At 34.0% G+C, this 288,358-nt stretch overlaps 3 protein-coding genes and 2 long non-coding RNA genes across 7 annotated transcripts in view; 2 read left to right on the top strand and 3 right to left on the bottom strand.

The window, feature by feature from the left end:
* Positions 1-28,949: 28,949 nt before the first annotated feature.
* On the bottom strand, positions 28,950-29,582 carry LOC142242636 (uncharacterized). Its single transcript, XR_012724159.1, has 3 exons — positions 29,515-29,582; positions 29,331-29,429; positions 28,950-29,256 (listed from the first exon to the last, which is right to left on the bottom strand). It is a non-coding gene; the product is annotated as an uncharacterized LOC142242636 (long non-coding RNA).
* A 32,604-nt stretch (positions 29,583-62,186) lies between these two features.
* On the bottom strand, positions 62,187-72,758 carry LOC142232235 (uncharacterized). The gene is made up of 4 exons (XM_075302974.1): positions 72,272-72,758; positions 71,642-72,230; positions 70,475-71,316; positions 62,187-62,245 (listed from the first exon to the last, which is right to left on the bottom strand). The coding sequence occupies exons 1-4, from the start codon at positions 72,756-72,758 to the stop codon at positions 62,187-62,189; spliced, it is 1,977 nt and encodes a 658-aa protein (XP_075159089.1).
* Positions 72,759-97,023: 24,265 nt separating this feature from the next.
* Ets98B (DNA-binding protein Ets98B) lies at positions 97,024-243,497 on the top strand. Of its 3 annotated transcripts, none has more exons than XM_075291826.1 (5): positions 97,024-98,646; positions 219,235-220,273; positions 224,978-225,138; positions 237,523-237,676; positions 237,758-243,497. In XM_075291826.1, the coding sequence occupies exons 1-5, from the start codon at positions 98,584-98,586 to the stop codon at positions 238,198-238,200; spliced, it is 1,860 nt and encodes a 619-aa protein (XP_075147941.1). In that variant the 5' UTR covers positions 97,024-98,583; the 3' UTR covers positions 238,201-243,497. The 3 variants fall into 3 exon arrangements, with proteins under 3 accessions (XP_075147941.1, XP_075147943.1, XP_075147942.1); XM_075291828.1 differs by lacking the exon at positions 97,024-98,646 and adding an exon at positions 212,146-212,453; XM_075291827.1 differs by lacking the exon at positions 97,024-98,646 and adding an exon at positions 212,146-212,507.
* Positions 233,351-234,083, top strand: LOC142221941 (uncharacterized). The gene is made up of 3 exons (XR_012718231.1): positions 233,351-233,574; positions 233,660-233,758; positions 233,833-234,083. It is a non-coding gene; the product is annotated as an uncharacterized LOC142221941 (long non-coding RNA).
* Positions 243,498-279,316: 35,819 nt separating the features above from the next.
* Positions 279,317-288,358, bottom strand: part of LOC142232225 (UDP-glucuronosyltransferase 2A1-like) — a 23,221-nt gene continuing 14,179 nt past the window's right edge. Inside the window, exons 4-5 of the mRNA XM_075302962.1 lie at positions 279,649-280,496; positions 279,317-279,572 (exon numbers count right to left, since the gene is read on the bottom strand). Of these exons, the coding sequence (XP_075159077.1) occupies positions 279,317-279,572; positions 279,649-280,496 (1,104 nt within the window). The remainder of the gene's footprint in view (positions 279,573-279,648; positions 280,497-288,358) is intronic.

Below are 288,358 nucleotides of genomic sequence, written 5' to 3'. Positions count from 1 at the left end.
ATGGGGTTTTATATCGAAAAGTGTTCCGATATGGTCTATTTGCAATATCATTAGACCTACATCAATAATAACTACGTGTACCTAGTTTCAAGTCGATAGCTTGTTCAGAAGTTAGCTTAATTTTTGCACAAAGTCGTTTTTTGTCTCCAGGCAGTTTAAGTTCGAAGATAGGCTATATCGGTCCACGTTCTGGCATTGCCTCCATATAAACCGATCCACCGATTTAGTTTATTGAGGTAATGGAAGCCGCTATGTTTATCCGATTTGCTTGAAATTAGAAATCTAGAGATACTTTAAGTTAATATTAAATTTGGTGTATATCGGTCCATGTTTTGATATAGCTCCCGTATAGACCGATCTCTCGATTTGATTTGTCGGGTGCATAGCAGCACAATATTCATCCAATTTGCTTGAAATATTTTAAGTTAGTTGAGAGCTGTGCTGAAGTTGATATACGTCGGTCCATGTATTGCTATAGTGCCCATATAGACCGATCTCCCGATTTTTCCCCTTGAAGGCATTGAAGACTCACGTCCACGTATTACTTCGCATTTTTCAAATGTCGTTTTGCTTTGCACTGCTAACCTTTTTCAATTCATCGAGCAGAATAATTTAAAAATAGTTAGATTAATATTTCCAGCATAGACCCCAGGAATAAAGTGCATGAATTAATTTTAGTACAAAAAGGTTCGTTGTGTTTATATTCTCTGCAGCATTGACATTTAATGCACGATTCTATTCACATATATTTTTTAAGAACACATACCCTGAAACAAATTTACGGTTTATGATGTATCAAGATCATGAGATGAGTTAAATGATAATATAATAGGATCATCCGAACTTTTTATTCTTGGTGATTTCAGCATCTACAGAAAAGGACCCAGTAACCTGACCTGCAATGCCATGCAACGAAGGGTTACTAAAACATACTAATTTCCACGACTTAAAATTGGTTTTAGTGCCCTAAAAGGTTCAAGTTTTTTGAGTGAAGAAAAGAGAATTTCGGTGTATCACAAAAATCATATAATGACTAACAAGAACAAAGCTCTCTAATATTTTTTTTGTATGTAATCTTTTAGCAAAAAATCTTTACAAATTACCATACGAGCGAGTGAAACAAAAAGTCTATCTATCTGTCGACAACATTATTTTTCTATTAACGCTTCCATAGCCCATTAAATGGCTTCCGTTCTATGAACAATTCATAAAAAGTCATATGAAAAAAAAACAAATAGCAATTCGCTTTTATTAGATAATTAAGGTAATAAAATCCCACACAAATCCTTTACCATCTTATTTATGACCATGAGAAACATTCACAAATTTACATTCCAAACCATGCCTTCCAGCCTGAGAGGAAGCAAAGCTAACAAAAAATGCCGTAATAATTTCCCCTGAATTTCCTACAAAAAGAACTCAGTACAGACCACTCACTCTGATCGAAAACTTAGTCCACAAAGTATGCGAAGAACAACGAAAAATTCGATTCTAAGAAATATGACCAATGAACAGAATGAATTTGAGAGAAAAAGTTCAATGCAGCCATTTAAAATACAAACCTATCGAATGTGTATTTCGTTTATTTTCCAGAGTCCATAGAAGAAACAGAACAGGACGAATTCATATTTGTATGTCTATGTGTTGCGGTTGGATACGAGTGAGCCTTTAACTAAGTAAAAAATAAAGTGAATTTTATATGAAGCTAATAAAAACTATAAATTTTTAACAAACAAGGTGAAAACCCATAACCAGAAAAGATGGTTGTGTTGCCAAAACTCGTAGCCAAAATATGTGTGTACGAGTATGCTAAAGGGATGTCGATCTATGAAATTGGTTTATAACCTAGCAATTAATAATGACATTAAGGATTTGTATACAATGCCTAGTATAATTAGCCTCAGTTCTATACTTCAAAGTACTAATGTTTGTCCTTTCTTGTGGTTTTGTGTATGATTTATATGCACTGAAAAAAATATTGTGGTGAAGCCAAAGATGTCATGTCCTTAGATGCCATGAAAACGAATTTTTCTTAGCTTAGAAGACACATTTCTCTGATATAGACATTTTTTATACCTTCCACCATAGGATGGGGGGGTATATTAACTTTGTCATTCCGTTTGTAACACATCGAAATATTGCTCTAAGACCTCATAAAGAATGTAAAAACACATCTTTTTGTCAAGGTCGTTTTGCCGCGATTTCGAGCTTCAAACGCTCCAATAACGCCATATAATAGCCACTGGTAATGGTTTTTCCCTTCTCAAGATAATCGATAAAAATTATTCCATGCGCATCCCAAAAAACAGCGGGCTTTTGAGTCTTTCCACGACTGTCGATTGGACTCAGGGGTGTAGTGATGGAGCCATGTTTCATCCATTGTCACATATCGACGGAAAAACTCGGGTGTATTACGAGTTAACAGCTGCAAACACCGCTCAGAATCATCAACACGTTGTTGTTTTTGGTCAAATGTGAGCTCGCTCGGCACCCATTTTGCACAGAGCTTCCGCATATCCAAATATTGATGAATGACCTGACCAACACGTTCCTTTGATGTCTTTAAGGCCTCTGTTATATCGATCAACTTCATTTTACGGTCATTCAAAATCATTTTGTGGATTTTTTTGATGTTTTCGTCGGTAACCATCTCTTTCGGGCGTCCACTGCGTTCACCTTCCTCCGCGCTCATTTCACCACGCGTGAATTTTGCATACCAATCAATTATTGTTGATTTCCCTGGGGCAGAGTACGGAAACTCATTATCAAGCCAAGATTTTGCTTCCACCGTATTTTTTCCCTTCAGAAAACAGTATTTTATCAAAACACGAAATTCCTTTTTTTCCATTTTTTTCACAATAACAAAAGTTGCTTCAATTTGATACTAGCGACGCCAGTATTAAATGCATATGTGTCAGACTGGGGATTTATCAGCCAACCTGTTATATTCTGGGTCGTGGTGAAATTCTGAGTCGATCTAAGCATGTCCGTACGTCGGTCCGTCTGTTGAAATCACGATAACTTCCGAACGAAACAGGCTATCGAACTTAGACTATTCAGTCCATTGTGATACCACATTGGTGAACTTCTCTCTTATCACTGAGTGCTGCCCGATTCCATGTTAAGCTCAATGACAAGGGACCTCCTTTTTATAGCCGAGTCAGAACGGTGTTCCATATTCCAGTGAAACCACTTAGAGAAGCTTTGAAACCCTCAGAAATGTCACCAGCATTACTGAGGTGGGATAATCCACCGCTGAAAAACTTTTTGGTGTTCGGTCGAAGCAGGAATCGAACCCACGACCTTGTGTCTGCAAGGCGGACATGCTAACCATTGCACCACGGTGGCTCCCTAAAAAAAAGCTTATTGATGTAGGTCGGATGGTATTGTAAATGGGCCATATTGGACCACTTTTACGTATAGCTCCCATATAAACCGACCCCCAGATTTGGCTTGCGGAGCCTCTTAGAAAAGCAAATTTCATCCGATCTGGTTGAAATTTGGTACGTGGTGTTAGTATATGGTTTGTAACAATCGTGGAAAAATTGGTCCATACCGATTTATAATTATATATAGCCCCCATATAAATCGATCCCCAGATTTGACCACCGGAGCCTCTTGGAGGATCAAAATTCATCCGATCTGGTTGAAATTTGGCACGTGGTGTTAGTATATGATCTCTAACAACCACGAAGAAATTTATCCATATCGGTCTATAATTGTATATAGTCCCCATATAAACCGATCCCCAGATTTGACCTCCGTAGTCTCTTGGAGGAGCAAATTTCATCCAATCCGGTTGAAATTTGGCACGTGGAGTAAGTATATAGTCTTTAACAACCATGCAAAAATTGGTTCATATCGGTTCATAATTATATATAGCTCCCATATAAACGGATCCCCAGATTTGACCTCCCTAGTCTCTTCGAGGAGCAAATTTCATCCGATCCGGTTGAAATTTGGCACGTGGAGTAAGTATATACACCCTTACAAAAAATCGCTTCTGTAACATATACTCCCAAACATATTTTGCTTCAAGCATATACATTTTTGGGTATTGCCCAAACATTTATATGTTTGATCTCTTCCAATATATAATATGTTTGAAAGCATATTGGTCTAAACAATATATGTTTGGATAGTCTAAGTTCCAAACATTTTGTATTTTTGCATCCAAATTCAATAATGTTGTCTTCCAAAAAACAATATGTTATTATGTGAACATACAATACGTTTGGAAGCATTTTGCACCCAAAAATATTATATGCCTAAAAAAAATTCTCCCAAACAATATTGTGCTCAAAATTTTATTTATTTATTTATATATTTACAATCATAATGAATTATGAAAATAAACAGGTAATATAGGTGCTAACAACATAGGTTTTCGACCTGAATGCTCAAAATTTTGTTTCTGCCTAATTGTATATTCCCCCACATCTTTCTCACTTCCACGAGATTTTTTAGTTCTTAGCACTTTTTTCTGTGATACAAACATTGTAGAAGAAATTATTCAATTTTATGATTTTTTTATTTTAATTTTACCTTTTGCCGGACGGGGATTCGAACAGCGGACCACACAGTTTGTAAGGATCAAAGAAGTAGTAGATCAATTGCCCAAGGAAAAATAAAATGTTAATTTTGTAATAACAAGCAACAACCACCAACTTAATTCAATATCGCTCCCTGTTAAATAGCGCTCCAAGCTACTAAACACATATATGTTTATAGGCTATTTCTAAATTAATATATGTTTGCATCCAAGCATATTATATTTACAAACATTTTATGTCCCAAACATAATATGTTCTAACATATTAACATATATGTCCCAAATATGTTATGCTAGTTTATGAACATTATATGCTTGCACTCAAAAATATTGTGTTTAAAAATTTGTGTTCCAAACATATAATGTTTATAGCCAAACATATGAAAAACAGTCTTTTTCATCCGTGTAGTCTTTAACAACCATGCAAAAATTGGTTCATATCGGTTCATAATTATATATAGCTCCCATATAAACGGGTCCCCAGATTTGACCTCCGGAGCCTCTTGGAGGGGCAAAATTCATCCGATCCGGTTGAAATTTGGTATGTGGTTTTAGTATATGGTCTCTATCAACCACGCAGAAATTTATCCATATCGGTCTATAATTGTATATAGCTCCCATATAAACGGATCCCCAGATTTGACCTCCGGAACCTCTTGGAGGGGCAAAATTCATCCGATCCGTTTGAAATTTGGTACGAGGGTGGTTCGGAAACTTCTTAGCCTATCAATGAAAGAGAATAGTTAGTTTTTCAAAAATATTTTTAGTTTTATACCCTCCACCATAGGATGGGGGGTATATTAACTGTGTCATTCCGTATGTAACACATCGAAATATTGCTCTAATATCCCATAAAGTATATATATTCTGGGTCGTGGTGAAATTCTGATTCGATGCTTAAGTCCGTCCGTCTGTTGAAATCACGCTAAAGAAACAAGCTATCGACTTGCAATTTTGAACCCCAAATTTTTCCTTGAAACTAAAAATTTTTCTTTAACAAGTGAAAAAAACTTAAATATTTACTTAAATATTTAATGACATGGGCGTGATGTCAGCGTTTGTAATACTCTTTAGTTAAAATTTTCTAAAAATATTCAAAATTTTCTAAAACTAACCGAAATTTTTCTTCTTGGTGGGTTCACTGTTTTTTAGTGTGGGAGCTAAATCAAGAAAATAAGGTGGGTGGTCAAGCAACTCGTACTTTAATTCGTTGATTTTAGCCGTTGTCTTGATGAAAAATTAATTTTTTTTGTTGTAAGCCAGGACGTTTTTCTCGAATTTGTACATTTAGTTGATCCATAAGGTTGCAATAGTACTCTGAATTTATTGTTTTACCCTTTTGCAGATAGTCAATCAATAAAATACCTTTGAAGTCATATGTAGTTCTTCATGAAAAATTAAATGGACTCGATCATTTGAGGTGCCCATGATATTATCAATTTCACGCACTTTTATTCGTCGATCATTTAATACCATATCATGCACTTTGGCTTCAATTTCTGTTGTTGTTGCTGTTTTTGGACGTCCACTACGTGGTTCATCTTCAAAGTTTGTACGACCACGTTTAAATTCAGCGACCCAATTTTTTACTGTTGCATATGAAGGAGCACTTTCAACTAACACATTCACCATATCATTATGAATTTCTTGTCCCGATAAACCTTTTTTATGTAAATATTTAATGACAGCACGCATTTCTAATTTTCCATTGTAAAAATAACAAGTATATACGGCCGTAAGTTCGGCCAGGCCGAAGCTTATGTACCCTCCATCATGGATTGCGTAGAAACTTCTTCTAAACACTGCCATCCACAATCGAATTACTTAAGTTGCGGTAACGCTTGCCGATGGCAAGGTATCTTAAAACCTCCTAACACCATCTTCTAAATTGTATGTAAGTCCATACGTGGTATATATTAAATCAAAAAAGATCGATCCAATACGTATATAATTCAGTTTCTCAAAGTAGACATAAAATTTTGACACAATTTTCTACAGAAATAAAATTTTAACAAAATTTTCTATAGAAATAAAATTTTCACAAAACTTTCTATAGAAATAAAAATTTTGACAAAAATTTCTACAGAAAGAAAATTTTAACAAAATTTTCTATAGAAATAAACTTTTGACAAAATTTTCTATAGAAATAAAATCTTGGTAGATTATTTGTGGCTCGAGTGGCAACCATGATTATGAACCGAATAAAATTTGAACAAAATTTTCTATAGAAATAAAACTTTGACAAAATTTTCTATAGAAATAAAATTTTGAAAATGATGAAAATTGTATTATGAACCTAATAAAATTTTAACAAAATTTTCTGTAGAAATAAAATTTTGACAAAATTTTCTGTAGAAATAAAATTTTGACAAAATTATATAAAGAAATAAAATTTTGGTAGATTATTTTTGGCTCTAGTGGCAACCATTATTATGAACCGATATGGACCAATTTTTGTGTGATTGGACCAATTTTGGTATGGTTGTTAGCGACCATATACTAACACCACGTTCCTAATTTGAACCGCATCGGATGAATTTTGCTCCTCCAAGAGGCTCCGGAGGTCAAATCTGGAGAACGTTTTATATGGGGGCTATGGACCGATATAGACCAATTCTGGCACGGTTGTTAAAGATCATATACTAACACCATGTTCCAAATTACAACCGGCTTGGATGAAATTTGCTTCTCTTGGAGACTTCGCAAGCCAAATCTGGGGATCGGTTTATATGGGGGCTATGTATAATTATGAACCGATGTGGACCAATTTTTGCATGGTTGTTAGAGACCATATACCAACATCATGTACCAAATTTCAGCCGGATCGGATGAAATTTGCTTCTCTTTGAGGCTCCGCAAGCCAAATCTGGGGATCGGTTTATATGGGGGTTATATATAATTATTGACCGATGTGGACCAATTTGTGCATGATTGTTAGAGACCATATACCAACACCATGTACCAAATTTCAGCCGGATCGGATGAAATATGCTTCTCTTGGAGGCTCCACAAGCCAAATCTGGGGATCGGTTTATATGGGGGCTATATATAATTATGGAACGATATGGACCAATTTTTGCATGGTTGTTAGATACCATATACCAACATCATGTACCAAATTTCAGCCGGATCGGATGAAATTTTCTTCTCTTTGAGGCTCCGCAAGCCAAATCTGGGGATCGGTTTATATGGGGGCTATATATAATTATGGACCGATGTGGACCAATTTTTGCATGGTTGTTAGAGACCATATACCAACAACATGTACCAAATTTCAGCCAGATCGGATGAAATTTGCTTCTCTTTTAGGCTCCGCAAGCCAAATCTAGGGATCGGTTTATATGGGGGCTATATATAATTATGGACCGATGTGAACCAATTTTTGCATGGTTGTTAGATACCATATACGAACACCATGTACTAAATTTCAGCCGGATCGGATGAAATATGCTTCTGTTAGAGGCTCCACAAGCCAAATCTGAGGGTCCCTTTATATGGGGGCTATACGTAAAAGTGGACCGATATGGCCCATTTTCAATACCATACGACCTACATCGATAACAACTACTTGTGCTAAGTTTCAAGTCGATAGCTTGTTTCGTTCGGAAGTTAGCGTGATTTCAACAGACGGACGGACGGACGGACATGCTTAGATCGACTCAGAATTTCACCACGACCCAGAATATATATACTTTATGGGGTCTTAGAGCAATATTTCGATGTGTTACAAACGGAATGACAAAGTTAATATACCCCCATCCTATGATGGAGGGTATAAAAATGCGGATGCGTCTTTTTTGAACACATGTTGCTATATAAAGGAGTTGCCAAATCGAAACAAAATTTAACGTGTGTTCATAACAGAGATGGAAGTTTCCAAAACACTTAACTTTTTTCTGTTTATACCACGCTTTTTGTGCTAGGCTAAGAAGTTTCCGAACTGCCCTCGTATGTGCCGGCTTAAAGTGGTTCATATCGGTCCGTAATTATATATAGTCCCCATAGAAACCGATCCCCAGGTCATGCAAAAATTTATCCATATCGGTCCACGTATGGACTAACTTACAATTTAGAGGTTTTAATCAAAATCATTAGTGTAAAGACAAAATCTTAGAACTGGGCATGTTTTTTAACATCAAGATATGTCACATTTGAGCCGCAAAACTTTTCGTTCCTAAGAACAGAACAGCGCTGCACTGAAAAAAAAAACAGTGAACCCACCAGGAAAAAAACTTTTTGTTAATTTAAGAAAATTTTGAATATTTTTAGAAAATGTTAACTAAACAGTATTACAAACGCTGGCATCACGGCAATATCACAAAAATAAGTAAATATTTTTCGACAAATTCAAGAAAATTTATTAGACATAATTAACTTTTTTCACTTGTTAATTCACTTCACTTTTTTCACTTGTTTGAAGGACAAAATTGGAGTTCAAAAATGCAAGAATGTATTTAGTGACATACGAGGTTCATGACGGACGCATTTTTGGTAAAATTTACAATTTTAAAGAAATAATGAACTATTTTGTGAGATACGAATACGAATTTAGTAAATCTTTATGTTTAATTTGTGTATACATTTTTCCCGTTTTTTAGTTCATTTAACTAAAGTACGCAAAAAGTTATTAGAGTAAAGGAAACTTTCTCCAAACGTAATAATTCCATGAACTAAAATAAAGTGGCTTTAGTGACATAGAGAGTTCACTTTTTTTTGAGTGTGGGTATAAAAAAAATCTACTGCGATTTTAGATTTTTTTTTATTTTTTATTTACGTATAAATAAAAAATTCCATAAAGAAAATTGTCTCGTTGGAAATCTCTTAAATATAAAGAAAATTTTCTACAAACAAATGTCTTTTTGGTAAATGTGCTCTCTAAAATTGGTTGTGGTATGGCCTAGCTGATTTTTCATCCTATCGCGTACTCAATGTTTAGTACACTCGAAACGAATTTCCTTCTTTGCACGTTGCAGCGCCGAAGCAACAACATAAACGGAAAAAAGTGAAAATTCAATTTAAATTGATGCTATGAAAACCACACAAATCGGGTAAAAAGGCAAAAGGCATAGGCCAGGAAAATCTCCATTAAACATCGTTCGGAATGCATATAAAGTATCCTAGACTCGGTGCCAGCCATACAGGTAAAAGACAAAGGCTGACTGTTTGAAAAACCTAACTAAAATGCAGCCTTAGATCCAACCGTGTAAACTAACGTTTAATGTACAACCGTGTATGTGTCTATGACTACATGAGTGTGAGTCCTATCTGTTAGTCGACTCACAGGGGAAATTTACAATGCACGAATTTCGCTTTAGAAGATAAAACAACTAAAAATGAGACGGAAGGGCAATCAATGATGTAGTAACACCTACCATAGACAAAATTTGTGAGGTCCTTCAAAAGGTGTAGGCATGAAGAATAATGTGGGGAATAAAGGTTATTCATATACCCTATACTAATTACACTCAGAAAAGAGTGCATTCGAAACGAACGAAAAAAATGTTCATCAATTTAGTTTAGCCATTTTATTTCTATTAAGTTAAATTTCTGACTAAAATAATAAAATTTAGTTGTTTCAGCAAAAAAATCCTAAACAAAAGGCAGTTAGAAATAATTCATTAACCAGAATAGGGTATGGCATTTTACTAATACTGATTTCTTCTCGGGGTATAAGAATTTACAACTGAACAAAAAATTTATATTCCCTGATAACAACGCAGTCATTAAATGAACAAAAACCGAAAACCGGGTTCCTCAAATTTAGTAAAATTTCTTATAAAATGATAAATCTGACTTCCTTTATTATACACAGAAAATAATATTATAATTTTTGAGCTAACAATAAATTGTTGTTATAGGAAATTTTTAAGTTCAACAAAATTTTTGTTGATATAACAAAATGTTTGTTGATATAAAAAAATTGGTTGCTAAAGTGACTAAAATCGTAATTGTATTTACAAAGTACGTTGTTAGCTCAAATTTAAACATAATTTTAATTGTATTGACAATCAAATTAATTGATATTTTTTTGTGTGTAGAAAGCTTATCATACACATGAATAAGACTCATGCCCATATTCATAATAATTTACTGACAGTTTATCGAAGAAATTTGTATGGTAATATTAGGTTAACAGTTTACGTTAACTTTTAAGAATATTGGGGTTTGCCTAGAAAAATATTTTAGTCCATTCGTACTACGAAGTATTCAATCTATTCAAATCTTAAGGAAACACGCTTGTCGGAATAGAGGAAATTTTCCAAAATTTCTTTTATCTACCTGTAATCGATACCTTTCATCGATGTAATCGATATGGCCGATAAGTTTACGCGTGGGTTGTTTTTTTTTTTTATATCCTCCACCATAGGTTGTCGGGTATATTAACTTTGTCATTCCGTTTGTAATACATCCAAATATTGCTCTTAGACCCAATAAAGTATATATATTCTGGGTCGTGGTGAAATTCTGAGTCGATCTAAACATGTCCGTCCGTCTGTTGAAATCACGCTAACTTCCGAACGAAACAAGCTATCGACGTAAAACTTGGCACAAGTAGTTGTTATTGACGTAGGTCGGATGGTATTGAAAATAGGCAATATCGGACCACTTTTACGTATAGCCCCATATAAACCAACACTCAGATTTGGCTTGCAAAGCCTCTTGGAGGAGCAAAATTCATCCGATCCGGCTGGTGTTAGTATATGGTATCTAATAACCATGCACAAATTGGTCCATATCGCTCCATAATTATATATAGCTACCATATAAACCGATCCCCAGATTTGGCTTGCGGAGCCTCTAAGAGAAGCAAATTGCATCCGATCCGGCTGAAATTTGGTACATAGTGTTAGTATATAATCTCCAACAACAATGCATAAATTGGTCCAAATCGGTCCATAATTGTATATTGCCCCCATATAAACCGATCCCCAGATTTGGCTTGCGGAGCCTCTAAGAGAAGCAAATTTCATCCGATCTGGCTGAAATTTGGTACATAGTGTTAGTATATGGTGTCTAACAACCATGCAAAAATTGGTCCACATCGGTCCATAATTATATGTAGCCCCCATATAAATCGAACCCCCAATTTGGCAAATTTCATCCGATCCGGCTGAAATTTGGTACATGGTGTTAGTATATGGTCTCTAACAACCATTCAGGAATTGGTTCATATCGGTCCATAACTATATGTAGCCCCATATAAACCGATCCCCAGATTTGATCTCCGGAGCCCCTTGGAAGAGCAAAATTCACCCGATCCGGTTGAAATTTTGTACGTGGTGTTAGTGTATGGTCTCTAACAACTATGCAAAAGTTGGTCCATACCGGTCTTAATTATATATAACCCACATTTAAACCGATCCCCAGATTTGACCTCCGGAGCTCTTGGAGTAGCAAAATTCATCCGATCCGGTTGAAATTTGGTACGTGGTGAAATTTGGTACCTTGGCTAACAACCATACCAAAGTTGGTCCGTATCGGTCTATAGTTATATATAGCCGATCCCCAAAAATAATCTACCAAAATCTTATTTCTATAGAAAATTTTGTCAAAACTTTATTACTATAGAATACATACAATGATACAATTTTCTATAATAATAAAATTTTGACAAAAGTTTATTACTATACAAAATTTTGTCAACATTTTATTTCTGTAGAAAATTTTAGTCCCCACCCAAAAATAACATTTTGCTCTTAAATCATGTTGAGGTGACCATATTCCTTCTCTGAGTGTATCCAAAATTTTGTCAAGATTTTATTTCTGTAGAAAATTTTGTCAAATTTTTTTTTCTATAGAAAAATTTTTCGACATTTTATTGCTATAGAAAGTTTTGTCAAAATTTTATTTCTATAGAAAATTTTGCAAAATTTTATTTCTATTAAAAAGTTTGTCAAACGGAATTATATACATATTTATTCGGCTTATTTTTGTTTAATATATACCCCGTATGGACTAACTTACAATTGTGAAGACGATGTTAAGAAGTTTTAAGATACCTTGCCATTAGCAAGTGTTAGCGCAACCCAATTACTTCGATTGTGGATGACAGTCTTTAATACAAGTTGCTATGTAATACATGGTTAATTTTAGAAAATTTTGAATATTTTTAGAAAATTTTAACTAAACAGTATAACAAACTCTGGCATCATGCCGATGTCATAAAAATAAGTAAATATTTTTCGACGAATTCAGGAAAATTTATTAGACATAATTAAGTTTTTTCACTTGTTAAAGAAAATTTTGTAGTTTGAAGGAAAAAATTGGAGTTCAAAATTGCAAGAATGTCTTTAGTGACATACGAAGTTCATGATGAACGCATTTGTAGTAAAATTTACAAATTTAAAGCAATATTGAACTATTTTGTGGAAGACACGAATTTAGTTAATCTTTATCCTTCACTTGGGTATATTTATACCCTTCACCACTACTGTGGTACAGGGTATAATAAGTTTGTGCATTTGTATGTAACGCCAAGAAATAGTGGTCATAGACCCATCTTTTAGTATACCGATCGGCTTAGAATTAAATTCTGAGTCGATTTATTTTTGCACAAAGTACAGCTAATTTTGTGCACAAAGTACAGCTCGCAATTTAAGTCCGATCGTCCTCAATTTTGGCACAGGGCCGTTTCTTGGGACAGAGACAATCGCTATTGGTTTTGGAAAAAATCGGTTCAGATTTAGATATAACTGCCATATATATTTATCCCCGATTTGGTCATAGTTAGCGTGTTTATCAACCGATTTTCTTGAAATACCGTACATCCAAATATTTTATGAATCTCGAAAATCTTGCAAAATATCAGCCAAATCGGTTCAGATTTAGATATAGCTCCCATATATATATCTTTCGTCCGATTTAGACTCATATGACCACAGAGGCCAAAGTTTATTACCGATCTTCGTGAAATTTTGCACAGAGGGTACAATTGACATTCTACCAATGCTTGGTAAATTTGATTGAAATCGGTTCAAATTTAGATATAGCTCCCATATATATCTTTCGTCCGATTTGAACTTATATGGCCACAAAAGCCAGAGTTTTGCCGTGATTTGCTTCAAATTTTGTACAAGGGGTACGTTTGATAGTATCGTTAAGTGTGTCAAATTTTGTTAAAATCGGTTCATATTTAGATATAGCTCACATATATATCTTTCGCCCGATTTGGACTTATATGGTCTCAAAAGCCAGAGTTTTACCCTGACTTACTTCAAATTTTGCACAAGCGGTAATTTCAACGATACTGTTGTATGTGCCAAATATGGTCAAAATCGATTCAGATTTAGATGTAGCTCCCATATATCTTTCGTCCGATTTGAACTTATATGGCCTCAAAATCCAGGGTTTTGCCGTGATTTGCTTCAAATTTCGCACAAGGAGTATGTTTGGTAGTATCGGCAATTGTGCCAAATTTGGTTGAAATCAGTTGAGATTTAGATATGGCTCCCATATATATCTTCCGTCCGATTTGCACTCATATGACCAGGGGGCCGAAGTTATACTGCCATTTACGTGAAATTTCGCATAGATAGCAGAATTATTATTCTAACTATACATGCCAAATTTAGTCAAAATCGGTTCTGATTATATCTAAATCTAAAATCGGGCGATCAGTCTGCACACCTATTTGTGGTCCTAAAATACATCTCGATTTCCAATTTTTGGGCAAATTGAATAAAAACTACGGTTTGTAGAAGCTCAAGACCCCAAATCGAGGGATCGCTTTATATGGGAGATATATCAAAACTGGGACCGATACTCCTCATTTTCGACACACCTATTTGTGATCTTAAAATACCTCAAGATTATCAATTTCAAGCAAATCGGATAGAAAATACAGTTTCTAGACGCCCAAAAAGTAAAATCGGGGGATCGGTCTATATGGGGGCTATACCAAAACATGAACCGATACTCCCCATTTTCGACACTCCTATTTATGATCATAAAATAACTCTAGATTTCAAATTTCATGCAAATCGGATAGTAAATACAGTTTCTAGAAGCCCAAGAAATAAAATCTGGAGATCGGTCTATATGGGGGCTATACCAAAACATGGACCGATACTCACCATTTTAGGCACAACTCTTTATGGTCCCAAAATACCTCTAGATTTCCAATTTCAGGCAAATTGGATAAAAACTATACCAAAACCTGGACCCATATAGACCATCTTCGAGCTTGACCTGCCTGCAGACAAAAGACGAATTTGTGCAAAATTTCAGCACGATTGCTTCATTATTGAAGACTGTAGCGTGATTACAACAGACAGACAGACGGACATGGTTATATCGTCTTAGAATTTCTCCCTGATCAAGAATATATATACTTTATATAGTAGGAAATCGATATTTCGATATGTTACAAACGGAATGACAAACTTATTATACCCCAGTCACCATTCTATGGTGGTCGGTATAATAATATTAATAAATTGTCGGTACTGTTTGGGAAATTACTTTTCTTATGTATTTTGATCGATTGTTTCCGTTATTTTTAGTTTTTCGGCCTGTTTTCATTTAAGAAATCATATCTAAAAATGTCCGATTATATCAATGGTGGTACTTAAACGCACGGTACTGTGATGACGAAAAAACGTGTTTAATTGGATATGTGATAAGTTAAGTGGTTCAAAATATATCGATGAAACTAGGACGCATTTCCAAAAAAAATCGTGGTAAAAATCATCTGAAATTTCGTACGTAATGTAAGCATATGCCCTCTAACTAACTAACTGGTTCATATCCGTCTATAATTATATACAGTGCAACCTCCGAAAGGTGGACATCCACGGTCGCCTAAATTTTGTCCATATTTGAGAGGTGTCCAAGAATGAGCGGTTAATTTTAATGTGTTATTATAGCATACAATTGTCAATGTTTGGAAGGTGTTCGGTTTTCAGAGTGTCCACCAAGTTTGAGAGGTTTCACTGTATAGCCCACATATAAACCTATACTCAGATTTGACATCCATAGCCTCTTAGAAAAGCAAATTTCATTCGATCACGTGGAAATTTGATACGCGATGTTAGTATATGACCTCTTACAGGTATGCAAAAGTTTATCCACATCGTTCCATAATTGAATTCCGGCGCTTCTTGGAAGAGAAAATTTCACCCGATCCGGTTGAAATTTGAGCATCTAATTTCCATGCGAAACTTGGTTCATAATTATTTATAGACTGATCATTATTTATAGACCGATAAAGAACGAAAGAGGGTTATACAAGGATTGTCTTTTATATTTCAGGATTGGGTAATCCTAATGTTGCAATCTGCCAACTGACAGTTCTATCGCAAAGCTTCCCAAAAATGAAATTAAATCGTGAACATTTTCGTTCGATTATCTTTTACAACTTTCGGACGTGGATTACCTCAACAACAGTGCAGTGATGAATTTAATTCAATTTTTGGCGATGAAGCTCCTTCAACAAGCAAAAAAATAATTCTTTCCTCCCAAACGAAATTTTAGACAAACAAAGATCGTTTCTCATTTGCTTTTCGCTGTAAGGAAGTTTAATTGGAACAAAAGTTTTTACTTTTTGTAACGCTTCATGAAGACTAACTAAAAAAACAAAAATCTTTTCTGAGTAATTGCATTTTCCCTCACATCTTTCTCACTTCCACGAGGGTTTTTGTTTCTTAGCACCATTTTCTGGAATACAAACAATGTAGAAGAAATTATTCGATTTTATAAATTTTTAAATTTTACCTTTCGCCTGGAAGGAGAATCGAACCGCGGACTAGAGGTGTGCATGTGACACAAAATTGTCGTGACTCACGAAAATTTTCGTGACTCACGCGTGAGTCGAGAGTCACGCTGACCGCAACGGCGTGAGTGTGCGTGAGCGTGATTAACCAACCAAATGTCGTGCGTGAGTCACGAAAAATATATCTTCGTGAGTGTGCGTGAGTAATGAATTTTGGAAAAACACGCTCACGAAAATAATCCCGGTTACGAACATAAAATGCTTACGAGTTGAATTCATTTATAATTTTAGTGACATCCTAGGTGGTAAGAGTTTTATAACGCACTCAATTTTAACCATACTCATGTTTTCAGTCAGGTTTTATAGGTAAATCGCTCATAAAATTATTCGTGAGTCACGAGGTTTTTCGTGAGTCACGACATTTTTCGTGATTCCCGACATTAAAAAGGTTTTCGTGCGTGAGTACAAATTTTCTTTTCGTGAGCGTGAGTCCTACCAAAAAATAGCGTGCGTGAGTGTGCGTGAATAAGATTTCTCTGTCGTGAATGTGCGTGAGCGTGAGCAAAATATTACTCACATGCACACCTCTACCGCGGACCATACAGTTTATAACCGAACACACTATCCACTGGGCTACGTAGCTGTCATTGTCATCAATAGATAATTATCGCTATAGCCATCAACGCACGTGTAACGCAAACAGTTATATTCCCAGCAAAAAATACATCAGCAGTAAGAGTTCAGTTTCGCTTTTTGGTATACAATAAAGTAGGCAGTGCATGCACACTGTATGAATCGGTGGCAATAACGTAAACGAATCAAACTAGAATCAAACTAGTTTCTGATCATTCGTTTACTTTATTGAAACCAATTCATGCAGTATATATGCATGAAATGTAGTGCTGTTTTCCTTCATACTAACAATGACAAAAAAGAGGAAACTCAAGATTATATATCACATCTGAAAGATATTGCTATTAAAATGAACAATTATATCAGCGCTTTATAGAATATGCTCTATATCGTCGCTGATTCGGTTGTTTTGCAAGCAGTTGGTTCTGCTTCTCTCCCTTAACATACAATCCTACTGAATTTTTTTGCTGGGATTTATATAGCATAGTTTTCGGTGCCCACGAGCCAATTAAATAACCTTTATTTAGTAGAAACATGCATTTAATTGGGCACCGTGGAGCGATGATTAGCACACTTTTTTCATACCCACTACCATAGAATGGCGACGGGGGTTTGTCATTTGTAACACATCGAAATATCCATTTTCGACTATATAAAGTATATATATTCTTAATCAGGGGGAGATTCTAAGACGATATAACCATGGCCGCCTGTCTGTCTCTCTAGCTGTCTGTCTGGTGGATTCACGCTACAGTCTTCAATAATGAAGCAATCGTGCTGAAATTTTGCACAAACTCGTCTTTTGTCTGCAGGCAGGTCAAGCTCAAAGATGGGCTATATCGGTCCATGTTTTGTTATAGTCCCCATATAAACCGACATCCCGATTTGGGGTCTTAGACTTATAGAATCCGTAGTCTTTATCCAATTCACCTGAAATTGGAAATCTAGAGGTAGTTTAGGATCATAAAGAGGATTGCCAAAAATGCTGAGTATCGGTCCATGTTTTGGTATAGCCCCCATATGGACTGATCTCCCGATTTTATTTGTTGGGCTTATAGAAACCGTAGTTTTTATCCAATTTGCCTGAAATTGGAAATCTACCGATACTCACCAAATATGGTGAGTATCGGTCCATGTTTTGGTATAGCCCCCATATAGACCGATCTCCCGATTTTTAGACTCATAAAAAGGTGTATCGGCTTTAGTTTTTATCGATCCATTTGGTATGGCCTCCATATAGATCGATTTCACTTTTTGAGGGTAAAGAAGACGCATTGATCATAAAAATTGCAGATTTTACATCTCGTAAAAATTTTATAACAAGAAAATTTGTTTGGTGATAAAAGTTTAAAATTTTCGAAGAAATTCAAAGAACTCTAATAAAAGAAAAACGTTTTCGGTATACGTTTTATTTTTATACCCTCCACCATAGGATGGGGGTATATTAACTTTGTCATTCCGTTTGTAACACATCGAAATATTGCTCTAAGACCCCATAAAGTATATATATTCTGGGTCGTGGTGAAATTCTGAGTCGATCTGAGCGTGTCCGTCCGTCCGTCTGTTGAAATCACGCTAGCTTCCGAACGAAACAAGCTATCGACTTGAAACTTGGCACAAGTAGTTGTTATCGATGTAGGTCGGATGGTATTGAAAATGGGCCATATCGGTCCACTTTTACGTATAGCCCCCAAATTTGGCTTTCTGACCCTCTAAGAGAAGCAAATTTCATCCGATCCGGCTGAAATTTGGTACATGGTGTTAGTATATGGTCTGTAACAACCATGCAAAAATTGGTCCACATCGGTCTATAGTTATATATAGCCCTCAGATAAATCGATCCCCAATCACACAGAAATTGGTCCATATCAAGTTCATAATTTTATAAAGGCCCCATATAAGCGACCCCCATATTTCAATTCTGACTCTCTACCACGTATGGACTAACTCACAATTTAGAAAACGATGTTAAGTAGTTTTAACAACCCAAGTAATTCGATTGTGGATGACAGTCTTTCGTAGATGTTTCTACGCAATCCATGGTGGAGGGTACATAAGATTCTGCCTGGCCGAACTTACGGCCGTATAACTTGTTATTTTTATTTATTTCAGTTCATTTTTATTGAGTACCTACACAACAAGATGAAAACCCTACAACCTCGGTTTTAATCTTCATTTCAAGACGAATTTCGTAAAGGTCGTTCAAAATCAGTTGTTCCGAAAACCACCGATTTTGTGGGCCAACTGATATTGCAAGATCGTCATGTGAGATTGATTCAACCTTAGAAATGCTCCAAAAATACGATAGCGCTGCTCTGATACACGTGTATTCCCTAAAAAAATTGGTTCTGTAACACATACCCTAAACATATTTTGCTTCAAACATTTATATTTTCAGCATTGGTCCAAACAAAAATATTATTTGTCTTGTTCAAACATATTATGTTTTACCTTAGGCATACACTGGTAGAAAAAAATTTAATGAAATTTTCTTTGTGTATATATATTTTTAAGGCGCCAATTGGTTACTTCCATTCTTCTACTGGCAACATACTGTCTAGGTCTCCCTTTCTAAACACATATATGTTTATAGGCTATTTCTAAATTAATATAAGTTTGCATCCAAACATATTATATTTACAAATATGTTATGTCCCAAACATGTTATGCTAGTTTATGAACATTATACGCTTGCAATTAAAAATAGTGTGTTACAAAATTTGAGTTCCAAACATATAGTTTTTACACCCAAACATATGAAAAACAGTGTTTTCCGTCCGTGTGACATGTGATGATTCATGGATTTACGCGTATGCGCTCGAAAGTAAGCAAATGATCGCCTGTTTTGTCAGAAAAACTGGACATGTCGCAATCGTATTACCAGAACAGTCAATTCTGAAAGGTACACAACGATTTGCTTGCCTAATAGACTTAGCTTTGAACGGTGTTTAGAGTACATACACTGACGTCACGTATCAAATTTCACTTCGATCGGATAAAATTTTGTGCTCTAGGAGGCTCAAGAAATCAAATCTGGGGATCGGTTTATGTGCACTCACATGGGAAAGCATAATGTTACTTTTTCACGGGCAACACGTATCAGGTTTGTCGCAACAATGTTATTTTCTTAAATTTCTTTTAGATGATTTCGACAAGCATTCCTGCATGCAAACAAAGGGTCATGGGTTCAGTCCAAGTTTCGACCGAAAACCAAAAAGTTTTTCAGGGGTGAATTACGCCCTCTTAGTAATGTTGGTGACTGAGTGCTGAGTGTTTTAAGACTTCTCTGAGTGGTGGTGTCCGAGAATATACTACGTGATAGTAAATTGAGGCGATAAGGCTATGTACTTATCGGACCACCCCGGTACGTAGACATCTCGGAATCCTAATATGAACTACTTATCAAATCCTTTTAAATGCGTTAAATCGTTGCATTCCCATTAACTAACCCATCATACCCAACTGGGCCTAACTTCGTCTAACAGAAATCCATTTTGAAAATTGATAAAAAAGCAAACAAGTTGGATGGAACAAAACACAAACAAAAAAGTGAAATGTTCATTTCGTTATGGAAGATAGGATGTAGTTGTGCATATAACCTACACCATTGAAAACTTTTACCTTTTCGCAACGCTGACTTTTTTTGCTGTTGTTGCCATTGTTTTCCGTCGTCTCATCTTCAGCCTTTGATAATACGACCTGGTCTTGGCAGCGGGTTTACTTAGATGTATTCTTGAAGTGCCTTTTGCTTTCGCAATTTTCACTCGGAATGTTCGTTATTTACCTTTTTGCCGGAGATGGTATGCCTTCCACTTTAGATTGGCAGTAATGAAATTACAATTTTTACGGCTCATGCCATGAAAAATAAATGAAGCCTAAAAACGTTCAACCACAATATTACCGATTCGATTGAACATTGCTTTAGAATGCATTCTTATTTATGGATGGAAAATGCTTGAGTTGCAATATGTGATTTTGATTTTATTCTGAAATGAAATGGAACGAAATGTTGTAAGAACTTGCAAATTGATTTCTTGGATATATGTGGACATAAATGTTAGGATTGCTGTGGTGGTAAAGGAGGTAGGGCTGAAAACGGTGTTGACTTGTATGCATGCACAGAAGGTTTATTTAGTTGCTAAACACAAAAAAGATGTCTGATCCAATCACGAAATTAATTGATCCAATTAATTTTTTTATTGAAATGTCTTCAATCACAGAAATAATAGTATCAATTAAAACATTACATTTATTCAACCGTCGAACGGAACGGACGTGTTTTTTTAATAGCGGATAAAATCATCGTAATAAGTACCTAATACGAATTTCAAGTGTGGTGGGATATTAGGCCACCATGCAGAGAAATTCAAAGACGTCCACTGGGTTGCTAACTTCAGGGCCCAGTGGACGGGTATCGACTGGAGTTATAAATTTGGGCAATGACCAAGAGTTAGGCCCAATTAGTCGACCTGTAGACGGGTCGACTGGTGGCGACAATTTGACAAGTCGAACCTTTTCCAAGGTAGCGGCATCAAAAGGAGGTAATCCCTCACGAAAGAGATTCAAGGAACGCAGAAATGCTTTGTTTATCCTAAAGAAATTAGGATCAGTCGACCCAAGCACGTTGTCGGCTAAACAAAGCGATTCCTTAAAATGGGCTCAAGGAATTCTTGAGGCTGGCAAAAGGGAACGATCACCGGATGAGCTGCCATCCTCCAAAAGGGATCAACGATCGTTTGCCTCAGTTGCTAAAGACAGCTTTGTGATGGCTATCATAAATAAAGGAGCATTGGACGGTATGGTTCCAAAGCAAAAATGGGGGGAAATTGAGAATGCTTTGTCTGGCGTCTACTCACAGGTGCTGGAAAAGTTTCCCGGCCCAGATCCTCGACACCAAGAGGCTGGTTGGTATCAAGGACGAATTAAGCTAGTCGCATTTGAGGACCAGAGGTCTATAGAATGTTTTAAAGCTGCTCTGATACTAATGGGTGAAGTTTGGGAAGGAGCTGCTCTAGAGTTAGTCGAGAAGAAAGACATACCGGCTAGACCAAGAGCACATGCGTGGATACCTGCAAACCCTCCTGACCCTGAATCTATTTTAAATAGACTGAAACAATGCAATCCAGATGTTCCAACAGCTGATTGGAAGGTTGGCCGTTTGGATGAAGTGGATGGGCCAAGACGGCATGCAGTGTTTATATTGAACACTCAGTCTTTGCCACATCTAGCAAAGTCTCAGGGCCGTGTATGTTATGGCTTTCATTATATTCAAATGAAGGTGTATAAAAACGATCAGCTAAAGGATTCAGAAATGGACAAGCCTCTGTCTGAATCAGAAGTAAGCGGATCCTCTTGCGAAGTCGAGGGAGATACCAAAGTTGAAGACATGGATAGATACCGTATGCGTGAGGAGGCTTCTATTGCCTCAGAACTCATCAAAGTTGAACCTATGGTTATTGCGAGAGTCACCGATATCTCTGAAGAGGACATTCTTGATGACTCGATTGAAGCGGCTGATGTGACGGTTGTTGAAAATCTCGATGGTCCTACGGATCCTCCAGATAAATCTTCATCATTGTAAGGCTGCATGTGCTGTCTTAAAAGTTCTCCTGATGAAAGGGGACATAGACATAGTTCTTATTCGAGAACCATATGTTTATAGAAACAAAATATGTGAATTAAGTACTCCGGGGTTCAAACTATTGCAGTATACTGGTAATGATGTAATTCGAGCCTGTATAATTGCTAAAAACGAGCTTAACTTGTTTCTGCTTCCTTCAATGTGCAATGCAGACACTGTCGTTGCCAATTTAGAAATAGCCAAATGCAAATATTGGGTATATTCGGTCTATATGGGACATGACAGGGAGATGCCTCCATGTGCCGTTAAGACCTTAGTTGAGGAGTCACTGAAAACAAAGACGAAACTCATTATGGGAGGCGAATGCGCATCATAGTATATGGGGAAGTAGTGATACAAATGCAAGGGGAGAGTCGCTAATAGAATTTATTTTGCGTACTAATCTGGTAGTTTGCAACAAGGGAGATGCCCCAACCTTTGTCACTAAAAACAGGCAAGAGGTTTTGGACATCACCTTGGCCTCGCAAGAACTGAATGAAATGATATCTGAGTGGCATGTTTTAAGTGAACACAGCTTCTCAGATCATCGTTACATCAGTTTCAAATTTGATGTTCATACCACCAAGACCATATTTCCGCCAAATGTTAGGAAAGCTGACTGGAATAGGTATAGGGAATCGTTCAATATGATGATACCGGAAATACCAGAGACAAATATGAGCACTGTGCAAGTTATCGAACACGCAGTGGAGAGGATTATTAAGGCCTTCAACATTTCACTGAAAGCTGCATGCCCTAAAGGGAAGCCAAGGGGAAAAATCGACCACCATGGTGGTCTACGGAGTTAGGTAATATGAGGAAATCGTGCAGGAAGCTCTTTAACAAAGCAAAGTCCACCAGAGCTCCTGTGGATTGGGACGCTTACAAGAAGAATCTGAGAGGATACAAGCGAGAACTGAGAAAGGCTCAGCATAACTCTTGGAATGATTACTGCAGCAGCATTGAGAATACGTCCGAGGCTTCCAGACTACGGAAGGTTCTAGCATCCACCAACTCCGCTCCAGGTTTCATTAAAACATCGGAGGGCAATTGGACAACGTCCAGTGAGGAGACGCTGGAGGTACTATTGGACACACATTTTCCCGGAAATCAGACGGTTGAACCATGCACTGGCGGTGCCACAGTGGCTCAGCGGTCGTTTCTTATCGAGGAAATTGTATCAGCATCTAGAATAAAATGGACGTTAAATAGCTTTGGATCATTCAAATCCCCCGGACCTGATGGAATTACTCCGGCGGAGTTAAAAGCGGTGGCTGACAGAATTATCCCCTGGTTGTCGGCGATATATATAGGATGTATCAACCTAGCATATATTCCACGATAGTGGAGACAATCAAAAGTCGTTTTCATACCTAAAGCGGGAAAAGCCTCTCACTCGAATGCGAAGGATTTCCGACCAATCAGCTTACCATCATTCCTACTTAAGACTCTGGAGAGGATGATAGATATTTATCTTAGAACTAGCGTCGATTCAAGTTTGCTCTCGAAACGACAACATGCATACTCGAAAGGCAGGTCTACTGAGACCGCATTACATGAACTAGTCAGCTTTATTGAAAGCTCACTATCTGTCAAAGAATACACAGTAGTGGCATTTCTAGACATCGAAGGGGCGTTCAATAACGTCCATCCGAGCTCGATATTAAATGGACTGCCAACTCTGAATGTTGATCCAGGTATACTTAGGCTGTTAGACGAACTTCTAAGGAAGAGACGCATTTCAGCCACACTAGGACAAGCAAACATACAAAGGTATGTGAACAGAGGCACTCCTCAAGGAGGAGTTCTATCACCTCTTCTTTGGAATGTTGCTATAAACGACCTTCTGGTTTCCCTAGAAAAAGAAAGGATACAAGTGGTGGCATACGCAGATGATGTGGCGCTAGCAGTCAGGGGAAAATTCCCATCAACAGTTAGAGATATTATACAGAGAGCCCTCCGGATGACTGAGAAATGGGCGAAAGATAATGGTCTTGGGGTAAATCCTGCAAAGACAGAAATAGTCATGTACTGCAAAGATCGCAAAACTCCCACGGTTAGGCCCATTTCCTTAGGGGGTATTGAAATTCCCTTTAGGGAGTGTGCAAAATACCTTGGCGTTATTTTGGACAGGAAGCTGAACTTTAAGCTTAATATTGAAGAAAGGGCGAGGAAAGCAACGGTAGCTTTATACTCGTGCAAAAAGGCAATAGGGAAAAAGTGGGGACTAAAACCAAAAATTGTACATTGGCTATACACGGCAGTGGTTAGACCTATAATGCTATATGGTGTTGTAGTCTGGTGGCCGGCACTTCACCAGCCGACAAGTTTAGACAAAGTTCAGCGTATGGCGTGCTTGTGTATCTCAGGTGCATTCAGCAAGACAGGAACAAACTCCCTTAATGTCATACTGCATCTATTGCCTTTAGACATTTTGGCCAAACAGTCAGCTGCAACAACGGCTGTGCGGTTGCGCGAGCTATCGCTGTGGTCGGAAAAAAGTTACGGTCACAGTTCGGTCCTCAAAATAATGCCAGATGTGCCTAACGTAGTGGATTACACTTTGGCGAGTGCACTTTTCGACAAAAAGTTTGAGGCTCTAATCCCCAACAGTGAGGCGTGGTGTACACGGACCCCGGGGAATAAAAGATATATAGATTTCTACACTGATGGCTCCAAATTGAATGGCCAAGTGGGTTTCGGAGTATATTCTAAAGATCTGGAACTTCGAATAGCGAAAAGATTACCTGATCACTGTAGTGTTTTTCAGGCTGAAATATTAGCAATAAGAGAAGTGGTGAATTGGCTGAGAAGTAATGCTCCAAGTAATATTGGCATTAATATATACTCAGACAGTCAATCTGCAATAAAATCCTTGGACTCTGTGTTCCTCAACTCCAAAACGGCCATCGACTGCCGCAAATCTCTCAATGAGATGGCTGAGCAGCACAATATTCACCTAATATGGGTGCCTGGCCACAGGAACATACCGGGGAACTGCGAAGCAGATGAGCTGGCAAGGCTAGGAACTACCTTACATATTCCAGGGGAACTAGAATCTGTTGGTGTGCCTCTGGCTACCTGCAAGCTCTTACTGCGTGAGAAGGCTGTCATGATGGCAAATATTCGATGGGAGAATTGTAAGGGTTGTAACGACACCAAGCAAATATGGCCATATTTAAACTTAAGCCGCACACTGGATATGCTGGTGTTCTCGAGACGCCAGATATCACTCCTGATATCTGCTATAACGGGTCGCTGCCTGATAGGCGATTTTAGAAAAACTATTGGTGCGAAGTATAATGACTATTGTATGAGCTGTCATGATGCGGAGGAAAAGGAATCAATAAAACACCTCTTGTGTGAATGTCCTGCATTTTGTGTAAGGCGTAAGCAAATTTTAGGGGCATATAGCTTCAGATTACTAGCGGACCTGGAAAACGTTAACTTAAGCAGTCTGCTAATGTTTTTGGAACAATCTGGTTGGTTCAACAGAAGAATATAATCGAGAAGGTTCAACGGTTAAAACTAGAAGTGCCCATATGTAATAGGTACTGTCAGTTAATGTGGTATCACAATGGACTGAATAGTCTAAGTGAGCCTGAATCTTAATCGGGCTGCCACTTTAACCTAACCTAACCTAACCATCAATTAAAACAAGTATATACAGAAGTAAGTTCGGCCGGGCCGAATCTTAAATACCAACTACCATGAATCAAATATAATAGTTTTCTTTGAAAATTTCGGGGGGAGTTTGATGACAGATATTTTCCCAAGCAGATCAGTTCAACCAGTACGTTTCCCACACATAAATGTAAAGATTTTACCTATGAAGACTACATCATATTCTGAATTTATAAGAACCATTTTTTGTTTGAGTTTTGGAGGAATCATAAGCATCTCTTGTAAGTGTGCAAGAAAATGATGAAATAGCGCCATGTTTTGAAATTAATCTGTGGATTTTCATCCCAATCATTTATGTGACTACGAGAAGTAAAGTCTGGAAATTTTCCATTCAGTTTCAAGAAATTTTGATGATCAGTGCGCCTCCTTTACCCTCAATAAGTGAAATCGGTCTATATGGAGGCCTTACAAAATGGACCGATAAAACTAAATCATATACACTTTGTTATGGGTCTAAAATGCCAACATATTTTCAATTTGTGGCAAATCGGATAAAAACTAAAATTTCTAGAAACCCTAAGAGTTACATCGGGAGTTCGGTGTAATTTAATTGTACTTCTAGAATTCGACCCCATCGGAGAGCCGGTTTATAAGGGGGCTACATCAAAAACTTTACCGATACTAAATATATTCGGCACACCCCTTTATGGTCCTAGAATACCTTTAGATTTCCAATTTCAGGCAAATTAAACTACGGATTCTAGAAGACCAAGAAGTAAAACTGGAGATATGTCTATATGGGGGCTATATTGAAACAGGGTCCGATAACCACCATTTTCGGCACATCTCTCTATTTTCCTAGAATACCTCTAGATTTCCAATTTCAAACAAATGGGGTAAAAACTACGGATTCTAGAAGCCTAAGAAGTCAAATCGGGAGATCGGTTTATATAGGGGCTATATCAAAACATGGTCCGGTAATCACCATTTTCGGCGCATCTCTTTATTTTCCTAGAATACCTCTAGATTTCCAATTGCTGGCAAATTGGGCAAAAACTACGGATTTCTAGAATCCGCCCAAGAAGTAAAATCGGTAGATCGGTCTATATGGGGGCTATATAAAAACATTGACCGGTACTCACCATTTTCGACACACGTCTTTATGGTCCTATAAAACATCTAAATTGGATAAAAACTACGGATTCTAGAAGCCAAAGAAGTAAAATCGGGCGATCGGTCTATATGGGGGCTATATCAAAACATGGACCGATACTCACCATTTCCGGCACACCTCCTTATGGTTCTAGAATATCTCTAGATTTCTGATCTGAGGAAAATTGGGTAAAAATTACGGATTCTAGAAGACCAATAAATAAAATCGGTAGATCGGTCTATATGGGGGCTATATCAAAACATGGACCGGTACTCACCATTTTCGACACACGTCTTTATGGTCCTAGAATACCTGTAGATTTCAAATTTCAGGCAAATTGAATAAAAACTACGAATTCTAGAAGCCCAAGAAGTAAAATCGGGAGATCGGTCTCACCGGTACTCACCATTTTCGACACACCTCTTTGTAGTCCTAGAATACCTCTAGATTTCCAATTTCAGGTAAATCGGATAGAAAATACACTTTCTAGACGCCCAAGAAGCAAAATCGGTCCATATGGGGGCTATACCAAAACATGGACCGATAGGCACCATTTTCGGTATACTTTTTTATGGTCCTAAAATATCTCTAGATTTCAAATTTCAGGCAAATTGGATAAAAACTACAGTTTTGATAAGCCCAAGACCCCAAATCGGGAGGTTGGTTTATATGGGGACTATATCAAAACTTGGACCGATATAGCTCATCTTCGATCTTGACCTGCCTGAAAACAAACGACGAATCTGTGCCAAATTTCAGGACGATAGCGCCATTTTTGAAGGCTGTAGCGTGATTACAACAGACAGACGGACATGATTATATCGTCTTAGAATTTGGCCCTGATCAAGAATATATATACTTTATATAGTCGAAAATCGATAATTTGATGAGTTACGAACGGAGTGACAAACTTATTAACCCCCGTCACCATTCTATGGTGGTCGGTATAAAAATAATTCATATCATCAAATTAATTGATACTCTTAATTTTTGTGATTGATTTTTGTTTCAATTGCTGAATCAATTAAATGTTTAATTGAATATTTTTTATAACTCGATTAAGATTTTATTTGGTTAAATTTTCGTGAAATTTTTTTCTGTGCATGTTTTGGCCTTTGGATTCAGAGTCAAAGACACCGCTTCTTTAAAATAAAACAAGTAAGTAAAGTTTAAAGTCGGGCGGTGCCGACTATATTATACCCTTCGCCCCTATGTAGGCCAAAATTTGTGTTACCATCTCAACTACTACACATTTGCTGGAAGCTATATAAAGGAGACAATTTTTTTACTTCTACACCGAAAAAAAAGTTTACTATTTTTTATGAAAAATGAACTAACCCATAGTAAGAATGACCATGATTTGGCGCCAAAGATTTTTTTCATCTAGATAAGTTCATGATTTTCTTATACATTAGTTCATGTATTACATCGTATTTTAGTTCATTATTACTATGCTGTGGGAAGAATATAGTTAAACTCATTCAAAATATTCCTGCTATCCGGAAAAATTAACAATTTTTTGGGAAACCTGTATTAAGAAATTGGTTTGAAATAAACTGTTTGTCGGTATAATTTTCAAAAAAGTAGAGAAATTGAGGAATCAAAAGTACAAAAAGCCTGTATACAACTAAGAAATTTTTCGTACAAAACAAGTCAATTTTCTATAACCACCAGTATTTTATTTCAAAGAATTATTATTATATTACACAAAACTATGGCTTATGATATACAATAAAGGAAATATTTTTATTAGTACGTTGGACGCATTTACTTGTCGGTAGTTAGTAATTGCTTCTTCAAAAGAGTAATATTCTATGTTATTAGGACTAAACTAATTAATTTAAATTTCCATGTTTTCTATCCATATGAAAGATATATGTGGCATAAGTTGCTATATTCAATTGAATTGTCCAATTTCATCGATTTTGGCTAACTTTTGTTGGGCGGATTTGGCTTAGAGGCATCTGAAGTTATACAAAATATAAGAAAAATATTATTAATTAATTAATTCTATCGTTCATATTGATCTTTAACTTACGGTTTTCAAGAGTATTTCCTAGAGCCAATAAGGATATCAGCTTAATTAGTATTAAACAGTAAGAATATTCAAAAAATTACCATTACGAGACCTGTCTACCTGCAAGTGAAAAAAATAATTTTTAATAAATTGAAATTTTGGTTTTATTAAAAACGGACAAAATACCGTTTACAAAAAAACTTACCACATTGAAAAATCCATCCAGTAGGTACATTATTGGAATCATATCCATGAACAAATGGGACGTTATTGAAATTATTCTCAGAATATAATTGAAATAAAAATATTATAAAATTAGACATAATTTCCACTTGTCAGTATAGAATTTAGTACTTAAGGTGGATATTAAGTTCGAGTTTAGCGGCTAAAATTGCAATTTCCATGATAAGTTTTCTTTAATAATCCATTATAAAAAATAATCTTTATAAAAAAACTTGATTTGGGCTATTCTCCATCAAGTTATATTTAAATTTGTATCGAAGACGTATAATTTTATACTTTGCTTAGTGATTTATTTTTAATTTTAGCGGCTAAACTCGAACTTAGTACTCACCTGTAGGAATTGCTGTAACATAAACAAGTATATACAGCAGTAAGTTCGGCCGGGCCGAATCTTAAATACCCACCACCATGAACCAAATATTAGGGTTTCCTTTGAAATTTCAGGAGGGCTTGAGGACTTGAGGACACTTCCCGAAGATAAATTTAAAGATTTCATCCATGAGGACTATATCAGATTCTGGATTTATAAGAACCATTTTTGTTTGAGTTTTAGAGGAATCATTAACATCTCTTGTAAGTGTGCAAGAAAATTATAAAATAACGTCTTGATTTGAAATCTTAAATCTGTAGAAGTAAAATCTGGAAATTTTACATTGAGTTTCAAGCAATTTTCATGATCAGTGCGCCTTCTACACCCTCAAGAAGTGAAGTCGGTCTATATGGAGGCATTACCAAATGAACCGATAAAAACCTAATCCGATACACGTTTTTGTGAGCCTAAAATACCAGAATATTTACAATTTCAGGCAAATCAGATAAAAACTACGGTTTCTAGAAACCCAAGGAGTTAAATCGGGAGATCGTTCTTATGGGGGCTATACTAAAATATGGACCGATACTCACCGTTTTCGGCACACCTCTTTATGACCCGAAAATACCTCTAGATATCCAATTTCAGGCAAATAGGATAAAAACTTCGGATTCTAGAAGCCCAAGAAGTAAAATTGGGAAATCGGTCTATATGGGGGCTATACCAAAATATGGACCGATCCTCACCATTTTCGGCACACTTCTTTATGGTCCTAAAATACCTCTAGATTTCCAATTTCAGACAAATTGGATAAAAAATAAGGTTTCTAGAAACCCAAGACCCCAAATCGGGAGGTCGTTTTATATGGGCAACATACCAAAACATGGACCGATACTCACAATTTTTGGCACACGTATTTGTGGTCCTACAATACCTCTAGATTTCCAATTTCCGGTAAATTGAATAAAAACTGCGATTTCTATAAGCCAAAGAAGTAAAATCGGGAGATGGGTCTTTATGGGGGCTATACCAAAATATGGACCGATACTCACAATTTTTGGCACACGTATTTGTGGTCCTACAATACCTCTAGATTTCCATTTTCAGGTAAATTGAATAAAAACTGCGGTTTCTATAAGCCCAAGAAGTAAAATCGGGAGATCGGTTTATATGGGGGCTATACCAAAATATGGACCGATACTCACAATTTTTGGCACACGTATTTGTGGTCCTACAATACCTCTAGATTCCCAATTTCAGGCAAATTGGATAAAAACTACGGTTTCTATAAGCTCAAGACCCCAAATCGGGAGGTCGGTTTATATGGGGACTATATCAAAACCTGGACCGATACAGCCCATCTTCGAACTTGACCTGCCTGCAGACAAAAGACGAGTTTGTGCAAAATTTCAGCACGATTGCTTCATTATTGAAGACTGTAGCGTGATTACAACAGACAGACAGACAGACAGACAGACGGACAGACGGACATCGTTATATCGTCTTAGAATTTCTCCCTGATCAAGAATATATATACTTTATATAGTCGGAAATCGATATTTCGATGCGTTACAAACGGAATGACAAACTTATTATACCCCCGTCACCATTCTATGGTGGTGGGTATAAAAATATAGATTCAAAAAAATGGTTGCTTCTCAACCTGTGATCCAGATGTAGAATAAATATAGATCATCCTATTACCACCACTCATGTTGTATATTTTTTATGTAAATCAATTTAAAATCCGCACTAATTTTAAACTAACATATTAACAGAAATATACAGTTCCTTAATCTGTTATTTGTTTTTTATCAATAAAAAGCGTTTTTGATTCCTCTAACATCACATCATTCACTTCTCAGTTTCTAAAATGTTTCGAAATAAATGTATTTTCATTAATAAACACCAATACCGCACGTACAATTTTGCAAAATTAAATCCAAGTGTGCACTTCATAAATGCATCAACATAACTGAATGCAACAATAAAACTGAAAGACACAAATAGTCATAAGGGATACATACCTGCCGTAAAGAAAAACAACTCCACACACACACGTTCCCTTTCTGATCTTGCTATTGCAAAAAAACAACTCTCACCACAAAAGAAACCAACAACACACAAGGAACATTCCATTGTCTCTAGAACAGCGATGGGCAAAGAGACTATGCGGCGTTTTGCTCTTGCTCACCCAAATATTCTCTCGCTCAGTTAAGTCTCAAACAGTGCTGCCGCTAATGAAAAATTGAGTGAAGTAGATTTTGGAAAAAAGTGGAGTAGATTGAATAAAATTGAAGTAGTCCGTCTGTTGAAATCACGCTAACTTCCGAACGAAAGAAGCTATCGACTTGAAACTTGGCACAAGTAGTTGTTATTGATGTAGGTCGGATGGCATTGCAAATGACCAATATCGGTCCACTTTTACGTATAACCCCCATATAAACGGACCCCCAAATTTGGCTTGCGGGGACTCTAAGAGAAGCAAATTTCATCCGATCCAGCTGAAATTTGGTACATGATTTCAGCATACGATCTCTAACAACCATGCAAAAATTGGTCCACATCGATCCATAATTATATATAGCCCCCATATAAACTGATCCCCCGATTTGGCTTGCGGAGCCTCTAAGAGAACCAAATTTCATCCGATCCGGCTGAAATATGGTACATGGTGTAAGTATATGGTCTCTAACAACTATGCAAAAATAGGTCCACATCGGTTAATAAATAATTCAATGATTAAAACCGCTATGTTCATCGTAATTAAAGGAATAGGAAAAACAATTAGGTAATATGAAAAATTTTAAAATTTGAAGCAGAACAAAAAGTGAAGCAGATTTTTGGAAGAAGGAGTGACGAAGTAAATTTTGTGAAAATGAAGCAAAATACTTCGATTGAAGTAGTAGCGGCAGCACTGGTCTCAAAACAGGTTTTTTACACACGACGAAATGAATTTGTATTTTGAAAACACATTTCAGTCTCGCTTGAGCAACCGATCGAGCTAGGTGTGTTGTCGCATGTTGTTCAGCGATTACATGAAATTCGAAATAAATGAGTACTTTTTTGTTTCCAGAATTCATAACTTTCAATTAAATAATAACCAGATGTAATAAAAAATAGTTTTTTTAATAATTATTGAATTTTTTCTATTGTGCGTATTTGAAAACTTAAAAATATCATTTAATTTACTATTGCGAATCAAATAAAAATACACAATAAACAAAAAACACTTAATATTTTACGATTTTATATGGTAATTTTTTAGTACAGTGCCTCTTTGGACATCCAAATAATGTTTCGTTTCGTTAAAAAGTTAATTATATTAAAATTCTGTATCAATGACAGAAATACGTCTTTAAAGTCTTTAATAAAAATCTCATAAAAAACTAACTTAATATAATTATTAAGTATCATTTCTCGAAGTGCATAAAGAGAGCGATCAATTGAAAACGCACACAAACACAAATCCTCTCTGCCCATCCCTGCTCTAGATTCTAGATTTTGATTCTAGAGTCTAGAATCAAAACAACCAACAACAGCATAAATGACGCAATAACAAACACAAACAATCATACGAGATATACACAAAATGTCTCTAAAAACTCCCTCGCATGATGCACTCACATTTTCCAGTAGCACGTTTATTGATTAGTAGGAATTCTATCTATAAGTTAAGGTAAAATATATACCAAATCTATAAGGAATCTATAAAAATTATATACACCTGTCAAGGATTATATTAACTAATTTTTATTCTATTTTAACTAAAATTTTCAATGTGAGTAAAAACACTCCAACATATAATAAAAAGGGAAATAATCTGTAGGTAGTCATCGTACGAATCGGTAATGTCGTTAAGTTAATTTTTACTATAAAAATTTTTTTTCCATACAAAATTTTGTCTTAGTAAATTGTCCACATTTCGTAGTAAGATTTTTATATTGCCCATGTATTTTTATAATAGAATCAACGATGCATTAACTACTGTGTTGGAAATTTATTTAAGGAAAAATCCTTCCCATTTCGTAGTTAGTGAACTAAAAAACATTTACTGAATTTTTATAAGTTTTGCTTTAGCTAAGTTAATTTTCGTTGTGGTTACGAAAAATGAACTATATTACAGTAAATTTGTTGAACTATGTGGAAGTCAAAATGGTCCTTAAATTTACAAGACACTTTTTTTTCTGTGTACAAAATCTTTAGAATTAAAATTTAAATCGGCTAACGCTATATAGTTAATTGGAGGACACTTCTATTGAAAATGGGTCTAAAATGTGTAACAGTCTACCATATTTCCCCAACTCTGGTGTACGTATATATGGGAGCTATATATAATCTGAACCGCTATACAGCTATATCTAAATCTGAACCGATTTTTTCCAAAACCAATAGCGATTGTCTCTGTCCCAAGAAACGGCCCTGTGCCAAAATTGAGGACGATCGGACATAAATTGCGAGCTGTACTTTGTGCACAAAATTACATATACAGACAGACGGACGGGCAGACAGACAGACAGACAGACGGACATCGCTAAATCGATCCAGAATTTAATTCTAAGCCGATCGGTATACTAAAAGATGCGTCTATGACCACTATTTCTTGGCGTTACATACAAATGCACAAACTTATTATACCCTGTACCACAGTAGTGGTGAAGGGTATAAACAGATGTATAGTTTCTGAGAAAATAATATGGTTGCGATAAACATGTTGGAAGCAGCCAAATTTTAGTGTCCATACTGTAGGAACAGCGTAAATTTGTAAGTGCAGAATTATGCGCTACTTCTTCTAGAGGTGTAAGTAAATTCGTCGTTTACAGCGGCCGAAACAATTAATAATTTTTTTCGGAACTCCCGACAAAAAATAAATTAAAATAAGGAAGAGCTGAAATTAGCGCAATTTTATTGCACTAGAGTAAGCGGGTGCACTTTCTTTCGCTTACAAAGTTGCACTTCTGTACACGGACGAAAAATACTGTTTTTCATATGTTTGAGTGTAAAAATTATATGTTTGGAACTCAAATTTTTTAACACAATATTTTTAAGTGCAAGCATATAATGTTCATAAACTAGCATAACATGTTTGGGACATATATGTTAATATGTTAGAATATATTATGTTTGGGACATAAAATGTTTGTAAATATAATATGCTTAGATGCAAACATATATTAATTTAGAAATAGCCTATAAACATATATGTGCTTAGAAAGAGAGACCTAGAGAGTATGCTACAAGTAAAATAATGGAAGTAACCAATTGGCGCCTTAAAAATATATATACACACAAAGAAAATTTCATTAAAAGTTTTTTTCTACCAGTGTATGCCCTAAGGTTAAACATAATATGTTTGAACAATACAAACAATATTCTGGTTGGGGCAATCATGAAAATATATATGCTTTAAGCTAAATGTGTTTGGGGTATATGTTACAGAAGCGTTTTTTTTAGGGTGTATGCGTGAACTTTTTGTATTTTTTATCACGACTTCTTACAAATAAACGACATTGTACGAAGAAATATTAGTAAAAATAATTTGGCTAAATTTTTGTGTTTGAACGATAAATACGTGTTTAGCGCATTCAACTCAATTTGTATTATATTGTTTTGTATGTTGTTTAATTTAATTGAAGGTAAGAAGAACTCTTGGGGCCAGCAAAGCGGAACGGGCTCAGCTAGTATAATTATAGAAAAGGAAGACTGTTAAAAAACCGTGTTCATTTCATAATTTTTAAGGCAGTATTTTACCGCTATCTGGCAGTACTTTAGCTCTATTATGGTTCCAATAGTCGAAAGTATTATAGAAACCATAATAGCACACTAAAACTGTAATGATTTCCTCATGTAAATTTACTGCTTCTGAAAGCGCTGAATTTCTTACAAAGAAGAAGCGCATTCAAGTGGGATATTTCCTTATAAATTAATCTGTGAATTCCTCGCAGAGGTAAGCGCTGTTTGACTTTCCTTATGAATCTGCTGAAAATTCAGCAGGTTTTTTTTGCTGGTATGTTTCCCATCCAAAAGTGTTCATATTCCTTCCCTGGGTGTACTAATACTACATACCAAATTTCATCCGGATCGAATAAAATTTATTCTTCCAAGAGGCTCCGGAGTTGGGTTTATGCACTCAAAAAAAAAGTGAACTCTTTATTTCACTAAAGCCAATTTAACGTTATTTTAGTTCATGGAATTATTATGTTTGAAGAAAGTTTATCTTAATAATATCAATTCCTTAATCTTCATGTCCAATTAGCTCGTATTAAAAAATTGTAATAATATGTAAGGTAATTGAATTGGATGGAAAACCGAAAAAGAGCCTGCGTTGATATCAGGCTAACATAAAAAAATAAAGTTTCTTTTACTCTAATATTTGTGTGAGTACGATATTTAATTTAATTAAAAATCGGGAAAAAATTATACACAAATGGACTGAGAGATAACGCTGGTTGGTCTTAGAATTTTACATTTATAAATAATTTACATAAATTTTATCTGGTTACAAATTAATAAATATTTTGATGTCTTGCAATGGGAATTGAAAGCATGCTATGATGGTGTGTAATAATTAATTAATATTAGAGTTGAAATGTAATTAAACCTTATATCGTAAAAATATGGGAAATACGATACTATGGGATTGGAAAATGTTTGAGATATTACAGCATACATTTAGGTGCCATAATTTCTTTGTGCCATGACAAAGATGTTTATTATAAAGATGAGGCAAATCGATTTTTCCAGTAGCGATAATTTTGGCCATATAGCAATAATTTTGGCCATCTTTTTGTTGTAACGCGAAGTTAATTTTGTTCCAGAAGAGATGGTTGATTGAAACGACGTTTTAGTGTTACATTCTATGCTATTTTCGAAAAAAAAACTTGGTACATTAAAAATATTCGAAAAGAGACTGTTGAGTAAAAAACGCAACTAAGAGTTGCATTCCATGCTATAGTCGAAGAAATGTTGCAAAAAATATGAAAGACAAATTTTTAAAACCGTAATTAATTTGTGCGCCAAATATGTTAAAATTGAACACTCATAGTCGCCTTAATTTTTGTGGTGTCTTCTTACGTGATGTTCATTTTAATGTGTTGTAAATATTTAATAAAAAACAAGTAAGTAAAGTATAAAGTCGGGCGAGGCCGACTATATTATACCCTTCACCACTATGTAGGCCAAAATTTGTGTTACCATCTCAACTACTTCACATTTGCTGGAAGCTATATAAAGGAGACACTTTTTTACTTCTACAAAATCTCTAGAATTAAAATTTAAATCGCCTAACGCTATCCAGTTAATTGTAGGGAACTTCCATTGAAAATGGGTCTAAAATGTGTAACAGTCTACCATATTTCCCCAACTCTGGTGTACGTATATATGGGAGCTATATATAATCTGAACCGATTTTGACTAAATTTGACATGTATAGTTAGAATAATAATTTTGCTATCTATGCCAAAGTTATACTCCCATTTACGGAGTATAACTTTGGCCCCCTCAACCAAATTTGGCACAATTACCGATACTACTAAACGTACTCCTTGTGCGAAATTTGAAGCAAATCACGGCAAAATCCTGGATTTTGAGGCCATATAAGTTCAAATCGGACGAAAGATATATATGGGAGCTACATCTAAATCTGAATCGATTTTGATCATATTTGGCACATACAATAGTATCGTTAAAATTACCGCTTGTGCAAAATTTGAAGTAAGTCAGGGTAAAACTCTGGCTTTTGAGACCATATAAGTCCAAATCGGGCGAAAGATATATATGTGAGCTATATCTAAATCTGAACCAAAATTTGACACACTTAACGATACCATCAAACGTACCCCTTGTGCAAAATTTGAAGCAAATCACGGCAAAACTCTGGCCTTTGTGGCCAACTTATATGGCCACGAATGATATATATGGGAGCTATATCTAAATTTGAACCGATTTCAATCAAATTTACCAAGCATTGGTAGAATGTCAATTCTACCCTCTGTGCAAAATTTCACGAAGATCGGTAGTAAACGTTGGCCTCTGTGGTCATATGAGGCTAAATCGGACGAAAGATATATATGGGAACTATATCTTAATCTGAACCGATTCGGATGATATTTTACAAGATTTTCGAGATTCATAAAATACTTGGATGTACGGTATTTCAAGAAAATCGGTTGATAAACACGCTAACTACGACCAAATCGGGGATAAATATATATGACAGCTATATCTAAATCTGAACCCATTTTTTCCAAAACCAATAGCGATTGTCTCTGTCCCAAGAAACGGCCCTGTGCCAAAATTGAGGACGATCGGACTTAAATTGCGAGCTGTACTTTGTGCACAAAATTACATATACAGACAGACGGACGGACAGACAGACAGACGGACATCGCTAAATCGACTCAGAATTTAATTCTAAGCCGATCGGTATACAAAAGATGGGTCTATGACCACTATTTCTTGGCGTTACATACAAATGCACAAACTTATTATACCCTGTACCACAGTAGTGGTGAAGGGTATAAATATTATAAAATTCCTTAGTTATGGCTTTTTAGGAAATTTCAAATGACCGTTTGAAGCGAATATCACAACCAAGCACAACACTTAACAAGTACACATATCGAAGACACACTCCATTACAAATTGAGTTAAAATAAGCGCCAAAACCCATGCTACAAAATGCAATAATATTATTACAATCAATCAGCGTTGATACCAGAGAACGGCTGCGATCTACCGCAACCGACCAGTGTATTTAGTAAACACTAATATTTGCAATCTTAAAACACCAATTGGTAAAAAGAATTTCAACCAAAGACAATAAACTTTATGATGATAGGAAATTGGCTTGCGTCATACCAAATGTTGTATTTACCATGTCAGTTAAATGAAAAACTTAATTTTCTTAATGAAACAATATTAAATTTTAGGCAGCAACTAAAAAATTAATTTTTCCCCTTTATGGAAACTTATTTCGTCCACTTAATTTCTTTTTATTTGCATTTTAATGCTATGTCAATAAGTGTCGTATACGCATTTGGTTCGATAAACGAAAAGTATGAAACTAAACTAAAATGGTTGATCTCCTCAGTAGCCAATTTCCCATCTTCCGTATGTGTATCGTCTTTGGTGTATAGCCTGAAAGTAAACTGGACTACTTTATGAAACTACAATTGGATTATCCCACGGCTAAATAATAAACCGAGGATGGGAAGCCGGTCATTAGTGTGTGAATTCTTTACTGAGAAACCGGTCATTAGTGTGTGAATTTTTTTGACTTCTTTGGCTCCTATAAACCGCAAATGTTATCCGATTTTACTGAAACTGGAAAAATAGAGGAATTTTAATTTCAAACAAATATATACGGCCGTAAGTTCGGCCAGACCGAATCTTATGTACCCTCCAGCGTGGATTGCGTAAAAACTTTAACGAAAGACTGTCATCCACAATCGAATCACCTGGGTTGTGGTAATACTTACCGTTGGCAAGGTATCTTATCTTGTACGTTCGTCCATACGTGGTATATATATATATATATATATATATATATATATATATATATATATATATATATATATATATATATATATATATATATATATATATATATATATATATATATATATATATATATATATATATATATATATATATATATATATATATATATATATATATATATATATATATATATATATATATATATATATATATATATATATATATATATATATATATATATATATATATATATATATATATATATATATATATATATATATATATATATATATATATATATATATATATATATATATATATATATATATATATATATATATATATATATATATATATATATATATATATATATATATATATATATATATATATATATATATATATATATATATATATAGGTAAGTCTACAAATAATAACGAACCGATATGGACTTTTGCACCAGAATTGATATATGGGGGTCGCTTTATATGGGGGCTATAAACCAATTTTTGTGTGGTTAGGGATCGGTTTATCTGGAGGCTATATATAACTATAGACCGATATGGACTTAGGTTGGCATGACTGTTAGCGGCCATATGCTAGCACAATGCACCAAATTTCAATTGAAAAGATGAAATTTGCTCCGCCAAGAGGCTCCAAGGCTCTGGGGATTGATTTATATGGGAACTATATATGGTTATAGACCGATATGAACCAATTTGGCATGGTTGTTAAAGACTATATACTAACACCACGTACCAAATTTCTACCGGATCGGAAGAATTTTGCTTCTCCAAAAAGCTTCGGAGGTCAAATCTGGGGACCGGTTTATATAGGGGCTATATATAATTATGGACCGATGGGGACTAATTTTTGCATGGTTGTTAGTGTCCATATACATACACTAAATACCAAATCTCAACTAAATCGGACGAAACTTGCTCCTCCATGAGGCTCCGGAGGTCAAATCCGGGGATCGGTTTACATGGGGGGCTATATATGGACCAATTCTTGCATGGGTTTTAGACACCATATAATAACATCACGTACCAAGTTTTGCTTCCCCAAAAAGCTCCGGAGGTCAAATCTATGGACCGGTTTATGTAGGGGCTATACCTAAAAGTTGTCCAATAGGGCCCGTTTGCAATAATGTCCGACCTACATCAATAAAAACTACATATGCCAAGTTTCAAATCGATAGCGTGTTTCGTTCGGAAGTTAGCGTGATTTCAACAGACGGACGGACAAGCTTAGACCAACTCAGGATTTCACCACGACCCAGAATATATATACTCTAAAGGGTGATACGGTCAAAATTTGGTCAAGGGAAAACACGTGTAAATCGGTGAAATCGTTTATTTAAAAAATCAAATTAAATTTCTTTTTCAAGTTCAATTAGTATAAAATTCAGGAAAAATATTCAGTTAGGCTTTCGCTTTTACAAATCCGAATTGCCGGGCCTCACGCTTGACACCTGCCATCAGATTTTGTACAGCCACCTTGTCCACCTTCTTCGCCGCAGAAAGCCAGTTTGCCTTGAACTGCTGCTCGTCCTTAGCGTTGTTTTTTTTTGGTCTTCTTTAGGTTCCGCTTGACAATAGCCCAGTATTTCTCAATTGGGCGGAGCTCTGGCGTGTTGGGAGGGTTCTTGTCCTTGGGAACCACCTGCACGTTGTTGGCGGCGTACCACTCCATGGCCTTTTTACCGTAATGGCAAGATGCCAAATCCGGCCAAAACAGTACGGAACAACCGTGTTTCTTCAGGAAACAGACGTTTATTCAAACACTCTTTCACGTAAATTTCTTGGTTGACAGTCCCGGAAGCTATGAAAATGCTGCTTTTCAAGCCACAGGTACAGATGGCTTGCCAAACCAGATATTTCTTTGCGAACTTTGACAGTTTTATGTGCTTGAAAATATCTGCCACCTTTCCCCTTCCTTTTGCCGTATAAAACTCTTGTCCCGGAAGCTGCTTGTAGTCGGCTTTGACGTAGGTTTCGTCGTCCATTACGATTTAATTTCTGAGGGGGCATAGAAGGTACCCTGCTGTTAGAATTTATAGGATTTAGATTTCAAATCATATGATGGTTTTATTTCATCGTTTTTTTTTTTTTGCACATAGACGCAATGTTTAAGATTCCCTTAAAACTCAAACCAAAATGGTTCTTATAACTACAGAATGTAATGTAGTCTACACATAGGTACTTTAAATTTATCTACGGGAAGCGTACCATTTGTGGACAAGAATAGAAAATCAGTAAAAAATAATAATAAAATCTGTGAAAATTAAATTAAAAATTCCAACGTTAAATTAACAAAGATTTGAATGTTCATCATAGTTACACAAAAAAAAAAATAATTCTTCCCTTCCTAATGAAATTTTAGATCAACGAATATCATATGGAATTTTGTTCCATAAAATGCCAGATGAAATTTTACACTCTCGATTGGCCACCAGATCTCCAGCGCCCCAATAAAAATGGTGTGGGCGCTGTAACGGCCGCTCTCAGCTCATATTCATCGATCCTGTGATCAAAACAAATAAAACAGCATTGAAGCCATGAACATACAAATTTTTCGGCAGCAGACCATTGACATTCCTACAGAACTCCGCACCATCGCAATCAGCACGCATCAACAAAGAATGGTTTAAAAAGGAGATTGCTCGCTTCATTACTATTGCACAATGGCCACCAACATCTGCGGATCTCAATCCGTTAAGACTTTTGCGTCTGGGACATTTTGAAGAGTAAGTAAAACATTTTGATGTTATTTGTGATATTTTTGCTTTACTTTACTTTGTGGCATTATATATCAGCTGCCCTGTATTTTAGTCATGGCTTGTTATACGGGATCAGTCTCAGTTGATTTTAAATTCCGTTATTAATTCTGGGAATTAGTTAAGCCTTTCTGATATTACTAAAGGGTGATTTTGTAAGAGCTATAGGAACAGTTTTGTTTGATTTAGTTGATCGATAGTAACCCTTTCACTACCGAATTTAACAGGTTGACTGATAAGTCCGCGGTCTGACACATAGTATTAAATGCATATTATTTTTATATAGTACCAACCTTCAAATGATTCGTGTCAAAATTTGACGTCTGTAAGTCAATTAGTTTGTGAGATAGAGCGTCTTTTGTGAAGCAACTTTTGTTATTGTGAAAAAAATGGAAAAAATGGAATTTCGTGTTTTGATAAAATACTGTTTTCTGAAGGGAAAAAATACGGTGGAAGCAAAAACTTGGCTTGGTAATGAGTTTCTGGACTCTGCCCCAAGGAAATCAACAATAATTGATTGGTATGCAAAATTCAAGCGTGGTGAAATGAGCACGGAGGACGGTGAACGCAGTGGACGCCCGAAAGAGGTGGTTACCGACGAAAACATCAAAAAAATCCACAAAATGATTTTGAATGACCGCGCCGCGCGAGCTCGCATTTGACCAAAAACAACAACGTGCTGATGATTCTGAGCGGTGTTTGCAGCTGTTAACTCGTAATACACCCATCGATATGTGACAATGGATGAAACATGGTTCCATCACTACACTCCTGAGTCCAATCGACACCCGGCTGAGTGGACAGTGACCGGTGAAACGTCTCCGAAGCGTTGAAAGACTCAAAAGTCCGCTGGCAAAGTAATTTCCTCTGTTTTTTGGGATGTGCATGGAATAATTTTTATCGATTATCTTGAGAAGGGAAAAACCATCAACAGTAATTATTATATGGCGTTATTGGAGCGTTTGAAGGTCGAAATCGCGGCAAAACGGTCCCATATGAAGAAGAAAAAAAGTGTTGTTCCACCAAGACAAGTCATTGAGAACGATGGCAAAAATTCATGAATTGGGCTTCGAATTGCTTCCCCACCCACCGTATTCTCCAGATCTGGCCCCCAACCACTTTTTCTTGTTCTCAGACCTCAAAAGGATGCTCGCAGGGAAAAAAATTGGCTGCAATGAAGAGGTGATCGCCGAAACTGAGGCCTATTTTGAGGCAAAACCGAAGGAGTACTACCAAAATGGTATCAAAAAATTGGAGGGTCGTTATAATCGTTGTATCGCTCTTGAAGGAAACTATGTTGAATAATAAAAACGAATTTTGACAAAAAATGTGTTTTTCTTTGTTAGACCGGGGACTTCCCAGCCAACCTGTTAAAATAGCCATTAGATTTTTTATACCCTCCACCATAGGAGGGGTGTATATTAACTTTGTCATTCCGTTTGTAACACATCGAAATACTGCTCTTAGACCCCATAAAGTATATATATTCTGGGTCGTGGTGAAATTCTGTGTCGATCTGAGCATGTCCGTCCGTCCGTCTGTTGAAATCACGCTAACTTCCGAACGAAACAAGTTATTGACTTGAAACTTGGCACAAGTAGTTGTTATTGATGTAGGTCGGATGGTATTGCAAATTTGCCATATCGGTCCACTTTTACGTATACACTCAGAAAATTTATCGTCGTAACTACAAGTAAATTCCATAATATTGAGAAGTTCAAAATTTTACTCACCGTTAGTTAAATTTAACTATTGATGAACAAAATTAACTCAGTGGAAGTAAATTGAACTTACGGCCATTACCAGCAAAATGGTTAAGAACTCCCAATGAGTTCGTAAATGGACTGAAGCAAATATAATAATGGGGAATACGTATTTTCTCGATTGCACGAAGAAGTTTCTCAGCGTTACTGAACTTTTACTGTGGAAGTCTAGTTGGACACGAAATTTACATTTTTAGTATAAATAAACTAACGATGAATGACAATTTTAACTACCGTTGAGTGAATCTACTTCTAGACAATAGGTGTTTCTAAAAATAGACGCCCTTGACTGTATGTGTTAATGAATACATGCATCCAAGCAAGAAAAGAATAAACAAATTCACATTTGGTTGTTGATGATTGTAAGAGCTAAGTGACCCAGTGGATAGTGTGTTTAGTTAGAAAACTAATGGTACGCTGTTCGATCCTCCGTCCGGACAAAAGGTAAAATTTTATAAAATGATAAAAATAAAATCTAATAAATGATTCTAAAGGATTTGTATTAAAGAAGAGTAAGTGATTTGTACTAAATATGATATGACATGTAGAAATTGGGATCCTCCCCCTTGAGGTGTCCTTGCTCCAAGTCACCAGGTGGTCTAGGAAATCCGGAACATAATTTTTTCGTTTTCAAAACATGTATTATTTAGTTAATTTTTTACTTCTGAACAGTTAAATTTGAATTCGGCAAAAGTTAAAACAAATTACTAACCTATAGGAAAATGTTGAACTTACTATGGGTACATGCTTCTTTAGCGACATACGAAGTTCAATATTAACACTGGTTAGTTAAAAATAACTCGCTAATGGGTTCACTCTTCTCTGAGTGTAGCCCCCATACAAACGGACCCCCAAATTTGGCTTGCAGACCCTCTAAGAGATGCAAATTTCATCCGATCCGGCTAAAATTTGGTACATGGTGTTAGTATATGGTCTCTAACAACCATGCAAAAATTTGTCAACATCGGTCCATAATTATATATAGCCCCCATATAAACCGATTCCCCGATTTGGCTTTCGGAGCCTCTAATTGAAGCAAATTTCATCCGATCCGGCTGAAATTTGGTACATGGTGTTAGTATATGGTCTCTAATAACCATGCACAAATTTGTCCACATCGGTCCATAATTATATATAGCCCCCATATAAACCGATTCCCCGATTTGGCTTACGGAGCCTCTAATAGAAGCAAATTTCATCCGATCCGGCTGAAATTTGGTACATGGTGTTAGTATATGGTCTCTAATGACCACGCAAAAATTGGTCCACATCGGTGCATAATTATAAATAGCCTCCATATAAACCGATCACAAGATTTGACCTCCGGTGCCTCTTGGAAGACCAAAATTCATCTGATTCAGTTGATATTTGGTACGTGGTGTTAATATATGGCCTCAAACTCCCATGCAAAAATTGGTCGAAATCGGTCCATAATTATATATAGCCCCCATATAAACCGATCCCCAGATTTGACCTCCGGAGACCCTTGGAAGAGGAAAATTCATCCGATTCGGTTGAAATTTGGTACGTGATGTTAGTATATGGTATCCAACAACCATGCAGGAATTGGTTCATATCAGTCCATAATTATATATAACCCCCATATAAACCGATCCCCAGATTTGACCTCCGGTGCCTTTTGGAGAAGCAAAATTCATCCGATCTGATTGAAATTTGGTACGTGGTGGTAGTATATGATATTTAACAACCATGCAAAAATGGTCCATATCAGCCCATAATCATATATAGCCCCCATATATACCGATCCCGAGATTTGGTTTTGCACCCTCAAAAAAAATCGCTTCTCTAACATATGTTCCAAACATATTTTGCAGGAAGCACATATATTATTCGATAGTGCCGAAACATTAATATGTTTGATTTATTTGAACATATTATATGTTTGGAAGCATTTTGAGCCCAAAAATATTATATGCTTGGAAGAATTTTCCCCAAAGAAGATTGTGCTCATTCCATAACATAATTTTCACTTCCACGAAATTTTTAGTTCTTGGTACCTTTTTCTGTAATACAAATAATGTTGAAGAAATTATTCAATTTTATAATTTTTTTAAAATTTACCTTTCGCCTGGACAGAGAATCGAACCGAGGACCATACAGTTTGTAAGCCAACACACTATCCAGTGGGCTACGTAGCAGTTATAGTCACCAGTAGACAATTATCGTTATAAGTTACATTTATATAGCATAGTTTGCAGTGCCCACGAGCCCATGCAAACATAACATTATTTAAAAAAAAAACATGCATTTGTTGGCCACGTGGAGCAGTAGTTAGCATGTCTGCCTTGCATGCAAAGGGTCGTGGGTTCAATTCCTGCTCCGACCGAACCATTTTTTTTTGTAATTGAGACATTTATACTATATTAAATTTTTATAATGAAACTTCGAAATGTGGGTTATTAAAGATTTACAGTCAAAAACAGTGCTTGATATAAACGAAATGGCTTTTGAATAAAATATTATTTTTTTATTTTTTTTTGGAAATAAATTATGTAAACATGCATAAGGTAAAATGTCCTCCTGGGTGGACATCAGTAGTCAAAGGAGTCAAGTCACCTTAAATACGCGCAGAGAGGAATATGACCACCTCTAATATGTTTTAGGAGCACCATATTATTTTATGTATGGGTGTATATTTATATGGTATGGGTGGGTGTATGTTTAGAAACTTTTTAACGCGTAACCCCCAATTATGTTAAAAAATAGGTAGATGGCCATTTAACCGGTACCGAAAGTGAAATAAAAGGTTGCCCGAATCCCCATCTCAATAGCTCAATTGTTAATCCATTGCAGTTGAAATCATATGCCATTCAAATCAAGCTCTTGCTTTTTGGATACCATCACACCGTAGCGCTCACCATTCATTGTTACAGTACGATTTGCATCATATCTGAAGAATTACGGTGCAATGATGCCACCAGCCTATAAACCGCACCAAACTGTGAAGTTTTCGGTATGCATTAGTGGCTTTTGCAATGTTTCTGGCTGATCTGCACTTCAAAATCGACAATTCTGCTTATTTACGTACACACTGAGCCGGAAATAAGATTCGTCGCTGAACACAAGAAGTGTGCGATGAGTTTTCTTACCAGATCACGCATTTTGATAATAAAATTTAATAATTTAAAAGCATTGTTCAATTGTAAGACGATTCATCGTTAAATTATAGACCAAACTAGTACGCATGAAATATCATTTTGTAAGAATTCTTCAATAAGCATTTCCCAATGTGTCATTTATTAATGAACTGAAATTATTGCTTTATAAGTTTAATGAAATATTACTGCAATGGAACATTATGTATAATGTCCAATATTCTACGAATACACTAAAAATTTTGTTCTAGAATTTTAAAATATTTCTTTTCACTTTACTTATTACAAAGTCACTGGCCTTTGTTTGTCCTCTTTGAAATGTGGTTGAAATGTGACTGCATTTTCTAAATTAAAATAAAGCAAAGTCTAGCATTACTGCAATATGGACTTTCTGTACAAAAAGATAAATGTCTGCAAATAATCACAAGGATTTCATTAATGCCATTGCCAAAAATCATACATCCTCTTTTTTTTTTTTTGTTTTTGTTTGCTCCGATTATACTTTTCCTGGAAATTTATTTCATAAACTGCACAATGACATTTTGCTTCGTTTACCAATGATTTTTCCCATTTGTATGATTTTCATACGCTACACCATATGTCGTGGAATATATGGTATTTCTCATTGCGTTCGTAACCCTTGTTGAAATCAAGTTAGATTACAAACGAAAAGAAATACATCTAAAACTTAAATGGTAAAAACAATTATTTGTGCTTGTGAGAGGATAGCCGTTGAACCGAAGACGACTCCTTCAATAATATGCACTGAAAAAAATCTTGCCTGCTTGAACACCTAATTTTGTTATTGTTTCCGAATCAAAGAAAGACACAATATTCTTTTAAATTTGACTTTGGCGTACTTTCAGGCACTCCAGTTACAAAGATTTTGTCTTTACACTAATGATTTTGGTATTGATTCCGGGCCAAAGAAGCGATGAATTGAAGTAAAAATTACCTAAATAAAAAATTATTTTTTTACTTAATTGAAATAAAATAATTTAAATTTATTCGTTTTTCAGCATTTTTATACCCACTACCATAGAATGGTGATGGGGGTATAATAAGTTTATCATTCCGTTTGTAACACATCGAAATATTGATTTCCGACTAGATAAAGTATATATATTCTTGATCAGGGAGAAATTCTAAGTCTATATAAGTATGTCCGTCTGTATGTCTGTTGTAATAACGATTAAGCCTTCAATAATGGCGCTACCGTCCTGAAATTTGGGACAGATTCGTTTTTTGTTTGCAGGCAGGTCAAGTTCGAAGATCGGTCCAAGTTTTGATATAGTCCCCATATAAACCGACCTCCCGATTTGGGATCTTGGTCTTATGAAAACCGTAGTTTTTATCTAATATGCCTGAAATTGGAAATCTAGAGGTATTTTAGAACCATAAAAAGGTGTGCCGAAAATGGTGCCTATCGGTCCATGTTTTGGTATAGCCACCATATAGACCGATCTCCCGATTTTGCTTCTTGGGTGTCTAGAAACTGCATTTTCTATCCGATATGCCTGAAATTGAAAATCTAGGGGTATTTTAGGACCACAAATTGGTGTATATCGAAAATGGGGTATATAGGTCCATGTTTTGGTATAGCCCTTATATGGACCGATCTCCCGTTTTTACTGCTTGGGCTTCTATAAACTGTATTTACTATCCGATTTGCCCCACGTTTGAAATCTAGAGATATTTTATGACTACAAATAGGTGTGCCGAAATAGGGGTGTATCGGTCCATGTTTTGGTATAGCCCCCATATAGACCGACCTCCCGATTTTACTTCTTGGGCGTCTAGAAACTGCATTTTCTATCCGATTTGCCTGAAGTTGAAAATCTAGAATTATTTTAGGGCCATAAGTAGGTGTGTCGAAAATGGGTTGTATCGATCCATGTTTTGGTATAGCCCTTATATGGACCGATATCCCGATTTTACTGCTTGGGCTTCTAGAAACTGTATTTCCTATCCGATTTGCCTGAAAATGGAAATATAGAGGTATTTTGGGACCATAAAGGGGTGTGTCGAAAATGATCCGTATCAGTCCATATTTTGGTGTAGCCCCCATATAGACAGATCTCCCAATTTTACTTCTTGGCCTTCTAGAATCCGTAGTTTTTATCCAATTTGCCTGAAATTGGAAATCTAGAAGTATTTTAGGACCATCAAAAAGTGCACCAAAAATTATGCCTATCGGTCCGTGTTTTGGTATAGCCCCCATGCCTGAAGTTGAAAATCTAGAATTATTTTAGGGCCATAAGTAGGTGTGTCGAAAATGGGTTGTATCGATCCATGTTTGGTATAGCCCTTATATATGTATTTACTATCCGATTTGCCTGAAAATGGAAATATAGAGGTATTTTGGGACCATAAAGAGGTGTGTCGAAAATGATCCGTATCAGTCCATATTTTGGTGTAGCCCCCATATAGACAGATCTCCCAATTTTACTTCTTGGCCTTCTAGAATCCGTAGTTTTTTATCCTGAAATTGGAAATCTAGAAGTATTTTAGGACCATCAAAAAGTGCACCAAAAATTATGCCTATCGGTCCGTGTTTTGGTATAGCCCCCATATAGAACAATCTCCCGACTTTACTTCTTGGGCTTCTAGAATCCGTAGTTCTTATCCAATTTGCTTGAAATTAGAAATCTAGATGTATCTTAGGGCCATAAAGAGGTGTGTCGAAAATGGTCCGTATCGGTCCATGGTTTCGTATAGCCCCCATATAAATTGAAATTCTAGAGGTATTTGAAGACCATTAAGTGGTATGTCGAAAATGGTGAGTATTGGTACATGTTTTGGTATAGCCCCCATATAGACCTAGCTCCCGAATATATTTCTAGGACTTCTAGAATCCGGATGACCACAAATAGGTCAACCGAATATGTTTGGTATAGCCCATGTTTTGATATAGGCCCCACATACGCCAATCTCTCGATTTAAGAAAACGTAGTTTTTATCCGATTTGGCGAAAATTCAAATATACTGGTATTTTGACCCTCAAAACTCTGTATCGCATTTATTTTTACCGGTCCATATGGTAAGGCATCGATATAGACCGATTGCACTTCTTAAGGGGTACACCGTGGTGCAATGGTTAGCATGCCCGCCTTTCATACACAAGGTCGTGGGTTCGATTCCTGCTTCGACCGAACACCAACAAGTTTTTCAGCGGGGGATTATCCCACCTCAGTAATGCTGGTGACATTTCTGAGGGTTTCAAAACTTCTCTAAGTGGTTTCACTGCAATGTGGTACGCCGTTCGGGCTCGGCTATAAGAAGAAGGTTCCTTGTCATTGAGCTTAACATGGAATCGGGCAGCACTCAGTGATAAGAGAGAAGTTCACCAATGCGGTATCACAATGGACTGAATAGTCTAAGTGAGCCTGATACATCGAGCTGCCACCTAACCTAAGGGGTACACCCAAAGAAAAAATATTTTCCTCCGGAATGACATTTTAGACAAACGAAATTCCCCTTTCGTTTAAAGTATTTTCCTTTAGAGCAAATGAATCCGAATTTTTACTAAGCGTTTCAACGGTTATCTCTAAAATTTGTTTCAAAAGAAAACTTTGCTTGTCTAAAATTTTGTTCTTCAGAAAGAAAACTTTCAGTGTATAGTAGGCGCATTGATCATGAAAATTGCTTGAAACTGAAAGTAAAATTTCCAGATTTTAGTCCTCGTAAGATTTCAAGTCAAGGCGTTGTTTCATCATTTACACGATATGTTTATGATTTCTTTAAAACTCAAACAAACTGATTGGCTTGGGAGAAAATTTGTTATCAAATCCCCTGAAATTCTAGGGAACCGATCTCCCGAATTGCCTTTTTGGGCGTCTAGATATCCCAATTTTTTCATTAGATTTGCTTGAAATTCAAAATCCAGAGGTATTTTCGGTGTATAAACGAGTCCGCCGAAGATGGTGTGTATCGGTCCATGTTTCGGTATAGCCCCCATATAGTCAGATCTCCCGATTTGAACTCTTGGGCTTGTAGACACCGCAAATTTTATCCGAATTGCCCAAAATTGGAAATACATATCGTTAACTTAATGTGTAAAGGTGCTAAGTAGAGGTGTGCACGTGACACGAAATTGTCGTGACTCACGAACATTTTCGTGATTCGTGCGTGAGTCGTGAGTCACGCTCATGACAATAGCGTGAGTGTGCGTGAGCGTGATTAACAAACCAAAATGTCGTGCGTGAGCGTGAGTCACGAAAATAATATCTTCGTGAGTGTGCGTGAGTAAAGAATGACACTCACGAAAATATTCCTGCTCTCCAACATAAAACGCTTAAGAGTTCAATTCAATTAAAATTTTAGTGACACCTGGGATGTTAAGAGTTTAATAACACTCTCGATTTTAATAATGCTCATATTTTCAGACACTTCGGTAAGGTAAATTAATCATAAAATTATTCGTGAGTCACGATATTTTTCGTGAGTCACGGTATTTTTCATGAGTCACGACGTTTTCGTGCGTGAGTGTGCGTGAGTACAAATTTTATTTTCGTGAGTGTGCGTGAGTCCTACCAAAAAATATCGTGCGTGAGTGTGCGTGAGTATGATTTTTCAGTCGTGAGTGTGCGTGAGCGTGAGTAAACTATTACTCACGTGCACACCTCTAGTGCTAAGTCAAATTTTTGAAATTTTACAGGAGAGACAAAAAACTTAATAAATTGTGAAATAAACCTATTTTGCGAAAAACTGTAAATGTAGTTACCATAAATGCTTTCAATACAAACAGTAAACTTTCCGCAAAAACGGGCACAAAAAAATTGCTATTAAAATTTTTTTGGCAAAGCCTACTCAACCAAAAATTTGACATAGCACGTGTATTTTAACAGGTGCTGACTTAGCACTTTTACACATCATTACCAAACAGAGATAAAAACAGATATTTAATATATATTTTCTTGTAGACTATGTATTTTTGATTTATCTGTCGATCTGCATCTTGATCAATTTTTTTTTGTAAAAGGTTGACTTAGCACCTTTACATATTAAGCTAACGATATATACGTATTTTAGGTTCATAAACAAGTGCGCCACAAATGGCGCACAAATGTTATATTTTTGGTATAGCCCTTTTTTTCTTTTTCTTGAGTGTATAGATACCCCAATTTTTATCCGATTTGGCTGGCCATTCAAAATCTAGGTGTGGCGTATATGATGTGAGTAGGTCTATGTTTTGGTATAGCTCCCATACAGACCGATCTTCCGATTATACTTCTTGAGCGTTCATATTTAAATGTAAAATAAAAGTGATGACTTTGGAAGAAATTCCACATGTTTTTTTCGGAATTCCTTTGCATTACACATCCATTGCTAATACAGTGAATGCATATCGACCATACTTTCATCTATTACTAGTACAGCTTTATTCTTTTGATCTCATCATTCATGGGGATTCACAATTTGCTCTCTATCTCCCTCTCTATGTAACTATGAGTGTTTGTTTATTTATTTAAGACCGTCTTAGAAATTTGTCGAGTGTAAAATTCATACAGAAAAGGCAATAAATTCATCTTTTTCTAGGTTCTGCTTATGATTATGAAACAAGAATCTGTACTATGCTAAGTTCGTTGTCATTATTCCATTTGGGTACCAGCCTCAACTGAGAAGATTTTGTCTATCCAACATATATCTATAGAATGCAGATGAATGTCATTTCAGAGCTCACAATGGATGAAGTGAAGCAGTATGGCCATAGTACAGGGACTGTTGCTGCTATTGAGTTTTGGTAGACAAAATGTCTGGGGATTTTTGAGGTCTTTGTGATTATTTTGAATTTTTGTTTTCTTGCTTATTTTGGCCATAATATGGAAAATAGGCATGTCTGCATGAAAAGAAGAAAATCGGAGAACAAATTTATATTGCATTTCACAAGTGAGTACATTCTCTCTGGGATACAAATCAAACTGAAGCTTTTTTCTATACTTTTGCATCGTTTATTAATGGATAGTTGGCATATTAGACAAAGTTTTGTTTGTATGGGTCATATCTTGTCTTCAAGTGGGACAAACACTTTTAATAAATGAAAATTATTGAAGTGTTATTGTTAATGGATTAGTTTTTCTGAGTGGTTAACTAATCCTAGTAGTTGAATTAAGGGTATTATTGTATCATCAATAATTATTCATTTCCACACGCAACAAAGTAACATAGTTTGTCATTTTCTTTTCACTGCAAACAATTACCTTTTTTATTGCATCTTATAGTGGGAGTACTATAGGCTTTCCAATCTAAGTTTAATTTTCCCATTCCCCAGCCTTAAGGTGAAATTAAATTCCATACGGTCATGCGTGCGTACGTTGTATTCGAATGCGTTGACGAATACGATTCCTCAATTAAGTTACACAGCATGCGTTGGTACACTAATAAATTTGCTGATTACATTCCTCACCTCTGCAGTTTTTATTATACCCACCACCATAGAATGGTGACGGGGTATAATAAGTTTGTCATTCCGTTTGTAACGCATCGAAATATCGATTTCCGACTATATAAAGTATATATATTCTTGATCAGGGAGAAATTCTAAGACGATATAAGCATGTCCGTCTGTCCGTCTGTCTGTCTGTCTGGCTGTCTGTTGTAATCACGCTACAGCATTCAATAATGGAGCTATCGTCCTGAAATTTGGCACAGAATCGTCTTTTGTCTGCGCGCAGATCAAGTTCGAAGATGGGCTATATCGGGCCATGTTTTGGTATAGCCCCCATATAAACCGACCTCCCGATTTGGGGTCTTTCGCTTATAGAAACCGTAGTTTTCATCCAATTTGCGCGAAATTGAAAATCTAGAGATATTTTGAGACCTTGAAGAGGTGTGCCAAAAATGGTGAGTGTCGGTCCATGTTTTGGTATAGCCCCCATATAAACCGACCTCCCGATTTGGGGTCTTTCGCTTATAGAAACCGTAGTTTTCATCCAATTTGCGCGAAATTGAAAATCTAGAGGTATTTTGGGACCTTGAAGAGGTGTGCCAAAAATGGTGAGTGTCGGTCCATGTTTTGGTATAGCCCCCATATAAACCGACCTCCCGATTTTACTTCTTGGGCTTATAGAAACCGTAGTTTTTATCCGATTTGCCTGAAATTGTAAATATTCTCGTATTTAAGGCTCACAAAAACGTGTATCGGATTAAGTTTTTATCGGTCCATTTGGTAATGCCTCCATATAGACCAATTTCACTTCTTGTGAGTATAGAAGGCGCACTGATCATGAAAATTGCTTGAAACTCAATGTAAAATTTCCAGATTTTATTTTTCGGGTGAAAATCTACAGATTTAAAATTTCAAATCAAGACGTTATTTTATAATTTTCTTGCACACTTACAAGAGATGTTAATGATTCCTCTAAAACTCAAACAAAAGTGGTTCTTATAAATCCAGAATCTGATATAGTCCTCATAGGTGAAATCTTTAAATGTATCTTCGGGAAGTGTCCTCAAGTCCTCAAGCCCTCCTGAAATTTCAAAGGAAATCCTGATATTTGGTTCATGGTGGTGGGTATTTAAGATTCGGCCCGGCCGAACTTACTGCTGTATATACTTGTTATGTTTTTATATTCCACACACTTTTTAAAGTATATGACTTTATGTTTTTTGCTCAAAAATTCCTCGTCTATATTTTAGATGGTTTTTAGTTTGTTGATTTGTTTACACACGGACGAAAAAGACTGTTTTTCATATGTTTGGGTATAAACATTATATGTTTGGAACTCAAATTTTTAAACACAATATTTTTGAGTGCAAACATATAATGTTCATAAACTAGCATAATATGTTAGGGACATATATGTTAATATGTTAGAACATATTATGTTTGGGACATAAAATGTTTGTAAATATAATATGCTTGGATGCAAACATATATTCATTTGGAAATAGCCCATAAACATACATGTGTTTACAAAGAGAGACAAAGTGTATGATGGAAGTAAAATAATGAAAGTAACCAATTGGCACATTACAAATACATATACACAAAGAAAATTTCATTAAATATAGGAAAAATACTACATGTGAATATAAACAAGTATAAATTTACATATTATGAGTAAACATATATATATTGTGATATAAGACTTCGCCAAAAATTGTATAAGTAAAATATTAAAATGAGTATTCGTAGAGAAAATTCATTCGGAACCAAGATAAAATATATTTGAAAAAAAGAGCATGAGTTTTGTTTATCATTTTCGCATTAAGGGCACAATTTTTTTGTTTCGTCAAAACAAATCGGAACGTACGACGAGTAAGTCAAAATATTCAAACAAAGGTAATTAAAGGGATCTTCATAAAAACTAACGAAAGGGCACTATACGCTGAACAAAAAGCATGTCCGGTTCCAAAGATTGTGTCTCCACTTTAACAATTTTGGTATTGATTCCGAACCAAAGAAGCGGAGAATACAAGTAAGGATGCGTTTAAGACACAATTCTCTTTTAAATGGGGTTTTGTGTACTTGACTCTACGAAGCACATGTAAATTTTTCAGCTTTTTTTCATATGCTATAAAATGTCCGTTAAAAACAAGACTTCCAGTAGAAATTATGCTGTTTTAAGTAAAAAATGTCTTTAAAATAAAGTATTGAAAAACATATCCTATTTTTGAATGATTTTTGCCTTGTAGTCAAGATGCAAAAATGCAACAAATTTAAAGACAGTTTTATTAATTTTAAAGAATTTTTCTGAATTATTAAAGTCAAGTTGACCTTAGTCCAAAATTTGTTCTTTCATGCTATGATACCCATTTTTAAGTCAAATCACTTAATTATAACGACAACACGACTTCATTGAAAGTATCGACCTTTGAAGATCTATAAAAACAAAGATTAGTTCCTCTTTATTAATGAGTAGTCCAAGAGGAGTTGACGGATTTTTTCGAAAATAAAAGCGGGCATTGAGTTCGAGTTTTGCCGCTAAAATTATTTCTCATTTTAGCGGCAAAACCAGAATAACATTACAACTTTTTCCGGTAAATTGTATTATAATATGGTGGGGAAAGATCCAAAGCAACAATTGAATAAGAAAAGTAACAGGGTAAACATGTCCATTTTAACGTGATAATGCCAACTTTATACCGGCCTTAAGAATTAAATTAAGTACAAAATTATTGGTTAATAAAAATTCATATTTATTTGTATTTCTAAATTAATGGTGTTACATGCTAGCAAACAATTGTTCACACCAAAATAAATGTATGTGCTGTTTTAAAATTACTGTTTAGAATTTAAATATAATGTGCTTTTGAATGGTTATCGTTAACCTTAGGATTCGATGGAAAAATATTTATATATACTCGAATTCACGTTCTTCTTTTGTAAGAGTTTTTGAATTTCTTCGAAAATTTTAAACTTGTATACAAAAACCTTTATTTGTTACACAATTTTTATTGTTGCAATAAAAAAATAATATTTCATTTGAACTCAGTCCATTTCGTTTATATTAAGCACTTTTCTTTTCTGACTTTAAGTCTTTTATAAAACACACTTTACAATTTCGTAGTAAAAATTTAATATAATAGTATGTAATGCTGAACACCTTTTCGGGAACTTCCGAACGTATCTGGAATATATGTTAAAAAATATATTAAAAAAAAAGAAATAAAGAAATGGTGTTGGTCGAAGCAGGGATCGAACCCAGGTCCCCTGTCACGCAAGGCGGACGACCAACCACTGCTCCACGCTGCCAACAAATGTATGTTTAACAATGTTATGTTGTTAAACAATGTTATGTTTGCATCGGCTCGTGGGCGCCGCAAGCTATGCTATATAAATATAAATTATAACGATAATTATCTCTTGATGACCATAGCAGCTACGTAGGCCAGTGGTTAGTGTGCTGGCTTACAAACTGTGTGGTCCGCTGTTCGAATCCCCGTCCGGCAAAAGGTAAAATTAAAAAAAAATTATAAAATATAATAATTTCTTCTAAAATGTTTGTGTTACAGAAAAAGGTGCTAAAAACTCGTGGAAGTGAAAAAATGTGAGGGAATATACAATTAGGCAGAAAAAAATTTGAGCACAATCTTCTTTGGGAGAAAATTCTTCTAAGCATATAATATTTTTGGGTTCAAAATGTTTCCAAACATATTATATGTTCACATAAGAAAATATAGTTTTTTGGAAGACAACATTATTGAATTTGGATGGAAAAATACAAAATGTTTGGAACTTAGACTACCCAAACATTATATTGTTTAGACCAATATGCTTTCAAACATATTATATATTGGAAGAAATCAAATATATAAATGTTTGGGTAATACCCAAAAATTTATATGCTTGAAGCAAAATGTGTTTGGGAGTATATGTTACAGAAGCGATTTTCTTTTGAGGGTGCATGTTGCCAACGCATTCGACGCATTGAAAAGTTAAAAGTTCCTCAACTTCATGCGTCATATGCATACGTTACGTTCAACGTGTAACTCAAACAATAGTAGTTCCTACATTTTAACTTTTTTTTGACAATAGCATATAACGTATGCACGCATGACCGCATGGTATGTAATTCCACCTTTATTTCGAATAATGACAAACATTTTTCTACCGTTCCTCTATATATGCTGTAAATTTCCAATAAATGTGCGTGTTTACAATAAGTTCCTTTATTGTAAACACATTTGGTCAAGGTGGGATCACCCTCACCATATAACTATCAAAACTTCAAGCAAGCAATTTCTGTCACTGGTCCATCTTCTTCCAACCCCCAAAACATTTCAAGCCGGACTTTAAAATGAAATTGATTTTCAATATGTCAGAATCTTCCAAGTCAGTTATCATAACTTTGCTGCAGTAAGCGTAACAGGTTGGCTGATAAGTCCCCGGCCTAACAAGGAAAAACACATTTTTTTGTAAAAATTCGTTTTTATTATTCAACATAGTTCCCTTCAAGAGCCATACAACGATTATAACGACCTTCCAATTTTTTGATACCATTTTGGTAGTACTCCTTCGGTTTTGCTTCAAAATAGGCCTCAGTTTCGGCGATCACCTCTTCATTGCAGCAAAATTTTTCCCTGCGAGCATTCTTTTTAGGTCTGAGAACAAGAAAAAGTCGCTGGGGGCCAGATCTGGAGAATACGGTGAGTGGGGAAGCAATTCGAAGCCCAATTCATGAATTTTTGCCATCGTTCTCAATGACTTGTGGCACGGTGCGTTGTCTTGGTGGAACAACACTTTTTTCTTCTTCATATGGGGCCGTTTTGCCGCGATTTCGACCTTCAAACGCTCCAATAACGCCATATAATAGTCACTGTTGATGGTTTTTCGCTTTTCAAGATAATCGATAAACACTATTCCATGCGCATCCCAACAAACAGAGGCCATTACTTTGCCAGCGGACTTTTGAGTCTTTCCACGCTTCGGAGACGGTTCACCGGTCGCTGTCCACTCAGCCGACTGTCGATTGGACCCAAGAATGTAGTGATGGAGCCATGTTTTATCCATTGTCACATATCGACGGAAAAACTCGGGTGTTTACGAGTTAACAGCTGCAAACACCGCTCAGAATCATCAACACGTTGTTGTTTTTGGTCAAATGTGAGCTCGCGCGGCACACATTTTGCACAGGGCTTCCGCATATCCAAATATTGATGAATGATATTACCAACACGTTCCTTTGTATCTTTAAAGCCTCTGCTATCTCGATCAACTTCATTTTATGGTCATTCAAAATCATTTTGTGGATTTTTTTGATGTTTTCGTCGGTAACCACCTCTTTCGGGCGTCCACTGCGTTCACCGTCCTCCGTGCTCATTTCACCACGCTTGAATTTTGCATACCAATCAATTATTGTTGATTTCCCTTGGGCAGAGTCCGGAAACTCATTATTAAGACAAGTTCTTGCTTCCACCGTAGTTTTTCCCTTCAAAACACGAAATTCCTTTTGTTCCATTTTTTTTCACTAAAGGGTGATACGGTCAAAATGTGGTCAATATAAACTTGACTTATTTCTTCCAATTTTGCATTTAAAAAACCTGAACACCCCTCATTTTGAAGGTGTGTGTGTGTAGAATGTTGCTCCTATTTTGATTTTGGAATTCACTCTTCAGTTGTCAAAATGCCGTCCAAGCAAGAAGAGCAGCGTATCAAAATTTTGCTCGCGCATCGCGAAAATCCGAGCTACTCGCACGCAAAGCTGGCAAAATCGCTGAAAGTTGCCAAATCAACCGTTAGAAATGTAATTAAAGTGTTTGGGGAACGTTTGTCGACAGCCAGGAAGTCTGGATCGGGGAGAAATCGAAAACCGGAAGCCGCTGAGACGACAAAGAGAGTTGCCGGTAGTTTCAAGCGAAACCCTAACCTCTCTCTCCGAGATGCCGCAAATAAGCTGGGTGTATCGTCTACAACCGTGCATTGAGCCAAAAAACGAGCCGGGCTATCGACTTACAAGAAGGTAGTGACTCCAAATCGCGATTATAAACAAAATACGACGGCCAAAGCGCGATCCAGGAGGCTGTACACGACGATGCTGACGAAGTTCGACTGCGTGGTAATGGACGACGAAACCTACGTCAAAGCCGACTACAAGCAGCTTCCGGGACAGGAGTTTTATACGGCAAAAGGAAGGGGAAAGGTAGCAGATATTTTCAAGCACATAAAACTGTCAAAGATCGCAAAGAAATATCTGGTTTGGCAAGCCATCTGTACCTGTGGCTTGAAAAGCAGCATTTTCATAGCTTCCGGGACTGTCAACCAAGAAATTTACGTGAAAGAGTGTTTGCATAAACGTCTGCTGCCTTTCCTGAAGAAACACGGTTGTTCCGTACTGTTTTGGCCGGATTTGGCATCTTGCCATTAAGGTAAAAAGGACAAGGAGTGGTACGCCGCCAACAACGTGCAGGTGGTTCCCAAGGACAAGAACCCTCCCAACACGCCAGAGCTGCGCCCAATTGAGAAATACTGGGCTATTGTCAAGCGGAAGACCAAAAAAACTGCTAAGGACGAGCAGCAGTTCAAGGCAAACTGGCTTTCTGCGGCGAAGAAGGTGGACAAGGTGGCTGTACAAAATCTGATGGCAGGTGTCAAGCGTGAGGCCCGGCAATTCTGATTTCGAAAAGCGAAAGCCTAACTGAATATTTTTCCTGAATTTTATACTAGTTGAACTTGAAAAAGAAATTTAATTTGATTTTTTAAATAAACGATTTCACCGATTTACACGCGTTTTCCCTTGACCAAATTTCGACCGTATCGCCATTTATAGCCATGTCCGTCTGTCTGTCTGTCTGTCTGTTGTAATCACGCTACAGTCTTCAATAATAAAGCAATCGTGCTGAAATTTTGCACAAACTCGTCTTTTGTCTGCAGGCAGGTCAAGTTCGAAGATGGGCTATGTCGGTCCAAGTTTTGATATAGTCCCCATATAAACCGACTTCCCGATGTGGGGTCTTGGGCTTACAAAAACCTTAGTTTATATTTATATTTCTAGGGCTTCTAGAATCGGTAGTTTCTATCCAATTCGCCTGAAATTTAAAATCTAGAGGTATTGTAGGACCACAAATACGTGTGCCAAAAATTGTGAGTATCGGTCTATGTTTTGGTATAGCCCCCATATAGACCGTTCTCCCGATTTTACTTCTTGGGCTTATAGAAACCGCAGTTTTTATTCAATTTACCTGAAATTGGAAATCTAGAGGTATTGTAGGACCACAAATACATGTGCCAAATTGTGAGCATCGGTCCATATTTTGGTATAGCCCCCATATAGACCGATCTCCCGATTTTACTTCTTGGGCTTATAGAAACCGCAGTTTTTATCCAATTCATCTGAAATTGGAAATCGAGAGGTACTTTGGAACCGTAAAGAGCTGTGCCAAAAATGGTGAGCATCGGTCCATGTTTTGGTATGGTCCCCATATAAATCGACCTCCTGATTTGGGGTCTTGGGCTTATTGAAACCGTAGTTTTTATCCAATTTGCCTGAAATTGAAAATCTAGAGGTACTTGAGGACCACAAATATGTGTGCCTAAAATTGTGAGCATCGGTCCATGTTTTGGTATAGCCCCCATATAGACCGATCTCCCGATTTTACATCTTGGATTTATAGAATCCCTAGTTTATATACAATTTGCCTGAAATTGGAAATTTATAGGTATTTTAGGACCATAAAGAGGTGTGCCGCAAATGGTGAGTAGCGGTCCATGTTTTGGTATAGCCCCCATATAGACCGATATCCCGATTTTAGTTCTTGGGCTTCTAGAATCCGAAGTTTTTATCCAATTTGCCTGAAATTGAAAATCTAGAGGTATTTTCGGGCCATAAAGAGGTATGCCGAAAACGGTGAGTATCGGTCCATATTTTAGTATTGCCCCCATAAGAACGATCTCCCGATTTAACTCCTTGGGTTTCTAGAAACCGTAGTTTTTATCCGATTTGCCTGAAATTGTAAATATTCTGGTACTTTAGGCTCACAAAAACGTGTATCGGATTTAGTTTTTATCGGTCCATTTGGTAATGCCTCCATATAGACCGACTTCATTTCTTGAGGGTATAGAAGATGTTAATGATTCCTCTAAAACTCAAACAAAAATGGTTCTTATAAATCCAGAATCTGATATAGTCCTCATAGGTGAAATCTTTAAATTTATCTTCGGGAAGTGTCCTCAAGCCCTCCTGAAATTTCAAAGGAAGCCCTAATATTTGGTTCATGGTGGTGGGTATTTAAGATTCGGCCCGGCCGAACTTACTGCTGTATATACTTGTTTTTCTATGTACTTGGTCCAATGTCCACTGGGGTGTCGCTAATATACATGCAATAAATATCAATTTTTAGGTACCCAGTGACATATATATTCGATATGACGACATAGAATTAATCACAAAATTATTTTCTTAGTGCATTTTAAATTCTTAAAGACACGATGTAAAGCCTAATGGCTAATGCTTATCTGTAAGATTTTCAACTGTTTTGGTTTCCTAAAGCTTATTCAACCATAGCAAGCTAATTTGATAGGCTTATGATTAGCTACCCAAATAAAACAATAAAGGAAACAATGTCGTCATGCCAAGCCAAATATAAATATTCCTTTCGGATATCTCAATAAACGCAGCACTACTGCTGAAAACGCTATTCTAATTAAATGATAAATATAGTACGCCCAAGTTAAGCAACTAAAGAACAATGATGGCTTATTAGCCTATTTAATCCCAGGTGTCTTAGTTTAGGCGCACATAGCCTTTCATGTGAATCGTTCTAGCTTGAAGGATAAATACGACTAAAAATATAACAAAAGCACTGTCATCAGAGAGGCATTTTGAAGGCAGTATAAAGACACATTCGAAATTTTAACTCGAAAAACGGTGATAATGACAGTGACAACTGAAGCGTTTATATCACTCCTGCAACATATTTCGGCTGAAATTGTTTTAAAAGTGACGTAAACGTTTGTTTCTAAATAGCATTGTGGCACCTTTGAGATTACTAGATTGTACGGGGAAGGAACAGTGAAATAATTGTCACATATAATAAAATAAAATATAAGAAATATTTTGAGATTTTCTGAGGGCGATAAATAATTGTGGGGAAATGTGGGACTATGCACGGAATTTCATTTCCAATTTTCCAACATTTCATTTTCAATTTTATTAACATATTATTTCTATAGGAAATTTTGTCAAAATTTCATTTCTGTAAGAAATTTTATCAAAATTTAAGTTCTAGAAAAAAAATTGGCAAAATTTCATTCCTTTAGAAATGTATGTCAAAATTTCATTTATTTAGATATTTATGTCAAAATTTCGTTTTAGGAAATTTTGTCATAATTTCATTCCTATAGGAAATTTTCATTTCTAAAGACCATTTTCTGAAACTTGCATTTCTATAGGAAGATTTAACTTTTTAGGAAATTTTGTCAAAAATTCATTTCTATAAGTATTTTTGTCAAAATTCCATTTCTATAGGAAATTTTGTCAAAATTAAATTTTTGTAGGAAATTTTGTCAAAATATCATTTCTATAGGAAATTTTGTCAAAATTTCATTTCTATAGGAAATTTTGTCAAAATTTCATTTCTATAGGAAATATTGTCAAAATTTCATTTCTATAGGAAATTTTGTCAAAATTTCATTTCTATAGGAAAGTTTGTCATAATTTCATTTCTATAGGAAATTTTGTCAAAATTTCATTTCTATTGAAAATTTTGTCAAAATTTCTCTTCTATATAAAATTTTGTCAAAATTTCTTTTCTACTGAAAATTTTGTCAAAATTTCATTTCTATAGGAAATTTAGTCAAAATTTCATTTCTATAGGAAATTTAGTCAAAATTTCATTTCTATAGGAAATTTTGTCAAAATTACATTTTTGTATGAAATTTTGTCAAAATTGCATTTTTGTATGAAATTTTGTCAAAATTTCATTTCCATAAGTAATTTCGTTGAAGTTTTAACAAAATTTCATTTCTATAGGAAATTTTGTCAAAATTTCATTACCTAACATACGAAATTTTGTTAAATTTTTGTAAAAATTTCATTTCTATAGGAAATTTTGTCAGAATTTCATTTCTATAGGAAACTTTGTCAAAATTTAGTTTCTTTAGGAATTTTGTCAAAATTTTATTTCTATAGGAAATTTTGTCAAAATTTCATTTCTATAGGAATATTGTCAAAATTTCATTTCTATAAGAAATTTTGTCAAAATTTCATTTCTATAGGCAATTTTGTCAAAATTTCATTTCTATAGAAAATTTTGTCAACATTTTATTTCTATTGAAAATTTTGTCAAAATTTCTCTTCTATATAAAATTTTTCAAAATTTCTTTTGTACTGAAAATTTTGTCAAAATTTCATTTCTATAAGTAATTTTGTCAAAATTTCATTTCCATAGGAAATTTTGTCACAATTTCATTTCTAAAGGAAATTTTGTCAAAATTTAATTTCCATAGAAAATTTTGTCAAAATCTGATTTTCTTAGGAAATTTGTCAAAATTTCATTTCTATAGGAAATTTTGTCAAAATTACACTTTTGTAGGAAATTTTTTCAAAATTTCATCTCTATAAGTAATTTCGTTGAATTTTTAACAAAATTTAATTTCTATAGGAAATTTTGTCAAAATTCCATTTCTATAAGAATTTTTGTTAAATTTTTAACAAAATTTCATTTCTAAAGGGAATTTTGCAAAAATTTCATTTCTATAGGAAATTTTGTCAAAACTTCATTTCTAAATTAATTGTTGTCAAAATTCCATTCAATAAAAAATTTCATTTTTAATTTGTTAAAATTATACATTTATGCCATATCTTTGGACGGGATCCCTTGCAATTCGAAAAAAATACTCGGAAAAACTCTAGTTGCTTTTAAACCTTTGCTTAGAAACATATTCATTCATTTCAAAACCACTGTGCTCTATACTCAAGGCTACAAAAGCTTTAAAAAGCACAAGACAGTGCTCTCCTATAAAGGCAGTTAAACACAAATTAACATATCATCATCACCATTACAACAACAACAACAACAGAAACAAAAAAAAGCGACAAAACAACTGTAGACAGAGCATAAGGTAAACGGAATAGACAATTTTGTATTACCAAGATGAAAGCAAGCACAGGACAAGGAAACTGGAAACAATGGAAATCATTAAAAAGAGTTACCGAATAAATGAAAACACATATACACACCCTGACACACACACACCGAACCTATGGAAATAGGAATGGGAATGAGAATTAGGTGCTGCAGTTGAAAAGACGTTTAAAATGTATCAGAAAATGGGGTTGAGGAAATTATTCACACTCTAATTACTATAAATGCTACAACCCCAACATGCCCTTGCAGCAGCTACATTCTTTGAGAAATGTTCTTTAAACCTACCCCCGTCCCCAAGAGCTTGGTAAAATAACAACTGCCAGCTAATGAAAACTTAGATAGCATTTTCAAATGTGATATGAGATGACAATACGAAAAGGGTTTCTTTTCGGCATGTTATAAAGATACGAGATTATTGTGATGGATGATTTAAAGATACGAGGGCGGTTTTGAACACCTTTTTCTATATGAAGGAGTTGCCAGATCGAAACAAAATTTAACATGTGTTCATAACAGAGATGGAAGTTTCCAAAACACTTAACTTTTTTTCTGTTTATACCGCGCTTTTTGTGCTAGGCTAAGAAGTATATATATTCTGGGTCGTGGTGAAATTATGAGTCGATCTAAACATGTCCGTCCGTTTTTTTGAAATCACGCTAACTTCCGAACGAAATAAGCTATCGACTTTAAACTTGGTAGTTTTTATTGATGTAGGTCGGATGGTATTGCAAATGGGCCATATTGGACCACTTTTACGTATAGCCCCCATATAAACCGATGCTCAGATTTGGCTTGCGGAGCCAAAGATAAGAACTAAAAAACCTCGTGTAAGTGAGAAAGATGTGAGGGCAAATGAAATTAGCAAGAAAAGATTGTTTTTTTTTTTTTTTGAGTTATTCTTTGTGAAATTGTTTTTACATCCTGGAAAGAATAAACGTTTATAGCAAATATTATATACTTTTCTTCCAAATAAACTTCCTTAAAGCAAAAAAGCAAATGAGAAACGAACTTTGTTTGTCTAAAATTTCGTTTGGGAGGAAAGAATTAGTTTTTTTTGCATGAGGGTATAATAAGTTTGTGTATTTGTATGTAACGCCATGAAGAAAAAGTCTGAGACCCATCGTTTAGTATACCTATCATCTTAGATTTGGATTCTGAGCACAGCCAAATGTTTTAGGGCTCTCGTAAAATATGCAAAATATCAGTCATATCTGTTCAGATTTAGATATAGCTTCCATACATATCTTTCGTCCTATATGGCCTCAAAAGCCAGAGTTTTGTACGTTCAATAGTATCGTTAGGTGTGTCAAATTTGGTTAAAATCGGTTCAGATTTAGATATAGCTCTCATAAAAATCGTTCGTCCCATTTGCACTTATATAGCCTCAAAAACCAGCGTTTTGCACTGATTTGCTTCAAATTTTGCACAAGGAGTAAATTTAATAGTATCGCTTCACATTTAGATTTAGCTCCCATATATATCTTTCGCCTGATTTGCGCTCATATGACCACGGAGGCCAAAGTGATAATCCTATTTACGTGAAATTTTGCAGAGATAGCATAATTATTATTCTAACTATGCATGTCAAATTTGGTCAAAATCGGTTCAGATTTAAATATAGCTCCCATTTATGTGTACGCCAGAGTTGGGGAAATATGGTAGAATGTCTCCAAATATGTTCTTCTTCTTTTTACCCATATCGTAGTCATACCCCACACACTGTAAAGCCAGACTTTCCACACAACGGTTAAGTTTTAAATAAGGCTGCGACTTGTGGAAATATCGCACGACTTGCTTTTTGCTTTAAAATCAAACTCGGTTTGCTGTCAAAATCGGTTCAGATTTTAATATAGCTCCCATTTATGTGTACGCCAGAGTTGGGGAAATATGGTAGAATGCCTCCAAATATGTTCTTCTTCTTTTTACCCATATCGTAGTCATACCCCACACACTGTAAAGCCAGACTTTCCGCACAATGGTTAAGTTTTAAATAAGGCTGCGACTTGTGGAAATATCGCACGACTTGCTTTTTGCTTTAAAATCAAACTCGGTTTGCTGTCAAAATCGGTTCAGATTTAAATATAGCTCCCATTTATGTGTACGCCAGAGTTGGGGAAATATGGTAGAATGTTTCATATTCTAGACCCATTTTCAATGGGATTTTCCTCCAATTGACTGGATAGTTTCCACAGAGAATATATTTAATATGATATTTGTGTCAAGTTTGATCTCATTTGGTTCAAATTTAGATAGCTTCCAAATATTCGTTTTTCCGGTTTATACAAATATGGTCAAAATTCCCACACTTTACGCAAAATTCTGTGATGATTTCCCCATATCGTAGTCATATACTACACATTGTAATGCCAAACTTCCCACAGAATGGTTGAATTTTAAATAAAGCTCCGAATTTAACCAATATCCTTGTAAAATCGCCACTGCTGAGAAGCAAAAATTGTAAATATAACTCAAATTGTCCTATATCTCGAATATACAGGTATCGCCCGATAAATCGTAAATGCTGTTTGTACACGCAAAGAAAAAAAACGTTTGGAAAACGTGTGCCGAAAACGTTTTTCTTTTGTTAGAGTTTTTTGAATTGCTTCGAAAATTTTAAACTTTTATCACCAAAAAAATTCGTTTGTTACAAAATTTTTATTTTTTCAATAAAAACAGTTATTTTTGAAACAACAACAGAGTCCATTTCGTTTATATCAAACACTGTTCTTTTCTGACTTTAGGTCTTTAATAGGACACATTTTACTGTTCAAAATTTAATATAGTACAATGTAATGTTGAACATTTTTTCGGAATCTTCCGAACATATGTGGAATGTATGTAAAAAAAAAAAAAAAAACTTTGATCGAAGCAGGGATCGAACCCACGACCCTTGGCATGAGAGTCGGACGTAGCAACCACTGCTCAACGGTGCCAAACTAAATGTTTGTTTCTGGTAAATAAACTTTGTTTATTCGGTTCGTGGGCGCCGCAAGCTATGCTATATAAATATATCTTATATGGGTAATTATCTATTGATGACCATAACAGGTACATAGCTCAGTGGTTAGTGTGTTGGCTTACAAAGTGCATGGTCCGCGGTTCGATTCTCCGTCCAGGCGAAAGGTAAAAAAAATTTTAAAAATTTATAAATTCGTATAATTTCTTCTACACTCTTGGTATTACAGGAAAAGGTGTTAAGAACTAAAAAAACTAGTGGATGTGAGAAAGATGTGAGGGCAAATGCAATTAGCAAGAAAAAATTTTTTTTTATTTGTTAGTCTTTATGAAATTGTTGTTACATCCTTGAAAAGAATAAATGTTTATCACAAAAAGTATATACTTTTCTTCCAAATACACTTTCCTACAGCGAAAAGCAAATGAGAAACGAACTTTGTTTGTCTAAAATTTCGTTTGGGAGGAAAGAATTATTTTTTTGCGTGTACAATTGCATTAACCATTTCACTACCGATGTCCACTTAGAAGGACATTCGAAAAAGACACCAAATTCTATTTTTCCACTTAGTTTCGATTTATTTCTCGATGTTATTTTAAAGTAGAGGCTTTAATCTAAATAAGCGTTGAATATTTTCCATATTGTTGAGGTTTAAAATACATTTTTATAAACTTCTTTAGCAATAAACGGAAAATACGAAAATTTGAGACAATTTTTCTGCAGTATGTTTTCTACTAAATGGACATTCATACAAAAACTATAGCTGATACTTTGTATACCCTCCACCATAGGATGGGGGGTATATCAACTTTGTCATTCCGTTTGTAACACATCGAAATATTGCTCTAAGACCCCATAAAGTATATATATTATGGGTCGTGGTGAAATTCTGAGTCGATCTGAGCATGTCCGTCCGTCTGTTGAAATCACGCTAACTTCCGAACGAAACAATCTATCGACTTGAAACTTGGCACAAGTAGTTGTTATTGATGTAGGTCAGATGGTATTGCAAATGGGCCATATCGGTCCACTTTTACGTATAGCCCCCATATAAACCGACCCCCCAAATTTGGCTTGCAGACCCTCTAAGAGAAGCAAATTTCATACGATCCAGCTGAAATTTTGTACATGGTGTCAGCATATGATCTCTAACAACCATGCAAAAATTGGTCCACATCGGTTCATAATTATATATAGCCCCCATATAAACCTATTACAAGATTTGACCTCCGGAGCCCCTTGGAAGAGCAAAATTCATCCGATTCGGTTGAAATTTGGTACGTGATGTAAGTGTATGGTATCCAACAACCATGCAGGAATTGGTTCATATCAGTCCATAATTATATATAGCCCCCATATAAAGCGATCCCCAGATTTGACCTCCGGTGGATCGTCCAGATTTGAGCCTCTTGGAGGAGCAAATTTCATCCGAGTGAGGTGCAATTTGGTACATTGTGCTAGTATATGGCCGTTAACAACCATGCCTAACTAGGTCCATATCGGTTTATAGTTATATATAGCCCTCAGATAAATCGATCCCCAATCTCACAAAAATTGGTCCATATCAAGTGCATAATTCTATATAGCCCCCATATAAGCGACCCCCGTATTTCAATTCTGGCTCTCTACGTACCGTGCAAAAAGACCATATCGATTCGTAATTATTTGTAGACTTAACTATACATAACTTTTTTGTGTAATATATACCACGTATGGACTAACTCACAATTTAGAAAACGATGTTAAGAAGTTTTAAGATACCACAACCCAAGTAATTCGATTGTGAATGACAGTCTTTCGTAGAAGTTTCTACGCAATCCACGGTGGTACATAATATTCGGCCTGGCCGAACTTACGGCCGTATATACTTGTTCGGATTCTTTTTTGTATTTTTTCTCACACTTTGGAGGATATTATAGGCTAAATAACGTTTATTTTCGTAAGGCCATTTGGTCACAATTCAAGAATCAAATTTTCAGAACAAGCTCATATAGCTCTTGAAGTAATTGAGGTAGGTTTTCAAAATGGCAAAAATTAAATAAAATTATTTTAATGTCGTAAATTAATTTAAATATATAATTAAAAGGCCCGAAAAGTAGTGAAAATATTCTTTCTGGATCCGGAAGTGGTGCAAAATTGGTGCAGAAGCGATGGATTTAACATGAAAACTGCCATAGCACTGAATTTGCATAACTTTTTAAGGTGTGATCCTAATTCAGTGTTTTTGGATGTGAATTAAAAAAAAATATTTATTTCATTTATTTATTTATTTTGGGTTCCTAATACACATGATATATATCTTATAATGAGTATTAGAATCAATAATGTTATAATAAATATAATAAGTAGAAAGATATTTTAAGAAGTATAATAATAATAATTATGAATAGGAATTACATATAATATAGTTATGAATTAGATATTAATATTAATATATATATATATATATATTTTTTTTTTTTATTTAATCGCCCTGAATTAGATATTTTGTTAGCTTCGTCTTGAACTGCGCTGTGTTGTATACACGTTGAAGTTGATTGGGTAACTGATTCCAGAGACGAGTCGCATATATATAAAAAACTGCCGCTCAGATAACTGACTTCTATGTCGAGTCTGTATCAAATTGTTACCACGGTTGGATCTACCGAATGTTAATCGTTCGGTATGATGGTTCCTTTGTGTGTATAATTTTTTGGAGGAATAACAGAGTTCTGAGTTGAACGTATTTGTCAAACGGGATACCAAAAATTTTGTTCGCAAAAAGTGTCACACTATCGTAACGTTTCAATCCGAAGACATAGCGGGCAATATTGTTGAACGTGGTTGTTAGTCTTTTTAAGTCGATGGTGTTACATCCAGAGAAAATTTCACAACAATACAACAAAGTAGGGAGGACATAGGATTTGGCCAACAGCAGTCTTATACGAAAAGGTGTAAACGCTTGAGTATACCAAAGATTACGCAACTTACCGTATATTTTACCACAGTTAGCATTAATATGATCAGACCAAGTCAAATTCTCATTAAAAGTTACTCCAAGATTCTTCACTTTCTTCACAAGTTCTATTTGGCAGTTACCCAGAAATATGTTAACATTGCCCAGACTTGTGGATTTCTTATGAATCAAAATTGCCTTCGATTTATTGGGGTTCAGAGCTAGGCCATTTCCATTCGCCCAATCCAGGATCTTGTTGAGATCATTGTTAACATTCATTATGCACCTATCGATTGCATCAGTAGTGGTAGATGTATATAACTGGACATCATCAACATACATTCTTATGTTCGTATGTTCTAGCTGGTTCGGTAAATCATTCGAGTACATCGTATCTAGCAAGGGTCCAAGTATGGACCCCTGAGGAACGCCCCTTTTTGTTGTCATCTGTGACGATGCATTGTTACCAGAAACGGTCAGTTGCTTTCTGTCTTCCAAGTAGCTAGACATTAATCGTACAGTAGATTCAGAGAATGAAAACAAGTGGATGAGTTTATAATACAAAGTCGGATAGTGGACAGTGTCAAAAGCTTTCGAATGATCTAACAGTACCAAAATAGAGACTTCATTTTTGTCAAGATTGTTACGTATCGATTCTACAACGTCAACTAAGGCAGTGAGACAGCTATGCCTCGGTCTGAATCCAGATTGACGGTCAGTTATAATCTTATGTTCAGTTAAGTATTGGAGAATTTGTAGATTAACAAGTCTTTCAAACACTTTCGAGATAAATGGTAAAATCGCAATAGGACGGAATTCGTTGGCACCCTTTGGGACAGGTATAATTTTGGCCAGTTTCCATAGTGTTGGAAATGAACTAGTTGTTATAAGTTGTATTTAAAATATGAGTAATGTATTTAAGTATACTCGGAATAATAAGCTTGACAAATTTAGGGCAGATTTCATCAGTACCGACAGCGTTTGACTTTATTGTCATGATACTATTAAGCACCTCATTATCAAATACATGCCTTAGACTAAAACCACGTTGAGAGGTGGACGTTACAGTTCGGGAACTATAGAAATCAGCATTCACCTCTGGCATCGGTATATTTACAAACTTTTCATTAAGTACGTTAACATCCAAGTTCGAGTTATGATTAGTAGTCTTTGTAATGCCAATGTTCTTTATTTCATTCTACGTCTTCTTTGTACTCGTAGCATTATTGAATTTGTTAGTATAAAAAATCAGTTTCTCATGTTTAACCTTTCGAACTACATCTTTTCTGGCAGATTGAAAGGTTGAGTAGAGCTCAGGAGTTTTGTATCTTTTCCACCTCTTGTATGCCCGTTCTCTTATATCGATAAGTGTTTTCACCTCACTCGTGAACCATGGTTTCAAGTCAGTTTTAATATTCTTTGTTACCATAGGTACATGTAGATTGTAGAGATCAACTATATTATCAGTTAGAAAGTTGACCTTGCTTTCCACAGAACTAAGATAATAAATTTGATTCCAATCAATTCGATTCACATCTAGTTCCAGATCAGATATGTTTAACCGCCTAAAGTCGCGGTATGTATAGGTTTCAGCTTGCCTGTTAATAGTTATGTCGTATGATAGAAATATGAAGTCATGCCTAGAGAAAGTTGATCCATCAAGTTGATCGTAGTGTAATATTTTGTGACCATGGCTTACAAAAAACGGGTCTAGCAAGGTATTGTAGGTTGTGGCGAAATGGGTCGGTATGCTATCGTTAACCAGCCTTAAATTCATACCAGCCATGGCATCTGTAAGTTGGAATCGACGATCACATTGCTGTTAAAATCACCAGCTATTATGACATCATTATATAGTACAGATATGGTCTCAAGCTTAGTTATCAAAGGATCAATATTTACAAAATGATTCGGCCTATATACACAGCCCATTAACAGTTTTTCATTGTTAATACGAAGTTCTAAGAACAAGTGTTCAGTACTTTCACCAGGTTCTGAGTTTAGTACAGTTCTACCATAAATGCCATTGCGGAGATATATGGCAACTCCACCACCATTGGTGTGCCGATCAGCTCTAAATAGTCTGTATCCATTATGTTTGTAAATATTATCATTTCTGTCCGGATGGAACCATGTCTCCGATATACAGATTACGTCAAGTGAAGAGTTCTCGAAAAGGTATCGGAACTCGTCAAGTTTATTGTTTAGGCTCTGAGCATTTAAGTGACAAATGTTAAGACCAGTTGTGCGTTTAGCGATAATTCGAACCATCAAGAAGTTATTATCTCTGGGACCATAATTATCAGACAATGAATCCATTAAGGATGAAAAAATTACTAACAGTGCAGCAAGTAACGATTAGAGCAGATTGATAGTATGAATAGTAAGTATACTCAGTGTTATACGAGAAATGTTCCTTGTTTGAAAAAGTTCTCTTGACATATATTGAGGCTAGATTAGTAGTGAATTAAAAAAATTTTGCCAAATAAATAATTTTTATATTTTTTATGATTTTTAAATCCATTACAACGTTTGTCTGAAACGTTTTATTTCAAATATGTTCCAAAATTTGACATTTTTTAGAGTGGATTTTTTTCGACAAAATTTAAATAATTTGTACGACTTTAGTAATTCATACTCTGTTTTTAACCTATTTGAAACAAAAATACCCATTAAAAATATGAAAAAAGCGAGTAATAGAAGAATTGATTTAAAAGAATTTGCTGAGTAGTTAAAAAAAAGTACATCATTGGGAGGACATTTTTGAAAGTGCTTTTAAAGTTGTGCCTTTAGAACAACTTCCAATTTATTTTGCTGGGATTTTATGGTAAAAAAATGGCTCATAAATATTATACTCGACTCGTGAACTCGATTATTTGTTAAGAATCCAATCATATCTAAAATATTAACAATACTTGCGATCAAAATGTGTACAAAATATTACGTTAAAAATTGTTGAAATAAAAAGTGACACAGTATGACAAAAAGGTGGATTAAAGGTATCACCGCTTGAAAAAAGTGGCAAATTTCTGAACCGATTTCGATGATTCTTCGCAGGTATAGTTAGTACTATAGAAGATTAGAGTGAGTCAAGTTTGAGTAAGATCGGTTAATAAATTGGAGGCCAAATTTGGAAAAATCGGGCGATACATATATATGGAAACTAAATCTAAATTTGAACCGATTCAGATGAAATTTGAAAAGTAGTAAATTACGTTGTGTTAAATTTGACGCCGATCGGGCGATACATATATATGTTCGCCAATTCATTAGCGTTCGTTCTTGATCGAAAAAAGCGCCTTGCACTAAATTTCAGCAAAATCGGTTAATAATTGCGACCGCAATCCTGTGAACAACAAAGAAATGGACAGACAAAGGGTTAGATCGACTCAGGAAGCATGAGCTATAAAATCAATATTTCTGATAGGCACATTTTTTGGCAGATCAAAGTTATTATGTGGTCAGGATCACTTTAGGGTTTAGGGTATAAAAACACCACTACTGATCACCTCAAACATGTTATAAGAGCAAAATGTTATTTTTGGGTGGTGACCATGTAACATGGTTTTCGCAACCATGTTATTTACTCGGAAATCATGTATCTGATTTCGGCAAGCATGTTAGATTTGCCGAGAAAATAACATTTTAGTGACAAACATGTTACATGGTACACTGAGTGTTTTTGCACTCAACAACAATAACTACCAGCCGTTGAAGTCACCTCCAGGAAACTGATTGAGTATCAAATAACACTTCTGAGCAATGAGTGAACAATACACTGGTCGGTTGCGGTAGATCGCATCCGTTCCCTGATAAGAACTTTAGCCAAGTATTTTGCATATAAACTAGTAAACTATAAAGTACTTTCATATACACTCAAAAAAAGTTTACTTGGATTCAAAGATTTTGACCTTCCTTTAAGGATTTTGGTATTGATTCCGAGCCAAAGATGCGGCTTCTTTAAAATAAAGACATTTTTTAGGGACCTCCCTGGCTTTAAATCTAGGATCGATAAAATTAAAATTGGATGCAGATCTCATACACCAAATTTGTATTCTCTGTTTGCGATATATTAATAAAGGTATTCATGTACAAACAAATTCCAGTTTCAAAATCCAAATTATGCCAAGAACTTCGAAGTAAAAACTGGTTTCTTAATGCTAAAAAACTGTAAACAAACAATGCAAATCTTTAAAATAAGTATTAGCCTATATTTGAAGCATTTTTATCTTAAATTTAAAAATTCAATATGTCAGTTGAGTTAAAGACAATTTCTTTAAATTAAAAATGTTTTTTCTTTATTTTAAGGAATATTTGCCTTACTTCAAAGATCTACAACTTCAACAGAGAGACGCAAAATTTCAAGATTTGTGTCCTAAATTTAATGTTTGAAGCAAGGATTATAAACTTTCTTTTAATTAAAATGTCATTATTTTAAAGAATTTTGTCTTTAGCATTGCGTAAATTTTGAGTCCTAAAATTTAAGTTGCATAATCGTCCATATTAGGTCAATATTTTTTTCAGTGTATGATTTGGTTTTCAACATTCTCACAACAAAGTTTTATTTGGGAGCACAATTTTTCCAAAAATCGGACTGAAGCGCTAAATAACTCATGTGGAAGTGGAAAATATGTAGGGAAGATGCCGTTAGCTAGAAAATGTTTAAGGTAGTCTTTATAAAATTATATATAAAAATATTTCACCGTTCATCTCAAAAAATAAAACACTTTGCTTCTAAACAATATTTTTATCTTTGAAAGATAATTTCAAATGACATTTTTTGTCGGAAATTTCATTGGGTAAGAAAGAATAATTTTTTTCGTCTTCGACCGGGGTGTGATAAAATTTGCTTGTTGAAATAAAAATTTAAGCAGCAAAAATTACATCACGCCAATTTATCACCTTATCAAGACAGAATAAAGCTGTGTCGCAGCTGGAAAATTGTAATTTGGATTTAAAATTAATTTACGATTACCGGTGTTGTGAATACAACAGCAAAAAAAAAAGAAACACTTTTCAATTTTACATTACGTTTTGAATACAATTGTGCGTTATGATTACATCCATTACCAACATCAACGGAGGTACATATACAATCACTCATACACACATTCGTATGAGTATTTGTATGTAGGGAAAAAAATATTCCATTGTTATCCTTGCAATTGCCTTGTAAGCTTCAAAATGGCTTCAAATGACTTCTATGAAATCTTTCAGCTTCCAAAGACCTTAGGGCTATTACACAACTCATATTTTCGGAATCTGAGAGACGAGACGACTTCTGTTGTCTATGACAATGACAATGCCAGTGTCAATGGGTGGGTGATGATGACGATAATTGAGGATGTTGCTGTAGCAATTGGGAATTTAATTTCTATTTTTTCTACCTTTTTGGGTGTTTCAGACAAACGAACAAAGAATCGTTTGGATCCAAATCATATTTTTTCTACAATATATAAATGAGAAAAAAACTTCTAGAAATAACCCCAAAAAAATATGCTGAAGGACATAGAAGTCAAAATGTGGCAGGTGACAAAAATTGGCATACAATTTGTGATAATGATTGCATAAGGTGGATGTATTTTGTAGGTGTTTCGAGGAAATTTCTTTTTCTTTCCATTGTATATTCAAAACCGGAGCAGACTATTATATTTAATATCTGGTTATTGTACCAGGTAATATCTGGTTATTGTTACAGTTAAATAATTAATAAATTGCTAACTTTGATGTTGCTTTTAGGGCGTGTCTTTAAAAATTTGTAATAACCTGAGCCACGCTTTAGTCTAACTTTAAGATGCATGTACGCAAAGAAAAACAAATATATACGGCCGTAAGTTCGGCCAGGTCGAATCTTATATACCCTCCACCATGGATTGCGTAGAAACTTCTACGAAAGAATGTCATCCACAATCGAATTACTTGGGTTGTGGTATCTTAAAACTTCTTAACATCGTTTTCTAAATTGTGAGTTAGTCCATACGTGGTAAAGAGCCAGAATTGAAATATGGGGGTCGCTTATATGGGGGCTATATAGAATTATGAACTTGATATGGACCAATTTTTTTGTGATTGGGGATCGATTTATCTGAGGGCTATATATAACTATAGACCGATATGGACCTAGTTAGGCATGGCTGTTAACGGCCATATACTAGCACAATGTACCAAATTTCAACTGACTCGGATGAAATTTGCTCCTCCAAGAGGTTCCAAAACCAAATCTCGCGATCGGTGTATATGGGGGCTATATATGATTATGGACTGATATAAACCACTTTTGGCATGGCTGTTAAATATCATATACTATCACCACGTACCAAATTTCAACCAGATCGAATGAATCTTGCTTCCCCAAAAGGCACGGAGGGTCAAATCTGGGGATCGGTTTATATGGGGGCTATATATACTTATGGGCTGATATGAACCAATTCCTGCATGGTTGTTGGATAACATATACTAAAACCACGTACCAAATTTCAACCGAATGGCAAGAATTTTGTTCTTCCAAGGGGCTCTGGAGGTCAAATCTGGGGATGGGTTTATATGGGGCCTATATATAATTATGGACCGATTTCGACCAATTTTTGTATGGTTGTTAAAGACCATATACTAACACAATGCACCAAATTTCAGCCGGATCGGATGAAATTTGCTTCTCTTAGAGGCTCCGAAAGCCAAATCGGGGGATCGGTTTATATGGGGGCTATATATAATTATGAACCGATGTGGACCAATTTTTTCATGATTATTAGAGACCATATATTAACACCATGTACCAAATTTCAGCCGGATCGGATGAAATTTGCTTCTCTTAGAGGCTCCGCAAACCAAATCGGGGGATCGGTTTCTATGGGGGCTATATATAATTATTGACCCATGTAGACCAATTTTTGCATAGTTGTTATAGACCATATACTTACAACTTGTACCAAATTTCAGCCGGATCGGATGAAATTTGCTTCTCTTAGAGGCTCCGAAAGCCAAATCGGGGGATCGGTTTATATGTGGCTATATATAATTATGAACCGATGTGGACCAATTTTTTCACGGTTGTTAGAAACCATATACTAACACCATGTACCAAATTTCAGCCGGATCGGATGAAATTTGCTTCTCTTAGAGGCTCCGCAAGCCAATTCGGGGGATCGGTTTATATGGAGGCTATATATAATTATTGACCGATGTAAATCAATTTTTGCATAGTTGTTAGAGATCATATACTAACACTATGTACCAAATTTCAGCCGGATCGGATGAAATTTTCTTCTCTTAGAGGCTCCGCAAGCCAAATCTGGGGATCGGTTTATATGGGGGCTATATATAATTATGGACCGATGTGGACCAATTTTTGCATGGTTGTTAGAGACCTAATACTAACACCATGTACCAAATTTCAGCCGGATCGGATGAAATTTGCTTCTCTTAGAGGGCTATACGTAAAAGTGGACCGATATGGCCCATTTGAAATACCGTCCGACCTACATCAATAACAACTACTTGTGCCAAGTTAGCGTGATTTCAACAGACGGACGGACGGACGGACATGCTCAGACGACCCAGAATATATATAATTTATGGGGTCTTAGAGCAATATTTCCATGTGTTACAAACGGAATGACAAAGTTAATATATCGTACCCCCCCCACCCCTATGGTGGAGGGTATCAAAAATATAAAATCGAATAATTTCTTCTACATAGTTTGTATTACAGAAAAAGGTGCTAAAACCAAAAAGTGGAAATGAGAAAGATGTGAGGGAAAATGCAATTAGCCAGAAAAGATTGTTTTTTTGAGTTAGTCTTTATGAAATTGTTTTTACATCCTGGAAAAGAATAAACGTTTATCACAAAAGTATATACTTTTCTTCCAAATAAACTTTCTTACAGCGAAAAGCAAATGAGAAACGAACTTTGTTTGTCTAAAATTTCGTTTGGAAGGAAAGATATATTTTTTTGCGTCTGGACATTTCCTTGCGAGTATATTTTTTGATTGGCGCTCAAAAGACGTCATTTTATAAAAAAAAAATGAAATAATTTAGGGATTGTATTTGTCATTTTTGTATTTCTTAACATTGTCTTCTAATTGTAAGTTAATCCAAATGTAGGGGTCCTCCTCCCCGACCAAATATCGAAAAGTGATGTAGAGTGTCTTTTTTAAACGTCCCAAAAAATTTCAAGGAAATTATAAGCCCAAATATCAAAAAGCAAGGCAAGGGGCGGCCCCTCTTCCGACCAAATATCACAAAATCAGGTATCAAATATTAATATCGTAACCTCTCACCAGTCCTCTGTAAATTTGAAGTAACTGGGAAAAGTTTAATTGTTTACATAAGAGAAGCGGATGTCTCCCTATGCCCTTTTATCTTTCCCCGACCAAATATTAAAAAAATAGGAACCTGATACAAATTTCAAAACCTCACCCATTTTTCCGTAAAATTTCAGTCGGGAAAGTTTAGTTTTGTTTTCACACCCCTTCGCGACCGAATATCAAAAAATAATGTAGCGGATCTTTGTCTAGATGCCAACCCCAACTGAAAATTTCTAGCAAATCGCATAATTTTGTTCCAAGTTTCAAAAAGTAAGGCAAGGGGGAGGTCCCCTCCCCGTCGACATATGAACCCATAAGGTACCCCATATTAATTTCTTAATCACACCGCATGTTCTCTGTAAATCTCAGATAATTTAGAGAATTTTAGTTTTTTCGCTGTACTTTAAAAAAAAAGTCAAACAAAGGGGAGGTCACCCTCCGCCACCAAATATCGAAATATAAAGTAGCGGGTCTTTGTCTACATGCCAACCCCAACCTACAATGAAAATTTCAAGCAAATCAACTTTGGTCCAATTTTGACACCGCGACCAGGTGTCAAAAAATGAGGTACCCTATTTTCACCACATGAGCGCCCCCTACGATCTCTGAAAGTTTCAAATAAATCGGTTCAGCCGTTTCCGAGCCTACCCGGAACATACAAACAAACAAAAAAAAAAACAAACATACTTTGAATTTTATATATATAAATTACATATTTACAATGAATAATAAATAAAATTACATTTTTACGATGAAACTTCGAAATGTGTGTTATTAAAGATTTACAGTCAGAAAAGAACGGGGCTTGATATAAACGAAATGGACTGAGCTTTTGGATAAAATATTATTTTTTTTTTAATTGCAAAAATAGCAATTGTGTAACAAAAAAATGCTTTTGGTATAAAAGTTTGAAATTTTCGAAGAAATTTAAAAACTCTTCCAAAAAACGAACGTGAAGTCGAGTATAAACATACAGAATTTTACAATATACACATAAATTTATTTAGGCGTGAACTACTTTTTAATAGCATTTAACACCATTCTAAATGCATTTAAAATTTCTCGTATTTTGAAATACAAATAAATATGTTATGAATAATTATTAACGAATAATTTTGTACTTAATTTAATTTTTAATTTTTTCTTTAGGACCGGAATTAGGTTGGCATTATCGCTCTAAAATGGCCATGTTTTCACGTTTCCTCTCTTTAATAATTCATTTTCAACAGAAAGTGCCCCAAATTACCTATAATAATACCGTATGTAATGTAATAGACTTTTTGGACAAAATATACGCTCCTAATTGAACAAGCAGGAATTGTTTATATTTCATTGAATTAAGTCGGTATTTTATTAAAGTATTTTATTTGACAGTTTGGACGAAGTTGGAAGTGTTCAGAAAAGAGTTAGAAGTGCGCGGACAACACATTCGGGAAGTTTTCTTATTTCAGTTTACATCGAAAATAAAAAATCGAAAACCGATTTTTCTGTTACTAAAAAACACCGGTTCTACCGGTCCACCCAAAATGGGATTATATACAAAATCGACAATAGGTGCAAAACGAAAAACCGGTCCACCGGATTTCACCGAGCGGTTTTGATCACTCTACTCCGGTGGTCCTATGAAATTATATCGGGCGAAAGATATATATGGGAACTATATTAAAATCTCAACCGATTTCAACCGAATTTCGCATACTTGAAGCTACTATCAGTTGTACTCCTTGTACAAAATTTGAAGCAAATAAATATTAGAACCTGGTCTCTGAAGCCATATGAATGCATATCGGGCGAAAGATACAAGGGAGCTATATCTAAATCTGAACTGATTTCACTGATATTCTTCAAAATTTACAAGACTTACAAAACATTAGAATGTACGAAATTTGAAAAGGATCGTTTAATGAACGCCAATTATGATGAAATCGGTGATAAATATATATGACTGCCATATTTAAATCGGAACGAATTTTTTCCAAAATCAATAGGGATCGGCTTTGAGCCGAAAATAGACCCTATGCCAAATTTGAAGCAATCGGACTTAAATTGCGAGCTGTACTTTGCACACACAATTACATATACAGACAGACGGACGGACATCACTAAATTGACTCAAAATTTAATTCTAAGCCGATCGGTATCTAAACGATGGGTCTCAGACTGCTCCTTCTTGGCGTTACCTACAAATGCAGAAACTTATTATACCCTGTGCCACAGTAGTGGTGAGGGTATAAAACGGCTCCGCAAGTCAAATCTAGGATTCGATTTATATGGAGACTATCCGATATGACCTATTTGTAGCACCACCGACCTACATTAATAATAGTTAATTGGGTCAAGTTTCAAGTGTATAGCTTGTTTCGATTGGAAGTTAGCGTGATTTCAACAGACGGACGGAAATTGCTAGATCGATTCAGGTTATACCATATATACTTTATGGGGTTTGTGACGAATATTTCGGTGTAATGAACGATAAAGTTAATATATCCCCAATCCTGTGGTGGAGGCTATAAAAGGGGATATATCAGTCCAGCCTTTGATATATCCCTAACACACAGGGAAGAAATAAGATCACCTGAAACCTATTTCAAGATCATAATGTTATTATGGAACATGGAAAAATTTTGTCGCAAAAATATTGTTTTCCGATACCAGCTACATAATTTCCAAAAATTAATACGTTTGTTATGTGACAAACATGTTACATATCCCCCTTCCGAAATTAACATTATGATCTTGAAACACGATTGAGATTATATTCCTTCTCTGGGTCCATCTAACAGGTTGGCTGATAAGTCCCCGGTCTAGCAAACTAAAACACATTCTTTTTGTCAAAACTTCGTTTTTATTATTCAACAAAGTTCCCTTCAAGAGCGATCAACGATTTTTTTGATACCATTTTTGTAGTACTCCTTCGGTTTTGCCTAAAAATAGGCCTCAGTTTCGGCGATCACCCCTTCATTGCAGCCAAACTTTTTCCTTGCGAGCATCCTTTTGAGGTCTGAGAACAAGAAAAAGTCGCTGGGGGCCAGATCTGTAGAATACGGTGGGTGGGGAAGCAATTCGAAGCCCAATTCATGAATTTTTGCCTTCATTCTCAATGACTTGTGGCACGGTGCGTTGTCTTGGTGGAAAAACACTATTTTCTTCTTCATATGGGGCTGTTTTGCCGCGATTTCGACCCATCAAATGCTCCAATAACGCCATATAATAGTCACTGTTGATGGGTTTTCCCTTCTCAAGATAATCGATAAAAATTATTCCATGCGCATCCCAAAAAACAGATGCCATTACTTTGCCAGCGGACTTTTGAGTCTTTCCACGCTTCGGAGACGGTGCATCGGTCGCTGTCCACTCTGCCGACTGTCGATTGGACTCAGGAGTGTAGTGATGGAGCCATGTTTCATCCATTGTCACATATCTAAGGAAAAACTTGGGTATATTACGATTTAACAGCTGCAAACACCGCTCAGAATCATCAACACGTTGTTGTTTTTGGTCAAATGTGAGCTCGGGCGGTACCCATTGTGCACAGAGCTTCCGCATATCCAAATATTGATGAATGATATGACCAACACGTTCCTTTGATATCTTTAAGGCCTCTGCTATCTCGATCAACTTCATTTGACGGTCATTCAAATCATTTTGTGGATTTTTTTATGTTTTCGTCGGTAACAACTTATTTCGGGCGTCCACTGCGTTCATCGTCCTCCGTGCTGATTTCACCACGCTTGAATTTTGCATACCAATCAATTATTGTTGATTTCCCTGGGACAGAGTCCGGAAACTCATTATCAAGCCAAGTTTTTGCTTCCACCGTATTTTTATATCCTCCACCATAGGATGGGGGTATATTAACTTTGTCATTCCATTTGTAACACATCGAAATATTGCTCTAAGACCCCATAAAGTATATATATTCTGGGTCGTGATGAAATTCTGAGTCGATCTGAGCATGTCCGTCCGTCCGTCCGTCTGTTGAAATCACGCTAACTTCCGAACGAAACAAGCTATCGACTTGAAACTTGGCACAAGTAGTTTTTATTCATGTAGGTCGGATGGTATTGCAAATGGGCCATATCGGTCTACTTTTACGTATAGCCCCCATACAAACGGACCCCCAAATTTGGCTTGCGATTGCTCTAAGAAAAGCAAATTTCATCCGATCTGGCTGAAATTTGGTACATGGTCTCTAATAACCATGCAAAAATTGGTCCACATCGGCCCATAATTATATATAGCCCTTATAAAAACTGATCCCCAGAATTGGCTTGCGGAGCCTCAAAGAGAAGCAAATTTCATCCGATACGGCTGAAATTTGGTACATGGTATTAGTATATGGTCTCTAACAACCATGCAAAAATTGGTCCATATCGGTCCATAATTAAATATAGCCCCCATATAAACCGATTCCCAGATTTGGTTTGCGGATCCTCTAAGAGAAGCAAATTTCATCCTATCCGGCTGAAATTTGGTACATGGTTTTAGAATATATAGCCTCTAAGAACCATTCAATCCATAATTATATATAGGCCCTACATAAACCGATCCCCAGATTTGAACTCCGGAGCCACTTGGACGAGCAAAATTCATCCGATCCGGTTAAAATTTGCAACGTGGTGTTAATATATGGCCGCTAATGACCATGCCAAAATTGGTCCATATCGGTCTATAGTTATACATAGCCGATCCCCAATCACACAAAAATTGGTCCATATCGGTTAATAATCATGCTTGCCACTCGAGAAAAAATAATCTAGCAAAATTTTATTTCTATAGGAAATTTTGCCAAAATTTTATTTCTATAGAAAATTTTGTCAAAATGTTATTCCTATAGAAAATTTTGTCAAATTTTATTTCTATAGAAAATGTTGGTAACATTTTGTTTCTATAGAGAATGTTGTCAAAATTTTAATTCTATAGAGAATGTTGTCAAAATTTTAAATCTTTTGAAAATTTTGTAAAAATTTTATTTCTATAGAAAATTTTGTACAAATTTTATTTCTATAGAAAATTTTGTCAAAATATTATTTCTATAGAAAATTTTGTCCAAATTTTACTTCTGTAGAAAATGTTGTCAAAATTTTATTTCTATAGAAAATTTTGTCAAACTTAATTATATACATATTTAATGGGCCATTTTAAGTTTAATATATACCACGTATGGACTACGTGGTATATATTACGGTATTAGGAAGTTTTAAGATCCATGGTGGAGGGTACATAAGCTTCGGCCTGGCCGAACTTACGGCCGTATATACTTGTTTCCCTTCAGAAAACAGTATTTTATCAAAACACGAAATTCCGTTTTTTCCATTTGTTTCACAATAACAAAAGTTGCTTCACAAAAGACGCTCTATCTCACAAACTAATTGACTTACAGATGTCAAATTTTGACACGAATCATTTGAAGGTTGGTACTATATAAAAATAATATGCATTTAATACTAGCGACGCCATATATGTGTCAGACCGGGGACTTATCAGCTAACCTGTTAAACTGTCCCCCCAATTAGCATTTTTGGCATCTAGCTTTTTAGGTATGTAGAGAGTTGTGCCGATTATAGCGTGTATCCCTCTCGGGTTTGGTATTGTCCCAAGTAGATCGATCTCCCGATTTGAATTCATAAGCATCGAGACACCGCAAAGTTTTGCCCGATTTGTCTGACATTGGAAGTCTAGACGCATTTTGGGTCCGCAAAGGGACATGCTAAATATGTTTTATATCGGTAAAAGTTTGATATAGCCTCCGGTTTTTCGATTCGAGAAATGTGGTTAAGAACCTAGAAAATTTAGAACTGAATTCATATGGAAGTCGTTATTCCCTCGAAGGAGTTTAAAATCAAATAACATTCAAACAAATTCAAATAACTTTAATAAAGCTCTCGATTTTAATCATGTTCATGTTTTCAGTCAGGTCCCTCAAGTAAATGACTCATAAAACTATTCGATTCACGACATTTCCAATCGTGAGTGTGCGTCAGTACAACTTTTCTTTTCGAGTCATGCCAAAAAATATTTCGCGTAAGTAAGAATTTTCCGTCGTGATTGTTCGTGAGCGTAAGTAAAATAATACTCATGTGCATATCTGTAGGCTATATAATCATGGACCGATGTGAACTAATTTTTGCATGGTTGTTAGAGAGCATATACTAATATCATGTACCCAATTTCTATCGGATCGAAAAAAAATTGCCCCTCCAAGATACTCCGTAAGTTCAATGTGGGTTTATCAATATAAGTTTATCAATGTCAACTAATTGTGCCAAGTTTTAAGTCGATAGATTTTCCAAAAGTCGGACGAATGGGCATCGCCAGATCGATTTGAAATTTCACCACGTCCGAAGATGTATATATAATATATGGGGTCTGATACAAATAATAAAGTAACTATACACTCATCCAACATTTTAGACAATATTCAAACAAAATTATTTTCATTTACTTCTAACATCTTAGATGGCAACCATGTTATGTTTATTAGCACCATTTTCACTGCGCCAACATGATTGAAGATGCAACATGGTCGCCACAAAAAAAGGCCCAATCGTATTAGTTTGTTCTTCAAATATGACCTTGCCATCCATGTTTCTTCTTAGCGTGTTCCACCCCATGGTTGCCAATGTGATTCGCGAGCATGCTTGAATATCTGTGTGAGTAAACGGCACGATGCCCAATATTCTACTTAGTTGCAACTATTTACTGGTTCCAATCTATTTTACTCACATTTATTATAGTGACAACTTTGATAAGACGTGCAAATTATAACAACAATGTAATACATTTTACTAACACTTTATTTCGAGTGTTGTTTGATAGCTTTGTTTAGCAAAAGTTCTTCATAAACACTGGAAATCTTGGTACTTGGCTTAAACATGTTCCAAACCATTAATAATTCCACCAAAAGCTACTGGTCTTTTGCAAAAGCTTTAACACATGCTTTAAGTCAATACCTTGGGGTAGAAGAGGCGGGTGTGCGCCAAAATTAAAAGAGGCATAACTAAAGCTTAAGTAAATATTATGAGGAACCAGTTTGGCAAATAACACCAACCCAACTACCAGACACCACTCGCTCAATCATTTAAAAACAAAACAAACAACACTGGGCATTGGCGTAGTGATTAGGAGGAAACTGTAAATTCTTTGAATCTCTCTTGAATTTTGCTTATCATAGAAGACACATTTCTCTGATACAAAGCTGTTTTCTGAGATGTGGTCATTGATCCATTGGTGCAGATATTGATCATGCAGTGAAAAAAAATTTTGTCGTGAAGCGACTCTTGTTGACTCAGGTCAACTTGGTTTGAAAAATTCTTCAGAATTAATGAATTCGTTTTTGAATATGTTAAATATGTTTTGTATCTTACATACAAAGCAAAAGATCGTTAAACAAGTATATACGGCCGTAAGTTCGGCCAGGCCGAATCTTATGTACCCTCCACCATGGCTTGCGTAGAAACTTCTACGAAAGAATGTCATCCACAATCGAATTACTTGGGTTGTGGTATCTTAAAACTTCCTAACATCGTTTTCTAAATTGTGAGTTAGTCCATACGTGGTGAAGAGCCAGAATTGAAATATGGGGGTCGCTTATCGAATGAATTTTGCTTCTCAAAAAGGCACCGGAGGTCAAATCTGGGTATCGGTTTATATGGGGCAACATATACTTATGGGCTGATATGAACCAATTCCTGCATGGTTGTTGGATAACATATACTAACACCACGTACCAAATTTCAACCGGATCGGATGAATTCTGCCCTTCCAAGGGGCTCCGGAGGTCAAATTTGGGGATCGGTTTATATGGGGCCTCTATATAATTATGGACCGATTTCGACCAATTTTTGCATGTATGTTTGAGGCCATATATTAACACCACGTACCAAATATGAACTGAATCAGATGAATTTTGGTCTTCCAAGAGGCTCCGAAGGTCAAATCTGGTGATCCGTTTATATGGCGGCTATATATAATTATGGACCGATGTTGACCAATTTTTGCATGGTCATTAAAGACCATATACTTACATCATGTACCAAATTTCAGCCGGATCGGATGAAATTTGCTTCTCTTAGAGGCTCCGCAAGCCAAATCGGGGGATCGGTTTATATGGGGGCTATATATAATTATGGACCGATGTGGACCAATTTTTGCATGGTTTTTAGAGACCTTATACAAACACCATGTACCAAATTTCAGCCGGATCTGATGAAACTTGCTTCTCTTAGAGGCTCCGCAAGCCAAATTTGGGGGTCCGTTTATATGGGGGCTATACGTAAAAGTGGACCTATATGGACCAATTTTCGCATGATTGTTAGAGACCTTATACCAACACCATGTACCAAATTTCAGCCGGATCGGATGAAATTTGCTTCTCTTAGAGGAGTCGCAAGTCTTATTTGGGGGTCCGTTTATATGGGGGCTATACGTAAAAATGGACCGATATGGCCCATTTGCAATACCATCTGACCTATATCAATAACAACTACTTGTGCCAAGTTTCAAGTCGATAGCTTGTTTTGTTCGGAAGTTAGTGTGATTTCAACATATGGACGGACGGACGGATGGACGGATGGACGGACGGACGGACATGCTCAGATCGACTCAGAATTTCACCACGACCCAGAATATATATACTTTATGGGGTCTTAAAGCAATATTTCGATGTGCTACAAACGGATTGGCAAAGTTAATATACCCCCCATCCTATGGTGGAGGGTATAAAAATTGGAGACGTTTTTCAACAATTTATTTTAAATACTCTTTTACTTGAAACATGGCACAATTTCTACTTGATGTCGAGCCTGAATTTGGAACGTTGTCTTTAATGCGTTTTAGGCGAATAAATTCAAATTTGTTTTCTAGTATCAGATTCGCAATACTCAGATTTAAAAGAGAATTGTGGCACAAAGTTATCTTTACATCAACTCTCCGCTTCTTTGGCTTGAGATTAATACCTAAATCATTAGTGTAACGATAAAAGCTTTAGAACCGGGCAAGCTTTTTTCAGTGTGAAAGCAAAAAACTAACCAAAAGTAAAGACAAAATCATTTGCACCATATTAATCACGTCGTAATGCATTCTTACAATTTTTGAAAATTGTACGAATACTTTCGTCAGTTTCAGTTAGCACACAGAAAAAAGTGCGAAAATTGAACTAATTTGTATTGCAAATTTTCAGATTCATTAAACTAACGAAAATTTTCCGACATGAATTAAAAATAAAAAAAAATCTTAGGCACCTGATCATTCCCATTTTAACCACGCTGTAGTTCATTCTTACTAGTTTTATAAGTGTACGAAAATCTTCTTCTGTTTTAGTTAGAATTGAACTAATTTGTATGTCATTGAAATTTTACTGCCATAAAATTTTTGAGACACATGGATTAAAGAAAAAATCGTTGGGTTGGGGTAATTTTCTTACAAAGTTTTACAAACAAACTAAAACAAAATAAAACTTTTGCAATAAATATTAGTTAATTTTTGCATCAGTTTTACAAAGTCTTTTTTCGGTATATTACTTGATTTTTAAACCAAAGTTTATTTCACAAAATCTTTGACGACAAAATAAATTACCCAATTCAGACTTGGCTTCAAGTAGAAATTTAGCTATATTTGAAGTAAAAGACATCTTTAAAATGAAGTATTGAAAAACTTCTCTTATTTTTAAACGCTTTTTTCCCTGGTAGTCAAGATAGAAAAGGTCAACAAATTTAAGGACGATTTCATTAATTTTGAAGAATTTTTCAGAATTATTAAAGCTACGTTGATCTCAAACAAACTTTTCTTTCATGTAAAGATACCAACTTTCAAGTCAAATCACTTAAATTTAAGGACAAAGTGACTTCATTGAAAAATTTTTCGACTTTTGGTTAGGGAAACGAACTTTAATACTCTTCAATGCTAACCAAAATTCGCATTCGGATTTTAAGGATATGAAATCGTTGGTATCACGAGTATGTATTAGATAAACACACCCAGAGAAGGAATATGCTCACCTCAAACATGTTTTAAGAGCAAAATTTTATTTTGGGTGGTGACCATGTAACATGGTTTTCGCAACCATTTTATTTTCTCAAAAATCATGTATCTGATTTCGGCAAGCAGGTTATATTTGACGAGAAAATAAAATTTTAGTGTCAAACATGTTACATGGTCACCATACAAAAATAACATTTTGCTCTTGAAACATGTTTGAGGTGATCATATTCCTTCTCTGCATGTAGATATGATTTCTATTGTAATGTTCAAAGAGTATTTTAAAGCAAAAGAAGAAAATTTAGCCGATATTCTTGAAAATTTCAGCAAATATTGGAGGTGGCTTCTAGAAAAAATGCCCTACCTTTGGATAATTAATCGAGGAAGTGGACGTCCTTTTTGTTTAAAGAATAGTATAAAATCTAAACTTCTTCGATTTATATGAAATTTACAGGGAACTTGGGAGAAGGTGATTAAATTATTAGATTATTAGAAAAGTAGTCAATTGTGGGTTGTGTGGAAAGTCTGAAGTCTCAGTGTGTAGGATATGGTGAAATTTTGGCCTGGGTCATGACGAAATTCTAAGTCGATCTTGCGATGTCCATCTGTCCGTCCGTCAGTTATAAATGATTATAACTAACTTTCGAACGAAACAAGATACACGCAGAGAAGATACATGATTGTCACAATCATATTCGAAGAGCAAAATAATATGATAGGAGCTATTTTTGCGGCGACCATGTAACATTTTAACCTGCAACCATGTTGGCTCAGTGAACATGGTTCTAAGAAAAATATAATTGTCCTCATCTAAAATGTTATTATATTGATAAAAAGAATTTTGTTTGAATGAAAAGACAATGGTCACGATTTAAAATGTTATGGTATTCATTAAAAATGTTTTTCTCCTAGTTAAAAGAACATGGTCACAACCTAAAATGTTTTGATCTTTATGAAAAAACTTTTTTCATCGTCGAAAAAAGGACGCCACTTGAGAAAAGAAAACACACAATTAACTTTATTTGTTTGTTTTTGTTTATTTATAAACTAATTCATTGTTTATTTGTATTTATAATGCCGTTCAAGCAAACATCATATATTTTTACACACTCTATTTTATTTCAATTTCAACAATAAGTAATTATTCCATATTTACATCGTGTCCATCAAATGTACAAACGCAGACATCATGTAACTGGAAATAAAAATAAATGATACCATATAGAAAAATGCAGAACAAAAAACAGGTACATTTTTTCAATTACACTTTCCTTTTTTGTGTTCACATAAAACCACGTGCCACTTCTGAATTAACACAAAACACAGTAAATCAGTATTCTCCGTCCATTCCAAGAAACAATCAACACACGACTGACGCGCAAAATGAAAATCGTGTGCACCTGCTCAATGTTTTTATAAAATTATTTTCACTGCAAACAAGTTAAAAAATTAAATGGTCACGAAAAAAATGTAAATGGTCTTTATGGCCATGTAATGGTTCTAGACATGTATATACTTAACCTATAAAAATACTTTTTTCCCTGTAAAAAAGTAAAAAAATTGAATGGTCAGGTACATGATTTTCCCGACCATTTAATGGTCTCAAATTCTATCATTTAAATGATAGAACATGTTTGCGGTATTTGAGAACCATTCAAATGCTTATTGCCACCATACATTTTTCTCCGCTGGAAAACTATTTTTACAAAGACAAAATACATGGTTTTCGCGGCAATTACATGCTCTAGATAAGCATTAAATGGATGCGGCAACCATGTCCAAACATGGTTTTTCTGTGCGTGTATTGACTTGAAACTTGACACATGTAGTTGCTATGTATATCCGACCACTTTTACGTATAGCCTCCATATAAACCAACCACTTCAAATTTTGTTAGATTTTTTTTTGGCACGAGTGGTAACTGTTGTTACCACACATTGTTAAAGATCAAGCCTTGCCGGCTTCTAATTTCCTCCTCTAGAGCCACCAAAATGTAAAAATTATTACAAATTGTGTTGAGTGAAAATTTCCCTACATTGTGGTCCTACGTCCCTACAAGACGCTAAATATTAGAAAAAACCTACATATAAGGAATTTCCCTTACTTCTAGCAACACTGGCTGTAGTTGATATTGCACCTACGGAGTTAGTATGCCACTAATATTGAGCCCATTATTAAAAAAAAGAGAAAATCGCTCAATTAGTGTGGGTAATAAATCTAAATTTGTAAAAATCGAGCAATATTCTTATGTAAAGCTACAAGTACGTATATATACGATCGGCTAGTACATAAAAAATTGAAATTTGAGTAACATTGGTCAATAAATAAGAGAATTATCGCCAAATTTGGGTAAATCGAGCGATGCATATATATGGAAGCTATATGGAAGCGATATGGAAGCTATATGGAAGCTATATGTAAATCTGAACCAATTTGCATAATATTTTTCGGGTTTGATTAATACCACAAAAGGTTACCTTGCGCAAAATTTGAGTAAGATCAGTTATGAAATGATACATATATGGGAGCTATATCTACATCTGAACCGATTTCGATGAAATTTTGCACATACCGTTAGTACTATATAGGACTGGATCTAGCCATCTTTGAGTAAGATCGGATAATAAATAAGGGTTCTATGGCCAAATTTGGGAAAATCGGGCTATACATATATATGGGAGCTATATCTCAATCTGAACCGATTACGACGATTTTGTGCACATATAGTTAGTGCTATAGAAGATTACATTTAGCCAACTTTGAGTAAGATCGGTTGATAAATAAGGGTTTTATGACCCAATTTGGCAAAATCGGGCGATACATATATATGGGAGCTGTATTTAAATCTGAACCGATTTCGATGAAATTTTGCAGATATAAAGGGTGATGCAGAAGATTATTTTGTGCTAAATTTGACGATGATCGGTTAGTAAAAAAGTGCAACGTGACCCCATTTGTCGAAATCGGGCTATACATATATATGGCTATATCCAAATTTGATCCGATTTCTTCCAAATTCAATAAGCGTTCGTCCTTGTGCCATTAATTTTGAAGAATTGTTCAGAATTATTAACGCCACGTCGATCTCAGTCAAAGGAAAAAACCCTTATATCAGCGAAATACGTCTTCTATGCTAAGCTATATTTTTTTAGTATAGGGAGCGATATGATTTTTGGCATAGTTGTTAGAAAGCGTATACATATATCATCATCGGATCGGATGAAATTTGTACTTCGCAGAAGCTCCGAAAAACAAATCTTGGGGTCTTTTTATATGGGGACTATACCTGAAAGTGTTGTGATAGCGTCCATTTGCAATATTATCCTACCTACTTCAATAACAACTACTTGTACCAAGTTTAAAGTCTATAGCTTATTTCGTTCGAAAGTTACTCGTATGTTAGCCAGGGTTGGCCTGTCACAAACTGTGACTTTTGCGACATACATTTGCGACGGTATAATACGTATGTCGCAAAAGTCGTAAACCTACTGTAGAAAATTTTGAATAGAAGAAATCCTGAACATTTTTTAATTTAGTTTGACAGCATTCGATGTGAGTTTCTGCAGAAATTTGTGAAAGTTTTCCCATGGTCAAGCCTATTTTTTTAGGTGGTATCGAAATTCCCGTTGGTGAGTGTTCAAAATACCTTGGGGTTATATTGGACAGGAGACTGAACTTAAAGCTAAGAAAGGACGAGAAAATCCACGGTTACCTTGTATTCGTGCAAAAGACAATAGGGAAAATGTGGGGACTAAAACCGAAAATTGTGAACATTCCTAAGAATTGAAACTTCTTCGCACATACCATCGTCTTGGATATCATCGAATTCGCTGCCTTGCTGACGCGACTAAAGTATTTTCAGTTTGCGACTTTCGTTACTTTTTCTACATTTGCGACGCGTATGTGACGTTTACGACGTTTACAACTTTGCGACAGTCGCAAACCTAAAAAAGTTTCATACAGACCATCTCTGATGTTAGCATGATTTGCATTCTTTTTGTACCCATCCCATGGTGGAGGGTATAACAAATTGTATCGAATCATCGAAATCTAAATTTTTATCTTTTCTATTTAATTATTCTTATGCAGTGTTGCCAGAGAAATTTTTCGGTTTACCCTACAAGGACAAAAAAAGTTCCCTACTTTCCCCTACATACCCAAAAAATTTTCCATACAATTTCACCAACAATATTTTTCGTTAAATTTAAACAAAATTTACAAAACAAAAATGGTTATTAGGTCGAAAACCTTAGTTGTTAGTACCTTCATTTTTTTGTATTTATTTTCATAATTTATTATGATTTTAAATAAACTAATAATAATAATAATAATAATAATAATAATAATAATAATAAAAATGGTTATATGTTCTTTATTATCTTAAAACATATATTACGTAAAAATAAATTTGTATTACCACCACAGTGTAAATAATTCTAGATTGGTAGAATTCTTTATGTTTTGGTAGATCACATTTCTAGGAAAAAGTTTATTTAAAAATTAAATTTTGGAAAAAGTTTCTATAAAAAACACATTTTTTAAGAAAATTATCTATAGAAATAAAATTTTGGAAAAAATTTTCTATGGAAATAAAATTTAGACAAAATTTTCAATAGAAATAAAATTTTGAAAAAATTTTCTATAAAAAAAAACTTTGACAAAATTTTGTATAGATATAAAATTTTTACAAAATTTTCTATAGAAATAAAATTTTGAAAAAATTTTCTATAGAAATAAAATTTTGAAAAATTTTTCTCTAAAAATAAATTTTTGGCATAATTTTGTATAGAAAAAATTTTCTATAGAAATAAAATTTGCACTAAATTTTCTACAGGAATAAAATTGTGAAAAATTTTTATATAGAAATAAAATTTGGACAAAATTTTCTATAGAAATAAAATTTCTAAAAAATTTTCTATGGAAATAAAATTTGGACAAAATTTTCTATAGAAATAAAATTTGGACAAAATTTTCTATAGAAATAAAATTTTGACGAAATTTTCAAAAATTTTGAAAAAAAAATTCTATAGAAATAAAATTTGGACAAAATTTTCTATAGAAATAAAATTTTGAAAAATTTTTCTATAGAAATAAAATTTGGACAAAATTTTCTATAGAAATAAAATTTTGACAAAATTTTCAATAGAAATAAAATTTTGAACAATTTTTCTATAAAAATAAATTTTTGACATAATTTTGTATAGAAAAAATTTTCTATAGAAATAAAATGTGGACAAAATTTTCTATAGAAATAAAATTTGGACAAAATTTTCCACAGAAATAAAATTTTGAAAAAATTTTCTATAGAAATAAAATTTTGAAAAAAATTTCTATAGAAATAAAATTTTGAAAATTTTTTCTATAGAAATAAAATTTGGACAAAATTTTATACAGAAATAAAATTTTGACAAAATTTTGAAAAAAATCTATAGAAATAAAATTTTGAAAAATTTTTCTATAGAAATAAAATTTTGACAAAATTTTCTACAGAAATAAAATTTTGAAAAACTTTTCTATAAAAATAAATTTTTGACATAATTTTGTATAGAAAAAATTTTATATACAAATAAAATGTGGACAAAATTTTCTATAGAAATAAAATTTGGACAAAATTTTCTATAGAAATACAAATTTTAAAAATATTTCTATAATTTTGTATAGATGTAAAATTTTGACAAAATATAATTTTAAAAAATTTTCTATAGAAATAAAATTTGGACAAAATTTTCTATAGAAATAAAATTTGGACAAAATTTTCTATAGAAATACAAATTTTAAAAATTTTTCTATAGAAATAAAATTTGAACAAAATTTTCTATAGAAATACAATTTTGACAAAATTTTCTATGGAAATAAAATTTTGACAAAATTTTCTACAGAAATAAAATTTTGAAAAACTTTTCTATAAAAATAAATTTTTGACATAATTTTGTATAGAAAAAATTTTCTATAGAAATAAAATGTGGACAAGATTTTCTATAGAAATAAAATTTGGACAAAATTTTCTATAGAAATACAAATTTTAAAAATTTTTCTATAATATTGTATAGATGTAAAATTTTGACAAAATATAATTTTAAAAAATTTTCTATAGAAATAAAATTTGGACAAAATTTTCTATAGAAATACAAATTTTAAAAATTTTTCTATAGAAATAAAAGTTGGACAAAATTTTCTATAGAAATAAAATTTTGAAAAAATTTTCAAAAATTCTAAAAACATTTTCTATAGAAATTTTTAAATTTTTTTCTATAGAAATAAAATATGGACAAAATTGTCTATAAAAATAAATTTTTGACATAATTTTCTATAGATGTAAAATTTTGACAAAATATAATTTTAAAAAATTTTTCTATTGAAATAAAATTTTAAAAAAATTTTCTATAGAAATAAAATTTTGAAAAATTTTTCTATAGAAATAAAACTTTGAAAAAATTTTCTATAGAAATAAAATGTTTAAAAATTTTTCTATAGAAATAAAATTCGGACAAAATTTTCTATAGAAATAATATTTTGACAAAATTTTCAAAAATTCTAAAAACATTTTCTATAGAAATAAAATTTGGACAAAATTGTCTATAAAAATAAATTTTTGACATAATTTTCTATAGATGTAAAATTTTGACAAAATATAATTTAAAAAAAAAATTTCTATAGAAATAAAATTTGGACAAAATTTTCTATAGAAATAAATTTTTGAAAAATTTTTCTATAGAAATAAAATTTGGACAAAATTTTCTATAGAAATAAAATTTTTTAAAATTTTTCTATGGAAATAAAATTTGGACAAAATTTTCTATAGAAATAAAATTTTGACAAAATTTTGAAAAAAAATTCTATAGAAATACAATTTTGAAAATTTTTTCTATAGAAATAAAATTTTGAAACATTTTTCTATAGAAATAAAATTTGGACAAAATTTTCTATAGAAATACAATTTTGACAAAATTTTCTATTTAAGTAAAATTTTGACAAAATTTTCCATAGAAATAAAATTTTGAAAAATTTTTTATAAAAATAAATTTTTGACATAATTTTGTATAGAAAAAATTTTCTATAGAAATAAAATGTGGACAAAATTTTCTATAGAAATAATTTGTTGATATAATTTTGTATAGATGTAAAATTTTGACAAAATATGATTTTAAAAAATATTTTCTATAGAAATAAAATTTGAACAAAATAAAATTTGGACAAAATTTTCAAAAATTCTAAAAACATTTTCTATAGAAATAAAATTTTTAAAATTTTTTCTATAGAAATAAAATTTAAAAAAAAATTCTATAAAAATAAAATTTGGACAAAATTTTCTATAGAAATAAAATGTTTAAAAATTTTTCTATAGAAATTAAATTTGGACAAAACTTTCTATAGAAATAATATTTTGACAACATTTTCAAAAATTCTAAAAACAATTTCTATAGAAATAAAATTTTTAAAAATTTTTCTATAGAAATAAAATTTGGACAAAATTGTCTATAAAAATAAATTTTTGACATAATTTTCTATAGATGCAAAATTTTGACAAAATATAATTTTAAAAAAAATTTCTATAGAAACAAAATTTGGACAAAATTTTCTATAGAAATAAAATTTGGACAAAATTTTTCTACAGAAATAAAATTTGGACAAAATTTTCTACAGAAATAATAATAATTTTACAGAAATAAATAATTTTTGACATAATTTTCTATAGATGCAAAATTTTGACAAAATATAATTTTAAAAAAAATTTCTATAGAAACAAAATTTGGACAAAATTTTCTATAGAAATAAAATTTGGACAAAATTTTTGTACAGAAATAAAATTTGGACAAAATTTTCTACAGAAATAAATTTTAGACAAAATTTTCTATAGAAATAAAATTTTAAAATTTTTTCTATAAAAATAAATTTTTGACATAATTTTGTATAGATGTAAAATGTTGACAAAACTTTCTATAGAAATATTGGTTTGGTAGATTTGTGGTAAAAATTTTTCAAATGTTGGTAGATTTTTTTTGGCACGAGTGGTAACCTTGGTTACCACTCCCTACTTCTGGCAACACTGCTATCATTTCATTCAAAAGATCTACACCCCTATCTCAAATAATGTCTTCACAACGCCACTGAACACAAACAAAGATCAACAGAGCAACCAAAAGAAGATAGAGCCCCTATCACTTCAGTTGTCCACACCGGTCTTCAACAAGAACGTGGGGAGAGCCTCAAAAGCTCACAATGAAAGCCAACCACCAACAAGACAGCAAGGCAAGTGTCAAGATCTGCAAAATCACAACCTAACACAATTGAGCGAAAATACTAAGCGAACGGTTAGATAGCGCGGAGATTTGAAGAAACAAAAAAGATATAAAATAAAAATAAAACACAAACTTAAAAAAACAGAAACAAAAATTTGCAAAACCAAAAAAGTAATACAACAACAAATATATATTTAAGCAAAAAACGAGAAAAATAAATAACACAAAAAAGCACAAAACCAAGAAGAGCGCAACGAAAATGAAATTATAAAATCGAAACAAATTAAAAATAAATAAATAAAAAACAAGAAAGAAAACAAATAAAAATTATCTCATACCAAAAATAAAAAAAAAAAAACAAACAAAAATAATCAAGTATAAAAGAAAGGCGCATGCGCGAATGATTTTTACAATTACTCTCAAGTAAACATTGCTGGCAACAGATGTTACTTAGGCCCATCAGCGATTCTTTAATTAAAATGCATATAATTTTTAATTATTACGAAAATTAAAAATCACTCTTAGTGCTAGTAAAAAAAAAGCCAAATAAAATAAAAACAAAAAAGCTACGAACAAGTTGCATAGTTTTTATTTTTAAATTACTTAGTCATAGAAATCGAATTTCCCGCTATATCTGACACAATAAAGAAAAGAAAATTTCTTGTAAAATAGTCTTGAATTAGACTCAAAAGCGAGATTATTAGTAAAAAGCAAAAAAAACAAGAACGATCATAAATAAAAGTGAAGCTGTCAAACACGCAGAACGAACATCTCCCATAAACAAACAAACAAACGAACACTTCAAAAATCGTTCAACACTGCGCATGCGTCTAGTCGGCTATGCTAATTTAATGACTGCATGTGTTTTTTATTAAACCCGGCCCCCTTTGCACCGACCTTGACGACAGACAAGGCTAATGCTGCTGTTGTAGTCAACTTCAAAAGTGACGACAATCATGATGATGATGACAACCACGATTCCAAAACTTTCAACCATAACTGAATGTAATGCATGAAGAGGAGACAGTCACAAGACGAGAATGCATAAAGTTCCATACATTAGTTTACCTGTCTATTGAACAACGAGACGAACATTGTCTGCTTAGAATTCCCACTGGCATGATCTCATAGGCAAATGTAGCAAACAACGACAGCCTCCTCCAACAATAATCAAAAGCACAAACGAACCCCAAGTACCCAGCGCCAACAGCACCATCAGCAAGTGCATCAATTCACTTGTTTAGATTGCATGGAGTTCTATTCATCATTGGCGGTAGCCAAATAATTTTTTTCCCACCCCACCACCTATCTAACTACAGAAAAACACCCATTGTCAGTCTCGTCGGAAAGTCTAGGAAAAAAATCTTGTTTTTGTTTTCTTTTTCAATGAAAACTGGTCGACTTCTATCTTTCGCTCCTCTTCATCTGCCTTCTTTCTTTAGCTAAGAAAAGGAATTGCTTACGCGCATGCGCACATTCACTTACTCACTATCGAGAATCGAAAAACGAAAATCTAGTGCATCTATACATCACAATTCGAACAACAACCAACAACACAAGAAGAGCATCTTTGGTATTGAGGTCTACTACTAGATATTTCAAATTCCCTTTTTTGTCTGAATGGAAAACAACGGCAAGAAAATGTTCTCTTTTACAGCGGCTATTACAAATTCTTCGCAGAAGGTAAGTCATTACTTGTTTTTTCTACAATTAGAAAACAGCATGCGGCCACTGAATAGCACCACACATATTATTAATGGATCATTTATCTATGATATTGGCAATCTAAATTATGATTATAATAATATATATTCTCAATGACCAAAAATCCATTCTTCCCAAACGAAATTTTAGATTAACGAACCACGTTTGGATTTTTATATTCGCAGTCAAACAGTTTGTTTGAAAGTAGAGTATATTATTTTTGTGATGAACGTTGACATTTTATGCATGATATAGAAACAATTTAAGAAGTATAGCTCAACATTTTTAAATTACTTTTTTATACCCTCCACCATAAGATAAGGGATGAACTTTGTCATTCCGTTTGTAACACATCGAAATATTGCTCTAAGACCCCATAAAGTATATACACCCATAGAAAAAATCATGAACGGCGTGGTCATTTCGAAACGATCCGTTCATGAAAGTGAATCAACACACATGTGTTGTCAAACTGAGAACAGATGGGGTCAATCTGACAACGTAAAAATGACAACATACGTTGTCAAAACAACAACCAGCGTTCATGATCGAATTTATAAATAAAATAAAAAAAATATTGCCGCTAGCGTGACTCGAACCTGTGTTGCCTGCACGATACGCGTTAACAGTCGCCTTAGCACATTGCACCAATGGCGGAGTTGCCATAACAACGTCTACCGATTATTTTAAGATTTTTCATGGCCAAAGAAAAAGGAATGCCTTTCATGAAATCGTGAACGCCCGTGGACGAAATCGTGAACATTCCGTTTTGATTTTTTGTGAACGTTTCCGTTTCATTGTGACAACGTCCGTTCACGATTGTGAAACGTATTTTTTTCTATTAGTGTATATTCTGGGTCGTGGTGAAATTCTGAGTCGATCTGAGCATGTCCGTCCGTCCGTCCGTCTGTTGAAATCACTCTAACTTCCGACCGAAACAAGCTATCGACTTGAAACTTTGCAGAAGTAGTTGTTATTGATGTAGGTCTGTTGATATTGCAAATGGGCCATATCGGTCCACTTTTACGTATAGCCCATATATAAACGGACCCACAAATTTGCTTGCAGACCCTCTAAGAGAAGCAAATTTCATCCGATCTGGCTTAAATTTGGTACATGGTGTTAGTATATGGTCTCTAACAACCATGCAAAAATTGGTCCACATCAGTCCATAATTATATATAGCCCCCATATAAACCGATCCCCCGATTTGGCTTTCGGAGCCTCTAAGAGAAGCAAATTTCATCCGATCCAGCTGAAATTTGGTACATGGTGTCACCATATGATCTCTAACAATCATGCAAAAATTGGACCACATCGGTCCATAATTATATATAGTCCCCATAATCCCATAAACCGATCCCCCGATTTGGCTTGCGGAGCCTCTAACAGAAGAAGCTTTCATCCGGTCCGGCTGAAATTTGGTACATGGTGTTAATGTATGGTCTCTAATCACCATGCAAAAATTGGTCCACATTGGTGGTGGATATAGCCCCCATATAAACCGATCCCCAGATTTGGCTTGCGGAGCCTCTAAGAGAAGAAAATTTCATCCGATCCAGCTGAAATTTGGTACATGGTGTATGTATATGGTATCTAACAACTACGCAAAAATTGGTCGAAATCGGTATATAATTATATATAGCCTCCATATAAACCGATCCCCAGATTTGACCCCCGGAGCCCCTTGGAAGAGCAAAATTCATCCGATTCGGTTGAAATTTGGTACGTGATGTTAGTATATGGTATCCAACAACCATGCAGGAATTGGTTCATACCAGTCCGTAATTATATATAGTCCCCATATAAACCCATCCCCAGATTTGACCTCCGGTGCCTTTTGGAGAAGCAAAATTCATCCGATCTGGTTGAAATTTTGTACATAGTGGTAGTATATGATATTTAACAACCATGCCAAAAGTGGTCCATATCAGTCCCCCATATAAACCGATCCCGAGATTTGGTTTTGGAGCCTCTTGGAGGAGCAAATTTCATCCGAGTCAGTTGAAATTTAGTACATTGTGCTAGTATATAGCCGTTAACAACCATGCATAACTAGGTCCATATCGGTCTATAATTATATATTGCCCTCAGATAAATCGATCTCCAATCACACAAAAATTGGTCAATATCAAGTTCATAATTGTATATAGCCCCCATATAAGCGACCCCCATAATTCAATTCTGGCTCTCTATCACATTTTAGAAAACGATGTTAAGAAGTTTTAAGATACCACAACCCAAGTAATTCGATTATGGATGACAGTCTTTCGTAGAAGTTTCTACGCAATCCATGGTGGAGGATACATAAGATTCGACCTGGCCGAACTTACGGCCGTATATACTTGTTTTAAACTATTTTATTTTTTACGTTTTATTATTTTGCTCACACGCAAAAAAAATAAATCTTTCATCCCAAACGAAGTCTTATACACCAAATATCGTTGCCCATTTGCTTTTTGCTATAAGGAAGTTGTTAGAAAGAAACGTAGTTACTTTTTGTGATAAAAGTTGATTCTTTTAGAGGATGTTATTCAGGATGTGAGGATGCAATGTCATTTCATAAAGACTTACTCATAAAATGATTTTTTTTCTAGCATCTTTCGTCAAATCTTTCTCACTTCTACGAGGTTTATTTTGTTCTTAGCACCGTTTTTCTATAATACGAACAATGTAAAAGAAATTATTCGACTTTCTAAATTTTTTTAATTGGCGTTCTTTCTTAAAAATTAATCAAATAATTTTTAGAAACAGAAATGATCTTACATAAACCCCAATTGTTTTCGCAATATTTCAAAAAGGTGTTCGTCATTACATACTAATATACCTCCGTAACAAAATTATATATGCATCGTGTAAATTAATGTTCTAGTCATATAAAGAACTTTAATTGAAAAGATTTTTTTCTTATTTTATTTACACTTTTATACGTTACTAAAATACCTAAACTAAATCTTTACTTAACGTTTGCTTTGACAGAAAATACATACTTAAATTTTTAATCATAAATAATAAAAAATATTTATATGTGCAAAATTATATTTTAGCTATATGTCAAAATAAAATTAAGATAGTTTGATTAACTAATACGATATGGCAATACTATATGTTTGTTTGTTTATTAGAACTTGCTTTAATTGGTGAGGCATAGAACATACCAAGTTTTTCAGAGTTGCCATATCGATTTTTCCCATTCTGACGTAATTGCAGGCTTCAGTTCTTTGGGTGTTGCTTGGACTTCGCAAATACCTTAGCGTATAATATGACCCAGAGATCTTCTATAGGATTTAGATGGGGGCTTAGAGCTGACCAGTCCAGTAAAGGTATATCACGAGACTTAAAGAAGTTTTTTTGTGAGGCGTGCAACATGGATGGGAGCATTATCTTGTTAGAAAGTCCAAACTTCACCATATAACTGCATAACTGCAAAATCTATTAAATTGTTCTCCCATAAATCGACATATATCTCTGCGTTCATTTTAGTGGGGACAAAACATATTTTAGATTTTCCTCGTGCTCCAAAAGCTATCCATACCATAAGAGATCCACCCCCGTGGTTGCGTTTATAGCAAGTTTGACGAGGGTACCGAGAATCTCGCCAATATTTGTGATGGCCATCAGGACCATTCAAATTGAATATCTTTTCGTCGCTAAATATAACCGTTTCGAACTCTTCGTCTCAAAACTTGTATTTTTCTGCAAAAGAAATACAAGCAATTTTATGGTGTTGTGTTAACCGCGGTTTAGGATTATTATTTTCGTATTTCAGCAAATTATCAAGCACGATATAGGACTATCGTGCTTGATAATTTTCTGAATTCGTTGTCTAGTCAAATTCAGACCCAATTCTACTTTTATTTCTCTGCAGCTCATATTTTCATTGGCAGCAAGTTGGCAAATATGTCGCTTTGTACTTTGGTCAACGGTTGGAATGCGCCCACTGCGTTTAGCACAACCATAGTTTGTGGAATTTTTTTTTAATTGCTAATCGTATTTCGGTGTCGATTTGTCGCCGATGCAATTTCTCCAATTTTTTTACCAGCTAGGTCCATTCCGTTAATTTTTCCACGTTCTTCCACTGAAAGTTCACTTCCTCGAGGCATTTTTCACTTCTGAATACATAAAAAGAACATAAATGTAACTCAGCCACAATCTATATTTATTTTTCATAACGAAACTGTAATGAAAGAGCCTGTGCACTCTTCAGCGAAAAAATGTAAATGATGTACAATGCACATATAACTATTTTCTATTGAACTTCTAATTTTCATTACAAATTTCGTATAACGGTACATCGAATTGGTGTCTAGCGACAAAATCGCTAATGATAATCATAGCATAGAGGGTGATAAACATCGTTAAAAAGTAAAAATTTAAGTACCGTTATTTTCGTCCAAAAGGGAAATGAAACAATTTTTGCACATATATTTTTTTTTACAGAGGTATTAAAAATTTACTACGACACTTCAAAATGGGTCTTATTAAAGACTTAAAGTCGGAAAAACGGAGCTTCATATAAACGGAATGGACGGAGATTTTGGAACAAAATTTATGTTTTTTGTTGCAAAAGAAATTTAATTACAAAAAAAATTGGCTGGTTATAAAAGTTTGAAATTTTCGAAATTCGAAAATCAAAAGGACAACTTTTTCGATACACGTTTTCCAAACTTTTTTCTTTGTGTGTAATTCCCTAGATTTCATTCGAAGAAGGCAAATCGAGAGATCGGTTTATAATGAGGCTATACCAACACCTGACGGACATGGTTATATCGTCTTAGAATTTCCAGTGATCAAGAATATATATACTTTATATAGTCGGAAATTCAAACGGAATGACAAGCCTATTAAACTCCATTACCATTTGATAATTGTGGCTATAAAAAATGGGTTTAGTTTGTCTTGAAAAATTGTTCTTTCAAATAAATCAGATTAGAGACAATTGTTAAATGACTTGTAAAAAAGTCAAATAAATTTAACTAATTCTTTAAATTATTGAAATTTCAATAAACATAATCTTTTTGATCATTGCTTCAATTTTTATATCCTGTGCGTGATTAATAAACCGAAATGTCTGGCGTGAGTCACGAAAATAATATCTTCGTGAGTGTGCGTGAGTAACGAATTACACTCACGAAAATATTCCTGCTCACCAACATTAAACGCTTAAGAGTTAAATTCAATTACAATTTTAGTGACACCTGGGATTTTAAGAGTTTAATAACACTCTCGATTTTAATAATGCTCTTGTTTTCAGACACTTCGGTAAGGTAAATTAATCAAAAAATTATTTAAAAAATTATATTTTTCGTGACCCACGGTATTTTTCGTGCGTGAGTGTGCGTGAGTACAAATTTTCTTTTCGTGAGTGTGCGTGAGCGTGAGTCCTACCAAAAAATATCGTGCGTGAGTATGATTTTTCAGTCGTGAGTGTGAGTGTGCGTGAGTAAACTATTACTCACGTGCACACCTCTAGTCAGAATAGAACGCTATTGAGTTGGAATGAAATCGGTTCAGATTTAGATATAGCTCCTATATATATCTTTCGCCCGAGTTACACTCATATAACCACAGATGCCACCATTGTACTCCGATTTACGTAAAATTTTGCACAAGAAGTAGAATCGATATTGTTACTATGCATGGCAAATTGAGTTGAGATCGGTTCGAATTTATATATAGTTCCCATATATATTTCGTCCTATTTAGACTCGTATGATGACCAGAAGTCATAATTTCACTCCAAATTTGTGCATAGAGAATACAGGAATCATTATAGCAATGTGTACCAAATTTGGTCAAAATCGGCTCAAATTAAGGCATAGGTTAGGTGGCAGCCCGATGTATCAGGCTCACTTACACTATTCAGTCCATTGTGATTCAACTTATCACTGAGTGCTGCCCGATTCCATGTTAAGCTCAATGACAAGGGGTCTCCTTTTTATAGCCGAGTCCGAACGGTGTTCCACATTGCTGTGAAAGCACTTAGAGAAGCTTTGAAACCCTCAGAAATGTCACCAGCATTACTGAGGTGGGATAATCCACCGCTGAAAAACTTTTTGGTGTTCGGTCGAAGCAGGAATCGAACCCGCGATCTTGTGTATGCAAGGCGGGCATGCTAACCATTACACCACGGTGGCTCCCGTGGCATATATATGTTCCTCCATTTTGATCAAATATGGCCAAAATACCCATATTTCCCTTGTAAAAATGAATAAAATGTTCATCGACCGATAAATCGTAAAGAAAGGGCATTAGCCGATTTAAATTCGATGTCTTAAGATTTTCTAAGAAGTCTTAAAAAGTTTATTCAAATCGGTTCAGATTTAAACAAATGTATATGGGAACATAAACCCAACACATTTGAAGGTTTTAAGATGGTAGCGAGATGTAGATCTACAAAGTGGTGCAGGGGATAATAACATATGTTATAGTTGGCCCCGCTCGACTTTACATTTAGGACACGAATCTTGAAAATTTTCATGTCTTCGTTAAAGTCGTATGTCTTTGAAGTAAGGTACAATTTCCTTAAAGTAAAGAAAAACATTTTTGGTTTAAGTACATATATACAATCTAAAATATGTAAAATTTTCTTAAAATAGAGAAAAACATTTTGGATTTAAGTACTTATATAAAATCCTTAGATTTAATCTTTATAGGCCAAAACGTATTTTGAGAATTTTGTATCTTTGGTTTAAAGGTTTTTTTTTGGTATTAAAAAAAAACAATTTGTATTTTGAAGTATTTGTTAAATTTATACTAACATTTGTTTGTTCGTTAACAGCTTCATTCATATTTTGTAAATAGAGAATGAAAATTTGATAAATGATTCCTATATACTAGTTTTAATTTAATTGATTCTAGATTTAAAGGTAGTTAGGTCCCTAAGAATGCCTTTAGTTTAAAGTCTTTGGTTCGGAATCAATACGAAAATCCAAGTAAACTTTTTTGAGTGTAAATGAGCCTACAATATTGGGTTAACATTGTACCTAAACTAACTTAACCTTATATACACCGAAAAAAATAATGTGAAAGGTTATGCAATTTACATTGTGGGCAATATCGCTCGGAAATAATACAATTATTTTTATACCCAACACCATAGAATGGTGATCGGGGTATAATAAGTTTGCCATTCCGTTTATAACATATAGAAGTAGAAGTATATATGTATATTCTTGATCAGGGAGAAATTCTAAGGTGATATAACCATGTCTGTCTGTCTGTCTTTTATAATCACGCTACAGCCTTCAACACACTGAAAAAAATATTTACGTGATATTAAAGATTACGCAACCTAAATTTTAGGATGCGAAATTTACAAAATATTAAGGAAAAATTGGCTCGGAATCAATGCCAAAATCCTTAAGGGAAGGTCAAAATCTTTAGATCCAAATAATCTGTTTTTGAGTGTAATGGCGCTATAGTCCTGAAATTTGTCATAGATTCGCGTTTTGTCTGCACGCAGGTTAAGTTCGAAGATAGGATATATCGTTCCATGTTTTGGTATAGCCCCCATATAGACTGATCTCCCGATTTTACTTTTTGGGCTTCCAGAAACCATATTTTCTATTCGATTTTCACGAAATTTGAAATCTAGAGGTATTTAGGACCACAAATAGGTGTACCTATCGTCAATCGATCGCTATTGCCGGTACTACTGTGGAAGTATCGGACACTCCCAAGTAAGTGATTCGAAATTTAGTTTCTGTTGCCATATTGATTATGCCTTGGCGAAGGCCAAGCGCAATTATTTCGTATATCGAGGGCTAATACGCATGAGGGGTGGCCTCTCCAAGCGGGTCAAACTACTGGTTTACAGCCATATAGTGCGACCCGTTATCACGTATGCCTTTCCCCTTTGGTCTGGAATTTCGTCAGCTCAAATGGAAAGACTTAGACTGTGGTAGAGGGGCATTCTTCGATCGTGTGTAGACCTTGGTATGACAGTTATGAATGATGGGACCTTGAGGTGTCCCTCTGCCAGATAGATAGATCGGGGGCTTCGAGGATCGATGTTGTCATGGTGAGGGACGCATTGAACTTTTTGCACAATTCCGAGGCATTGTCTAATAATATGGTGGCCGAAATGCTTGGTTTTCATGAGGATTTGGATACATTGGCGCCGGCTGCACTCCTTGACTTGGCGCCGGCGGCACTCCTTGACTTGTAAAAAGTAGTTTTAAGTATCAGATATAATTCATAGTTTTAAGTAGTTTTAGTATTCTCGACCTTTAAATTCGTCTTTTTTTATTTTCCAATTTTTTAAAACAAAATCAATGAATTTGAATAACTTTTTATTTGTTAAAACTTTTGATGTCGTGCTTGTGGCAAGACTGCAACAAAAAATCTTTGAATTTGAAAATGTAGGAAATTTGTAGTTTATTAGTAGATATTATAAGTTTAAGTCATCTTATAAATTATATAATTGAATTAAATGGAATAAAATGGACTATTTTAAAAGCAAAAGTAAAGGAATACATTCTCAAGCCCTTGTAAAAAGAATCGTAGCGTGGTAGCACAACGGGAAAAGTGCTACACAATTTAATTAATTTCTTACTTACTTAATTCGATTTTCGATACCTATTTGCAATCGAGTGTAACATAAAAGACTAATGCTGTAACCTTGCTCTATATCTGTATAATGGTACTAGGTTTTATTTATATTCTCCATCAACATATCGACATACACGCACACACACACACACATATGAAAAAGAAAAGCAATCTTAAACATACATCACTACCTCTCTAAATGTGCTTGTGATTGTTCTAATTATCCATTTTCATTACTAGAAATTAATTCTTAAAAAGCAATTAATTTCCTTTGAATGTTGTTTGCACTTCTCTAGATTTTACCGCAGCCTAGAATGTAGTTATTTCCATTCAATGTTGCCGAAGATGGATGTTGAGAATATGTTTGGCATTTAATCTCATTTTTATTTGAAATGCGATCACATGCTAGTACATACTTTCTTTAGTTAATCGCTTTTTCTATTTCTTTGTGAGCGATTTTCAGAGTCTTAAGTTAAGCGATAACCCCCCACACACACTAGACGATGTTATCAGTTTTATGCGGAGCTTCTATTGCTACAATAATTGTGGAATGAAAAGAAAAAAAAACATAAACAAAATAAACACTTAAATATTTTAATAGAGGGGGCCGTAAGTTTGGCCTGGTTTGTGGTGCCAGTTGCCGACGTCAAGGTATCGTAGAAGTTCTCAACATTGTCTTTTAAAGAGTTAAAGTTAGAAAAAAACATGTATATACGACCCTAAGTTTGATCGGGCCGAATCATCATCATGATATTCTATAGTCGGAAATCGATATTTTGATGTGTTACAAATGGAATGACTAACTTATTACACCTCCATCACAATTCTATGGTGGTGGGTATTAACAGGCGGATTAAATATATACACCCAGAGAAGGAATATGGTGACATGTTTGTCACAAAAATGTTATTTTCTCGTCAAATATAACCTGCTTGCAGAAATCAGAAACATAATTTTCGAGAAATAAAAAAAATAACATGGTTGGGACAACTATGTTACATGATCACCACCCACAAATAACATTTTGCTCTTGAAACATTCTTTCTCTGCGTGTATATAAGTCAGTTTAGTTTTTTATCGGTGTATACACCGAAAAAAAGTAAACTGTTTTATATGAAGAATAAGCGAACTCGTACGAAAATTGAACTAAATTTTACTTCACATTTTGAGATTTCCCCTGTTGTACTTTTTAACTGCAGTTCACGAAATTATACCCTCTTATAGAAGAAGAAATGAACTAAAATTTAAGAAGAAAATCATTGGCGCCAAATCATGACCATTTTAACTATGCAGTAGGGAGCCACCGCGGTGCAATGGTTAGCGTGCCCGCCTTGCATACACAAAGTCGTGGGTTCGATTCGTGCTACGACCGAACACCAAAAAGTTTTTCAGCGGTGGATTATCCCACCTCAGTAATGCTGGTGAGATTTCTGAGAGTTTCAAAGCTTCTCTAAGTGGTTTCACTGCAATGTGGAACGCCGTTCGGACTCGGCTATAAAAAGGAGGTCCTAACCTAACCAGTATTTCATCGTGGTGCAATGGTTAGCATGCCCGCCTTACATACACAAGGTCGTGGGTTCGATTCCTGCTTCGACCAAACACCAAAAAGTTTTTCAGCGGTGGTTTATCCCACCTCAGTAATGCTGGTTACATTTCTGAGGGTTTCAAAGCTTCTCTAAGTGGTTTCACTGCAATGTGGAACGCCGTTCGGACTCGGCTATAAAAAGGAGGTCCCTTGTCATTGAGCTTAACATGGAATCGGGCAGCACTCAGTGATAAGAGAGAAGTTCACCAATGTGGTATCACAATGGACTGAATAGTCTAAGTGAGCCTGATACAACGGGTTGCCACCTAACTTAATCTTAACCTTATTGGTCTGTGGAAAATTTCGCAAAAATAATAAAACTTAACTACTAACAAATATTTTGTTTACAATAAACATAAGTTAAATTTAGCTTTAGTTTAACTACGATTTTTTTTTCTGTGTACAGATGTGTTTATAAATATGATATGAATCAATTGCCACATGGCAATTAAAGCGCAAAATTTCAAGCAGTTCGGTTTAAATGCACTGAAAAAATTCTGAAATGCGTCGTTTGCTTAGCATACGAGTACGTTAAAGTCAAATGTCTTCGTATTTAGTCCATAGTCTTTCACGAACTCAAGCAAATTTGATTGCACAATATCACGGTAGTCTCCTTTTTTCATGATTCCTTATGACTAACCAACGGCCAAGTGTGTCACCATCCCCATACCATGAAGCTTCCCCTTATATGTTTTATGGTTTGTGTGAGGTGGTGTTTTTGGAGACTGTGTCATTACCAGGACATTACCAGCAATGTTCGGAGGTCCTTACCAGTAATGTTCTAATGCATCAGATTAATTTATGTTTGTTTCATCTGACCATTTAACTTATTTCCAGTCATCAACTATTCAATCTTTGTGGGCCTTACTAGATATTTTCTATTTAATAAAGATTGCAAAAAGTTCTCTACTACATAGGAATACATCTAATAAAACTCAAACCAAAAAAAAACTTATTATACCCTGACCACTATGTGGTTTAGGGTATAAAAAAGGATTCTATAAAAATGTTACATGTTCTCAGTTCAAAACATTTTGGTCATGAAACATGTTTAGGGAAATTATATTCGTTCTCAAAGTGCAAACAACTATGTGTTTTAGGGTATTACTAAATCTCATATAAGAAAAAAAGATGTGGATACATATTGTATATCTGATAGAATATAGAAGAAATGTAGGCACATCATAAGTGCATGTTCGACATCGAGAGAAGAATTTAAAACCAAACTTAAAGTGATCAGAATTTACTTCAGCCATTTCATATGTGAGACTTACTTTGACATATATACCTTATCTGACTATGCCACCATGAGTTTCATCACTCGTGTTAACCCGCTGATAAAGGAAAAAATGCTTTATCTCATGGTCAGTGAAAGAGTCCAAAATCAAGCAGCAAAAACAAAATATTTTCGGAAATTGTATAAAATTTAATTAAATGGGTCGGGCCGAGTGAATGGTTTGGTCACGAATTTCCACCACTGTCTCTATTAATGCCATGTATCATCTATTACTTATAGATATATTGATTGAACGGATCCATGGCAAAACCTCATCCTACACTAAAAAAAAGTTTACTTCGATACAAAGAGTTTCACCTTCCCTTAAAAATTTTGAAGAAGAAGCCGCATCTTTGGCTCGGGCAAAAATAAAACCTGCTGGGAATAAAAGTTACAAAATTTAATACCCTGAAGACTTCAAACGATATGAGCAAATAGATATTGGTCTCTTCTCAAAAGACTTTGAACTTAATATGCCAGCGAAACAGAGTTTTAACAAGTATATACGAAGCTTATGTACCCTCCACCATGGATTGCGTAGAAACTTCTACTGAAGACTGTCATCCACAATCGAATTACTTGGGTTGCGGTAACACTTGCCAATGGCAAGGTATCTTAAAACTTCTTAACACCGTCTTCTCAATTGTAAGTTAGTCCATACGGAGTATATATTAAACAAAAAAAAGGCCGATTTAGTACGTATATAATTCAGTTTGACAAAATTTTCTATAGAAATAAAATTTTGACAAAAGTTTGTATAGAAATAAAATTTTGACAAAATAAAATTTTGGCAACATTTTCTATAGAAGTAAAATTTGGACAACATTTTCTATAGAAATACGATTATAACAAAATTTTCTATAGAAATACGATTTTAACAAAATTTTCTATAGAAATAACATTTGGACAAAATTTTCTATAGAAATAAAATTTTCACAAAATTTTCAAAAGATTTAAAATTTTGACAACATTCGATCGCTACAGAATTAAAATTTTGACAACATTCGCTATAGAATTAAAATTTTGACAACATTTTCTATAGAAATAAAATTTTGACAAAATTTTCTATAGAAATAAAATTTGACAAAATTTTCTATAGGAATAAAATTTTGACAAAATTTTCTATAGAAATAAAATTTTGACAAAATTTTCTATAGAAATAAAATTTTGCTAGATTATTTTTGGCTCGAGTGGCAACCATTATTATGAACCGATATGGACCCATTTTTGTGGGATTGGGGATCGGCTATATATAACTATAGACCGATAGGGACCAATTTTGGCATTGTTATTAGCGGTCATATACTAACACCACGTTGCAAATTTCAACCGGATCATAGATTATTTTTGGCTCGAGTGGCAACCATGATTATGAACCGATATGGACCAATTTTTGCAAGGTTATTAAGGACCACATACCAACACCATGTGCCAAATTTCAGCCGGATCGGATGAAATTTGCTTCTCTTTGAGGCTCCGCAAGCCAAATCGGGGGACCGGTTTATATGGGGGCTATATATAATTATTTACCGATATGGACCAATTTTTGCATGGGAGTTAGAGACCATATACCAACACCATGTACCAAATTTTAGCCAGATCGGATGAAATATGCTTCTCTTATAGGCTCTGCAAGCCAAATTTGGGGGTCCGTTTATAAGTTTGCGTGATTTCAACAGACGGACGGACATGCTCAGATCGACTCAGATCTGAGATCTAACATCAGATCCAACTATTTATAGAGGTTGATATAATCATATATAAGACATTAGATCTAGGCCAATATTGAGATATGATCACATCTAATTCCATATTAATTAAATATGATTAGATCTTACCATTTTTCGGATCTACTCATATCTAATTGTATCAGATTAGATCTCTCAATTTTACTCGGGATTCTGGAATTAAATCTAATTCTGTCTCATCGTAAATCTGCTTAGATCTAAAAGGGGCCAATTTTACAAAACTGATCTTGACTTTGATCATCTAAGTGCAATTTTTGGATAGTTTCTATATTAATTATTCACACATTATGTCAAAAATTATGTACGTATAATTATTAATCCTGCCAACTTGTTCTCATTTTAAGTTTTTTTTTTTTTGAGTTAAAAATTTGTCTTAGGGATGACTTGTGTCTTAGATTCGCCGATGGTTAAAAATAAAACAACTTCTAATATACACTAAGATATATTTTGAGGATTTTGCATTATAGGCTTAAAGTTTTTTGTTTACTTAAGAATATATTTATTTTTTATTTATGTGAAGTATTAGCTGCCATTCGGATTTCTAAACGCACATTCATTTGTCCGTGAATAGCTCTGTTCCAGTTGTCGCAAATAGAAAATGTAAAATGCATTAAATGTGATCGGTGTCCCAAATTTAAGGATTGGTTGATCCCAAAAAAACAATTACTTTATTTTAAAGAGGCCGCGTCCTTGACTCCTAAGCATTAGCGAAATTCTTAATCTTTTCATAAATCACCTGTTCACTTAATCTTAAAATGACACAAAAAAGAAAATAAATTGAACTACATTTTGAGATTTTCACAAAGTGTTTTTAAAGCCACGAAAATTTAATGCCTTGGTGTACTTTACAACTGCAAGTCATGAAATTACAAAACGAAAGTAAAAAACAAACTAAAAGTAAATAAAAATAAGTAAGGAATGTCTAAAGTCGGGCGGACCGCCTATATAATACCCTGCACCACTTTGTAGATCAAAATTTTCAATACCATATCACATCCGTCAAATGTGTTGGGGGCTATATATAAGGTTAGGTTAGTAGGTTAGGTACATACATTTAAATATCACTCGATCTGGACAGAATTTGATAGACTTCTACAAAATCTATAGACTCAAAATTTATGTCGGCTAATGCACTAGGGTGGAACACAATGTAAAAAAAATATGGGAATCATTTAAATCTGAAGCAATTTTAAGGAAACATCGCAAAAGATTATTTATGATTTATCGCTCGATATATATGTATTAGAAGTTTAGGAAAATTAGAGTCATTTTCACAATTTTCGACTAAGCAGTGGCGACTTTACAAAGAAAATGGTATTTTGACCATTTTTGTCGAAATCAGAAAAACATATATATGGGAGCTATATATAAATCTGAATTGATTTCAACCAAATTTGGCACGCATAGCTACAGTGCTAATTCTACTCCCTGTGCAAAATTTCAACTAAATCGGAGTTAAAAATTTGCCTCTGTGCTGATATGAGTGTAAATCGGGCGAAAGCTATATATGGGAGATATATCTAAATCTGAATCGATTTCAACCAAAATTGGCACGCACAGCTACAATGCTAATTCTACTCCCTGTGCAAAATGTCAACTAAATCGGAGTAAAAAATTGGCCTCTGTGGTCATATGAGTGTAAATCGGGCGAAAGCTATATATGGGAGCTATATCTAAATCTGAACCGATTTCAACTAAATTTGGCACGCATAGCTACAATGCTAATTCTACTCCCTGTGCAAAATGTCAACTAAATCGGAGTTAAAAATTGGCCTCTGTATCATATGAGTGTAAATCGGGCGAAAGCTATATATGGGAGCTATATCTAAATCTGAACCGATTTCAACCAAATTTGGCACGCATAGCTACAATGCTAATTCTTCTCCCTGTGCAAAATATCAATTAAATCGGAGTAAAATATTGGCAACTGTGGTCATATGAGTGTAAATCGGGAGAACGATATATATGGGAGCTATATCTAAATCTGAACCGATTTCAATAAAATTTGGCACACTTGACTACACTACTAATTGTACTCCTAGTGCAAAATTTCAACCAAATTGGGATAAAACTCTGTCTTCTGGGACCGTATTAGTCCATATCGGGCGAAAGATATATTTGGGAGCTATATCTAAATCGGAACCAATTTCAATAAAATTTGGCACTCTTGACTATAGTACTAATTGTTCTTCTTGTGCAAAATGTTAAGCAAATTAGGTTAAAACTCTGGCTTCTGGGGCCATATAAGTCCATATCGAGCGAAATATATATATATGAGAGCTATATCTAAATCTGAACTGATTTCTTCCAAAATCAATAGGGATCTATTCTGAGCCAAAACACATACTTGTGCCAAATTTTAAGTCGATTGGACTAAAACTGCGACCTAGACTTTGATTACAAAAATGTGTTCACGGACAGACGACATGGCTATATGGACTCAGGAGCCCACCCTGAGCATTTTTGCCAAAAACACCATGTGTCTATCTCGTCTCCTTCTGGGTGTTGCAAACATATGCACTAACTTATAATACCCTTTTCCACAGTGTGGCGCTGGGTAAAAAAATCATTGGTGCCATATCATGACCATTTTAACTATACTGTAGTGTATTCTTACTATTTTTAGAAATCGTAAGAAAATTTTATTTTCCTTTAGTTCACAATGAACTTATGTGTACGGCTGTTGAACTTTATACCCACGTTTACTTCTTAAAATTGCATTGAGTTGTGGAAAATTTCGATAAAAAATAATAAAATTTAAATGCAAACAAATAAATTTTGTGCAATAAAAATATGTTAAATTTATCGTTAGTTTAACTACAGCTTTTTCGTTATAAGAATACAAAAACATATAAGTCACATTTTAGATATTTTCCAACGTAGGACGGTGGCCTCCATCAATCTACTAAGTAAAAGCACCCTCTACCTTCTTTTATGAGGAGAGATATCGACATCACCGTCAACACTTAAACTTATTAGGAAACTTTTCATTTATATGACAATTCTATCGTGGGCATCTTATCTTGCCCAAGAACCAGTCACATGGAAAATGCAACAGAGTGTGTTGCTCGCTGTTTCTGAAGTTGAGTTGAAACTATAGTCTTTTTTTTTTTTGATATAGAATAGAAAACTATTTTTTTAATTACTGCAACAACTTTCAATTTGCTAAATACTATTGTCGACGATTGTTTTCCATTGGAGTTGAAGTCCTTTTCAATCTTTTTTTTTTATTTCATCTTTTCATTTCTTTAGTGACTGCGAATGCATTTTTCTTAGCACGTCTGGGTTTTGAGGAACGTCTTGTGTTTTCTTCTCTCTCACTAGAGATGGATAGACAACAAATTGAAGAAAAAATGGTGAAAAGATTCTAAACAATTAAGAAATTCTAAGAAATGACATTTTCACTTTAGTAAATGCCAACCAAATGAACAATTGTGATGACCATGTTGTCAAAGATGGTCAGGCAAGGAGCATCAACAAGAGTGGAAGCATCACTGACGTTGTATAGTCAGACGACTGACTGACCGACCGACCGACAAAATGGCTACCTGACTGATTCTTAAACAGCAGGGCAGATAAATGAAGTATAGAATACTGCAAACGATAGCATGGACCAACAGACAGACTTTTGGACAATTCGCCTAATTCTATTACACAGCTCACTAAGCAAAATCAACATCACCGTAAGGAAGACATAAGACAAACGCAATGCGCCCAATGCCTTCCAAGATGGTCTTCAAATACATGCTAAGACGACACTTTACAAGAGACCTACTTATTTAAGATTTCGATGCTTCTACAATAGTAATACCCCACCATCGTGGCTTGCATCCAAAAATGTCTATTGTGACCATCCAATTCTGATGGAGCGTACGTGTAGCAACAATTGCATCTACAGAATGTCATTTGACAAACAAACAAAAAATACCAACGACATGTGTCGCGTTTAACACACATCACAAAAACAGATGAAATAGAAATGGAAACGCACCACTCAGCAATCTTAAGCTGAGAACCCCTCACTAAAAAAAAGAAGAAAAAGAAAGACAACGAAAAACTGGCTTCAACTATTTTTATGTGTGATTGATTTGATGATACTGATGATCTTGGTACGCGAATACGTTTATATTTAGTTATATTAGACCAATTGCATGAAAAAAGTATAAATTGTAGATTTGTTTTTGTGACAAAGGAAAAATAATGTGACACTGTTGAACATAAAAGTTTTATTGCTGAACACCCTACACATGGTTCAAGGTCAGTTGCAAGGATTTCATTTGGTAACATCTGTAACAATTAAACATCAAATTCTCTGCTACATACTGAACACGAAGCGATGAAATTCATCCACTGAATGTGCTCTGAAGAATACGAAGGGTCATATTGGTCGGAAAAGTGATTTTGAATGTTTTCCAGGATACACAAATGTGGTTCAGTTCACCATACTAACAGCAACCACGGAGGGGAACTACAGGGAGACACAATTATATATAGCGGTAATTGTGTCTTGATGACAATAAGAGTAACGGGAGCCACCGTGGTGCAATGGTTAGCATGCCCGCCTTGCATACACAAGGTCGTGGGTTCGATTCCCGCTACGACCGAACACCAAAAAGTTTTTCGGCGGTGGATTATCCCACCTCAGTAATGCTGGTGACACTTCTGAGGGTTTCAAAGCTTCTCTAAGTGGTTTCACTGGAATGTGGAACGCCGTTCGGACTCGGCTATACAAAGGAGGTCCCTTGTCATTGAGCTTAACATGGAATCGGGCAGCACTCAGTGATAAGAGAGAAGTTCCCCACTGTGGTATCACAATGGACTGAATAGTCTAAGTGAGCCTGATACATCGGGCTGCCACATAACCTAACCTAACCTAACCTACATGGCCCCCGATTCGATTCTCTATAAGATTAAAAAATAAATATGTGGTCTTTATTAAATTGGTTTCACGCTGTACGAGGGTTGCCTTTTTATATTTCAGAATTAGAGAACAAAAACAAATATTAAAGTATATATATTCTGGGTCGTGGTGAAATTCTGAGTCGATCTAAGCATGTCCGTCCGTCGTCCATCCATCTGTTGAAATCACGCTAACTTCCGAACGAAACAAGCTATCGCCTTAAAAGTTGGCTGTATTGCAAATGGGCCATATCGGATCACTTTTACGTATAGCCCCCATATAAACCAACGCTCAGATTTAGCTTGCAGAGCCTCTTGGAGGGGCAAAATTCATCTGATCCGGTTAATATTTGTTACATGGTGTTAGTATATGGTCTCTAACAACCATGCAGGAATTGGTCCATATTGGTCGTTAATTATATGTAGCCCCCATATAAACCAATCCTCAGATTTGACTTCAGGAGCCCCTTGAAAGAGCAAACTTCACCCGATGCGGCTGAAATTTTGTACGTGGTGTTAGTATATGGTCTCTAACAACCATGCAAAAATTGGTCCATACCGGTCTTAATTATATATTAGTTTATTTATTTATTTAAGCCTATCCTGTACAACAAGATTAAAGTCTTATAATTAAAGTAAAGGAATTTTAATAAAAAGCAATATCCGTTATATATAACCCTAGTATATGGCCGCTAACAACGATGCCAAAATTGGTCCGTATCGGTCTATAGTTATACGAGTATATAGCCCAAAAAAATCTTCCAAAATTTTATTCCTATAGAATATTTGGTCAAAATTTTATTACTATAGAAAATTTTTTCAAAATTTTATTACTATACAAAATTTTGTCAACATTTTATTTCTATATAAAATTTTGTCAAACTGAATTAAATATGTATTTAATCGGCCTTTTTTGTTTAATGTATACACCGTAAGGACTAACTTACAATTGAGAAGACGGTGTTAAGAAGTTTTAAGATACCTTGCCAGCGGCAAGTGTTACCGCAACCCAATTAATTCGATTGTGGATGACAGTCTTTAGTACAATCCATGGTGGAGGGTACATACGATTCGGCCCGGCCGATCTTACGGCCGTATATACTTGTTCCCTATTAAGATCTAAACTTTTGCCACTCTGACTGAGGTATCTCTAAAACAAGCATTCTGAACTCATCAAACGCTTTTCACGTACGGGAAATTGAAGAAGTCATTTAGTGCCAAGTATGGACTATACCGCAGATGATCAATGAAATCAATGGTTTGAGTGCTCACAAATGCAGTTGTTGGAGCCGCATGGTCGTGGTGAAGAGTGATCCGTTTTCGGCGATTGGTACCACTCACAATTAACATACTCTGTTCTGCCATGTTCTATTGGTTCGATGCGACATGTCCAGTTTAAAAAAAAAAAAAAAAATAACATGCGATCATTTGCTAGGAAGTGTTTCGTGCGTGAGCAACCTTTGGATCTGGCTCATCTTGAAACCCCCATACAATCGACTGCTGCTTACTTTCGGGCTCATACGCGTAAATCCACGATTCGTCACCTGTCACCATGTAAGCAATGTGTCTAGAAGCAAAGATTATAGATTTGAAGACGATGGGAGATTGGCTTGCGTCATACCAAATGTTGCATTTACCAGATTAGTTTAATACATGTTTGTAATATTTTAGTTGTTTTTCGTTTTTATTTTTTTAACTGAAAAATTTAATTTTCTTAATGAAACAATGCTAAATTTTAGGCAATAACAAAAAAATTACATTTTCCCTTTTATGGAAATTTATTTCGTGCTCTTAATTTCTTTTTATTTGCATTTTAATGCTAATTCTTGTCGTATACGTGTTTGGTTCGAGTATTAAACTAATGTGGTAAATGGTTTGATGTGCTCAGTAGCCAATCTCCCATCTTCCTCTTCTATAATCTTTGTCTAGAAGCACCGCGATCGAATTTTTGGAGCATTTCTTTCAACCAACCGACACGAGCTTTTTTTAGCGATTGGTAAATTGTGTGTGACAGTCAAATGCTCATGAAATATTGAATGTATCCTGGTCCCACTAATGCCTAAGGTAGTCTCAATCTTCCGATAGGTGACATGAATCTTGCAATATCAGTTGGCCCACAGCATAAACAACTTGTTATGGACGACCATACAAAATTCGTCTTAGAGTGAACTACAACCGTGGTTGAATTAACCATATATTCCATGGACACTGGTCCCTGATTGAGCTTCATGGTCAAAAATTGAATTAAGTTCAACGATACGCTGTTGTTGAGTTCATCCCCGCCGAATGTTGTAATAACTAATCGCACGAAAAGGCTCAAGATTTAATTTCATTTCGTTGAGGTAAACAATACAAATAGATCTGATATGACAAAACGTTTTCAGTGCGTATAACCTTAAAAATGTTTAGTTTTTCGATAGAGCTGTCAGTTGGTTACGGTTGCCCAATCCCGAAATATAAAAGGCAGCCCTTGTACAAAAGTCAAGGTTTATCCTTTCTTTTACACTTTTTTCAAACAGAATTCCTTCCCAATTTTAGACAAGGTTGCTTGTCTAAACTTTTATCTAGTAGATCAATTTATTGAGTACAATACAATTACTAAGCTCAAATTATGAATTTTAAGTTATATTTGAAAGAATTAAATCCATGGGAACTGTCTTTTGCGGCCTTCTGTTTGATTGATAAGTCCGGACAATATTATTTAAGTACACATTTTCATGCAGTATCAGTTTTTCTGCATGTTTTAGAGCGTTCAGGATGAGTAATGGTACGAGGTTAGGTTAGGTTAGGTGACAGCCCGAAGTATCAGGCTCACGTAGACTATTCAGTCCATTGTGATACCACATTGGTGAACTTCTCTCTTATCAAGGGACCTCCTTTTTATAGCCGAGTCCGAACGGCGTTCCACATTGCAGTGAAACCACTTAGAGATGTTTTGAAACCCTAAGAAATGTCACCAGCATTACTGAGGTGGGATAATCCACCGCTGAAAAACTTTTTGGTGTTCGGTCGAAGCAGGAATCGAACCCACGACCTTGTGTATGCAAGGCGGGCATGCTAACCATTGCACCACGGTGACTCCATGGTGCAATAGTAAAGCCGTATTGGTTTAATTCTCAACGTAACGAATATCTTCATTGTATTAATGAAAATGTGTCTTCATATCAAGGAAAATTTTTCGTTGGCTGAATTTTAATGAAATTTTCTTTGTGTTAAAAAAATATTTGTTTGTAATTAAATTTTATTATTTTTTTCGAAACTTTCCACAGACCGAAGAAATTATCCTTTTTCTAAGTTTGTTTCAAACATTTTATGAACTAAATTTGGGTATAAAGTTCAATGACCGTATACATATGTTAAATGCAATATGAACTAAAGCAAAAGAAAATTTTCGTACGATTCCCAAAAATAGTAAGATTGAACTACAGTATGGTTAAAATGGTCATGATGGGCGCCAATGAGTTTGTTCTTTACGTTTTGTTCATTTTTTTTTCTATGCCATTGTGTAATTTTGTGAGTGGTAGTGAAAAAGTATTAACATCAGGGCATTAAATTTTTATGGTGTTAACAACACTTTGTGGAAATCTCAGTTAGTTAAATTTTCGCACAAATAAGTTAATTCTTGCTATAAAATAGTTTAATTTTTTCTGTATATGTTCTTCACAAATTTGTCCATTGTCAAAAAATTAAGTATTTTACGAAACTTAGCATTTACTTTCTATGTTTTTATTAAGAAAAGAAATTCGCAAATACAAAAATTAACAAGTATATGCGGCCGTAAGTTTGGCGAGGCCGAATCTTATGTACCCTCCACCATGGATTGCGTAGAAACTTCTACGAAAGAATGTCATCCACAATCGAATTACTTGGGTTGTAGTATCTTAGAACTTCTTAGCATCGTTTTCTAAATTGTGAGCTAGTCCATACGTGGTATATATTAGACAAAAAAGTTATGTATAGGTAAGTCTACAAATAATTACGAATCGATATGGACTTTTTGCACGGTACGTATAGAGCCAGAATTGAAATATGGGGGTCGCTTATATGGGGGCTATATACAATTATGAACTTGATATGGACCACTTTTTGTTTTTTGATTGGGGACCGATTAGGCATGGTTGTTAACGGCCATATACTAGCACAATGTACCAAATTTCAACTGACTAGGATGAAATTTGCTCCTCCAAGAGTCTCCAAAACCAAATCTGGGGATCGGTTTATATGGGGGATATATATGATTATGGACTGATATAGACCACTTTTGGCATGGCTGTTTAACAGTATATCATATACTACCACCACGTACCAAATTTCAACCAGATCGAATGAATTTTGCTTCTCCAAACGGCACCGGAGGTCAAATCTGGGGATCGGTTTATATGGGCTATATATACTTATGGGCTGAAATGAACCAATTCCTGCACCTACTAACACCACGTACCAAATTTCAACCGAATCGGATGAATTCTGCTCTTCTTAGGGGATCCGGAGGTCAAATTTGGGGATCGGTTTATATGGGGCCTATATATAATTATGGACCGATTTCGACCAATTTTGCATGGGTGTTTGAGGCCATATATTAACACCACGTACCAAATTTGAACTGAATCAGATGAATTTTGGTCTTCCAAGAGGCTCCGTAGGTAAAATCTGGTGATCGGTTTATATGGCGGCTATATATAATTATGGACCGATGTTGACCAATTTTTGCATGGTCATTAAAGACCATATACTTACATCATGTACCAAATTTCAGCCAGATCGGATGAAATTTGCTTCTCGTAGAGGCTCCGCAAGCCAAATCGGGGGATCGGTTTATATGGGGGCTATATATAATTATGGACCGATGTGGACCAATTTTTGCATGGTTATTAGAGACCTTATACCAGCACCATGTACCAAATTTCAGCCGGATAGGATGAAATTTGCTTCTCTTACAGGATTCGCAAATCAAATTTGGGGGTCCGTTTATACGGGGGCTATACGTTAAAGTGGACCGATATGGCCCATTTGCAATACCATCCGACCTACATCAATAACAACTACTTGTGCCAAGTTTCAAGTCGATAGCTTGTTTCGTTAGGAAGGTAGCGTGATTTCAACAGACGGACGGACGGACGGACATGTTCAGATCGACTCAGAATTTCACCGCGACCAAGAATATATATACTTTATGGGGTCTTAAAGCAATATTTCGATGTGTTACAAACGGAATGACAAAGTTAATATATCCCCCATCCTATGGTGGAGGGTATAAAAAGAACAAGTTTATACAGAAATAAGTTCGGCCAGGCCGAATTTTAAATACCTACCACCATGAATCAAATATAACAGTTACCTTTGAAAACTCTTTGTCGTAGTATGTTACTTGATAATATATAGCGGGTTACTTGATAATGTATAGAATGATAATATATAGAAATGATTAAATAACGCCTTGATTTGAAATCTAAACTCTATAGATTTCAAGCAATTTTCATGATCAGTGCGCCATCTATACCCTCAAGAAGTGAAATCGGTCTATATGGAGGCTATACCAAATGGAGCGATAAAAACTAAATCCGTTACAATTTCAGGCAAATCGGATAAAAACTACGGCCCAAGGCGTTAAATCAGGAAATCAGTCTATGCTCTGCCAAAAATATGCACCGATACCCAAAGTTCAGCACACCTAGTTGTGGTTCTGAATAACCTACAGAATTCAGACCCCAAATCGGAGGGCGGGTTTATAAGATATATCAAAATCTATACCGATACTCAATTTCAGATTTCAAAATTCAAGCACAATGAATAAAAACTAGGGTCCATATATAGCAAACCATAGAACGATACACACCATATTCGGTACACCTATTTGTGATCCTAGCATACCTTTATATTTCTAATTTCAGTAACATCGAATTGAAAATACGGTTTCTAGAAGCCCAAGAAATGAAATCAGGAGATCGGGGCTATACCAAAACATGGACCGATACACCCCATTTTCGACACACCTATTTATGGTTCTAAAATATTTCTAGATTTCGAATTTTAGGCAAATCGAATAGAAAATAAGGTTTGTAGGAGCCCAAGAAATAAAATTGGGATATCGGTCTTTATTGGGGCTATACCGAAACATGGACCGATATGCACCATTTTCGGCACACTTATTTGTGGTCCTAAAATACCTCTTGGTTTTCAATTTCAGGAAAATCGGATAGAAAATACGGTTTCTAGAAGCCCAAGACCCAAAATCGGGGGGTCGGTTTATATGGGGGCTATAGCAAAACATGGACCGATATAGCGCATCGTCGAACTTGACCTGCTTGGAGACAAAAAACGAGCTTGTGCAAAAAGTAAGCAACATAGCTTTATTATTGAAGGCTATAGCCTGATTACAGCAGACATCCAGGCAGACAGACAGACGGACATCGTTATTATATGGTGGTGGGTATAAAAATCGAAATAAATTGTTCTAAAAACGTATACTGAACAAATTCTTATATTGTCAAAAACCAAGTATTCTACGAAGGTTTTCGACATTTGTGAAGTATAGTAAAATACGTCGTAAATGTATATCAAATACCTTACAGTTTACCACCGATCATCTCTGTTCATTACTACTTACCCTGTCACACTTATTACTGCGTACCCTGTAGGGTATGATGCTAGTCGACTTAATGACATACCACTTTGACAATGTTGCAGTTAACACACATAAAACATATCGTTGCATTTTGATTTTTTTTCGTTGTTGACGATGCTGCTGTTGTCATTGTTGCTACCTGCTCTTGACCAATGTGGTTGGTTGTACACAAAGTGTCAACTATGCAATCTCCTTGCAACTACTAACCTACTGCGTGGTGTGTGTTGTGTGGTACGTACACTGTGGTGAGGTGTATAAGGTGCGTGATTGTTGCAGCAATATGTGCTACAGCATCTGGCTGTGTAGATTGTTGCCGGTAACCCGCTGAGTGCTTGTTGGCCTTTCCTCATTAGTTAAGTAGCCGTATGTGATGTTGCCACTGCTGCTGTTGTTCTTGTTGCTACTGTCGTCGTCATCTTCTTTATTTTACAAGAGGAATCCATGCGATATGGTCATAATAAAATAAATAGTGGCACTTTTAGCAATTATTCGAATGCAATCACGTCTCACAATGTGCGTTCATTTACTGGAGGTAGTTTTTCGTTCGTTTTTTTTTCTCAGTCTCAACCTGCACACTTATTCTACAGTGCATTCAGTCAGTCATTCATTTATGATGGTGATGTGTTTCAAAAGGAAATGATTTTTCCAATGACATAAATACTTTTTTTTGTAGCGCTTACCAGCATCCCTCCGTCCCCAGTCCACTGTTTGAGAGTTAAGTGGTGACGATGATGCTGTTTTAGTAATATGACCAGGCCTCCAACCGACTTGGATAAAATATTTCATTCATTTCAACTGTGGTATTGTCTTTAAAGCAGAGTTGTCTAATAATGTGGCTTAAAATATGTAAGTGTAATACCAGTGCTAGTGAATGTCTCCTTGCGATCTAAGGCTTTTGGTATTGAAGAAAGTTCTAACTGAGCAAAAAAGAAACAAAAAGTGGGCCAGGGCGAACTTTCTAGAGATTGTTGTGCGACGTTGAGAAATAAGTGGGAGATTTTTGATTTTTATGGCATCGTCAATCCGAAGCTGTTAATTTTTTCAATGAATCCTAATTTTACTGAAAAACAAAAACCTTTATAGGTTTTGTATTTACCCTAATGATTTTGGTATTAACTCCGAGCCAAAGTAGAGAAAAATTGAAGGAAGGATATTTTTAATTTGGATTTTGCATACTTCACTCAAAAAAAGTGAACTCTCTATTTCACTAAAGCCAATTTAATTTTATTTTAGTTCGTGGTATTATTATGTTTAGAGAAAGTTTCCTTTACTCTAATAATTTTTTGCATACGTTAGTTAAATGAACTAAAACACGGGAACAAATTATACACAAATTAAGCATAAAGATTTACTAAATTCCTACTTCTCACAAAAGAGTTCATTATTTCTTTAATTATTTCTTTACTAAAAATTCTTCCATCATTAACTTATGTCAATAAAGATATTATAGAGTATGCCATGATAATGAATTCACTAATCTATATCCAATATATGCGGCGGTTCCGCAGGGCAGTATACTTGGACCACTGCTGTATCTAATACACACAAAAAAATTTTTTTCTGATTCAATCACGAAATTAATTGATCCTATTAATTTTTTAATTGAAATGTCTTCAATCACAGAAATGATAGTATCAATTAAAAAATTAATTGACAGTCAATTAAAAAATTAATTGATCCAATCAAATATTTAATTGATACTATTAATTTGTGTGATTGATTTTTATTTCAATTAACAAATTTGTTGACTCAATTAAATTTTTAATTGAAAATTTTTTAAAACTCAATCAAAATTTTAATTGGAAAATTTTTCGTGAAATTTTTTTCTGTGTATACACTCACGATATACCTGTTAACGAAGATTGTTTCATTGGAACTTTTTGCTGATGACACAGTTTTAATGTCCTCTGGAAAAAATACAAATGTATCCGTATATAAGCTTCAAGCGTCTTTAAACAAGGTACACGAATGGACAAAAGACTGGCGTCTAAAGCTCAACAGTAGCAAATCTGTTCATGTTGACTTTGCGAAAATCGGCTCAAGTTACAAATCCCTAAAAATAGGCAATGAACAAGTTCCTTTTTCGAACTCAGCAAAATATCTTGGTTTTACACTGGATTCAAAATTAAATTGGAAAATTCATATTGATAAAAAGTGTGAAGAACTAAATATTAAATACCGCTAGCTAAGTTGGTTGATGGGAAAAAAATCAATCCCCTCCACAGCTATGGGGATGTGCGGCAAACAGTTCTATCGAAAAAATACAAAGGTTTCAAAACAAGGTGATAAGAAGCGCAGTAAACGCTCCATGGTATGTCCAAAATAGTGACCTCCACCGAGACTTAAAAATGAACACCATCAAAGAGGAAATCTCTAGATTTGCAGAAAAGCATCTTATCCGCCTCCAGAACCATTGTAAACGCGAAGCCCGAAATTTACTCCAAACTTCCAATCAACATAGAAGATTGCGCCATTTCAAACCACACGATTTATTAACTCGCTTTAATATATGAAAGCCTCAATACCAAAAAAAAATTTACAATAATTGTTCGACTATATGAGACTTAGGATATTTAAATTTAATAAATCTACTGATGTTAATAAATAAACCATTGGTTAGTCACTTCTTCATAATAGAGACTAGTTGTAGTATAAGTTAAGCATCAAAACTAAAGATATTCTTGTCATTTTGAACTTCTTCCTTCAAACTACAAAAGTTTCCTTTAAAAGTGAAAAAAAAAAAACAAGTATATACGGCCGTAAGTTCGGTCAGGCCGAAGCTTATGTACACTCCACCATGGATTGCGTAGAAACTTCTACTGAAGACTGTCATCCACAATCGAATTATTTGGGTTGCGGTAACACTTGTCGATGGCAAGGTATCTTAAAACTTCCTAACACCGTAATACATACCACATAGTCCATACGTGGTATATATTAAACTAAAAAGGGCCGATTAAATACGTATATAATTAAGTTTAAAGTTTCTATAGAAATAAAATTTTGACAAAATAAAATTTTGACAATATTTTTTATAGAAGTAAAATTTGGAAAAAAAATTTCTATAGAAATAAAATTTGGAAAAAAATTTCTATAGAAATAAAATTTGGAAACAATTTTGTATAGTAATAAAAATTGGAAAAAATTTTCTACAGAAATAAAATTTTGACAAAATTTTCTATAGAAATAAAATTTTGACAAAATTTTCTATAGAAATAAGATTTTGACAATGTTTTCTATAAAAATAAAATTTTGGTACATTATTTTTGGCTCGATTGGCAACCATGATTATGAACCGATGTGGACCAATTTTTGTGTGATTGGGGATCGGCTATATTTAACTATCGACCGATATGAACCAATTTTGGCATGGTTATTAGCGGCCTTATACTAACACCACATTGCAAATTTCAACCGGATCGGATGAATTTTTGAACCTCCAAGAGGCTCCGGAGATCAAATCTGGGGAACGGTTTATATGGGGTCTATATATAATTATGAACCGATGTGGACCAATTTTAGCATGGTTTTTAGAGATCAGCCACCGTGGTGCAATGGTTAGCATGCCCGCCTTACATACACAAGGTCGTGGGTTCGATTCCTGCTTCGACCGAACACCAAAAAGTTTTACAGCGGTGGATTATCCCACCTCAGTAATGCTGGTGACATTCCTGAGGGTTTCAAAACTTCTCTAAGTGGTTTCACTGCAATGTTGATCACCGTTCGGACTCGGCTATAAAAAGGAGGTCCCTTGTAATTGAGCTTAACATGGAATCGGGCAGCACTCAGTGATAAGAGAGAAGTTCACCAAAGTGGTATCACAATGGACTGAATAGTCTAAGTGAGCCTGATACATCGGGCTGCCACCTAACCTAACCTAACCTATGTACCAAATTTCAGCCGGATCGGATGAAATTTGCTTCTCTTAGAGGCTCCGCAATCCGAATCTGAGGGTCCCTTTATATGGGGTCTATACGTAAAAGTGGACCGATATGCTCCATTTGCAATACCATCCGACCTACATCAATAACAACTACTTGTGCCAAGATTCAAGCCGATAGCTTGTTTCGTTCGGAAGTTAGCGTGATTTCAACAGACGGACGGACGGACAAACATGCTTAGATCGACTCAGAATTTCACCACGACCCAGAATATATATATACTTTATGGGGTCTTAGAGCAATATTTCAATGTGTTACAAACAGAACGACAAAGTTATTCCATTATATCCTATGGTGTAGGGTATAATAATTATGTCTAATAAATTTTCTTGAATTTGTCGAAAATTATTTACTTATTTTTGAGATATCGGCATGATGTCAGCGTTTGTAATACTGTTTAGTTAAAATGTTCTAAATATAATTTAAATTTTCTAAAATTAATCAAAATGCTTCTTCCTGGTGGTTTCACTGGTTTTTCATTGTTGGTACTAAAAAACAAATTTGAAGTCATTAGTTAGTTTGAGTTTTTTCTGCTTTTGTCTTCATATGCTATCAAGGGTCTTTAAAAGGTTTTTAAGGACGACTTAAATTTCTAAATTTAGACCCGACTGCATAAACAAGTTTACTTGGGATCCAATGATTTTGGCATTCCCTTAAGGGTTATGATATTGATTCCCAGCCAAAGATTGGGTATCTTTAAAATAACAGACAGTTAACAGGGAGTTTTCTGTCTTTAAATTTAGGCTCTATAAAATTCAAATTAGAATACAGATCAGAGCTATGGTATTTTTATTTTCTTTAAGCGACACTAACAAACTTAAATTGGCTTTTGTGTCCCGGTGAGTTCACTCAAAAAAAGGTGAACCCTATATTTCACTAAAGCCGATTTAATTCTCTTTTAGTTAATGGAATTACGTTTAAGAAAGTCTCCATGACTTGCGTACGTTAGTTAAATAAACTAAAATCGAGGAAAAAAATTATACACAAATGAAGCATAAAGATTTACGAAATCATGTCTCCCACAAAATAGTTCCGAATTTTTTAGAATTTGTAAATTTTACCAATATTGAGCCCATCTTGAACCGTGTATGGCAAAAGACATTTCTGCAATTTTTAATAACAATTTTTTTCTTCATTTCTTTAGCTTATAAAAAATAAGTATATACGGCCGTAAGTTCGGCCAGGCCGAATCTTATGTACCCTCCACCATGGATTGCGTAGAAACTTCTACGAAAGACTGTCATCCACAAATTTCAACTCACATGGTTGTTAAATATCATATACTAACACCACGTACCAAATTTCAACCAGATCGGATGAATTTTGCTTCTCCAAAAGGCACCGGAGGTCAAATCTGGGGATCGGTTTATATGGGAGCTATATACTATTATGGACTGATAGGAACAAATTCCTGCATGGTTGTTGGACATCCTCTACTAACATCACGTACCAAATTTAAACCGAATGGGAAGAATTTTGCTCTTCCAAGGTGATCCGGAGGTCAAATCTGGGGATCGGTTTATATGGGGCCTATATATAATTATTCACCGATTTCGACCAATTTTTGCATGGGTGTTTGAGGCCATATATTAACATCACGTACCAAATTTCAACTGAATCAGATAAATTTTGGTCTTCGAAGAGGCTCCGGAGGTCAAATCTGGTGATCGGTTTATATGGGGGCTATATATAATTATGGACCGATATGGACCAATTTTTGCATGGTTGTTAGAGACCATATAATAACACCATGTACCAAATTTCAGCCGGATCGGATGAAATTTGCTTCTCTTAGAGGCTCCGCAAGCCAAATCGGGGGATCGGTTTATATGGGGGCTATATATAATTATGGACCGATGTGAACCAATTTTTGCATGGTTGTTAGAGACCATATACTAACACCATATATCAAATTTCAGCCGGATCGGATGAAATTTGCTTCTCTTAAAGACTCTGCAAGCCAAATCGGGGGATCGGTTTATATGGGGGCTATATATAATTATGGACCGATGTGAACCAATTTTTGCATGGTTATTAGAGACCATATACTAACACCATGTACCAAAATTCAGCCGGATCGGATGAAAGTTGCTTCTCTTAGAGGCCTCGCAATCCTAATTTGGGGGTCCGTTTATATGGGGGCTATACGTAAAAGTGGACCGATATGGCCCATTTTCAATACCGTCCGACCTACATCAATAACAACTACTTGTGCCAAGTTTCAAGTCGATAGCTTGTTTCGTTCGGAAGTTAGCGTGATTTCAACAGACGGACGGACGGACGGACATGCTCAGATCGACTCAGAATTTCACCACGACCCAGAATATATATACTTTATGGGATCTTAGAGCAATATTTCGATGTGTTACAAACGGAATGACAAAGTTAATATACCCCCCATCCTATGGTGGAGGGTATAAAAATATTTCTTGAATTTGCGAACAAATATTCACTTTTTTTTGCGATATTGGCGATCCCCTAATGTTTTAAAATTGACCTAAATTTTCCCTCCTGGTGGATTCACTGCTTTCAGTGTAATATATAACAAAAATAAAATGAAATGAATGCATAAATGATTCTGCATCTAAAAAATGTCTTTTTTTTTAAAGAAGACGCATCTTTGGCTCGGAATAAGTACCACAATCGTTAAACAAAGGTCACAATTTTAGAATCAAGTACACTTTTTTTGAGTGCATTTACACCAGAATTATTTTATTCAATTTCTATAAGACTCATCAAAATTCAATTCAATTAACATAGATGACTGAAATCTATAAATACCATGGAAATTTTGTTCAGTGCTGTGACAACTCAATATAACCTTAATGCTTCTTCGACATGGGTCATGGATTTCAAGATATCACAAACCTATACAATGAAATTCTTTATGTTTCAAGCTCAAAACCATTACAAATTTTTAATACAGAAAATTAGATAATACCAGAATTCACGGGAGATATCTAACAAGAGGATTTCTGGTATCTAAACATGTCTCACGACATAGAAATCAATGAATACATATACCCTAAGTCTGAATTTATCATAAACAGTAAACCAGCATATCCATTTCACGTTTTTTGTCTACATTCCCAATGGACAAAGGTGTGGTCAGTATATTCAAGTAAATGGGTTATTAATAGCTATGGTCTCTATAATAATAGCTTTTAATGAAATAGCATATTTATCAGAACGATTTCAATAGTTCTTAATTGTTGTAATACACAGTTACTATAATTATTATTGTTTTCTTATAAACTCATATGTGATACAACACGCAATTAATATTCCTCATAAGGTGTTAAAGACTTTTGCATGTTATTTCTTTAATAAAAGATAAATTGAAATACTTTGTAATGTAAACATATCAAGGGGTGGACAGTCTTACATTGAATATTCTGCTTGTAAACTTAACGTAACGAGACAAAAGCAATAATAGAGTACTAAATTGCAGACATTGAATGCGCTATGATGAAACTCTTCTTCTAAGCTTAAGACCCTGGCAGTACAATTATAATTATAATTTAATTGTAAATGCAATTACTCAATAACTAAACAATTATATTTTTTTTGTACATTTGTTTGCTTTTCTTTGTTTTTTGTAAACAAAATACTGGCTAAATACTCATAATTTATATTTAGTGTTTCTATAGCTTCTCCAAAACAATTCTTCAGCACCTCCAGTAAACAGTGAAGAGTTTATCCGTCAATAACTAACTGCTCTCCTCTTACTCCAATCCTTTTGTTTTTATTGATTTTCTGAAGTAGCATAATATTTTTCTCTCAAGACGTGCGCCACTTAAATCCTTCTCAATGTACACGCAGAGAAGAAACATGATTGCCACAATCATATTCGAAGAGCAAAATAATATGATAGCAGCTATTTTTGCGGCGACCATGTAACATTTTAACCTGCAACCACGTTGGCTCAGTGAACATGGTTCTAAGAAAAATACAATTGTCCTCATCTAAAATGTTATTATATTGATAAAAAGAATTTTGTTTCCATTAAAAGACAATGGTCACGATCTAAAATGTTATGTTATTCGTCAAAAATGTTTTTCTTCTAGTTAAAAGAATATGGTCACAACCTAAAATGTTTTGATTTTTATGAAAAAACTTTTTTCGTCGTCGAAAAAAGGACGCCACTTGAGAAAAGAAAACACAAAATCAACTTTATTTATTTGTTTTTATTTATTTATAAACTAATTCATTGTTTATTTGTATTTATAATGTCGTGCAAGCAAACTTCACATATTTTTACACACTCTAGTTTGGTTCAATTTCAACAATAAGTAATCATTCCATATTTACTTCGTGCCCATCAAATGTACAAACGCAGACATCATGTAACTGCAAATAAAAATAAATTATACCATATATCAAAATGCAGAACAAAAACCAGGTATATTTTTTGCAATTACACTTTCCTTTTTTGTATTCACATAAAACCACGTGTCATTTCTGAATAAATAAATTAACACAAAACACAATAATTCCGTATTCTCCGTCCATTCCAAGAAACAATCAACACACGACTGACGCGCAAAATGAAAATCGTGTGTACCTGTTCAATGTTTTTATAAAATTATTGTCGCTGCAAAAAAATTAAAAAAATAAATGGTCACGAAAACAATGTACATGGTCTTTATGGCCATGTAATGGTTGTAGACATGTCTATACGTAAACTATAAAAATATTTTTTTCTCTGCAAAAAAGTCAAAAAATTGAATGGTCAGATACATGATTTTCCTGACCATATAATGGTTTCAAATTCTATCATTTAAATAATAGAACATGTTTGTGGCATTTGAGAACCATTTAAATGCTTATTGCCAACATATATTTTTCTCCGCTCGAAAATTATTTTTACAAAGACAAAATACATGGTTTTCGCGACAATTACATACTCTAAATAAGCATTAAATGGATGCGGCAACCATGTCCAAACATGTTTTTTCTGTGCGTGTATATGTCTGATGCCCACTAGGTACTTAGTTCTTTTAAAAAATTTTCCCACCATTCTAGTCGACGTCAGTTCTACTGAAATATAGACGCATTTCTCTAATATAAAGTTTTTTTCCTTGTCTAAAAGTCGATCAACTTTTCAATGAAGTCGTATTGTCCTTATAGTTAAATAATTTGACTTAAAAGTGGGTATCATAACATGAAAGAAAAAATGTTTGGGCTAAGGTCAACTTGACTTTAATAATTCTGAAAAAATCTTTAAATTTAATGAAATTGTCTTTAAATTTGTTGTCTTTTTGCATCTAGAATACAAAGCAAACAATCGCTCAAATATAGGACATGTTTTTCAACACTTTATTTTAAAGACGTTTTTATACCAACCACCATAGAATGGTGACGGGGTATAATAAGTTTGTCATTCCGTTTGTAACGCATCGAAATATCGATTTCCGACTATATAAAGTATATATATTCTTGATCAGGGAGAAATTCTAAGACGATATAAGCATGTCCGTCTGTCCGTCTGTCTGTCTGGCTGTCTGTTGTAATCACGCTACAGCATTCAATAATGGAGCTATCGTCCTGAAATTTGGCACAGAATCGTCTTTTGTCTGCGCGCAGGTCAAGTTCGAAGATGGGCTATATCGGGCCATGTTTTGGTATAGCCCCCATATAAACCGACCTCCCGATTTGGGGTCTTTCGCTTATAGAAACCGTAGTTTTCATCCAATTTGCGCGAAATTGAAAATCTAGAGATATTTTGGGACCTTGAAGAGGTGTGCCAAAAATGGTGAGTGTCGGTCCATGTTTTGGTATAGCCCCCATATAAACCGACCTCCCGATTTGGGGTCTTTCGCTTATAGAAACCGTAGTTTTCATCCAATTTGCGCGAAATTGAAAATCTAGAGATATTTTGGGACCTTGAAGAGGTGTGCCAAAAATGGTGAGTGTCGGTCCATGTTTTGGTATAGCCCCCATATAAACCGACCTCCCGATTTTACTTCTTGGGCTTATAGAAACCGTAGTTTTTATCCAATTTGCCTGAAATTGGAAATCTAGAGGTATTTTTGGGCCATAAAGAGGTGTGCCGAAAACGGTTAGTATCGGTCGGTATTTTAGTATAGCCCCCATAAGAACGATTTCCCGATTTAACTCCTTAGGTTTCTAGAAACCGATTTAACTCCGATTTGCCTGAAATTGTAAATATTCTCGTATTTAAGGCTCACAAAAACGTGTATCGGATTAAGTTTTTATCGGTCCATTTGGTAATGCCTCCATATAGACCAATTTCACTTCTTGTGAGTATTGAAGGCGCACTGATCATGAAAATTGCTTGAAACTCAATGTAAAATTTCCAGATTTTATTTTTCGGGTGAAAATCTACAGATTTAAAATTTCAAATCAAGACGTTATTTTATAATTTTCTTGCACACTTACAAGAGATGTTAATGATTCCTCTAAAACTCAAACAAAAATGGTTCTTATAAATCCAGAATCTGATATAGTCCTCATAGGTGAAATCTTTAAATGTATCTTCGGGAAGTGTCCTCAAGTCCTCAAGCCCTCCTGAAATTTCAAAGGAAATCCTAATATTTGGTTCATGGTGGTGGGTATTTAAGATTCGGCCCGGCCGAACTTACTGCTGTATATACTTGTTTACTTGAAACATAGCATAATTTCTACTAGAAGTCGAGTTTTAATTTGGAAAATAAAGGACTTTAATAGCATATGAAGAAAAAAAGCTTATAAGGCGAAAAATTAAAATTTGCTTCTTAGAAGCAAGTACACAAAACCCAAATTAAAAAAAAAAAAAAAAAAAAAACAAGTATATACAGCACTAAGTTCGGCCGGGCCGAATCTTAAATACCCACCACCATGATCCAAATGTTAGGGTTTCCTTTGAAATTTCAGGAGGGTTTGAGGACACTTCCCGAAGATAAATGTAAAGATTTCACCTATGAGGACTATATCAGATTCTGGATTTATAAGAACCATTTTTGTTTGAGTTTTAGAGGAATCATTAACATCTCTTGTAAGTGTGCAAGAAAATTATAAAATAACGTCTTGATTTGAAATCTTAAATCTGTAGAAATAAAATCTGGAAATTTTACATTGAGTTTCAATCAATTTGCACGATCAGTGCGCCTTCTACACCCTAAAGAAGTGAAGTCGGTCTATATGGAGGCATTACCAAATGGGTCGGTAAAAACTTAATCCGATACACGTTTTTGTGAGCCTAAAATACCAGAATATTTACAATTTCAGGCAAATCAGATAAAAACTACGGTTTCTAGAAACCCAAGGAGTTAAATCGGGAGATCGTTCTTATGGGGCCTATACTAAAATATGGACCGATACTCACCGTTTTCGGCACACCTCTTTATGACCCGAAAATACCTCTAGATTTCCAATTTCAGGCAAATAGGATAAGAAGTTCGGATTCTAGAAGCCCAAGAAGTAAAATCGGGAAATCAGTCTATATGGGGGCTATACTAAAATATGGACCGATACTCACCGTTTTCGGCACACCTCTTTATGACCCGAAAATACCTCTAGATTTCCAATTTCAGGCAAATAGGATAAGAACTTCGGATTCTAGAAGCCCAAGAAGTAAAATCGGGAAATCAGTCTATGTGGGGGCTATACCAAAATATGGACCGAAACTCACCATTTTCGGCACACCTCTTTATGGTCCTAAAATACCTCTAGATTTCCAATTTCAGACAAATTGGATAAAAACTACGGTTTCTATAAGCCTAAGAACCCAAATCGGGAGGTCGTTTTATATGGGGACCATACCAAAACATGGACCGATACTCACAATTTTTGGCACACGTATTTGTGGTCATACAATACCTTAAGATTTCCAATTTCAGGTAAATTGAATAAAAACTGCGGTTTCTATAAGCCCAAGAAGTAAAATCGGGGGATCGGTCTATATGGGGGCTATACCAAAATATGGACCGATACTCACAATTTTTGGCACACGTATTTGTGGTCCTACAATACCTTAAGATTTCCAATTTCAGGTAAATTGAATAAAAACTGCGGTTTCTATAAGCCCAAGAAGTAAAATCGGGAGATCGGTCTATGTGGGGGCTATACCAAAACATGGACCGATACTCACCATTTTTGGCACACTCTTTATGGTCATAAAATACCTCTTCAAATTTCAGGCAAATTGGATAAAAACTACGATTTCTATAAGCCCAAGACCCCAAATCGGGAGGTCGGTTTATTTGGGGACTATATCAAAACCTAGACCGATATAGCCCATCTTCGAACTTGACCTGCCTGCGAAATTTCAGCACGATTGCTTCATTATTGAAGACAGACAGACAGACGGACAGACGGACATCGATATATCGTCTTAGAATTTCTCCCTGATCAAGAATATATATACTTTATATAGTCAGAAATCGATATTTCGATGTGTTACAAACGGAATGACAAACTTATTATACCCCCGTCACCATTCTATGATGGTGGGTATAAAAATGTGTCTTAAAAGTATCCTTACTTGTATTCTCCGCTTCTTTGGCTCGTAATCAATACCAACATTTTTAAAGTAAAGACAAAATCTTTGAAACCGGGCATGCTTTTTTCTCAGTGTAGTAAACCGAGTAGTATGGGAAAAAACTTGGTGTAATACGGGATTGACAACAGATAGCGTAGTTCGACATATACACATCAGACAATGGCTTGTAAACTATATAGCTTTTATTGGCTCTCAATATGTAAAGTTTCGTGCGAACAGCTGCTCCAAATGTAATAAAAGGAAGGTTATTTGCAACAAAAAAAATCATATGATTACATCGATTATGCTTCAACATCGACTTGCTCGCAGAGAAGGAATATGATAACCTCAAACATGTTTTAAGAGCAAAATGTTATTTTTGAACGGGAAACATGGAACATTTTTATCTCAAAAGTTTTGTTTTCTCGTCAAATATATAGATGGTTGCCGAAATCAGATAAATAATTTTTGAGAAAATTACATGGTTGCGAAAAACTTTGTTACATATTTTCCGTCCAAAAATAACATTTTGCTTTTAAAACATGTTTGAGGAGATCATATTTCTTTTCTGGGGGTGTGTGTGTGGAACTTTCGCTTCTGTGGAACGAAACCGAACTGAGTTTTCTTTTAAGTCTAACAATAGTTTCTTTAAAAGCAAATAAGATTGATTAGAGAAGATCGTTGAATCACTTTTCATAATTTCGAGTTTATTTGCTAGAAACGCTGACAAGAGCTTTATATCGAGCTCTATTGATGCGTTCGAGGGGAGAATTACGTGAGAAACGGTCAACCAATTCGAAAAGGCACGACAAATTGATTTTGCAGCACGATAACGCTCGGTCACAAGTTGCATAAGCCGTAAAAACTTATTTGTAAACCCTGTTCCGTAGTTGTGGTGAACAGAGATTGTCTGTATCAAGGTTTGTCGCAAAGTCATAACCGTCGTAAACGTCACATATGTGTCGTAAATAAAGAAATTTTTGCCATCGTTCTCAATGACTTGTGGCACGGTGCGTTGTCTTGGTGAAACAACACTTTTTTCTTCTTCATATGGAGCCGTTTTGCCGCGATTTCGACCTTCAAACGCTCCAATAACGCCATATAATAGTCACTGTTCATAGTTTTTCCCTTCTCAAGATAATCGATCAAAATTATTCCATGCGCATCCCAAAAAACAGAGGCCATGACTTTCCCAGCGGGCTTTTAAGTCTTTCCACGCTTCGGAGACGGTTCACCGGTCGCTGTCCACTCAGCCGATTGTCGATTGGACTCAGGAGTGTAGTGATGGAGCCATGTTTCATCCATTGTCACATATCGACGGAAAAACTCGGGTGTATTACGAGTTAACAGCTGCAAACACCGCTCAGAATCATCAACACGTTGTTGTTTTTGGTCAAATGTGAGCTCGCGCGGCACCCATTTTGTACAGAACTACCGCATATCCAAATATTGATGAATGATATGACCAACACGTTCCTTTGATATCTTTAAGGCCTCTGCTATCTCGATCAACTTAATTTTACGGTCATTCAAAATCATTTTGTGGATTTTTTTGATGTTTTCGTCGGTAACCACCTCTTTTTGGGCGTCCACTGTGTTCACCGTCCTCAGTGCTCATTTCACCACCCTTGAATTTTGCATACCAATCAATTATTGTTGATTTCCCTAGGACAGAGTCCGGAAACTCATTGTCAAGCCAAGTTTTTTCTTCCACCGTATTGTTTCCCTTCAGAAAACAGTATTTTATCAAAACACGAAATTCCTTTTTTTCCCATTTTTTTTCACAATAACAAAAGTTACTTCACAAAAGACGCTCCATCTCACAAACTAATTGACTTACAGACGTCAAATTTTGACACGAATCATTTGAAGGTTGGTACTATATAAAAATAATATGTATTTAATACTAGCGACGCCATCTATGTGTCAGACCGGGGACTTATCAGCCAACCTGTTATACCGTCGTAAATGTATGTCGCTCAAGTGGTGAAAAGTAAAAACAAAAATTTTGAGCGTTACTGGGGATAAAAAAATTGCATGGGCTTGGGAAATATTTCGAAAATAAAATATAAAATTGAATTAAAAAATAATATAATAACATGTTAAATTTTGCATCAGTTTAAGGGTTGACTTTTTCGGTGTAGGATATAATTCATATTAGTTTTCACTATTTGAAATAGAACATAAAACAAAAATTACAACATTGTCATTCGACCTTCAACATATTACCACCCATCTTTCAATGAGAACAATGAACTCCTTACTCACAATATAAACGTGTAACTACCTTTCCACTGGCCAAACATATAAAATGCGGTTACGAAGTATATGTTACCAATAGCCCATAGTGTTGTGCTTTTGAGGCGTTTCTTCTTATTATTGTTGTTTAATTTGAACAAATTATTCGTGTTCTATCAGCTAAGTGCTGTTTTGATTCTCTGAAATTAGTGGCCCTACCCACCACCATTAGACAGCATGCGGTTCGCTAACTTGGCTAAATCAATTTGGTTTAAGTCTGTCCATAAAGCAACCGTATCAAAAGATTGAAAGACAACAAACAATGAAGTGTTTCTGTTTCATGATATAAAACGACCTTGAAGCTATGTAGTTCGAAATCGATAGCCAATTAAGGCATACAAAAATGATTAAAGTTTATCGATTTTTCCTTCTTCTAAGTAATTTTATGAGCAACAAAGGAAAAATTATAAAAGTATTAGTTGTAAATTTGTTATGCTTTCAACTCAAATGCGTAAGCATCTAAACATGATTGTAGGTGAACAACTTAAAACGTAATATCTTTGATTCGTTTGCTATCATGATGAAGTTTATAATTAGCTGAATTCAAAAGCATAATATTTATCTCAACTTTAAGAGAATAATTACCAAAAATTATTTGTAATTGTTCACTGATTTGTTAAGCTAATTTAATTTGTAAAGATTACACTTATAAGGAATTTTGTAAATTAAAACCAAAACAATGTAAAGGTAAAATTAAATTAGTCTTCATAGAAAAAAGTCCTTTGATAAACTAATGCTAAAAATAATTTATGTTTATGGCAAAAAAAAATAATTTTGTGTTTTGCTAAGAAATTTTCCCCAGCACAATAAAATTTTCTTTGTGTCCACAAAAAAAAAAAAAAAAAAAAAATATGGCAATGATGTTGCTCCAATGATTTTTATACCCTCCGTCATAGGGGGGGGTGTATACTAACTTTGTCGATCTAGCCATGTCCGTGTGTGGAAATCACGCTAAAAATTGATATTGATGTAGGTCGGACGGTATTGGAAATGAGCAATATCGGACCTTTTCAAGGTATAGCCATAATTTGACTTCCGTAGTAAGTAACGCATACAGCCAAGCAGATCTATTTATAGACCAATGTGTCAAACACCCACGAGCTTTTAAAGAATCTTCATTTAAAAAAAAACAACTTTAGTTGCAAATGTCACATGCTCCTTCTTTACGAACGTTGCGATGTTCGCGTTGCAAGAAGTAAAAATTTTGGTTAGCACAAATAATTATATATTCCAGAAATTTTCGTATAATTTCGAAAGGGTACATTTAGCATGTGTGCCATTGCATAGACGTCAAGGTGTGTCCAAGCGGTTTTAAGCGGCAAATCGCTTAAAACCGCTTGATATAGACTAGATAGACTGTGGTTTTAGAATAAAAATGTTTTTAGGGCAAAAATAAAAAAATTAGTAACAAATACAATTTTTTTGTGTCCGATTTGCCGCTTAAAATCGCTTGATATAGACGAGATAGACTGTGGTTTTAGTATAAAAAATTTTTTAGGGCAAAAATAAAAAATTAGTAACAAATATAATTTTTTGGTGAGAAAAGCTTGAACTTTTCGAGGATATGTAACAAAGGAACAACGTGGCTAAAAATGTGTATATTAATGGGGTGTATATTAACTTTGTCATTCCGTTTGTAACACATCGAAATATTGCTCTAAGACCCCATAAAGTATATATATATTCTGGGTCGTGGTGAAATTCTGAGTCGATCTATGCATGTACGTCCGTCCGTCTGTTCAAATCACGCTAACTTTCGTACGAAACAAGCTATCGACTTGAAACTTGTCACAAGTAGTTGTTATTGATATAGGTCGGCAAATGGGCCATATCGGTTCACATTTACGTATAGACCCCATATAAACCGATCCCCAGATTTGGCTTGCGGAGCATCAAAGAGAATCAAATTTCATCCGATCCGGTTGAAATTTGGTACATGGTGTTGGTAGATGGTCTCTAACAACCATGCAAAAATTGGTCCACATCGGTTCATAAATATATATAGCCCCCATTTAAACCGATCCCCAGATTTGGCTTGCGGAGCCTCAAAGAGAAGCAAGTTTCATCCGATCCGGCTGAAATTTGATACATAGTGTTGATATATGGTATCTAACAACCATGCAAAAATTGGTTCACATCGGTCCATAATTATATACAGCCCCCGTATAAACCGATCCCCAAATTTGGTTTGCGGAGCCTCTAAGGGAAGCAAATTTTATCCGATACGGTTGAAATATGGAACATGGTTCATAATTATATATAACCCCTATATAAACCAATCCCCAGATTTGGCTCGCGGAGCCTTTAGGTTAGGTTAGGTTAGGTGGCAGCCTGATGTATCAGGCTCACTTAGACTATTCAGTTCATTGCGATACCACATTGGTGAACTTATCACTGAGTGCTGCCCGATTCCATGTTAAGCTCAATGACAAGGGACCTCCTTTGTATAGCCGAGTCCGAACGGCGTTCCACATTCCAGTGAAACCACTTAGAGAAGCTTTGAAACCCTCAGAAGTGTCACCAGCATTACTGAGGTGGGATAATCCACCGCTGAAAAATTTTTTGGTGTTCGCTCGAAGTAGGAATCGAACCGAAGATCTTGTGTATGCAAGGCGGGCATGCTAACCATTGCACCACGGCGGCTCCCGCGGAGCCTTTAAGAGAAGCAAATTTGATCCGATCAGGTAAAATTCTGGTACGTGGTGTTAGTATATGTTATGGTCTCTAACAGCCATGCCAGAATTGGTCCATAATTATATATTGCCCTTATATAAACCGATCCCCAGATTTTACTTCCGGAGCCTCTTGGAGGAGCAAAATTCATCCGATCCGGTTGAAACTTAATACGTGGTGTTAGTATATGGTCTTTAACAACCATGCAAAAATTGGTCTATATCGGTTCATAATTATATATAGCCCCCATATAAATCGATCCCCAGATTTGGCCTCCGGAGCTTCTTAAACGAGCAAAATTCATCCGATCCGGTGGTATTTTTCACATTTCGCTGGTGTATGGCCGATAACAACTATGCCATAATTGTTCCGTATCGATCTATTTTATATGTTATATAGCCCCAAATAAAGCGATCCCCAATCACAGAAAAATCACGACTGCCAATCGAGCCAAAAATAATCTACCAAAATTGTATTGCCATAGACAATTTTGTCAAAATTTTATATTTCTATAGAAAGTTTTGTCAAAATGTTATTTCTATAGAAAATTTCGTCAACATTTTATGTCTTTAGGAAAGTTTGTACAAGTATATAATTTCTATACAAAATTTTGTCAAAAATTTGTTTCTTTAGAAAATTTTGTCAGAATTTTATTTCTGTAGAAAATGTTGTCAAAATGTTATTTCTATAGAAAATTTATGAAGCATTTCATAGTTCGTGAGGAATATTTGGCAAAATCTTCCAAAACATCAAGAATTCTATCAATCTACCAAACAGTAAAAAATCTATTTTTGCTAGACTCGTGTTCATAATTGTATATAGCCCCCATATAAAGCGACCCCCATATTTCAATTCTGGCTGTATAATTTCAGCACAAAAGTTAATATCGGTTCTTAATTATTTATTCCCTATATATACCGGTCAAGAACTGAATATATACGTATTTAATCGACCTTACTTTTGTCTACTATATATCCCGCATGGACTAACTTAAAATTTAAAAGATGATGTTAAGAAGTTTTAATATGCCTTGCCATTGGCCGCAACCCAAGTAATTTAATTGTGAATGACCGTCTTTAGTAGAAGTTTCTACGCAATCCATGGTGGAGGGTACATAAGATTCGGTCTGGCCGAACTGACGGCCGTATATACTTGTTTTTCTTTCAGGCTAAATAAAACTAGGGACGAACCAGGAAATGGGTACCATAAACAAATTTTTTTTTGTCATCACAGAGACAACTTTCGTTTCGCAGAAACGCGGAAAAGAATTATCTTTTCGGCTATAGGGAAGTTCACTTTTGATATTTTTAAATATCAACTTAATACGACTAATTGGCCAAACTCTACTTTTAACGAAACAGTCGACTTTAGGTGAATACGAGAATATAATGCAAATTTGTAATGGGGCCAATCGATCCACAAAATTTCATGGTTAACGTGTGAGTCGCGCTTATGGCAAAGGTGGAGTGTAAGTGCGCGTAGTTACCCAATCATCCATCGTGCAGAGAGTGCGTCAATAAAATAATAATTTGTTTCTTAGTAACAAATTTAGGATAAATATGGTTACGCACCGAACAAAAAGTGAACAGTTCTATAGGAAGAATGAACTACCACTCACGAAAATTGAACTAAATTTTACTCCACATTTTGAGATTTCCACAAAGCGTTGTTAAAACCATGAAATTTTAATGCCCTGTTGTACTCTTTAACTGCAGTTCATGAAATTACATCATCTCATAGAAGAAAAAATTAACTAAAAGTAAAGAAGAAAATTATTGGCGCCAAATTATGACCATTTTAACCATACAGTAGTTAATTCTTATTATTTTTGGGAATCGTACGAAATTTTTCATTTGTTTTAGTTCATATTGAAGTTATGTGTACGGCGATTGAACTTTATGCTCAGGTTTAGTTCATAAAATTTTTGAGACATACTTGAAAAAAGTAAGATTTCATTAAGCTGTAGAAAATTTCGATAAAAATAATAAAATTTAACTACAAGCAAATAATTTTTTTCCAATAAAACTAATTTAAATTTAGCGTTAGTTTGACTACGGAAATTTTTTTCTATGCGAAAACCCTACCGCTCACGAGTGAACTTCGCCTAAATCACCCATCATGTTAAGATTTTAATAAAGCTTCCGATTTTACTTGAAGGAAACTCCGATGGCTCATGAAATGTATCCTACCTACACTGAAAGAAAAGTGTTCTTCTCTAAGCCACGAAGTTTTAGACAAGCAAAGTTTTCTTTTGACGCTAAAGAAATTTCTTTAAAGGCAAATGGAAAGAATTAGAGACAATCGTAGAATCGCATATCATAAATTTGGATTTATTTGTTCTAAAAGAAAATACTTTATAAGAAATGGGAATTTCGTTTGTCTAAAATTTCGTTCCTGAGGAAAGTATTTTTTCTTAGGGTGTATCAAAAAATTTACCATGACTCGTCAGATAGTCGCGATTCACGACTACTACTGCGTACTAGCGATTTAAGAGATGAAGAAACTATTCGTCATTTAGTAAGAAACTATTCGACATAATAAGATTTTGTTCTAAAATTTAGAATTCTTTATTTTTCTGGAAAATTTATTTCGTATCCTAATCTCAAACCAGCAGCATCAATACTTGTATGCTCAAGTTTTACCAACTTTCATACCTGTTGTTAATGTAAAGTTCTGGAATAGCCTCCAGTTCTGAAAATGCTATGTTACATAAAAGTATCAGCAACATTTAATAGGCTTTCCATAGAATATGCATGGAAAAATTAAATTTCTTTTCTCGAAAACGAAAAGGTAAACCAACAAAATTTTCTTTTGTTTCTAAAATTGTTTTCTTAAAAAAATTGGCAAAAAATTGATTGAGTTAACCGGAGCATTATTATAAATAAAGATTTATTTGTCTATAAGTGGACAACTTTAACAAGAAATGAAAAAAATCTTTAGTCGAAATTTTCCTTTTAAGTAAATTTACATGAGTTGGCAAAAAAATACCATATTTTTTTCTCAGTGTAATAAAACATCAGACTTTTTTTTAATATTGCTGAACTCCATAATATTCTCAGTTGTTCATTTGTTTGCGATTATGTAAATACTCCAACACTCATTAATTGTTATTCTAATCAACAAATGGCAACTGTCAACCAAAGAAATTGTCAAAGACTTGTCTGCAAAAGAATTCCAACTTGAGTTCATATAATAGAACCCTAACCAATGATAGGATAAAATCCATAATGCGAATGGACTGATAACAAATTACTTACAAACAAATGCCTTTTCCATGCCATAAATAAAGGGTGCGGCCCTTGCTCTATTGTGAGGCCAAGCAAAATGCCTTTGTCCATAGCCCATATCTGTGAATATTCAATTCAATCGAATGGTTGGGTCTTTGAAAATTATCCTAATGGTATTGATTGATTATAAATTATATTTTACACTTATGTTCTTTACTTTCTGCTATTTGCCTATCAATATTTTTACTTTTTCGCCATGATGATTTTTTTTTTCATTCCAATAATAAATAAAGTAAAAAAAAAACAGGGCAAAATTATACAGGCCGTAGGTATCTTGTATATTATTAGCTAACATATGGTAAATATAAACAAGTATATACGGCCGTAAGTTCGGTCAGGCCGAAGCTTATGTACCCTCCACCATAGATTGCGTAGAAACTTCTACTGAAGACTTTCATCCACAATCGAATTACTTGGGTTGCGGTAACACTTGCCGATGGCAAGATATCTTAAAACATCCTAATACCGTAATATATATCAAGTAGTCCATACGTGGTATATATTAAATTTAAAATGGCCGATTAAATACGTATATAATTAAGTTTGACAAAATTTTCTGTAGAAATAAAATTTTTACAAAATAAAATATTGCCAACATTTTCTATAGACGTAAAATTTGGACAAAATTTTCTTTAGAAATACGAATTTAACAGAATTTTCTAAAGAAATAAAATTTTTACAAGATTTTCAAAAGATTTAAAATTTTGACAACATTCTCTATAGAATTAAAATTTTGAAAACATTTTCTATAGAAATAACATTTTGACAAAATTTTCTATAGAAACAAAATTTTTACAAAATTTTCAAAAGATTTAAATATTTTACAACATTCTCTACAGAAATAAAATTTTGACAAAATTTTCTATAGAAATAAAATTTTGACAAAATTTTCTATAGAAAAAAAATTTTGACAAAATTTTCTATAGAAATAACATTTTGACAAAATTTTCTATAGAAATAAAATTTTGCTAGATTATTTTTGGCTCGAGTGGCAACCATGATTATGAACCGATATGGACCAATTTTTGTGTGATTTGGGACCGGCTATATATAACTATAGACCGATATGGACCAATTTTTGCATGGTTGTTAGAGACCATATACAAACACCACGTCCCAAATTTCAACCGGATCGGATGAATTTTGCTCCTCTAAGAGGCTCCGGAGTTAAAATCTGGGGATCGGTTTATATGGGGGCTATATATAATTATGGACCGATATGGACCAATTTTTGTTAGAGGTTCCACAAGCCAAATCTGAGGGCTATACGTAAAAGTGGACCGATATGGCCCATTTGCAATACCATCCGACCTACATCAATAACAACTACTTGTGCCAAGTTTCAAGTCGATAGCTTGTTTCGTTCGGGAGTTGGCGTGATTTCAACACACGGACGGACGGACATTCTCAGATCGACTCAGAATTTCACCACGATCCAGAATATATATACTTTATGGGGTCTTAGAGCAATATTTCGATATGTTACAAACGGAATGACAAAGTTAATATACCCCCATCCTATGGTGGAGGGTATAAAAAATTGTCAACAAGACAATACACGGCAAATAAAATTAATTTGGGTATAACCCATTTCTAATCAATTCACAAATGTACAAATACAAAGCTCTTTGCTCTTTCCAGTATATTCACCCAAAACATGGTATAATAAAATCCTACTTCGTGCTTGATCACATATTTTTCCCTGTGTATAAAACAAAAAACGAATTCACTAAACTAATTCAACCACAGAAAGAGTTAACCAAAGGCAATGTAATGAAAAGACCAACAAAACATCGCAACATGTTGTCAACTTGAAGTGACGTATAAGACACTTTATTTGTTTATTATGTTTTCTGGAAAATAATAATTGTGGGCGCGTGTTCGGCATAAAAGATTTGTGGGAGTAGTTGAATACTTATACATCAAAAGTGACACTTTTTATCCCTTGACAGGTCTGAATGAACTATAAGGGGGTGGAGTCGAGACTAAAATGAAAGAAAGAATGTTGGTTGTTAAGAAAAGAATTAAAAATATGCATATGTATGTGTGTTTAGTAGTGTAAGAAATAGATAAGAAAATATTTCATAGGCCTTTTTGGTTGAAAAGTAGCCTATGGCATATAGTAGTCTTCATGAGGTTCAATAGGGACTACTCCAATATTTGAGCAAATTTGACTAATGACAACAGAGTCAGTTAAAAATTAGATTTTTATACCCTGCGCCACACTGTGCAACAGGGTATTAGTAGTTAGTACATATGTTTGCAACACCCAGAAGGAGACGAGATAGACACATGGTGTCTTTGGCAAAAATGCTCAGGGTGGGCTCCTGATTCGATATAGCCATGTCCGTCTGTCCGTGAACACATTTTTGTAATCAAATTCTAGGTCGCAGTTTTAGTCCAATCGACTTCAAATTTGGCAGAAGTATGTGTTTTGGCTCAGAATAGAACACTATTGCTTTTGGAAGAAACCGGTTCAGATTTAGATATAGCTCCCTAATTTGCTTAAAATTTTGCACAAGAAGAACAATTTAGTACTATAGTCAAGTGTGCCAAATTGTATAGCTCCCATATATATCGTTCGCCCGATTTACACTCATATGACCACAGTGGCCAATCTTTTACTCCGATTTAATTGAAATTTTGCACAGGGAGTGGAATTAGCATAGTAGCTATGCGTGCCAAATTTGGTTGAAATCGGTTCAGATTTAGATATAGCTCCCCGTTCTCCCGATTTACACTCATATGACCACAGTGGCCAATCTTTTACTCCGATTTAATTGAAATTTTGCACAGCGAGTAGAATTATCATAGTAGCTATGGGTGCCAAATTTGCTTGAAATCGGTTCAGATTTAGATATATCTCCCATATATAGCTTTCGCCCGATTTACACTCAAAAGAACTTCCTGTGTAGTTAAAAAAAGAACATCTTTGGGAGGACACTTTAGGAAGTGCTTTTAAAGTCGTGCCTTTAGAAGAACTTCCTTTTTTTTTGCTGGGGTGTCATTTGAAATAAAATATGACAGAACTCTTTTAAAAAAGCAATATCCTCAAAATAAGTTTTAGCCTACATTTGAATCGTTTTTATTTGAAATCTAAAGGTTCAATGTTTTAGTTAATTTATGGACGATTTCTTTAAATCAAAAATCTATTTCTTTACTTTAAAGGAAATTGGCCTTATTTCAAAGACATGCGGAGGGACATAAGTTTCCAAAATTTGTGTCCTTAATTTAATAATTTTTTTGAAACAGTTATTATAAACTTTTTTTAATTAAAGTTTCACTATTTTAAAGAAATTTGTCCTTAATATTGTGTAAATTGTGCATCCTAAAATTTAGATTGCGTTATCTTTATACCACATAAATATTTTTTTCAGTGTACCCCGCACCATTTATCTACATTTTTCTACATCTCAAATCCTTCAATGAAAATTTCCTTTTTTTTAAGTATGTCTCAAACATTTTATGAGCTAAACATAAAGTTCAATGACCGTACACATAAGTTCAATATGAACTAAATCAGAAGAAAAATTTCGTTCGATTCTCAAAGATAGTAAGAAGAAGTACTGTATGGTTATGATGGTCATAAGTTTTTCTTTACTTTTAGTTCATTTTTATACCAACCACCATGGAATGTGGACGGGAGTATAATAAGTTTGTCATTCCGTTTGTAACACATCGAAATATCGATTTCCGACTATATAAAGTATATATATTCTTAATCAGGGAGAAATTCTAAGACGATATAGCCATGTTCGTCTGTCTGTTGTAATCACGCTACAGTCTTCAATAATAAAGCAATCGTGCTGAAATTTCGCACAAACTCGTCTGTTGTCTGCAGGAAGGTCAAGTTCGAAGATGGGCTATATCGGTCCAAGTTTTGATATAGTCCCCATATAAACCGACCTCCCGATTTGGGTTCTTGGGCTTATAAACACCTTAGTTTCAATCCAATTTGCCTGAAATTTGAAATCTAGAGGTATTCTATGACCCCAAAGAGGTGTGTCAAAAATGGTGAGTATCGGTCCATGTTTTGGTATAGCCCCCATATAGACCGATCTCCCGATTATATTTCTAGGTCTTCTAGAATCGATAGTTTCTATCCAATTCGCCTGAAATTGGAAATCTAGAGGTATTTTAGCACCACAAAGGGGTGTGCCAAAAATGGTGACTATCGGTTGATGTTTAGGTATAGCTCCCATATAGACCGATTTCCCGATTTTATTTCTTGCGCTTCTAGAATCCGTAGTTATTATCCAATTTGGTTGAAATTTGAAATCTAGAGGTATTTAAGGACCATAAAGTGGTGTGCTAAAAACGGTGAGTATCGGTCCAGGTTTTGGTATATCCCCCATATAGACCGATCTCCCGATTTGGGGTCTTGGGCTTATAGAATCCGTAGTTTTTATCCAATTTGCCTGAAATTGGAAATCTAGAGGTATTTTAGAACAATAAAGAGGTGTGCCGAAAATGGTGAGTATCGGTCCATGTTTTGGTATAGCCCCCATATAGACCGATCTCCAGTTTTTACTTCTTGGGCGTCTAAAATCTGTAGTTTTTATCCGATTTGCCTGAAATTAGAAATCTAGAGGTATTTTAAAACCCTAAAGAGGTGTGCTAAAAATGATGAGTATCGGACCATGATTATATATCGCCCCCATATAGACCGATCTCCAGATTTTATTCTTTGGTTTATAGAAACCGTAGTTTTTATCCAACATGCCGAAAATGGTGAGTATAGGTCCATGTTTTGATATAGCCATCAGATAGACCGATCTCCCGATATTACTTTTTTTGTTTCTAGAAACCGTGATTGTTGTCCACTTTGCCTGAAGTCGAAAATCTGGATGTTTTTAGGAATACAAATAGGTGTTCAAGAAACGATTATATTTTTTGGCTTCTAGAATCCGTAGTTTTTATCCAATTTGCCTGAAATGAGAAATCTACAGGTATTTTAGGACCTTAAATATGAGAGCCGAAAATGGCGTGTATTGGTCCATGTTTTGGTTTATCTCCTAAATAGACCGATCTCCCGATTTTACTTCTTGGGCTTTTAGAAACATAGTTTTCATCAAATTTGCATGAAATTTTAAATCTAGAAGTATTTTAGGAACATAAAGAGGTGCGCCGAAAATGGTGAATATCGGTCCATGTGCACTGATAATGAAAATTGCTTGAAACTGAATTATAGTTTCCAGATTTTACTTCTGGTAATCATTTAAATAATGGGGGTAAACATCTACAGATGTTAGGTTTTAAATCAAGGCGTTATTTCATTTTCATTTTCTTGCACACTTGCAAACGATATTTATGATTCCTCTAAAACTCAAACAAATAGGTTTCTTATAAATCCAGAATCTGATCTAGTTTTTATTGGTAAAATCTTTGAATTTATCTTCGGGAAGTGTACTGGTTGAACTGATCTGCTTGTCACCAAATCCTCCTGAAATTTTCACAGGAAACTATAATATTTGATTCATGGTGGTGGGTATTTAAGATTCGGCCCGGCCGAACTTACTGCTTTATATACTTGTTAAAAATCAAAGGGTGATTTTACTTTCCTCTAACCAAATAATATATGAAGATATATGAACAAAACAGTATTGTTTATTTAAAATATTTGTAAATAAATAATAGAACTTTACCCAATATTATTATGATGCATTTATTTAATTTATCATTTTCATAATGGCCACATTTTCCATGAAAAATATTTGAGGGCCCTGCTAACGCACTCGTTGAAGTAAATACACACACATGTTTGTACGGCCGTACGTTTTATATGAATGCGTCTATAAACTCATGCTTATATATGTTGGAAGGAATTTTTAAATGAAAATGAAAAAAAATAGTTTTATGCTATTCGTCTATGGTATTAATATTTCATTAAGTACCACATGGTGAGGATCAAAGGACATTGACATCAACACTATTATTATCATTATTATAACACACAAGTGCGTTTCTATATCTTTTGAGAATTATATATCACATGAAATGCTACGGTTGGACAGTACATGTAGTACATATTACAAATAATACCAAGTAATCTGAAATGGTTTTTGTAATGATGTTCCTTTTGAAATGAATATACAATTGTCATATGACCACATATTGTTAGTTTAAATAACCAACCAATTTAAGAGACTGATGTACACTGAAAAAAGACATGCCCAGTTCAAAAAAAGATTTTGTCTTTATTTTAAAAATTTTGGTATTGATTCCAAGCCAAAGAAGCGGAGACTACAAGTTACCATAAGTTTAAGACACAATTCTCTTTTAAATTTGGGTTATGTGTACTTGCTTCTAGGTGGAAAATTTTAATTTTTCGCTTTTTCAGCTTTTTTTCTTCATATGCTATCAGAGTCTTTTAAAAACGAGTTAATTACAACTTTATTTTCCAAATTAAGACTCGACTTCCAGTAGAAATTATGCTATGTTTCAAATAAACAACGTCTTTTGTGCTTTGTAGTCAAGATGCAAAAAGACAACAAATTTAAAGACAATTTCATTAAATTTAAGAAATTTTTCTGAATTATTAAAGTCAAGTTGACCTTAGCCCAAACATTTTTTCTTTCATGTTATGATATCCATTTTCAAGTGAAATCACTCAATTATAAGGACAATACGACTTCATTGAAAAGTTTATCGACTTTTGGACAAGGAAAAAAACTTTATATTAGAGAAATGCGTCTTCTATGCTAAGCATAATTTGCATTCCTATTTTAAAGACATGAAATCTTTGACCTCACGACAACATTTTTTGCAGTGTATGTTTGGTAAGAATTTTTTGGATTTTAAATCAATTTCATTGTTGATATTATTCTATTAAATTCACATTTAATAGGCGCTTAGTTATCAATAGGAAGCATAGATAAAACAACTTCACTTTAAATATATAAAATTAAATAATGCTTAAAATTAAATAAGAATCTTATATCGATGGGCCATAAAAAGTATATAATATAGAAAAAAATCAACATTTTATTTCTATAGATAATTTTGTCAATTTTATTTCTATAGATAATTTTGTCAAAATATTATTTTTTTTTTTTTTTCATTAGTTTTGTTATTGTTGGTTTTTTATCTTTAATCATTGTTGTTGTTTTTGATTTCAGCTTAAAACCAAACTAAACTAAACTACAAGTGTAGCTTAACCAGCAGAGGAAAAGAATGTTTGTCAAATTTATTTGGGCAAAGCCCTATAGACTGCAAGATGGTTGGATGGACGCACGTTTTGGAATTACCACATTCCTCATCAGCATCCTCTACTTGCAGCAAAACTATCAATCAATTATCAGAATAAATTCAGGCCGTTCACTAAACCCAAAAGTGAACCACACTTGAACCTTCCGAAAAAAAGGTTTTACATGATAGCCGGCTTATGCCGAAATAAATTCGTACAAACATATCTCTTTTCCTCAAATCATCGTCAAATCATCGATTTCAGTGCAGTTGGCTCAGAAGGTTCAAGTATGGCTCACTTTTGGGTTTAATGAACGGCCTAAATTTATTCTGATAATATGTTGATAGTTTTTTTGCAAGTAGAAGATGCTAATGAGGAATGTGGTAATTCCGAAACGTGCGTCCATCCAACCATATTGCAGTCTATAGGGCTTTGCCCAAATAAATTTGAGAAACATTATTTTCCTCTGTTGGTTAAGCTACACTTGTAGTTTAGTCAATGCATGGTTTTAAGCTGAAATCAAAAACAACAACAAAAATTTTATTTCTTTAGAAAATTGTGTCACAATTTTATTTTTATAGAAAATATCTGGTCAAAATTTTATTTCCAAAAAAATTTAATAAAAATTTTCTTTCTATAGAAAATGTTGGCAAAATTTTCTTTCTATAGAAAATGTTGGCAAAATTTTATTTCTATAGAAAATTTTGTCAAAATTTTATTTCTTAAAAATTTTTGTCAAAATTTTATTTGAATACAACATTTTGTAAAAATTTTATTTCTATAGAAAAATTTGTCGTAATTTTATTTCTATAGAATATTTTGTCAAAGTTTTATTTCTATACAAAATTTTGTCAACATTTTATTTCTATAGAGAAATTTGTCAATATTTTATTTCTATAGATAATTTTGTCTAACTTTTATTTCTGTAGAAAATTTTGTCAAAATTATATTTTGTATAGAAGATTGTCTCAAAATTTTATTTCTATTGAAAATTTTATCAAAATTTTATTTCTATATGAAATTTCCTCAACATTTTATTTCTTTAGAAAATTTATGTCTAAAGAACATTTGCCATCATAACAGCCTTCTCACGTAGCATGAGCTTGCAGGTAGCTAGGGGCATACCAACAAATTCTAGTTCCCCTGGAATATGTAAGGTAGTCCCTAGCCTTGCCAACTCATCCGCTTCGCAGTTCCCCGGTATGTTCCTATGGCCAGGCACCCATATTAGGTGAATATTGTACTGCTCAGCCATCTCATTGAGAGATTTGCGGCAGTCGATGGCCGTTTTCGAGTTGAGGAACACAGAGTCCAAGGATTTTATTGCAGGTTGACTGTCTGAGTATATATTAATGCCCACATTTTTTGGAACATTACTTCTCAGCCAATTCGCCACCTCTCTTATTGCTAATATTTCAGCCTGAAAAACACTACAGTGATTAGGTAATCTTTTCGCTATTCGAAGTTCCAGATCATTAGAATATACTCCGAACCCCACTTGTCCATCCAATTTGGAGCCATCAGTGTAGAAATCTATATATTCTTTATTCCCCGGGGTCTGTGTGCACCACGCCTCACTGTTGGGGATTAGAGTCTCAAACTTCTTGTCGAAAAGTGGACTCGCCAAAGTGTAATCCACTACGTTAGGCACATCTGGCATTATTTTGAGGACAGAACTGTGACCGTAACCTTTTTCCGACCACAGCGATAGTTAGCGCAACCGCACAGCCGTTGTTGCAGCTGACTGTTTGGCCAAAATGTCTAAAGGCAATAGATGCAGCACGACATTAAGGGAATTTGTTCCTTTCTTGCTGAATGCGCCTGAAATACACAAACACGCCATACGCTGAACTTTATCTAAACAAGTCGGTTTCTGAAGTGCCGGCCACCAGACTACAACACCATATAGCATTATAGGTCTAACCACTGCCGTGTATAGCCAATGCACAATTTTTGGTTTCAGTCCCCACTTTTTTCCTATTGCCTTTTTGCACGAGTACAAAGCTACAGTTGCCTTTCTCGCCCTTTCTTCAATATTAAGCTTAAAGTTCAGCTTCCTGTCCAAAATAACGCCAAGGTATTTTGCACATTCACCAAAGGGAATTTCAATACCCCCTAAGGAAATAGGCCTAACCGTGGGAGTTTTGCAATCATTGCAGTACATGACTAATTCTGTCTTTGCAGGATTTACCCCAAGACCATTGTCTTTCGCCCATTTCTCAGTCATCCGGAGGGCCCTCTGAATAATATCTCTGATTGTGGATGGGAATTTTCCCCTGACTGCCAGAGCCACATCATCTGCGTATGCCACCACTTTTATCCTTTCTTTTTCTAGAGTAACCAGAAGGCTATTTATAGCAACATTCCAAAGAAGAGGTGATAGAACTCCTCCTTGGGGAGTGCCTCTGTTCACATACCTTTGTATGTTTGCTTGTCCTAGTGTGGCTGAAATACGTCTCTTCATTAGCAGTTCGTCTAACAGCCTGAGTATACATGGATCAACATTCAGAGTTGTCAGTCCATTTAATATCGAGCTCGGATGGACATTATTGAACGCCCCTTCGATGTCTAGAAACGCCACGATTGTGTATTCTTTGACAGATAGTGAGCTTTCAATAAAGCTGACTAGTTCATGTAGTGCGGTCTCAGTAGACCTGCCCTTCGAGTATGCATGCTGTCCTTTCGAGAACAACCTTGAATCGATGCTAGTTCTAAGATAAATATCTATCATCCTCTCCAGAGTCTTAAGTAGGAATGAGGATAAGCTGATTGGTCGGAAATCCTTCGCCCTCGAGTGAGAGGCTTTTCCCGCTTTAGGTATGAAAACGACTTTTGTTTCCCTCCACTTTCCTGGGATGTATGATAAGTTGATACATCCTTTATATATCACTGACAACCAGGGGATAATTTTGTCAGTTACAGCTTGTAACTCCGCCGGAGTAATTCCATCAGGTCCGGGGGATTTGAATGGTCCAAAGCTATTTAGCGCCCATCTTATTCTAGTTTCCGATACAATTTCCTCGACAGGAAACGACCGCTGAGCAACTGTGGCACCGCCAGTACATGGTTCAATCGTCTGATTTCCAGGAAAATGTGTGTCCAATAGTACCTCCAGCGTCTCCTCACTGGACGTTGTCCAATTTCCCTCCGATGTTTTAATGAAACCTGGAGCGGAGTTGGTGGATGCTAGAACCTTCCGTAGTCTGGAAGCCTCGGACGTATTCTCAATACGGCTGCAGTAGTCATTCCAAGAGTTATGCTGAGCCTTTCTCAGTTCTCGCTTGTATCCTCTCAGATTCCTCTTGTAAGCGTCCCAGTCCTCAGGGGCTCTGGTGGACTTTGCCTTGTTAAAGAGCTTCCTGCAGGATTTCCTCATATTACTTAATTCCGTAGACCACCATGGTGGTCGATGTTTCCCCCTTGGCTTTCCTCTAGGGCATGCAGCTTTCAGTGAGATGTTGAAGGCCTTCGTAATCCGCTCCACTGCGTGTTCGATATCTTGCACATTTCTCATATTTGTCTCTGTTATTTCCGGTATCATCATATTGAACGATTCCCTATACCTATTCCAGTCAGCTTTCCTAACATTTGGCGAAAATATGGTCTTGGTGATATGAACATCAAATTTGAAACTGATGTAGCGATGATCTGAGAAGCTGTGTTCACTTAAAACATGCCACTCAGATATCATTTCATTCAGTTCTTGCGAGGCCAAGGTGATGTCCAAAACCTCTTGCCTGTTTTTAGTGACAAAGGTTGGGGCATCTCCCTTGTTGCAAACTACCAGATTAGTACGCAAAATAAACTCTATTAGCGACTCTCCCCTTGCATTAGTATCACTACTTCCCCATATGCTATGATGCGCATTCGCATCGCATCCCATAATGAGTTTCGTCTTTGTTTTCAGTGACTCCTCAACTAAGGTCTTAATGGCACATGGAGGCATCTCCCTGTCATGTCCCATATAGACCGAAGATACCCAATATTTGCATTTGGCTATTTCTAAATTGGCAACGACAGTGTCTGCATTGCACATTGAAGGAAGCAGAAACAAGTTAAGCTCGTTTTTAGCAATTATACAGGCTCAAATTACATCATTACCAGTATACTGCAATAATTTGAACCCCGGAGTACTTAATTCACATATTTTGTTTCTATAAACATATGGTTCTTGAATAAGAACTATGTCTATGTCCCCTTTCATCAGGAGAACTTTTAAGGCAGCACATGCAGCCTTACAATGATGAAGATTTATCTGGAGGATCCGTAGGACCATCGAGATTTTCAACAACCGTCACATCAGCCGCTTCAATCGAGTCATCAAGAATGTCCTCTTCAGAGATATCGGTGACTCTCGCAATAACCATAGGTTCGACTTTGGTGAGTTCTGAGGCAATAGAAGCCTCCTCACGCATACGGTATCTATCCATGTCTTCAACTTTGGTATCTCCCTCGACTTCGCAAGAGGATCCGCTTACTTCTGATTCAGACAGAGGCTTGTCCATTTCTGAATCCTTTAGCTGATCGTTTTTATACACCTTCATTTGGATATAATGAAAGCCATAACATACACGGCCCTGGGACTTTGCCAGATGTGGCAAAGACTGAGTGTTCAATATAAACACTGCATGCCGTCTTGGTCCATCCACTTCATCCAAACGGCCAACCTTCCAATCAGCTGTTGGAAGATCTGGATTGCATCGTTTCAGTCTATTTCAAATAGATTCAGGGTCAGAAGGGTTTGCAGGTATCCAGGCATGTGCTCTAGGTCTAGCCGGTATGTCTTTCTTCTCGACTAACTCTAGAGCAGCTCCTTCCCAAACTTCACCAATTAGTATCAGAGCAGCTTTAAAACATTCTATAGACCTCTGGTCCTCAAATGCGACTAGCTTAAATCGTCCTTGATACCAACCAGCCTCTTGGTATCGAGGATCTGGGCCGGGAAACTTTTCCAGCACCTGTGAGTAGACGACAGACAGAGCATTCTCAATTTCCCCCCATTTTTGCTTTGGAACCATACCGTCCAATGCTCCTTTATTAATGATAGCCATCACAAGGCTATCTTTAGCAACTGAGGCAAACGATCTTTGATCCCTTTTGGAGGATGGCAGCTCATCCGGCGATCGTTCCCTTTTTCCAGTCTCAAGAATTCTTTGAGCCCATTTTAAGGAATCGCTTTGTTTAGCCGACAGCGTGCTTGGGTCGACTGATCCTAACTTCTTTAGGATAAACAAAGCATTTCTGCGTTCCTTGAATCTCTTTCGTGAGGGATTATCTCCTTTTGATGTCGTTACCTTAGAAAAAGTTCGACTTGTCAGAGTGTCGCCACCTGTCGACCCGTCTACAGGTCGACTAACTGGGCCTAACTCTTGGTCATTGCCCAGATTTATAACTAAAAGTACCTATTACATATGGGCACTTTTAGTTTTAACTTCTCTCTAATGCTCTAAATTTATACTTTTTATATAATAACACTAGTTTACAAAAAAAAAATCATGTACACTTGATGAAAATCAACGTTTCTTATGTATTTTGAGCTGCTGAATTCGAAAAGTTTTTTTATTTTTATTTTATGGAACAGTTTTTGAGATATCCCGTTATTTTTAAAGTTTCGCTCTTTTTTCACTAAACACAATATATCTCGAGTTAGAAATGTCCGATTATAACGAACGAAAAATGACAAAGCTATAAACAATTGAATGATGTGAAATCATTCAAATATGAGCCACTCACCCACACAAAAATGCATTTCTCTGTGGCCGAGAAAAATTTTTGTGTGGGTGATTGGCTCATATTTGCATGATTTGCCATCGGATTTGTTCACTCAATTGCTTATAACTTCGTCGTTTTTCGGTCGTTTTTCTTATTACTTACGTTAGAGTATCGTCTATACGACCATGAAGAGATTTTTTTAAATGGTTTATACTTTTCTGGCGGAAAAGGTCCATTGTAAAATACGATTTTTTTTTTTTTGAAAATTTTGATTTTTGCATTGATATTGCATGATTGATGAACCACTTAACTTATCACAGATCCTATTACACACCATTATTCGTCATCTTATTACCTTTCATTTAACGGACATTTCTAGCTCGAGATATATTGTGTTTAGTGAAAAAAGAGCGAAAATTTAAAAATAACGGGATATCTCAAAAACTGTTCCATAAATTTTTTTTAAATATTTTTTGTTTCGAATTCAGCAGCTCAAAATATATAAGAAAAGTTGACTTTCATCAAGTGTACATTTTGAGTGTAAACTAGTGTAAATGGAAGTAGAGTTTTCTTTTCTGAGGAACGAAATTTGGAATTTTAGTTTCCTTTTGACGCTAAAATATTCTTCATTAAAACAAATAAAAATCATTGCAAAGCTTGAACTAAATTCTGTTTCATTTGCTAATCAAGAAAATATTTTAAAAGGAAGGTGAAGTTAATTTGTCTCAAATATCCTTCCGGAGGAAAGTATATTTTCTTTGGGTGTATATCTTCTTATACCCTTCACCACTACTGTGGTACAGGGTATAATAAGTTTGTGTATTTGTATGTAACGCCAAGAAATAGTAGTCATAGACCCATCTTTTAGTATAGCGATCGGCTTAGAATTAAATTCTGAGTCGATTTAGCGATGTCCGTCTGTCTGTCTGTCTGTCCGTCTGTCTGTATATGTAATTTTGTGCACAAAGTACAGCTCGCAATTTAAGTCCGATCGTCCTCAAATTTGGCATAGGGCCGTTTCTTGGGACCGAGACAATCGCTATTGGTTTTGGAAAAATCGGTTCAGATTTAGATATAGCTGCCATATATCTTTATCCCCGATTTGGTCATAGTTATCGTGTTTATCAACCGATTTTCTTGAAATACCGTACATCCAAATATTTTATTAATCGCGAAAATCTTGCAAGATATCAGCCAAATCGGTTCAGATTTAGATATAGCTCCCATATATATCTTTCGTCCGATTTAGACTCATATGACCGCAGAGGCCAAAGTTTACTACCGATCTTCGTGAAATTTTGCAAAGAGGGTAGAATAGACATTCTACCAATGCTTGGTAAATTTGAGTGAGATCGGTTTAAATTTAGATATAGCTCCCATATATATCTTTCGTCCGATTTGAACTTATATGACCACAAAAGCCAGAGTTTTGCCGTGATTTGCTTCAAATTTTGCACAAGGGGTACGTTTAATAGTATCGTTAAGTGTGTCAAATATTGTTAAAATCGGTTCAGATTTAGATATAGCTCACATATATATCTTTCGCCCGATTTGGATTTATATGGTCTCAAAAACCAAAGTATTTTGTCCTGACTTACTTCAAATTTTGCACAAGCGGTACTTTTAACGATACTATTGTATGTGCCAAATATGGTCAAAATCGATTCAGGTTTAGATATAGCTCCCATATATCTTTCGTCCGATTTGAACTTATATGGCCTCAAAATCCAGGATTTTGCCGTGATTTGCTTCAAATTTCGCACAAGGAATACGTTTAGTAGTATCGGTAATTGTGCCAAATTTGGTTAAAATCGGTTCAGATTTAGATATGGCTCCCATATATATCTTCCGTCCGATTTGCACTCATATGACCAGGGGGCCAAATTTATACTCACATTTACGTGAAATTTCGCATAGATTGCAGAATTATTGTTCTAACTATACATGTCAAATTTAGTCAAAATCAGATTCAGATTATATATAGCTCCCATATATACCTACACCAGAGTTGGGAAAATATGGTAGACTGTTACACAATTTAGATCCATTTTCAATTGAAGTTTCCTCCAATTAACTGGATAGCGTTAGCCGATTTAAATTTTAATTCTAGAGATTTTGTAGAAGTAAAAAAATATTCTCCTTTATATAGCTTCCAGCAAATGTGAAGTAGTTGAGATGGTAACACAAATTTTGACCTACATAGGGGTGAAGGGTATAATATTGTCGGCCCCGCCCGACTTTAGACTTTACTTACTTGTTTATTTTTGAATTGGATTTTGACGATACATTAATTCATATCGAACTTTTCTTAAAACCAGTTTATATTTATGATCATTTAATGAATCATGTCGTAAAAACAATCCGACTATGTACTATAATTGTGAATGTATCTTTTTATTTTGGATATGCCTTCTCTATGAATTTATTGGCGAAAGGGGGCATATACCTGAATATAGCCCCATGAGAAGAACTCTATCCATGTATGTAGTATTTAAATATTCATTTATTGAATCTTGAGCTAATTTAATAAAATATTGCAACTAAATCGTTGTGAATTTGCACTCCTATCTGGTCAACCTTGAACGAGACAGTTGTTGGTTGACGCTGCTGCTGTGGCATAAAATAATCATATGCAATAAAATGCATTTTTTTGTTTTGTTAACAAAAGAAACTGCCATGGCAAATCCACAGTCACTGCACCACCGACACCGCCAATATTTATAAACTCACGTAGCGATAAACAAAAAATTCAGTACTATTGAACAAACCGTATACATGAAAAATAAGCATAAAATAATGCGCACTTTAAGTAACTAAAAAAAAAGACAGATATAAACTTAAATGAAAATTTTACAATAAATCTCAAGTTAAAAACCATAGCTTTAAAGAATAAGTAAGTAAAGAATAAGTAGAGTCTTCTGAATTAATGAGCACATATGTATATGTTTTGAACAGTGTGATGCAATTAAATAGCATAGAAGTTAAGCCAAATTGTAGAGCAAGTTCAATACTTAAGGAGATCCCGACTCCTATTGATCGACGAAGAGACCAAAATAAATGCCGAATATTATCGGGAATGTGTCCTAAAGACAATATTGAAGCCCTGCACACAAACATTTCGACCGCAGACAATGGACATTCCAACAGGACTCATCACCATCGCACACAACACACATCACCCAAGAATGGATTAAAATGTAGGTTCCTCGCCTCATTTTTGTAGTACACGAAAATCTCCGGATTTCAATCGGTTGGACTTTTGCGCATGAGGTATTTTGTAAAGTTGGTACTCATCTGAAGTTTCAACGAGAATAGGCTAAAATAACACAAGGCTATCTACGTGCAGCATATGATGGCTTTGTGTTTGTTTAAATGCCATAATCCGTGCCAAAAGTAGTCAATTCGATCATGTCTAAACTGATTCTAAAATTTGATATTATTTCCGATATTTTTTACTTTCGAATAGTAAAATTAACAAGTATATACAGCAGTAAAATCGACCGGGTGGAATCTTAAATACCCACCACCATGAATAATATATAATAGTTTGCTTTGAAAACTTTTCGTTGTACCGTGTTGATAATATATAGAATTTCAGGGGGGTTTGATGACTGATATTCTCCTAAGCAGTTCAGTTCAACCAATACGCTTCCTGAAGATAAATTTAAAGATTCTACCTATGAAGACTAGATCACATTCTGGATTTATGACAACCATTATTGTTTGAGTTTTAGAGGAATCACGAACATCTCGTGTAGGTGTCCAAGAAAATGACGAACTAACGCCTTGATTTGAAATCCAAAATCTGTAGATGTTTACCCCTATTATTCAAATGATAAGAAGAAATAAAATCTAGAAATATTATTTTTCGTTTCATGCAATTTTCATGATCAGTGCGCCTTCTATACGCTAAAGAAGTGACCTCGATCTATATGGACCCAAAAAAAACTAAATCCGTTAACATTTCAGGCAAATTCACAGACAAAAATATCACCAAAATATTTGCAATTAAAAAATTAATTGGAGTTGAAAACTTTTTCAATTAATAAATTAATTGATTCAATTAACTTTTTAATAAAACTCGGTAGACTAAGTCAATACAAAAGTGCCGGAATTTTTTTTTTTAACTTTTAATTAAAAATCTATTACGCACAATAAATTTTTGTATGAAAATAAAAACACCAGATTAGTTAAGAAACTAATTGAAAATAGTTACGTCTTTAATGAAAAAAAGAAATGAGTTTTCAACATCCATTAAGTTTTTAATGAAACAATTAAAAAATGAATTGAAATTTGTTAATGACATCAATTAATTTTTTAATCAAGTATTTTTTAATGTCCAATTAAAACTGTGATTGATACTATCATTTAAGTGATTGAAGACATTTCAATTAAAAAACAAGTATACACGGACGTAAGTTCGGCCAGGCCGAAGTTTATGTACCCTCCACCATGGATTGCGTAGAAACTTCTTCTAAACACTGCCATCCACAATCGAATTACTTAAGTTGAGTTAACGCTTGTCGATGGCAAGGTATCTTAAAAGCTTCTCACACCGTCTTCTAAATTGTATGTAAGTCCATACGTGGTATATATTAAATAAACAAAGATCGATTAAATACGTATATAGTTCAGTTTGACAAAATTTTCTATAGAAATAAAATTTTGACAAAATTTTCTATAGAAATAAAATTTAAACAAAATTTTCTATAGAAATAAATTTTTTATGATTTTTTTATCTCATAATCTCGGCTATATGTCTATAAATTAAACTTGAAATTGTTGGTTTCTTGTTTTTTGTATTTTCCGATATTTCGGTTGACTTCGTCAGAACTGTTTTTAAGGCTACAAATTACAAAATTGTACAAAAATTAATTACAAAATTCACAAAATAAAATCAAACTATCTATTGTACTTGACATTTTCTCCGCTGTCTCGTTACTTCGCTGTCTGTTTTTCTACTGGTGATTACTTTCTCTTGTGTTTTTGTATCGTATGCCGATATATTCTCGCGCAGTTCTCAATATCTTTCTTATAATTTATTCTCTCGTTAATTGGAGTGTGAATGATGTGTAACATCTCCAGAGTAAATATTCGTCTGTAGTTGTTTTCCTTGCTTAGGATTTCTACGTCGTTTAAGTTAGGTTTGTGACCAGTCAAAGTACAGTGGGCCGCAAGTGCTGTTTTTTGTTCCATTGGCTTGTCTGTTGTTTTTTAATCCGATTTATGTGAAGACAATCTTGTTTTTAATTTTGTCATTGTTGTACCAATATATGTCTTTTGGCATAAGTTGGATTTGTCACCGTTGTATTTTATCGTATATACTACGTTGTGTTGGTCTTCATAAAATTTTGGTAGATTATTTTTGGCACGAGTGGCAACCATGATTATGAACCGATATGGACCAATTTTTGTGTTATTGGAGATCGGCTATATATAATTATAGAGCGATATGGACCAATTTTGGTATGGTTGTTAGCGGTCATATACTAACACCACGTTCCAAATTTGAACCGGCTCGGATGAATTTTGCTCCTCCAAGAGGCTCCGGAGGTCAAATCTGGAGAATGGTTTATATGTGGGCTATATATAATTATGGACCGATATGAACCAATTCTTGCACGGTTGTTAAAGATCATATAATAACACCATATTCCAAATTTCAACCGGATTGGATGAAATTTGCTTCTCTTAGAGACTCCGCAAGCCAAATCTGGGGATCGGTTTATATGGGGTCTATATATAATTATGAACCTATGTGGATAAATTTTTGCATGGTTGTTAGAGACCATACACCAACACCATGCACCAAATTTCAGCCGGATCGGATGAAATTTGCTTCTCTTTGAGGCTCCGCAAGCCAAATCTGGGGATCGGTTTATATGGGGGCTATATATAATTATGGACCGATGTGGACCAATTTTTGCATGGTTGTTAGAGACCATATACCAATACCATGTACCAAATTTCAGCCTGGTCGGATGAAATATGCTTCTATTAGACGCTCCGCAAGCCAAATCTGAGGGTCCGTTTATATGGGGGCTATACGTAAAAGTGGACCGATATGGCCCATTTGCAATACCATCCGAACTACATCAATGACAACTACTTGTGCCAAGTTTCAAGTCGATAGCTTGTTTCGTTCGGAAGTTAGCGTGATTTCAACAGACGGACGGACGGACGGACATGCTTAAATCGACTCAAAATTTCAGCACGACCCAGAATATATATACTTTATGGGATCTTAGAGCAATATTTCGATGTGTTACAAACGGAATGACAAAGTTAATACACCCCCATTCTATGGTGGAGGGTATAATTAATTGGATCAATTATTTTCGTGATTGAATCAGAGAAAAGAAGTATATACGGCCGTAAGTTCGGCCAGGCCGAATCGTATGTACCCTCCACCATGGATTGCGTAGAAACTTCTACGAAAGACTGTTATCCACAAATTTCAACTCACATGGTTGTTAAATTTCATATACTACCACCACGTACCAAATTTCAACCAGGTCGGATGAATTTTGCTTCACCAAAAGGCACCGGAAGTCAAATCTGGGGATCGGTTTATATTGGAGCTATATATTATTATGGACTGATAGGAACCAATTCCTGCATGATTGTTGGATACCCTATACTAACATCACGTACCAAATTTCAACCGAATGGGAAGAATTTTGCTCTTCCAAGGTGCTCCGGAGGTCAAATCTGGGGATCGGTTTATATGGGGCCTATATATAATTATGGACCGATATCGACCAATTTTTGCATGGGTGTTTGAGGCCATATATTAACATCACGTACCAAATTTCAACTGAATCAGATAAATTTAGGTCTTCCAAGAGGCTCCGGAGGTCAAATCTGGTGATCGGTTTATATGGGGGCTATATATGATTACGGACTGATGTGGACCAATTTTTGCATGGTTATTAGAGACCATATTCTAACATCATGTACCAAATTTCAACCGGATCGGATGAAATTTGCTTCTCTTAGAGGCTCTGCAAGCCAAATCGGGGATAGGTTTATATGGGGGCTATATATAATTATGGACCGATGTGGACCAATTTTTGCATGGTTATTAGAGACCATATACCAACACCATGTACTAAATTTAAGCAGGATCGGATGAAATCTGCTTCTCTTTGAGGCTCCGCAAGCCAAATCTGGGGATCGGTTTATATGGGGGCTATATATAATTATGGACCGATGAGGACCAATTTTTGCATGGTTGTTAGAGATCATATACTAACTCCATGTACCAAATTTCAGCCGGATCTGATGAAAATTGGTTCTCTTTGAGGCTCCGCAAGCCAAATATGGGGATCGGTTTATATGGGGGCTATATATAATTATGGACCAATGTGGACCAATTTTTGCATGGTTGTTACACTCAAAAAAAAGTGAACTCTCTATTTCACTAAAGCCAATTTAACTTTATTTTAGTTCATGGAATTATTATGTTTGGAGAAAGATTCCTTTACTCTAATAATTTTTTGTTTGCGTTAGTTAAATTAACTAAAACCGAGGAAAAAAATGAACTCAAATGAAGCATAATGATTAACTAAATTCGTACCTTCCACAAAATAGTTCAGAATTTCTTTAAATTTGTAAATTTTACCAAAAATGCGTATGGCTAATTTGCAATACCATCCGACCTACATCAATGACAACTACTTGTGCCAAGTTTCAAGTCTATGGCTTGTTTCGTTCGGAAGTTAGCGCGATTTCAACAGTCGGACGAACGGACATGCTTAAATCGACTCAAAATTTCACCACGACCCAGAATATACTTTATGGGGTCTTAGAGCAATATTTCGATGTGTTACAAACGGAATGACAAAGTTAATATACCCTGCATCCTATGGTGGAGGGTATAATTAATTGGATCAATTATTTTCGTGATTGAATCAGAAAAAAAATTTTTGTGTGTTTGATAACAACTACGGTTTATATAAGCCCAAGGAGTTAAATCGGGAGATCAGTCTATATGGGTGCTATGCCAAAAATATGCATCAACACACACCAAATTCAGCACACATAATTGTGGTTCTTAAAAACCACAGGATATAAGCGGGATATATAAAAATCTCTACCGATACACAATATATTCGTAACACCTATTTAAAGCTCTAAAAACTTTAGATTTCAAATTTCTGGCGAATTAGATAAAAGCAGATGCCCAAAAATTAAAGTCGGGATACGGGTCTATATGGGGGCTATTTTCGGTGAACACACACCAAATTCAGCACACATAATTGTGGTTCTGAAGAACCTACAGAATCTAGACCCCAAGTCGCAGGATATAAGCGGGATATATAAGAATCTCTACCGATACACAATATATTCGGAACACCTATTTAAGGCCCTAAAAACTTTAGATTTCAAATTTCTGGTGAATTAGATAAAAACAGATGCCCAAAAAGTAAAGTCGGGAGACGGGTCTATATGGAGGCTATTTTCGATAAAATCTATCTGTGGTCATAAAATACCCCTAGATTTCAAATTGCAGGCAAATCGGATTGAAAATACGGTTTCTAGAAGCCCAAGAAGTAAAATCGGGAGATCGGCCTATATGGGGGCTATACCAAAACGTGGACCGATGGCACCATTTTCGGCACAACTATTTGTTGGCCTAAAATACCTCTATAATTCCAATTTCAGCAAATCGGATAGAAAGTGCAGTTACCAGAAGCTCAAGAAGTAAAATCGGGAGATCGGTCGATATGGGGGCTATAGCAAAACATGGACCGATAAGCCCTATTTTCGCTACAACTATTTATGGTACTGTAATAATACGGTTTCTAAAGGCACAAGACTCCAAATCGGAGGGTCGGTTTATATGGGGGCTATATCAAAACCTGGACCTAAATAGCCCATCCTCGAACTTCACCTGCCTAAAAACAAAAAACGAATCTGTGTCAAATTTCAGGACGATGTCGCCGTTATTGAAAGCTGTAGCGTTATTACAAAAGACAGACAGAATTGCAGACAACCCAAGTAATTCGATGGCGGATTACAGTCTTTAGTATGACTTTCTACGCAATCTATGGTGGAGGGTACATACAATTCGGCCTGGGCGAACTTTCGGCCATTGTGGTACCACAGGTGGTGAACTTCTCTCTTATCAATGCCAAATATCCATAACAAACCCTTAAGTATCTGGAATTTACTACGGATGAAATATTAAACGAATTTCCATCATTTTCCATATCCGCATCAATAGTCGTCACATTAATGTGCTAATATTTTTCACCTAACTGCTTTTTGACATTATCTTATATAAGTATAATGCCCAGACACTGGTAGCAAGAATACATGAACATATTCATAAATGAGAACATTTGATTGCACACTGGCAACGCACTCAACTTCTTGTTAGATGGATCAACATAGACAAGCTATTAATAGCTAAAACCGCAGGTGTTCATAACCATAAACATGGTGTGTCAAACAAATAAAAACCCTCCATTTCTATGGACTTCATTCCGACAGCATACATTGAACAATCAGTTAAGCAACATGCCGTGATTTACCACAGATCTCTTAATCGTTTATATTGGCCATTTTTCATAAAGGTCTGCTGTTGCACAACTCACCACCATCACCAGAATATACGCAAGATATGGTTCTCTGACACGAGACCCATGACTTTAAGCATAATCTGCACAAATCGTGTTAACAAATAAGCTACAATTCGTGCTTGTAATCTGTACTACTCCATTTGAATTCTTCAAATTTGAACCTTGAAATGTTTGAGTTTTATTGTTTATTACAAAAAAATAAAATACATTTTGTAATCTTTAAGATTGTTTATATACCAATGTACTCATTTATATCAAGGTTCAATTTAGAAAATTGCTTCAAACTTTGTACTGTGTACAATTGGAGAAAAAATTATATTTAGCAGAAAACAAAATCCAATCGTTTTAGGTTTCATAATGTATTTAGCGCCACATGGCGCCTAAGTTGGACAATATATATAAAGAAAATTTTTCTAATTTAAAGATTTTTAATTCAAATCAAACTTAATATTTTTGATGCAAAAAGAGAAAAACGGTTACTATCATTTCTAAACCGCTCCTCTGACACTTGACAGACTTTTCCAGTTGCAGTTCACTTTATTGTTTACAAGCTTACAAAATTATTATGAATGTGTGATTGTTTTATATTTGGCGGGAACAACATCCACACCCAGAGAATGAATATGATCACTTCAAACATGTTTTAAAAGCAAAATGTTATTTTTGGGTGGTGACCATGTAACATGGTTTTCGTAACCATGCTATTTTCTCGGAAATCGTGTATCTGATTTCGGCAAGCAGGTTATATTTGACGAGAAAATAACATTTTAGTGACAAACATGTTACATGGTCACCATACAAAAATAACATTTTGCTCTTGAAACATGTTTGAGGTGATCATATTCCTTCTCTGCGTGCATCAGCATTTTAATGTGAATTATTTTTTTGAATCTTGCACGCAGAGAAGGAATATGCTCACCTCAATTATATTCCGAGAGCAAAATGTTACTTTTTCACGGAAAACATGTAGCATGTTTGTCGAAACCATGTTCTTTTATCGGAAATTATGTATCTGATTTCGGAAAACATGTTATGTTTTATGACGAGAAGAGAATATTTTTGCGACAAAAATGCTACATGGTCGCTGCGAAAAAGTAACATGAAACATGTTTGAAATTATCATATTCCTTCTCTGGGTGTGTTATCGTGATACTGGCAGTTTTTCATCGCGATTAAAAACGGTAACAATCAAAAATGATACGAAAAGTGAAAGTCTGATTTGATCAAAATCGACGCCGCAGTGGTAGTACACTTGCTCGTGAGTGCTGGGAACCCTCGTCTGTAATATATGGTTGTCACACGAGCCAAATATAATCTATCTAAGTTTTAAAAACATTTTGCCAAATAATAAAATCTTTTTTGCAGAGTTTGATCAAATTATTGTGGTTATTATGGAAGAAATGTTTCTTCAAAAGACGTATTTTATAGTGGCAAAAAGAAGTCCTAATAGTGGCAATTCAGTTGAATGTGCAAATATCCCTTGATAAACATTAAACATTTTATGGTTACTAAAAATGTTATGGTTATTTATAAAAATTTTACTAATTTATAGAAAATTTAATCAACATTTTATTTTTTGACAAAAAATTTTCAAATGATTATTTTTATTTTGTCAACATTCTATTTTTATAGAAAATTTTATCAAAATTGTATTTCTACAGAAAATTTTATCAAAATTTTATTTCTATAAAAAATGTTGTCAAAATGTTATTTCTATAGAAAATTTTGTCAAAATTTTATTTCTACAGAAAATTTTGTTAAAATTTTATTTCTATAGAAAATTTTGTCAAAATTTTATTTTTGTAGTTGTTGTATGGTTGACCTTTTAGTATAATTATTTGTAGAATTTGTAAGGCTTCAGGTCATGTCGTAATAAAACAAAAAAATCTTAGTTTTTATAGTGTTTCATTTTTAATTCTTGCCAATATTTCGAACACCATCGTTGTCCGTCCTCAGGGAAATTAACTTTAACAAAAGAAAATAAACACAAATTAACCAAACAGAAAGACAAATATTTAAAAATATGTTACAAAAATTTTCAAGGACATTTACATTTTTTAATAAGACAAAGTGACTAGCTTCCCACTGCGTTTGAGTTTAAAATAAACACTATTACTTTTTACTGTATTTTTTAAATATATTTCTATATATGTGCGCACAGTGGACCGTATCAGTTTTATAATTTATTCTTTTTTCCGTCGGTACATTTATAATATGTATCATTTCTAACATAATTCTCCTTTTGCGATTGTTCAAAATTTTAGGAAATTTTGTCAAAATTTTATTTCTATAGAAAATTTTGTCAAAATTTTATTTCAATAGAAAATGTTGTCAAAATTTATTTCTATAGCCTATTTTGTCAAAATTTTATTTCTATAGAAAATTGTGCAATAATTTTAGTTCTATAGAAAATTTTGTCAAAATTTTATTTCTATAGAAATATTTGTCAAAATTTTATTTCTATAGAAAATTTTGTCAAAATGTTACTTCTATAGAAAATGTTGTCAAAATTTTATTTCTATAGAAAATTTTGTTAAAATTTTATTTCTATAGAATTTTTTTTCAAAATTTTATTTCTATAGAAAATTTTTTTAAAATGTTATTTCTATAGAAATTTTTTTCAAAATGTTATTTCTATAGAATATTTTGTTAAAATTTTAATTCTATAGAAAATTTTGTCAAAATTTTATTTCTATAAAAAAAATTGCTAAAATTTTATTTCTATAGAAAATTTTGTCAAAATTTTATTTCAACAGAAATTTTTGTCAAAATTTTAGTTCTATAGAAATTTTTGTCAAAATTTTACTTCTATAGAAAATTTTGTCAAAGTTTTATTTCTATAGAGTTTTTTTTTCAAAATTTTATTTCTATAGAAAAATTTTTCAAAATTTTATTTCTATAGGATATTTTGTCAAAATTTTATTTCTATAGAAAATTTTGTCAAAATTTTATTTCTATGGAATTTTTTTTTACAATTTTATTTCTATATAAAATTTTTTCAAAATTTTATTTCTATAGAAAATTTAGTTAAAATTTTATTTCGTTTTGTTTTGTTATATTACAATAACAAAACAAAACGAATGAAAGAAGAGGAAGCACGCTCAAAATAAACCCAGCCAACTGCACTCAAATCGATAATTTCACGGTGGCAACGGAAAAGAGATAAATGTGCAAATTATTTCGGCATAAAGGGTGATACGGTCAAAATTTGGTCAAGGGAAAACGCGTGTAAATCTGTGAAATCGCTTATTTAAAAAATCAAATTAAATTTCTTTTTCAAGTTCAATTAGTATAAAATTCAGGAAAAATATTCAGTTAGGCTTTCGCTTTTCCAAACCCGAATTGCCGGGCCTCACTCTTGACTCCTGCCATCAGATTTTGTACAGCCACCTTGTCCACCTTCTTCGCCGCAGAAAGCCAGTTTGCCTTGAACTGCTGCTCGTCCTTATCAGTTTTTTTTTGTCTTCTTTAGGTTCCGCTTGACAATAGCCCAGTATTTCTCAATTGGGCGGAGCTCTGGCGTGTTGGGAGGGTTCTTGTCCTTGGGAACCACCTGCACGTTGGTGGCGGCGTACCACTCCATGGCCTTTTTACCGTAATGGCAAGATGCCAAATCCGGCCAAAATAGTACGGAACATCCGTGTTTCTTCAGGAAAGGCAGCAGACGTTTATTCAAACACTCTTTCACGTAATTTTCTTGGTTGACAGTCCCGGAAGCTATGAAAATGCTGCTTTTCAAGCCACAGGTACAGATGGCTTGCCAAACCAGATATTTCTTTGCGAACTTTGACAGTTTTATGTGCTTGAAAATATCTGTTACTTTTCCCCTTCCTTTTGCCGTATAAAACTCCTGTCCCGGAAGCTGCTCGTAGTCGGCTTTGACGTAGGTTTCGTCGTCCATTACCACGCAGTCAAACTTCGTCAGCATCGTCGTGTACAGCCTCCGGGATCGCGCTTTGGCCGTCGTATTTTGTTTATCATCGCGATTTGGAGTCACTACCTTCTTGTAAGTCGATAGTCCGGCTCCTTTTTTGGCTCGATGCACGGTTGTAGACGATACACCCAACTTATTTGCGGCATCTCGGAGAGAGAAGTTAGGGTTTCGCTTGAAACTACCGGCAACTCTCTTTGTCGTCTCAGCGGCTTCCGGTTTCCCCCCGATGCAGACTTCCTGGCTGTCGACAAACCTTCCCCAAACACTTTAATTACATTTGTAACGGTTGATTTGGCAACTTTTAGCGATTTTGCCAGCTTTGCGTGCGAGTAGCTCGGATTTTCGCGATGAGCGAGCAAAATTTTGATACGCTTCTCTTCTTGCTTGGACGGCATTTTGACAACTGAAGAGTGAATTCCAAAATCAAAATAGGAGCAACATTCTACACACACACACCTTCAAAATGAGGGGTGTTCAGGTTTTTTAAATGCAAAATTGAAAGAAATACGTCAAGTTTATATTGACCAAATTTGACCGTATCACCCTTTAAGCCGGCTATCATGTAAAACCTTTTTTTGGAAGGTTCAAGTGTGGTTCATTGTTGGGTTCAATGAACTGCCTGAATTTATTCTGATAATTGGTTGATAGTTTTGCTGCAAGTAGAGGATGCTGATGAGGAATGTGGTAATTCCGAAACGTGCGTCCATCCAACCATCTTGCAGTCTATTGGGCTTTGCCCAAATAAATTTGACAAACATTCTTTTCCTCTGTTGGTTAAGCTACACTTGTAGTTTATTCAATGCATGGTTTTAAGCTGAAATAAAAAAAAAAACAACAACATTTTATTTCTATAGGAAATTTTGTCAAAATTTTACTTCTATAGGAAATTTGGTCAAAATTTTAGTTCTATAGAAATTTTTGTCAAAATTTTATTTGTATAGAAAATTTTCCCTTAATTTTAGTTCTATAGAAAATTTTGTCAAAATTTTATTTTTATAGAAAATTTTGCCATAATTTTAGTTCTATAGAAAATTTTGTCAAAATTTTATTTTTATAGAAAATTTTGTTAATATTTTATTTCTATGGAAAATTTTGTCAAAATTTTATTTCTATAGAAAATTTTGTCAAAATTTTATTTCTATAGAAAATTTTTTTAAAATTTTATTTCTATAGAAAATTTTTTTAAAATGTTATTTCTATAGAACTTTTTTTCAAAATTTTATTTCTATAGAAAATTTTGTTAAAATTTTAATTCGATAGAAAGTTTTGTCAAAATTTTATTTCTATAAAAAATTTTGTTAAAATTTTATTTCTACAGAGAATTTTGTCGAAATTTTATTTCAACAGAAATTTTTATCAAAATGTTAGTACTATAGAAATTTTCGTCAAAATTTTACTTCTATAGAAAATTTTGCAAAAATTTTATTTCTATAGAAAATTTTGTAAAAATTTTATTTCTATAGATTTTTTTTGTCAAAATTTTATTTCTATAGAAAATTTTGTCAAAATTTTATTTCTATAGAAAAATTTGTCAAAATTTTATTTCTTTAAAAAATTTTTTTACAATTTTATTTCTATATAAATTTTTTTCAAAATTTTATTTCTATATAAATTTTTTTCAAAATGTTATTTCTATAGAAAATTTAGTTAAAATTTTATTTCGTTTTGTTTTGTCTTGTTTTGTTATATTACAATAACAAAACAAAACCGAATGAAAGAAGACGAAGCACGCTCAAAATAAACCCAGCCAACTGCACTCAAATCGATGATTTGACGGTGGCAACGTAAAAGAGATATATGTGTACAAATTATTTCGGCATAAGCCGGCTATCATGTAAAACCTTTTTTCGGAAGGTTCAAGTGTGGTTCATTGTTGGGTTTAAAGGACTGCCTGAAATTATTCTGATAATTGGTTGATAGCTTTGCTGCAAGTAGAGGATGCTGATGAGGAATGTGGTTATTCCGAAACGTGCGTCCATCCAACCATCTTGCAGCCTATAGGGCTTTGTCCAAATAAATTTGACAAACATTATTTTCCTCTGTTGGTTAAGCTACACTTGTAGTTTATTCAATGCATGGTTTTAAGCTGAAATAAAAAAACAACAAAATATTTTGTCTATAGGAAATTTTGTCAAAATTTTACTTCTATAGGAAATTTGGTAAAAATTTTACTTCTATAGGATATTTGGTCAAAATGTTAGTTCTATAGAAATCTTTGTCAAAATTTTATTTCTATAGAAAATTTTCCCTTAATTTTAGTTCTATAGAAAATTTTGTCAAAATTTTATTTTTATAGAAAATTTTGCCATAATTTTAGTTCTATATAAATTTTGTCAAAATTTCATTTTTATAGAAAATTTTGTTAAAATTTTATTTCTATAGAAAATTTTGTCAAAATGCTATTTCTATAGAAAATTTTATTTCTGTAGAAAATTTTGTTAAAATTTTATTTCTATAGAAAAGTTTGTCCAAATGTTAGTTCTATAGAAATTTTTGTCAAAACTCACTTCTATAGGAAATTTTGTCAAAATTTTATTTCTATAGAAAATTTTGTCAAAATTTTATTTCCATAGCATATTTTGTCAAAATTTTATTTCTATAGAAAATAATTTTAGTTCTATAGAAAATTTTGTCAAAACTTTATTTCTATAGAAAATTTTGTCAAAATTTTATTTCTATAGAAAATTTTGTTTAAAATTTTATTTTTTATAGAAAATTTTGTCAAAATTTTATTTCTATAGAAAATTTTATTTAAAATTTATTTCTATAGAAAATTTTGTCAAAATTTTATTTCTATAGAAAATTTTGTCAAAATTTTATTTCTATAGAAAATTTTGTCAAAATTTTATTTCTATAGAAAATTTTGTCAAAACCATTGTCAACAAACATTTATGAAGTACCCCTTTCCAAGGTCTACCAAAACATCAAGAATTCTACTAATCGACGAGTATATTGAGAAATGGATGAACGGATGAGTAGCCAAAGATAGATTACCAGAAATAGTGATTTTGAGTCAACCAGAAATTCCTTAATTTTTACAAATTTAATTTTTGTGCAGACGAAAGTTTTAAGGTAAATGTTCCTTAAACCACACACAATCCAACGATTCTTGGATAAATAGAAACCATTCTCTGTAAAATTCTTAATCTGTCGATAAAAATCTATTGCAATTTTTCTCACTAATTTTCGTATCAAGTAGTAATTCAAATCTCGATATAATGCTTATCAATTCATTTGCTAGCTAATCTATTAAAGTCAACAAATCGATCGATATAAAAGATTCTCGGCAATATTAACACTCCTCTTCTTCATATTAAAAGTATAAAATCCTAGGAACGATGTATATGCTTTTTGTTGGCTTGTTTTTAATTAAAGTTCTGCTCTTAATGCTTTGCATTCATTGTACCATAGTTTTTCTCTTACATTTTTTTTTCGATTTCAAGTACACAAAACAATGAACGCATATCAAATGGTCTATGAATGGAGTATATCTCATAGTGTAGTAGTTCTTCCTAATCAATGGCATGGAGTGAATGTTGTAGCATGGAACATTCATATTGAATGCGTAGGTTGGTCTGAATGCAAAACAACAAAAATGCCTTTACAGAATGCAGGAGCTTGGGCAAAACAAAACAATTCTGGACAATGTCGGTAGACGATGATGACAGTCTGTTACAACTACCAGTGAACCATTATAAGCCAGGCTTATTAATTATGGTAACATAAGTGCTTTCAATTGTACACATACACATATAGACACACGAACACCACAAATCTAAAGATTAGACCTACTACGATTCATTACTGCAACAGCACTTTAGTACTACGGAACATTGTTTGTTTGAGAGCAATCGTGACCAGTTCTTGGAAAAACCAATAACACGATAAAATAGAAAACAGTGCAACAAACATTCTGTTGCTGTTGTTGTTGTTTAATTCTAGTGTGACCATACCAACGAAGGTAATTTATTCAAATTTCAATAATGAAAATTCCAATGGTAAAAGCCCATAAGGTGTATAAATTCACCATAGGATTTACAGAATTGTCTGGAATTGAGAAGTGCTTGCAATGTATTTTCCGTCATCATTTAAATACAAGGGAAAATCTCATATAGGAAATAAATCTTAAGTGATTTCATTTAGATCTGATTTATTTTGAGAAACGAGATTTTGTTGGGTCTAGCAATTATGCACCTAAGAAACAGAGAACTTCGCGGAAAGAAAATCAAAATTGATATGATAACAAGTACAAAAGGCCTTAAGTACGGCCGAGCGAAATAAAATGTTGACAAAAATTTCTATATAAATTAAATTTTTAACAAAATTTTCTATGGAAATAAATTTTTAACAAAATTTTCTATAGAAATAAAATTTTGACAAAATTTTCTATAGAATAAAAATTTTGACAAAATTTTCTATAAAAATAAAATTTTGACAAAATTTTCTATGGAAATAAATTTTTAACAAAATTTTCTATAGAAACAAAATTTTGACAAAAATTTCTATAGAAATAGAATTTTGAAGAAAAAAAATTAAAACTTAAACGAGATTTTGTTGTGTCTAGCAATTATGCACCCAAGAAAAAGAAAACCCCCTCGGAAAGAAAATCGAAATCGATATGATAACAAGTATATAGTCTTAAGTTCGGCCGGGCCGAATCCTTAATATCATCCTCCATGAATCAAATATAATAGTATCCTTTGAAAACTCTTCGTCGTAGCGGGTTACTTGAAAATGTATAGAATTTCAAGTGGATTTGATGACAGATAGTACCCCAAGCAAAAAAAAAATATGTATCCTTAACATGCACCGAAACACACCATATTCGACACACCTAGGTTAGGTTAGGTTAGGTAAGGTGGCAGCCCGATGTATCAGGCTCACTTAGACTATTCAGTCCATTGTGATACCACATTGGTGAACTTCTCTCACACCTAGTTATGGACTCAAAAAAATTTACTTCCAGGCAATTCGAATACAAATTGGGGTGTCTGGACGCTCAAGAAGTCAAGACGGAAAATCGGTCTATATGGGAGATATACCAAAACATAGACCGATACACACCATATTCGGTGCACTTATTTATGGTACTAAAATATATCTATATTTGAATTTCTGGCAAATCGAAATATTGTACGAATGTAATATAATGTTCTCTTGATGAAGAATATCTGCAATTTGTCGACTTCTTCAAAATGTTTGCCGACCCATAAAAATGTGAATCGTAATATTTCCATAAACCAACATTCGAATAGACTTGTAGACTAAGCAAACCTTTAATCATTATATAACCCATATTTGCAATTGCATAATTTCAATATATTTTCATAATTATTGTAAGGCTGTTTTTATGAGATATAAAAATGCCAATGATGATAGTTAATTTCATTTTAAATTTAAATGTATTCCTTTTGAGTATACTGACCGAACAATTTTTTCAATTCAATTGAAACCAATGTATTTGAAAAGAGAAAACATTAGAATCGATTTTGCAATTGTATTTAGATTAATAATTGATTTCGATTTTTCTAGATTGTTATGCCAAAATTCGAATAATCGATTATTCGATTTTCGATTTGTAGATCCCTTGTTTCCACTAGGCCCAGTAATAAATTACTTTATTTTACTTTTCTTATTTTTTTGTCACTACAGAGATAGGTATGTCGTTGCATAATTTTTATACCCTCCCCCATAGGGTGGGGGAGTATATTAACTTTGTCATTCCGTTTGTAACACATCGAAATATTGCTCTAAGACCCCACAAAGTATATATTCTGGATCGTGGTGAAATTCTGAGTCGATCTAAACATGTCCGTCCGTACGTCTGTTGAAATCACACTCACTTCCGAACGAAACAAGCTATCGACTTGAAACTTGGCACAAGAAGTTGTTATTGATGTTGGTCAGATGGTATTGCAAATGGGCCATATCGGTCCACTTTTACATATAGCCCCATATAAACGGACCCTCAGATTTGGCTTGCGGAGCCTCTAACAGAAGCATATCTCATCCGATCCGGCTGAAATTTGGTACATGGTGTTGGTATATGGTATCTAACAACCATGCAAAACCGATCCCCAGATTTGGCTTGCGGAGCCTCAAAGAGAAGCAAATTTCATCCTATCGTGCTGAAATTTGGTACATAGTGTTGGTATATGGTCTCTAACAACCATGCAAAAATTGGTCCACATCGGTCCATAATTATATATAATCCCCGATATATATAGAAACCGATGCCCAGATTTGGCTTGCGGAGCCTCAAAGAGAAACAAATTTCATCCGACCCGCCTGACATTTGGTTCATGATGTTGGTATGTGGTCTCTAACAACCATGCAAAAATCGGTCCACATCGGTTCATAATTATATAGAACCGATCCCCAGATTTGGCTTGCGGAGTCTCTAAGAGAAGCAAATTTCATCCAATCCGGTTGAAATTTGGAACATGGTGTTATTATATGATCTTTAGCAACCGTGCAAGAATTGGTCCATATCGGTCCATAATTATATATAGCCCCCATATAAACCATTCTCCAGATTTGAACTCCGGAGCCTCTTGGAGGAGCCAAATTCATCCGAGCCGGTTCAAATTTGGAACGTGGTGTTAGTATATGGCCGCTAACAACCATACAAAATTTGGTCCATATTGGTCTATAGTTATATATAGCCGATCTCCAATCACACAAAAATTTATCCATATCGGTTCATAATCATGGTTGCCACTCGAGCCAAAAATAATCTAGCAAAATTTTATTTCTATAGAAAATTTTGTCAAAATTTTATTTCTATAGAAAATTTTGTTACAATTTTAATTCTATATAAAGTTTTGTTGAAATTTCATTTCTATAGAACACTTTCTTAAAACTTTATTTCTATAGAAAATTTTGTCAAAATCGACGTATTTAGTCGATCTTTTTTGATTTAATAAATAGCACGTATTGACTACCTTGCAATTTAGAAGACGGTGATAGGGTATTTTAAGATACCTTGCCATCGGCAAGCGTTACTGCAACATATGTAATTCGATTGTGGATGGCAGTGTTTAGAAGAAATTTCTACGCAATCCATGTTGGAGGGTACATAAGCTTCGGCCTGGCCAAACTTACGGCCGTATATACTTGCCTTATTTTCTTTGGTCAAACAAAATAGTCAAGTGCTTGATAAAAAAAACAAGTATACCCGTCCGTAAGTTCGGCCAAGCCGATGCTTATGTACCCTCCACCATGGATTGCGTAGAAACTTCTACTGAAGCCGATGGCAAGGTATCTTAAAACTTCCTAACACCGTAATATATACCACATAGTCCTTACGTGGTATATATTAAAATTTATATAAAATAAAATTTTGACAACATTTTCTATAGAAGTAAAATTTTGACAAACTTTTCTACAGAAATACAATTTGGAAAAAATTTTCTATAGAAATAAAATTTTGACAAAATTTTCTATAAAGATAAAATTTTGACAAAATTTTCTATAAAAATAACATTTTGACAATATTTTCTATAAAAATAAAATTTTGGTAGATTATTTTTGGCTCGAGTGGCAACCATGATTACGAACCGATATGGACCAATTTTTGTGTGATTGGGGATCGGCTATATATAACTATAGACCGATATGGACCAATTTTGGCATGGTTATTAGCGGCCTTATACTAACACCACGTTGCAAATTTCAACCGTATCGGATGAATTTTGCTCCTCCAAGAGGCTCCGGAGGTCAAATCTGGGGAACGGTTAATATGGGGGCTATATATAATTATGAACCGATATGGACCAATATTTCGTGTTTGTTAGAGACCACATTCTAACACCATCCCAGCAAAAACTAGGTAACCACATATCATTACAACTGGTATTACCAGGAGTAAAGCTGTTATTACACGTTGCTTTACATTGCGGCGAGTTATAATGACTAACTTGTAATGACAAAAATAAATACTTCTCGGTAATTTTTGAATTGTTATTTTTAAATTTTTAGGCAGTTTGCTGTTAATGACTTAATAAAATAGAATAAATGACGGTAAAATTAGATATAATTATTCACATAATTGAGCATGTACTTAAAAAATGATTTTTCCGTGAAGAAAATTTTATCACAAATAATTCATAATAATTGTGTTTTAATAAATGGCAGTATCATATTATGTTTTAAATAAATGCTTTCTTATACCTCATTCACATTACACTTCAAAAAAGAACTTAAACTAGATTTCAAATGCCATTTGCCTTATAAAAAAGGGGCTTAAAATGCTTAATATTTTCGAGATTTGGTTGCCAGAATAAGTGGCTATTTTGCAAGCTTTGGTGTATCTACGAATAAGTGATTACATATTAGGTTATTATTTGCTTTAAAAACACTACTTATTTCATTGTCGAAAGTATGCTTGGGGAGAAGTACTTTCCTCGTAGGACATGCGTATATAAATGTAATCCGGAGCGATGCCAATTAATAAGTGGTTATTCATTTTTAAACAGGCTTACCTACAAGATTACCGGGTAATGAGAGTTTTTGCTGGGGTTTTCCAAATTTCAACCGGATCGGATGAATTTTGCTCTTCTAAGAGGCTTCGGAGGTCAAATCTGGGGATCGGCCTATATGGGGACTATATATAATTATGGGTCGATGTGGACCAATATTTGCATGGTCATTAGAGAAAATATACCAACACCGCAAGCCAAATCGGGGGATCGGGTTATATTGGGCTATATATAATTAAGGGCCGATGTGGACCAATTTTTGCATGGTTGTTAGAGACCATATACTAACACCATGTACCAAATTTCAGCCGGATCGGATGAAATTTTCTTCTCTTAGAGCAATCCCAAGCCAAATTTGGGGGTCCGTTTATATGGGGGCTATACGTAAAAGTGGACCGATATGGACCAGTTTTTGCATGGTTCTTAGAGACCATATACCAACACCATGTACCAAATTTCAGCCTGATGGGATGAAATTTGCTTCTTTTAGAGCAATCGCAAGCCAAATTTGGGGGTCCGTTTATACGGGGGCTATACGTAAAAGTGGACCGATATGGACCAATTTTTGCATGGTTGTTAGAGACCATATACTAATACTATGTACCAAATTTCAGCCTGATCGGATGAAATTTGCTTCTCTTAGAGCAATCGCAAGTCAAATTTGGGGGTCCGTTTATATGGGGGCTATAAGTAAAAGTGGACCGATATGGCCCATTTGCAAAATGGGCCATTCGACCTACATCATCCATCCGACCTACATTAATAACAACTACTTGTGCCAAGTTTCAAGTTGATAGCTTGTTTCGTTCGGAAGTCAGCGTGATTTCAACAGACGGACGGACGGACATGCTCAGATCGACTCAGAATTTCACCACGACCCAGAATATATATAATTTATGATGTCTTAGAGCAATATTTCGATGTGTTACAAACGGAATGACAAAGTTATTATATCCCCATCCTATAGTGGAGGGTATAAAAAAAAAACATATAATCAATGTTCATCATCAGCCAGATTGAAGTGCTAAAAGCCATTATTTAAAACTCATTATCTATGCTGGGCACACCTTGGTATATATGCGTGCTATACCTTTTGCTCTTGTCATCGCGCATGCGTGCAAATCATTTTGATAAGAGTCAGGGTTAACATATATCGAAAAAAAGCTACCATAGAAATATTTTGAATTCCCAACTTTTGATCCAGCCATACATAGCAAAATGGTAAAATAACTTCATGCAAAAAAAAATATTGCATCTTACTTAACACGATTCGGTAAGGCCGAATTCTTGCACAATGGATTCCGTAGAAAGTTCTACTAAAGACTTCATCTAAAATCTTGGGTTGTGGTAACACTCGCCGATGACAAGGTATCTTAAAACTTCATAACCTTGGCTTATATAGGTATTTAATTTACCTCCATTAAATACATATATCAACCAATGCATTTCTTGATCAGTTTATATAGTGTAATTTCTAATTAAATATGAACATATATGAACCAATATTCGCACGGTAATTAGGGTCCAAATTTCCACCGTTAGATAGTCAAATTTGGGGGCTATATATAATTATGAACCGATATGGACCAACTTATGCATGATTAGTAGAAAGAATATACTGACTCCAAAAGGATTAAGAACTAAAATATGGTGATCGGTTTACAATTGAGCTATTTACAATTATAGACCGATATGGACCAAACTGTACATTTGTCTTTATTCTAATGATTTTGGTATTGATTCCGTGCCAAAGAAGTGGAGAATTGAAGTAGGAACACTACGTATACTATAAAGACAATATGACTTCTTTGGAAAGTTTATCGAATTTTGCACAAGAAAAAAAAACTAACATCAGAGAAATGCGTCTTCTATGCTAACTTCGTATTCGGACATGAAATCTTTGGCATCACGACAATATTTTTTCAGTGTGACTTTATACTTTTCTTTATCACAATGCACACAATGGAATAGTCCAAGTGAGCCTGTAATATCGGGATGCTACTATACTATACTATAGACTTTTCTTCAAAGATTTCATGTCTTTAAAATACGAATGCGAATTTTGCTTAGCATAGAAGACGCATGGAGTGCGTAGAAACTTCTACTGAAGCCGATGGCAAGGTATCTTAAAACTTCCTAACACCGTAATATATACCACATAGTCCATACGTGGTATATATTAAACTAAACAAGTATATACGGCCGTAAGTTCGGCCAGGCCGAAGCTTATGTACCCTCCATCATGGATTGCGTAGAAACTTCATCTAAACACTGCCATCCACAATCGAATTACTTAAGTTGCGGTAACGCTTGCCGATGGCAAGGTATCTTAAAACCTCCTAACACCATCTTCTAAATTGTATGTAAGTCCATACGTGGTATATATTAAATCAAAAAAGATTGATCCAATACGTATATAATTCAGTTTGACAAAGTAGACATAAAATTTTGACCAAATTTTCTACACAAATAAAATTTTAACAAAATTTTCTATAGAAATAAAATTTTCACAAAATTTTCTATAGAAATAAAAATTTTGACAAAATTTTCTATAGAAAGAAAATTTTGACAAAAATTTCTGCAGAGATAAATTTTTAACAAAATTTTCTATAGAAATAAACATTTGACAAAATGTTCTATAGAAATAAAATCTTGGTAGATTTTTTTTGGCTCGAGTGGCAACCATGATTATGAACCGAATAAAATTTGAACAAAATTTTCTATAGAAATAAAATGTTGACAAACTTTTCTATAGAAATAAAATTTTGACAATGATGAAAATTTTATTATGAACCGAATAAAATTTTAGCAAAATTTTCTCTAGAAATAAAGTTTTGGTAGATTATTTTTGGCTCTAGTGGCAATCATGATTATGAACCGATATGGACCAATTTTGGTATGGTTGTTAGCGACCATATACTAACACCACGTTCCTAATTTGCACCGGATCGGATGAATTTTGCTCCTCCAAGAGGCTCCGGAATCTGGAGCTCAAATCTGGAGAATGTTTTATATGGGGGCTATATATAATTATGGACCGATATGGACCAATTCTGGCACGGTTGTTAAAGATCATATACTAACACCATGTTCCAAATTACAACCGGATTGGATGAAATTTGCTTCTCTTGGAGACTTCGCAAGCCAAATCTGGGGATCGGTTTATATGGGGGCTATATATAATTATGAACCGATGTGGACCAATTTTTGCATGGTTGTTAGAGACCATATACCAATATCATGTACCAAATTTCAGGCGGATCGGATGAAATTTGCTTCTCTTTAAGGCTCCGCAACCCAAATCTGGGGATCGGTTATGTGGGGTCTATATATAATTATGAACCGATGTGGACCAATTTTTGCATGATTGTTAGAGACCGTATACCAACAACATGTACCAAATTTCAGCCGGATCGGATGAAATATGCTTCTTTTAGATGCTCCACAAGCCAAATCTGGGGATCGGTTTATATGGGGGCTATATATAATTAACGACCGATATGAACCAATTTTTTCATGGTTATTAGAGGCTATATACCAACATCATGTACCAAATTTCAGCCGGATCGGATGAAATTTTCTTCTCTTTGAGGCTCCGCAAGCCAAATCTGGGCATCGGTTTATATGGGGGCTATATATAATTATGGACCGATGTGGACCAATTTTTGCATGATTGTTTGAGACCATATACCAAATTTCAGCCGGATCGGATGAAATATGCTTCTATTAGAGGCTCCAGAAGCCAAATCTGAGGGTCCCTTTATATGGGGGCTATACGTAAAAGTGGACCGATATGGCCCATTTTCAATACCATCCGACCTACATCGATAACAACTACTTGTGCCAAGTTTCAAGTCGATAGCTTGTTTCGTTCGGAAGTTAGCGTGATTTCAACAGACGGACGGACGGACGGACGGACATGCTTAGATCGACTCAGAATTTCACCACGACCCAGAATATATATACTTTATGGGGTCTTAGAGCAATATTTCGATGTGTTACAAACGGAATGACAAAGTTAATATACCACCATCCTATGGTGGAGGGTATAAAAAATGCTTGGGCTAAGGTCAACTTGACTTTAATAATTCAGAAAAATTCTTTATGTTTAATGAAATTGTCTTTAAGGTTGTTGTCTTTTTGCATCTTAACTACAAAGCAAAAAATCGTTCAAACATAGGACATGTTTTTCAACACTTTATTTTAAAGACGTTTTTTTTACTTGAAACATAGCATAATTTCTACGGAAAGTCTAGTCCTAATTTAGAAAATAAAATTGTCGTTAACTCGTTTTAAAAGACTTTGATAGCACATGAAGAAAAAAAGCTGAAAAAGCGAAAAATTAAAATTTGCTTCCTAGAAGCAAGTTCACAAAACCCAAATTTAAAAGAGAATTGTGTCTTAAAAGTATCCTTACTTGTATTCTCCGCTTCTTTGTATCGGAATCAATACCAACATTTTAAAAGTAAAAACAAAATCTTTGGAACCGGGCATGCTTTTTTTCAGTGTACACAAAAACTTTTACAGTCATGGAAATTTTTAACTAAAGCATTATAATTTATATGAAGTATTAATAAAGTTAAATTGATTTTCAATGGGGAAATTTAAAAAGCAAAAAAATGTTCACCAATTTTAATTTTTATTTTTATAAAAGTTTCATTACGCTTTTATTTTCTTACTATCTAAGTTTTACAATTTGAAAAACTTTATGCCCCTGGTCGGGAGTAGTAGTTGGTTATGTTGCCACCAGAAGAGAGCTATTAGCAAAATCTGACACAAACGCCATACATTATAAACTTTCCTTGTATCTAAATCTTAACCAACTCCTTAGTCTGCACCGATATGACTGTCCAAGAGAGATATCATAGATCATTACATTTAATATAGATGGAATAATGTATTCTAGTGCACAAAAGCAAAATTTCTCAAGAAAAGTGAGACAACGACATTTTGTCATTGACATAACGAAACATAAAAAAATTGTTACAATAATGAAAAGTTGCATTGTAAAGGGTGATTCTTTTGAGGTTAGGATTTTCATGCATTAGTATTTGACAGATCACGTGGGATTTCAGACATGGTGTCAAAGAGAAAGATGCTCAGTATGCTTTGACATTTCATCATGAATAGACTTACTAACGAGCAACGCTTGCAAATCATTGAATTTTATTACCAAAATCAGTGGCAGAAAATCCGCTTTTTTATCGACAAATTTTGTTCAGCGATGAGGCTCATTTCTGGTTGAATGGCTACGTAAATAAGCAAAATTGCCGCATTTGGAGTGAAGAGCAACCAGAAGCCGTTCAAGAACTGCCCATGCATCCCGAAAAATGCACTGTTTGGTGTGGTTTGTACGCTGGTGGAATCATTGGACCGTATTTTTTCAAAGATGCTGTTGGACGCAACGTTACGGTGAATGGCGATCGCTATCGTTCGATGCTAACAAACTTTTTGTTGCCAAAAATGGAAGAACTGAACTTGGTTGACATGTGGTTTCAACAAGATGGCGCTACATGCCACACAGCTCGCGATTCTATGGCCATTTTGAGGGAAAACTTCGGAGAACAATTCATCTCAAGAAATGGACCGGTAAGTTGGCCACCAAGATCATGCGATTTGACGCCTTTAGACTATTTTTTGTGGGGCTACGTCAAGTCTAAAGTCTACAGAAATAAGCCAGCAACTATTCCAGCTTTGGAAGACAACATTTCCGAAGAAATTCGGGCTATTCCGGCCGAAATGCTCGAAAAAGTTGCCCAAAATTGGACTTTCCGAATGGACCACCTAAGACGCAGCCGCGGTCAACATTTAAATGAAATTATCTTCAAAAAGTAAATGTCATGGACCAATCTAACGTTTCAAATAAAGAACCGATGAGATTTTGCAAATTTTATGCGTTTTTTTTTTTTTTAAAGTTATCAAGCTCTTAACAAATCACCCTTTATTTATGAAATTGTTTCGTGGACTCACTCGGCCTATATATTCATGAAATTCAAAACTTTCACACTCTGATTCAAAATTCAATTGACAAATTTATCTCAAATTATTCCAACAAAAATATAATAATATTTTCTTCCAAAATTAATATAATCGTTATATCCAAAATGCAAAACCTAGTCTATATCAAAATCTATTCCATCATACGGTTGAATTGGCATTTTGATTTTGTTTCAGAATTGTAAAATGAAATGTTTAACGTTTTTTATTCATTAAATTCCTTTCCTTAATTCTTATACAATACCTTAAACTTGAAATCTTTTTAGCCACAGCAACACGCCCTATGGTTTGGCAGAAGGCATGTGTCTCTATGCTACTTGTCTTTTAATATACTTTTTCATTACTCGTCAGATTTAATTGAAAACAATTTTTATGGTTTCATAAATTACACAAAGTTTAAAATGGCACCAGGAATTGTACATACAGGCATACAGGAGAGACATTAAATATCTTTAAACTTTGAAAGATATTAAAATATCCAGTAAAAGTTAATGCCTAATTTCAATTAAACGTAGCAGAATTTTGTTTATGGTTTAGATAGCTACCAAACGCGACAATGACAGTTATCATCAACCTTATGGGCATTTAATTTATGTAGCATTAAAATCACATAAATTGCGATAATTAAAATTGTATTTTGGTCGAAAATTGTTTCAAAATTGGTAATTATGATTTTGGCAATATTTAAAGAAGCAATTTGGAAATTAAAAGCCAAGTTAATCTAAAACAAGTATATACGGCCGTAAGTTGGGCCAGGCCGAATCTTACACACAAAAAACTGTTACATTTATTTTATGAATAGTGTTCACAAAAATTTTCCAAACACGGGATTCATAAATTATATGAAAACAATTAAAAAAATAAAAAACTTCTCTCTTATCACTGAGTGCTGCCCGATTCCATGTTAAGCTCAATGACAAGGGACCTCCTTTTTATAGCCGAGTCCGAACGGCGTTCCACATTGCAGTGAAACCACTTAGAGAAGCTTTGAAGCCCTCAAAATTGTCACCAGCAGTACTGAGGTGGAATAATCCACCGCTGAAAAACTTTTTGGTGTTTGGTCGTAGCAGGAATCGAACCCACGACCTTGTGTATGCAAGGCGGGCATGCTAACCATTGCTCCACGTAGGCTCCCTTTACACTAATGATTTTAGTATTGATTCCGATCCAAAGAAGCGGAGAATTGAAAGACACAATTCTCTTCTAAATTTGAGTTCTGCGTACTTGATTCTAGGAAACAAATTTTTAATTTATTCGTATTTTCAGTTTTTTTCTTCATGAGAATAAATTAGAGATAGTTAGGGACTTTGTTATGGGCATTTGAGCCCATAAAGAATTTCAGGTGAATATGGTGGAAGATACCCCTCTCTCAACACAATCGGTTGAAAACACCTCCAGATTCTAAATTTCAACCAAATCAGATATTCCAGCTTCCGTGTCCTAAAGATCAAATCGGCACATCACTCTATATCAAAACATGGACCGATTTACACCAAATTTGACACAGCTCTTTACGAACGTAAAATACCTGTAGATTTCAAGTTTCAAGCAAATCGGATAAAAATTGCGATTTGCATGCACACAAGAAATCAAATTGGGAAATCGGTCTATAAGGGGCTATATCGAAACATGGGCCCATATTGCTTATTTTCGAACTTCACCTCCCTGCAGACAACCGACAAGTTTATGCTAAATTTCAGCACGATAGCTTCATTGATGTAGCGTGATTTCAACATACAGACAGATGGACATCGTTTTATTGTTTCAGAGTTTCACCCTGATCAAGAATATATATATTTAAATTGTTGGAATAATTATGAACCGATATGAATCAATTTTCGCATTATATTAGCAGGGCCAAATTTCAACCAGATCGGATTAAATTAGTTCCTCCATGAGCCTTCAAAAGTCTTTTGGGGATCGGCTTATATGAGCTCATATATTAATAACACGTAACAATTTTCAACCGGATCGAATGAAAGATGCTTCTCCAAGACGCTTCGGAAGTCCAACCTGTAGTTTATATGGAGCTATATATATAATAATGAAACGATGTGGACCACACATCACATTAACATCACATCATAACATAGTTGGGTGAGGATATTGCCGTGGGTATAGGAAACATTTCTCTGATAAGCAGTTTTTCATCATAACTACTTACCCAGTTTTTGCTGGGAATATCTATATAATGTTTAAATTTTAACATGTATTTTTTATTTCTATTTTCAGGTAAGACGTCATGAATAAGCTAATTTCTTCTTAATAATTTATTATCTGGTAAGTTCCTTATCACAGAAGACAAGAAATTCCTTGAAATTCTAAAAATGCTTACTTCAATAAAAAGTTATTCATTCACATCTTTAACTATTTATTTGTGCAGTATAGTGTAACTTTGATCTTCGTAATTTATTGACCCTAGATTCTATATTATCGGATCACAATTTGCTCTTTTCTCGATTTATTCTTCGGTCTCTGACGTACTGCAGTTGATGATATTCTTATACCCATCACCATAGAACGGTGCTTGAAATTTGAAATCTAATATGCCGACTATGGTGTTATTAGTTCATGTTGTGGGATCTGCCCATACCGGCCGATTTCCCGTTTTGTTTTCGTGGACTTCTAAACTCCGAAAATTTTACCCGAATTGCCTGAAATTGGCATTTTATTTATTATTTATTTAGAGGTCTTTTAGGTCCATAAACAAGTGTGCCGAAAAAGACGTATATCGGCTCATTTTTCGTTTTAGCCTCAATATAGGTCGATCTCCCGACTCCTTCAGCCTCTAAACATCCGACTTTTTAACCCATTTGCCCTATATTCAAACTCTATAGGTGTTTTAGGTCCGTAAATAGGTGTACGAATGTGGTGTGTTTGGGTCCATGTTTTGATATATATGTTTACTTGGGAGAGTATCTGTCATCAAATCAACCTGTAATTCTTTATATTTTCAAGTAATCTAAAGGAAACTATTATATTTGATTCATGGTGGTGGATATTTAACTTAAGGCCGTATATACATATGTACTGGTTTAGAAAAAAGTCAGCAAACGTCAAGATGATTTCATTATTTTTTAATAATTTTTCAGAATTCTTAATACCAAATTTACTTTGGTCCAACAACTTTACGTCAGAGAAATGCCTCTTCGCATTTTAAGGACAAGACATATTTGGCCTCACAACTTTATTTTGTTAATGAAGGGGATTTTAACAAAACAAGCACCGATATAACCCATCCTCGAACCTGACCTGCTGGCAGACATGAAACGAATATGTGCCAAAGTTCAGAAAGATAGTTCCATTCTTGAAGGATGTAGTGCCATTAAGATGACAGACAGACGAACATCGTTAGATCATCTTAGATTTCGGTCTTGTTAAAGTGTTACATGTTACCAACGGAATGACAATATTATGATACCCATTTTTGACTGTTCACATTCGATTCTCATTGATAAGCCATAGTGAACTTAAAATATGGTTATTAAATCCGATTAAGTAGACTTCATAGTAAACCTCCCAATTCGTACTGGAGCTTAGGAAATCGTGTTTTATTGAATTCAAAATAAATAAAAATGTATCACTACGAATCCTGAGCTACTCTTTCTAAAATTCGAAAATTCTGACACATAGATGGCGTCGCTAGTATTAAATGCATATTATTTTTATATAGTTCCAACCTTCAAATGATTCGTGTCAAAATTTTACGTCTGTAAGTCAATGAGTTTGTGAGATAGAGCGTCTTTTGTGAAGCAACTTTTGTTATTCTGAAAAAATGGAAAAAAGGAATTTCGTGTTTTGATAAAATACTGTTTTCTGAAGGGAAAAAATACGGTGGAAGCAAAAACTTGGCTTGATAATGAGTTTCCGGTCTCTGTCCCAGGGAAATCAACAATAATTGATTGGTATGCAAAATTCCAGCGTGGTGAAATGAGCACTGAGGACGGTGAACGCAGTGGACGCCCAAAAGAGGTGGTTACCGAAGAAAACATCAACAAAATCCACAAAATGATTTTCAATGACCGTAAAATGAAGTTGATCGAGATAGCAGAGGCCTTAAAGATATCAAAGGACCGTGTTGGTCATATCATTCATCAATATTTGGATATGCGGAAGCTCTGTGCAAAATGAGTGCCACGCGAGCTCACATTTGACCAGAAACAACAAGGTGTTGATGATTCTGAGCGGTGTTTGCAGCAGTAAACTCGTAATACACCCCAGTTTTTTCATCGATGTGTGACAATGGATGAAACATGGCTCCATCACTACACTCCTGAGTCCAATCGACAGTCGCCTGAGTGGACAGCGACCGGTGAACCGTCTCCGAAGCGTGGAAAGACTCTAAAGTCCGCTGGCAAAGTAATGGCCTCTGTTATTTGGAATGCGCATGGAATAATTTTTATCGATTATCTTGAGAAGGGAAAAACCATCAACAGGGACTATTATATGGCGTTATTGGAGCGTTTGAAGGTTGAAATCGCGGCAAAACGGCCCCATATGAAGAAGAAAAAAGTGTTGTTACACCAAGACAACGCACCGTGCCACAAGTCATTGAGAACGATGGCAAAAATTCATGAATTGGGCTTCGAATTGCTCCCCACCCACTGTATTATCCAGATGTGGCCCCCAGCGACTTTCTCTTGTTCTCAGACCTCAAAAGGATGCTTGCAGGGAAAAAAAATTGCCTGCAATGAAGAGGTGATCGCCGAAACTGAGGCCTATTTTGAGGCAAAACCGAAGGAGTACTACCAAAATGGTATCAAAAAATTGGAAGGTCGTTATAATCATTGCATCGCTCTTGAAGGGAACTATGTTGAATAATAACAAGTACATACGGCCGTAAGTTCGGCCAGGCTGAAGCTTATGTACCCTCCACCATGGAATCCGTAGAAACTTCTTCTAAACACTGCCATCCACAATCGAATTACTTAAGTTGCGATAACGCTTGCCGATGGCAAGGTATCTTAAAACGTCCTAACTCCATCTTCTAAATTGTATGTAAGTCCATACGTGGTATATATTAAATCAAAAAAGATCGATCAAATACGTATGTAATTCAGTTTGACAAAATAGACATAAAATTTTGACAAAATTTTCTACAGAAATAAAATTTTAACAAAATTTTCTATAGAAATAAAATTTTCTAAAGAAATAAAAATTTTGACAAAATTGTCTATAGAACGAAAATGTTGACAAAAATTTCTACAGAAATAAAATTTTAACAAAATTTTCTATAGAAATAAAATTTTGACAAAATTTTCTAAAGAAATAAAATCTTGGTAGATTATTTTTAGCTCGAGTGGCAACCATGATTATGAAGCGAATAAAATTTGAACAAAATTTTCTATAGAAATAAAATTTTGACAAAATTTTCTATAGAAATAAAATTTTGACAACGATGAAGATTTGATTATGAAACGAATAAAATTTTTGCAAAATTTTCTATAGAAATAAAATTTTGACAAAATTTTCTATAGAAATAAAATTTTGGTAGATTATTTTTGGCTCGAGTGGCAACCATGATTATGAACCGATATGGACCAATTTTTGTGTGATTGGAAATCGGCTATATATAACTATAGACCGATATGGACCAATTTTGGCATGGTTATTAGCGGCCTTATACTAACACCACGTTGCAAATTTCAACCGGATCGGATGAATTTTGCTCTTCCAAGAGGCTCCGGAGATCAAATCTGGGGAACGGTTTATATGGGGCTCTATATAATTATGGACCGATATGGACCACTTCTGGCACGGTTGTTAAAGATCATATACTAACATCATGTTCCAAATTACAACCGGATTGGATGAAATTTGCTTCTCTTGGAGACTTCGCAAGCCAAATCTGGGGATTGGTTTATACGGGGGCTATATATAATTATCAGCCGATGTGGACCAATTTTTGCATGGTTGTTAGAGACCATATACCAACACCATATACCAAATTTCAGGCGGATCGGATGAAATTTGCTTCTCTTTGAGGTTTACATGGGGGCTATATATAATTAAGGACCGATGTGGACCAATTTTTGCATGGTTGTTAGAGACCATATACCAACACCATGTACCAAATTTCAGCCGGATCGGAAGAAATATGCTTCTGTTAGAGGCTCCACAAGCCAAATCTGGGGATCGGTTTATATGGGGGCTATATATAATTATTGACCGATGTGGACCAATTTTTGCATGGTTGTTAGATACCATATACCAACACCATGTACCAAGTTTCATTCGGATAGGATGAAATAGGCTTCTGTTAGAGATTCCACAAGCCAAATCTGAGGGTCACTTTATATGGGGGCTATACTTACGTATAGTGGACCGATATGGCCCATTTTCAATACCATCTGACCTACATTAATAACAACTACTTGTGCCAAGTTTCAAGTCGATAGCTTGTTTCGTTCGGAAGTTAGCGTGATTTCAACAGACGGACGGACGGACATGCTTATATTGACTCTGAATTTCACCACGATCCGAATATATATACTTTATGGGGTCTTAGAGCAATATTTCCATGTGTTACAAACGGAATGACAAAGTTAATATACCCAAAGTCAATTATACCCTCCCCATCCTATGGTGGAGGGTATAAAAAGTAACCGTGAAAACAAGCTGGTTTTCAGCTTAAAAACTGAACATAGTACTCAGCTTAACATAGAATTTTTTGCTTTCCGTATATTTACTATAACACATGGATCAAAATTTTAAGGACAAGAATATGTATATATTTTTTATAAACTTTATTGTTATAAAAAATATAGTCATATTCTAGAGTATGATAAACTTCAGTACTTAGTCATTTTTTCTGTGCAGCATATATTTTGCGTTTATATGCATTTATGGTATAATTAAAAAAAATCCGTTATTTAGAAAAAATTTATAATATAATAAAATTTATAATAATAAAAAAGGCATATTTAAAACATAAATATGTTTCTATTTATAACTCATTCTTCTTTGTTTCATAAAACAAACTCATAGAGTTTTCTAAGAATTATTTATCTCCTGTTGTTACGATATTATATGAGTATATCTCCATTAATGGTTGTCACAATATTACTGACGTAACAATGGAATGGATAAGATTGGTGAACTCTCAAGACCCATAATTACCAATTGATTGATCTAAAAATAACAATAGTGAATCGAAGATAAGTTGTATTCATTCTATGAACAGATAATTTAACTAGAGTGGTCAGTGGCATATAACAGCTTCATTTTAATGATTCGTAATACACACTTGGGATACATTGTCAAAAAATATAGAAAAGTTTACAAATAGATGAAGTATATGGTAAAGTAGTCATTTCTTTCCCACCACCATAGAATGGTGATGGGGGTATAATAAGTTTGCCATTCCGTTTGTAACACATCGAAATATCGATTTCCGACAATATATATGAAGTATATATACTCTTGATCAGGGATAAATTCTAAGACAATATAAGCATGTCCGTCTGTCTGTCTGTCGTAATTACGCTACAGCCTTCAATAATGGCGCTATCGTCCTGAAATTTGGCACAGATTCGTTTTTTTGTTTGCAGGCAGTTCAAGTTCGAAGATGGGCTATATCGGTCCAAGTTTTGATTGGATAGAAACTATGGATCTAGAATCCATAGTCCCTATATAGTCCGATCTCCCGACTTCACTTCTTAGGTTTCTAGAAATCGTAGTTCTTACCCAATTTGTCAGAAATTGGAATTCTAGAAATATTTGAGGACCATTAACAGGTGTGTCGAAAATGGTGGGTATTGTGGGTCCATGTTTTGGTAAAGCCCCCATATATACCTCCCGAATTTATTTCGATGATCTAAACCGATCTCCCGATTTAACTCCTTGGGCTTCTAGAAACCATAGTTGTTATCCGATTTGCACAAAAATGTAAATATACTGGTATTTTACACCCTCAAAAATCTGTATCGTATTTATTTTTACCGGTTCATTTGGTAAGGCATCGATATAGACCGATTTAGCTTCTTGGGAGTAGCCACAAAGAAAAAATATTTTTCTCCGGAATGAAATTTTAGACAAACGAAATTCCCCTTTCGTATAAAGTATTTTCGTTTAGAGCAAACTAGTCAGAATTTTTTGATAAGCGATTCAACGATTGTGTAGAAACTTCTACTAAAGACGGTCATCCACAATTAAATTACTTGGGTTGCGGCCGATGGTAAGCCATCTTAAACTTCTTCTAAATTGTAAGTTAGTCCATGCGGGATATATAGTAGAGAAAAGAAAATTCGATTAAATACATATATATTCAGTTCTTGACCGGTATATGTAGGGAAGCAATAATTACGAGCCGATATGAACTTTTATGAGGTAATTATAGAGCCAGAAGTGAAATATGGGGGTCGCTTTTGATGGGGACTATATACAATTATGAACACGAGTCTACCAAAAATGGCAGAGTTTTTACTGTTTGGTAGATTGTTTTGGAAGATTTTGTAAAATATTCCTCTCCAACTATGAAATGCTTGATAAATTTTCTATATAAATACATTTTTGACAAAATTTTGTATAGAAATTATATTTTGACAAAATTTTGTAAAAAAATAAAATGTTGAACAAATTTTCTCTAGAAATAAAATATTAAAAAAAAAATTCTCTAGTAATATAAAATTTTGACAAAATTTTCTATGGCAATAAAATTTTGGTAGATTATTTTTGGCTCGAGTGGCAATCGTGATTTTTCTGTGATTGGGGATCGGTTTATTAGGAGGCTATATATAATATAGATCGGTACGGGCCAATTCTGGCATGGTTGTTATCGGCCATATATACTAGCGAAATGTACCAATTTTCAACCGGATCGAATGAATTTTGTTCCTTCAAGAGGCTCAGGAGATCAAATCTGGGGATCGGTTTATATGGGGGCTATATATAATTATGGACCGATATGGACCAATTTTGGCATGGTTATTAGAGACCATATACTAACACCATGTACCAAATTTCAGCCGGATCGGATGAAATCTGCTCCTCCAAGAGGTTCTGCAAGCCAAATCTGAGCGTCGGTGTATAAAAGGTTGGCTGATAAGTCCCCGGTCTGACACATAGATGGCGTCGCTAGTATTAAATGAATATTATTTTTATATAGTACCAACCGTCAAATGATTCGTGTCAAAATTTGACGTCTGTAAGTCAATTACTTTGTGAGATAGAGCATCTTTTGTGAAGCAACTTTTGTTATTGTGAAAAAAATGGAAAAAAAGGAATTTCGTCTTTTGATAAAATACTGTTTTCTGAAGGGAAAAAATACGGTGGAAGCAAAAACTTGGCTTGATAATGAGTTTCCGGTCTCAGTCCCAGGGAAATCAACAATAATTGATTGGTATGCAAAATTCCAGCGTGGTGAAATGAACACTGAGGACGGTGAACGCAGTGGACGCCCAAAAGAGGTGGTTACCGACGAAAACATCAACAAAATCCACAAAATGATTTTCAATGACCGTAAAATGAAGTTGATCGAGATAGCAGAGGCCTTAAAGATATCAAAGGACCGTGTTGGTCATATCATTCATCAATATTTGGATATGCGGAAGCTCTGTGCAAAATGAGTGCCACGCGAGCTCACATTTGACCAGAAACAACAAGGTGTTGATGATTCTGAGTGGTGTTTGCAGCAGTTAACTCGTAATATCCCCGAGTTTTTCCATCGATATGTGACAATGGATGAAACATGGCTCCATCACTACACTCCTGAGTCCAATCGACAGTCGGCTGAGTGGACAGCGACCGGTGAACCGTCTCCGAAGCGTGGAAAGACTCAAAAGTCCGCTGGCAAAGTAATGGCCTCTGTTTTGTGGGATGCGCATGGAATAATTTTTATCGATTATCTTGAGAAGGGAAAAACTATCAACAGTCACTATTATATGGCGTTATTGGAGCGTTTGAAGGTCGAAATCGCGGCAAAACGGCCCCATATGAAGAAGAAAAAAGTGTTGTTCCACCAAGACAACGCACCGTGCCACAAGTCATTGAGAACGATGGCAAAAATTCATGAATTGGGCTTCGAATTGCTTCGCCACCCACCGTATTCTCCAGATCTGGCCCCCAGCGACTTTTTCTTGTTCTCAGACCTCAAACGGATGCTCGCAGGGAAAAAATTTGGCTGCAATGAAGAGGTGATCGCCGAAACTGAGGCCTATTTTGAGGCAAAACCGAAGGAGTACTCCAAAATCGTATCAAAAAATTGGAAGGTCGCTATAATCGTTGTATCGCTCTTGAAGGGAACTATGTTGAATAAAAAAAAAACGATTTTTGACAAAAAAATGTGTTTTTATTTGTTAGAACGGGTACTTATCAGCCAACCTGTTATACTACAATTTCGTTTACAATTTGATTTAAGAATTAAGAATAGGTGGCACCAAAATTTATTAAAGAATGTGCATATATTATTGTGCCAGTTCTACACGATATATTAAATAAAATGATTAACTTTTCGGTGTATCCAGATGCCCTTAAGGTACAAAAAATTGTGCCTATTGCGAAAGAAACAAATGCGAAAACAACGGATAAATACAGACCAGTTTCAGTTTTACCTTCCATAAATAAAGTATTTGAGAAGATAATTTATGACAAATTACTTAGTTATATGGAGGAAAATAAATTCTTATACGATTTTCAGTTTGGTTTCAGGAGGGGTTGTGGTACTCAAGATGCGGTTGTAAATGTGGTTCGATTTGTTTGTACTGCTTTCGATGAAGGATCTAGTGGAGTCTGCGGTATATTTTTCGACTTCACGAAAGCCTTTGATCTCGTGGATCATGACATACTTATAGAAAAGATGAGGTACTATGGAATACAAGGGAAAGAACAATTATTGTTTCGGGATTATTTGAATCGCCGTAAGCAGTATGTGCACATCAATGATTGCAGTAGTGTTAGGTGTGACGCGAAGTTCGGAGTACCGCAGGGTAGTTGTTTAGGCCCTCTTTTTTTCTCGATTTTTTTGAATGATTTGAAGAACCTAGAGCTAAGGGGGAAACTATTCATGTTTGCGGATGATATAGCATTGTTTTATCCATACTCGCGTGATATAGTGGTAAAGGCTATGATTGAGAGAGACGCCGCATTGATACTTGAGTATGCTCGCTTAAATAGGCTTTTAGTTAATCCACAGAAAACGAAGTTAATTCGATTCAGACCTCGTATTTCTGATCTACATGCTAACTTCTATGTAAATGTTAACGGGGAAAGAATATATGAATCAAGTTGTGTAAAGTATTTGGGAATAACTTTGCAGAGCAATCTGTTATGGGATCTACATATTAAGGATTTAAAGAAGAAGATAGCACCAGCCGTGGGAATTTTGTATAAGTTTAAAAATAAACTAAGTACGAAGGTAAAGTTAATGATTTACCAGGCATTGATACACTCCCATTTGAACTATTTGGCAATTGTATATGCATTCAATAAGAATTGTGCTGCTATGAGATCTTTGCAACGTATGCAGAATAAGGCCTTAAAAATAGTATATGGTCTACCTTTAACATACCCAACAATCTCATTGTACAATGATGTTTCGAAAACTATACTGCCTATTTATGGATTATATGAATGTCAAGCTTTAATATTCGTTTACAGAAACATACATAATATCGGACATCAAACGATTGTTTTTTCTCAAAACCATCTTGAATTCAATACGCGAAATCAGTTTAATCTTCGAATTCCAAGATGTAGATTGGAAAGAAGTAAACAAAGAATTGATTATAGGGGAGGAGTAAAATTTAACAATTTACCCATTATCGTAAAGAATTCTGAAAGAATTTCTGTCTTCAAAACTAGATGTAAGTCGTATTTATGTGAAAGATTTGAAACGCTTCTTTTGTAAGTCAAGTCATTTTGAAATAACATTAATTTGAAGTCCTTATTGTTATTATTTCATTTTCTTTTGACTAACCTATAGATTTTGTATTGTATCTATTGCCAACTTGCCTCTTTAAAGCCTTTAATTGGCGCTGAGGCCGCATTTTACTGAGCTTAATATATTATATGAATTATTTAAATAATAAAAAAAAAAAAAAAAAAAAAAAAAATAGAAAATAGATATATTTTTACACTACACATCTTTTTTAATCAACATTACTTTATACTCTGGTAATTATTATTTATCTTCCAATTTGTACTCGTAGTTCTAGAATTTTTGGCAAAATTTGGTTTCAAATTACACAGAAATACTATAGATTTTTTAAAAATACATATTTTTTAAAACTGACTTATGATGTTTTAGATGCAATAAACTTAATTTCGTAGAATTCTGTCAAAATTTGAAGACTTAAGAATTTTTGTCTGGCTGTATCTTAAAAGATACAATGCGTATTTAAGGGTTAATGCAAATGGAGTTCGATTAAAAGTGCCACTAAGCTATGCTAATATTTTCAGTACAGTTTACTTTAAACAAAATAGTAAAATATTTTCATTAATTGGTTTCTTCATAGTCACTCTATGTGTTTTTTCAGCGTATATGAGACCCACCACATAACCCACTAAACATTCACTATGATACCTAAATGTAACAATTTTTGTTTTAAAGATCTTATTTTATTGTTTATAAAATGTTTCATAACAGCTGTTTAACCTCTTGGTGTTCGGACTGTCTAAAGCTTTATTCTCAACTCTTCTCAGCTCTATATTTTGCATTGTTTAATTAACATATTGTTAGAATATTTTATGTGTATTGTTTAGTACTTATAAAAGCATTTTGTAAAAAAATGGCATGTCATTCTGAACAGCTGCAAAAGCATTAAAAAAAACTGGTTATCTTTTTTTTTTTTTGCATGATACCCAGCAACAAATGCGACAACAGATTAAAGAAATCATTTCATTGGTATTAATATTTTGATCATATTGTCCTGCCTCTCCATTGCTTGGGCATTTGCAATTCGGTTTTTTGTCTAAGCTTTCAGCAAAGTATTTCAGCTGATATTTTCATATGGGGCCTCAATATATGTTTAGTTTATGTGGGACCCTAACCATTGATCTTTCCTTTACAAAGGTGAATTTTTTTAAACTATCCTCGATATTCGACTGCCACCTGTAGATTTTATTGCTTTTTAATTAGGTCGTTAGTTTAATTAGATTGTTGATTAGATGTGGAAGCAACGACCTTCATGATATTTTAGAAAATCCAAATCCGTGCTCTATAAATGGTATCACGTAGTTTTGAATGCAAATTGGAAATATTGGTATTATCTTCATGCAACTATTCGCAATGAACTACAACTTATGCAATATAAAATAGCGTCGAGAACTGTTTCTATTCCAGACCTTTCAAAATTTCACTGGGTTGTATAGTCAACAGTTTAAATAACTCATAAACCAGCGAATAATGAATGTAGATTTAGATGTGTCCCATTCGTGATTCAATTGGATTTTATATTGTACAACAATTGTGGAATTGACAATGTATTTGTATCTAATGTGAATTGTCTTTGAAGAACACCAAAACAAACAAAAAAATTTCAGATCTAAACGATCTCTTAACGATCAATAATGTTTGACTGTGTTTTTAATTTTTTGGAATTTCCACACTGATCTAATTTATCACTTTTATATGTCAGTGATTTATTCTTTTATTGTAAATTTGGATTTTTTGCTAAATTACTTACTGACGTTAGGTGGCTCAATTTAGCACCTTTTTATGACCTGGTAGACAAGTTGGAATTTCAGCAGGAACTATACAAACACACATTTTTCTAATATTTTTACCACACTAATGAGTGACACAAACTATACAATTAAATGATTGTTGTAACTGTTTTACACCTGATATCTGGGGATTACCCCCAAAAGTATTTTAAACTAATATACAAAAATAGCTACATTAGCATTTTGGAAATCTTAATCGAAGAGTCTACATTATGTTTGTTTGGGTCAATTAGCATACTACATACACTTTTATATACTCCACTATGAAATTGAGGGTATTCTAACCCAGAAAAAAATTTGTTAAGTACATTGAAAGAAGAGTCTTCTTCTCCAAGGAAAGAAATTGTTGACGTTGTTTTTTTTTGTAAATTGTCGGCAAATAAAAATCTGTAGAGGCAATTGTTGAATCGTTTGCAGTCAATACAGGTTTATTTGCTCTTATGGAAAATACTTTACATTAAAAATGAATCGTTTGTCTAAAAGTAAGTTCCGGTGGAAAGTATTTTTTTCTGTGGGTGTAGTTGTGGTGAAAAACTCTTACAGCCTATTTCTGATATCCGAATTCTGCTGTTCGTTCGCATACCAAACGAAAATCACCCGATTTCGGTTTCTCTAAGCTCTATCTAAACGATGAGTGAGACGAAACTCAATGCGAAGGAAAACGTAACATTACCACTAAAATTGGGTTTCTCTAACTCCATTCGTTCGCATTTTGTCGAACAGAAATGTCAAATCCACTCACTTCGCACAAACCTTTCGTTTGTGGAAAAAGGCATTCATAAATAAGGAAAAACTTAATAATTGATAAATTGATTATCGCTTTTTGGTGCAAATATATGATAAAAGTGGTTTATATTGATCTATTTCTCTTTATAACCGCCATATAGACTGCTTAAAGAAAATTCTAAAACGAACAAACACATACATTTGGAATGAAACACTCATAAAAAGGAAAACCGAAACCTAATTATTGCAGATATATAGAAATACAAATACATATCTCTCTATGAGGGCTAATTTCTTAAGGAAAATATTGAGCTAAACCAAATATCAGCAATGAGAAAAATATGCAAAATAAACGGCGATGCCAGATTGAATTTTATGGAAAATAATTTTTAAAATGTATGGGCCTTTTTCAAGTAATTGAAATAATTGAGATCTGGTAATATTAGCATTTGACAGTAACGTAAGCCATGCGAACGAACGAAAGGAAGTTAGAGAAACCCAAATCTAGACGAAAGTGAGTGACTGCCGTTCGTTCGCAAGCTTTCATTCGGATATCAGAAATAGGCTGTTAACCTCTTGTTCCAGAAATACCTTCTGTTTTGAAATAATGACTTACTGTCAACGCATGCCTTCGATCATATTCTCGTCAATCCACGTCGCATCTCGTTGAAACTTGACACAAGTAGTTGCTATTGATGTCGGTCTGATGATATTGCAAATGGGACAGTTTTTGGAATCCGGTTAAAATTCGATACTTGCTGTCAGTAAATACCATCTAACAACCATGCAAAAATTTGTCCATACACCCTCAAAAAATCGCTTCTGTAACATATACCCCAAACAAATTCTGCTTCAAGCATATATATTTTCAGGATTGGCTTAAGAAAATATTACTTGTATTGTTCAAACATATTATGTTTCACCTTAGGCATACACTGGTAGAAAAAAATTTAATGGAATATACTTTGTGTACATATATTTTTAAGGCGCCAGTTGGTTACTTCCATTTTTATACCCTCAGCCTAGGATGGGGGGTATTAACATCGTCATCCCGTTTGTAACACATCGAAATATTGCTTTAAGACCCCATAAAGTATATATATTCTGGGTCGTGGTGAAATTCTGAGTCGATCTAAGCATGTCCGTCCGTCCATTCGTCTGTTGAAATCACGCTAACTTCCGAACGAATCAAGCTATCGACTTGAAACTTGGCACAAGTAGTTGTTATTGATGTAGGTCGAATGGTATTGCAAATGGGCCATATCGGTAAACTTTTACGTATAGCCCCCTTATAAACGGGCCCTCAGATTTGGGTGGCGGAGCCTATAAGAGAAGCATATTTCATCCGATCCGCCTGAAATTTGGTACATGGTGTTGATATATGGTCTCTAACAACCATGCTAAAATTGGTCCACATCGGTCTATAATTACATATAGCCCCCATTTATACCGATCCCCAGATTTGGCTTGCGGAGGCTCCAAGAGAAACAAATTTCACCTGATCCACCTGAAATTTGGTGCATGATGTTGGTATATGGTCTCTAACATCCATGCAAAAATTGGTCCACATAGGTTCATAATTATATATAGCGCCCATATAAACCGATCCCCAGATTTGGCTTGCGGAGCCTCAAAGAGAAGAGAAAGAGAAGCAAATTTCATCCGATCCGGCTGAAATTTGGTACGTGGTTTTGGCAGAAATTGGTCCACATCAGTCCATAATTATATATAGCCCCCATATAAACCGATCCCCAGATTTGGCTTGCGGAGCCTCAAAGAGAAGTAAATTTCATCCGATCCGGCTGAAATTTGATACTTGTTGTTGGTATATGGTCTCTAACAACCATGCTAAAATTGGTCCACATCGGTCTATAATTACATATAGCCCCCATTTATACCGATCCCCAGATTTGGCTTGCGGAGGCTCCAAGAGAAACAAATTTCATCCGATCCACCTGAAATTTGGTGCATGATGTTGGTATATGGTCTCTAATATCCATGCAAAAATTGGTCCACATAAGTTCATAATTATATATAGCACCCATATAAACCGATCCCCAGATTTTGCTTGCGGAGCCTCTAAGAGAAGCAAATTTCATCCGATCCGGTTGAAATTCCGTGTCGAAATTGGTCCATATCAGTCCATAACTATATATAGCCCCCATATAAACCGATTACCAGATTTGACCTCCGGAGCCTCTTGGAAGACCAAAATGCATCTGATTCAGCTGATATTTGGTACGTGGTGTTAATATATGGCCTCAAACTCCCATGCAAAAATTGGTCGAAATCGGTCCATAATTATATATAGCCCCCATATAAACCGATCCCCAGATTTGACCTCCGGAGCCCCTTGGAGGAGCACAATTCATCCGATTCGGTTGAAATTTGGTACGTGGTGGTAGTATATGATATTTAACAACCATGTCAAAAGTGGTCCATATCAGTCCATAATCATATATAGCCCCCATATAAACCGATTCCGAGATTTGGTTTTGGAGCCTCTTGGAGGAGCAAATTTCATCCGAGTCAGTTGAAATTTGGTATATTGTGCTAGTATTTGGCCGATAACAACCATGTCTAACTAGGTCCATATCGGTCTATAGTTATATATAGCCCTCAGATAAATCGATCCCCAATCACACAAAAATTGGTCCATATCAAGTTCATAATTGTATATAGCCCCAATATAAGCAACCCCCATATTTCACTTCTGGCTCCCTACGTACCGTGCGAAAGTCAATATCGATTCGTAATTATTCGACTTACACATCTAATTATACAATTATTTAAATTAAATTAAATTTAAAATTATTTAAATAGAGCCATTGAAAAGAAAACGCATCAGGCGTTTTCTTTTCAATGTTGATGTAGTTGACTGTAGAAACAATAAGCATTGTTCGACTGTTCACCACTTAGGTGAATTCTAACAAATTAGCTTTTTAAAAATAAATTTCGTGTTGTTGTATTACTATGTAAGAAAACGAAATAAAAATAAGATTAAGGGACTTGTATGTTATATGAAAAGATGATGTACAGTGGGAGAAAAGATGATTCAATTTGTAAGAGGAAATTTCCCAAATGTTTTCTCCATAAGGAGTTAGCATAAAGGGCTCAAAATTGAGTTATCTCTCCCAGCCAGATCTATACTAAAAGCTGTGGAAAGGTTCATTCGCCCGAACTGAAACATGTACAGTCCAGGCGTGTATAGATTTGTATCTGGCGTTTTCTTTTCAATGGCTCTATTAACCATGTTCCTTAATCTACATCTGTCCATAAAGCTCAAAAAATAATTGTATAATTAAAATTCAATAATTTAGAAGCGTTGCTCGTTTGTAAGATTATTCATTGTTAAATTGTAAACCAAACTGAAAATGTTTGACAGCATCGGCGGAACTGGCAAATTTTCTTTCTCCACCACATTGAGTTTTTGACTCAAAAATTTCAAACGAAAACAGTTGGAGTGATTAATAAAACTATACCTACACTGAAAAAAAGCTAAGATTTTATCTTTACTTTAAATATTTTGGTATTGATTCCGAGCCAAAGAAGCGGAGAATACAAGTAAGGATGCTTTTAAGACATAATTCTCTTTTAAATTTGTACTTGCTTCTAGGAAGCAAAGTCCTTTAAAAACAAGTTAACAACAACTTTATTTTCCAAATTACGACTCGACTTCAAGTAAAAATTATGCTATGTTTCAAGTAAAAATTGTCTTTAAAGTGTTGAAAAACATGTTCTATATTTGAACGATTTTTTGCTTTGTAGTCAAGATGCAAAAAGACAACAAATATAAAGACAATTTCATTAAATTTAAAGAATTTTTCGGAATTATTAAAGTCAAGTTGTCCTTAGCCCAAACGTTTTTTTTTTCATGTTATGATACCAATATTTAAGTGAAATCACTTAATTATAATGACAATACGACTTCATTGAAAAGTTTGTCGACTTTTGGACAAGGAAAAAAACTTTTATTCTAGAGAAATGCGTCTTCTATGCTAAGCAAAAAGTATTTGACCTCACGACAATATTTTGTTCAGTGTACACAGAAAAAACCTTTCTCGGATCTAATTATTTTATCGTTGCAGTAACGATTTTGGTATTGTTGTCGAGCCAAAGAAGCAGAGAATTGAAGTAAGGATACATGTAAGACACAATTCTATTGTAAATTTGGGATGTGAATATTATATACTAGTTTACAACTTCAGACTCGACTTCAAATAAAAAGTATAGACGTTTTCATTAATTTTGAAGAATTTTCCAAGAATTATGGAAGCCACATTGATTGACCTTAGTTCAAATAAATTTACTTTAATGTAAAGACACCCAGTTTTTAGTTGAATTACTCAACTTTAAGAATAAAACGACTTCATTAAAAGGTTTATTGACTTTTGGAAAAGGGAAAAAACTTTATATCGGAAAAACGCGGCCTCACTATAACATTTTTTATACCCTCCATCATAGGATGGGGGTATATTAACTTTGTCATTCCGTTTGTAACACATCGAAATATTGCTCTAAGACCCCATAAAGTATATATATTCTGGGTCGTGGTGAAATTCTGAGTCGATCTAAGCATGTCCGTCCGTCCGTCCATCCGTCCGTCCGTCTGTTGAAATCACGCTATCTTCCGAACGAAACAAGCTATCGACTTGAAACTTGGCACAAGTAGTTGTTATCGATGTAGGTCGGATGGTATTGAAAATGGGACATATCGGTCCATTTTTACGTATAGCCCCCATATAAAGGGACCCTCAGATTTGGCTTGTAGAGCCTCTAACAGAAGCATATTTCATTTGATCCGGCTGAAATTTGGTATATGGTGTTGGTATATGGTCTCTAACAACCATGCAAACATTGGTCCACATCGGTCCATAATTATATATAGCCCCCATATAAACCGATCCCCAGATTTGGGTTGCGGAGCCTCAAAGAGAAGCAAATTTCATCCGATCCGCCTGAAATTTGGTACATGGTGTTGGTATATGGTCTTTAATAACCATGCAAAAATTGGTTCACATCGGTCCATAATTATATATAGCCCCCATATAAACCGATCCCCAGATTTGGCTTGCGGAGCCTCAAAGAGAAGCAAATTTCATCCGATCCGGCTGAAATTTGGTACATGATGTTGGTATATGGTCTCTAACAACCATGCAAAAATTGGTCCATATCGGTCCTTAATTATATATAGCCCCCATATAAACCGATCCCCAGATTTGACTTGTGGAGCCTCTAAGAGAAGCATATTTCATCCGATCCGGCTGAAATTTGGTACATGTTGTTGGTATACGGTCTCTAACAATCATGCAAAAATTGGTCCACATCGGTCCATAATTATATATAGACCCCATATAACCGATCCCCAGATTTGGGTTGCGGAGCCTCAAAGAGAAGCAAATTTCATCCGATCCGCCTGAAATTTGGTACATGATATTGGTATATGGTCTCTAACAACCATGCAAAAATTGGTCCACATCGGTTCATAATTATATATAGCCCCCATATAAACCGATCCCCAGATTTGGCTTGCGAAGTCTCCAAGAGAAGCAAATTTCATCCAATCCGGTTGTAATTTGGAACATGGTGTTAGTATATATGATATTTAACAACCGTGCCAGAATTGGTCCATATCGGTCCATAATTATATATAGCCCCCATATAAAACATTCTCCAGATTTGACCTCCGGAGCCTCTTGGAAGAGCAAGATTCATCCGATCCGGTTCAAATTAGGAACGTGGTGTTAGTATATGGTCGCTAACAACCATACCAAAATTGGTCCATATCGGTTCATAATCATGATTGCCACTAGAGCCAAAAATAATCTACCAAAACTTTATTTCTAGAGAAAATTTTGCTAAAATTTTATTCGGTTCATAATAAAATTTTCATCATTGTCAAAATTTTATTTCTATAGAAAATTTTGTCAACATTTTATTTCTATAGAAAATTTTGTTCAAATTTTATTCGGTTCATAATCATGGTTGCCACTCGAGCCAAAAAAATCTACCAAGATTTTATTTCTATAGAACATTTTGTCAAAAGTTTATTTCTATAGAAAATTTTGTTAAAATTTTATTTCTGTAGAAATTTTTGTCAAAATTTTCTTTCTATAGAAAATTTTGTCAAAATTTTTATTTCTATAGAAAATTTTGTGAAAATTTTATTTCTATAGAAAATTTTGTTAAAATTTTATTTCTGTAGAAAATTTTGTCAAAATTTTATGTCTACTTTTTCAAACTGAATTATATACGTATTGGATCGATCTTTTTTAATTTAATATATACCACGTATGGACTTACATACAATTTAGAAGATGGTGTTAGGAGATTTTAAGATACCTTGCCATCGGCAAGCGTTACCGCAACTTAAGTAATTCGATTGTGGATGGCAGTGTTTAGATGAAGTTTCTACGCAATCCATGATGGAGGGTACATAAGCTTCGGCCTGGCCGAACTTACGGCCGTATATACTTGTTTAGTGTTCATTTTTATACCCACCACCATAGAATGGTGACGGGGGTATAATAAGTTTGTCATTCCGTTTGTAACGCATCGAAATATCGATTTCCGACTATATAAAGTATATATATTCTTGATCAGGGAGAAATTCTAAGACGATATAACGATGTCCGTCTGTCCGTCTGTCTGTCTGTCTGTCTGTCTGTCTGTCTGTTGTAATCACGCTACAGTCTTCAATAATGAAGCAATCGTGCTGAAATTTTGCACAAACTCGTCTTTTATCTGCAGGCAGGTCAAGTTCGAAGATGGGCTGTATCGGTCCAGGTTTTGATATAGTCCCCATATAAACCGACCTCCCGATTTGGGGTCTTGGGCTTATAGAAACCGTAGTTTTTATCCAATTTGCCTGAAATTTGAAATCTGGAGGTATTTTGTGACCGTAAAGAGGTGTGCCAAAAATGGTGAGTATCGCTCCACGTTTTGGCATAGCCCCCATATAGACCGATCTCCCGATTTTACTTCTTGGGCTTATAGAAACCGCAGTTTTTATTCAATTTACCTGAAATTGGAAATCTAGAGGTATTGTAGGACCACAAATACGTGTGCCAAAAATTGTGAGTATCGGTCCATATTTTGGTATAGCCCCCATATAAACCGATCTCCCGATTTTACTTCTTGGGCTTATAGAAACCGCAGTTTTTATTCAATTTACCTGAAAATGGAAATCTAGAGGTATTGTAGGACCACAAAAACGTGTGCCAAAAATTGTGAGTATCGGTCCATATTTTGGTATAGCCCCCATAAAGACCCACCTCCCGATTTTACTTCTTTGGCTTATAGAAATCGCAGTTTTTATTCAATTTACCGGAAATTGGAAATCTAGAGGTATTGTAGGACCACAAATACGTGTGCCAAAAATTGTGAGTATCGGTCCCTGTTTTGGTATGTTCTCCATATAAAACGACCTCCCGATTTGGGGTCTTGGGCTTCTAGAAACCTTATTTTTTATCCAATTTGTCTGAAATTGGAAATCTAGAGGTATTTTAGGATCATAAAGAAGTGTGCCGAAAATGGTGAGGATCGGTCCATATTTTGGTATGGACCCGATTTTACTTCTTGGGCTTCTAGAATCCGAAGTTTTTATCCTATTTGCCTGAAATTGGAAATCTAGAGGTATTTTCGGGTCATAAAGAGGTGTGCCGAAAACGGTGAGTATCGGTCCATATTTTAGTATAGCCCCCATAAGAACGATCTCCCGATTTAACTCCTTGGGTTTCTAGAAACCGTAGTTTTTATCTGATTTGCCTGAAATTGTAAATATTCTGGTATTTTAGGCTCACAAAAACGTGTATCGGATTAGGTTTTTATAGATAGGTAATGGCTCCATATAGACCGACTTCACTTCTTGAGGGTGTAGAAGGCGCACTGATGATGAAAATTGCTTGAAACTCAATGTAAAATTTCCAGATTTTACTTCTACAGATTTAAGATTTCAAATCAAGACGTTATTTTATAATTTTCTTGCACACTTACAAGAGATGTTAATGATTCCTCTAAAACTCAAACAAAAATGGTTCTTATAAATCCAGAATCTGATATATTCCTCATGGATGAAATCTTTAAATTATCTTCGGGAAGTGTCCTCAAGTCCTCAAGCCCTCCTGAAATTTCAAAGGAAACCCTAATATTTGGTTCATGGTGGTGGGTATTTAAGATTCGGCCCGGCCGAACTTACTGCTGTATATACTTGTTAAACATAATGTGAGAATAAATTAAAGATGGGAAAAGGCAAAATCATTTTTTTGGAATTGAAGTCGCGACCGAGGTAGTTACAGCGAAAAGGTTTTCATAGGTGTGAAGACTAAAAATATTCTACCGGTAAATATTCAGAGTACTAAATTTTTTCTAGGGTCAATGTTTGACAATGGAACAAAACCCGAAAAGTGCGTCGGCTTTTTAAACCAATGTTGCCAAAAATATAATGGCTAACAAAATCACCCTCTACATGTTGCCCCCAATTTTCAAATATATTGTCAAAGAGAGCCCATAGGAGGTTAATTCGTGACCTCATCCAAAAAATCAAAATATCGATGAAAATCCTCTAAAAATTATATGGAAAACTTATTTTGACCATATCTCCTTCAATATGCGTCCTAGAGCCAAAAGTATGTTAATTCGTCACTTTCCCCAATAAATCAAAATTTTGACGAAAAATCTTAAAAAATCCAAATTTTTTTTATGGAAACTTATTTTGGCCATAAATCCTTAAATGTACGTCCTAGAGCCAAAATTGCGTTAATTTGTGACCATCCACTGCTAAAAAGTGATATAATAAACCTCCTCACTTTTATGTTCCATGCGCTATTTTTCTACGTAATGCAAAATCCGATAGAAAATATTTTAAGTGCCTCCCACCCAAACTCTATTTCTGTATGGATGTTTTAATCCGATTTTGACTATTCCCTTGGGGGACAATTAGGTGATTTCAATTATTTCATAATTGATTAAGTGGTCATTTCAAATGAATTTCTTTGAAAAATAATTGCTCAAGTTTCGATCATTTTTAAATTGCCATTTAATGATAGGTCTTTGGTATTATGGGAAATCCTATGAGTTGTTGAATGAAACAAAAAATCTCTTAGTGTTCTAAACTATTTATAGCAGAAAAAAGTAATTAAAGTAGTAAAAATGTACGTAGTAAGACTATAAATAAATTCCACACTTAATGTGCGCCCCTTTGTCTCTCTATTCTACGTAGTAAAAGTTCAGGAAAAAACCCTTAACTAGTTTTCTTTGGAGGTGTTGGTTTATTGGATGCAACAATTTACTACAATCGCGTTGTCGATTGTATGCATAAAAAATATAAATACATTTTAAACTTAAAGAAAAAAACATAAAAACAAAAATCACAGAACAAAAAAAAATTAAACGACAAAAAACCAGTTTGACAGACAAAAACCATCTCTCTTAAGAACACATATAAAGTAAAAAGCTTTTTTATGACCATCTCACCCACCTCCCAATAAGAGAGATGGAGGTGGGGATACAGAAGTGAAATATTGTGAGGTAATAAATTTTATTGTATGTCAGAATGTTTGTTGATATTTTCATTTACAATCAATTGTCTGAAAGAAAACAGAAAGACAACAGAAAAACCTTCAATCATTAAATAATTTGGTATTACCAGACAATTGTTATACACTCAGAAAATATGTCTAGTAATTGAATATTTATATATTGTAAAACCTGTAAATATTAGATAAACAAACTTTTTTTGAGAAAGAAAATAAATGGAAATGTATTATAAAGCTAAAGCTGAAAAAATATTATGTCCATATATTTTTTTACCCGATAAAATTCAGAAAAGAAGAACATCTGTTATACAGAAAATAATATTTGCAGTCTGAATTTTTCCGATTAACTGAATTGATAAAATTAATTTTTGTGATTGTTTTTTTTTTCTAATTAAAAATTTTGTTGAATTAGATTGGATTTTTAATTGAATGTTTTTTAAAATTCACTTAAAATTGGAAATATTTTGTTGATATTTGTGAACAATATGACATAGAAAAAACATCCAATTTTTATACCCACCACTATAGAATGGTGGTTGTAATACGTCCAAATATCGATTTCCGACTATATATATTCTTGATCAGGGAGAAATTCTATAACGATATAACAATGTACGTCTGTCTGTTGTAATCACGAAACAGCCTTCAATAATTTCATCTAACTTACATAATATTTTAAATTTGGAGGTATTTTAGCTGTGCTAAATTTGGTATTTATACCCACCACTATAGAATGGTGGTTGTAATATAGATTTCCGACTATATATATTCTTGATCAGGGAGAAATTCTATAACGATATAACAATGACCGTCTGTCTGTTGTAATCACGCTACAGCCTTCAATAATTCCATCTAACTTCAATTTTATTTTAAATCTGGAGGTATTTTAGCAGTGCTAAATTTGGTATTTATAGCCCCCATGTTGACCGATTTCCCGATTTGATAGCGAGATATTTTAGGTCCTCAAATATGCGAGGCGGATATGGAATATATCGGTCCAGGTTTTGATATATACTCTATATAAGGACCGATACCCCGGTCTTGAACATCTTAACAACGCAATTTTTATACACTGAAATTGGAAATCTGGAGTTTTGTTAGGTTTATAAGGACATCGTCAAAAATTGGCCTATATCGGTAAGAGTTTAATATAATTTCCATAATGACTGATCTGCCTATTTGATTTCCTGGGCTGTCTAGACAGCGCAATTGTTTATCCAATTTAAATACCCGAAAATTGGAAATCTAGAGGTATGTTAAATACAGAAAGGGTTTATATTCCAGCAAAGGTAGTGCAAATGTTTTTTTTTTTGGGTCTGGATGTGGTGCAAGATTGGCGCAGATGCGATGAATTTAACATGGGCTTGTCATAGGATGGATGTCAACCATTTCAATAGTCGTTCGTTCGCATGACTCCTTACATTGTGATCCTATGTCAGTGTTTTAAAAATGTTTGTAATATTTTGCCAAATAAAGAATTTTTATATGTGATTGGGAATCGGTTATATATCTATATGTTAGACCTATATGGACCAATTTTGGCATGGTTATTAGCGGCCATATTCTAGCGCAATGTACCAAGTTTCAATCGGATGAATTTTGCTTCTCCAAGAGCTCCCGGAGGTCAAATCTGAGAATCGATTTATATGGGGGCTATATGTAATTACGAACCGATATGGACCAATTTTTGTATGGTAGTTATAGACCATATATTAACACCACGTACCAAATTTCAACCGGCTCGGGCGAATTTTGCTCCTCCCTTGTCATTGAGCTTAACATGGAATCGAGCAGCTCTCAGTGATAAGAGAGAAGTTCACCAATGTGGTATCGAAATGGTCTGAATAGTCTAAGTGAGCCTGATACATCAGGCTGCAACCTAACCTAAAATGCTCCGGAGGTCAAATCTGGGGATCGGTTTATATGGGGGCTATATACAATTATGGACCGACATGGAACAATTTTTGCATGGTTATTAGAGACCATAGACTAACATCATGTTCCAAATTTCAACCGGATCGGACGAATTTTGCTCCTCCAAGAGGCTCCGCAAGCCAAATCTGAGCTTCGGTTTATATGGGGGCTATACGTAAAAGTGGTCCGATATGACCCATTTGCAATACCATTGTCTAAGTGCAATACCATTGTCTAAGGCTGCCACCTAACCTGAAATGCTCCGGAGGTCAAATCTGGGGATCAGTTTATATGGGGCTATATATAATTATGGACCGATATGGACCAATTTGGGCATGGTTGTTAGAAACCATATACCAACACCACGTACCAAATTTTAACCTGATCGGATGAAATTTGCTTCTCTAAGAGGCTCCGTAAGCCAAATCGGATGGTCGGTTTATATGGGGCTATACGTAAAAGTGGTCCGATATGACCCATTTGCCATACCATCCGCCCTACATCAATAGCAACTACTTATGCCAAGTTTCAAGTCGATAGCTTGTTTCGTTCGGAAGTTAGCGTGATTTCAACAGACGGACATGATTTTACTGCATTTATAATCCCACTGAATATAACAGATTTTTACCTTACTGCATTACACCCACTAAACCAATCAATCATATCTATCTGTGTAATTCATATTACTAAGCCCATTCATTTGGTTCATTACAGTTGTGGTAAACCCATTCATTTTCTGTCTGGAATAATTTTTTTAATAGTCAATTTTCCCCCACTAAGGGTACTTTACTTTGTAATCTTAGTAAAAGAGCTTTACTATTTTTTATCCACAGAATTTTGTATTTAATTGATAATATTTGTTAACATATAAAATTGCATCTCAATTAGTAAATAATTCATTGGGTCTATACGTCTCTTTTTTTCTAGGGTTTCAAATTCGCATAGTAATTTTGGGTTTTTTTTATTTTAACTCATTCATATTCATTTGTTCGAATTCTAGATGTATTTTTTTTTTTTTTCAAACTATAACGTCATTGATTGGAGATTTTCCCCCCAAAAGGCATTAAGTGGCCTTTTCAATAACGTCATCAATTGATGCTTTTGTTTTGTTTCATTTATGGCGAAAGGTTATATGAGTGTATATGTGTGTGTATTGGAGTGATTTTTTTTAATATTTTATTCCAATATAATATTTTGCAATTTTATTAGGGTTTTGTGTTTATTCATCATTGGTTTATTAAACAACTAACGCTCTAAGCTTTATTTGTTCAGCGCTCTTTCGAGTGGCTAGAACAATCAAAGTTAGAATCTGGTTTGAAAGCTTGATAAATGTTAGAAAATAAGAATATTAGTTTAGTTCAATTTTGCCGGTTTAACGTGTAACAACAGCACCAAAGAACGAGAAAAAAAATGTAGAATTGTTTTCTTTTATTATTAAATCGAAGTAGTAGCTTTTGGGTGATCGTTTAATTTTGTTTGGTGCAAATGTTAAATATTGTTTATCAGTATTATATGATTATATGTTAAGGCTCTAGCCATTGAATGAAAGAAGAAAAAATCTGTTCCTATTGCCTTCAAGGTCTATAAATGTTAAATCAATGTTTTGTGAATATCAAAAAAGCGCGCGAATTGTTTTATTAATTATCTTGTAAATTATTTTGCAACCCTCTGTTCTGTTTTTATTGGTGAGTTCTAAGTGTTTTCGGTTTGCAACATCAAGTCACGATAACTTGAACAAAGTGAGTTTTCAAAATGTTTAAATTCGATATAAGAAACTAATCATAATTAATAACAACCTGGGGATGAGGAAAAAGGTCATCATCGATCACTTTAGTAACTAGAAATCTAAAAATTATATTTTCGGTATGAAAATCGATTTACCAATAATATTCATTATTATATAGAAATAAGTAACAGCGATGGTGTATTAGGCTGGGATTAAACGAAGTGACATTATGAAAATAAAATAAGTTGAATTTGAAATCTGTGATGCTACATTACAATAACATCCGACTAAAAGGAAAGATTCATTTGAAGTTTTGAAAAATAGCGAAAACTACTCCATCAGTGTAAATGCACAAAATATACACCCAGAGAAGGAATATGATCACCTCAAACATGTTTTAAGAGCAAAATGTTATTTTTTGGGTGGTGACCATGTAACATGGTTTTCGCAACCATATTATTTTCTCTGAAATCATGTATCTGATTTCGGTAAGCAGGTTATATGACGAGAAAATAACATTTTAATGACAAACATGTTACATGGTCACCATACAAAAATAACATTTTGCTCTTGAAACATGGTTGAGGTGATCATATTCCTTCTCTGCGTGTATAACCATGAGTGTTTTGGTCTAAATACACTGACAACAAAGTATTAGTTAAAATGAACTAGTTTTGCAAAAAGTTGTACTTTGTATGGCCCCAAAGACATTTTTATTTGTTAGACCATACGCAGAACGCAACAATAATTTTATTTGATAAAAAAAATATGAAGATCCAAATGATACATTTATCAATTTTCCTGAGCTAACTTTTTTAAAGATTCCGCGTCCAGAAAATCATTTCCAATTTTAATTAATAAAAAATATCGTAGACATTTTAAGTTATTGAACAATTAGGTCGCAGTAGATTTATAAGTTTAATATCGATAAAAAAATCCACTATTTAATAAAAATGTCTTAAGGTATTTTTCATTTTCCCCGACCTTAAATCGATAAAACAGAATTGTTATTGCTTTCGATAAAAATGTCGTAAGCTTTCTATTGTTTTTCTTTTTCTTAATACACTGGTAGAAAAAGTTTCGTTAATACGATGAATTCCTACATTGTATTAACGAAATTCTTCATTAAAAGTCAGCCAACGTAGCATTTCATTATAACAACGTAATTTTACGTTATATTTACGAAACCCTTTAAGGAATCCATTTCGTAGTATTAACGAATAATTATGTTGCTATAGCGTAGCATTTTCGTTGTATTAACGAAAATTATTCGTTGTATGAATAAAACTTATTCATTTAATTGATGCAGATTATACGTTGTATGAATGAAAATCATTCATTGTCTGAATGAAAGACGAACTTTGTGTTAATGAACACACACGTTATACTAATGAAACCTTACTAGGGATGTCAGACGTGCTCTTTTAGAGAGCACATGTGCTCTTTTTTATAAAATGTGCTCTTAAAATAAGACATGCCAAAAGAGCACGTAAAAGTGTTCTATTTTTAGTTAAGTGCGCTTTTTATGCATCACAGCAAATATTAATCCAACGCGACTCAATAAATGGTAAAAGTAAACTGAAAATACGTAAATGCCTAGCCGTTATTTTCTATTTAAATAGTGTTTTACTTTATATATCAGGGTCGTAGAAGAGCACGACGATGTTGCTTCTTCATATTGTACTCTGTTCTAAATGTAAACAAACTTCTTCAATAACGTTTTTCACAAAAACACCAAAAAATGACTTACAAAGTATCGTAATAAAATTAGCTTGAGTTGAATATAGGTTATTTTATGTTTATGATATGAACCTTTTTGTTATGTTTAAATAAATGAAAAAGTGTGCTCTATTTTTTCGTATGTGCTCTTTTTATAAGCTGAATGTACCCTTTTTGCCTGTTAAAAATCTGGCATCCCTAAACCTTACCCATCAATGTATTTGAGTGTAGTCATTGGTAGTGTATTATTTTTTGAAATATAATTTATATACACACAAAGAAAATTTCATTAGAAGTCAGCCAACGAAAAATGTTCATTGACATTTCATTAATACTATGAAAATATTCGTTAATAGTACGAAACATTACGTTTACTAACAGTATTAACGAATTTGTTTCATTGGCTGACTTTTAACGACACATTTCCTTAATATAACGAAACTTTTTCTATTAGTGTACAGTAGGAAATAATAAAATTTCTCCAATTTCTTTGCCACTACACTAATAGAAAAAGTTTCGTTATATTAACGAAATGTGTCGTTAAAAGTCAGCCAATGAAATAAATTCGTTAATGCAATGAATGTTTTCGTTAATATAACGAATTTTCTGTCAATCAACGCAACGTTTCGTACTATTAACGAATATTTTCATTGCATTAATGAAAATGTTTCGTTATATCAATGAAAATTTTTCGTTGGTTGACTTTTAATAAAATTTTCTTTGTGTGTAAGGTTAATTCCGGTAATTGTTACACGTTTTCATCTGAAAGTTCACTTACCAAAATTTACACCAAATTTCTTGCGAATATAAAAAAATTAACTCACCCACGATCTATTTTTATAATTCACAACGAAACTCTGTGTAATACAAACGACCAAATTAAGGTTTGCCCATCAGACAATTTTTCAGTTGAACCTTTTACCGTTTCAAGATTCAAACGGAAACATGTTGCTTATTGTCATGTATACATATGTATGTACACATTACAAATACGCCACAGACGTATTAGAGAGAGAGTATGGAGAGATGTATTAGAGAGAGTATAGAGAGACAGGAATGCTCAAAGTCCCATTCGCACTATTAACGTACATATTTCATTAATATGACGAAAGATACCAAGTTTAATTTTTTTTTTAACAATCCATATCGTTATATTAACGATCACATTCGTTTTATAAATGAAATTTTCAATTCCAGTTTGGGACTGTGTTTTAACGGCTAAAACTTTCCAAAAGTTTCTCTCCATGTGCAAATGATTATAATAATTCCATCTTTGCAAAAATGTTTATACTAATTCTCGAAAAAATACAATTCGTAAAACTAACGAAACGTATTTCATTAATATAACGAAAACAAAAAATTGTCTTTTGACGATTGATTTCATTGTATTAACGATCACTTTCGTTCTTATAATGATAATTAAAAATTGAAGGATCTCAGTTGATACAATTAGATATGAGTAGATCCGAAAAATGGTAAAATCTAATCATATCTAATTACCATGGAAGTAGATCTGATCAGATCTCAATATTGGCCTAATGTCTTAAATATAATTATATCAACCCCTATATATTTGGATCTGATGTTAGATCCCGTCATATGTGGAATTATATATAATTATATCTAATTCTGTCTCATTATATCTGGGTAAATCTGCTTAAATCTAAAGTGGCCAATTTTGAGATCTAATCATATCTAATTAGATCTTCCAATTTTTACACGGATACACCCTCAAACAAAAATCGCCTCTGTAACATATACCCCCAAACAAAGTTTGCTTCAACCCTACATATTTTAAGAATTTGTTAAAATAAAACATTGTTTGTACTGTGCAAACATGCTACGTTTTATCCTAAGCATAAACAAGCTCAAAAAAATTACTTCTACACTGGTAGAAAAAGTTTCGTTAATACGATGAATTTCTACGTTGTATTAACGAAATTCTTCATTAAAAGTCAGCCAACGTAGCATTTCGTTATAACAACGTAATTTTACGTTTTATTTACGAACCCTTTATGGAATACATTTCGTAGTATTAACGAACAATTAAGTTGCTGTTACGTAACCTTTTCGTTGTATTAACGAATATTATTCGTTGTATGAATGAAATTTATTCATTGTATGGATGTAGCTTATACGTTGTATGAATGAAAATCATTCATTGTATGGACCCAGTTTTTTCATTGTATGAGTGAAAAGCGAACGTTGTATAAATGAACACAAACGTTATATTAATGAAACCCAACCAATTAGTGCATTTGAGTGTAGTCATTGTTAGTGAATTTGTTTTTTTGTTAAGATCTTTGAAATATGATTAATATACAGTAGGGAATAATATTTACTGATAAATTAAGTAAATTAAGTAAGTTTAATAATCATATATTGTGACTTTCACTTAAGAAAAACAACTTTTATTTCTAAGATCAAAAATGATAATAGTATCGCCGTGTCTATTTATCCAATTTTTCTGCAACCAAGGTTCATTACGGTAATTGTTCCGCCTTCTTCTTCTGAAAGTTCACTTCCCCGGGGCATTTTCACTAAAGATTAAAAATGTACACTAAATTTCTTGCGAATATACAAAAAACACCAATTTAACTCACCTCACCCATCTATGCTTATTATTCACAACGAAACTGTAATGAGCCTGTGCACTCTTCAGCGAAAAGAACGTAAATGTTGTTAAGGTTTGCCCATCAGACAAGTTTTCTGTTGAACTTTTTACCGTTTGTTTTTCAAGACGCAAACGCAAACATGTGCTTATTGCCATGCTTAGATGTGTATGTACAAATTACATAGACGCTACAGATGTATTAGAGAGAGTATGTAGAGACGTTTTAGAGAGAGGGTACGGAGAGGCAGAAATACTCAAACTCCCTTTCGTATTATTAATGAACATATTTCATTAATATGACGAAATATAACAATTTAAAATTTATTTTTTAACGATCCATATCATTATATTAACGATCGCTTTCGTTTTATAAATGAAATTTTCAATTCCAGTTTCGAAGTATATAAAAAGGCTACAAGTTTCCAAAAGTTACTCTCTATGTTCAAATCATTATAATAATTTCATCTTGTAAAAATTTATTCTAATTCTTGAAAAAATTACAAAGTTAATATTCGTAATATTAACGAAACGCATTTCATTAATATAACGAAAAACCAAAACACAAAATTGTCTTTTAACGATTGATTTCGTTGTATTAACGATCACTTTCGTTCTTATAACGAAAAATTTCGTAATATTAACGAAAAATAATCAACGAAGCCCGTTCGTTAATAGTACGAAACATTTTTCTACCAGTGTATAACATACACCCCAAACACATTCTGCTTCAAGCATATTATTTTCAGGCTTGGTCCAAACAAAATATTGTTTGTATTGTTTAAATATATTATGTTTCACCTTAAGCATACACAAAATTTAATGAAATGTTCTTAGTGTACACTGAAAAAACAGTGAACCCAGCAGGAAGAAAAATTTTGGTTAATTTTAGAAAATTTAGATAATTTTTAGATATTTTATTTTTTCATTTAACTAATGTACACAAAAAAAAATATTAGAGTAAAGGAACCTTTCTCCAAACATAAAATTCCATAAACTAAAATAAAGTTAAATTGCCTTTATTGAAATAGAGGGTTCACTTTTTTGAGCCTATATATATTTTTAAGGCGCCAATTGGTAAATTCCATTCTTTTACTTGCAGCATACTCTCTAGCTCTTTCTAAACACATATATGTTTATAGGCCATTTCTAAATTAATATATATGTTTGCATTCAAATATTTTATATTTACAAATAATTTATGTCCCAAACATAATATGTTCGAACATATTAACATATATGTCCCAAACATGTTGTGTTAGTTTATGAACATTATATGTTTGCACTTAATAATATTGTGTTAAAAAATTTGAGTTCCAAACATATAATGTTTACACCCAAACATATGAAAAACAGTCTTTTCGGGTGTTAACCATATAAAAAAAAAAATAAAAAGAAAACTTCAAGCCGCCTTCTACCATATAAATTCTTTCGTTAAACTGTCAGGACGCCTCGTTCATGTGCCAGACGCATGAATTCAAGCACATTTATCCACAACAAAATATGTCTCTGAAGTAAATGTGTTATGTTGATGTCGCTCGTTATCTAACTCCGCCGTCACCCTTATTTTTTTCGCTAGCCACTCTCGCTCTCCCCGACGTTTCTAAACATATATATGTTTATACGATATTTCTAAATTAATATATGTTTACATCAAGACACATTACATTAAAGACAATGTCCCAAACTTAATATATTCTAACATATATGTCCCAAATATGTTATACTAGTTTACGAACATTATATGATTGCACTTAAAAATAATGTGCTCAAAACTTGTAAATTCTCAATTTCAATAAAATTTCAATTAAATTTTATTATTTAAAAAAAATTAACTGAATTGAAACTAAATGGCTTAACCAAAGTGACCAAATTTAGAAAATAATTTCCTCCGAAACAATATTATACACAAACAAAATTCTCCTTCTTTATAAGACTTTGCAGCTTTTTTCTCAAATATTTTTTTTTTTTTTTTTTTGTATTTTATCTTTTTCCGTTTATCTATAAATGACAAGAACATAACATAAGAAAATTGTTTCAAATGCTACGGATCCATAAACTTTATTTTAGACTATTACGATATGTTAATATAAAGAGATCTGATAATTGTGAAATGCCACTAACTCACATGCGATGGGAGTTAAAATGATGCCCTCTTCTTCTAAATAACTTAGTAATAGGATACAAACTTGACTTAAACCACTATAGACATTTCATTTATGAAATCTGCGATAGTGGTACGACCAAACACAAAAAGTGTTAATTAAAAACTATTAAGATCATTGAACTTGACTTGAATCGCTGAACGCTGAACGCTGTGTAGAACAAAACTAAACATTTCAACCTAATAACAACACCAATATTGTTTTATTGACACTAATCCTCAATTTCAATTTCCTTATCATTACAGATGCTGCAGACGGACTGTTTGTTAAGCAACACGCCATCCATACCCGCTGCAAGCAACATAGAAAATAATTTCTACAAATACGAACAACAACAACATTTCTCTGCAGCAGCAGCAGAAGCAACAACAAACGATCCCTATGCCACATATACTGATAATTTCGATCTATCTTTACTACCTCAAGATTGTGCTGCCTCAGCCACAAATAAAACGTCCCCCTTATCTTCACAAATAGAACCGACAATAACAAACGCGAATCCCATCGAGAATATACCGACAACAGTTTTCAGTTTTGAAAAGACACAAACGTTAGAACCCAAATCACAATCTCTGCTCTCAGTGCCCGATATTAAGATAGAGCAGACGTGGTCATCTTGTCCATCTCTGAATTGCATAAAGCAAGAGCAAACCTATCATAGCTACTTTCCGTTGAATGTACAACAAAATCAATTGATTCCACCACCGCCATCATATCCCGCCCACATATATCCTTCGCCACAATCTAGCCCCGCTCAGTCGGAATATGGTTTCCCACAGCGCCAATTTTCTGGATGTTATGAGTCATTAGGGTCTTCTCACACTTCCCTTTATGGAACAGCAACTTCACCTTGTCCATCGATAGATGTGAATAGCATAAAGCAGGAACAACTTCATATTTTGCCTCCTTCCCCGCCAGAATCAAGCTGTGATACTCCCACTCCACAATCGGCTTGTAGTAGTGCCAGTGGCAGTGGTTTTGATTTCAAATCGGAACCTTTTGATTCGGATGTGGAAACGTTCAGTGATTTGAAGAGTACATCATCCAGCCCCCATAGCTCCACTGATAACAATCAGAGCCAACAACAGGATCATCAAGTATTGCGTGAATATTTGGAGGATACAAGCTTCCAGAAACGTCATAATTTGAAACCATTGGCTCTGGATTCGTTTATCGGCGGACTTGAAGAGGTTCGTGACAATATCGAGCCGGTTATATCATTAGCTTTGGAACATGCCAAACGTGAAGCTGACGCCACCTGTGCTAAACTACAGATATCTCAAGGTAAGATTTATTATTCTACACAATAAGAAATTAGATACCGTTCTACACTATAAGAAATTAGATACCAGCCACCTAGGACCGGTTCTGTTTAACCTATATTTGAACGATCTTCCGTCGGTTATCGTATCATCGAAGATATTGATGTACGCAGATGATGCTAAACTGTTTCTTTCATTTGATAATGATAGTGATACTTTACTTCTTTAGGAGGATATTGACAAGTTGGCAGATTGGTGTGCTTCTAATTGTATGTTACTCAATCTTGCGAAGTAAGAATATGTAAGAAGATGACTTTTTCTCGTAGAGTTTGTGAACAGACTGAGTACTATGTTGGGAATTATAGGCTTGAGAATGTGTTTAAATTTAATGATTTATGTGTATTGTTTGGTTCCAGGCTTGACTTTGGTCCCCATATTGAGGCAACTGGTGTTTTGGGTTTCATTAAGAGATGGTCTAAGGAATTTGTTGATCCTTATCTTACGAAGAGGCTCTTTACGACTCTGGTTAGACCGATATTAGAGTAGGCGTGTGTTATCTGGTCACCGAGTTATCGTTGTTCTATTGATCGTATTGAATCTCTACAGAAGCAGTTTCTTATTTTTTGCTTTGAGGGGCTCGGCTGGAATACTTTTTACGATTTGCCTTCATTTTCTAGTCGTCATCAATTAACATGAGACGTCTCTTGAACGTAGACGGTTTATGTACGGTATTGTGTTTCCAACTAAACTTATTAATAGAGATACTGATTCACACTACTTGACATCGAGAATTTGCTACAATGTTCCAAATCATTTAACTAGGAACTTTGTATTCTTAAAGACTGAATTTTGCAGACATAACTATGAATTATTTAATCCCCTTAAAACTTTAATTCGATCTATTCATTGATTTCTTTAACCGATCCGATTACTGCCATTAAGGCAATTATTCTTAATTTTAACAACAGAGTTTCTGATCCAAGGGGTGTTGCCTTCTAAATTCCCAGCTGTATTATAAAAACATTTTGATCCTGCTCATCCAATTACTGCTTCTATTATCCTGTTTTCCGCGCCCTTATCGACCATGGTGGCACTTTTTAAACTTTGTCTGGTTCAATGGAGTCCCTCCTCCTGAACCTTATTGAGTACCGCGGAGCCCTTACTGACTCAACGTGGTCCCTTCTGACCCATCTTGAATAACTAGCTTGGGACTCCTTTCTGATTCGCTGTGGTCCTTACTGACCTATAGGGTACCTTCTGACCCACTTGGAATATTGAATTATATTTAATTGAATTGAAAAGATATATTTTGTAATGTCCCGGCAGTTATTAGCCGTGTAAATAAATAAATAAATTTGGAAGTCTTGCAGAAGATACGGATGAAGAATAAAATCTCAAAGATGTTAGGTTGTAGATTAATGAGCCACCAAAATAATATCAGCAAACAAGCAATTAAAATATTCTCTTTGTATCGGGAAGTGGTGGAAAATTAGATCAAAAGCAATGAATTTAACATGAGCTTGTCGATAATTAATTAATTTTCAAGAATTATTAAAGCCAAGTGAACATTAGTCATCCCAGCAAAAAAGCGTCGCCAAAACAGTAGGGAAAATGTTCTTTTTGGATTCAGAAGTGGTGCAAAATTGGCGCAGAAGCGATGAATTTAAAATGACAAGCATAGGACACCACCATTTTAACAGCCCAGCAAAAAAAGCGTCGCCAAAAAAGTAATGGAAATGTTATTTTTGGATCCGCAAAATTGACGCAGAAGCGATGAATTTAACATGGGCTTGTCATAGGACGGAAGTCCTCTATTTCAACCGCCGTTGCACTGAATTTGCATCACTTCTTTTGGTGTGATCCGAATTCAATGTTTTGGATGTAAATTGAAAAATTTTGTGATATTTTGCCAAATAAATAATTTTTATTATTTTTTATAATTTTTAATGGATTATAACGCTTGTCGGAAACGTTTGACCTCAAATATTTTCAAAAATTTACAATTTTTTCAGAATGGATTTGGAATTTTTTTGGACAAAATTTAAATGATTTGTACCATTTTATGAATTCTTACTCTGTTTTAAACCTATTTGAAACAGAAAAAGTTAAAATTACCCACTAAAAGTATGAAAAACCCAAGTTATAAAAAATTGATTTAAAAGAACTTCCTGGGTAGTTAAAATAAAGAACATCATTGGGAGTACATCTTCTGGAAGTGCTTTTAAAGTTGTGCCTTTGGAAGAACTTCCAAATTTTTTGCTGGGAGCCGATGCACTGAATTGTCATCACTGTGATCCGAATCCAGTGATTTGGATGTGCATTTAAACAAATTGTGATATTTTCACAAATAGATAATATTTATAATATTTTATAATTTTTAATGCATTCTAACGCTTGCCTAAAGCGATTGTCATCTAAAATTTTCAGAAATTCGCATTTTTTCTAGAATAGATTCAGCAGTTTTTTCAACAAAATTGAAAAAATTTGTACCACTTTATTATTTCTTACTCTGTTTTTAACCTATTTGAAACAAAGTAAATTTAAATTAACCATTAAAAATATAAAAAAGTGAGTTTTAAAAATTGGTTCAAAAGAACTTCCTGTGTAGTTAAAATAAAGAACATATTTGGGAGGACATTATTGGAAGTGCTTTTCTTCCGATTTTCATGAAATTGGAAATCTAGAGATATTTGAGGTCCATAAAGAGGTGTGTTAAATTTGGTATATATCGTTCCATGTTGTGATATATCCCCACATAGCCCGATCTCTCTTGATTATTTGAGGGCATGGAAGCCGCAATTTTCATCAATTAGCTTGAAATTTGAATGCGATAAATATTTTAGGTTCGTAAGAAACTGTACCAAATGTGGTATATATCGGACAATATTTTGATAAAGCCTACATACAGACCGATCCGATTTGCTTGAAATTTTAAATATAGAGATATTTTAGGTTCATAAAGACTTGTGCCAAATCTGAATATAGCGGCCCATAATATAGCGGCAAGTTAACCAAATTTAGTGTATATGGGATCATATTTTAATATAGGTCCCAATTTAGACCGATCTCCTAATTTGAGGGCATGGAAGACGAATGTTTTCAAATCTGGCGGTATTTTTAGATTCAAAATGAAAAATATAGTTTATATCAATCAATTCTTCCGTATAGCTCCTTTATGACCAATTTCCCGATTCGACTTCTAGGGCAATGGAAGCAGCGATTTTACCTGACATGATTTTCATTTTGATATAATCCCCGACTGATTAAAATCCATTTCGATTAATAACAATCCACTGAAAAAATCTACAGAATTTAGAAATCAGAAATCATATGCAAGGTGATATTTTCATTCGATTTTTTCTTAAACAAAAATTTTAAATTTCCTCTAGAAATAAAATAAACAAATTCCAAATTTAACTTCGGAAACCATGCCATTTGAACCGATTGTCCAGAGTTAGGGGTACGCTCTTTGAAATTGTCTTACAATTCTAATATAATAAATTTATGGACTGAAATGTTCACAACAAAGTCCCAAATGATCTACAATTTACTATGTATTCGCACCCAGAGAAGGAATGTATTCGCACCAGAGAAGGAAATGTTATTTTTGGGTGGTGACCATGTAACATGGTTTTCGCAACCATGTTATTTTCTCGGAAAGCATGTATCTGATTTCGGCAAGCAGGTTATATTTGACGAGAAATTAACATTTTAGTGACAAACATGTTACATGGTTACCATACAAAAATAACATTTTGCTCTTGAAACATGTTTGAGGTGATCATATTCCTTCTCTGCGTGCGAAATTAACCTAATTTAACCCATTTTTTATCCGCAGCTAAAATTGTGGTATTATGTATGTAAGAGTACTATATATGACAATCGATAATGAGAACATGTTTTAAAAGAAAATTTTTTTATTCTTTCGTAATTAAGATTCGGCAGGGCCGAACTTTAGGCCGTATATACTTATAATACTTTTGGTAGCTATAATTGCAGAAATATATTTTTCCATTTACATTAAAGAAAAATTATCTTAAGTTAAAGTTAAAATGACAGCCCGATTTATTCTCAGGTTCACATATACTATTCAGTTCATTGTGATTATCTTAATTTATAAAAACTTGTCAAGAGAACTTCCATGGTTGAGAAACAATCGAGCGACATAGACCCATTGAAAAAATACTTTCCTCCGGAACGAAAGTTTAGACAAACGAAACTCCCCTTTCCTATAAAGTATTTTCTTTAAGAAAAAATATACAAGAATGTGTGATAGGCAACGATATGGTCAAAAGAAAACTTCGCTTGCCCAATATTTCGTTCCTCAGAAAAGAAAACTCTTCTTTCAGCGCAGTTTCAAATCCCCGATGTGGTGAAATTTTCAAATTTATTATCATTGGTTTTTTACTGTTTTATTGATTTGCTTTTCTGTTTTTGCAAAATTTTATATCAGTTCCAAATACACCGGTAAACAACGGCGCTTCTTAATGTCAAAATATCCCAGAAATATTAAGATTCCACAAGTTTTAAACATTTGCTTCAATGATTCATCCAAAAACTATATCAAATCTTAACATTCCAATATTCTTAAGTCACTGCTTAGTGAACCACTTTACCCTTGGTATCCTCCTTTATTATGGTAATACAAATTAGATTAAAAAAAAAACGGTTTTATATTTATTCACAACAAATTTAAACAAAATAATTTGTTTTTATGCTTTTTCAGATCCCTCGGATTGGTCACCGAAACAGGTACTTGCATGGTTACGATCCACCATTCAACAATTCGAATTGCCATTGATTGACAATTTGGAAAGCAAATTCAACGAGAGTGGCGCCGCATTATTACAATTAACTGAAGAGGAATTTGTTCAGAGAATACCAGAGGTGAGTATTAAATAAAACCAAAACGAGAAAAAAACAAAAACTAGTAGAAGTCAGAACAAATCTATAAAATTCTTAGTAATGAAACAAATGATCGAATCATCATAATCACTTTGTATTAGTTTTGCATTAAGAAGAAACGGCAAGGTCGTTTCCAAGCGTCTAAAACTGATAAAATAAACCGCAATAGTCCATGTTTGAATGTGAGTGGTAAAAACACTCAAGCCACTATCGCATACAATGTTACCACAAAAAAAAGAAGAAGAAGAAAAACAAACAAACAAAATATAACGAAAGGTATTAAAGACGAAATCAATGAATTAAACAAACAAACCCACGATTATGAAATCTTTAAGATGACGTCATTCAGCCATGCTATAGGAGTTTTGACAAAAAAAACACACTGTGAAGAAAATACAAGAGATTTTTAACACAAAGCCATCAGAAGTAGAGAAATTGAACAAATTTCGTTTCGAGAGATGAAGAGTAGAAAAAAAGCTTTTCAAAAGATATGAAACATAGAGAGTCCCAGTGCACATCATAACACAGAGAGTTTTGAGCAGATTGAGAGGCAACATAAAACTACCAAAAAAATCAAATCAAAAGCAATAACACCACCATTAAAACTACACAAATTATAACAATGAAAGACTTTAGACACAAACGTGATTTTGTCGCTCTCTCAGAAAGCAAAAGCAAACAAAAGACTTAAGACACATGCACCACATTCACTGGATCTCCAAAAATTTACTTGGCGGTTAATGCAGTGACTGAATGGCATAGCTGAAGCAGAAGTAAACCCAACTACGATACATTTAGTAACCGTGGTCATGGCTATAATTTTAAAGAATGTTGTGAAGGTTGTTCAGTGAAAACATTTGACTAACGTGTGCATAATGGAAGATCAGAGTAAATGGACAAGGGCATGCTTTCAAAAGTACTCTAATGCAGTGAAATATTAATTATATTTGGAAATTAGAGTTTTGGTATTACAAAATAGAGACGAAAGGGACACACTTTATGTAGCCAACATCAAGAAATTTTTCTGAAGACGACATATACAATAATAACAGAAACTACACCTTCAAAAAAAAACGATTCTGTAAGATATACTCCCAAACACATTCTGCTTCAAGCATATATATTTTCAGGATTGGTCCAAACAAAATATTGTTTGTATTGTTTAAACATATTATGTTTCACCTTAGGCATACACTGGTAGAAAAAAAACTATTAATGAAATTTTCCTTGTGTGTATATATTTTTAAAGCGTCAATAGGTTACTCCCATTTGACTTGCAGCATACTCTCTCGATCTTTATTTCTCAACACATATATATTTATAGGCAATTTCTAAATTAATAAAAAAAAAAATGTTGTGTCCCAAATATAATATGTTCTAACATATTAGCATATATGTCCCAAGCGTGTTATGCTAGTTTACGAACAGTATATGATTGCACTTAAAAATAATGTGCTAAAAATTTAAGTTCCAAACATATAATCTTTAAACCGAAACACATGAAAAACAGTATTTTTCGTTTGTGTTGGAACTGTTTCCCTATCCCGTCCAAAAATAACATTATACTCTTCAACCATTCTTTACCTCCGTACAGTTCACTCAGAAATTTTCAAAAACTGAGAACGTTTATGATTGTTAGGGTTATTTCACCACTTCAAAACATGATATCAAGTCTCGGGAAACTCACCGTAAAGTTTTTGCTTCAAATGTATTTTTCCCATAAACCCTTTTTTTATCGACATGTGAAATTTGCTTCACACAAATAGCTTTAAATAAAAATCAAATGACTCAACAGGTGTCAATACGCATCGTTTAAAATTTTGGGCTAAATTATACACGTACAAAAAAGTTCTTCCTTCTCTAATAAAATTTATACCAAAGATGGTTTGTTTGGAAAAAAAGCTTTTTGTTTTATTCTTCAAAATGAAGTTTTGAAAGACAACACATCTTTTTTCACTCTTTTTCTCGTTATAGTCAAGATACAAAAAGTCACCAATTTAGTAGTCCTTGAAAAGTGGTTGCAAAATTATTAACCCTCTAATGCCCCAATTTTTTGCCAGCTGACTAAATTTTCAAAGTTAACGACACAAAAGCAAGAGAAGTAAGCAAGACAAATTTATACCGTAAAATTCAGCATATGCTGCAAAGCCTCTTGAATAGTTTCAAATAAGTTTTCTTTTTATTTTGCCCATTTATGTTATCTTAAGGTGTGTTTTACTGAAAGCTTCCTTATTAAATGAAAACCGCCTAAATGCGGGCTTGGGCATTAGAGGGTTAAAGCCTAATTGACCTTAGTGCACGAAAATTTTGCTCACATAAAGAAAACCATTTTGAAATCGAATCACCTAATTCTAATCGCATATCTTACTTATGCACAAGCTGATAAGTCTTTTAAAAGCGTGCTGAAGACAACTTAAATTTTTCAAATTCATGGTCGACTTCAAGTGGAAATTATGCAATATTTCAAGTATAAAACGGCTTAAAGATAAAGTTTTGTAGTAAAGATACAAATTTGACATTTAAATGCAAGCAAATTAAAAGATGATTTCATTAATTTTAAAGAATGTTTCTGAACTATTAAAGCCCAGTTGACTTTAGTCAAACAAAACTTTATTTCATGTTAAGATATCTATTTTTATCTCTTCTTCTTCGAATCTCTTAACTACCCAGCAAAAAAAGCGTCGCCAAAAATGTAATGAAAATGTTCTTTTTGGATCCGGAAGGGGTGCAAAATTGACGCAGAAGCGATGAATTTAACATGGGCTTGTCATAGGACGGATGTCCTCCATTTCAACAGCCGTTGCACTGAATTTGCATCAATTCTTTAGAAATTTAATGTTTTGGATGTAAATTAAAAAATTCTGTGATAATTTGTCAAATAAATAATTTTTATACTTTTTTATAATTTTTAATGGATTCTATCGCTTGTCTGAAACGTTTGACTTCAAATATTTTCAAAAATTCAGATTGCAGATTGGATTTAGAATTTTTTTCAACAAAATTTAAATAATTTGTACCATTTTATGAATTCTTAGTCTGTTTTTAACTAATTTGAAACAAAAAAAGTTAAAATTACCCATTAAATATATGAAAAAAGCGTGTTATAAAAATTGAATGAAAAGAACTTCCTGGGTAGTTCAAGTAAAGAAATCATTGGGAGTGCATCATCTGGAAGTGCTTTTAAAGTTGTGAAAAACTTTAAAACTTCTTCTTGGTTAGAAAAATTTGCATTCGTATTTTAAGGGAATATCTTTTTCAGTGGAAATCGAGTAGCACTCACTGCGGAGAGAAATGTTCACCACTGTGGAATAAATGGGTCCATGTGTCGAATGAAGTCACTCGAATTTAAATGAATTTGCACGCAGAGATCACCTCAACCTGATCACCTCAAACCTGTTTCAAGAGCAAAAAGTTATTTTTGTATGGTGACCATGTAACATGTTTGTCACTAAAATGTTATTTTCTCGTCAAATATAACCTGCTTGCCGAAATCAGATACATGATTTCCGAGAAAATAACATGGTTGCGAAAACCATGTTACATGGTCACCACACAAAAATAACATTTTGCTCTTAAAACATGTTTGAGATGATCATATTCCTTCTCTGGGTGTGGGTTTTTTTATTTTTGAAAGTTCGTTTCGTTTGTATGAGAATACGTTCATTATCAAAAATGATTACTTTCAAATTTTTGGCCTGAGAATTCATTCAAATGTTAACAATGTTTTTACTTTTTTTTTGACACATATTGTATATGTTCGTTTATTACTCGACAAGAAAATATAAAGTGACTTGCCTTTCGAAATAGAGGAACAAAACTCAAATTACTTTAGTTTAGAATACGAAAGAAAGCTTTCGTTCGATATACAAGAATAGGGCACCAATTTCAGTTTAGATATGTTTTTGAATACCTCTCTTAGTTAACGAATCAGTTAAACTTTAAAAGTCTTTGTTATTAAAACATAACAACTTCTACAATAATTTCCATTAAACTTCACAGTACCTACGAAGCCCGTTTTGAAACAATAGCTTGTTTCTCCATTATTCTTATCAACTAACATGACTTCAGAAGTTTATAAAAAATTGTAGCACTAATCAAAAGGCAGGGTATACAGAGAGCACATGCCAAACAATACAACAAGAGAACAATACTGAGGTCGTACGTAGTCAGCAGTAACAAAGGAGGACAGTATGTAACACAGAGAAGAGACCTTGAAGTACATTCACCAATAGCAAAAAGTCTGGATTACAAAGTTTCAATGGAACAAAATGCCAAACTAAGACAACGAACAGTAACGACATTGCAAGGTGAAAGTGAATCATATGTCACCCATCCCCATAGCCAACGTCATAACGCCAATGGCAATTACATATGTAGGAAGATATTCATCATAAATGGCACCAAAATATCTTCTTTTTGTGACTCATGTATGAATGGACAAATGCATGGATATTTCATGCAACTGAATATTCTTTTACGTTATTGCATTTTAAATTTTGATATCAAATCGTGCACTGCATATTCTGTCTAACTGTCAAAAGTACTCCACGAAGACACCCACATCCTCTGAATATATGACTCGAAGAGTAATTTTATGGACACAATTTATTTAACGAACTGAAATTCATTGCAACACATATTGAATTATCACTCATATTAGTGTATTCATGATAAAACCAAATACAAATCAATGGGATTTGGGCATTGGTGCTAGTACACTGAAAAAAAGCATACTCGGTTCCAAAGATTTTGTCTTTACTTTAAAAAATTTGGCATTGATTCCGAGCCAAAGAAGCGGAGAATACAAGTAAGGATACTTTTAAGACACAATTCTCTTTCAAATTTAGGTTTTGTGTACTTGCTTCTAGGAAGCAAATTTTAATTTTTCGCTTTCTCAGCTTTTTTTCTTCATATGCTATTAAAGTCCTTTAAAAACGAGTTAACGGCAACTTTATTTTCCAAATTAGGACTCGACTTCCAGTAGAAATTATGCTATGTTTGAAGTAAAAAACTTCTTTAAAATAAACTTTTGAAAAACATGTCCTATATTTGAACGATTTTTGCTTTGTAGTCAAGATGCAAAAAGACAACAAATTTAAAGACAATTTCATTAAATTTAAAGAATTTTGCTGAATTATTGAAGTCAAGTTGACCTTAGCCTATAATTTTTTTCTTTCATGTTAAGATACCCATTTTTAAGTCAAATCACGTAATTATAAGGACAATGCGACTTCATTGAAAAGTTTATCGACTTTTGACAAGGAAAATAACTTTATTTTAGAGAAATGCGTCTTCTATGCTAATCAAAATTTGTATTCGTATTTTAAAGACATGAAATCTTTGACCTCACGACAATATTTTTTTCAGTGTAGTTATGTTACAATTAATTGGATTAAGCGTTGGTTCCACTGGGTATAGAGGATTATAATAACTAATATAACAACATAAAAACGTGTCTTAATTCTATTTGAGATACTTTCAAAAATGGCTTAGCACGTGTTTCTCGGTGAAGTTGGGAAATCAATAGCCTTGAGATTTAACAGCCATCTATTGAATAATAACACAAGTAATATTTCATGGACCTATATAGGTAATTATATCCTATATAGTGAAGATTTAACAGGGTACACTGAAAAAATCTTGCCCAATTCCAAATATATTGTCTTAGCACTAATGATATTGGTATTGATTCCCAGCCAAAGTATCGGTTAATTGAAGTAAGGATACCATTAAGACACAATTCCCTTTTTAATTTGAATTTTGCGTACGTAAACCAGAACATTTATTTTATTATTGCAAATCTTAATGTATTCGTTTCATTCTGCTTTCACCATCATGTGCTATCAAAGTGCTTTAGAAACGTGGAAATTATGATAAGTTTCAAGTAAAAAATGTGTTGAAATACATTTCCCATTTTTAAACACTTTTTAAATTTGATGTCAATACAAAAAGTCAACAAATTTGAAGTCTTCACTCAAGACTACCTTAATTCTGAAGATTTTTTTCAGAAGTATTAAAGCCAGGTTGACTTTACACTCAAAAACAAGTATATACGGCCGTATGTTCAGCCACTCAAGACTACCTTAATTCTGAAGATTTTTTTCAGAAGTATTAAAGCCAGGTTGACTTTACACTCAAAAACAAGTATATACGGCCGTATGTTCAGCCAGGCCGAATCTTATCTATCCTCCACCATGGATTGCATAGAAACTTGTACTAAAGACTGTCATCCACAATCGAATTATTTGGGTTGCAGTAACATTTGTCGATAGCAAGGTATCTTAAAACTTCTTAACACCGTCTTCTCAATTGTAAGTTAGTCCATACGAGGTATATATTAAACAAAAAAAGGCCGATTAAATACGTAAATAATTCAGTTTGACAAAATTTTCTATAGAAATAAAATTTCGACAAAATTTTCTATAGAAATGAAATTTTAACAAAGTTTTCTAAAGAAATGAAATTTTAACAAAATTCTCACAAAAATAAAATGTTGACAAAATTTTCTATAGAAATAAAATTTTGACAACATTTTCCATAGAAATAAAATCCAATGAAGGACTGGGGAATTCTTCCCACTTAAATATGAGCTAAATTATTATTTTTTTTTATGCAAAAGAATAGCAACAACCGAATTCCAATTACACCGAACAAAAACAATGCAGCAATTTTAAATTAAGCCAAACGAAGTTTCAACAACCCACAAAACGGCGAAGAAAACACCTATAGGGATTGATGGCAACAACAAAAACAATGATGTGAAGTCTGAGTAAGATTTTCCACTTCCACAAACGTTGCAGGTACCACCAGTAATCATAAGTTGTGTTGGGTACACAGAAAAAAAAGTGTCTTGTAAATTTAAGGACCATTTTGACTTCCACATAGTTCAACAAATTTACTGTAATATAGTTCATTTTTCGTAACCACAACGAAAATTAACTTAGCTAAAGCAAAACTTATAAAAATTCAGTAAATGTTTTTTAGTTCACTAACTACGAAATGGGAAGGATTTTTCCTTAAATAAATTTCCAACACAGTAGTTAAGGCATCGTTGATTCTATTATAAAAATACATGGGCAATATAAAAATCTTACTACGAAATGTGGACAATTTACTAAGACAAAATTTTGTATGGAAAAAAAATTTTTGTAGTAAAAATTAACTTAACGACATTACCGATTCGTACGATGACTACTTACAGATTATTTCCCTTTTTATTATATGTTGGAGTGTTTTTACTCACATTGAAAATTTTAGTTAAAATAGAATAAAAATTAGTTAATATAATCCTTGACAGGTGTATATAATTTTTATAGATTCCTCATAGATTTGGTATATATTTTACCTTAACTTATAGATAGAATTCCTACTAATGAATAAACGTGCTACTGGAAAATGTGAGTGCATCATGCGAGGGAGTTTTTAGAGACATTTTGTGTATATCTCGTATGATTGTTTGTGTTTGTTATTGCGTCATTTATGCTGTTGTTGGTTGTTTTGATTCTAGAGACAATGGAATGTTCCTTGTGTGTTGTTGGTATCTTTTGTGGTGAGAGTTGTTTTTTTTGCAATAGCAAGATCAGAAAGGGAACGTGTGTGTGTGTGGAGTTGTTTTTCTTTACGGCAGGTATGTATCCCTTATGACTATTTGTGTCTTTCAGTTTTATTGTTGCATTCAGTTATGTTGATGCATTTATGAAGTGCACACGTGGATTTAATTTTGCAAAATTGTACGTGCGGTATTGGTGTTTATTAATAAAAATACATTTATTTCGAAACATTTTAGAAACTGAGAAGTGACTGATGTGATGTTAGAGGAATCAAAAACGCTTTTTATTGATAAAAAACAAATAACAGATTAAGGAACTGTATATTTCTGTTAATATGTTAGTTTAAAATTAGTGCGGATTTTAAATTGATTTACATAAAAAATATACAACATGAGTGGTAATAGGATGATTTATATTTATTCTACATCTGGATCACAGGTTGAGAAGCGACCATTTTTTTGAATCTATATTTTTTATGTTACAGCAATTCCTACAGGTGAGTACTAAGTTCGAGTTTAGCCGCTAAAATTAAAAATAAATCACTAAGCAAAGTATAAAATTATACGTCTTCGATACAAATTTAAATATAACTTGATGGAGAATAGCCCAAATCAAGTTTTTTTTTATAAAGATTATTTTTTATAATGGATTATTAAAGAAAACTTATCATGGAAATTGCAATTTTAGCCGCTAAACTCGAACTTAATATCCACCTTAAATACTAAATGCTATACTGACAAGTGGAAATTATGTCTAATTTTATAATATTTTTTATTTCAATTATATTCTGAGAATAATTTCAATAACGTCCCATTTGTCCATGGATATGATTCCAATAATGTACCTACTGGATGGATTTTTCAATGTGGTAAGTTTTTCTGTAAACGGTATTTTGTCCGTTTTTAATAAAACCAAAATTTCAATTTATTAAAAATTATTTTTTTCACTTGCAGGTAGACAGGTCTCGTAATGGTAATTTTTTGAATATTCTTACTGTTTAATACTAATTAAGCTGATATCCTTATTGACTCTAGGAAATACTCTTGAAAACCGTAAGTTAAAGATCAATATGAACGATAGAATTAATTAATTAATAATATTTTTCTTATATTCTGTATAACATCAGATGCCTCTAAGCCAAATCCGCCCAACAAAAGTTAGCCAAAATCGATGAAATTGGACAATTCAATTGAATATAGCAACTTATGCCACATATATCTTTCATATGGATAGAAAACATGGACATTTAAATTAATTAGTTTAGTCCTAATAACATAGAATATTACTCTTTTGAAGAAGCAATTACTAACTACCGACAAGTAAATGCGTCCAACGTACTAATAAAAATATTTCCTTTATTGTATATCATAAGCCATAGTTTTGTGTAATATAATAATAATTCTTTGAAATAAAATACTGGTGGTTACAGAAAATTGACTTGTTTTGTACGAAAAATTTCTTAGTTGTATACAGGCTTTTTGTACTTTTGATTCCTCAATTTCTCTACTTTTTTGAAAATTATACCGACAAACAGTTTATTTCAAACCAATTTCTTAATACAGGTTTCCCAAAAAATTGTTAATTTTTCCGGATAGCAGGAATATTTTGAATGAGTTTAACTATATTCTTCCCACAGCATAGTAATAATGAACTAAAATACGATGTAATACATGAACTAATTTATAAGAAAATCATAAACTTATCTAGATGAAAAAAATCTTTGGCGCCAAATCATGGTCATTCTTACTATGGGTTAGTTCATTTTTCATAAAAAATAGTAAACTTTTTTTTCGGTGTATAGTAATAAAATGTATGTTGACAATTTTCTATAGTAATGAAATTTTGACAAAATTTTTTATAGTCTAGTTGACAAACATTCTTTTCCTCTGTTGGTTAAACTACACTTGTATGTTAGTTTAGTCAATGCATGGTTTTAAGCTGAAATCAAAAAAAAACAATAACAACGATTAAAGGAAAAAACCAACAATAACAAAACAAAACGAATGTAATAAAAATTTGGCAAAATTTTCTATAGATATATGATTTTCGTAGATTATTTTTGGGGATCGGCTATATAACTATAGACCGATATGAACCAATTTTGGCATGGGTGTTAGCGGCCATATACTAGCGCACTATACCAAATTTCAACCGGGTCGGATGAATTTTGCTCCTCCAATAGCTCCGGAGGTCAAATCTGGGGATCTGTTTAAATGGGGGTTATATATAATTAAGACCGGTGTGGACCAAATTTTGCATGGTTGTTAGAGACCGTATACTAACACCACGTACCAAATTTCAACCGGATTGGGTGAATTTTGTTCTTCCAAGAGGCTCCGGAGTCCAAATCGGGGGATCGGTTTATATGGGGGCTATATATATTTATGGACCGATGGACCAATTTTTGCATGTTTGTTAAAGACCATATACTAGCACCATGTACCCAATTTCAACCGGATCGGATAAAATTTGCTTCTGTTAGAGGTTCCGCAAGCCAAATCTGGGGATCGGTTTATATAGGGGCTATATATAATTATGGAGCGATGTGGACCAATTTTTGCATGTTTATTAAATACCATATACTAGCACCATGTACCAAATTTCAGCCGGATCGGATACAATTTGCTTCTCCGCAAGCCAAATCTGTGTACCGGTTTTTATGGGGGCTATATATAATTATGGACCGATGTGGACCAATTTTTGCACAGTTGTTAGAGACCATATGTCTACACCATCTACCAAATTTCAGCCGGATAGGATGAAATTTGCTTCTCTTAGAGGCTCCGCAAAACAAATCTGGGGATCGGTTTATATGGGGGCTATATATATTTATGGACCGATGTGGACCAATTTTTGCATGTTTGTTAAAGACCATATACTAGCACCATGTACCCAATTTCAACCTGATCGGATAAAATTTGCTTCTGTTAGAGGTTCCGCAAGCCAAATCTGGGGATCGGTTTATATGGGGGCTATGTATAATTATGGAGCGATGTGGACTAATTTTTGAATGGTTGTACCAAATTTCAAACGAATCGGATGAATATTGCTCCTCAAAGAGGCTCCGCAAGCCAAATCTGAGCATCGGTTAATATGGTGCCTATGCGTAAAAGTGGTCCGATGTGGCCCATTTTCAATACCGTTCGACCTACATCAATAACAACAACTTGTGCCAAGTTTCAAGTCGATAGCTTGTTTCGTTCGGAAGTTAGCGTGATTTCAACAGACGGACGGACGGACATGCTTAGATCGACTCAGAATTTCACCACGACCCAGAATATATATGCTTTATGGGGTCTTAGAGCAATATTTCGATGTGTTACAAACGGAAAGACAAAGTTAATATTCCCCCATCCTATGGTGGAGGGTATAAAAAATTTACTTGGATCCAAAGATTTTGACCTTCCCTTAAGGATTTTGGTATTGATTCCGAGCCAAAGATACGACTTCTTTAAAATAAAGAAATTTTTTAGCGACTTATCTGGCTTTAAATCTAGGACCAATAAAATTAAAATTAGGATGCAGGTCTCATTTATCAAATTTTAATTCTCTTTTCGCGGTTTATTATACCGAAAAAAAGTGAACTGTTATATAGGAAGAATGAACTACCTCGCACGAAAATTTAACTAAATTTTGCTCCACATTTTGAGATTTCCACAAAGCGTTGTTAAAACCAGGAAATTTTAATGCCCTGTTGTACTTTTTAACTGCAGTTCACTAAATTACAACATCTCATAGAAGAAAAAATTAACTAAAAGTAAAGAAGAAAATCATTGGCGCCAAATCATGACAATTTTAACCGTACAGTAGTTCATTCTTACTATTTTTGGGAATCGTACGAAAATCTTCTTTTGCTTTAGTTCATATTGAACTTATGTGTACGGTCATTGAACTTTATACTCACGTTTAGCTCATAAATCCTCAAAATAAGTTTTTGCCTATATTTGAAACGTTTTTATCTTAAATCTAAAGTTTAAATATTTCAATTAATTTAAGGACAATTTCATTAAATGAAAAATGGGTTTCTTTACTTTAAGGAAAATTAGCCTTAGTTCAAAGACATGGGACTTTAACGGAGGGACGCAAATTTACAAAATTTGTGTTCTAAAAAAATTTAATTAAAAAAATTTTGAACCAAAGTTTATATTTCCCTGTGCCAAATTTGATAACTTGCAATTCTATTTATAGAAGTTCTATCTGAATCCTATCCAAGTTTTCACCATATTCAACAGTGTTAAAAACCAATAAAAAAATAATAAATATTTTATTTTATTATTTTATTTTTTTCCTTGTCCAATGAAAGACAATTATGTTTGACTAAGGCCAACTTGTCTTTAATAATTGTGAAAAATTCTTTCAAATCAATGAAATTTTCTTTAGATTTGTTGCCTTTTTGCATCTTGACAACAAATCAAAAAAGCACTTAAAAAATAGATGTTTTTCAACACTTTATTTTAAAGACAATTTTAACTTGAAACATAACATAATTTCTATTTGATTTCGTGTCTGAATTTTAGTTGACATTAACACCTTTTTAAAGGACTTTACTGACACATGAAGAATAAAATCAAACAAAAAAGGAATAAATTAAGCGTTGTTTCCTAGAAACAAGTACGCAAAACTTTAATTCAAAAGATAATTGTGGCTTAGAAGTATTCATACTTCAATCCACCGCTTCTTTAGCTCGGAATCCAATAACAAAATCATTAGTTCAAAGAAAAAATCTTTGGAATCGGACATTTCAGTGTAGTTTTTACAAAAGTTTCGTATAAGTAAATTTTGAATGTTATTTACCAAAGTAATTTTTCTTTTTTAGGGTGGTGCTATATTACATGCTCAATTGGAGATTTGGAAATTAACTCATTCCGAAGAGTATCATATGAACTCTGCTAACAGCAATTGCATGCAGCAACCAATGTGGGCTCAAAATTCAATGGCATATGGTGAAGATATGGAAGAAGAAACTGAAGGTAAATAATGCGATTTATTTATTTATTTATTTATTTTTTTAATAATTTTCATTATTATCTTCTTGTAATTATCCACAATAGACGAAGAAGATTTTCTTCCAAATATTGGCAATGTACCAAATAATGGTACCATTGCTACCACCAATACCAATGCAAATGGCCATTATACAGGCTGCGAAGGCAACACATCAAACGGTGTCAACCAAATACCAACTCCAGTGAAAAGAGTTGGTGCACGTAACGGAGGATCTCATATACATTTGTGGCAATTTCTAAAGGAGCTATTGTCAGCTCCACATATCAATGGTACTGCAATACGTTGGATTGATCGTAGTAAGGGTATATTCAAAATTGAAGATTCCGTTCGAGTGGCTAAATTGTGGGGCAAACGTAAAAATCGGCCAGCCATGAACTATGATAAACTATCAAGATCCATACGTCAATATTATAAGAAGGGAATTATGAAGAAAACCGAAAGATCCCAGCGTTTGGTGTATCAGTTTTGTCAACCTTACCATATGTAATAATGAAAAATGGACAACGGGGTGACTATTTATGGAAGCAATGGAAATTATTTATTAAAATATTTATTTATTTATTCATATATTATTATTTAAGATATTTATTACAATTGCTTTTATTGAATATTTATTTATTTATTTTTTTTATATTTATTGAACAAATCATATTTATTTATTTATTTATTGCAGTTGTAAGCCCTATATGATGTGCGAATATTAGCTTTAAGTTTATTTATTTAATTATTTATTTTATTTATTTATATTATTTATTTAAAATTTAATGTATAATTGCAGGGGCATATTGTTAGCCGGAATTAATTATTGCCACTTCTACTCAAATCGTAAATTTAATAGAACCACTTACAATATACAAAGTGCCTTATAGAATCAATTGTTGAAGTATAAACCAAACAATTAAAATTTTCAAAATCATATTTAAAACTTTTTGTGTACTCCAAAAAAAAAACCCAAAAAATAAGCCCTTAAAAGTAGCACATTTTCGAATAAATAATATTTTCCCTTCTGGACATTTCCAACATTCTGCTGTCTGTGTTTCCAATTTTGGTCATAATCAATGATCAAATTTGTCATAACAATTATGATCCTTTTTTTCTCATATTTCAAGTATTTTTAATATTAAAAATTAAAAATATTATTGAATTAAACATACATTGTTCCCCAAAAAGGATTCTTTATATCCACAGAAGATATCCTAAAGACAAAATAAAGATAACATACACATCCATTGATATAACTTTGATAGTATATAGAAGGATAGTATATAAAGAAATCGGGAGTTGTAAAAAAGGTGGAGGACGAGTGGAGGTGGAGTGGAGGAAATGGAACAACCACAGGATCGGTACAGGACTAGTCCCTGGTGTGTATGGACCAGTCCCAGTTCTGGTCAAAATGTATAGAAGGGATCGGTCACTTTAACATGGGTTTGTCATTGACGGGGTAAATTTACACTTTAGGACACGTCTTGGACTCATTCCAAAGGACACGTCCTGGGACAATTTAGCATGGGCACTACATTTCAGTTTTTCAGTTTTCTAAGAGTTTTCCGAATCACATTCGAACATCTGATAATTTTATTTCACCAAATGTGTAGATCCAAAAAGACTTTAATATCAAGCCTGTACGGAAATCCATAAATTACGACTATTTAAAAATTGCAACTAACTGGAGCATCGGTACCAGTTCTGTGATGGGTCCGTCAGTGTCAATTTGCACCAATTTTCCGTAGGGAAATAAGTCTTCTTTTAACTTGTAAATATCAACACCATCAGGAAGGCTGTAGTGTGATTGTAACAATCATACAGACGGATATTGGCTTAGAACTTCTCCATTGATGAACAATATATAGACTTTATATTAAGAAATAATGGAAACTAATCTCCGCCTAATTTTCAATATTTTTGAATAATTATCACAGTAAGGCCTCCTAAAGTTAAAATAATACATATTTAAAATCCTTAAATGGATAAAAAAACGTATTTAACTCAATCGCGAATTTATCCCACAAAAATTCATTAAAATTACCCACCAAAAAAAGAGCTTCCAAAAAAGTAGTTTGGATCCCCAATCTGTGATCCGGAAGTAGTGCGAACTTGGATTATCTCCAATGAATTTTACATGGGCTTGTCATAGGACGGAAGTACTCCAGTTTTGGATTCTTTGCATTGCTTTAGAAGTTGGGTCTTGGAAGTTCATTTCGATAAAGCAATTTAAAAAAAAAAAAATTAAAAACACAAAACTTTTTTTCAATTTTACTTTTTATTTTTATCAGTAGTTTTTGTTACACATTTATTTTCTTATTATCTAATTTTTACAAATTGTAAAACTTCTTCGCTTCCACCGCGTGTTGAACCTGGGTCTATTGGCACCATAACAGAACGCCTTAGCACACTCAGCCACAAACGTCATTGAACACGATGCATCAAAACGTTTATTCAAACGTTTGTGATATGAACCTAAAATGACACCATGGCATAACATTCTAACTACTTCCCCAGATGTTCTTTATTATTATTAATGAAAAAATAAAGAACGCTAGTTCAAATCTCACCAACGTCAATTTTTGTATTAAATATTTTTTCTAAAAAATATTTTTTTTATGTTATACATCATTTTTATTTTTTTTTTCGGCATATATTTTTGTATAAATATATTTTTTCCATTAAAAATCAACAAAGATTTAAAAATTATCCTAATTTGCAAAACCTTCTCAAAAGAACTTCCATGGAAGTGAAAAAGTCAAACGGCACAGGTTCAAATCTCAGTGGGGATGATTTTTTTATTTTATTTTTTTTTAACATTTTTAATGATTTGCTATTCTTTTTTGCGAAATTTAAAATTAAAAAATTAAATTTTCACTTAAAATGGCCGTACTCTCTCCGTACTTTCTAAGACTTCTGTACCTTCTAAGACTTCCGTACTTTCTAAGACTCGATAGGAGATCTCGGGATGCGCTTTAAAAGAAATGCTTGTGGTCTTGTCCAAAAGGACTGAATCGGAAGTGGAAAAAACTTGATGGGGATTCGGGGATGCGCTTTAAAAGAAATGTTTGTTGAACAACTTCCATTTTTTTTGCTGGGTAATTTAGCAACAAAAGAGATCAATTCTATGAAAATATATGTTTATAAACCTAGGAGTAACTTCGAATCATTTTGTTTTATGTCACAAATGTATATGTTAAAATTTCTGCTTTTGTTTTGTCTTTAGAATTACGAGATTCAATTTTAAAATGGGTTTAGTTACATAAAAGAAAATTCTATTGCTATCTAGATTTAAATCTAGGTCCTATAAATTCCGTTCTTTTTTGGCGATTTTGCGATATATCAGGAATGATATTCATGTACAAATAAGTGTCAATTTAAAAATCCTAAATATGACAGATACTTCAAAGCAACAAATGTTTTCTTATTTTCAAAAAAAAAAAAAATACAAAACCTTACACCAAAGATGCAAACTCTCTAAAATAAGTGTTTGCCTATTTCTGAAGCATTTTTATCTATAATTCAAAACTTCAATATCTCAGTTAATTCAAAGATTAATTATTTGATTAAAATATGTTGTTTGTCCTCAATTTGTATCCTAAAATTTAAGTTACATTATCTTTCATATTGTAGTCGCCACGATTGTTAAAAAAATTTGTGCGAGTACACACTGAACAAAATTTTTTGTCCTTAAACCACGTATGTTTATTTTGTTTAGCATAGAAGACGCATTTCTCTGCTATAAAGTTTTTTTCATAGCCCAAAATTTGATAAACATTTCAATGAAGCCGTTTAGTCCGTGTAGTTAAGTCATTCGACTAAAAAAGTGGGCATCTTTAGATGAATGACAATTTTGTTTAACTTTAATAATTCTGAAAAGTTTTCCAAAATTAATGAAAACGTCTTTACACGGATGAAAAAGGCTGTTTTTCATATGTTTGGCTATAAACATTATATGTTTGGAACACAAATTTTTAAACACAATATTTTTGAGTGCAAGCATATAATGTTCATAAACTAGCATAACATGTTTGGGACATATATGTTAATATGTTAGAACATATTATGTTTGGGACATAAAATGTTTGTAAATATAATATGCTTGGATGCAAACATATATTAATTTAGAAATAGCCTATAAACATATATGTGTTTAGTAGCTTGGAGCGCTATTTAACAGGGTGCGATATTGAATTAAGTTGGTGGTTGTTGCTTGTTATTACAAAATTAACATTTTATTTTTCCTTGGGCAATTGATCAGCTACTTCTTTGATCCTTACAAACTGTGTGGTCCGCTGTTCGAATCCCCGTTCGGCAAAAGGTAAAATTAAAATAAAAAAATCATACAATTGAATAATTTCTTCTACAATGTTTGTATTACAGAAAAAGGTGCTAAGAACTAAAAAATCTCGTGGAAGTGAGAAAGATGTGGGGGAATATACAATTGGGCAGAAACAAAATTTTGAGCATTCAGGTCGAAAACCTATGTTGTTAGCACCTATATTACCTGTTTATTTTCATAATTCGTTATGATTGTAAATGTATAAATAAACAAATAAAATTTTGAGCACAATATTGTTTGGGAGAATTTTTTTAAGCATATAATATTTTTGGGTGCAAAATGCTTCCAAACATATTATATTTTCACATAATAACATATTGTTTTTTAGAAGACAACATTATTGAATTTGGATGCAAAAATACAAAATGTTTGGAACTTAGAGTACCCAAACATATATTGTTTAGACTAATATGCTTTCAAACATATTATATATTGGAAGAGATCAAACATATAAATGTTTGGGCAATACCCAAAAATGTATATGCTTGAAGCAAAATATGTTTGGGAGTATATGTTACAGAAGCGATTTTTTGTGAGCGTGTAGGTTTTTTGACATTTTGTATTGTGACTACTACACTACACATTTTTGTACAATCACAGAAAAAAATATCACCAAAATATTTCCAATTAAAAAGTTGATTGAAGTTGAAAATTTTTTCAATCAATAAATTAATTGATACAATTAACTTTTTAATCAATATAGAACCATTAAGCTAATTATACCAATGATTAAACATTTTAAAAATTTTAATTAAAAAATTAATTGATAAATAAACTTGTTAATCAAACTCGGAAGACTAACGGTCAATTTCATGTAGCTCCGTTAGGCTTTAACTGCCAGTTAACAGAAAATAAATTGCAAATATCTTCTCTCTGGTTAACTTTAACTGAAAAATTTTTAGCAGTTTAGTTTCTAACTGACATATGCAATATATAGGCAAGATGACAGATATGTCCATAGTGCGGTTTAAAAGTTCGTTAACTAACGTAGCACTAACGGAGCTTCATGAAAATGGGGGTAAGTCACTTAAAAAAGTGGTCCACATTTTTTAAATTTTTAATTAAAAATTTATATCAAACTATCCATTTTTAATCAAATTAAAACACTAGCCGCCATTTTCATGAAGCTCCGTTAGTGCTACGTTAGCTAACGAACTTTTATACCGTGATATCTACATATCTGTCATCTTGCGTATGCCAGCTAGAAACTTAACTGGTGAATTTTTTTCAGTTGAAAGTTAACCGGAGAAAAGATATTTTCATTTTTCTTTCTATTAACTGGCAGTTAAAGCCTAACGGAGCTACATGAAAATGGCTGTAAGACAGTTAAGAAAGTAATTGAAAATAGTTACGTTTTTAATGGAAAAAATGAATTGAGTTTTTCATTCAACATCAATTAAATTTTTAATTGAATCAATTAAAAAATTAAAAATTGCTAATAAAATCAATTAATTTTTTAACCAAGCATTTTTTTAATTTCCAATTAAAACTATGATTGATACTATCATTTTCGTGAAAATGATTTTGGCAACTAGTCGTGAACGTTATTTAACGGAAGTTATGCATATTTAAGATGAATTTTCGCATTTATATAAACAGGATATTCATGGTTAAGTTAAAGGCCTAACGGAGCTACATGAAAATGGCTGTAAGACAGTTAAGAAAGTAATTGAAAATAGTTACGTTTTTAATGGAAAAAATTAATTGAGTTTTTTATTCAACATCAATTAAATTTTTAATTGAATCAATTAAAATATTAAAAATTGCTAATAAAACCATTTAATTTTTAAATCAAGCATTTTTTTTTTTTAATTTCCAATTAAAACTATGATTGATACTATCATTTTCGTGAAAATGATTTTGGCAACTAGTCGTGAACGTTATTTAACGGAAGTTATGCATATTTAAGATTAATTTTAGCATTTATATATACAGGATATTCATGGTATCGTTTTCATTTAAATGTGAGTGAATTTTTAATGTTTGTTCTTAACCACTTTACAGTACAAGCTACACAGAAAAAAATATCACCAAAATATTTCCAATTAAAAAGTTAATTGAAGTTGAAAATTTTTTCAATTAATAAATTAATTGATACAATTAACTTTTTAATCATGATAGAAACATTAAGTTAATTAAGTCAATGATTGAAATTTTTAAAATGTTTAATGAAAAAATTAATTGATACAATTAACTTTTTAATCAAATTCGGAAGACTAATTCAGTTAAAAAAGTGCTGATTTTTTTTTTTACTTTTTTAATTAAAAATGTATTTCAAACAATCATTTGTTAATCCAAATAAAAACTATAAGCCAATCTAACTAAGTAATTAAAAATAGTTACCTTTTTAAAAATAGTTACTTTAATAAATTAATTGCGTTTTGCAATCAACATCAATTAAATTTTTAATTGAATCGATTAAAAAATTAATTGAATTTTGCTGAAAAAATCAATTAATTTTTTAATCAAGAATTTTTTCTATGCCCAATTAAAACTGTGATTGATACTATCATTTTCGTGATTGAAGACATTTCAATTAAAAAATTAATTGGATCAATTAATTTGGTGATTGAATCAGAGAAAAAATTTTTTGTGTGTACAATAAAGCACTGAAATTATTAATATTCATTGCAAAATTTGTGAAAAAAATCCGCCACGGTGGTTACGTTCTCCCATTTAGGGCTAGAAAACCGCAACAGTTATTGTTGAGGATGTGTTACGGTTTGAGACGGTTTTGTAATGCACCGGGATCATCGGACTTTACTTTTACGAAAATGATGTCGAATCAACAATTACGGCTAATGGAAGAACTATGAAGAACTAATTAACCCTCTAATAGCCAAGCTAATGCAATAAAAAATGGTTAAAATAAAAACAAACAAAAAAAAAAACAATTTACATAAAACTGTACACACTGAAAAAAAATATTTACGTGATATTAAAGATTACGCAACCTAAATTTTAGGATACGAAATTTACAAAATATTAAGGACAAATTTCTTTAAAATAATGAAATTTTAATTAAAATAAAGATTATAATCTTTGCTGCAAAAAAATTGTTCATTGAATTTAGGACACAAATTTTGTAAATTTGCGTCCCTACGTTAAAGTCGCATGTCTTTGAACTAAGGCTAAGTTTCCTTAAAGTAAAGAACACATTTTTGATTTAAAGAAATTGTTGAAATATTGAAACTTTAGATTTAAGATAAAAACGCTTCAAATATAGGCTAAGACTTATTTTGAAGATATGGCGTCTTTGGTTTAAAGTTTTTTTGGAATTAAGAAAACATTTTTTAATTTGAAGTATCCGATATAGTTTTGATTTTTAAACTGGCATTTGTTTGTACGTGAGTACCTTTATTAATAAACCGCGAAAAGAGAATGCAAATTTGATAAATGAGATCTGTATCCTAATTTTAATTTAATTTGTTATAGATTTAAAGCCAGAGGGGTCTTTAAATCTAGGAGAAAAAGCCGCATCTTTGTTTCGAAATAAATACCAAAATCCTTAAGGGAAGGTCAAAATCTTTGGATCTAAGTAAACTTTTTTTTTGAGTCTAGGATTGATTGTTCTTGTTTTGTCTTGGGCTGGCCAAAAAAAGGGGCGTAAGAGAATTAATGATTTTTATGATTTATTGTATGGCATTGATATGGAGAAAATTTAATTCAAACAATGCCACGGAAGTATCAAGGGTCATGAAACCATTTGATGGGAAGGGCTTCCGGACTGTTTTATCGTTAGAAGAAGGAATCATAATTGGACAACGATAAATCATAAGATTTCTTTGGTCAATTTTGATTTCGATTCGAATAGGAAGTGATATATTTTCGAAATCTGTTTCAAATATTGGGGATTAGCAATAACTTTAGAATGTTACTATAATTTGTGTGAAAAGACAACGACGAATACAATAGTACAACCCTAGGACAAGAGTTTTTCATACAAATAAGAGCGATTTAATTTCATGGGCCTTAAACCTGTATGGACATGTACTTCAACAGCCCATAGTCGAGATTTCAATAGATATAAATTGAAATGGAAAATGTTTCTTTTGATTTGAAAATTGTATCATATGAAATGTAAAAGGTTTCATTTAATTCGGGTCGAGATTTCAACAGATATAAATTGAAATGGAAAAGGTTTATTTTGTAAAATGTAAAATGTAAAAGGTTTCATTTAATTTGGCTTGAAATCCTTTGGATTATTTTTTCTGGAATCCACGAATTATTTATTAACCAAAATTATTTACTAACCTTAAAAAATATATTTTGTGGCTAAAACATTTCATTTGTATACTTCCTAGAAGCTTTAACATTTTTTCCGCAAACATGTCCCAATATTCATTTTAGAGTTAATTATTACTTTTTTTTTAATTTGTAAACAGTCAAAGTTGATTATTTCCTTATTTTAGTAATTTTAATAGGCTCATATATTCAATATTTCAAGTGTTATAATTTTCCAATATAAAATTATCTTAAACATTAAAATTGCCTTTCCTCGAACTGGCTAAATCATTATTTACTCAACAAATGTCCCTGTAATTAATTTAACTTTTCAATCAAATTGTATAAATTATTAAACGTTGAAACAAAAGAAATGTTTATAAAAACCAATATGGGTTTTTTAACCAAATCCTAAGTTAATTTATTTCAATTGAATAAATATATCCATGATATATGATTTAATAATTGAACAAACATAAACATAAGTTCTATGAACCACAAATATTTGCCGAACACATACAACGACAAGTAGTGCCTTTTTTTCTAAACTATCGAAACATGGCAAGCAAATAAAATTAAAATTGCAATGTTTTGTGTAAATAAGTAATTTATGAAAACATAACAATATGCATAAAAATATATTTATTTTAATTTGTTTTTGATTTCTTAACAGCAGATCCAAATATAAAATGAAATTCTGCCATACTCACAAAGACATATACATATACAAAAGAAAAATCTGTTCTTTTATATGATATTTAAATTAAGTTTTTACTATAGCATAAGGTGTCGGTTATTTATTTTGCATAAAGAAAGAATACATTTTTAAATGGGGATTTATTTATTTACATTTGTACGAAACTCTTAGGTAATAGTTTTCAGAAATCATTTATTATCTTTAATTATATTTTCATATAAATTTATTTATTTTTAATAGACATTGCATTAAGAAAAATGCAAATTGCCAGTTTATACATATTTTACTTATTTATTGATTTTGTTTTACAACGCAATGTTAGCTTGCATTGCTTTAATTCCATTTGCAATATGATACCATTGTTGTGTGCCTAATTACGTGTATACTTTAATACAATATATTTATTTATTTATTTATTTGCCTTTTGATCTAAGTTATTTATTGAAAAACTATATATATTTTGTAATTTATTTATTTATTTATTGTCAAAAATACAATTTGCCACAAAGGTGTTTTTTTTTTTTCAACATTTTAAAATAGAAATGCCACCCAATTTTTCAAATGCATTTTATGGCCTCTCTATTATAAAATGTATGGAGATAAATTATGCTTCCAAGATCACTTGGGAAATTTGAAATTCTTTCAATCATAGTTGATGAGTGCTAATTTATGTTTAGCTAAGTTATTTATTAAAAGCCGCAATAAATATGTGGGAATATTTATTTATTTATATATTTTAAAATATTTATTTATTTATTAATTTTCAATTATTTATTCCATACTCAACTAATGTAACGATCTATTTATTTATTGATTTCTTAATAAAACTTGAAATTTCATAAAACCTCATTTAGTCTTGCTTTATGTTTAATTCCTTCGTCAAATGCCCTTGATCAAGGTGAAATTGTAGGACTATCTGGGAATTGTCCGTCTATCTATATATTTACACTGAACCAAAGAAATTTCTGCACAAGTACTCAATTATACCCTAAAACAGATTGTGGTCAGGGTGTAATAACTATGAAGATCTACCAAAATATGTGCCTACAAGAAGTGTTACCACAATGAATTTCCAAAATTGGACCAAAATTCGTACCAGCGGACCATTTTTCCAAATTAAAATAATATCATTAAAAAGTTGAAATTTTTCCAAAATTTTACTTCGTTAGAAAATTTTGTAAAATTTTAATTTCTATTCATAGTTTTTATTTCTATAGAAAATTTTGTCAAAATTTCTTTTCTATAGAAAATTTTGTCAAAATTTCTTTTCTATAAAAAATTTCGTCAAAATTTCTTTTCTATAAAAAACTTTGTCAAAATTTCATTTCTATAGAAATTTTAGTCTAAATTTTACTTCTATTGAAAATATTGTCAAAATGTTATTTCTATAGAAAATATTGTCAAAATTTTATTTCTATAGAAAATTTTGTGAAAATTTTATTTCTTTAGAAAATTTTGTCATAATTTCTATAGAAAACTTTGTTAAAATTTAATTTCTATAGAAAATTTTATCAAAATTCCATTTCTATAAAAAATTTTGTTAAATTTTTAACAAAATTTCATTTCTATAGGGAATTTTGTCAGAATTTCACTTCTATAGGAAACTTTGTCAAAATTTCATTTCTATAGGGAATTTTGTCAGAATTTCATTTCTATAAGAAACTTTGTCAAAATTTCATTTCTATAAGAAATTTTGTCAAAATTTCATTTCTAAACGAAATTCTGAGTCGATGTAAGCATGTCCGTCCGTCCGTCCGTCTGTTGAAATCACGCTAACTTCCGAACGGAACGAGCTATCGACTTGAAACTTGTCACAAGTAGTTGTTATTGATGTAGGTCGGATGGTATTGCAAATGGACCATGTCGGTCCACTTTTACGTATATCCCCTATATAAACGGACCCCCAAATTTGGCTTGCGAATCCTCTAAGAGAAGCAAATTTCATCCGATCCGGCTAAAATCTGGTACATGGTGTTAGTATATGGTCCCTAACAACCATGCAAAAATTGGTCCACATCGGTCTATAATTATATATAGCCCCTATATAAACCGATCCCCAGATTTGGCTTGCGGAGCCTCTAAGAGAAGAAAATTTCATCCGAACCGGCTGACATTTGGTACTGGGTGTTAGTATATGGTCTCTAACAACCATGCAAAAATTGGTCCACATCGGTCCATAATTATATATAGCCCTCGTATAAACCGATCCCCCGATTTGGCTTGCGGAGCTTCTAAGAGATGGAAATTTCATCCGATCCGGCTGAAATTTGGTACATGGTGTAAGTATTTGGTCTCTAATGACCATGCACAAATTTGTCAACATCGGTCTTTAATTATATATAGCCGTCATATAAACCGATCACCAGATTTGACCTCCGGAGCCTCTTGGAAGACCAAAATTCATCTGATTCAGTTCAAATTTGGTACGTTTGTTAATATATGGCCTCAAACACCCATGCAAAAATTGGACGAAATCGGTCCATAATTATATAGAGGCCCCATATAAACCGATCCCCAGATTTGACCTCCGGAGCCCCTTGGAAGAGCAAAATTCATCCGATTCGGTTGAAATTTGGTACTTGATGTTAGTATATTGTATCCAACAACCATGCAGGAACTGGTTCATATCAGTCCATAATTATATATATAGCTCCCATATAAACCGATCCACAGATTTGACCTCTGGTGTCTTTTGGAGAAGCAAAATTCATCCGATCTGGTTGAAATTTGGTACGTGGTGGTAGTATATGATATTTAACAACCATGCCAAAAGTGATCCATATCAGTCCATAATCATATGTAGCCCCCATATAAACCGATGCCTAGATTTGGTTTCGGAGGAGCAAATTTCATCCGAGTCAGTTGAAATTTGGTACATTGTGCTAGTATATGGCCGTTAACAATCATGCCTAACACAGAAAAAAATTTCACGAAAAATTTTCCAATTAAAATTTTAATAGAGTTTTAAAAAATATAAATAAAAATAAAAATTTAATTGAATCAACAAATTTTTTAATTGAAACAAAAATCAGTCACAAAAATTAATTGTATCAATTAATTTTTTAATTGGATCAATTATTTTTTGAATTGACCTTCAATTAATTTTTTAATTGATACTATCATTTCTGTCATTGAAGATATTTCAATTAAAAAATTAATTGGATCAATTAATTTCGTGATTGAATCAGAAATTTTTTTTTGTGTGTAACTAGGTCCACATCGGTCTATAGTTATATATAGCCCTCAGATAAATCGATCCCCAATCACAAAAAAATTGGTACATATGAAGTTCATAATTGTATATAGCCCCCACATAAGCGACCCCCAAATTTCAATTCTGCCTCTCTACGTATCGTGCAAAAAGTCCATATCGATTCGTAATTATTTGTAGACGTACCTATACATAACTTTTATGGACTAACTCACAATTTAGAAAACGATGTTAAGAAGTTTTAAGATACCAGAACTCAAGTAATTCGATTGTGGATGACATTCTTTCGTAGAAGTTTCTACGCAATCCATGGTGAAGGGTACATAAAATTCGGCCTGGCCAAACTTACGGCCGTATATACTTGTTTGATTTCAGCGTAAAACCATGCATTGACTAAACTACAAGTGTAGCTTAACCAACAGAGGAAAATAATGTTTGTCAAATTTATTTGGGCAAAGCCCTATAGACTGCAAGATGGTTGCATCAGCATCCTCTACTTGCAGCAAAACTATCAACCAATTATCAGAATAAATTTAGGCAGTTCACTAAACCAAAAAGTGAATCACACTTGAACCTTCCGAAAAAAGGTTGTAGTTTAGTCAATGCATGGTTTTAAGCTGAAATCAAAACCACAAAAATGATTTAAAAAAAAAAAAAACAACAATAACAAAACAAAACGAATAAAAAAAAAGAGGAAGCATGTTCAAAATAAACCCAGCCAACTGCACTCAAATCAATGATTTGACGGTGGCAAAAGAAAAGAGATATGTTTGTACGAATTTATTTCGGCATAAGCCGGCTATCGTGTAAACCTTTTTTCGGAAGAAAACTTTCTTAAAATTTTAGTTCATTAGAAAATTCTGAAAAATTACCGCAAATGGACCAAACTTAATAAAATTCGATTTGGTCCGACCATCGGACCAAATTTAAAAATTAATAATTTGATGGACCAATTTTGGCAGCCCTGCCTACAAGAAATATTTATTTTAGAATATATACCGATCGACTCAGAATCAGAATGAGTCGATCTAGCACTTGGTGTCCGTCCGTGTGTCAGCTCATATATTTGTTGTTCACAGGATTTGGTACAGGGTTTTTTTTGATCAAATTTAAATATATCTATAAATATATCTATAAATATATATGTATCGCCCAATTTTCCCAAATTTTGTCATAAACCTCTTATTTCTCAACCAATCGTACTAAAAGTTGGCTTATTCCAATCTTTTATAGTACTTACTATATGTGCGTAAAATCATCGAAATCGGTTCAGATTTAGATATATGTTAGCTGCAATATATATGCGTTACACGATTTTCTATAATCTGGTCATAATATCCTTGTTTATTAACCAATAATACTCAAATTTATCACAAGGTAACTTTCAAACCTGCAAAATATTATCTAAATTGGTTTAAATTTAGATATATCTTCCATATCCCTAGATTTTCCCAAATTTGCCCATAATTTTTTTTATTTATTAGGCAATGTTACTTAAATTTCAAATTTTGATATAATAGCCAATCGTATTTAGTCTTACATGTAGCTCTTACATAATAATATTGTCCGATTTTTACAAATTTGGATTTATAACCCAATTAGTGTAATTGAGCGATTTCCTTTTTCTTTAAATAACGGCTTCAATATTAGTGGCCTATTAACTCTGTAGCTGTAAAATCAACTATAGCTTCTAATATGTTCTGTTCAGGTTGTGCTCATAAACATGTTTTGAAATGTGGAAATGCGGCATATCTCCCAAAACCTATTTCGATGATCCCCCACAAATGCTTATGTTTATTAATTCAGTAGGTGGTTTAGGGTATGATATAGTCGGCCACGTCCGACTTTCCACTTTACTTACTTGTTTTTTTTATAAACACCATATATTGTCTACCAAAATAGAAATGAAACAAGTATACACGGTCTTAAGTTCTGCCTGGCCGAATCTTAAATACCCACCACCATGAATCAAAAAATATAAATGTTTTCTTACATAGAAAAAAACTGTAGTTAAAATTTTAGATCATTAGAAAATGTTATCCAAATTTTATTTCTATAGAAAATTTTGCAAAAATGTAATTTCTATAGAAAACTTAGCCAAACTTTTATTTCTATAGAAAACTAGGCAAAATTTTATTTCTTTAGAAAATTTTATGGAAATTTTACTTCTATAGAAAATTTTGTCACAATTTCTATGCAAAACTTTGTTAAAATTTTAGTTCATTAGAAAATTCTGAAAAATTACCGATTTGGCGAAAATGGTCCAAAATCAATCAAATTCCATTTGGTCCGACCATCAGACCAAATTTAAAAATTAATAATTATGGACCAATTTTGGTCCGATCAGACCAAAATGGCAGCCCTGACTACAACAAACATTGATTTTAAACCCTATATAATATATATCACCTCCAGAGTCGATCTAGCACTTGGTGTCCGTCCGTAAATTTAAATTATGGCTGAATTTAAATTATTTTTATTGGAAAAAAATTATTATTTTTTAGTTAAATTTTGCTATTTCTTCGAAATGTTCCACAGTTTAATGAAATCTTTCTTTTATTAGGTATGTCTCAAACATTTTATGAACTTAACGTGAGTATAAAGTTCAATGACCGTACACATAAAAATGAGCTATTGTATGGTTCAAATGGTCATGATTTGGTGCCAATGATTTTCTTCTTTACATAGAAAAAAACTGTAGTTAAAATTTTAGTTCATTAGAAAATGTTATCCAAATTTTATTTCTATAGAAAATTTTGCAAAAATGTAATTTCTATAGAAAACTTAGCCAAACTTTTATTTCTATAGAAAACTAGGCAAAATTTTATTTCTTTAGAAAATTTTATGGAAATTTTACTTCTATAGAAAATTTTGTCACAATTTCTATGCAAAACTTTGTTAAAATTTTAGTTCATTAGAAAATTCTGAAAAATTACCGATTTGGCGAAAATGGTCCAAAATCAATCAAATTCCATTTTGTCCGACCATCAGACCAAATTTAAAAATTAATAATTATGGACCAATTTTGGTCCGATCAGACCAAAATGGCAGCCCTGACTACAACAAACATTGATTTTAAACCCTATATAATATATATCACCTCCAGAGTCGATCTAGCACTTGGTGTCCGTCCGTGAATTTAAATTATGGCTGAATTTAAATTATTTTTATTGGAAAAAAATTATTATTTTTTAGTTAAATTTTGCTATTTCTTCGAAATGTTCCACAGTTTAATGAAATCTTTCTTTTATTAGGTATGTCTCAAACATTTTATGAACTTAACGTGAGTATAAAGTTCAATGACCGTACACATAATGAGCTATTGTATGGTTCAAATGGTCATGATTTGGTGCCAATGATTTTCTTCTTTACTTTTAGTTAATTTTTTCTTCTATAAGAGGATGTAATTTCGTGAAGAGCAAATGAAAAATAACATACAACAAGGCATTCAAATTTGCAGGTTTTAACAACGCTTTGGGGAAATCTCAAAATGTGAGTTATACAAAAACATGGGCCGATCCACACCATATTCGCTACACCTATTTACGGACGGAAATACATCTAAAATTTGAATTTCCAGCAAATCGGATAAAAATTGCGGTGTCTCGAAATCAAATCGGGAGATCGGTCTACATGTGGCGTTTATCAAAATCGATCGATACGCCCCATATTCGGCTTACTTATGTGTGGACCCAAAATACCTCTTGATTTTGAATTTCAGGCAAATCTCACAAAAATTGGGATTTCTACACACTTAAGAGGTCAAATGTGGAGAACGGTCTACATGAGGTAAATACAAAAACATGAAACAATACACACCATATTCGGCGTACTTATGCGTAGACCCAAAATATCTGCAGATTTTGATATTCAGGTAAATTGAGGTGTCTAGAAGCTCAAGAAGTCAAATCGGGAGATCGGGCTGTATGGGGGCTATACTAAACCATGAACCGATACGCACCATGTTCGGCATACTTGTTTGTGAAACCCAGATACCTCTATATTTTTAATTTCAGGTAACTCGGATACAAATTGCGGTGTCTAGAAGCCCAAAAAGGCAAATCAGGTAATCGGCCTATATGGGGGCTATACCAAAACATGGACCGATACACACTATTTTCGACACACTTATTTGTGGTCCTACAATACCTCTAGATTTCCAATTTCAGACAAATCGGATAAAAAGTACGGTTTCTAGAAGCCCAAGATGTAAAATCGGAAGATGGGTCTATATGCGGGCTATACAAAAACATGGATCGATACACACAATTCTCAACACACCTTTTTGTAGTCATACAATACCTCTAGATTTCCAATTTCAGACAAATCGTATAAAAACTACGGTTTCTAGAAGCCCTGGAAATAAAATTGCGAAATCGGTGCTATTCCAAAATATGGACCGATTTCAACACACCTATTTGTGGTCCGAACAGTCCTCTAGATTTCCACTTTCAGACAATGCGGATAAAAACTACGGTTTCTAAAAGCCCAGGAAGTAAAATCAAGAGATCGGTCTATATGTGGGCTATACCAAACCATGGACCGATACACACCATTTTCGACACACGTATTTGTGGTCCTAAAATACCTCTAGATTTCTAATTTCAGATAAATTGGATAAAAATTAAGATTTTTAGAAGCTGGCGCAGTAAAATCGGGACATCGGTCTATATGGGGGCTATACCAAAACATGGACCGATACACATCATTTTAGGTACACCCATTTTTGGTCTTCAAATATCTCTAGATTTCCAATTTTAGGCAAATCGAATAAAAAATACGATTTGTAGAAGTCCAAGATCCCAAATCAGGTTTATATTGGAGTTATATCAAAACCTGGATGATATAGCCCATATGGCATGCGTGCAGACAAAAGACGAATCTGTTCCAAATTTCAGGACGATAGCGCCATTATTGAAGACTGTAGCGTGCTATTATATAACCTCAAATTTAAAAAATCAAAAATTGTCGTAAAATTAAATGGAATAAATCTAAGGAATTTTACTTGGCTTTAAAACAGGATGATTCTAAAACATCTCACGTTTTAAATTCCGCTTTAACCGTCTGATTTTTCAAGAATAAATGCGTTTTCATTTTAGGCACTTTTGTTTCAAAAACCGAGATTTGCTCAATGTTTGGTTGAATTCACAACGGAAAAAAAAATGGTAACGTTTTTAACCATATTCTAAAAACTATTGAGATCTTAGCATTTCAGCGGAATATATTAACTATATTAAAATAAAAGTGCGAAGTTATTGTATAAAATTTGATCAAAAGTGGCAAAAAGTAGGCAGACAAATCGACAGATTTAAGTTACACAATAATGCTTGGCTTCAGGGAGAACTTTTGTTCAAACCTCTCGTGGATAACAATTCTCCTGTCTAATTTGATCGTTCGAAAAGAATATTGGAAAAAATTAATTGAAATATACAAAAATACAATATACACATTTTTTAATTGCAATAAAATGAATACCTATAGATCGGTTAACATGGGGATGTTCATGTCTATGATTGGAATCCCTAAACTCAATAACTTTATATTTAAGTCTGTAATAATAATTAAGTTCATATGCAGGTGGCGTTACCCTGTAATCATTAAGATTTAGAAATGTCAAAACACAATGTTAGTTTTTTAAAGTCAAATATGAATAAAAGCTCACTTCATATTCACCATCCAAAGAAACAACATCGGTAATTCACTTTATTTCAACCTGGGATATTCTCAAAAAGCTAAATTCCTTCTTTCTACATTTTTACTTTCTTATCCGAGGAAAACATTCGAGAAGGGTGATAGTCAAATCACTTTTGGTGACTTGCAGCCTACTAGTACCTTATCTAGTCCAGTTCTCTTCAACCCTTGTACAAACAGGGGGTTATACCAAAACATGGACCGATACTCACCGTATTCGGCACACATATTTGTAGTCCTAAATTACCTTTGGATTTTCAATTTCAAGCAAATCGGATAAAAACTACGGTCTGGACTGATATAACGTAACTTTGGGCCTCCAGATCATAGTGCATCGTCTAAAGAAAGCAGTATATTTTTACCCCCATTATTAAATGAGTACGAGAAGTAAAATCTGGACATTTTATATTCAGTTTCCAGAAATTTTCATGATCAGTGCGCCTTCTTACCCTCAAGAAGTGAAATCGGTCTATAAATCCGATACACGTTATTGTGGGTATAAAATACCAGTATATTTTCAATTTCAGACAAATCGAATAAAAACTATGGCTTCTAGAAACCCAAGGAGTTAAATCGGCAAATCGGTTTTACGGGGGCTATGTAGGGATGCCAGACGTGTTCGTTTAAAAAGCACATGTGCTGTTTTTTACAAAATGTACTTTTAAAATAAATGATAAAGGTCGATATATTCTAATTAACTAGTGTTTTACTTTATATATCTGAGTCGAAAAAGAGCACGTCAATGTTGCTTCTTCACTTTGTACTTTTTTGTTATGTTTAAATGAATTGTATTTCAATAAATTGGAATTAAAGGATTTTCTTTTATTCGAAAAAGTGTGATCTTTTTTCCTTCAAAATCTGGATATAGTCTTAAAACCCCTCCAGATTTTCAATATCGGACAAATTCGACAAAAACTATGGTTTCTAGAAGCCAAAAAAGTAAAATCTGGAGATCGGTTGATGTGGGGGCTATACTAAAACATGGGCCGATACTCACCCTTTTCGGCGCTCCTCTTTATGATCCTAAAATACCTCTAGATTTCTCCTTTCAGGAAAATTGGATAAAAGCTACGGTTTCTACAAGCCCAAGAAGAGATAGGTTTATATGGGGGATATACCAAACCATGGAGCGATACACGACATTTTCGGCATACGTATTTGTGGTCATCTAATACCTCTAGATTTCCAATTTCAGGCAAATTGAATAAAAACTATGGTTTCTGAAAGCCCAAGAAATAGAATCGGGAGATCGGTCTATATGGGGCTTTAGTTAAACATGGACCGATACCATTTTCAACATCACTATAACGTCTCAGAATTTCTCCCAGATCAGGAATATATATATATATATATATATATATATATATATATATATATATATATATATATATATATATATATATATATATATATATATATATATATATATATATATATATATATATATATATATATATATATATATACTTGATGTGGTGGCAAATCGATATTTCGATGTGTTATAAACGGACTGACAAACTTATTGTACCCCCATCACCGTTCTATGTTATGGTGGTGGGTATAAAAATGGCCAGAATATCCATATTTTACACGTAACTTTAGCGATGATTTACCCAGACTTTTCACACAATTGGTTAGGATTTGTGAAAATACTTTCAATTCTCTAATACATGCGTATAGCCCGATAAATCATAAATGCAATTTTGTGCAATTGTATGCAAATGGCTCTACATTTTTATTTCTTTACTTATTTGTTATACCCTCCACCATAGGATGGGGGGTATATTAACTTTGTCATTCCGTTTGTAACACATCGAAATATTGCTCTAAGACCCCATAATGTATATATTTTCTGAGTCTTGGTGAAATTCTAAGTCGATCTAAGCATGTCCGTCCGTCCGTTATTATATATAGCCCCCATATAAACCGATCCCACGATTTGGCTAGTGGAGCATCTAAGAGAAGCAAATTTCATCCGGTCCGGCTGAAATTTGGTACATGGTGTTAGTATGTGGTCTCTAACTACTACGTAAAAATTGGTCCACGTCGGTCCATAATTATATATAGCCACCATATAAACCGATCCCCAGATTTTATCTCAGGAGCCTCATGGATGAGCAAAATTCATCCGAGTCGGTTGAAATTTGGTACGTGGTGTTAGTTTATGGTCTCTAACAACCATGCTGGAATTGGTCCATATCGGTCCATAATTATGTGTAGCCACCATATAAACCGATCCTCAGATTTTACTTCCGAAGCCCGTTGGAAGAGCAAAATTCACCCGGTCCGGTTGAAATTTGGTACGTGGTGTTAATATATGGTCTCTAACAATCATGCAAATATTGGTCCATACCGGTCTTAATTAATATTATATAAATTAATAATATATAACCCCCATTTGAACCGATCCCCAGATTTGACCTCCGGAGCTCTTGGAGGAGCAAAATTCATCCGATCTGGTTGAAATTTGGTACGTGGTGAAATTTGGTACATTGCGCTACTATATGGCCGCTAACAAACATGCCAAAAATTTTCCATATCGGTCTATACACGGATGAAAAAGACTGTTTTTCATATGTTTGGCTATAAACATTATATGTTTGGAACACAAATTTTTAAACACAATATTTTTGAGTGCAAGCATATAATGTTCATAAACTAACATAACATGTTTAGGACATATATGTTAATATGTTAGAACATATTATGTTTGGGACATAAAATGTTTGTAAATATAATATGCTTGGATGCAAACATATATTAATTTAGAAATAGCCTATAAACATATATGTGTTTAGTAGCTTGAAGCGCTATTTAACAGGGAGCGATATTGAATTAAGTTGGTGGTTGTTGCTTGTTATTACAAAATTAACATTTTATTTTTCCTTGGGCAATTGATCAGCTACTTCTTTGATCCTTACAAACTGTGTGGTCCGCTGTTCGAATCCCCGCCCGGCAAAAGGTAAAATTAAAATAAAAAAATCATAAAATTGAATAATTTCTTCTACAATGTTTGTATTACAGAAAAAGGTGCTAAGAACTAAAAAATCTCGTGGAAGTGAGAAAGATGTGGGAGAATATACAATTAGGCAGAAACAAAATTTTGAGCATTCAGGTCGAAAACCTATGTTGTTGGCACCTATATTACCTGTTTATTTTCATAATTCATTATGATTGTAAATATATAAATAAATAAATAAAATTTTGAGCACAATATTGTTTGGGAGAATTTTTTTAAGCATATAATATTTTTGGGTGCAAAATGCTTCCAAACATATTATATGTTCACATAATAACATATTGTTTTTTGGAAGACAACATTATTGAATTTGGATGCAAAAATACAAAATGTTTGGAACTTAGACTACCCAAACATATATTGTTTAAACTAATATGCTTTCAAACATATTATATATTGGAAGAGATCAAACATATAAATGTTTGGGCAATACCCAAAAATGTATATGCTTGAAGCAAAATATGTTTGGGAGTATATGTTACAGAAGCGATTATTTGTGAGAGTGTAGTTATATATAGCCGATCCCCAAAAATAATCTAACAAATTTTTATTTCTATAGAAAATTTTGTCAAAATTTTATTTCTATAGAAAATTTTGTCAACATTTTATTTCTATAGAAAATTTTGTCAAAATGTTATTTCTTTAGAAATTTTTGTCAAAATTTTACTACTATAGACAATTTTGTCAAAATGTTATTACTATAGAAAATTTTGTCAAAATTTTATTACTATAGAAAATTTTGTCAAAATTTTAATACTATAGAAAATTTTGTCAAAATTTTATTACAATACAACATTTTGTCAAAATTTTAGTTCTATAGAAAATTTTTGCCAAATGTTATTTCTATAGAAAATTTTTTCAAAACGTTATTTCTTTAGAAAATTTTGTCAAAATTTTATTTCTATAGAAAATTTTGTCACAATTTTATTTCTATAGAAAATTTTGTCAAAATGTTATTACTATAGAAAATTTTGTCAAATTTTATTACTATAGAAAATTTTGTCAAATTTTATTACTATAGAAAATTTTGTCAAAATTTTAGTACTATACAAAATTTTGTCAAAATTTTATTTCTATAGAAAATTTTTTCAAAATGTTATTTCTCTAGAAAATTTTGTCAAAATTTTATTTCTATAGAAAATTTTGTCAAAATTGTATTACTATAGAAAATGTTGTCAAAATTTTATTCCGATAGAAAATTTTGTCAAAATTTTAGTACTGTACAAAACTTTGTTAAAATTTTATTTCTATAGAAAATTTTGTACTTAGTCGGCCTTTTTTATTTAATATATACTCCGTATGGACTAACTTACAATTGAGAAGACAGTGCTAAGAAGTTTTAAGATACCTTGCCATAGGCAAGTGTTACCGCAACCCAAGTAATTCGATTGTTGATGACAATCTGTAGTAGAAGTTTCTACGCAATCCATGGTGGAGGGTACATAAGATTCGGCCTGGCCACACTTACGGCCGTATATATTTGTTTTTACTAACACTGGTCTCCATTCCTGAGAATATTATATTATAAGTCGAGAAATTAAAAATCGGTTCAGTTTTAAACAAATCTATATGGGAATATAAACTTTTTTATATAGCACCCAACAAATTTGAAGCATTTGAGATGATATCGATGGATTAATATAGTCAGCCCGAATTTAGACTTTCCTTACTTGTTTATGCTCATATAGTGTTCTCATAACCCCTTTCTTATTCGCATATACCATATATCAATACCTACATATATAGTACAATAAATCTGTTTGAGTTTGATATACCTAGCTCTTCAATAATCTGGTAACTCAAAACGGCTCACATCAAAACATGAAATAAATCTCGACGGTGATGAAGTTGGTGAAGATGTTGTTCATTTGGCTGCCATTGTATGTAAGTGATATAGCCGAGCTTTTATTGAAAAGGAACATTTGATTGGAGTGTTGGTTAACTGGTTTCATGCTGAGCTCACAGTCGAATGCTTTGGTGTAGTAATATCCAAGTTGTTAACAGTGCTAACACACACAGAAACGTACTCACATATTTATGTGTTGGTCCATATGTGTTGGTGTACGAAGACGGATCATGTTTATATTTACTGCCGTAAGACACTTTCGCTATTTATGAAAAAGTGGATAAATTCATTTCATGTAAAAATTCTTTAAGCCGTACTAAATTTGCATTTTTGCAGGGAAAATCAAAACCAACCAAAATATAAAAATCAGGATGAAAATAAAACTTTTTTCATAAATCTCAAGGAAGCAATGGTTGATGTACATAAATAAATTCAACGAGTTTTGTAGTGCTTAAAAATTAATTATTAAACTAAATTAAAACGAAAACATTAATTTAATAGCGCGAACTTAGTACATGCCGTTAAATAAAAGTTATTACACACTGCAAACCTACACTCGAAAAAAGTGAGCCAATTTCATCCTATTTATACTCTTCCCCACTTCTCTGGTACAGGGTATAATAAGTTTGTGCATTTGTATGTAACGTCAAGAAGGAGCAATGTGAGACCTATCGTTTAGTATACCGATCGTCTTAGAATTAAATTCTGAGTCGATTTAGCGATGTCCATCAGTCTGTCTGTATATGTAATTTTATGTGCAAAGTATAGCTCGCAGTTTTGCTTTGGTCAAAAACAATACTTATTGGTGGAAACATCATTTCAGATTTAGATATAGTGGTCATATATATTTATAACCGATCTGGTCATAAATACGTATTTATCAACCGATATTTTCGTATTTTTTAAAGGTTGGGGTATCACAAAAATGAATTTCGGAAGAGTACAATGTCCACAAAACAATTTCGTGTCGAGTTATAGACAGAGAATGTACCAAAACTGTGCACTGAGGTAGAACAAAACCTAAGACTACGCAAAACGAAGATCTTATCAAATTAACTATGCTAAAATTCACTCAAATATCATCTAAAGGAGTCCAAAATTAAACTCAACTGTGTACATCAACCATAGCGATCAGATGTAGAGCTTTAGAAGTCGGAAAAATGTCAATGTCAAAAATCACTTATTTCCAAGAAAAGTATTTTCACAAAAATAATTTAAATGGTATGAGGAGCAGCGGAAATATGTTATATTTTCCTACTTACATGGTTCGGATGGTAGAAATTTAGTACGAAGGCCCAAAGGAAAGATTTAATCCAAGAAATACAAAATGTTCCGTCAATCATGGTGGGGGTGTTTTTCTGGACAAGTTATTTATTTATTCATTTATTATATTTTAACTTATTTATACGGGCACTAGTAACTAGAGGCTATCGGCCTACTTCTAATTAGAAGGATATTAGAATTACAAACGATACAATGAGCTTATATTTTGAATATATTAGATCTCATTAAGTAAATTAGTAGTCTTTAGAAAGGAAAACATTGCAAGAATATTATCAACAAAAGGGGAGTTTAAAAAGCCATCAGTGTAGCCGAAAATTTTTAAGCGAATATTTTGTAGTGCAGAGCATTGGGATAACATATGTTTGACTGATAAAGTTGTGTTTGGTGACATGTGGGCGGTGTATATTTCGTTAGCAGATATTCCTGAGTAAGTGTGGCCAAGACGGAGTCGTAGAAAGTATTTGGAGGAGGGAAGTAGTAGATGGGAGAAATACCGCCTTTTTTCTGCACGCACAGAAAAAACATGTTTGGACATGGTTGCCGCATCCATTTAATGCTTATTTAGAGTATGTAATTGTCCCGAAAACCATGTATTTTGTCTTTGTAAAAATAATTTTCGAGCGGAGAAAAATATATGTTGGCAATAAGCATTTAAACGGTTCTCAAATGCCGCAAACATGTTCTATTATTTAAATGATAGAATTTGAGACCATTAAATGGTCAGGAAAATCATGTACCTGACCATTCAATTTTTTTTTACTTTTTTGCAGAGAAAAAAGTATTTTTATAGTTTACGTATAGACATGTCTACAACCATTACATGGCCATAAAGACTATGTACATTGTTTTCGTGACCATTAAATTTTTAAATTTTTTGCAGCGACAAGAATTTTATAAAAACATTGAGCAGGTACACACGATTTTCATTTTGCGCGTCAGTCGTGTGTTCATTGTTTCTTGGAATGGACGGAGAATACGGAATTATTGTGTTTTGTGTTAATTTATTTATTCTGAAATGGCACGTGGTTTTATGTGAATACAAAAAAAGAAAGTGTAATTGAAAAAAATGTACCTGGTTTTTGTTCTGCATTTTGATATATGGTATAATTTATTTTTATTTGCAGTTACATGATGTCTGCGTTTGTACATTTGATGGGCACGAAGTAAATATGGAATGATTACTTATTGTTGAAATTGAACCAAACTAGAGTGTGTAAAAATATGTGATGTTTGTGTGCACGACATTATAAATACAAATAAACAATGAATTAGTTTATAAATAAATAAAAACAAATAAACAAAGTTTATTTTGTGTTTTCTTTTCTCAAGTGGCGTCCTTTTTTCGACGACGAAAAAAGTTTTTTCATAAAAATCAAAAGATTTTAGGTTGTGACCATGTTCTTTTAACTGGAAGAAAAACATTTTTGACGAATAACATAACATTTTAGATCGTGACCATTGTCTTTTAATGGAAACAAAATTCTTTTTATCAATATAATAACATTTTAGATGAGGACAATTATATTTTTCTTAGAACCATGTTCACCGAGCCAACATGGTTGCAGGTTAAAATGTTACATGGTCGCCGCAAAAATAGTTGCTATCATATTATTTTGCTCTTCGAATATGATTGTGACAATCATGTTTCTTCTCTGCGTGTGGGATGATAAGCTTGTATGGATGATCATAAACTTCCCATGATCTATTTGTTTTTACATCGAAATAATTTATTGCGATTTTTCCAATGTATCGTTTACAAAACGGCAGAAAAACGTATTTAGGATATGATTAGGAACGCAACTTGTCCAGGGATCCACATGATTATACCCTTCACCACTACAATGGTACAGGCTATAATAACCCTTCAGTTCTTGGGACTGGTCCCAAACCGGTTGATTCACCTGTCCTTTATAGCCGGTACAGGTCCTTTAACTGGTTAGGTGACCGGTGAAATTAACATGGGGTTGTCATAGGAAGGGTCAATTGACCCCCACATAGATACCTACAAACCAATCCTTTAACCGGTTGTTTTCAACCCACCAATTAACCAGTTCAAATAGACATGTTAGAGAGACAGTTCTAAAAAAACAAAATTTTCCACCAAATTAACTTCTTATTCCTATCAATATTTTTTTTATTTGTCTTATGTTATTTTATCTAATTTTTACAATTTGAAAAACTTTTTCGCTCCGGCCAGGTTTTGAACCTGGGTTTACTGGCAGCATAACAAAACGCCTTAACGCATTCAGCCACAAACGCCATTGAACACCTAGCGTTGAAACGCCAATTTAAATGTTTGTGATATTGGTAGAAAATGAACAAATGTAGGGAAAATATAACTGAAACAAAATCTAAACATAGAACTGTCCCTGTTATAGATGCAAAAGGGCCACAAATGTGTTAATTAACCCTGTGATAGAGACATTTGAACCGGTTAGGGGATAGGTTCATTGTGGTCTAGAGACAAATTCATGAAGTGGCTACCAATTGGCTAAATACAACCAGTCCCATGACCGGTATAAAATTCCAATTGCTTGGAAAAAGGGGTCAATTGGCACCAAAAAAACTGAAGGGAAGTTTGTGCATTTGTATGTAACGCCAAAAAGGAAAAGTCTGAGACCCATCGTTTAGTATACCGATCGTCTTAGAATTAAATTCTGAGTCGATTTAGCGATGTCCGTCTGTCTGTCTGTCTGTCTGTCTGTCCGTCTGTCTGTCTGTTGGTGTATTTTTGTGTGCAAAGTACAGCTCGCAGTTTTAGTCCGATTGTCCTAAAATTTGGTATAGGGTCCTGTTTCGGCTCAAAGACGATCCCTATTGATTTTGGAAAAAATCGGTTCAAATTTAGATATAGCTGCCATATATCTGGTGATAATTGGCGTGTATATAAACGGATCTTCCTCAAATTCCATACATCCGAATATTTTATGAGTCTCGAAAAACTTGCAAAATATCAGCCAAATCGGTTCAGATTTAGATATAGCTCCCATATATAGCATTCGCCCGATTTACACTCATTTGCCCACAGAGGCCAATTTTTTGCTCCGATTTAGTTGAAATTTTGCACAGGGAGTAGAATTAACATTATAGCTATGCGTGTCAAATTTGGTTGAAATCGGTTCAGATTTAGATATAGCTCCCATATATAGTTTTCGCCCAATTTACACTCAAATGACCACAGAGGCCAATTTTTTGCTCCGATTTAGTTGAAATTTTGCACAGGGAGTAGAATTAGCATTGTACCTATGTGTGCCAAATTTGGTTGACATCGGTTCAGATTTATATATAGCTCCCATATATATGTATTTCTGATTTCGACAAAAATGGTCAAAATACCAACATTTTCCTTGTTAAGTCGCCACTCCTTAGTCGAAAAGTTGTAAAAATGACTCTAATTTTCCTAAACTTCTAGTACATACATATCGAGCGATAAATCATAAATAAACTTTTGCGGAGTTTCCTTAAAATTGCTTCAGATTTAAATGTTTCCCATATGTTTTTACTAAAATTGTGTTCCACCCTAGTGCATTAGCCAACTTAAATTTTGAGTCTATAAATTTTGTAAAAGTCTATCAAATTCTGTCCAAATCAAGTGATATTTAAATGTATATATTTGGGACAAACCTTTATATATAGCCCCCAACACATTTGACGGATGTGATATGGTATCGAAAATTTAGATCTACAAAGTGGTGCAGGATATAATATAGTCGGCCCCGCCCGACTTTAGACTTTCCTTACTTGTTATACCCACCACCATAGAATGGTGACGGGGGTATAATAAGTTTGTCATTCCCTTTGTAACACTTCGAAATATCGATTTCCGACTATATAAAGTATATATATTCTTGATCAGGGAGAAATTCTAAGACGATATAACGATGTCCGTCTGTCTGTCTGTTTGTCTGGCTGTCTGTTGTAATCACGCTACAGTCTTCAATAATGAAGCAATCGTGCTGAAATTTTGCACAAACTTGTCTTTTGTCTGCAGGCAGGTCCAGTTCGAAGATGGGCTATATCGGTCCAGGTTTTGATATAGTCCCCATATAAACCGACCTCCCGACTTGGGGTCTTGGGCTTATAGAAATCGTAGATTTTATCCAATTTGCCTGAAATTTGAAATCTAGAGGTCTTTTATGAGAGGTGCGGCAAAAATGGTGAGTATAGGTCCATGTTTTGGTATAGCCCCCATATAGACCGATCTCCCGATTTTACTTCTTGGGCTTATAGAAATCGCAGTTTTTATTCAATTTATCTGAAATTGGAAATCTAGAGGTATTGAAGGACCACAAATACGTGTGCCAAAAATTGTGAGTATCGGTCCATATCTTGGTATAGCCCCCATATAGACCGATCTCCCGATTTTACTTCTAGAGGTATTTTAGGACCATAAAGAGCTGTGCCGAAAATGGTGAGTATCGGTCCATATTTTGGTATAGCCCCCATATAGCCCGATTTCCCGATTTTACTTCTTGGGCTTCTAGAATCCGAAGTTTTTATCCTATTTGCCTGAAATTGGAAATCTAGAGGTATTTTCGGGTCATAAAGAGGTATGCAGAAAACGGTGAGTATCGATCCATATTTTAGTATAGCCCCCATAAGAACGATCTCCCGATTTAACTCCTTGGGTTTCTAGAAACCGTAGTTTTTATCTGATTTGCCTGAAATTGTAAATATTCTGGTATTTTAGGCTCACAAAAACGTGTATCGGATTAAGTTTTTACCGACCCATTTGATAATGCCTCCATATAGACCGACTTCACTTCTTGAGAATGTAGAAGGCGCACTGATCATGAAAATTGTTTGAAACTCAATGCACAATTTCCAGATTTTACTTCTACAGACTTAAGATTTCAAATCAAGACGTTATTTTATAATTTTCTTGCACACTTACAAGAGATGTTGCTTCCTCTAAAACTCAAACAAAAATGGTTCTTATAAATCCAGAATCTGATATAGTCCTCATAGGTGAAATCTTTAAATTTGTCTTCGGGAAGTGTCCTCAAGTCCTCAAGCCCTCCTGAAATTTCAAAGGAAACTCTAATATTTGGTTCATGGTGGTGGGTATTTAACTTACTGCTGTATATACTTGTTTTTATTTTATTTTTGTATCAAAGGATACTTTGTTGAATAAATGTGATCAAATCGTTTTTGTTCCAAATATTTCTGCACGCTTCAAGGGCAGATAGACTGGCTGTACAAATAATAGTTTTATTGTTACTGGATTTGGCACATTCCAATGCTTTTTGTATACACTGTTAGAAAAATATGTTTTTCATATGTTCCGATATAAACAAAATGTGTTTCGGGCACAATTTTTAAACACAATATATTTAAGTGCCAACATGTAATGTTCCTAAACTAACACTAAATGTTTGGGACACATATGTTAATATGTTAAAAATATATTATGTTTGGGGTATGAATGTTTCATAAAAATAATATGTGTGAATGTAAACATATATAAATTTACAAATTTCGAGCAAACATATATATGTTTACAATTTCTGTGAAACGGTTGTATGTTGTTTCGGAAAACTGCTTTATGATAAGGCCAAAAATTTTATATGCTTAAGTCTAAATATTATTTAATTTGAATATTAGAATGAATATTCGGGTAAAGAGAATAGACATTCGGAACCAAGAGCATAGAGATTTGAAAAAAAAAACAGCATGTGTTTTCGCCTTGAGAGGAGAATTTTATGTATGCGGGGACTGTAAATTTTTAATAACCCACATTTCGAAGTTTCATTATAAAAATTTAATATAGTATAAACGTCTAAATTGCAAAAAAAAATTGGTTCGGTCGAAGCAGGAATTGAACCCACGACCCTTTGCATGCAAGGCAGACATGCTAACCACTGCTCCACGTGGCCAACAAATGTATGTTTCTTTTAAATAATGTTATGTTTGCAGGGGCTCGTGGGCGCTGCAAAGTATGCTATATAAATGTAACTTGTAACGATAATTGTCTACTGGTGACTATAACTACTACGTAGCCCAGTGGATAGTGTGTTGGCTTACAAACTGTATGGGCCTCGGTTCGATTCTCCGCCCAGGCGAAAGGTAAAATTAAAAAAAAAAAATAAAATTGAATAATTTCTTCTACATTATTTGTATTACAGAAAAAGGTGCCAAGAACTAAAAATTTCGTGGAAGTGAAAATTATGTGAGGGAATGATAACAATCTTCTTTGGGGAAAATTCTTCCAAGCATATAATATATTTATGCTCCAAATGCTTCCAAACATATAATATGTTCACATAAAACAAACATATTAATATTTCGGCAGTATCCAATAATATATGTGCTTCCTGCAAAATATGTTTGGAACATATGTTAAAGAAGCGATTTTTTTGAGGGTGTAGCTATTGCCTCTGATTCGAATGAATTGCATGTTTCAGGAAGAAGACCAGCATCTTCTATTTTACCATTTTCGGATACCACTGCAAATGATATATTTATGTTATCTTTTGAACCATCAGTGAATAGCAGATTCCATCCTTCGGTCCTTACTTGGGAGAATATGTTAGCGGAGAGAACTTGGAAAATGCGATGATTGGTAGATTTCTTTCTGAAGGACGTTAGCTCATCAATAAAAATTTTTGGAATTAGGTACCAAGTTGGAAGGTATGATTTAGGCTCTTTCTGGAACGGTATATTATGATTTTTGCAATTATTGCAAAAAGCAGTTTTTGGCCCGATTTACAGAGTCGAGGATATTAATCTGTCGAAAGCCTACAAAAACATTTTGCCCATGTGATATTGCCATAATCATCCCGAAAAATGCCATATGTATGTATGGATTATTCAGTATGATCATGACCTCCAGCACACATCTAAGGTAGTAAACCAATGGATTTCCGATGAAAAATCGCGGGTACTTGACTGGCCTGATCATTCGCCTAATGTAAAGTCATAAAATAACCTTTGGAAAATTGTACAACGAAAAATTGGTATTAAATTTTTGCCAAAGGCTTATGATTCCTATTTGAACCTGAACCATAGGATATCATTGGCCATTTAATCCTCACCAATGGTTGCGCAGAACCGTTGGTGAGGATTAAATGCGCAGAAGTAATTAAACGACATGGCCATAGTATCAATTATTAGCATTTATCGTTAAATGTTACAAAAATGAATTATCAAAAAGTCTCTGTCGTTAGTTCCCTTATTCCCCTAAATCTTTAAAACTGACATAATAAGCAACAACATTGCATAAAAATCTTAGTTGTAATAGTTTTACCCTAAACCACATAGTGGTCAGGGTATAATACTTTCACTGAAAAAACAGTGAACCCATCATGAAGAAAACTTGTGTTTTTTTTTAGAAAATTTTGAATATTTCTAGAAAATTTTAACTTAAAAATATTCCAAACGCTGGCGATATCACAAAAATAAGTAAATATTTTTCGACAAATTCAAGAAAATTTATTAGACATAATTAAGTTTTTCTCACATGTTAAAGAAAATTTTGTAGTCTGAAGGAAAAAATTGGAGTTCAAAATTTCATATAGTGACATACGAAGTTCATGATAGACGCACTTGCAGTAAAATTTACAAATTTAAAAAAATAATGAACTATTTTGTGAGAAATACGAATTTAGTAAATCTTTATGTTTAATTTGTGTATAATTTTTTCCGTTTTTTAGTTAATTTAATTAACGTACAAAAAACAAAATTAAATTGGCTTTAGTGAAATAGAGAGTTCAGAATTTGTTGAGTGTTGATCTGCCAAAAAATGTGCCTACCAGAAATATTGATTTTAGACCCCATAAACTATATCCCGAGCGCTTGGTGTCCGTCCGTCCAAGTATTAGTTGTTCGCAGGATTCCGGTCGCAATCATTAACCGATTTTGATGATATTTGGTTCGTAGCGTTTTTTTTTTTTGGTACAGAGACGAACGCTATTGAATTTGGAAAAAATCGGATCAAATTTAGATATAATATAGATATGTATCGTCCGATTTTGATAAATTGGGTCAGATTGCGCTTATTTACTAACCGATCGGCGTAAAATTTGCCACAAAGTAATCCAATCCACCACCCTTTAAGTGTGCCAAATGTCATCGAAATCGGTTCAGATTTAGCTATAGCTCCCATATATATCGCCCGATTTTCACAAATTTGGCAATAAAACCCTTATTTGTCAACCGATCTTACTCAAACTTGGCTTACTCTAATCTTCTATAGCACTGACTCATCCAAATCGGTTCAGATTTAGATATAGCTTCCATATATATGTAGCGCCCGATTTTCAAAAGTGTGACCCTTATAACCTTATAGTGGCCTTATTTATTAACCGATCTTACTCAAATTTAGCATAAGGTAATCTCCTCTAATATCAACAAAACCTGCAAAATATAATCCAAATCGGTCCAGATTTAGATATAACGGGCGCTGTTTTTGAAAAATTTACTCCTTATGACTTTATGTTATTTCTGACCATAACAGCCTTATTTAATACCCGATCTTACTCTAATGTAGCACAAGTTAACCTACTGTGGTATCAACCAAATCTGGAAAATATCATCCAAATCAGTTCAGATTTAGATATAGCTCCCATATATATGTATCGATCGATTTTCCCAAATTTGGCCATAATACTCTTATTTATTAACCAATATTGCTCAAATTTCAAATGTACATGTATTAGCCGATCGTATTTAGACTTACATGTAGCTATTACATAAATCTTTAACCCTATTTTCAGAAATTTGTATTTATTACCCACATTAATTGAGCGATTTCCCCTTTTTATACCCTCCACCATAGGATGGGGGGTATATTAACTTTGTCATTCCGTTTGTAAAACATCGAAATATTGCTCTAAGACCCCATAAAGTATATATATTCTGGGTCGTAGTGAAATTCTGAGCCGATCTGAGCATGTCCGTCCGTCCGTCCGTCCATGGTGTACATGGTGTTAGTATATGGTCTCTAACAACCATGCAAAAATTTGTTCACATAGGTCCATAATTATATATAGCCCCCATATAAAGCGATCCCCCGATTTGGCTTGCGGGACCTCTAAGAGAAGCAAATTTCATCCGATCCGAATGAAATTTGGTACATGGTGTTAGTATATGGTTTCTAACAGCCATGCAAAAATTGGTCCACATCGGTCCATAATTATATATAGCCCCCATAGAAACCGATCCCCCGATTTGGCTTGCAGAGCCTCTAAGAGAAACAATTTTCATCCGACCCGGCTGTGTTAGTATATTGTCTCTAAGAACCATGCCAAAATTGGTCCATATCGGTCCATAATTATATATAGCCCCCATATAAGCCGATCCCCAGATTTGACCTCCGGAGCTCTTGGAGGAGCAAAATTCATCCGATCCGGTTGAAATTTGGTACGTGGTGTTAGTATATGGTCTCTAACAACCATGCAAGAATTGGTCCATATCGGTCCATAATTATATATAGCCCCCATATAAATCGATCCCCAGATTTGTCCTCCGGAGCCTCTTGGAGGAGCAAAATTCATCCGATCCGGTTGAAATTTGGAACATGGTGTTAGAATGTGGTCTCTAAGAAACACGCAAGAATTGGCCCATATCGGTCAATAATTATATATAGCCCCCATATAAACCGTTACCCAGATTTGATCTCCGGAGCCTCTTGGAGGAGCAAAATTCATCCGATCCGGATGAAATTTGCAACGTGGTGTTAGTATAAGGCCGCTAATAACCATACCAAAATTGGTCCGTATCGGTCTATAGTTATATATAGCCGATCCCCAATCACACAAAAATTGGTCCATATCAGTTCATAATCATGGTTGCCACTCGAGCCAAAAACAATCTACCAAAAATAATCTACCAAAAATAATCTACCAATTTTATTTTTATAGAAAACATTGTCAAAATGTTATTTCTATAGAAAATTTTGTCAAAATTTTATTTCTATAGAAAATTTTGTCAAAATTTTATTTCTATAGAAAATTTTTGCCACATTTTATTTTATAGAAAATTTTGTCAAAATTTTATTTCTATAGAATTTTTTTTCCAAATTTTATTTCTATAGAAAATTTTTTCCAAATTTTACTTCTATAGAAAATGTTGTCAAAATTTTATTTTGTCAAAATTTTATTTCTATAGAAACTTTAAACTTAATTATAATAGTATTTAATCGGCCTTTTTAGTTTAATATATACCACGTATGGACTATGTCGTATATATTACAGTGTTAGGAAATTTTAAGATACTTGGCCATCGGCAAGTGTTACCGCAACCCAAGTAATTCGATTGTGGATGACAGTCTTCAGTAGAAGTTTCTACGCAATCCATGGTGGAGGGTACATAAGCTTCGGCCTGGCCGAACTTACGGCGGTATATACTCTGTAGGTTCAGAATCAACTATAGCTCCTAATATGATACATTTTCGTTCAAATTGTTCCCATGTACCCCTTAATGTTCTTAAATATGGAAATGCGGGTTTTCCCCAAACCTATACCATTGATACCCAACAAACACTGTTTACTAATTCAGTAGGGGTGGTTTAAAGGGTGATACGGTCAAAATTTGGTCAATATAAACTTGACGTATTTCTCTCAATTTTGCATTTAAAAAACCTGAACACCCCTCATTTTGAAGGTGTGTGTGTAGAATGTTGCTCCTATTTTGATTTTGGAATTCACTCTTCAGTTGTCAAAATGCCGTTCAAGCAAGAAGAGCAGCGTATCAAAATTTTGCTCGCGCATCGCGAAAATCCGAGCTACTCGCACGCAAAGCTGGCAAAATCGCTAAAAGTTGCCAAATCAACCGTTACAAATGTAATTAAAGTGTTTGGGGAACGTTTGTCGACAGCCAGGAAGTCTGGATCGGGGGGAAATCGAAAACCGGAAGCCGCTGAGACGACAAAGAGAGTTGTCGGTAGTTTCAAGCGAAACCCTAACCTCTCTCTCCAAGATGCCGCAAATAAGCTGGATGTATCGTCTACAACCGTGCATCGAACCAAAAAACGAGCCGGACTATCGACTTACAAGAAGGTAGTGACTCCAAATCGCGATGATAAACAGAATACGACGGCCAAAGCGCGATCCCGGCTGACGAAGTTTGACTGCGTGGTAATGGACGACGAAACCTATGTCAAAGCCGACTACAAGCAGCTTATACGGCAAAAGGAAGGGGAAAGGTAGCAGATATTTTCAAGCACATAAAACTGTCAAAGTTCGCAAAGAAATATCTGGTTTGGCAAGCCATCTGTACCTGTGGCTTGAAAAGCAGCATTTTCATAGCTTCCGGGACTGTCAACCAAGAAATTTACGTGAAAGAGTGTTTGAATAAACGTCTGCTGCCTTTCCTGAAGAAACACGGTTGTTCCGTACTGTTTTGGCCTGATTTGGCATCTTGCCATTACGGTAAAAATACCATGGAGTGGTACGCCGCCAACAACGTGCAGGTGGTTCCCAAGGACAAGAACCCTCCCAACACGCCAGAGCTCCGCCCAATTGAGGAATACTGGGCTATTGTCAAGCGGAACCTAAAGAAGACCAAAAAAACTGCTAAGGACGAGCAGCAGTTCGAGGCAAACTGGCTTTCTGCGACGAAGAAGGTGCACAAGGTGGCTGTACAAAATCTGATGGCAGGTGTCAAGCGTGAGGCCCGGCAATTCGGATTTGGAAAAGCGAAAGCCTAACTGAATATTTTTCCTGAATTTTATACTAATTGAACTTGAAAAAGAAATTAAATTTGATTTTTTAAATAAACGATTTCACCGATTTACAAGCGTTTTCCCTTGACCAAAATTTGACCGTATCACCCTTAAGGGTATGAAATAGTCGGCCCCGCCCGACTTTCTACTTTACTCACTTGTTTTATATTCACTATAATTTCGGTTTATTTTCAACAGGCGGTGTAGTATCAAATGTTTTGAACAGCACTATATATCAAAAAATCCAAAAATTATTGTGTACAAATTCCAACTTGATCAAACAAAAATTTGCTTTGTCATTTTGAGGGTTGTGAACTCGTCAACCCTATGTGGTTGTGATTTGTAAGTAACTATTACGCTGGAACCACTTGTTTTGAGCTCTAAAGTGAACTGTGTTAAGACTTCCTGTAAACTAGCTTATATGCTCTAGAAAAATATATTGCAGTTATACTTTAGTGATGTTAGTACATTTTACAAAACAAGCCCTCAAATGCAATTTCACTTGTCTTGAGGCTCCAGCGACTGGGATTGTGCATTGTAATGTCAGGACTCTTGTGGTATATGGGGAAAATCAACAATACGATGACAGTTTATTGAATTGAATTTTATTGTTTCGTATAAAAAGGATCACAATACTCAAGATGCTGTATGTAGTTGCTATGAATTAAGATGTTGCAGCACAATACCATTTAGAGGGTGCCTGAGTTCTGTCCTTACGGCAGATACTTGCACTCCTTAAAGACGAATTGTTTGGAGTGTTTATCATTTTGATTGAATGTAGTCCTTTGTTGTAGATTGAAATTCTCATTTTTATGAGCAATAATATTGAACATATGGTTAAGGATAACAACAAGGAGACAATAATAAAAGCAAATAATAGAAACACGTATAAGTTCATATTCTTTTCATGTGTAATATCCTTAAAGGCTATAAAGTGCAGATATTAAATCATAGTTATGTGATAGAATTTTCGATGCAATTAAAGTCATCATAGTATTTAAAGAAATCCATTTATTAGAGACGATATGATTAAAAATTGGTGCGGACTATATCGAGTATGGTGATCTCAAACAAAATAAAATTTTAGACCATTTGTTTAATTTGCTGGGTAATTGGATCTTCTCTATATCCCTCATATCCACATGATTTAATTAGCTCCCACCACTTTCTAAAAAGAATGTATTTAGCAGCAAATATCGGATTTCATCAATTATTTTTAAATTTTGATATTTGACCTGACGGAGAATCGAACCACTGACCATTCGTTTTGTAAGCCAACACAATATCCAAGAGACCATGTAGGTCTTGGACTAATAAACAGAAAATACGCTATAAGCATCAGAACATAATTAAAGCATACATCCAAGCAGATCTATTTTGTGGACCACAATGTAATATACACACAATGCGCATTTAAAGTAACTTCGTTTTGAGGAAACATTGTGGGTTTCGAATATCTGATGCCCGATTTTTTATGTACCAATTACAACTTTTGGGTAAAACAAGTATATACGGTAAGTTCGGCCAGGTCGAATCTTATGTACCATCCACCAAGGATTGCGTAGAAAGTTCTACTAAAGACTGTCATCCACAGTCGAATTATTTGTTTTGTGGTTATACTAACCAATGGCAGGGTATCTTAAAACTTCTTAACATCGTCTTCTAAATTGTAAGTTAGTCCATACGGAGTATATATACGACAAAAAAGTCCGATTAAATACTTGTATTATATATGGTTAAAACAGTCTCTTTGGGTATAGTTTTCGGAACCACACTATTAGTATAGAGGGATGTTTTGAACATTAAAGAACTGTTTGGAAATGAAAGAAACTTATTTCGATTTCACCATCGTAAAACGGGGTCACCATATGCCCATATTCGGTCAATATTCCCAAATATTCTCTAGATTTTAACTGTCATTTGCCTTATAAATAACGGATTTTTAATAGATTTTGAGCCTAATGTGTATGAGGTATAAGCTTAAAATTAAAGTAACTATCTTAACAAAGGTTAGAATTGTCATATTCCATTAAAACATCCTTGCAATAATTATGAAACTTTGTAATTATGCAATAGCAAACGTGGGTTACATAAGGTCCGTACCGTATTTTACCTTTATAGAGGTTTACTCGGTCTACCAGTCTATCGGAATGCCGGTTTACAGAAATATGTCAATCATAAATTAGGCAAAGCAACCTTCTTTTTAACAGTTGGGAGCCCGTTAGAATCTGGGCTAGAACCTATGACTATGTATGTCCCACAAGTCAAGTACTATTACTCGTACTTGGTACCATAGTCATTCACATTATACTGCCAAAACCCACTTTAACTAGATTTCAACTGTCATTTGCCATATAAAACCCTCTATTATATATAAAATATTCTAAAGAAAATTTCCCGGGAATTCCCGGCTTAATTCCCGGGAAAGCGGGAACGAAAAAATAGCAAATTCCCGGGATTCCGTTCCCGGGGAAAAAAACCCTAGTTAGAAGATATATACAAGCAGCGCGTACAAAAATTCAAGGATTTCAACTGCCAATTTTTGCCTGAATGCTGGGATAATTTTCCAGGTGATAAAAGTACAATGAGTTTCTATTTTGTTTTTTATACCCTCCATCATAGGATGGGGGTATATTAACTTTGTCATTCCGTTTGTAACACATCGAAATATTGCTCTAAGACCCCGTAAAGTATATATATTCTGGGTCGTGGTGAAATTCTGAGTCGATCTAAGCATGTCCGTCCGTCCGTCTGTTGAAATCACGCTAACTTCCGAACGAAACAAGCTATCGACTTGAAACTTGGCACAAGTAGTTGTTATCGATGTAGGTCGGATGGTATTAAAAATGAGCCATATCGGTCCACTTTTACGTATAGCCCCCATATAAAGGGACCCTCAGATTTGGCTTGTGGAGCCTCTAACAGAAGCATATTTCATCCGATCCGGCTGAAATTTGGTATATGGTGTTGGTATATGGTCTCTAACAACCATGCAAAAATTGGTCCACATCGGTCCATAATTATATATAGTCCCCATATAAACCGATCCCCAGATTTGGCTTGCGGAGCCTCAAAGAGATGCAAATTTTATCCGATCCGGCTGAAATTTGGTACATGGTGTTGGTATATGGTCTCTAAGAACCATGCAAAAATTGGTCCATATCGGTCCATAATTATATATAGCCCCCATATAAACCGATCCCAAGATTTGGCTTGTGGAGCCTCTAAGAGAAGCATATTTCATCCGATCCGGCTGAAATTTGGTACATGGTGTTGGTATATGGTCTCTAACAATCATGCAAAAATTGATCCACATCGGTCCATAATTATATATAGCCCCCATATAAACCGATCCCCAGATTTGGCTTGCGCAGCCTCAAAGAGAAGCAAATTTCTTCCGATTCGGCTGAAATTTGGTACATGATGTTGGTATATGGTCTCTAACAACCGTGCAAAAATTGGTCCACATCGGTCCATAATTATATATAGCGCCCATATAAACCGATCCCCAGATTTGGGTTGCGGAGCCTCAAAGAGAAGCAAATTTCATCCGATCCACCTGAAATTTGGTACATGATATTGGTATATGGTCTCTAACAACCATGCAAAAATTGGTCCACATCGGTTCATAATTATATATAGCCCCCATATAAACCGATCCCCAGATTTGGCTTGCGAAGTCTCCAAGAGAAGCAAATTTCATCCAATCCGGTTGTAATTTGGAACATGGTGTTAGTATATGATCTTTAAAAAACATGCCAGAATTGGTCCATATCGGTCCATAATTATATATAGCCCCCATATAAAACATTCTCCAGATTTGACCTACGGAGCCTCTTGGAGGAGCAAAATTCATCCGATCCGGTTCAAATTAGGAACGTGGTGTTAGTATATGGTCGCTAACAACCATACCAAAATTGGTCCAATCACACAAAAATTGGTCTATATCGGTTCATAATAAAATTTTCATCATTGTCAATATTTTATTTCTATAGAAAATTTTGTTCAAATTTTATTCGGTTCATAATCATGGTTGCCACTCGAGCCAAAAATAATCTACCAAGATTTTATTTCTATAGAAAATTTTGTTAAAATTTTATTTCTGTAGAAATTTTTGTCAAAATTTTCTTTCTATAGAAAGTTTTGTCAAAATTTTTATTTTTATAGAAAATTTTGTGAAAATTTTATTTCTATAGAAAATTTTGTTAAAATTTTATTTCTGTACAAAATTTTGTCAAAATTTTATGTCTACTTTGTCAAACTGAATTATATACGTATTGGATCGATCTTTTTTGATTTAATATATACCACGTATGGACTTACATACAATTTAGAAGATGGTGTTAGGAGGTTTTAAGATACCTTGCCATCGGCAAGCGTTACCGCAACTTAAGTAATTCGATTCTGGATGGCAGTGTTTAGAAGAAGTTTCTACGCAATCCATGATGGAGGGTACATAAGCTTCGGCCTGGCCGAACTTACGGCCGTATATACTTGTTTTTTGTTGATAATATATAGTCCATCATTACTAGATGCTATCCAGTGGCCCTCCCACGTTTGAATCTACCCTGAAGATAGGTTAGTGGATGCTGGAAACTCACTTATTCTGGAAATCTAGCATGTGCTTTCGCTGCTTCTAAAACAAACTGTCTAAGGTATTTGTTCTTTTAATTGCTTATATCTTCTAAAATTGGGATTGGGATTGTAAACGACCCAGTCCACAGAATCTCAACTGGACAATGCTTTCCTCACATTCAGCGGAAATATACTTTTTGAATTATATACACATATAGGCCGTTTGAAAATAATGTAGCGACGTATTTTATTCCTGGCCAACGCACGTTACAATAACCTTTTCTTTCCGACACATTTGGAAGATTGTGTCTTTCAGAATCATTGCATTGAAAGAAGATGTCTTTTTTGAGGAACAAAAATTTAGACAAACAAAGTTTTCTTTTGAATTTTCTTTAAAAGCAAATAAAAAAGATTAGAGTCAATTGTTTCATCGTTTTTATATTAATTTAAATTAAAAGGGAATTTCGTTGAATCCGTTCACGCGATATGTTCGGCTAATATCTACCACTGGATTTATTTCTTATCAAATCTGGATTTCGATCACATTTGGCATTTACTTTTGGGATAATTTCTGGTTTTGTTATACTACCCTCCACCATATGATTGGAGAAATACTAACTTTGTCATTCCTTTTATAACACATCGAAATAATGTTCTCCTATCCGCATAAATATATTCTGGGTCGTAGTGAAATTCTGAGTCGACCTAGCGATGTCCGTCTGTCTGTCGGTTGAAATCACGCTGACTTCCGAGAGTAACATACTATCGACTTGAAACTATGCACATGTAATGTTTTTTATATAGGCCGGATGGTATTGCAAATGGGCCATATCGGACCAAACTTAGGTATAGGCCCGCATATAAACCCATCCCCATATTTGACCTGCGCAACCTCTTGGAGGAGTCAATTTAATCCGATCCCATTGCAATTCCGTACGTGATGTTAGTAGTTGAAATTTTGACTCTTTTTGTACTTTTGTAAGCTTGCAAACAATAAAAAAAGCTTCACTGAAATAATTCTGTCAGCTGTCAGACGAGAGGTTAGAAATGATATCAACCTGAAGTGTGTTTCAATACGTATCAGCCACATTGTACACGCCAGATATTGAATTTTCAATTTCACCCCACTTTGAATTTGATACCAGAGTTAAACCACAGGATGAACATTGTTTAATACATTTATTTTTTCGACTTTGTACCGGATGTCGCCGACCACCACCACTATGCTTTAAAGCATAATTCAAAATTTTTAATAAAATTATAAGTATACCGCCAAGCACAAGCACGAACATGCAAATCAAATCCAAGGAATGGTATATGAAAAAACTGTAAATGAAAATTGAAGAAAAACAAAATAAAACTATTAATAACGCATGGCTTTATGGCTATTCTCTTAACAAACCTCATATGCCGCACTGGAGATTGGAGATGCGAAACATCTTTGTGCCTCATTACAAATTCTGACCAGAAGATTGCTGTGTCCAGAGGTGCTGTGATTTGATCCAACATCAATTGACTTTTCTTTTTGACATTTCTTTTGTATTGGCCATTGTTTAAAATCAAAATTATGGCCTGATGCAGCTTATCCGCTGTAATCGTTTCAAGAGGCAAACGTATGGCATATCCATCCGATTCGGCTTTGGCAGCATTTACATCATGATCGCAGAAGACGGGCAGCATAACCATGGGAACAGCATGATAAATGGCCTCGTACATGCTGAGCAAGCCGCCATGTGTGACGAAAGCCTTTAGCTTCCGGTGTCCTAATATGTCCTGTTGTGGCAGCCAACCACTCAAACGAACATTCTTTGTGACCACAGTCATATTTTGATACGTTCCCATGGTCCATGGTCTTGTACCAATCTTTTTGGTTGCATTTGCAGTGGATTGACCATTTGCATCCCATTTCCATAGGACATGATATTGAGGTAAACGTGAAAATACTTCTACCAGTAAATGTCGAAATTCCCCAGGCATATTTGCCGCTTTTACCGATGAACCCATTGAGAAAAATATTACACCCGCTGGTGCTGATTCCATGAACTCTTCCAAGTCCTGTGGTAAAGTCCCCGAAGGCCTGCAGTGTATGCATGCAATTTCGATGACGTTGGGATAGAATGGCCTGGCATTTGTTATGCTGGCATGGCCATTCTGTAGTATGATGGAAACGTTTCGCATCATTGCATAGGGATGGGGCATACTTGGACCGAGGTGTTTCATCAGAACACTATGCACTTGATTGGTATACCACTATTGGTGGTTATTGCCATTGTTGTCGTTGGTTGTAGTTATTGCATTTTATTTTACAATTTTGGCCATTTTATGAAATATTGAAAATATGGAGAGAGAGAAATCAATAATTAATAAAACGCAAAAACGAAACGACAAATTGATATTATAAACAAAATTGAATTGAGTGCAAACAGAAAACACTATGATGATGAATTCCCAGAAAAATATTGGACTATTGAGAAAGGTTTTTTTTTGTTTTTGTTTTTGCCAAGAGCCCTTGAAGTCGCCTATCTACAGTGCCACAAATGGGGCATCAAAAACATGCACCAATAATTAGAATTCCTTACGAAACAGAAACCGGAAAGTAAAAACATTGGCATTTTCGATTAATCCGAAACCCGGGGTTGGAAGCTCAATTAAGCGATCTTTTGTATTTCAAGTATATTTCGAACTTTGGTTAGAGATTAGTAAGTCTCAGTGAAAAACCTAACATCGTAAATGGTTTGATCTCCTCAGAAGCCAATTTCCTATCTTCGTTTGTTTATTGTCTTTGGGATAAACAATTTGTATTTCGGGATTGGGTAACCAAAAAAAAAGTTTGAAAAACGTGAATCGAAAGCGTTGTTCTTTTGTTAGAGTTTTTCGAACTTCAAAAATACAATATTTTCAAACTTTAGTCACCAAAAAAATTTGTTTGTCACAATTTTTTTATTTTTGCAATAAAACAAATCATTTTTGTTCCAATGTCACAGTCCATTTCATTTATATCAAGCACTGTACTTTTCTGACTTTAATGCTATGTTCCCACCGACTCGTTTTCCTCATTCGTTTTTCTAAAAACATTTCACCGTTCACACCGGGTTGAGATGTTTTAGTTTGACAGTTACTCGTTTTGAAGTGCATATAATATATAAGTCTTTAATAAGACAAATTTTGAAATTCTATAGTAAAAATTTGTTATGGTAGTATGTAATGCCGACCATCTTATCGAAATCTAGCTAACACCCACGGTCGCCTAAATCTTGTCCACCTTTGAGTGGTGTCCAGGTTTGAGAGGTTAATTGTAATGTGTTGATATAGCAAACGTCCCTAGACAACTGTCCATGTTTAGGAGGTGTACGGTTTTCAGAGTGTCCAAGTCTATGGGGTTTCTCTGTATATGCAAAACTACATTATTTCGGCTTCTAAACGTTGTATTTTTAAGAAAGCAGTGGTATGTTAAATAAAGTAGTGGTCTATTAAATAAAGTTTCTTGCCATCGGTTCGTGAGTACCCAAAGCTATGCTCTATAATTACAGCATGACTGTATACGTTGTTGATGACAATAACAGCTAAGTAGGCCAGAGGATAGTGTGTTGACTTACAAACAGTATGATACGCGGTCAGATTTTCCGTCCATATGGACACTTCTAGTTTTAACCACTGAACCTTCTCTATTATTTTCTTTTGTTGAACCAACCAGATTGCTCCAAAAACAAAGACTGCTTAAGATAACGTTTTCCAGGTCCGCAAGTAAACTAAAGCTATATTACCCTAAAAATCGCTTACGCCTTACACAAAATGCAGGACACTCACAAGAGGTGTTTAATTGATTCCTTTTCCTCCACAACATGACAGCTCATACAGTAGTTATTATACTTCGCACCAATAGTTTTTGCAAAAACGCCTATAACGCACCGACCCGTTATAGTAGATATCAGGAGTGATATCTGACGTCTTGAGAACACTAGCATAGCTAGTGTGCGGTTCAAGTTTAAATGGGGCCATATTTGCTTGGTGTCGTTACAACCCTTGCAATTCTCCTATCGAACATTTGCCATCATGAAGGCCTTCTCACGCAGTAAGAGCTTACAGGTAGCCAGAGACATACCAACAGATTCTAGTTCCCCCTGGAATATGTAAGGAAGTTCCTAGCCTTGCTAACTCATCTGCTTCGCAGTTCCCCGGTTTGTTCCAATGGCCAGGCACCCATATTAGGTGAATTTTGTACTGCTCAGTCATCTCGTTGAGAGGTTTGCGGCAGTCGATGGCCGTTTTCGAGTTAAGGAGCACAGAGTCCAAGGATTTTATTGCAGGTTGACTGTCTGAGTATATACACGCAAAAAAATAATTATTTCCTCCCAAACGAAATTTTAGACAAACAAAGTCCGTTTCTCATTTGCTTTTCGTTGAAAGGAAGTGTATTTGGAAGAAAAGTATATACTTTTTGTGATAAACGTTTATTCTTTTCCAGGATGTAAAAACAATTTCATAAAGACTACCTCAAAAAAATTTTCTAGCTAATTACATTTTCCCTCACATCTTTCTCACTTCCACGAAATTTTTTAGTTATTAGCACATTTTTCTGTAATACAAACAATGTAGAAGAAATTATACGATTTTATAAATTAAAATTTTTTTTTTACCTTTCGCCTGGACGGAGAATCGAACCGCGGACCATGCAATTTGTAAGCCAATACACTATCCACTGAGCTATGTAGCCGTTATTGTCATCAATAGACAATTACCCATATAAGTTATATGTATATAGCATAGCTTGCGGCGCCCACGAGCCGATTATAGGGCACCGTGGAGCAGTGGTTGCTACGTCCGACTGGCATGCCATGGGTCGTGGGTTCGATCCCTGCTTCGACCAAAGTTTTTTTTTACATATATTCCAGATATTGTCGGAAGATTCCGAAAAAATGTTCAACATTACATTCTACTATATTAAATTTTTACTATGATCTGTAAAATGTGTCTTATTAAAGACCTAAAGTCAGAAAAGAACAGTGTTTGATATAAACGAAATGGACTGTGTTGTAACTTTTTTTATTGAAAAAATAAAGATTTTGTAACAAACGAATTTTTTTGGTGATACAAGTGTATACTTTTCGAAGCAATATGTTTGTTTCGAATTTATTTCGGCATAAGCCGGCTATCAATGTAAAACCTTTTTTCGGAGGGTTCAAGTGTGGTTTTTGTTGGGTTTAATAAACTGCCTGAATTTATTCTGATAATTGGTTGATAGTTTTGCTGCAAGTACACGGATGAAAAAGACTGTTTTTCACATGTTTGGCTATAAACATTATATGTTTGGAACACAAATTTTTAAACACAATATTTTTGAGTGCAAGCATATAATGTTCATAAACTAGCATAACATGTTTGGGACATATATGTTAATATGTTAGAACATATAATGTTTGGGACATAAAATGTTTTTAAATATAATATGCTTGGATGCAAACATATATTAATTTAGAAATAGCCTATAAACATATATGTGTTTAGTAGCTTGGAGTGCTATTTAACAGGGAGCGACATTGAATTAAGTTGGTTGGTTGTTGCTTGTTATTACAAAATTAACATTTTTTTTTCCTTGGGCAATTGATCAGCTACTTCTTTGATCCTTACAAACTGTGTGGTCCGCTGTTCGAATCCCTTTGTAAGTTTTCTTCTACAATGTTTGTATTACAGAAAAAGGTGCTAAGAACTAAAACATCTCGTGGAAGTGAGAAAGATGTGGGGGAATATACAATTGGGCAGAAACAAAATTTTGAGCATTCAGGTCGAAAACCTATGTTGTTAGCACCTATATTACCTGTTTATTTTCATAATTCATTATGATTGTAAATATATAAATAAATAAATAAAATTTTGAGCACAATATTGTTTGGGAGAATTTTTTTAAGCATATAATATTTTTGTGTGCAAAATGCTTCCAAACATATTATATGTTCACATAATAACATATTGTTTTTTGGAAGACAACATTATTGAATTTGGATGCAAAAATACAAAATGTTTGGAACTTAGACTACCCAAACATATATTGTTTAGACCAATATGCTTTCAAACATATTATATATTGGAAGAGATCAAACATATAAATGTTTGGGCAATAGCCAAAAATGTATATGCTTGAAGCAAAATATGTTCGGGAGTATATGTTACAGAAGCGATTTTTTGTGAGCGTGTAGAGGATGCTGATGAGGAATGTGGTAATTCCGAAACGTGCGTCCATCCAACCATCTTGCAGTCTATAGGGCTTTGCCCAAATAAATTTGACAAACATTCTTTTCCTCTGTTGGTTAAGCTACACTTGTAGTTTAGTCAATGTATGGTTTTAAGCTGCAATATAAAACAACAACAATGCTTAAAGAACAAAACCAACAATAACAAAACAAAACAAATGGCAATTCAAAAAACTCTAAAAAAACGTTTTCGGTACACGTTCTCCAAACGTTTTTTTTCTTTGCGTGTGTTAATGCCAACATTTTTGGAATATTACTTCCCCAGCAAAAAATACTTCAGCAGTAAGAGTTTAGTTGCGTTTTTTGGTATACAAAAAAGTAGGCAGTGCATCCACACTGCATGAATCGATGACAATAACGTAAACGAGTAATCAAACCACGAGTAAAAAAACCAATTCATGCAGTATAGATGCATGAAAGGTAGTGCTGTTTTCCTTCAAGCCAACAATGCTATACTCAAGATTATATATCACTTCTAAGCAATAGTTTTATTAAAATGAGCAATTATATCAGCGCTATGTAACAGCTGCTCTATATCGGGACATCGCCCACAAAAATCAGCTCTGATTCGGTTGTTTTGTAAGCAGTTGTTACTGCCTCACTCCCTTCAATCCTGCTGAAATAGTGCTCCACTTTGTGCTGAGTCTCAGCCAATTCGCCACATCTCTTATTGCTAATATTTCAGCCTGAAAAACACTACAGTGATTAGGTAATCTTTCCGATATTCGAAGTTCCAGACTTTTAGAATATACTTCGAAACCCACTTGTCCATCCAATTTGGAGCCATCAGTGTAGAAATCTATAAATCTTTTATTCCCCGGGTTCTGTGTACACCACGCCTCACTGTTGGGAATTAGAGTTTCATACTTTTTGTCGAAAAGTGGTTTCTTTAGAGGTTAATCCACTAGGTTAGGCATATCTGGCATTATTTTGAGGACCGAACTGTGACCGTACATTTTTTCCGACCACAGCGATAGCTCGCGCAACCGCACAGCTGTTGTTGCAGCTGACTGTTTGGCCAAAATGTCTAAAGGCAATAGATGCAGCATGGCATTAAGGGAATCTGTTCCTGTCTTACTGAATGCGCCTGAGATACACAAGCCCGCCATACGCTGAACTTTATCTAAGCCTGTCGGTTGCTGAAGTGCTGGCCACCAGACTACTACACCATATAGCATTATAGGTCTAACCTCTGCCGTGTATATCCAATGCACAATTTTCGGTTTTAGTCCCCACATTTTTTCTATTGCCATTTTGCACGAGTACAAAGCTACGGTGGCTTTTCTCGCTCTTTCTTCAATATTAAGCCTAAAGATCAGCTTCTTGTCCAGAATAACGCCAAGGTATTTTGCACACTCACCAAAGGGAATTTCAATACCCCTTAAGGATATGGGCTTAACCGTGGGAGTTTTGTGATCTTTGTCTGTCTTTGCAGGATTTACTTCAAGACCACTCCAAGGCCATTATCTTTCGCCCATTTCTCAGACATCCGGAGGGCTCTCTGTATAACATCTCTGATTGTGGATGGGAATTTTCCCCTGACTGCTAGATCCACATCGTCTGCGTATGCCACCACTTTTATCCTTTCTTTTTCTAGGGAAACCAGAAGGTTGTTTATAGCAACATTCCAAAGAAGATGTGATAGAACTCCTCCTTGGAGAGTACTTCTGTTCACATCCCTTTGTATGTTTGCTTGACCTAGTGTGGCCGAAATACGTCTCCTCATTAGCAGTTCGTCTAGCAGCCTAAGTATACCTGGATCAACATTCCTATCAACATTCAGAGTTGCCAGTCCATTTAATATAGAGCTCGGAAGGACGTTATTGAATGCCCCCTCGATGTCTAGAAACGCCACGATTGTGTATTCATTGACCGTCCAGGTGAAAATTAAAATTTAAAAAATGTTAAAGTCTAATAATTTCTTCTAATTGTCTATATTATTAAAAATATTATAAAAAAGTGCTAATATCTGAATAAACCTCGTGGATGTGAGAAAGATGCGAGGGAAGATGCCATTAATTATAATTTTTTTGAGTTAGTCTTTATGATATTGGTTTTACATCCTGTAAAAAAATTAACGTTTATCACAAAATACTTTTCTTAATCACTTAGAAACAAAACTTCCTTATAGCGAAAAGCAAATGGGAAATGTTTGCCTAAAATTTCGTTTGGGAGGAAAGAATTATTTTTGTATGTGTATCTTTGTGTCTTGGTAGTAGTGAAATTCTGGTCCGATATGGACCAATTTTCGCGTGATTGTTAAAGGGTACCAAATTTCAACCGGATGGGATGAAATTTGCTTCTCCAAGAGCATCCGCACGCCATGTATTGGGATCGGTTTATATGTGAGCTATATATTATTATGAACCGACATGGATCAATTTTTGTATGGTTGATAGAAGTCATAGGATCTGAACGCCACTTCTGGAGAACGGTTTATATGGGGGCTACCCCTAAAAGTGGTCCGTTATGGCCCACTTGCAATAACAACCGAACTACAATAATAAATACTTGTGTAATAAACACTTGTGTTTCAAGCTTGTTTGGTTCGGAAATTTGGGTGATTTCAACAGACGGACATCGCTAACATCGACTCAGAATTTTACCAAGACCCAAAATATATATATATAATTTGGGATCTACACCTAAAAAATACTTTCCTCAGCAAAGAAATTTTAGACAAACGAAATGCTATTGTAATGTGGATTAGTTTCTGTAAGAGCGAATAAACTCGAATCTGTAACAAACGATCCGGGTTGGCCCGTCGCAAACTGTGACTTTTGCGACATAGGTTTACGACGGTATAATACGTATGTTGCAAAAGTCGTAAACCTAATGTAGAAAACTTAACCCTTTCACTACCGATGTCCACTGAGAAGGACATTCGAAAAATACACCAAATTCTATTTTCCCACTAAGTTTCGATTTATTTCTCGATGGTTTTTTTTTTTTTTTTTTTTTTTTAAATAGAGGCTTTAATCTAAATAAGCTATAAATATTGTCCATATTGGTGAGGTCTAAAATACATTTTTATAAACTTCTTTAACAATAAACGAAAAATACGAAAATTTGAGACAATTTTTCTACTGTTTGTTTCTAGTAAATGGACATTTATACAAAAACTTAAGCTGATACTTTTACGATTTCTTTTTTGTATTTTTTCTCACACTTTAAAAAATATTATAGGCCAAATAGCACTTATTTTCGTATGGTCATTTGGTCACAGTTCATGAATCAAATTTTCAAAACAACCTCATATAGCTCCTGAAGTAATTGAGGTAAGTTTTCAAAACGACAATTTTTGTTCTACATGCTGTTAGTACACGTAAAAACAGAAGAAAAATAAAAGTTTTTAACATTAGGTTTATTTCGGTAGTGAAAGGGTTAATTTTGAATAAATGAAATTATGAATATTTTTAATTTAATTTAGTTTGGCTTCCCGATAAAGGGGATGCAAAAAAATTGATTTTATATTGCATTTATTCAAAAATCTACTAGTTTGACATCTCTCATTCGCAATTTCAAACTATATAAAAAAGTTGTTAGCTTCAACAGAAAACTTTGTTAGTCTAAAATTTCGTTCATCAGAAAAAAACCCTTCTTTCAGGGTAGATCGATATTTCGATGTGTTACAAAGTATCTCTCCTAGTCTTAACAGGAACATAAAATCAATCATTTGCAAAATTAAAAATTGTTTTTTAGTCCATTCGTCTTGCAATGATAAACTGAACGAAAAATAAATATTTCTTTTAACATCAAACAAAAACAATACAAAACAAAATATTCCACGTATATACATACAGGTGAGTATAATGCCTCACTTAATATTCGAATTATCTCATCCTAAGCCACAAGGCAATTATT

This window comes from Haematobia irritans, chromosome 1 (assembly GCF_050003625.1).
Source record: "Haematobia irritans isolate KBUSLIRL chromosome 1, ASM5000362v1, whole genome shotgun sequence".
NCBI classification, from domain to species: Eukaryota; Metazoa; Arthropoda; class Insecta; order Diptera; family Muscidae; genus Haematobia; species Haematobia irritans.
The sequence above is the reverse complement of the archived record's forward strand: the minus strand, read 5'-3'. Positions and strand labels throughout refer to the sequence as shown.

Excerpts from the sequence above, each read along its gene's own strand:
- LOC142232235 (XM_075302974.1), bottom strand. The coding sequence starts at position 72,758 with ATGGATTCATTGTCTGATAATTATGGTCCCAGAGATAATAACTTCTTG. Across the intron at positions 71,317-71,641 it reads GCTACGAGTACAAAGAAGAC|TTCATTTCCAACACTATGGA; the intron begins GTAGAATGAAAT and ends TATAACAACTAG. Across the intron at positions 62,246-70,474 it reads TAACTGTGGTAAAATATACG|TCGTATTTATCCTTCAAGCT; the intron begins GTAAGTTGCGTA and ends TTATATTTTTAG.
- Ets98B (XM_075291826.1), top strand. The coding sequence starts at position 98,584 with ATGGAAAACAACGGCAAGAAAATGTTCTCTTTTACAGCGGCTATTACA. Across the intron at positions 220,274-224,977 it reads TAAACTACAGATATCTCAAG|ATCCCTCGGATTGGTCACCG; the intron begins GTAAGATTTATT and ends ATGCTTTTTCAG. Across the intron at positions 225,139-237,522 it reads TTGTTCAGAGAATACCAGAG|GGTGGTGCTATATTACATGC; the intron begins GTGAGTATTAAA and ends TTTCTTTTTTAG.